Source organism: Rhinolophus ferrumequinum, chromosome 11 (assembly GCF_004115265.2).
Source record: "Rhinolophus ferrumequinum isolate MPI-CBG mRhiFer1 chromosome 11, mRhiFer1_v1.p, whole genome shotgun sequence".
In the NCBI taxonomy this organism is placed as follows: domain Eukaryota; kingdom Metazoa; phylum Chordata; class Mammalia; order Chiroptera; family Rhinolophidae; genus Rhinolophus; species Rhinolophus ferrumequinum.
This window is the reverse complement of record NC_046294.1, coordinates 8,074,909-8,350,998: the sequence shown is the minus strand read 5'-3', so window position 1 is coordinate 8,350,998 and position 276,090 is coordinate 8,074,909. Positions and strand designations below refer to the sequence as shown.

The following is a 276,090-nucleotide window of genomic DNA, read 5'->3' as shown; positions in this document are numbered from 1 at the left end:
GCAAGCTTGTATTAGCATTTACTACTTACCAAGTTATGCTAAGGACTTTACATACTCATACATTTTCTCTTTGAGTACCCACAACAAACTTGATTTCATGGATTATTGCTGCAGAAGTTGTGCTCATAGTTCTATCTTTGTACAAGGTCTGGCCATTGTCCGGTTGTGTATTCAGTCTCGGTTCAGCCCGTTTTGTCAGCATCTTACGTTGGGGAGGGGAGCGGGAGTATGTGTTAGGGAGTATGTGTTAGACAAAGTGAAAAGTTTATGACAAAAATAAAAAAAAAAAGTTTATGACATTGGCTCATTCAAGCAATAAAGATTAAAACAAATTAATAATGGAAATAAAATTATAATTCAAAAAGCCCACTTTACATAATAGAATAACGTATCCTTTGATTCGTGCCAGGAGCCTGTTATCTTACAGTTGTCTCACAGGATGGGATTTTAAACTTTCTATTGGAAGGACTCCTTGGTAACGAGAAGGCAGGGCGGCGCCAGCGGAATACATGTGATTTGTCCGGTCATCCAGGGGGTGGGACCTTACGGGACTGCTCTGGGGCAAGGAGGAGGAAAGGAGTCAACCAAAAAAATAACTCTTGGTTGAAAAGAATTTAGAGCTGGGTCCCTGGGGCTCACAGGAGGGAGTGAGCTGGGGGTTTCAGACTCTTCAGTGCACCCCGGCACAGAACCAAACCAATCACAGAGTTCATCTTTTTGTTCTTTACAAAACGCTAAGGAGAGAGAGACAATGAACAGAAAGAGATGTGAACTTAAAATAAATAAAGCCTGCAAAACATCTCCTGGACAGAGGAAGGATTTTAGTACATGCACTTTACTTTGCAACTTTCAATTACAAAACCTTGGCACACCCCTTCACGCATTTCGCCACCAACACCCTGCCCCCAGCTCATAAGAAGGAGGCGATGCCCGCGTCCCGATTGGAAGCTCCGATGGGTGGAGGGCTACGGTCACCCCGGTGCTGGGTGCCAGACCGCTGGGGTTGCAACGAGCGACTCTGCGTCTGCGCTGCGTGCCGGCCCCTCCCTCATGCGCAGGCGCGGAGCCGTTGCCGGCGGGCGTTGGGAGCCGAGCGGTTTCCAAAACAACCTCGCGGCTCGGTGCCGACTGGAGCCCCGGCGTCCGCGTCCTTCCTCGGTAAGTCGACGGCCCTGCCGGAGCAGCCGCGGGAGCCCCGGGGAAGCACCTTCCCCGGGGCTGGGGGTTCGAGGCGGGAGGGCGCCGACGAGCTGGCACTACCGGGATGCCAAGGCTAAGGAATGCCAGGGAGCTGTGACTTCAGGGAAAGGGCTGGACCTCAGCAGCGCAGGGTATCCCCCAGAAGTCCATGCCTCTGAAACCGAGACCCGACGTGGAGCCCGGGAGAAGGGCTGGAGCTCTGACCCTGAGCGCCATCCCCGAATTTTCCCGGGCAGTGGTCCAGCACGGATCAGGAGCTGGGGGCCCCGGGTAAACTGAGGCCCGCAGGTGCTCCAGGCCGGGACAGCGGGGGGAACACGGGAAGTCACGGGCGCGCTGGGCTTTTCCTGAAAAGTTCAAACTGAGCCGTTGAACTTTTTACCCCTGGACCCTAGTGGTCTCAGGAAATTGCCTGAGGCTGTCAACCCTGCCTCCCTTCCGGAGTAGAAACTGGACCTTGTCCCCAACGGAACCTCTCGAGGAGATTACGCCCCGTGCAGTTTTCTTGGGCCCGTTTGAAATGACGCTTTAGTCTTCCTGATACCTAGGATCCGTCGACATGAATTTCGTCGTCGTAGTACATGGAGGTGGAGCCAGCAGTATCGCCAAGGACCGCAAAGAGCGGGTGCGACAAGGCATCATCCGAGCTGCGACCGCGGGTTACAACATCCTCAAGGAGGGAGGGAGCGCAGTTGACGCTGTGGAAGGAGCCGTGACCGTCCTGGAAGATGATCCAGAGTTCAACGCAGGTAAATTTGCACTGCAGCTAGTAAATGATGCCTAATCAGGTTAAGTTTCTCACCCAAAATAAATAGAACCTTTCTAAAGTGTTGGTGAATCAAATATTAATAGCTTTATGGTAGCACTTAATATGTTGAAGAGATTTAATTTTTCTCTTTACCTGTTGACCAGGTTTGCTTTAAGAATTTTTAAATCCATTAATTCGCCTTTCTTTCTTTAGCCTGCTTCCTGGAATCCATATCCCAAGAGGCTTTTTTATTACATCTTTTTGTTGGGGGTGAAGGTGAGGGTAGAGTACATACCATAAACTGTACCCATTTTAAGTTTTGAAAAACGTTTACACCTGTGTAACCACACCACAATCTAGATTTAAAACATTTTCATCACCCCCAAAAGTTCCTTCATGCTGCATTTCAGTTAATCGCCCCTTCCAGTCTCCAGCACCAGGCATCCACTGATCTGCTTCTGTCACTATAGATTAATTTGCATTGTCTAGAATTTCATGTAAATGCAATCATGCAGAGTATTCTTTTATGTTTACCTTCTTTCACTCAGTTGATCCTTTTTTAGAGTAATAATCATAACTACTGAGTGTCTGCAATATACCAAACAATTTGTAGGATTAACTGATTCAATCTGCACAGTTGTCCTATGAGTTAGGTATAATTATTATTCTCTCAGATAAGAAAACTAAGGGTGCTGAAAAGTTAAATAACTTGCTGGTAGACACTCATTTCCTCTTTATTTTAAAATAGAAAACCTAAATTCTAGGGATTAAAATACTTCTTGGAAGTGTGCCACCCACCCCAACATCTGTTAGGGAAAAGAATTTCAGGAAATCTTAGCAATTAGTCATGAAATATTTACTGAGTATTTCTTCTGTCCCCTGCCTTTGCTAAGCACTCTTAACACTTATGCAAAATTTTATAAATCAGCCAGACCATAGAATGTGGCATAACTGCATTTTTATGACTGTTTACTGAGCCAGAATTTACTAGATACTCCCCCTTGCCTGCAGGAGGAGCAGCCAGCTGTTTCTGTGGGGGCTTGTTAAACTCTACGCCTGTTAGTCAGGACCCTCTTGGCTGACAAACCCCCACTTATTAAAAAGGACCTTCATTTGGAGCAGGTCGGTCTGGTCTCCAGCCCTCTAAACTAACAGGGGAAGTATGGATTAGGAAATTGGAGCAGCTAGTTCCTGTTTCTTTGCTCTGTACGAAGAGCCTTCCTGAGTGTCTCCCTAGTGATCTCTCAGATGTCTGCTATTCAGCACATTGAGGGAGAAAAGAGAAGGGTGAAAAGAAGGAAGTCAAAATTGGGGGTGGGGGTGGGGAGGTGGGACTTTTAACTGCATACTGCCCACCTTGAGCTCTGTTTTCCATTTGCTTTTCCCAGCTGAGGTCAATACAAACTATTCCTGGCAGCCTCTGCTATAATCCTCTAGAATAACTACTTGGGAACTTCATAGGAAGAGCTGACTCTGGGTACTTACTAAGTTAGTGGCAATAATTAGTATTCATGGCACAGCTTATCTGAGTGCTTTTAAAAACATTGTCTTGTTGAATTGTATTCACCTTTCAATATGGATTTCACTTTATGTTTGAAGCTTGTTTCATATCCCTAGTTTATTAAAAACTAGTTTATTAGAAACCAACATTGTAAAAATTGAACTTTTAGATTATAGAAATATTCTTTAAAGACTTCGATTGGCAACCAAATAATGACCCTTTGCTTTTGCTGGAATTGAGCTATATTTACCCAGAACTTTAACTAGTTAATTGATTCTCCCTACAATTCAATTTTATAAGCTGTCAAAGAGCCTTTGAGATAACAGGATTTTTATTTATCCACCCTTTCTGAAGTACCAGGTTTAGAATCTACTAGCCTAATACCATACCATTTTAATGGGGCTTTATTTTAGTGTCTTTTTTATATACAGTAAAATTCCTCCTTTGTTAATGTACAGTTCCATGAATGTGATAAACACAGAGTCATTTAACCACCACCACAATCAAAATATAAAACAGTTCCATTATTCAGAAATTCTCCCCTACCCCTTTGAGTCCACACCTGCCTTCACCCCAGCCCCTGGCAACTTGTTTCCTGTCCCTATAGTTCCATCTTTTCCAAAATGTCATAAATGGAGTCATACAATATGTAGCCTTTTGAGTCTAGATTCTTCGTTTAGCATAACTCATTGGAGGGTCATCCATGTTGACACAAATATTAGTAGTCTGTCACTGTTTGTTGTTGCATAGTATTCCATTGCATGAATATACCACAGTTTTAGTCACTTACCAGCTGAAAGACGTGTTCAATTTGTGGCCATTACAAATCACTATAAACATTTGCATACAGGTGTTTGTGTGAACATAAGTTTTTATTTCTCTTGGGTAAATACCTAGGTGTGGGACTGCTGATCATGTGTCGAGTGTATATTCAACTTTATTTGAAACTGCCCAACTGTTTTCCAAGTGGCTCCGTTTCCCATTCTCACCAGCAATGGATGAAAGTTCTAGTTGCTCTACATCTTCACCAGCACTTGGTGGTATTTTTTATTTTAATATATCTAATAGGTGAATAGTGGAATCTCACACTACTATAACTTTACATTTCCTTAATGGCAAAAGATGTTTACTTTAACATCTTTTCAAGTCTTTTGTCAATTTCTTTATTGTGGGTTTGTTTTTTTCTTACTAAAGTTTTAAGAATTCTTTACATATTCTAGATATAGGTCTTTTATTAGATATGTGTTTTGCAGCTATTTTCTCCCACTCTGGGGCTTGTCTTTTCTGTCTCTTTCAAAGAACAGATGTTCTTAATTTTGTAGAAGTCCAATTTATCAGTTTTTTTAATGGCTCATGCTTTTTGTGTTGTATCTTAAGAAATACTTGCGTAGCCCAGGGTCACAAACATTTTCTCTTATATTGTCTTCTAGAAATTTTCTAGTTCTACATTTTATATTCAGGTCTGTGATTCATTTTTAATAAATTTTTATATGTGGTACAGATATGTAATAAGGTTCAGTTTTGCATAGTTGTTCCCAGCACCAGTTGTTGAAAAGGCAGTTCTTTCTCCATTGTCTTGCCCTTTCACCTTTGTCGCAAATCAGTTGACTTTATATGCATGAGTCTGTTTCTGGACTCTGTTTTATTTCGTTCATCTATATGTGTATCCTTTCACAAATACCACACTTAAACCATACTTTTATATTAAGTCTTCAAGTTAAGTAGTAAGAGTCTTCTAACTATTTTTTCGTAATTCTTTTGGCTTTTCTAGTCCTTTTGACTTTCCCACAAATTTGAGTCACCTTGTCAATTTCTATCAAAAAAGTTCTGCTAGAATTTTGATAGTATTGAATCTGTAGATCAGTTTGGAGAGAATTAAAATCTTAATAATACTGAGCCTTCCAATTCATGAACACAGCATATACTTTCATTAATTTAGATCTTTGATTTCTTTCATCAGTGTTTTGTAGTTTTCGTATACATACTTTTATGTTTTGTTAGATTTGAACCTAATTGTTTCATGTGTTTTGGTGCTATTGTACATACTACTTTTTAAATTTTAAATTACCAATTGTTCATTGCTAGTATATAAAAATGCAATTGATTTTTTCATATGTTTATTTGCCACCTGTATTTGTTACCATTGATCTTCTTTGTTGGGGTGTCTCTAAAAATCTGTGACTTGTTTTTCAATGAAGTTGTATTCTTATTGTTGAGTTTTAAGATTTTTTTTTTTGGTATATTTTGGATAACAGTCTTTATAACAGTCTTCTATCAGATATATCTTTTATAAATACTTTCTCCCAGTCTGTGGCTTGCCTTTTCATTTTTTTATGGTGTCTTTCATAAGAAATTTTTCATTTTAATGAAGTCCAGCTTAATTTATTCTTTGATGGTTCATGCCTTTGACGTTGTATCTAAAAAGCCAAACCCAAGGTGATCTAGATGTTCTCTTGTGTTATTTTCTAGGAATTTTATAGTTTTGCATTTTACATTTATGTCTGTGATCCATTTTGAGTTCATTTTTGTGAAGGATGTTAAGATTGTGTCTAGATTCCTTTATTTTTTTGCATGTGGATATCCGTTTTGTTCCAGCACCATTTGTTGAAAAGACTTATCTTTGCTCCATTTTATTGCCTTTACTCCTAAGAATGGGATAACAGACTATCCCATTCTTATGTGTATGGATTTTCCCACACCACCAAGCAATTCTTGGACACCAGCTGGGTGTCCGATAATTCAACTCAATTCTGACATTATCTACACTCCTAATTTGGTGTTAACTCCATCAGTATTTTCCATTTCAGACTTTTTTCATCTCTAGAAGTTCTGTTTGGGTTCTTTTCATATTTTCCTCCACATTCTGATGATACATGTGGAATATAGTTATAAAAACTGTTTCAACATTCTTGTCTACTAATTCTATCATTTGTGTAATTTCTGGATCTGTTCCCATGATTAATTTTTTCCTCCTTATCATGGGTCATATTTTCCTGTTTCTTTGTGTGCCTGGTAATTTCTTATTGGTTACCAAACACTGGGAATTTTACCTAGTTAGGTGCTGGATATATTTATAATCCTTTATTCTTGAGCTTTATTCTTATCCCATTTTTACAGATTAGGAAACAGTGACAAAGAAGTTAAGAATAGCTAGACTTATAGGCATTATCTAGGCAGAGACAGCTGGAGAAAGGAAGTTAGTGGTTAAGAGAGGACCATGTGCCAAGGGCACAGAATGAGTAATGAGAGCTTATGGTACCTTCAGGGAAACTAGTATTTCAGTAAAATAAAGCCAAGGAGAGCAGATGAAGCTGGAAAAGTAAGTCAGAGGCCAGGTCACGAAGAGCTTCCTACTACTATTGATTTTGGAGGCCATGTGATGCCCAGTCAGGTTTTTGGTTTTAACAAATGTTCCTCTGGCAGTGGAGTGGGAGGTGAATTAAAATAGACTGCTTAGAGGAAACTTGGAGGTCATTTCTTAATTCTTGCTTTCATCTTTTTGGGTTTAGGTTGTGGATCTGTCTTGAACACAAATGGTGAAGTTGAAATGGATGCTAGTATCATGAGTGGAAAAGACCTGTCTTCAGGAGCCGTGTCTGCAGTCCAGTGTATCGCAAATCCCATTAAACTGGCACGGCTTGTTATGGAAAAGGTACATGTGACCACAGCGTCATTTCCCAAAGGGATGGTCACTGCTGTACTTTAGTGACTAAAAGGGGTCTGACTGTAGGGAAGTACTTGAGATCACTCTTCTCCTAAAGTTATATAAAAGAACAGAAGTAATGTTAAATGTCTCAGATAAGCCAGGGTTCTGACTCTGTTGATGATGTAATTTGACTAGTAATCACTTGACCAATGATTGCTTTGTTTTCATGTTATCCTCCCGTGTTTTCTTCAGCCTTCTCTCAACACATATAACACTGCAAACTAAACAGACCAGCTGTTTAATAGCATGTGTTAAATAAAAATGGATTAAGTTCTCTAAATATAAGGTCACATGTAAGTCATATTCCTAGCATTATTCCATCATTTGGGGCTTTTTTTTTTTTAATACAAAAATTCAGAGAGCCAGGCTCTTTTCAACATTCAGAAAAGCAAAACATTTCTTAACATTTTTGAGGCTTTGTACCTAGAGAGAAGTGATTATTTCCACACAGTTGGAACCGTTAAAAAGATTTTAACTTTTTCAAAAAACTAACCATTTTTCCATTTCTTTCTGGTTCAAGACACCTCATTGCTTCCTGACTGACCAAGGCGCAGCAAAATTTGCTGCAGCCATGGGGATTCCAACAGTACCTAGGGAGCAGCTAATAACAGAGAGAAACATAAAACACCTACAAAAAGAGAAGCAGGAGAAATGTGCTCAGAAACCAGACCAACAAAAGTAAGTATCATCTGGGGCTGACAGTTTTGGGAGCTATTCAAGTGGAAAAGTTTGACAAATATGAGGTTGGTACAAAAGTAATTGCAATTTTTGCATTTTTTTAACCTTTTAAACCACAATTACATATGCACCAACCTAATATTTGATTATCTGCATGTCTGAAATAAGTCAAATATCACTTGGTAGTTTCAGTTTTTGAACAAAACAACTCACACTAAATAGTGGAAAAACTGCTCTTTTGATTCATTTATTATTCCTATGAATACTCAGTCAAACTGGGCTAACAGCTCTTTCTCCAACCTGATTTAAGAGGAGAATGCCTTGTGTTAATGGACTAACTCTCTGAGTGCTTCTTCATCATTGTGTTATCTTAGGTAGACTAACTAGGTCCTCTGGCATCTAGCGTACCCTGGGAACTGACTCAAGCCTCTTCCATAGTGCAAAGAAATCAGCACAACTCTTAGAAGTTCGAATTAATGCTAGGTTCTGAATTACGGTTTTCTGTGGTACAGATTTCAAATTCCCAAATAAAGCTCCCTTGTCTAAAGCAAAATTTGAAAAACAAAATTTGAATATGGCCTGGGAATTTACAGTGGAATAAAATCTAACTTTGCATACGTATTTTTTTAGATTCGTGCTATATAACCAGAGCTATATAATACTTCAGTATCACCGAGGGAACTTTTCCAAAATAAACATATCTGGGCCCCTTCCCTAAAGAATCTAATTTAATAGATCTGAGATGCAGAAGCCAGGCGGGTATATTAGGAAAAAGTTTCCCAGGTTAAAAATCTGTTTTTACAAGATTAGCCATATGTTGGTACCTATTGATAACCTTATCAGGTGTGATATTGTATCTGTAGGCTGGAGTCCCAGGAATGGGGTTACTTCATCAGTGGTTCTTGTACATTTTAATAGATGTTGCCACGTGGCTTTCTAAAAATTTTGCAACAACACACATCTCCACCAGCCAGTCTTGCTCTTAGATGTAAGCAAGAGGGGCTTCTGCCCTGGGCCCTGCACTTTAGAGGCCCCTCATATCACTAAACAGGTAAAATAGCTGGTTTACTGCAGACACATGGGCACCTCTGTAGCTCAGCACCTGCACAGCAGGACCCATAACCCCCATCACCCACTCATGTGACTAACACCGTTCAGCCCCCAGGGAAACGCTTCTGCACATCTCTTGCTCTCTATCCTCGAAGCAAAGGCCACCTGAGTCTAAAGGTTTGTGGATTGTGCCACTGCTGACATCAGAAATGGACACTGCTTTGGAGTGGGAAGAACTGAACAGTGGGAGGACTTAGGTAAGAGAAAAAGACAAATTGATAACTTGTCAAATCAGTTCCCACGTAATGAAGTATAGTTTCGCAATGGTGCCAAGTATCCATTTCTTTCCTCTGTGATGGTTTAAATTTGTGGTTCTGGAGGTGTTCGTGAGTTAGTACAATAGCTGCAGAACTAGCACATGGGGGCTGACTCCCATGACTCTGAAGTTTATATATATGTAGGTCCAGAGCAGCACTGTCCAATAGAAATGCTAGAGCTGTATATGTAACTGAAAATGTTCTAGTAGCCACGTTAAAAAAATAAAAAGAAACAGGTGAAATTAATCATATACTTAACCCATTATATCCAAAATATTTTTTCAACATGTATTCAATGTAAGAAATTACTTGAGATATTTTATTTTTCTTTCATACAAAATCTTCCAAATGTGACATGTACTTTAAACTTCAACGCATGTCACTGTGCTCCATCCACGTTCCCAGGTCTCAGTCCCCACACGTCGCTGGTACCTGCTGCATCGGACAGCGCAGGGCTAGACAGAACCTGTGAGAAGAGCCAGCTCTTTATGTCAGCAACCACATGGACACTGAATATGAGAATTATGAGTGGTTTTATTCTAACAAAAACATTTAAAAGACTTAGTTAAATTTTCAAAAGTACAATGTTAAAATTTCAACTTTTAAGTAATTTTGATTTAAAATGTTATTAATTATAATTCATGTTTTGACTTTAGCATTACTAGATAATTTTGTATATTTTAGGAAAAAACAATTTGAAATTATACCTGCAAATTTTATTTTATTTTTTTGATTTGCTCTCTATTTTTTATGAAAATATATTCTAATTTTACACGCTTTCAATATAATTACACTTTACTTTTTAATCCCTAATTATTGAAAAATGAGTGTAAGTCAAGCTTTTGATAGAATACTAAAGTGGATCTTGTAAAAGGCAAAAAAGCTGAAAGGAAAAAAGAAAAACTCTTCAAGAAGTGGTCTGCTTACATTTTTAGAAACAAAACCATAAAAGTAAGTGGGGGGCTGGCCTTGTGGCTCAGACAGTTAGAGCTCCATGCCCCTAATTCTGAAGGCCGCCGGTTCAATTCCCACATGGGCCAGTGGGCCCTCAACCACAAGGTTGCCAGTTCAATTCCTCGAGTCCCGCAAGAGATGGTGGGCTCTGCCCCCCGCAACTAAGATTGAACACGGCACCTTAAGCTAAGCTGCCTCCCTCAGCTGTGCCAGTTGTGGGACAAGAGAGGGTCCAATACAAGATTTTCTAAAGATGCCCAAAGATGGAACAGCTTGCTGAACCTCATAGCTGACTTTTTAACGAATCTCAGACACATGGTGGGAATACCAACTAAATGCTGGTAAATTAATTTAGTTAAGAAGGGTTCAGCAAAACAACAGAAGATTCTCAAAGAGCAAATCATGGACTTGAACAGAAAGTGAAATTATGCTATCTACAGTTATTTAGTATGAACTATTCATTTCTGTTTGTAAGCTTAACAAAAGTTTTGAAAAAATCTGTTTGGCTATTTCACTTTTGAAAGGATTAAAAATATTTTTTTAAGTGTGGAGAAACAAAACCAAAGCTGCATGTGAAATATGCAAGAAAAATGACATTCCAATAAAATATAAGGAAATTGAAACAAGGAAACAAAACTATTTGCTTAACTTGGAGAAGATTTCTTATACAAATAATCCTGAAACCAGTTTCTATAGAGGCAATTTTTCTGTTCATTATATATCAGAGTACAGTATCATTTGAAGAGAGACGAATAAAATCCAACAACATACTCTTATTTTCTATTTTCTTTATAATATACCAGCACTGAAATTTGAAAGAACTTAAAATAGTCTGCATGGCTCTAAATTGCTTAAGAGGGGCGAACTGTTGGCTCAGTTGGTTAGAGCTCGAGCTCCGGGCAACAAGGCTGCCAGTTCAGTTCCCACATGTGTCAGCGAGCTGCACCCTCCGCAACTAGAATGAAGTCAATGAGCTGCCGCTGAGCTCCCCGATGGCTCAGTTGGTTGGAGCATGGGCTCTCAACCGCAAGGTTGCTGGTTCGACTCCCGCAAGGGATGGTGGGCTGCGCCCCTTGCAACTAACAACAGCGACTGGACCTGGAGCTGAGCTGCGCCCTCCACAACTAAGATTGAAAGGACAACAACTTGACTTGGATGGAGCTGATGAGTCCTGGGAAAAACACACTACTGTTCCCCAATAAAAAGTCCTGGAAATACACACTGTTCCCCAGTAAAGTCCTGTTCCCCTTCCCCAATTTAAAAAAAAAAAAAAAACTGCTGAAGAAAAGTACAATAAGTGATTGTGACTTGTGTGATCAAATTAAAATAGTTAATATCTTCTGTGATAACAATTTATCATGTGTAACCCCATGTAGCAGTTGAGTATGGTAATGTTAAAATCAGGACTCATTTCCAAATCTAAATATTGCTTTAAGAATTTTATTGATAATTCCAGTTGCTACTGCCCCAGCAGAGTAAAGCTGCTCCAAATTAAAATTAATTAAAAACTTGCTAAGAGCTACATTGTCTTATTTGGCACTTTATCTATAGAATGCATGTTGTATGGCAGTGTTGATTACAAGAACATAATCAGTGCACCCTGAAATGAGGCCAGGCAAAGTGATTTTTATGGAATAAACACATCATAATTTGTGGTGTGTGTGTGTGTGCGCGCGCCTGTCTGTGCGCGCGCCTGTCTGTCTTCACTCATCCAGGCATCACCAGCTGATCATCCAAGCATTCAGGTGTGTACAATAATAAATAATGAAGTCAACTTTCAGTCATAGAAAAATCACAGTTTTACAATATTTTTCAAGATACATTTATCAGAGTAAGAGGATAGAACATATTTATAACTTCTAAGTAGTAAACGTGGTGTATGGGCCTCCATTTGTATTTGTATTCTTGCCTCAAGCCTTGCAAATGGTAGGGGTGGCTGGGAGGACACAGGAAGGAGGATGATGTTCCTTATCAAGTTCCAGCATTTTGCGTTTGTTTTGGGGTCATTCCTTGCAGTGAATGTGCCTATTTATGTCCTGTGATCATTTTTTCTCTTTAGTTCTTCTGTCTCCTTATCAGTCTTAAGGCTATCCTCTCTGTTAAAAAAAAAAAGAAATTCCCAAATCTGTTGCTTTTAATCTTGCTTTTACTTTGCTGATGGTATTTTGCCATATACAAGTTTTTATTTTTTTATAATCAAATATGTACTCTAGGTCTTGTATAGTTTGTAAGACTAGAAACTTAGAAGGATCCCCTACCCTGAGACAGAGTCACCTAGATTTTCTTGAAGAATTTTGTTTTACCTTGTACATTTTCGTCTTTAGCTCTCTGGAGTTGATTTTTGTGAATGATGGAAGACAGGGCTCGTGTTTTCTTCTAATTAGAATGTCAAGTGTCTCTTTCTAACCCCTTGAATGTCTCGCCACAATTCAGACTGCCCATGTGATGGCCTAACAGGTACCTCAAGCTGTGTCCAAAACTGAACTTTTTATTTCCCCATCTAACCCCACTCCATGCACACCAACCTATTCCTAATAGTCTCCTACATTTTAGTAAATGCTTCTTGCAGCCTCTCAGGTCCTGAACCCAGAAGCCGTAGAGTTAGTTGTTTGTGATTTCTCTCACATCCAGTCCATCTGCAAATTCTGTCAGCTCTGCCTTCAAAATATCCCAAGTCCCACCTACTTCTCACCTTTTCCACTGAAACCACCCTAACAAACCACCGTCTCCAAACCTCCTAACTGGTCTGTTTTCACTCTTGTCTCCCTCAGTCAACACACAATAGCCAGAATAATTCTTTTAAGATAAATTGTATAGCATACCCTTGATGAAATTTCAAAGTGGACACCTCATGTAATCAACACTCAGAGCAAGAAATAAGAGCGTTGCCAGGAGCGCCCCGTCAGACCCCGTCCCGTTCACTACCTTCCCTCCAACGTAACCACTAGTAACACCATCGATAAGCGTCGCCTGGTTTTGAATTTTATTTCCATGGAGTCCGATAATATGTACATGTTTGGCTGCCTTCTTTCATCGTATTCCTGAGATCCATCCATTGCATGGAGCAGTATGGCATTCCATATCATCACTACATCACAATTTGTTTTCCTTTAGTGGACATGTGTGTCCTTTCAGTTTTCTGTTATTACAAATAGTACTGCTATGAACATTTTTGTACACTTGTGGTGAACATGCCTCCTCATGTCTGTTGGACAAAAATGTAGACGTATACTTGCTGAGTTGGCTTTCATAGATACTGTCAAATGGTTTTCCAAATGCCAGTTTACATTTGCAGTAGTAGTGAAGGAGAATTCCAGTTCCTGCACATCCTTACCTACACTTGATGTGTCTTTTTCATTTTAGCCATTTGGTGGATGGGTGTAGCGGTGGGAATAATTATTTTTAAAACTTACACCATGACACATCTCAGCTCAAACTCTCCAGTGTCTTCCCATCTCATTCAGTAAAAGCCTTTACAGTGGCGTATAAGTAGGATGACCATGTGATTTAGTGTTCAAACTGGAACGTAATTTTGAGAGTGAAGGGGGCACTGTTGATTAAGCCGGGACAACAGGCATAAATCAGGACTGTCCCAGGCACCCAGGATGTGTTGTCACCCACCTGTCCGAGCCTTCATGCTGGCTGCTGGCCATCCCTCTGGCGCTCTCTTCCTCACTTGATTCTCTCCCACTACAGTGGCCTTGAAATTCCACGAACTTAGCAGTGATGTTCCTGCTTCGGGAATGTTCTTCTCCAGTAACCAGCATGACGTGCCCCTCGCTTCCTTTAGAGAGTCCCTGTGTAAAACAGCACCTCCACCATCGCTCTCCCCTTAGGCTGCTGTAATCTTCATGTTTATTGCTATTCACTAAAACCTGAAGCTTTTATTGCTCTGTTACCCTCGGCCCCAAATGCAGGCGTCATAGCAGAAGGGACTTTGTCCATTTAGTTCATTGCTGTGTCTCAACACTTATAGAAGTGTCTCAAGTATAGCTCGTTACAGAGTATGGGTGGTGGGTATGTGGCTGTTAGCGTGCAATTTCTTTCGCTTTTTAAACTTGAAATTTTATAATAAAATGTTAGGAGGGAAATTACTTTAATTCATCCTCACAGCAAGCACTGTGAAGCAGGCAAAGTGAGGTCTAGATGGCAGTGTCAGCGTCTCCTGGGAGGTTGTCAGAAACTCATGGTACGGGTCCCACCCTGGACCTACCAACTCAGGATCTCTGGGGATGAGCCTGGGGATCCGGGGAATTCTTACACACACTCAAGTTTGAGATGCACTCAGTTATTTTTATGCCCATTTTATAGATGGGGAAAATGAAACAGAATAAAGTCACACAGCCAGAAAATGGTGGTGCGGGGACTGGATGTACTTATTCTTCAAGTTGAGGTCTAAAGGAATGTCTAGCAATCTAAGTGACATGAAGACTGAAAAGAAAACAGGCTCTCGGCCACTTCCGGGAGTTGGGAATATTGGAATTGAAGTGTATCCTATATGTGTGGGAGTTTACAGGGTATTAAGCTACATTGTTACTTGGGGGAATGTTTCTCATTTCAGCCTGTCACTTTTTCCTGTTTATTTTTGGCAGAAACTTGGGAACCGTGGGTGCTGTTGCCTTGGACTGCAAAGGAAACGTGGCGTACGCAACCTCGACAGGGGGCATCATAAATAAAATGGTTGGCCGAGTTGGGGACACGCCGTGTATAGGTAGCCTTGATGGGTGGCTACTGCCCCCTCTTTTCTTCCGGTCATCAAGTTCACATTCTCTGTTCTCTACCCTTCTCCTGTTTCTTCATTTCCTTCCTCTTGGTGGCAGCATCAGGATTTCTGGGAGTGGCGGTTGGGTTGGGAGGGGTTATTTCGGGCACTGCTTTGAGAGGGCATTTGTATCTAGTAGGCATTCTGTTTTTCCTAGATTGCATGTCTTTTGGGATGACTTGGGTGAGGGGAAATGGAGATGGAGGACGCCAAGGTTGTCCCCAAGCACCCATAGTGCCTCTCTCTGCTCTCTAGCCCCAGTTCCAGAATCTGCAGACTTATTCCCAAAGGGTTAAGTACACATTACCTCTTCCCAGGCATGGGCGCCAATTAGCAAACTAAGAAAGCTGAAAATTTAAGTTTGCGTTTATGAGATTTGAGTGGTATGAACGTGACACACTGCTGCTACAGAAATAGTACTAATTAAAATGTTATTTGCATTAAGATTGAAGCGCACTGTCTAATTCCCAGGAGTGAGTGAGTGGTAGGGATGGGAGTCGGGTATGTTTCAGTCTGTGCAGACCAGGTAGATTTGGGGCAGAGGAGGACCTGCCTGGTGTACCTACTCCATGGAAGGTCAGGCCTACCCACCGACCCCAGGCTCCCTTCATCCTCCTGATTTCAGGGCAGTCACGTGGTGGTTACTAGTCACCTTTGCACTCAAGGTCATGGCTACTAATCTGACCTTTGTCTACATGTTGGTACTCTTTGGGATTTAATATTATGTAGCATTAGACTGGTAATGTGTGTTTGAATTTCTTGACTATTGCTCAGTTGGAACCAATCTCCTTCTTTGAGCAGGATCTGGAGGTTACGCTGACAATGAAATTGGAGCCATTTCAACAACAGGGCACGGGGAAAGCATCCTGAAGGTGAATCTGGCCAGACTCACTCTCTTCCACGTAGAACAAGGTATGTAGAACAAGTTCATACTCTGGAGACAAATGAATGGAAACTCTTTATGAATAGATGAAAAAGTACCTGAAACCCGTTCTCATTTGCTACAAATGCTGCTAACACTATTTTGACTCTTCGCCACTTTCTGTTAGGATCTAGAATTGGAGAGCATGTGGAATACTGTTTGTCACATCTTGGGGGGCAGTAGGGAAACTTTGAGCCTGGGTGTGGGAGAAAAGACAGCTCTGCTTAGGCTGGTGCCAGGTCTCCGTCTCAGGGCAAGGAGGGCCATCCTTCTTTGAAGCACTCAAATGGAAATCATTTACCAAGAATTGTTTGGTTAATGTGCTTTGGTTTTTCATATGGCAAATGATTTTTCCATCAGATTCCTTTGTGTGTTTTTTTTTTATTTTTATTGGGGAATATCGGGGAACAGTATGTTTTTCCAGGACTCATCAGCTCCAAGTCAAGTTGTTGTTTTCAATCTAGTTGTGGAGGGCACAGCTCAGTACCAAACAAGTCGTTGTTTTCAGTCTATGCGGAGGGCGCAGCTCACTGGCCCATGTGGGAATCAAACCAGCGACCGTGGTGTCGTAAGCACTGCGCTCTACCCAACTGAGCCACCTGGCTGTCCCCAGATTCCTTTCTAAATAATATGTGTTATCTCTCAACCTTTCCTTGTTTTCAGGAAAGACGTTAGAAGAGGCTGCTGACCTGTCATTGGGTTATATGAAGTCAAAGCTCAAAGGTTTAGGCGGTGTCATCTTGGTCAGCAAAGCAGGAGACTGGGCAGTAAAGTGGACCTCTGCATCCATGCCCTGGGCGGCCGCCAAGGACGGCAAGGTGCACTCTGGCATTGATCTCGGCGAGACCTGTACCACTGACCTGCCCTGAGCCCCTGGAAGACTGTATTCTAGATGCTAGCTTGGAGGTAAAGTACAGTTTTCTGTTGTAGAGACTTAGCTTCCTCAATTAGATCTAGAAATGGAAAAATTCTATAGTCTGTCACTCATTTTGTTGCCTTGATTAATAAGTATCTTATCTGAATGTTTGGTGAGGTGTGGACCAAAGTGATGAGAAAAACGCCTGTGTTAAAATCAAAATAAGACGAGCAGACAGAACAAACTACTGAGCCCTTCTCGTAGATCGTCCCCTTTGTCTTAGGTCAAAAAGAAGAGACATCATGAGCTTAACCGGACAGAAGCTGCCTGGGTGCGGGGTGTGCCCACCCGCAGCAATGACACAGCTGCCGCCAGGGCTCTGCTGGTTGCATTTTCCCACAAGACCCCGTGAAGGGGCACAGTGGGAAGGAAAGCACCCGGTAGAGGGACCTGAAAGTGAGACAGGAGCCCAGAGTGAATGGGAGAAGGCCTCACGGGCCTCAAGGCGTTCAGCCTTCATTTGGAATCAGAAGAATACTGGGTGAAAGACACTCTGGGTTAAAAAACACTGATTTTTCTAAGAGACTTCAGATCTTCTCTGACTTACCAATGTAGATGTTTCTAGATACTTTAAAAGGACCCTCTGGTAACCCGTAGCTCCCTGATCTGGAGATGAAGGGTGATCAGGAGACTGCAGAGCTCCTTCAAGTCGGAGGGTTTTCCTGGGCTCACACGAGCCCGCTCACTGGTGTTTTCCCGCAGCCAGCACGGCTGCTCGAAGCCAGCTCTGCCTGCCGCAGACCCTCTGGGGACTCACAGCAGGTAATGGGGCTCGCACGCTCTGCACCTCTCCTGCAACAGGGAGGGCTGATGGATGTGGACATGACACTGACTGTGACAGTGCGTTCTCGTGCTGCCCGGTGCTGGGGGGCCCGCCCCCCAAACTGACTTGATTGTGAAAACAGTGTGGTCAGCAAGGTAGAGAAAGTGATTTCCCTGCTGGAGAGTATCCCTATTCCTATCTCTTGACACTGGAATGGTACTTCTGCTGTGACATGCATGCTCGCTTTTTTAGTCTGTCAGGACTTACCTTCTCTCTGGAAAGAAATTGCTTAACTTTAAATTCCATGTGCCACTAATAAAATGTATTTTTGAAAGAATGACAGTGTGGTTAGGAGTCACTGTTGACAAAGACCAGAACGTACATGAGCTCCCCTTGGCCTGTCAGTTCAGACAGGGGTGCCAGTTAATGAAATCTTTCAGGGTAAGGGTGGCTATGGCAACCCGTCCTGCCTCGCGTATGCCAGGATTTGTCAGAAGTATTGAGCTTTTCCTGAATGGGTTAAGGAAGACACCGAACTGGCACTTGCAAGGATCCGTCTTCTGGCAGCTCTCCCATCGTCCACACCAGACAGTTCCACGATTCTCACTTCTGTCCCATGACCCTCCCTGTGCCCACCCAGCTCCTCTGAACTAAAGAGAAAGAGATGGCACTTGGAGGCAGAACTGAGTTTGAATCCTGCTAGTGATCCTGAGCAAGTTAACTTCTAGGGATTTTTTCATCTGTGAAACAGATCACTATGAAGATTCAATGAAATTTAAAAACTGCTTAATGTTTATCTCAAGGATCTCATGGGCAAATACAGAAACTGGCCAAAAACACATCTGCATGTTTATGTCCTTGAAAACCTCAATACCCTGTTTTCCGGAAAATAAGCTCTAGCCGGACCATGAGCTCTAATGCTTCTTTTGGAGCAAAAATTAATATAAGACCGGGTATTATATTTTATAATATTATATTATATTATATGATATTATATTATATTATACCCGGTCTTATATTATAGTAAAATAAGACCGGGTCTTATGTTAATTTTTGCTCCAAAAGATGCATTAGAGCTGATGGTCCAGCTGGGTCTTTTTTCGGGGAAACACGGTAGGCAGCAACTGCCCTTGAGAAATAAGTATTTTGTTTTGTTCGCAGGTGTATTAGTTTGCCAGGGCTGCCAACAACAGATATATCACAAACAATGGCTTAAACACAAAGTTAGTCTCTCACAGTTCAAGAGGCTGGAAGTCCAAGATCAAGGTGTCAGCAGGTTTGGTGTCTCCTGACACTTCTCTCCTTGGTTTTCAGATGGCTGCCTTGTGCCCATGTCCTCACATGGCCTTTTCTTTTTATATGTCTGTAGCCATATTTCCCTTCTTACACGGACGGTAGCAGGCAGACTCACCCAGGGCCCGCCCTCCCCAAGAGGCGCATTTTAATGTAATCACCACTTCAACGGCCCGATCTCCAAATAAAGTCGAGGTTAGGCCTTCAACATAGGAGTTTTGGGGGGACACAATTCAGCCCATCACAGGAGGCAAAGCAGACTCACATTAGGGTTTGAAAAAGGAGAGACGTTTTTTGGAGAAGGCTCACTAAGCAGAAAAGGAAGAAGGAAGGAAGGAGGTAAGACAGGCCAGTTGAAAGACCTGATTTGTGCTGCTGAGCTCTGCCATTCACAAGGGGACTGACTCATTGTCACCTTGGCGGAAGCGGCTCATCTTGGGGCCCCCCTGACAGCTTGGCCCCCTGCCATCTCTGGCCAAGCAGCCTGGTTAGGGAAGGGTGCTGCAGCCCCTCTGTGCAAGCCCAGGTGTGTCTTGTTGCCCTCAGACCTTGGTTCTGTGAACAGGCACCTCCACCAGCCTGGGAACTGCGTAAGCAGGGACCGTGCGTGGTTGTGTCGTTTGCCCCGCACTGTCCGGGGGCCTTGCTCTGTAACTGTCAAAGAACCGAACAAGCTCTCTGGAAGAGAATGGCCATCTTTTTATCACTCTGAACCACAAGAGGGCAGCAAACCATAAAATTTCCAATGGTTTCAGCAGCCCAGAGGGGACATAATTCATCTTGATTCTGGATCAGAACAATCTACTCAGAAAATACAGAACCAAAAGAGCGTTCTTGTTCCCAACCTTTAGTTCATCCAAATACTACAACTTATTTTAGAACAGAATTGTCCAAAACACAAACACCAACAAATGCCCACAGAACCAGTCGCCGTCTAGCACGCCTCTGACTCTAAACCACTGGCGCTGGCTCCACACTGCCCGCTCGCTGCCAGATGCTGGGGACCCCACGGTGAGCGTGCTCAGGCAGCCCCAGCCTGTACCCTCGGTTGCTCCTTCCAGCCAGGAAGACAGATAAATTGTAATTTGGCCTAAACTTGCCCAAGGGGTGGGATGATAAGCATGATCGTGGCCAGAGCTGAGAGCGGTACCTGCCCGAGCAGGAGATGCTGTAGTCAACCCACCTGTCAGGCTGGAAGCACAGGTCCTACGAAGGAAGGGCTATGACCTTGTAGCTGTTGCAAAATAAGTGCTTTTTCCCCCCAAATAATATTCTTTCTGGATGTACCTTTCAAGCATGAGGGTTGATAAGGTCTGAGGGTGGAGGTGGAATGGGACACGCTCCAGGCCTAGTCATTCTCCTCAGAAATGGCTGGTGTGTGGGAAGCTGGTAGGGGACACTGACCTTCTTCCAGCCCCACACCTCTGCAGTCCTCCCGTCAGCCCAAAACCATCACTGCGTTCAGACTTTGTAGCAACTTGAGGGAACAAGGAAGTGTCCCTGTCCGGCTAAGAAGAATACAGGGGTCCTCTTCCCTCCTCTCTGGAGAGGCGTGGGCGTGACCTCTGGGAATGGGTGCTGGGCTGAAGAACCCAGGCAGGAGCAGGGCTAGGAATGGGCTTGGGAAGAGGTTGGGGTCGCGAGTGGATGTGGGTACCCATGAACGGTTCCATCCAGAGTATAAATACTATTAAATGGGCAAGCAGCCTTTCTGCCTTACCCCACCCCCAAAAAGAGGGGAGCCATCGTGTCATGGAACTCGTCTACTGCGAGAAACTAAAGATGTGTGAGGGGAGGCACAGGGATGATTGTGCCCTTTGGAAAGATGGAAAAAGGCTCAGAGAAACTAGAGTTTCCTCCAGGGCATTCATTCCACTCTAGTTAAACTAAGGTTCATCTCAGCCTCCCTGTTCCCAAATCCTGTAGCCCTGACAGGACAGTCCTTATCACATCACTCACCAAGACTGAGGGACAGTCCGAGGAGTGCTCCAAGTGACAAGCAGGAAGGAACAGCATGTTTTGGCAACTTTATCCTTCAAATCCTGCTTTCTTTTTCAACCCACGGTTAAAATGAAGAGGATTCTTTTTTTTTTTCAATCCCTGATCATCTCAGAGTTAACTCTTTCTTGCTATGCAGTTATCAGCACTTTCTGGGCCTGTGCAGAGCTCAGTGGGGTTTGGGTTCCAAGCTGTGGCTGGGAGCAGAAGAGAAGAGAGGTTGGTTCTGCCCATCCTGTAAGACCAACGCCCCACCACAGAACACCCTGGTTCAGACAATCCCTGTGCTCTCTTGCAGGGTAGCAATTTTTTACAAAACATTTTTAAGTTAAAAACAACCTTTTCATACAATAAAAGGGATAGATGTGCATTGTAGAAGTTTGAAAAATAAGAACAAACTCCCCCCCCCACGCCCTTTCTAACGCCTCTCCCCGCCCCCCCACTCCGGTTCAAGCCATTGTTTCTCAGTCTGGTTGTGTAGGACACAGCTCCCTGGTCCATGCTGGTGTTATGAGCCTTGCGCTCCCGTCTTCCCACCCACCCCCTTCCCCCCCAGCTGAGGCAGTTTGTCACCAGTCATCGGTCAGCTGGCTGCCAACTACTCCTGACAGCACATGGCAGCCCACTCCGACCTCTGACCTCCGGCTCCTCAGGGCAGCCCAGCTCCCCGGAGAGCCGTTGTTCACAATCTTAGCTGTAGAGGGCGCAGCTCACTGGCCCGTGTGGGAATCGAACTGTAAACCTCGGCGTTAGGAAACCACCTGAGCCACCGGGCCAGCCCAAGAACAAAAATTTTTAAATAACAGAAAACAGACCCACAAAAATAAGGAAAAAGGGAAATATTTCCTATCACCCAGTGAATATCACTATTAACACCTTATTGTGTATTCATGAGTAATTTTTCTAAAATAAGATCATACCATACATGCTTTTTTTCACTTAATAATCCTATTTTCCACGTCACACTTTTGCCTTATGTAATAGTCAGTATTCAAATTTTTCCAGTTTCCTCAAAAATGCCACTGGTAGCAAGTTTGTCCAACCCTGTCCCTTGCCTGGATTGCTGGTTTGTGCCCCTAGGTCTCTTCACAAGTCCCGTGCCTTTTTCTGGCTTTGCTAGTTGGGCCTCCTGCCCAAGAGTGTCACACCTGCCCGGTTGGTCAGCTGCCCCCTCATGGCCAGAACATATCACAGGGGCTGGGTGCCAGGCCATTTCAAACAGCAATGTTAACGTCCCTTCCACAGCAGAAGCCTACAGCGCTGGGCTGTGGCAACAGAACTGGCCTTAAGGTTTGGAAAGGGAAATGTGGGTTGTGCTGAAAGCACAAGGCGCCACCCAGAAGTTTGGCAAAGAGTGACTTGGAGTCGAAGAACCGTGGGGAGCGAGTTCACTGCGCCACCAGGACAGGACTGGCCCACCATCCTTCCTGCGCAGAGCCTCCGCTGGCTGCCTCTTGCCAGGTCACTTCCTTCCCAGCTGTGCTCACCAGCCTTTCCCCAGGCCTGTCCTGCCACACAGCAAGAGCTACCCCAGTGCCTCCTGGACAAAGGGCAGTTTTCAGGAGTATTTACAGATTCGCGCGTCGGGGTGCCAGCCTCACACCAAATCCAGGAACATTTACCGTGGGATGAGGACAGAGGCTAGGGTTGTTGGGCCTCCGAGAACAACGTTCCCACTGTCCACCCAGTGCCAGATCCCTGGGGGTTTGAACTCCTGAACTCTCTCCCAACATTCTAGTCAGACATCAAGTATTTAAAAAGTAAGAAAGATCAAGAAGGGTTCCCTTGCACCTGTTTCCCTCTCCTCCGCTGGGCCCACTCAGCTTGCTTCCCCAGTGACCTCACCCTAGATCCCAGGCTTTTCTCCCGGGGCCTCCCCAATCTTCCCTGCCATCTCCGTTCATCTTACCTTTGGCTCTTGCACAGATATCACGCCCTGAATGTCTCATGACTAAAAACTGCCGCTTCTTCCCCCCAAGCCCTTCCCCACCCTGTCCCTGTCTTCCTTGGAAATTCCAGCGTGTCTGTCAACTACTCTCAAGCAGAAATGGTCAGGACGAAGGGTGGGGCGCCCTGCAGAACTGAATCTACCCCCACACACACATCACTCCCAGGCCCAAGTCCTTACGTGGATGTGCCACAGAAAATAGCCAGCCAATTCCTGGGGATATGACGTGTCTACCTTTATATTATCAGAGCACCCCACAGTGTGTTTGCACCTGAATTCTCAGCCTGGAAAGCCTCAGCCATGGCCAGCTCTGCGGTGGCCTCCATTTTATTTGAGAGAAATGATTCCAGCACTGCTTCCTGTCTCTGACCATGGGGGCCGTTCCCTTACCACCCAGCTGGGCCAGCGCTTGACCAGGGAAGGCACCGTTGTCCTGCCGGTGTGGGCAGAACAGTCCAGGCTCCTGTAAAACCCGGCAGGGGTCAGCTCCCAGGATGGGGTCTGACACATGCAGGACCTTCCAGGCCACGTGGCTGCCACCCTAGCCTACCCAGGCTCTGAGGCTTCAGGCCTCTGCACCACACATGGCTCAGCTTCTGAGCCTGTCTTGGCATCAAGTCTTCCCATGGGGGCCACTTTTGTGGCAGCCTGGCCTGTGCTCAAGTATGAAGACAAAAGAATGAGGAACCCCACCTTAGTCCTTGGACTCTGCACCCCGCAGCTAGTCCATCATGGCCCCTCCTCCCGCCCAAGAGCCTTGGGTTCCTGCTGCTGACAGTGTCAAACCAAAACCCCTCAGAGGCACCAGGGGTGCAGGCAGAGCGCCCCACTGCCCCCAGCATGCACAAGGTTTCCCCAGTTCCCTCTCCCAGAGTGCCTTTCCACCCTTAAAGGTGTTTAAAGGGGGTATAATAGTTACCTCCCTCAGAGGGTCAGTTACTTAACACGTGGAAAATTCTTAGAAGTGTGCCTGGCACACAGTAAGTGCTCGGTAAGTGTGAACTATTATTATTGTGTTATTTCATTCCCAAGCCATACCAACCAGCGTGAACCCCCAGAAGAGCTCCTGCCACTCTTTGGGGTCACCAGCCAGCAGCATCTAAAATGGCCCTCCATTCCACGGACCCAGAGGTTGCTTTGACGATTATTGACGTGTGGAGCAGCGCCTCCGCCAGCAGGCCTGACTGTTCCGTGTGGGGCAGGGGCCCCCAGCCGAGCCCCACGTACTACGATGCCAACACAAAGAAGAACCCCACTTTCCTTTTTATGGTTTACAAGGCACTTTCACTTTCACATCAATTTCTACTTTGTGGAGTAGGCAGAGCAGAAATAGTTATTTGCACTTTCCAGATGGGGCCCTCCACACACACAGGCGATAAGTACCCTGTCATACAGCTAGTAAGTGGCCCAGTTAAGCTTCAAATCCAGCTCTGCTTGAGTCCGAGCCCAGAACTTGGTCCTCAGCACCAAGCTGGGTCACAACCAGTTAAGTGCATCTTTCTCCTCCTAAAAAGAAGCTCAGATGCCAACGGAATTAGCGACAGCCACACGATGAAAACCAGACACCCTCCCCTTGTCTCTGGACCAGCTCCCAGGAAAGGGAGAAAAACTGATATGTGGCCCCTGAGGCCTGCTCTGTGAGCTCAGCTCCTGGCAGAGAGCCTCCATGAGGAAGGCCTGATGAGCCCCCTGGGCCCAGGAAAGCTTCTTCCCAGAGGTGGGGCCAGACCGCAGGGCTCCTTAACTCTGGGGTCAGAACAAGGAGCGTCCAAGGCCAAATGTGTTGCCACTAACACACTAACCCTAACAATTCTGCCAGCCTGGTGCTATGCCCATTTTCAATGGAAAATTCAAGGCTTGGAGAGATGTGACTTTACAAGCTAACAAGTGGGGACACCTGAGGAAGGCTGGATTATACAGCCCGTGCCTCAGCCCTGGTCACAATGTTTGGAGCAAACCCACCCTGAGACCTAGGAAAGCACAGCCAGCCCTACCCACTACCTGCTCCTAAACCCCAGCCCAGAGGCAGGGCCCACCAGAATGCTCCCATGCCCCATTAGCCAGTTCAATGGGTTAGCGGGTCCCCCTTGTTGGGGGAGAGGGGTCAGCTCCCAGTCACTGTGAAGGCTCTCTGGGCAGAGGCTCCAGCAGGTCAGGGACTAGGGGAGAAGGGGGCAGGGGGAGCAGCAATGGGGTAGTGAGGAGCTGAGCACCACGCAGGCAGAAAGGGGATGTCGGATGCCCTGGGCCACTAGCGTCAAGTCTCCCCTCGGGGGCCATTTCTCTAGGCGACTCTACCACCTGATAATAAGGGGCCTGTGGGGCTGAGGCAGAGCCAGACTCAGGCAGACAGAGCTGGGGAGGCAGAGGCCAGTCCAGGCCCTTGTGGGTGTGTATGTGCGGGTGGTGTCCCTGCCTGAATCCAAGTTCATGAGCCCAGTAAGGGGATAGTTCACATTCATTTAACAAACATAATGGCCATGACCACAAAGTAGAAATAACAATGAACTTGAACTCCACCCCAAGCCCACCCCACCCACCCTCAGGGTGTTGCTTCTAGAAGACTCAGTGTCACGCGGTGTGTCATGCAGGGTCTCAGCTCACGCTGCCCACATAAGAACGCAGGATATGGTGAGGCCAAAATGGACCACCAACGGAGTCACAGATAGGGGAGTCATACCATTATATTCTCGCTGGCAACTGGGTTGGAGACACAGGAAGCAGGGGCCACACAATCTGCAACCTGCCATCCACTTCTCTGCCAACCAACCTCACTTGCTAACTGCAATCCACGCCCCCTGCAATCCACAGTGCTAACTGCAATCCGCGCTTGCTAGCTCGGCCACCATCTGCTTGCTAGCACCTTTTTTTCTCCTAGCGTAGCCACGGCAGTTATATTAGTGGCCAATGGCTCACTGGTTACAGCTGACGGCCAACTAGCCACAGCTGATGGCCATCCAATCACAGTTCATGGCCATTTACTACCCGAGCCAGCACCTTTCCACGTGAGGCCCAGAGCCTGGAAACTCCACTCCTGGCTCTGTCCCCACACTCGGTGAATAGAATTGTGCGACTGGTACCTGGCTCTGCCCGTCCCCAACCCCAACAAACGCTGTTCTCCTGGGCCCACCGGTCATTGGATGCACTTCCATCCTCCATGCCCCTCCCCCACGCCAGCCTCCCCCACGCCAGCCTCCCCCACAGCCTGCCCTTGACTCCTTTAATACATTTTGTAGTGTCCTGTGACCAAGTAAAACCCAAAGGCCCCTTTGCCCGCACGGCTCTGTGTGGAGGGGCCCTGGCTGAGGTCCCGAGCCTCCTGAGCCTCATCTGGCACATCGGCTCTGGCCCTGCTGCTTTTTTTTTTTTTTAATTGGAGAAAGGGAACAGGACTTGATTGGGGAAGAGTGTGTATTTCCACTGTATTTCCAGGACTCAGCAGCAACTCATTGACTTCTTTTTTGTTGCAGAGGACGCAGCTCGCTGGCCCATGTGGGAATCGAACCGGCAGCCCCGTTGCCCAGAGCTCGTGTTCCAACCAACTGAGCCACCCATCTGCCCCTGATTTACATTTTTTAAAAGATCACTCTGGCTGCTCTGGGGAGAATTGACCTCATGAGGGCACTGTGGGCGGAGACCCTAACCTTGGACATGAACCTCATACTTTCTGTCACCTCAGGCCAGGTCATCTGCCTAGTACAGACCTGCGCCACTGTGGGACAGGCTGCTCACAACTGTCCCTTGCCCGACCAATTCTTCTCCATCTCCAGCCTCTGGGACTAAAGGATGCATGTTCTCTAGTTATCATATTTCCTGTCATTCTGAATCCATCCGGGAAAGACCCACCAGTGACTTTAGAAGAAAGTGAATTACAGAGAGCAGTGGTTGTTTTTCAGCATTTTTACAGGCCCCAAGGGTCCGTGAGGTTTAGAGCATAAACGCAATGCAGTGTGTTTGCTCCTAAGATGTTGGGTGAGTTCGGAGCTGAGCAATAAAAGCCGAGCTGTGCTCTGCAGTTCAGAACAGCAGGAAGAGCCCTGGCAGAGGGTCACCGGGCTCAGCTTCAAGTCCTGTTTCTGCCGCTAACTCTGTGCAACCTCTCAGAACTTCCAGCATCTCTCTGGGCCTGAGACCCCTTCTCCAAGATACAAGCGGGTGGTGCCCATGTTCCTTAGGGCCCTTGCAAGCCAGAGGCAGCTGCAGAGAACCACCTGGTGATCTTAAGGCCGGGGCCTGGCCCTCTGGCTTCTGCCGTGATGTCAGGCTGAAGAGCTGGCCGAGGACCTCACGTGGGCCTCACCACCATAGCGGGTACAGCAGCCCTGTGCCCACCTGGCTCCCCAGGGGCACAAGCGGAAAACAGTCCTTCTAAGCCATTGCAGTGGAGAGGTTTTTTTTTGGTTTTTTTTAAGACTTTATTAGGGAACAGTGTGGTTTTTTTCCAAGTCAAGTTGTTGTCCTTTCAATCTTAGTTGTGGAGGGCACAGCTCAGCTCCAGGTCCAGTTGCCATTGCTAGTTGCAGGGGGCGCAGCCCACCATCCCCTGCAGGAGTCAAACCGGCAACCTTGTAGTTGAGAGGACGCACTCCAACCAACTGAGCCATCTGGGAGCTCAGCGGCAGCTCAGCTCAAGGTTCCGTGTTCAATCTTGGTTGCAGGGGGCGGAGCCCACCATCCCTTGCAGGACTTGAGTAGTTGAACTGGCAACCTTGTGGTTGAGAGCCCACTGGCCCATGTGGGAATCGAACCGCCAGCCTTCGGAGTTAGGAGCACGGAGCTCTAACCGCCTGAGCCACTGGCCGGCCCAGTGGAGAGTTTTTGAAAGATTAACCTGTTATTTTCTCTGATTTTCCTTTCCTCTCTTAGCTATTCCCCTGACTCGGGCGGCCCCAAGGAAGGGCAGTGACAGGGGAAGGCAGAAAGGGGAGTCTTTTCCTGGCTTTTGCAGTTCAAAAGCCTAGGCCTTCAGAAGAATGGAAAGGCCTCCAGGCACCCATTTTGTGTAACAACCAGCTTCCAGAGCCCCCACTGCACCCTTAGTCTAGAAAAGGACCCCCAGGGCAGCTGGAAGTAAAGAGCAAGTGTTACCACAGGCTGGTGGTCCTTGCAGAAACCGGTGGCCTGCCACACACTCCAGGTGCAGGCAGTAAGAGGATTTAAAAGCAACAATAAGACCCACTAGAAAGTATGCTTTATATCATGATTGTCTGCCAACAATTCTAAACTACGTCAGTGGTAAAATCCTGCTGCCTGAAAAAATTCCCCAAGTCTAGTTGTAAGCATTTGCTGCAGTTACTGCTGATTTTTGTAATATACATTATGTAAGCTGCAAATTAGCTCATGTTTATTGCTTGGCTTTTAATCAACATTGTGTTCTACATGGAAATTATTGCTAAGAACTCCCAGTCATCCAGTTGGTGTCCTACATGGTCCTGTCAAGAGAACTTTGTGAAGGGGGCAGATCCTGGGAGCTGACTTCAGAGCCAGTTCTTGTCTCCAGCTCCTGGGGCGCCACACTCCTGAGTTTAAACAGCAAAATGTAAAGCAAAGGACAAAACACTGTGACTGTAAAGACCAAGAAATAAAACATGAGTCATTTCAATTCTGTCACCTAGGAGACCACTGTGAGTTTTTATTTGGGTTTAAAATTTAAAATAGATAGAAAAAGATGATAGATAGATAGATAGATAGATAGATAGATAGATAGATAGATAGATAGAAAGAATAATAGATAAAAGGAGTTCTATTTCATTTTGTGAACACCTGTGTTTGAGGACCCAAAATCACACTGATGGACTGAAAGTGATATGGTATCCAGAGGGGACAGCGTAGAGGCTCACGAGTCTCCTCAGACTAAGAGCCAGAAGGAGTCCAGGTTGTCTTCCCTCCCCCTCCCCATGTGTGCAGGACAAATGCAGCCCTGCAGAGCCACTGGGCCGGCCAGCCGCAGAGCTGGGCCCTGCCATGTCTGCTGACCATGTCAGCTCATGCCCCAAGGACAGCCGATGACAGAGCCTACAACCCACCTTGAGCTGCTGGGGCAGCGGGGCTCAGCAGTGACTTGCCAAGTCCTCTGGTGGGAACCCAGTGCAGGGTGGGGAAGGTGGGAGAAGGCAGACACGGAGGGCGGGATCTGGTGACACACCGCAGAACAAAGAACCTGCAGAATTAGGCAATAAAGCGCCCAACCTTCCTGGGAAAGGGCAAGAAGTGAATCGTGTCATTTGCTGTCAACCCCCAAATCTTGGGCCCAAATCCCTAAAGCTGGCCTGTAAAACGGAGGGGAACCAGTTTCTACCCTGCAGAACAGGGACTTCCATCAAGTTGACTGACCTCACCCCTCTGGAGGGAGCTTATCCCAGAGCAAAGAACCTGCTGGTTCTGCCGGTTCCCCACCTCGGGAAGGCACTTCCCCAGCTCCCAGCCCCACTCCACCCTCCACCCCCCAAGTTTCAGCTCATCCATCAGCCTGGCTGGGGAGCCAGGAAAGTGCTCAGATCCTCAGCAGTTCCACAGGGCCGCACCCCACCCTGAAACTCCAGAAACAGCGGAAGCCAAGTCACTGTGCCTGGTACAACTCACAGCTGGGGCTGGGTGTCGTGCGCCCACAGGATGCCACTTAGCAGCCCACACCTGCAGCTCTGCCAGCTTTCAGTGTGCAGGCTACCAGGGACAAATTGCACTGGGAAAATAACCAACATCTCTGCAGATAACACCTACCAGCCCCCACCCCTGACACCCTCTCACTCCCACCTCCCCAGCCCGGACATTTCCCACCAACCAACCCTCTGCCCTTGAACATGGGCTTTGGCTTGGGAAAGTCGATAGCAACAAAGAGAGGCAGCATGTCTAAACCCAGGCATCTCTCCCACACAAGGAACCCCCAGGGCAGAAGGAGGTTTGTACAGCGCTGCCGTGTGGTTTATAGTGGCAGAAAAACTAGAAACAATACAGGTACTGGTAACTTAAATGATATTACATCCTGCAAAGGGATATTCTGCAGCATGAAACAAATCAAGTGTATCTGTAAGTGCCAAAGTTTTGAAAGCCATCCAAGACATAATGTTAAGTGGGGAAAGTGAGATCCAGAGCTGTATTTAGAGAATGATGCCATGATCTGCTGCTTATTCTATAGTTGATATTCACCCACCCATTCTCTACCTTTCTCCCATCTGCTCTGTGCCCCGGGAGGCCAACCTCTAAAGATCACAAAATCAGGGTTCCCTTGCTGGCTGAATCCCAGTTGCTTAGGTCAATGGAAGGCTCTGGCTATAGATCAGAGGGTGGAAGGAGAGAGAAGCGGGGGTATTTCTTCCCTCTGATCCCTCCCTGCCTGTTCTGATGTGACTGGGCTGTGTTCTGGCCAGGGCTGCAGGTACCGGGAGAGCAGGACATGAGGCCCTCTAAGTTTTGATGTTCCCACCTCGTATCATACCAAACACATTAAAATATACACACTTCTCACAATAAGTATAATTTTGGCTATGAACTTTTGAAGGGGGTTGTATAAGTTTCATAATTCTGATCCTAGGAGTAGGTCATGCATTTGATTCATAGGGTTTAGAATTTATTGCATCTATGTCTAACTATATCACAGGTGAACTGAGTTGCAGGAAGCTAGTTGAAATAATGATACTTAGCAAAATATTCATTAATTATAATTTTGAGGTTTTCGTTTTATATTTTGGAGCCAACAGACACATGACAAACTTTTAGGCCCTCTAAAAGCTCACAGGCCCTAGGCATCCTAGGAGGGCCCCAGGTCCACGCAGGAGTCAGCCCTGGGAGACACCAAGGCAAAAGAAACTGTACCAGACTCACAAGGGAAAGTCTGCTCTGCTCAGGGCCTGCTTCCTGAGCGAGTACACAGCCGGAAGCCCAGGGTGGAGGGAGGAGGCTCAACCCTACAGCTTGCCCCATGAGCCTGTGGCCTGACCGACCAGTCCCCCTCCAGCAGCCCAGCCAGATGGATAGGATCACAATGGCCCACCCATGGCCTCCAACCTGTTTTCTGGGCCATGCTGGGACTTGCAGCAAGACAGATGCCAGCACAGGCTGCACCCCAGCTTCCTGCTCTTTCAGACAGCCAAGTACTGAGCCCAGGAAACAAACATCTGGTCTCAGTCCATACCTCTGGCAGTATAGGCTGGGGGTTGCTGCTGACCCAGCCCACCCACCCCCACTACTAGACCTCTATGTGGGGCCCGGGTAGACTCCCCAGGGGAATTGAACCTAGGTCACCAAACCGGCACCACATGTGTGTACACACACACACACACACACACACACACACACACACACCTCGAATGCATGGGAGGGGCCAGCAGATCTCACCGTCCAAACCCCCAGTCAGGGCTTTCAGATCCCCCAGGATCCTCCCACCCTCGGGTTATGGCTGAGGTTCTCTTGCTCCTCTCACAGGCCAGAGCCAGGGGCCAGGCTGGCTGGAGACCCAAGGAAGGTTGGGCCCAGGGCAGGGTCCCTGGCCACTCCCCTAGCTGTGGCCAGGCCCTGCCCCTAAAGCTCACGCAGGCACAGCAAATACAGGGGGTGGGGGAGGCTTTTGGTTGGCGTGCCCCTGGCAGGAGCGGTGCCAATTCACTGCCATCCCAACAGAGCTAATAACCAAGTGGCTTGTCTTCCCCCAGACAGCTTCTTATTGCACAGTGACCAGGCCACTGTCTACCGTGTTTCCCCAAAAATAAGACCTAACCGGAAAATAAGCCCTAGCATGATTTTTCGGGATGACACCCCCTGAACATAAGCCCTAATGCATCTTTTGGAGCAAAAATTAATATAAGACGTGGTGTTATTTTCAGGAAAACAGGGTACATGTAGCCAGAAACAGTGGCCCCCAGCTCACCATGTGCTAAAGCAGGCTTGAGGGTTCCAGCCTGGAGCTCACAGTGTGTGGCGTTTAAGGATTTGAGGAGCAGGTGTTAGAGCAGGGGTGTCCAAACTGCAGCCCTCGGGCCAACTGTGGCCCGCAATCCATTGTTAATTGGCCCGCAGCAAATTCCAAAAATATATTGAGTTTACTTAAATAAACCAGGTGAGGCAATACGTACTTCACCTCGAGTGAGTGGCCCGGCTGTGTGTGTGTTTTACCGCATATGGCCCTTGGTGAAAACTGTTGAAAAAAGTTTGGACACTCCTTTGTTAGAGTCTAAGAAGTTCTGACTTTCACTAACACTTTTTGCCAAACTGTCCCACAAGGCGAGTCAGACAAAGCTCTTGCCCTGTGGCTCCCAGGCAGGCAGAGAAATGTCCCCCACCCACACCCCAGGCAAGGCTCTCCCAAGGACTGGGATGGGAGAGCCTGTCTTGGGACACCTGGTAGCCTCGGTACTGGGCGTCCCCTCTGTGGGTCTCAGCACTGAGTCACCTACTCCGAGGGGACCACCCTGATTCCCCCACTTAAGTAGACCTCACTCTTCTTTTCTATGCTAGCACCTGCTTCGTTCTCCCCTAGCACTTAGCACACCTGCTGTTATTTTGTTCATTTCACATTGGCTTGTCTATCTCCTCCACCATAGGGAAGCTCCACAGCGACAGGGACCTGGGCCAACTTCATTCATCACTGCATTCCTGTCATGAAAGCAGCTGCTGAGATGAATGAATGAATGAATGAATGACATGCAATTGAATCTTGAAGTACCAATAGGATTAGGACAAGTAGACAAGGCAGGAGATGTGTATTCCAGGCACGAGTCATTACTTGTACAAAGGTAGAAAGGCACGAAGAAACACATGAAACGTTTCTGAATCCACAAACACTAAGGTAAGCTGAGATCACCGTGCAGGGGAGTGGAGAAATGAGGCTCCAAGGGTAAGCAAAGGCCAGTGGACAGGTGTCTTGTAAATCACACTTGAATTTTCTCCCGTCCACAAAAAGAAGCTTTCAAAGGGTTTCAAGAAGGCGAATAATATGACCAGTGGGTTTTTAAAAGATCTGTCTGATGGACTTTCTCAGGAAGCCACTTAGGAATTGACTTTGACCAGGCCAGGCCTGTGCTCTAGACTCGGGGGTTGAGAGCTTCTGGAAGGGAGCAGCCACAGGAAGTGGGATGGGAGGCGAGAAGGGGGCTGCAGCCAAGGCCTGGAACCACCAACACATAAATGCAGTCAGTAAAGAATAAATGTCTGAAGAACAAAAAGGATGGTCGGGGAAAAAAACAGGAAAGAACTGAGCCGTGGGAACGCAGGTGTGAAAACAGCTCAAGAAGGAAACATCAAGAGGGTCAAGTGAGATAAGGACTGAAGGTGCCCTGGATTTGGCCACCAGATGGGCAGGACCCCGGAGCAGTTTCGTTGGGAACAAACCATGCCGGGAGCAGTGCACTCTCCAGCCTGAATGGGGCTTGGGCTTCGGATGGGCATTCTGGAGCAGTCCTTTATCTGTCAGCATACTTCCGTTCAGGGTCTCCTCCAAGTCTGACCACAGTGATGTCCTGGACCATGTGATCCTCAAGACTAGAGCGTCAGCCTCCTTCCTTTGGGGAAGGGACGTGGAAGGACTCAATGGAGTATCAGGAGTCCCAAGTCCCAGTCCTGTCGCTGCCACTTGTGAGGGTTATGGGCCTCCTGGGGTGATGGATCTAGGTGGGTCCTACATTTGCTTCTGTCGACCCAGACTGCCCCAGTACTCAGGTACACAGCGCGGCACAGGTGGTCAGGTCTCCATGTTCTCTGACTCGTCCCCCTGCTGCCCCCACATAGGACTCTGGATTCTCCCCCTCACCCGAGTGGCCCATTGTGTGAGCTGTTTTTGTTTTCTGTTGTTTTTCTTTTTTGGGGGGGGAATATTGGGGAACAGTGTGTTTTTCCAGGGCCCATCAGCTCCAAGTCAAGTTGTTGTCTTTCAATCCAGTTGTGGAGGGCGCAGCTCAGCTCCAAGTCTAGTTGCCGTTTTCAGTCTTAGTTGCAGGGGGGCGCAGCCTACCATCCCATGCGGGAATTGAACCACCAACCTTGTGGTTAAAAGCTTGCACTCTAACCAACTGAGCCATCCCAGCCGCCCCAGTGTGAGCTCAATTTTGATGGGAACAGAAGCTGAGTTGAGAAAAGAGAATATTTACTTTTTCCGCCGAGTTGATGCCCAAGTAAATAGAGTGGTCCCATAAGAGGAGCCCTCGCCCTGCCCTCCTCCCTCCAGGGCAGCCTGGAGCATATAAGAAGGCTTCCGCTGGGCACATGCCACACAAGACCCTGGATCCAACCACCGGGAGCCTCACTCACCAGCCTCATGCCACCATGAATCTCGCTATCACCCTTGCCCTGGTCACCCTGGCTTTCTGCTGCAGCCCTGGTGAGCTCCCCTCATCCCCAAGCTGGGCTCAGGAACTCTCTCTGCCACCCGGTTCTGCTCAGGAGAGGAGTAGCTGTCTGTGCCCTCTGCTTAGATGTTGGAAGGTCCTGGGAATGCTGCCGCCCAGCCAGGAAGCTGGGCAGTGCCCCAAGCCTGTGAGGAAATCTGAGAAGGTTCCCATCTCCCGTATTCAACACCCTCAGAATGGAATAGACCAGAGGGAGGGGTAGACAAAAACGCATGTCTCCAATGACCAACAGAAGAGGAATGATGCACTCCCCAAAGCCCCGTCTTGGACAGATCCCAAGATGCCAAGAGACATTGGTGCAACCTCCAGGTTTGGGGTCTCCACCGATGCTGGCAGCCAAAGGGGCTGGAAGGAGCTGCAGAACCTCATGTCTCCAAAAGAAACCCAACCCAAGGCAAGGTCTCCCATTCTGGACGGAGGAATGTTCTGGAAAGGGATCTTCCCTTTGGGAAAGAGCCAACCCAAAGTGGAGCTTTCTAAACATTGTTGTCTTCTGCAGAAAGGATTAGGAGTCTCTAAACAGTCGCAGATGTCCCTGAGAGGAAAGGAGGGAGAGAAAGCGAGAGACAGAGAGAGAGACAGAGAGAGAGAGAGAGAGAGGAGAGAGAGAGAAGGAGGAAAGTGGATCACACCTCCAAACAAGTCCTCTGATTTTGGGGAATTGGTTACCTGTTTTTTACTCTGTATCAGCCTCTTATTCTCCTCTTAACAAACAAAACAAGAATTTTGAACAAATTCCAATGAATTCACTTCAAATGTTTCATAATACCCACAGAGATAAGTTTTATGGTCCTGGGGGGAGGGGTGGCAGGGGAGTTAGAAAACCAAATCCAGGAGGCAATGGAACAACTATTGTGTAGAGGCATTTGTTTTAAAGGGGAAACAACACTTAGGACTGAAATGCATTTTAATTCAAAGGTCTCAGTGCTGTGTACAAAGAGGGTGGCTCAGCGAGAATGGGCTGAGATGTGTTAGGGGTGGGTCTGGGACACGTTTGCACATTTGTGTGTGCACATCTAATAACAGCAACGCTATCTAACACTTAGTGAGCACTTACAGTTTCACCTATCACTGTTCTAAACCCCTTTCACATATTATCTCTTTCATTTTTAAAACGACCCTATGAAGTAGGGATGCTACCCCCTTTTATAGGTGAGAAACCTGAGCTACACAAGGATACAGTAAGTTACCAAGCAGAGACCTACGTTCTGGAAAGGGTTTGACTTGTGACTTGGTGGGGCCCAGGAGTCTAGGCAGAAAAGCCAAATGCGCACACCAGGCAGAGAATTCAAGGATGGGGATTTGACTTAGTGGGAAGATGAAGCACTCAGGGAGTAGGAAATGGTGACTCTCACCCAGGTTCCTGGGACAGGGACCTGAAAAGGGAGCAAAAACCTGGGGATCACTCTGGGTGAAAGGAACACGGTGGGGCAAGAAACAGACACAAGAAGCGTTTCTGTCTGCCGGTGAGTGTGCCACAAAGCCCAGCGTTCATGGTGCAGGCCTGTTCCGGCCAGGCTCAGGGGCTCGCGCGTGGCTGGTACAAGTGCTCCTTCCTGCCAGAACCTGACTTTGCTACATGCCCCCAGCATCAAGTGGCTCAGACCATCTAGGACAACAACCAGAAACCCTCAATGACCTCTTCCCAGCCCCCACACTGCATCAAAACTCAGATCAGCAGCTTCTACTATCAATACTCTGCCTAGAACCCTAACAGAAAGAATAAGTGGCATTTTGCCCCACCCCAACCCAGGAAGTGCAAAGGAGGCTCAGGCAAGCCACAGAAAGCTGGCTGCAACCCAGAAAGTATCCACACAGCACCAACGAGCCAACTGCTTGGAGCAACACCAGATCTCACAGTCTACTCCATCGACGAAAAGGCTGCTATCTCTTGCTGACAGGCCCGGCTGTTTGCATCTGCGGCAGGCCCAGCCACGGGGCTGGCCAGCTTGGAAAAGGGCCAAAATAGATGAGCTTTCTGTCTTCTGTGCTCCAGCTTCTGCAGAGATCTGCACAAGCTTTCTCCATGTCATTAAAACCCTCTTTCTGGGCATGCTTTCTGAGCATGAGGCCACAATTGAACTTTTCAGCCCGGATGCAGACATGCGCGACGCAGCGATGGAGAAGAGGCTGGTGGACACCCTCCCCAGCAGGCCGAGGATAGCATCATGAGACTCATGGTACCCGGCTTCCTTCACTCACACTCCTTGGCAGTGGATCCCCCAAATCCCTCGGCTGCATTGTCGGCCCATTTTGTGGACCCTTTTCTAATCCAGACAGGAGAGTCACAATGCACATATTCCTGGGGAAGCAGGTACCGTCATCTCACCTCTTGTTAAGAGGCTTCTGAGAAATAATCAAAGCCCTTGCGAGCTGAGTTCCTCGCAGAGCAACTGAATCTCTTAGCTGACATGGAAGTTTCTGTGTATCGTCATGTGGGTCTAACTCTGAGGTTCATTCAATATTGTTTGGGGTTTTTTTTAAGTTTGTTGTTTCTTTGTTTTAGAACAAAATGCTAAAAAGCCCACTGTGTGCTTATGATTTGGAAGCTGAAGACAGCCAACTTCTAAAGTCCCTGCCAATCCACGCACACTTCCTTTACTCTGTCCTCCACAGCCCGGCCTGGCTCCCCCGATAAAGTACAAGCATCTCACCTTTGTGCCCCTTCCTTTTTTTTATTTACCTGCTAGAGTGCGAAGGTCTGCCGCTGCTAGGGTAAGGTTAGCCCAAACAAAAAGAAAGGCAGTGGTTATGCAAACACATGGGGCCCAGGCCCGTGTCTCATTTCCGGTCCACCGCCAGGCTAACCACAGACAGCCATAGCGGCCTCCAACACACACTCCCTTCCACAGACAGCCGGCCTGAAAATGTACGCAGAGCCCTGTTCTAACTGCATCTCCAGGGGAAGGTAGAGGGGGCTCCGTATATCCCTATATCCGGTGGCAACTGACCTCAGGCTGAAGCCAGGCAGACCTCCCAACCCCCATCCATTTAGCGATGAAATTAACTCTTCTGTTTCCTCCAGTCCCTTTGGGATCTTGCTCTTGGGTGGAAAAGAAATATTTAAGGTGATTATGATGTAGGAAAATTTCTGAGTGCCGGGGCGAAATCTAAGAATGGAAGCAAGGACCAGGGAGAGGCAGGGAGTTGCAAAAGAGGATAGTTTATTAAAAAAAAAAGAGTCGCAGCTCTCAAAAGAGAGGGATCCTGACTGGGATGCCCAGTGACTGAGGCAAAGGCTCTTATTTTTATATCGTCCCTTGCCTGTTTTGGAGAAGGGAGCTGGTGACCTTCTAATGGAATTTGTCTAGCAGGTTTGTTCTGTATCACCGTCCTGAAGGGATTAACAAAATAATCCATTCCTATCTATCAGATCTGCTCTGTTTGTTGGGCAAAAGGGATTTACGAGTTAACTTATTAACCTCAGGGCACCATTACATTTTTGTCCTGGAGTGAATGAGCCATTTCAGAACCTGGAGTTTCAGAATATGGCTGCCTTCGTCTATTCCACCAGGGACCTTCTTGTCTACCTAACAACATGCTAACTAACCTGGCTCAATTATGCTATCCAAACATGTCTGCAAGCAAAGATGGAGCTTTCCAGAGAGTTACACTTCCCAAAGACATTTCGAGCATTTTGTCAGAGCAGTAGGAACCTGTGAGGGCTGGGTAACCCCGTGTCAGAGTCCCTCAAATCACACACAGCACATGACAAAGGCTGGAGGGAAGAATGGACTCGATGGCTTGGTTAGGGATCCAGGGTCTTGCGGGTGACTTTGAAGAGTGACAGACCCTGAGGAGAGGCCCCCGAAACGGTGGGTTAAGTTTTTTGCTCACTTCATATTTGTTCTCTGAAATTATTTGTCAAACTATTTTCTAAAGGGGGTGGAAACAAGAAAAAACCCTGCTTATGCATTTTCTAGATCCTTTATCTGTCACCATTACTAGAACTCCATTTCCAGAGTTAAATTGTCGAGGCCCACCAGTCAAACTGTCCCTTAATGTCAATCTTGCTTAAGGACCTCTCTGCCCAGAAGAGGCTGCAGCGGATGGGGGGGGGGGGGGGGGGGTCACAGCCAGACTTGTCAGCACCTGGTTACTACTGTCCACTGGGCAAAGCTCTAGCTCTAATACCAACGCCTCCCTGTAACTTGTCCCCATTCCCTGAGGCCCGGTCCAGTCAACTTTTCTGCAAAAAGAAAATCGGTCACCCCTTTTTTCTTGTGGCAAAGGATTCTTCAGGCATGAAATTAATCCCTAGGTACTGACTGGCACTTCCAAAGTGTTCACAGTGGTGCCACGTACTCTGAGGAGACTGGGAGCAGATTTCATAACTCATATGTACAAAACACTTGCTCTGGGCCTGAACCACACGAAGCCCCAAGTACAGGAGAGTGAAGAAAACAGTGGCCTCTAGACTCAGGGAGCTGGCAATCTAGTGGGGAAGATTGTCAGCGCCCACAAAATCAGCAAGATTGACAAACAGATTAATAAACTATGATTAAAGCCATAAAAGAAATACACAGAATGATGTGAGCAAGAGTAGCTGAGTAGTTTGGACAGGCCAACTTTAGCTCAGGAGTTCCCCAGCCCAGGATTTGGGGCTGGTGGGGGCAGACAAAAGATGCCTGGAGCTCCCTCCAGTGCCCCATACCCTTTTTGTGTGTGTGTTTAATTGGGGAATAGTGTGTTTTTCCAGGGCCCATCAGCTCCAAGTCGTTGTCCAGTTGTTCTTGTCAATCTTTAGTTGCAGGGGGCGCAGCCCACCATCCCATGTGGGAATTGAACTGGCAACCCTGTTGTTGAGAGCTCGGGCTCTAACCAACTGAGCCATCTGGCCGCCCCTCCCGAAGCTCGGCAGCTGGTTATCTTCAATCTGGTTGTGGACGGTGCAGCTCACTGGTCCATGTGGGAATCGAATGGGCAACCCTGTTGTTCAGAGCTCACACTCAGGGGGGTGGGGGTGGGAGATGAGGGTAAGGGGGATCAAATATATGGTGATGGAAGGAGAACTGACTCTGGGTGGTGAACACACAATGTAATTTATAGATGATGTGATACAGAATTGCACACCTGAAATCTATGTAACTTTACTAACAATTGTCACCCCAATAAATTTTTTAAAAAAGATGACTATTTAAATAAAAAAATATATATTAAAAAAAAGACAATTAAAAACATTAAAAAAAAAAAAAGAGTTCACACTCTAAGGAACTGAGCCATCTGGCCACCCCCTCCGCCGCCCACCCCCCAACTCCCATGCCCTTCTTGAGGCCCTCCTGAGCCCTGCCCTTGGATCCAGGGCAGGATACTTTTACAGTTCCTTTGCTCTAGGTCTCTGTTACCTGCCACAACAGAGACCTTCTCCCCTTATAATCCTACCATCTACCTGGTATCTCAGACTCCACTTGTCCCTCCCTGTTCTGTTTCTCATCTCAGTAAATTCTATCTTCAATCCACAGCTGCAACTTGAGGGACATCTTGACCCCTTCCTCTCCAGCCCTATCATGTGCAGTCAAGAAAGTCTCCTTCCAAGGCCCCAATGGGAACTCCCTCCAGGTGCACAGGGCCACCCTCTGCCACACCGCAGTCTCACCTGCACAACCCCAGGGCCCTCCTAACTGGCCCCCAGCTCACACTCTAGCGCTTCTGCAGGCCATTCTCCACACACGGGCCAAAGTAATTTTTATCACGTGAAAGCCCCTTTCCACTGCCACCCCACCCACCCCCACGTGAAATCCTTCCAAGTTTCCCAGCGCACTTATCATAAATCTCAAAATGTACAGCGCGCCCATCACTGGCTTTCATCTCCCACCCTCTTTCCCAATGCTCACTCCCTCGGCTCGATCCACGACCCCTGCCCCCACCTCCAGGGCCCCTTCCCACCCCAGCACCTTTGCACAGGCCACGCAGCGTCAGTCGCTCAAAAAGTATTGTTGATTAGTTTTAAAAATCTCCCTAGAGCAAAATGTGCAAAGAACAGAACTCGTCATAAAGATGCGTCCCGTGTCGATATAAAAACCCCGATTGCCCTCTGTCCTGTGGCAATCGGTTCCCGGCGGGGGGGGGGGGGGGGGAGAGAGAGAGAGAGAGAGAGAGAGACGGAGGGAGAGGAAGAGAGTCTCGATTTTTCCAAGAAATAACTTAGTCGGGCGGGGACGCGCCTTCCCCTCCCTCGGTGCCCCGTGCTGCCGCGGCCACTAGGAGGCAGTGTCGACCAAGGTGTCCAGGAGCGGACGTGGGAGCCAGGCAGGGGGGTGGGGGGGATCGGCCCTTAGGGCTTCTAAACACTGCACGCCACCGCACGGCTCGCTCTGCGGGACAGACGATAAAACACAGTTCCTTTCTAGGGCTTTTTTATCATCTATATGATTGCTTTAATTTGACTTTTGAGGTTTGTTGTTGTTTTTTTCTATCAGAGTTTTAAGGAAAAACAAGGGCAGTCGCACCAAGTTACTGCCTGTTGAGCCCTGCCAGTGATGTGTCAGCCCTTTTGGAATTAGTAATAATTTCATTCCCAGACAATTCCAAGGGCACGTCCAACAAAATCTAGAACCTGAGCTGACCCAGAAGGTAGAGAGGACCAAGTGGCCAAGGTGGAACAGACCTTTGACCTCCATCTGCCCATTTTTAAAGTTTGGAAGCAGAAACCACAACCTAATCATTACTTTTACTGATTGCTTACTCAGTGGCAGGCGTTTTCACAATTTCTCATTTACGGATTCCTCGCACAACCCAGATTCCAGAGCCGAGCCCCAACCCTTGCCCTACAGAGTGGGATCCCAAATGCAGGGATCTCCTGAGACAATAAATGAAACGATCCTGATGAAAAATGTCCACCCACGCCCAAAGTACGCATGTGCACTCACAAACTCTAAAGACACTACAACCTGCCCTTCATTGTCTGCCACAGATGAGGTCCCATGACTTTAAGAATTCCAGAGCACACCAGGGGGATGGGCAATTCCAAAAGAGATGCTTGGCCCAAGAGGGGGGCCTTGCTGGGGACCCCCTGCCTCCCCCAGCTCTCTCACTCCCACACTGCTAAAGCCCTGGGTTCTTCTGCATGCAGCTCATTATTAACTCACATCTCTTTGCTTGGGTGAGCTGTCCACCTAGGTGAGTGTTGTTCAAAGGGATAAGGATCCAGGGGCATCAAAGGTTCAGAATTTTAACTACGTATTCACAGCTGGGGAAATATTTACCTAGGGCAAATACAACACAGGTATTGGGGGGCGGGGAATAAAAAGAAGGACAAGTGTATTGCAGAATGTCTCTGCCTCAAGGGCACTAGAGATGTAGGTGATCCACAGGAATGGAAGCTGTCAACACACAGAGATGTGCACCTCATCTTAAAAGAGCAGAATGTAAGATGAACTGAGCACAACGCCAGAAAGAGCATGTACCTGTGTTGCCAGAAAGCAGAAGAAAACTTTAAAAATGAAAGAATGCTCACGGGGTTCTTTCCCGTCTGCATGTGCTTAATCATATGTTATAGCCCAGGTCCGCAAACTGTGTCCCACAGACCAAATGGTTTCTACATTTGCAGAAGGAGGAGAAAAAGTTGGTCCACCTCATATAAATATATAATTATATAATCAGTCATTCTTCACTATGAGTGTACCAAACTCTAAACAGGGAGGCCAGTGTTTGAATATAAACTTCCTGCATTTGAAAAGTATTAGGCACAAACTATGTAAAGAAAAAACTTAAAATGTATCTCAACAAAGAAAAAAAAAAGATTAAAAACAAGAAACGTATTTTTATCACTATTTGTTTTAACATACATATCTCTGAGGATTCCAGAAGAAGATCACATATTTTGATCACATTACCGACTGCACTGCGAATCTGGGTGAAAATTTTCTTTGAAAATGATGTTACCCCACCCCACCCCAACCTGCAACCAAGGGAGCATTCACCCTTGAAGAACACTAAGGAGAAATGGTAGTTCCTCAAACATTGCTGTCATGTTGCAAAATCCAAGGGCTTGCCGGGATGGTATATCGGTGAATAGCACGAATTGATTGATGGGTAAGACCACCTCATATTATACCCTTAACACGTGCGCCAGTTGAGGTTAGCCTGGCAGAAAAATCTATAAATGATTCACAAGGCAGGAAGCGGAAGCAAAACCAGCCCGCATCAACTTTATCAAGATGATGTGGATAAAATTATGTCTCGTTTACAGCTGATGCAATGCATGCTATTTGCGAATGCCAAGGCATTTGCGGGCAGTAGTAATTCACTGCAGGATGATTGCCGCTCAAAATGGCTTCAGAAAGATGATAAAGAAAGCCTTGATTGATGATGATAGGGCCACACAAACGATGCTTTCTGAAACATGTAATTAGGGACTCTGTCTCCCCAGCACTTACAGAGCACACCAACAGGCACATGGGAACAGTGTGAGGGTGAGTCATCGGTCCTGAACCACCCAACATATTTCCACGAGCAAACTAAAATTATAACACTTAAAAAAATTATAGTACGTGCAAAAAAAAAATAAAAATCTGAAAATAGATTCAGCTAAGCATGCACGGTCACCAGCGTCGGAATGGATAAACTGGGGGTTTGGAATTCAGATTTGTCCCCCATCAAGTGAATGAATTCCTCGCCTGTCGCAAAGTCTAATTAACTCAAAATATCTGTAGTTATGTGCGGAAGCACCTCCGTCATCCCATGTAATTGCGAGGCGTATAACTGTAGACCATCCTTTGGAATTCCGTCCATATGGCCCTGGTAATGGAAGCAGGTACTCCCTGAGCCGTAGGACTGGAACAAGATGTAGGTCAGGCATCCCCAGGGGAGATGAGATGAGGAGCGGGCCTTCGGGCCTCAGGGGGAGGAGAAAGGATCTCCTGACACACTGACCCTATGTGTCCAAAGGGTCTCTGACTCTGGCTTCTCAATTTACCTTGAACTTGTCCCCTTCTCTCTACTCTTATTGCCAATACCAGGCCTTCACCATGTATGGCCTGAATTACTGCCTCTAAATTACTTTCCTAGGGCTGCTGTAACAAATCACTACAAACTTAATGGCTTAAAAAAACAACCCACAAATGTATTATCATATAGATCTGGAGGTCGGAAGTCCAGAATGGTTTCACTGGGCTAGAAACCAAGGTGTCGGCAGGCTGTGTTCCTTCTGGAGGTTCTAGGGGAGAGTCTGTTTCCTTGCTTTTTCAGTTTCTAGAGGCCACCTGCATTCCTTGGCTTGTAGCCCCTCTCCTCATGTTCAAAATCAGTAGTGCAGTCTCTTTTGATCTCTCTCTGACTCTGGCCTCCTCCTCAGCCTCCCTCTTCTATGTATAAAGACCCCTGTGACTATATTGGGCCCATCCAGCTGATTTGCAATCTTAATTTCATCTGCAGCTTTCATTTCCTTTTGCCATGTAACCTAACATAGTCACAAATTCTGGGGATTAGGACATGGACATCTTTGTGGAACAATTACTCTACCTCCTAAATGGTCTCTAAGGTTTGTCTTGCCCCCTTCCGCAATACAGGCAGACCTTGTTTTATTGTGCTTCACTTTATTGAGCTTCACAGATATTACGTTGCTGTTTTTATTGTTTTGTTTTGTTGACAGATAAAGGCAAGACCCTCTACCAGAAAAATGCGTAAGACTCACTTTATTGCAATAGTCGCTATATTACTGAGGTCTGGAACGGAACCCAACATAATCTCTGAGGTCTGCCTGTATTCCTCCCAGGACTGCCAAAACTCAAACAGTAATTTCATGGTTTTGCTTAAAATCCTTTCCTGCTACCAGTCAGTAAAATTCAGACTCCTCACCGGGCACCGGGGCCCCTCCTGGGAGACTGGCCCTCCCTCTCACTCTGGCCTCAAATCCTGCTGCTTCCCCCACCCACGTTGGGGGTCCAGGTGTGGACAAGACTTAGAGATAAGCTTGCCCTCCAAGTTGGGCTGGTGAATTCACAGACAGTGAGTGGATGTGGTGAGCCATCTATGGGGATGAAGCAAGAGACTGTCTCTAACTAGGAGAAAAGAATTCAGTCACACCCTACACGCCACCAAGGTGATCAGAGAGTCATCAGGGGCAGGACTAGAATGGAGGTGTCATCCAGTACGTGAAAATCTAATCCGGTATACTGCACCCACTGGATGAATAGAAAGGGTAGCTGTGCCAAAGAGGGAGGATGGGAGTAGTTCGAGGGGGACAGGTAGGTCCTGAGCAGGGAGGAACCCTGACAAGGATCATTACTGGGTGCTCCCTCAACAGCCCCCTCTGTCTAAGTCTGTGCTCACCACCCAACCTTCATGAGGCTTGTCCACAGGGGGAGAATATGCTTGTCTAGTCACCTGGAACTTTGTATTTGTCATTCATAAATGTGCTTCTGGTTGCAGCTATTGGTCTGGAGGCTTGGTTAGTGTGCAGTCACCTCTGAGAAATGGGACCCTTCTCATTTTGTCCCCTCAAGAGGCCACAAAGCCATGAGACAGACCCTGGCATTGCTGTCTAGGACAACCCAGGTGCCACTGTTGATTCATTCTCCAGCCAGCCCCAGGTGCACTGTCCATGGAAAAGGGACTGATGGAAAGAAGGGACAGCAAAGGGGAAATCCCCTGGTGCCACCAGGCCACAACAGATGATTTTGTGGGCAGACCTCCTTCCTCAGGTGACAGTTGCCTGCATGACTATGAGGCACACACATTAATATTTGAAACAGGTAACAAATCCGTGCTGTTCACTCCTGCACACCTTTGCACAGGTCAATTCCCACTGACTGAAGTACCTCCCCTTCCCAAAGTCACCTGAAGACCCAAACTCCATCCTTCATGACCTGTGCAATATTTGGGACATACCTGTACTAAAAAAGGGATTCATTATTTATCTAAAATTCAAGTTTAACCAGGTATCCTGTATTTTCATCTGCTAAATCTGGCGACTTTAATATTCCTTCAAAACTCAGCTCTTGGGCTCTTCCCCACCCCACCTCTGATGACCAGAGGACCAGGGGCTCTCTCTGCCACCCATCACACCTGACCTGGGCTCTGTCATGCACATATCTCACTGTGGCACGTTTGCTTGTGCCCGGATCCAAATTTTTGTTCTCTTGCCATTTATTGAAGAAAAATGAGAAACTCCAGGTAAGCCAAAGGAAAATACATCACTCAAATGTAAGTCTGCATCATGGTTCCATTCTTTGGAGCCTGTAGTGGGAAAGTTGAAACCAATCTGGAAATTAAGACAAGATGAAGTACAGTACAGGACTAGAGAGCTTTTCTATTCCATCTCTCTTCTTCCAGGCAGGGCCACATCAATAACCAAGAGATAACCCTAACTCCCGAAAAAGATCCGTCATCACTCCCTGGCCAGCCCATTGGAGAAATATGCTTCATGGACTGGAAGTTCTAACAAAGTCAACACATTCCAAAAAGTTTGAAAATCATTGTTTTCCATTGCTCCCTTCTTTCTTGTGTCTAATAAGATTGGCTTATGAAATTGGATTCTTTTTAAACCACAAATCCATCTGAAATGTATTCATCTCTCGTGATAAACTTCAAGACCTGATTATTTTGCAATTATATCAATGTTGATAAATGTTAAATATTAACCAGATAACCAAACAAGTCTTTTTTGATGTCTAACACCATAGAACAAGAATTTCAGACTATACGTCAGTGAAGGGAAACTTTGAAATATCATATGCCTAAAGATATATATATATTTTATATATATATATATTTTTTTTAATTGGGGAATATTGGGGACAGTGTGTTTCTCCAGGGCCCATCAGCTCCAAGTTGTTGTCCTTCAATCTAGTTGTGGAGGACACAGCTCACTGGCCCATGTGGGAATCGAACAAGCAACACTTGTTCAGAGCTTGTGTTCTAACCAACTGAGCCATCTGGCCGCCCCCTAAAGAAATATATTGACTGACATGTTAAAAATAACATTTTAATTTCTGTGGACCAATAAAGAAGAAAGAGGAAGAGGAAACAAAGGAGGGAAGAAAGGGGAAAAGGAGAGGAAGGAGAGAATGTGCTGAGCTTCTCTCTAGCTCCTCGCCATTTGGAGGCAGAAGTCATGCACTGACTCTGAAAACTGAAAAATAGCGACCGGAAAGCCACCTGCCTAGAGCCAATTCTCCCAGTGATTTTAACAATGCCAGACAAGGGTGTAGAAAAAGCCACCAGGGCGGACCCAGCATAGATGCTTGATAGATGTTTATTGAGTGAATGAGTAGAGGACAATCACCTGAGCCCCACAGTTGCCAAAGTCCACTCTGGTTACAAATATAAGCCCACACCCGGTCCCCTTAGAGGGGAAGAAATACACCAAATGAAACTTGTGCAGCAGTTCTGCATCCAGACTGGCTGGGGCTCCAAAAGCCACCTCGTGAAAGGTATTCCATTAACTGCAGGTGTTCGTTTACTTTGGCACAGCAATATGTAATTTCCCATTTTTAGAACAATGGTCCAAAGAACAGTCACAAAAACAACCTTCTGAGGAGGCGGTTTTCTTCCTGGCCTTGGCTATAGCCCTGTAAAACAACAATAACAAAGGGATTTTATTCAAAACACTGTTTGCATCTCTCCATAAACTCAGTAGGCTATTCGTTAACTTTGCACAGGCTGAAAAGGGTCCCCCCCACCCCTCCTCTTTGTAGGGCATCTAAACTAACTCTTGCCTTTGGGTGGGGCTAGATTTGGAAAGGATTCTGCTGTTGGATCTGTTCTGGTCTTGCCACGCCTCCCTCTGTTCAGTTCCCATGTGGCGGGCGAGGGTGGAAAGGAAGCTTGTAGAAAGCTGGAGTCTGTCCTTTGGGTGCCCTGGACAAGGCTGAGACCCGAAGAGGACAATGCATTCTTGAAAACATGTGAATAGCAGGCCAAAGGAAGTAAGGAAGGAGGAAGGGATGAGAGGCACCTCCTTAAGTCTTAGTCATTAAGAAATTTCTTTCATTATCATCTCCAAACTCACTTTCTCTCTGCCTTCTTTCGGCTTCATAAACTTGGGATATTGGCTCCAAGACTTCAGGAGCCTTTCGCCTTCCTTCCCCGTCTCTGTGCACCTTTCTTTCCACCCCACCTCCAGCTCATCTCCACCTGAAAATGCATGCTGCTTTCTTCCCTGGCCTCCTGGCCTAGCTGCGTGTCCCTGTGGGTCTGCACGCCCCTGGCTTCTCTTACACTTCCTCTACTCAACAAGGTTCAGAGAGTTCTTTTCCTCTAGAAAAAATCCATCTTTCTTAGTGGAGCCTCCTCTGGAGCCAGCCTTCCTTGCCAACTTTATCTTCCACTAGTTCCGACCAAAACGGGCTGCTCACCGTTTCCCAAACTCCACCTTTGCTCTCTAGGTACCACCTCCTCCCCGCCCCCCAACTTAGAGTGACCTTCCTTATCCTCCCTCCATGACTAAATCTGACCCACTCTTGAAGGTCCACACACACAGTCCCTTCTTGCTGACCAACCTAGTTGAAAATGTCCTCCCCCCTCCCTTGCTGAGGCTCTGAGCTTCTGCCATTCCTTCAGTATCTCCACTTTGTCAAGATATCATCCGCATAGCTGCTTTTCAAATGTGAACTGAATGGTTTAGAAGAGAAAGACGCTAGACCTCTTTTAGAGGCTTGGAAGGAATTGGGCAGCAATAAAGTGAAAGCTTTAACATTTTGACACTACCCTACTCCCTCGGTGACCCTCACACTGCAACGGTACGGCAAGAAGCACGGTCCCCTTTTTACAGACAAGGAAACAAATGCTTTGAGAAATTAAGTAACTTCCTGAGGGCCTCACAGCTTAAGAGGAGCAGAGCTGGGGTTCAAACTTGTCTCACAATATTGACTGCTATAGCCAATACTCAATACTCTCAATATTCAATACTCAGCATTCTCAGAGAATTTACAACACAGAACAGTTAAGATGAGCAGGGTGGGTAGGAAACCATGGGTTCTTCTCCCAACTGGAAGAAATTCATGGACAGTGTACATAGAGGGGATGGTTTCCCCATTCCATGTTTTTGTTTTCTTAAGACGGTAGAGGGATTTGAGTTCCTAGAATATCAGGATACATGATGAAGTTCCCTTTGGAAAAATGGCATCGGAGGCTTCTGTGCTTGGGGGGAGTAGCAGACAAAACAGAAAGCTTTGATGCTGCAGCAAAAATCACTGTGAGGTGACAAGTCAAGTGACAAGAGTGAGGATTGTGGCATCAAGTCCTAGCCCCTACCCTTACCAGCTGGGAGTCTCAGACAAGCTATTTCACTTCTCTAAGCCTCAGTTTCCTCATCTGCAAAATGAGAATAATACCTGGGTGACAGCAGGGTTTAGATGGATTAAATGAAATAATCTATATAAAGCACCTGGCACATACTTAATAAATTATTCAATACATTATTACCGTTGTTATTACTTCCCCTTGAACATAAGCATATGCATTTCTTTTCTCTTTTTAAAATCAAAGTATAACATACATACAGTAACGTACATAAAACACACTCATATGGACAGCTTGATAATCCTTTTCATATAAATGTACTTACATAACTACCCCCCCCAGTCCAGACATATTTCTAGCATCCCAAAAGATACAACCATGATTTGACTCATCCTATTTTCGCTTTACCTCTTCTTGAATTTCACATTAATGGAATCAGACAATGAGCCACCTTTCATGTTGTATAGTACCCGATTGTATGGATATATGAGAATTTATTTCTCCAATCTTCTACTGATGGGATTTCAGGGTGTTTCAAGTTTAGAGACAATTCCTTTGAACATTTTTATATATATCTTTTTGTCAGCATACCATGCTTCCCCGAAAATAAGACCTAGCCGGACCATCAGCTCTAATGGGTCTTTTGGAGCAAAAATTAATATAAGACTCGGTCTTGTTTTAGTATAAGACTGGGTATAATATAATATAATATAAGTATAAGACCAGGTCTTATATTAATTTTTGATCCAAAAGATGCATTAGAGCTGATGGTCTGGCTAAGTCTTATTTTCGGGGAAAGCCGGTAGGCACTAATATCTCTTAGGTATATGTACTTGGGAGTCAAATTACTGGGTTATAGAGTAGGTATATCTTTAGTTTTAATAGAATCTGCCAAACAATTTTCCTAAATGGTTGTACTATTTCTACACTTCCCAAAGCAATGTATGCTCGTTTCAGTTGCTCTGTATCTTCAGTGACACTTGGTATTTCATTCTTTTCCTTGGACATTCTGGTGGGTGTATAGTAATATCTCCTTGTCACTTTAACTTATATATTCCCGATGAGTAATGACGCTGAGCACCTTTTCATGGTTTGGCCATCTGGATACGCTCTTTTGTGACTGTTAAGTCTTTTGCCCAGTTTTTATTGGGTCATTTGTTTAGTGGCTCTTCAAATATTCTGGAAATGAATACTTTGTCATATATATTTATTACAGATATTTCCTCTGAAGCTGAGGCTTGCCTTTTCATGTTTTTAATGATGCCTTTTGATAAAGAGACACCTTTAATTTTGATAAGGTCCAATTTATTGTTGTTTTTTTTTCCTGTGGTTAGTGCTTTTGTGTTCTGTTTTAGAAAATTTTGCCCAACCTCAAGGTCATGAAGATATTCTCTCTGTTAATTTCTCCGAATCTTGCTTTTGTGATATCTTCCTCTACAGTTGGAGATAACTGATTTATTATTTCAATAAGATGCAAAGGTCTCATAGGAAAACTAACCATTACTGGCTCACATGACAACGTTCATGTGATAATGACGGCCTTCGTCTCTGGACCATCCAGCCTGTTATCCCAAGGGCAACTTGTGGCATCAAGAGGCACCACTGCTGACTGGCTACATTGCTGGAATTCCATAGGAGGATCCCCTACATGCAGGGTGACATCTTTCAAAGTGAGCCAGGAAGGAGAGGGCAGGATAGCAATCCCCCCATACTGGTTTATGTTCTCAGGCCAGCAGCTTACTCTAACAACCCCAGCTGTGATCACTTTGCAAATATATCCTTTCCCATCCTAGCAGTTTCTTCTCTCCCCCTTTAATAACTTTTTCCCATGAATTTTCTTTGCTCCCTGAATTTTCCCTTTCATCATCATTTGTCTAACCATTTACCGTCTGTAGGGCATGTATTATGCATTTGCCATTAAAATCTTTTCTTCCCTTCTGGCTCGCTGCCTGTAAAGCAGGTCTTGTCGACCTCCGTACTGTTGACAGTTTGGACGGAATGACTGTGTGTTGTGGGGTCTGTCCTGTATACTCTGTAGCATGCCCGGCTTGTCCTACTTCCCTTGTCCTTCCTACCTTTATTCTCCTGTCAATCAAGAGGCCCGAGGGGAAAGTGAGGGTGTGGCTGGGAAGTGAATCAGCTTTCTCAAGCTTAAACGGACCTTAGATACCATCTAGTGCAACCCCCTCATTTTACAGATGAGGAAACGATCCTGTTGAAGGGCGGGGTGGGGGGCAATGTGTCAGAACCAAATATGTGTGTGTGTGGGAGAGAGTGCCAGGCCAAACAGGAAGTCAAAATTCCAGAGCCTGAAGCAGAATTTCCAATCCCACCAGGAACCTGGGATTGCTTCCCACAGCTCCTGTCTCCCTCCAAGCCATGTCCCATTCCAGAAACGACCCAGGGCTTCTCACATAGAGCCACAGACCCAAATCCAACAAACCCCCCACATGTGTACACAAGTGTCTCTCCCTGGGAGCCCATTCCAGAGGTTCCAGTGGACAAAGATGACCACTGATTCCCACAGGGATGTTTCATGATGACTAATGCCATAACCACATCTCAGTTGAATCCTATAATCATGAGAGAAATGATGGCCATCCCATCTGGCCACACCTGTCCTACCAGAGGAAATGGAGAGCAACAGAGATCCGTGGAGAGCAGGGGGGAGCCTAGGGACCTTGCTTGTTTGTCTTGGCCCTTTCTCCAAGCAGGCAGGTGATGGGACCCCCAGGGCAGCCAAGAGCCCTCAGCCAGGATCTCCCCAATGATGGTGGGTGTTAACATGTGTCAAGCACTTAACATACACTAACTGTTCTTAACGCCTTATAAATATATGAACTCAGCACCCTCAACCAGCCTCTAAAGGAGACACTGCCATTCTCCCACGGTTGGAGATGCTGGTACAGAGCAGGGGGACCCTTGGTCAAGCAGCTGGATGCTTTCCCTGGAGCGTCACTGATGGGATCACAGTCAGTACAAATCACCCTACCCCTTCTTACCAACACCAGACTCACCCCTGATGTCACCGTCAGACATGCATGGAGACTCCCTTGTGTATACCAGCTTATACCTGGGTGGCATTTGAGATTTCAGTGGTACAGGATGAATATTTTTAGTTTAACAGTTAAGAACTTGCTTCAATGCTTATTAGAAAAATGCCAGATTTCATTTATGGTCGTGACATAAATGTTTCTTTTTAATTAAATGTAAGGTGGTTTAAATAAATTTATTTAAAAAGAAGTATTAAACTAATAGTATATGGATGTGGCAGAATTTGTGATGATAGCACTTGAGTGACTTAAGCGTGAGCAAGCCTGTTCCCGGTGTCGTCACATCTTAAAGACCCTGCCATAGCCCCTTGCCAGGCTGTGTCACCCCCTCACTCCCTTTATTGTCACCTGCCAATCTCAATAAAATCCTATAGACTCGAAGATCACAGTCAAATGGCCCTTTGGCTTCTCCTGTCCCTTTACATACATGGGTCACTCACTTTTGGGTTCTCTCTGCTTTCTGGTGATGAAAGAGAAACAAGGCTGATAAATGTACTGAAACCCACAAGTAAGAGTCCAAGTGCGAAGACAGAAAGGAATGAGGAAACCCCACCCCATTCCTTGGACGCCATCCTGGGCCTTCTGCCCCCAGCTGGCCTTAAAAGGCACTGGCTGGGGAAATGTCAGCCCAGGCTGCTCTGCTGAGGATCCCTCGCAGGCGCACGTCCTGGCCTGGGAGTTGCACCCAGCCTGGCCCATTTGCTCAAGGACCCAACACTGATCCCCTCCTGCTGGTGGCACAGTGGCATGGAGTGGCCCCATGGCTCCAGAATCTCGGACCTACAGGGGGGTCCCGTGAATTCTAGGACCCTCTCCACCCGCCCAGCCTCAGTACCCTGGTAGTATAGGAAGAACTGTCCTTCCTTGGCAAATAGGGACAGTTTTAAAATAAAACTCATAAATGAGACTGGCAGGGAGAGATGGGGGACTTGCTCCAAGGTGCAGGGACAGAACAACAAATAACAAGCTGGGATTAGACTGGGCCACCAAATCCCACTGTCCCCAGCGATTCTCAGAGGACGGAAATCAAACGCCATAAGCCCGGCCATTGTATTCTTTTGGGCGCTGCCTTCCCCGCAGCTGGGCAGGGGCCTGGGCCTCGTTCAGGACATTGTTCTCTCTCAGAAGAGGATCTCGAAAGCAGAAGGAAATTAGAAATAACCACACAATGAATACCAGATTCTCCTTTCTCCCTGCTGCTGCTGCCAGGAGATCAAGCAGGGCTGGCTGACAGCAAGCCCCACCCAGCAGCTGCTCACCCTCCAGGAGGGCAGCGCCACGGGGAAGGGCCCTCCCTGAGAACTCGCTTGTTCTCGATTGACGCCCAGTGTCCATTTTCTTTCTCTACCTAGATGCTGATTCCTGAGGGCAGAGACACATCTGGGGCTTCCTTCCCACAGGGAACAACGTGGGCAAGTTATGGGCACTCTGTGTTTGTCGACTGAGTAACTGATTCCATTTGGGGCACTTTGCTAAACACTTCACTCATTGAATCCTCATAGCCATTCCATGAAGTCCAGGCCACCCAGACGATGGGCAGGACAGATGTGATTGGGGCAGCTTTGATGGGAATGAATGATCCTCCATACTTCTTACCAACATCAGCCTCCCCCAACGACTCCACGAGACAAGCTCAGAGCCCTCCTTAGGTCAAAGTCCTACCCCACATGCCGGAGAAAGAGGGCGACCTAAGAGAAGTCATGTCCTCTTCAGAACTCACACCCTGAGAGACGGCACTTGATGTGGACGGGCATTAGTTGCTTCGAGGAGGAGACAAATAGAGCGACTGTCAGTCTTACCAACGTAGCGTCAGAACATTCCCGCTAAGAACTTTTCCTTAAAAATGCACGCTTTTTTTCTGTTGGGGCTATTATTCATTTTAACATAATGTTGTGTTCTCCACCTCCTACATAAGTAGACACCAGCTTTAAAGGTGGAATATCGAGCTCATATATCTAGTCAAACTTCTGTTTGCTTTTCGCTGCATCCATAGCTACGATCTGAATAAATAGAGGAGAAAGGTTTGGCTCCCAATCCTACTAGCTGGGCCCTATGCCATCATTCCCCAAAACAAAGGAGAAAAGTTGCCAGACGTGAGGGACCAGGGCTAATGGTGAAGGAATACACTGTTCTATTGCAGGGGGTTACTGAGCAGGGTCAAACTCCCCAGAGAGGGGTGGGAGAAGAGGGAAGAAGACGTTCCCTTAACTCCCCATGAGGAGCCAGCACATTTTATAACTGTGGGCAGAGGAGGGAGGAGATGAGCTGCCAGAATCCAACCCTCTGCAGATGAGGTCACAGGCTTGGAGGATGCCCATGAACCCCCACTTGAAAACGGTGGACCTGGACCTGGAACCACGTCCTCTGCCCAGCTCCGGGCTCTCCTCCTCCGCCCTGCTGCCCATCGGCTGCAGGATCTGGCAGCCCTGTGCTGTCTGTTAAGAGACCTGTGCCCTCTGGATTGCATCACACAATAGACACACCCCTGACCCTGCCCTGGGAGGCTGGTCCCTCTGAACAAGAAAATCCAAGGATCAGGCTTTGTGCCTGGACTTTCCAGTATACAGCCACACACACGTGACCTGGTTTTTTTCAGTCTGTTCTACCAGAATGGAAAAACATTCTTGATGGAAAGGTCAAGGTCGTGGAGTCAATCTCTAAATGAGCCCATTATCACACAAAGGAAAGTGAGAGGAATCTTTGCCCCTGCGTGGCGTCCTCCATCCTGACCCCCTTCCCTCCTAGCTCATAAGGTAACTGAGTATCCTCAGAAAAGCCTCCCACCTGTTCCAGGAACAGCCACCGCCTCTTGTACACTTGACCCCACCCCCATGCTTCTTTCAGAGCATGGGAATCAACTATCCCATCTTGCTTAAAAACCTTTATCCTCTCTCTCCTGCTGGCTTCTTTCAGACTTCCTTGTGTCTGTCTCATGTACCCAGAGATTGTCCCATGTCTCCTCTTACCTTTAACACCAAGCTTCCTGGTAGTCTACCTTCATCCCCTGAACTTCTCCCAGTAATTCCTAAGCCCCCTGCTGCATGCAACCCAGCCCAGCAGCTCTTTAGGAACTGCCCTCTGAGGGGTCACATATAGCCTGTAAGCCTCCAACCCAGCAGCCACTTCTCAAGACCCATCCCATTTGATCTTCCTTCATCGATTAACTCAACAGAAAAAAACTCTTCCTTGTGAAATGTGCTCAGGGACAGCACTGTGCACTGCTTATTCAAAGTCCATTCCCCTTCTCGTCAGCTGGCGAAATTCCAACTTTGTTCAAGGACAGGAAAGATTCTTTTATATCAGCAAGATGAGCACAGGCCCTGGTTCAAGAGCAGGCATGTGTCCTTTCAGACCAGTGGGGCATAGGTGAAGCTTGGTTGTGGTCTTCTGGGGACAACCACCACGCCACCCCCCACCAATAAGAAGGAGACGTGTGAGGAGGATGTCTGCCCCACAGTGCTCCCTGTTTCCTGTCTTTGGACTCAGTCATGTGAGGATGTGATGCTTGAAACTGGGGAAATGCCGAGAGGACCTCAGCAACAATGACCAGAGCTTTGCGGCTGAACATCCTGATGATGAGAAACATAATCCCCTTGTTTATGCCACCACTGGATGGGTTTGCTGTTACCTGCCGCCAAAAGCATCCCCAGCCACAGTATCCCTCCTCTCTTGATTCCTAACCTGACTCTCCTATCCCTCATTCTCAAGTCTCCTGACAGCCCACCCCGTGAATACCAACGCTCCCTAGGTGCGTGCCCTCAGCATCTATCTGTTCATCAAGTCAACAAACACCTGTTGGCACCTCTTGTGTAACAGGCTGCCCTTGTAGAGTTGAAACTCTATAGGGGAGACAAAAAGAAATGAGATAAACAGATAAAAAATGTCAAGCTGTGATCAGTGTGTGCTCTGAACGAAACGATTGGCTAAAGAGGATGTTGAGAAGCATATGGAACCTCCTGAGATCAGGGACCGTGACCTGAGAGGGAACGTTTAGGCTGAAGTTTGGAGGATGACAAAGAACAGATAATGTGAAGACGAGGCAGAGCATTCCAGACAGTGAGAACGATGGTGAATCACAACATGCACCTGAGGAGGGAAAGCCTTAGCATGTTTTGGGGACCACAAGGAAGCCATTGAGGCTAAAGAGAAGTGAGTAACGGGGAAGAGGGAAGTCAGGTGAAGCTGAGATCTGGTGTAGAAACTTGTAAGCTATGGGATGCTGGTGGTTGTTATGCTCAGTGTCGTTGGAAGTCATTAGGTAAGAGGATTCAATTTGTCTTCCTAAAAGATGACTGTGGCTGGAATTTGGAGCCAGAGAGGAAGTGGGGAGGCAGTGTGGACTCAGTCACCCAGGCGAGTGACGGGTGTGGCTCAGCCTGGGATGGTGGCAGTACAGACGGCGAGAAGTGATGTATTTCCCTTGTGATGTAGTCCCAAGGTAGAAATGATAGAACTTGCTGATGAGGGGGATACAAGGGATGAGTAAGAGGGAGACACGGGGTTGACGCTCATATTTTCTAACTTGAACACAAGGGAGAGTAGTACCATTGACTGAGATGGAGAAGCAGGTTTGTGAGTGAGGGAGGCAAATCATTTGTGGAGTTCCATTTTGGAAATGCTGAGTTTGCAATGCCTGCGTGACATCCAAGTGACAAGAGCAAGGGACAAGTAAGTAGTCAAGGCTGGAGCTCAGGGAATTGGGAAACATCTATCTGTTCATCAAGTCAACAAACACCTGTTGGCACCTTGTGTAACAGGCTGCCCTTGTAGAGTTGAAACTCTACAGGGGAGACAAAAAATAAATGAGATAAACAGATAAAAAATGTCAAGCTGTGATCAGTGTGTGCTCTGAACGAAATGATTGGCTAAAGAGGATGTTGAGAAGGATATGGAACCTCCTGAGATCAGGGACAGTGACCTGCGAGGGAACGTTTAGGCTAGAAATGGCATTTAACACCATGGGAATGGATGAGATCCACTGGGCGAAGCAAAGACAGGGAACAGAATAGGGCCATGAGGTCATTCAAGTTAGAAATACCATTTTTTACTACTCTCTCTCTCTCTTCTCCCCACGGTGTTAGATTGTTACATCCTATCAGTTCTAAATCTAAAACGTTCCCTAAAGCTGTCTTCTCTCTTCATTCCCACGGCTGGTACCCTTCCAGCCTTCACCTTCTCTCGCCTGGAGATTTCCAGCAGTCTGTGGGGCTTTGGTCCATTCAATTAATCCTCCATCCTGCCACCTGTGGGGTCTTCCCCTGCTCAGCTAGAGGAAAACCGAAACCAGAGCATGCAGGAGGCATCCTCAGAGAAGCAGTCATGGAATAATGCCAGGTGGGAACGGGGTCACCCTGACCTGAGCTGGCGAGGCCCCAGCGACAGACAGAACCAGATGCCCAGTTCGGTAACCACAGCAACGGGAGAGGGTTAAAGCAGACGCCTATGTAGCGCCCTGTGGCTTCATTAGCCCAGCTTACTCATGCCTGCCCACATGGTTTCAAACTTAAAGGTGCTACCTGACACCTGGCGTGCCAGGAAGCGCTCTCTAAAACAGATAATAACAACAAAAATAGCAGTGACTACCATTTATTGAGCACTTACAATGTGCCAGGCACTTTAAATACATTCCCCAATTTATTAAAACAACCCTATGAGGTAGGTGTTATAGATCAGGACACTGAGGTTCAGTGAGTTTGAGGAGCAAGTCACAGCAAAGGCTTTGGGGTTGGATGGACATGAGTTTGTCCCAGCTCTGCTGCTCTCTGATTGGGCTTTGTGGACTCTCCCAGCCTCATCTGTAAAGTGGGATTAAATGAAATAACTCACGTTACAGCATTTAGCTGATGCATAGAAAGTGCTCAGAGCTAATGGCTGTGATGCTGCTATTATGATTATGATTTTAAAAAAAACAACAGAAGACAGCTCATGTCATTTCCCTGTATGAAAACCTCCAGTGGCTCCCACTCCCCAAAAACAAGAACCCCCTGGGCTCACCGTCTGGCCAACCCACGCAAACTCCTCCTCTAGCCACACAGTGCCGCTCACTTCCTGAATGTACCATGTGCTTACACCTCTGAGCGAGCCTCTGCCCTTGCTGTCTCCATGCCCGGAACACCCTCCTCGCCCTTCGCCACCAGGCAGGTGACGGGAAGTTGTCAGCAGGGAGGTCCAAGAGCCACCAGCCACCAGGCCTGTTGGACTTACAGACTGGGACATCTCTCTATATGCATTCTGGGCGCCTAGCACAGCAGCAGACACTCAGTAGAAGCTGACTGCAGTGCATATGAAAAGCTTGTCACATGTTTAGAAAGCGGTACTGGGGAAGGTTGGTGGAGGGCTCAGTTCAAGATTCCGGGAAGAGCCAATATCTCAGGCTGGCCCTTCTAGCTGGGGCTCAGTGGTGTCACCTCCATGAGCCAAGGACAGCTGTCAGCTCACTCCTCCACCAAAACTTCAGAACAATCCCCGGGGCAAGACTCCAGTTTGAAGAAAACCAGTATCATATGCATCAGAGGAACAAGAGCCCAGGGCAAAATGCCCCATAAGAGAAAGGCCCTTCCACAGCCTGTTGTCTCTCCCAAGGCCCTCCCTACCCCAGATATCACCCTATGCCCACCCCAGGTCCTTGCCCAGCCAGCCGCCTGGCAGGACAGCTGCTAGATTGCTTGGAATGGCCGCTTAACAAGATTCTCTCAGAGACCAAAAGCCTTTAGTCTCAAAAAAAATTTAATCTCACAAGATGAATAGCACTTCAGGGCCTGTGACAGACAATTAACGATATATTCTTTAGATGCCTGTGGGCAGATCACAAATTCCACTCCGAAGTGAGTAATAACACCTTGTCACATGCTCAGCATTTCACCTTTATAATCTCATCTTATCCCGACAACAATTCTATGATGTACATGGCTTTAGTACCCCCATTTTTTGGCAAAAGGGAAACTGAGGCTTAGGAAGAACAGCTCATAAGTGAGGGAGCCAGAACTGGATGCAGGCAGCCCCACTCGGGAGCCTGAAGTCCCACCCGCTGCACCAAATGGCATGGTCCCTTGCCTTGTCCGTGGAGGGGAAGGCTATGACTCCATGCACTAGGGGGCTATTTGGATCCTGTAGCTTCTTACCAGCTCCTGTAATCTGGGGAGTAGGGAAGGTGGGAAGGCATTGGCAGAGAGTCACACAGTGACTGCCTCATGACAGCCTTCACAGTCCCTGCCATATTTTTATTTGGCCTCCATCTAAGACTTCCCATGCTGGGGAGATGACAGAGAAGGATGGCAGTAGCTGTCTTCAACAACCTTTGCACCCTGAGTCTGAGCTCTTCCGGGACCCATACACTGGGATATGTGAGGTTGTAAAAGGTGTTTCAGCAAATGTTGCAAAAAGAATATGAAAACCCTACACCCGTCTGCTGCCCAAAACAAAGTCAGCTGTCCCAGGAGCACCCCGTCTCCAAGCCCATCCACATCTATGTGCGGCATTTCTATGTAAACAGCATTATTTTGACATGTCAGAAGGAGTGGTTAAGACCTTTTAAACCTGTGTCCACTTTATCCCACAGTTCAGAGCCTATCATTCATCGAGCAATGCCTTAAAGCGGACCTTCATTGCTCTTGTCCAACTTGTCACTGATCAGCTTCCCTGGTGATGACGTGGCCCCACAGGAAATCCTTTCACCATACCCTCACTCGAGGGGACAACACGACACTCGATGCCATTTGGGCTGAGGAAGTTGAACGAGTGATAACAGTAATAAGAATAAGAAGTAGCCATAATTTTTTAACTACATAATGTGTGTTAGGCACATGACAACTCAGAAATGAGGGAACAGAGGCCTAGAAACACCCCAGGAGACCCCGTTAGTCAATAGTAGAGTCAGGATTTGAATGCAGGACTTAACTGGGCACCATGCCACTGCTTTCCAAGAAAGTTACAGCCTGGTGTCCATGGGAGCTGAGAGAGCTCTTGGGGTGGGGCGGGGGGGGGGGTCAGTTCACCCAGAGGAGTGGGTGACTTGAGGAGACTCTGGAAGTAGGAGGTGTAGTTTGAATCCTAGTTCTGGACTTAGGGGGCTCTGCTCCAAGAACACATCTCAATAAGTGGACCATGTCTAGACATGCTCTGCCTTTGCACAGCTAGGAACTCTAAGTTAATGCTGAGGCTGCCAAAGAGCTTGAAAAGAATACCGTCTTCAACCCCCAGAGCTCTCAGAATGACCATGACCAGAGGGACCATCAAAAACGAAACCATTAAAGAACACAAGATATCAGAATCTGAAACCGAGATGGCCTTGAGAGGAAGGTGAAGGACCTGGAATGTTTCATGGTGAGAGTCAGAACTGCTGAGCCTCACTCTGGCAACATTCTCCCAAGGTGTCATCCTCAGGACCCCTCTTTTAGCCCATATTGGAGCAAAATGGGGCGTAAAGAGATACTGAATCCAGGAACCCAGGCTTTCAGGGTCCACCAGGACAGATCTGCTAGGACAATGGCGAGCTCCACAAAGTAGCTCAGGAGGACCCTTGTGAAGAGGAGACAAGGGCGGGGAGAGGGGGTGAAGAAAGAAACTGAGCTGCCCTGACAAGTGACCTTCAGAAACTCATCCTGGAATTAAAAGTGAACTGGTGAACTGAAATGCCTGTCCCCGTACTGGGCTCTAGTCCTGCCCTTAAAAGTCTCCAAGAACTTGAGGACACACACCCTGGCCAGCTGGTTCTCAGCTGAAGGCTCACATTTGCATTTCCTAAGGAAATGCATCCACTGGATCCACTGGAGGCCCTAGATGGTCTGAAACCTACATGAAACACTTGCCATGTTGGCCCCTTAAAAGGGTTCCCTGATTTACCGAAGGGAATCAAGAGTCTCCTAAACCTTAAAGCGCTGGGCCAGGGGTTTGTCCAGTGCTGCCTCCCGAAACTCACCTTTTGTTTCGCTTCCTCAACCCTCAGGAACGTGACCCTCACGTCCCTTCTAGAGCCTCCATCTGCTCTTCCCCTTCAGTAGCTGCCACACTCACCTCCTCACTCGATCCATGGAGCTGTTCTCACTCACACCTGCCAGGCTGGGGCTGAGGCAAACCCAGCCATCGACTGTAAAACTAAACGTGCTGCACTTGACACCCTGGCCAGATCCCTTGGGACGGGCCTCCTGAGCAGCCACAGCATGGCCCACGCTCCTCCAGACATGACTGGGCTCCACTTTCACTTCTGGCTCCCGAGGGAGGGTCTTTTCTGTCTGACCCTCAAAGATCATGGCCCTGAATTGTAGTCTGAATTGTGCCCCCAAATTCATATGTTGAAGCCCTAACCACCATCACCTCAGAATATGACTCTATTTGAAGGTAGGGCCCTTAAAAGATGACGTTACAATGAGGTCATTAGGGTGGGCCCTAAGCCAATATGGCCGGTGCCCTTGGCTACCCAAAGAGACACCAGAGATGCACATGTTCGGAGGGGAGACCCTGTGAGGACACAGCAGGAATGCAGCCTTCGACCAGCCAAGGAGAGAGGCCTCAGAAGAAACCAAACCTGCTGACACCTTGATCTTGGACTTCCAGCCTCCAGAACAGTGGGAACCTGAGGTTGATAGGCTCCTGGGATGAGGCCACCCAGTCTGTGGTATTTTGTTATGGTGGCCCTAGCAAATTAATATACACATCATTACTGGCCTTTGCCATTTTCTGTCACTAATAATAATAATAATGATAAAAATATAGGTCAACCTTTATTACACTGCACTAAGCAGTTTACATGCTTACTGTATTCAAGTCTCCTGACAATACAGGAAACATGATTACCCCATTTTATAAATGGAAAAACTGAGGCTCAGAGATGTTAATGACTTGCGTAAGGTCACCCAACTAATAAATGACTGAGACAGGATTTCAACCTAAGCAGGCCAGCTCCACAGCTGGTGCTCCCAGCCCTCACTCCACACAACTGGGAATGTTCAGGGCACCAATCCCTGAAAGGCCCCTGCAATGGACTGAAGGTTTGTGTCCCCCTCCACTTCATCTGTTGAGATCCTAACCCTCAATGTGACAGTATTGGAGGTGGGGCCTTTGCACGGCAATTACATCATGAGAATGGAGCCCTCGTGATGAGATTAGTGTCCTTCCATAAGGGACCTCAGAGAATTCCCTCAAATCTTTCCACCATGTGAGCATAGAGAGAAGCTGGCAATCTGCAACCTGGAAGAGAGCTCTGACCAGAACCCGACCATGCTGGCACCCTGACCTCACACTTCCAGACTCCAGAACTATGAGAAATAAAGTTCTGTTGTTTCTAAGCCACCCCGTCTGTGGTATTCTGTTACAGCGGCCCAAACAGATTCCACCGCCCTCAGCCAGGCTTAAGACCAGCTCGAGGAGCCTGATGCGCTGGCTAGTTGTGAAGCATGGCCTGATAGCTCCAGCTGCCATGGAGGCTGGTCTCCCTCATCCCAGGAGCCTATCAACCTCAGGTTCCGCAACCACTGTCCCGCCTCATCTGAAGGCCTGTGGAGCCGTCATTTCATTCTTCTCCCCTCTGTCACTTTGTCCTGTGGCAGCTGAGCCCAGTGAAAAAGCAAGCCCTTCACAGGCCACCTCCAAGTCCTCTTCCAATCACCCCTATAACTAAGTGCTCTTGAGGACTCTAGTTCATCAATTCACCTTAGAAAAAGGCTTAGCTCATAAGCAATAGAAATGACAGCTGCCTGACAAGAATAGGAGCAGGGCTGCTTCCTCACCTCCACCGTGTGCCAGAAGGTCAGAGCTGCAATGGGCCTGAGAGACAGTCCCTCTTAGTCCCCTCACCAGAGAGGTCATACCATGCAGAAGAAAGAATGGGGGTAGGTCTGAGACAGGGCAGCCTGATGTAAGCTGCAGGCCCCCTGCCAAAAAGGCCAAGTCCACCCTCTAATGAACAAATCCAAGGTCTGTGAGCACTGACTTACGTTGGAGGGGGGGAGGAGGACAAAAATTGACCGGTCCTGATTATTCAGGTCACAGGCTCTCGTTTCATCTACTGCATCTCAGAGTCAGTTCCCTGCCTGGCTTCTCCTGCCTGGGTTATAAGCTCTGTGAGGGCAGGAGCTGGCTCTGTTTCCTCCGTTGCCCTAAGCATAACATATGTCTCAAGGTGTGGTACCTGAACCACCTGCCACAGACTTACCTGGGGGCCTTATTCAATGAGAATTCCTAGTCCCCACTCCAGGTCCACCAAAGCAGACAATCCAGGGTGGGACCCAGGAATCGGCATCCGTCAAGATGCAGCTTTCTGAGGGCTATTCTGAGGTTCACTGAGCTGCCAGCTCCTTCATTTAACCATGGCCCGTCCCACAAGGAAGTCAGCCCGGCCCTGACGTGGAACATCAGTGGGGGAGCCAACCGTCTGGTGGGGACCGAGGGGCTTCCTGGGACATGGGACTTCCAGTGCTATAACCAGGACAGTCCAGGACAAGTTGGGATGGTTGCTTACCCTAGCCCCTTACAATCCTGCACAAGGACAAGGAGCAGGGCTTTCCAGGCTCACAGGTGAGAGGGATTATCTCCAAAGCGCTTCTCCTTGGTGTTGGAATGGTGTTGGAATGCACCACGAATGTACTCAGAGTTGGAAGTGGGCGTGGGTGCTGCTGTGGGATTTCACAACACTTCAAATGAAAAAAATGAAGCCAGACCACAAGGAACTGACTCAGGGGCTCTGGAAAAAAGTCCAGCTTCCCCAGTCAGCTCCCTGCCCCAAACCTACTATCGCCATCGTGTGCCTACCCTGACCTGACTGTTCCCTCAGAATCAGAGGTATCACCCCTCGGTAGGAAGAAGTCGTGAGAATCAGGGGGTGTCAGACCAGAAAGTCTCCTGGAGATCAAACAGGTCCCTCGTTTCTCGGATGAGAAAACTAAGGTCCAGAAGGGCCAAGCGACTGGCAGGGTCACATGGCTAACCAGTCAAAAGGTGAGCTCCACACCTCTACACAAGCCCTTCTGCTGTGTGAAAAATGACAAGAACAGGAAAAGAAACCAGAAATACTCAGGTGGGGAGGAAGAGGCTAGATGCATAGACGGGTCAGAACAAGAGTGTTTGAGGGGTCACGATGCCCTAACCCCCACCTATTACAGATGAGGAAACTGAGGCACACCGAGGTCAAATATGTTTCCCAAGGCTACATGCAGGAAACCTCTCTCACAGGTCACTTAAGGCCTGTCCACAGTGGCTATAGACATGGGTGCTGCAAACAAATTGAAGACTTGCTGTATCTGAAATGAGAGACTCTCGTGACAGTATCCAGCAGAAAGGTGGGACTAGGGGCTGCTGGGGCTGGAACTAGAGACCTGGATCCAGCAACCCTCTGCTGGGGGAGCCCAGAGAGAGTGCTCACACCCGGCACCAGCCAGGCAGGAGTGATTCCGGGGGCAATGGGAGTGACTTTCACTTTTCACTTTAAACAGTTTTGTTGCATAAAATAATTGATAAGAATTTGGTTTTTGTGATATACTTTTTTAACGATGAAAGAGGGGACATTTTTATTTAGTGGATGGTGAGAAAAAAGCAGGAGGCCAAGGCCTGAGCTTTGGAAAGCAGAGACCTGAGGTGTCCATACAGTGGCACAGCTAGACTGCAAGTTGCTTTTCCTAAGTACATTAAGAGTAACTAATGTGGAGATCATAAAACATTTCTACTGGCCATTCTCAGTCGGAAGAGGACACCTAAGGATTTTAGAACTGACATCTAAAACGCATTCTGAGCTCTCCATAATTGAGAATTTAAAAATATTACCTCCAAGTTATAGCCCGTGACAAAATGGGAACAATCTTCCAGTAATTGATGCCTCTGTGGCTGGCCCCGGCTCTGCCGAACCCTCGAACCCTCGGGGAATGAATGAGTCACTTTACAGAGTAGAAGTTCCTGAATCGCTAAAGGTGAAAGCGTTAGGTGATAGACAGTTCAACTTTTAAATAGAAGTCTTTCCAAAACGGCCTCTTCGCCTCCTACGTTCTAAAACAGAGCGCCCAGGACATCATTTCAGCAGCTCAGTTCCATTTTAAGGCGGCCGCGTAGGGCCTTGCCAATGCCTGGAACTGCTTCCCTTTCAGTACTTTACATTCAGGAATTTCCCTCTTTAACCCCAATTCCCTCTCCCCTACACAGCCACCCTCCCGTGCCTGGCTGTCACCACTCCTGCCCCCCATGTCTTTCCATCTCTGGTCCCTAGTCCAGCTCCTCAACCGGCCCAATTACCCACAGTTATTGAAAGCTCAGCTGCCACGCCCAATGGCTCAGCAGTTTTTTCTGTCCCTATTTATTAAAGCTACAGGACTGGAAACCACTGGAAAGTCACAGAACCATGCTGAAAATAATCACAGCAAAAGCCCACATTTGTATAACACACAGCACTTTTGTTTACAGATTTTATGAAGTCCTTACACCCCCAAAGCCGCCAGCACAGATCGTTGCAGCCACATTTTTATGACAAAACTAAGGTTTACTGGTTAGATGAGCTTCATAAGGTGACCTGACCAAAAAAAGGGTAGGTGGATAATTTGAATCCAGGTCTTCTAACTCCAAATCCACACACTTTTGCTCTTCTTGAATCACGTACTTGATTAAATATCTGTTACCTAAAATCTGCCAAGAGAATGGGCAGAATAAGGAAAAACTGACAATCCAGCTGAACTCCTTTAACATGAAGATTAGTAGAATGAAGCCTGGCAGTGACTTTTTATTTCTATTAGTGTTAAATTGTTGCTTGTGCAAATCACTGTAATTGCTACTTGCAAACAAGTGTTGGGTATAACAAACCACTGAGGTGCTTCTGCAGGAGGTGAAAGGATGGGTAACATGGTTACAAAGGGTTTGGACAAGTGGCCTGGTCTGCACTGTAATTGTTAACAGCCTCTAATGGAAGAAATTGAAGGTCAAGGTGAAGGTGTTAGTTTACTCTCAGGAGACTTAGCTTTGCTGTGTTTTCATCTGAAAGTCCTACAGACCAGGAGTGTGTTTCTAAGGGTGTATCCATTTCCTCCATATGCCAGGGCAACACAACGGTGCCGTATGTTCCAACAAGTTAATTATAACAGAATATGAGCTGTTTAGATTTTTACAGAGAGCATACACCCCACAATCACGCTGACTGGTGTCACTTTAAATTTATGACCACATATTTCAAGCTGCCACCCAGCACTGCCCGGAAATGCTACTCTACTTCTTACAAGTTCCCTTTCCCCCTCTCCAAAGTGGCCATTCCACACCTTCTCCTCTCTATTCTGCCTCCGGTCTCCCTCCCTGTCTTTGTTCTTAGTTCACAATCTCCCCCCTGATGTCTCCAAGAAAACAGAAGCCACCATCAAAGGCTTCCTCGTGTCCCCTCCATGAAGCCCTTGGTGCCCCTGAACCCGGCTCTCCCTTCAGGCCTGTGCTGGTGATAGAATGACCACCTATCCTGCTTTCCCTGAGACTGGGGGTTCCCAGGACATGGAACTTCCCATTTTAAAACTTTCCGAGACCCTTCAGAGGGAACATGGCTCTGTCAATCCTTTGATTTCAAACGTCTAGCCTCCAGAACTGTGAGACAATAAATTTCTGTCATTTTAAGCCACCCCAAGAAACTATTACAACCCCCAGTTCATATCTATCTTCAGTCTGGACTGCTATCCCGAACACCGGACATTGATACACCCAGCTATGTACTTGGCAGTCTACGAAGAATCTCAAACTTAATGTGTCCAAAACTGAACTTTTCACTTTTCTTTCCCAGATCTTTTCTCTCAATTTCCCCAACTCAGTAAATGGCAAGGCCATTTAGTCAGCTGTTCAGGCCAAAAAACGTAGGAGTCATTCTTGATTTCTCTCTCACCCCTGTCTCCACATGGCCAATCCATCAGCAGTTTCCATCAGTTCTACACTCCACATATTTCCTCCTTTTCTGGCAACAATCCTCGTGCTTTGCCACTAGAATGTTCCAAGAAGACAAGGACTTGGTCTCGTTCACTGCCATCCCCAGGGCTTGGAACATAATAGGCATTCAACAAATACTTGTTAGATTGAGGAATGAAATAAAACCTTATTAATTCGAACACCCCCACCCCCGATTGAGAATTTGTGATAATTTAAACAGAGGCTACTAAGCAAATTAATAGTATAACTAAGATAAGGAAGCCCTTTAACTATGTGGGATACGAAACTGCTTACAAACAACATACCTGTTAATTATGAATCATTTGTGCAATCCCCAAGTTTCTCTTTTAAAAGACCTGGTGTATTTGGTGGTGATGCCACACCTGGGCCCTCCTCACAGCCCAGTTTGATGCACTTATAGGACATCCTTGAACATAATGTAAGTATATTGCTTTAAAAGAAAATACGTGTCCTACGAACTTTTGCGGTGATGTCATTAGAAAGCATATGGTATAAACACCTTCAATGCTCCTTGTTTCTAGTCTCCATCACGGCTCGCCCAGCATTCCAAAAATGCATCTTGAAACACTCAAGCCTTTTGCTTCTGAGGAAAGAATGTTAGGAGCTGTAATGGGTGTGGAAAGGAGAGAAGGATACTCTCTCAAGCCGTTCCCAGCATACCCTGCTGAAACATGCAACATGGCCTTTCTTCCATATATTTTCGGTGACCCAAATTTGCCATTTTCCCCATCAAACTATTACTTATGGTTCTCTTCTTTGAAGTTCAGTTCAGCTCTGTAAACACTTCCTGAAGCCTGATCTCAGGTCGGACACACTCACATGCAGGTGGCTCAGAGATAGTAAACACCACAGGGTCCCTGCCCTCCAGAATCTTCTTGCATTGGAGGATAATTATATGAGTTATATTAATTACATTGGGATCATGTCCCCATAACCAGACTATACTAAGAGCTATGGTTGAGGGGTGCATCAGGTGCTGTGTGGGTACAGGTAAAAGAACAGGTAATCCCAGAGTGGGAGAGATGTTAGGGACAGAGAAGGTGACATGTGAAACCACTTGAGTGCACAAAGTGGACAGCATGGGAAAAGCAGGAAGCACTGTTCCTCCACGTATGGGTGCTGGATCCTAAACCAAACATGACATGGAAAAGCCTCACTGGGTTTACAGAATGGCTCCTGTAACTAGAACTCTGCTTCCTTGCGGCCAAAACCACAAAGGTTGAGAAGCGTACAACGCAGCTAACCATCCAGATGCTTCGTCACACAGCCACAGAGTGAGGCTGGAGGCTGATTAAAGGAGCCAATGGGTGGTCATCCCAGACAGGCAAGGTCAGTCATTTTGTGACCGACCCTTCACCTCAACCCATCTTCTCCTGCCTGCCGTCATCTCTCATCCCTTTATTCTTTCAGGGAATAAACAAAACTTCTAAAGAACCAAATTGCTCACAATAATCCCATGCGTACCCAGCTGGTGCATTTCAATAGAACAAATAGATGATACCAGAGGGCCGGGTGCACTCCTTCCGGATCTAACCCACCCTGTTATTCAACCCAGATGCCTCCTCCTCCTGGGAACAACCACACAAGTTAAAAGGACTTCCAGGCTTATTTACACCAACACAAGAGCAGGACCTGAGAGGAACTTTTGTTGGGCAAGAGCTTCAGTCTCCTGCAGCCACAGGGACGGGACAGAGGTGCTGGTACCTGACGCCCTGGGGAGGCCGGCAGTCCCTGAAGGGATATTTTCTGACAGCAAACACAGTCCAAGCCACCCTAGAGCAGAGTTTCTCAATGGTGACACTTGAAATATTTTGCACTGGATAATTCTTGGTTGTGGGAGGCTGTCCTGTGCATTGTAGACTGTGTAGTCGCCTCCCTGGTGTTTTAGTCAGCTCAAGCCGCTCTGACAAAAATACCATAGACTGCTGTGGCTTTAACTACAGGAATGTATCTCACAATCTTGGAGGCTGGGAGCCTGAGGCCAGATCTAGTTCCATACCCACAGGGAACAACAAAAATCAAGGACCTTGTAAAGTTAAAAAGCCAGCTTACATCTAACTTTCTGACAGAGACAGGAAACCTTCAGTTTAAGGCAGAAGAGGTAGCGTCATCTTTTATTAATAAACGTGTAACTTGCAAATGAAATGTAATGTGCAAACTTGCATATGCCTAGCCACCCCAGTCTGGGCTTAAGGTTGGGACCATTTCAGCAGTTATAATTGGATGTCACTGACACTTGCCTCTGACAGCTATGATGAGTTCCCAGCCTCCTCCAAAACCTACCCTCTTACACACACACACACACACACACACACACACACACACACACACACAAACCCCTAAAAGTCCTCAGACAGCTGTCCACATGTCCTCCTAAGCAGACCCATTTACTCCCCCTAAAGGTCTGCCATAATTTCTGCCTCAGCATCTCCCTCCACTGCTGGCCACCATCCACACACCCGTTGCTTGCTGAGATATCCCAGGCCCCCCACACCAGCCACCTCCTTAGGTGCCAGATCACTGCCTGCCGCCAGGCAGGGCTGCACCTCCTCCACGTACCACCACCTTTCGGCTGGTCACTGTGTTATTCCAGGCACTGTGCTGCCGTGACCACGCTTCACGCCAAAGCCACTCTGCATTATCTGGGCCTGCAATGCACTAAAGACACCCCACTCTCCATGCCCAGGTAGGCAAAGCACGTCTTTATCTGCCTCTGGCTGACAAATACAAAAGCATCGTCTCTTGGTCCCATTGCCTTACAGAGACTGCAGTAAAACCACATTTCCCTGTTAGGACTCAGAGCCCCTTTGCCTCCACAGGACTCAAGTGTGGGACACCAGGAGACCTGTGTGAGGCCCTACGTCAGGCTGCACATGGAACCATCCTCCACCTCCAACGGCTGAGCCTGAATCTACCTTCCTTAAAGGAACTTGTCGAGAAAATCCCTCCATCCATCAAGCAGCTAGACTTCCAAAAGATGCCCCACTCCCTCACAACACAAGCCTGAAATTCAGCAGAGGCTGCGGCGTAGGCTCAAGTTGGCACAGCGACGCCCACCCACGCACCCACTTGCACAGCTGATGCTGTCTGTACAGGCCAGGGCTAGCCAACCTCAGCCTCCTTTCCCAGTCACTAACTGCATTACTATAGGAAAAAAAAGAGAGAAGAAGAAAGGGGAGGGAGAGGGGGAAGAAGAGGAGGAGGAGAAGGAGAAGGAATCAGGGTAAACCACACCCCTCCCAAACACCCTGTTCTGTACCCTTTACATGATTCTCTCGTTTAATCCTTACAACAGACCTCCGGAATCGGTACTATTACTATAAACGTCATAAATGGGGAAAGTGAGGTACAGAGATGGGTGGAGACCTGCCCGGAGCCAGACAGCCAATCCGAGGCAGAGCTGACAGGTACGCGGCCTGCTATAGAGGGGCAGGCAAGTGAGGGACCACGTGTGATGCATGTACACAGGCACCATCCATGCTACCTCAGCTCCATTCAGGGGGAGAAAGAGAAATTAAATGGAAAAGGGGGCCAAGAAAAGAAAAGAACAGCATAAAGAAAGGGAGAGAGGACACAGATGGGGGAAGGTGGAAAGGTAGAGAAAGGCCTATCCGACCTTGCTCCCTGGGGCGGGGTGCAGTGGGGCTGCTCTTCCTGCCAGTCCCACTCCCCACAAGGGCCTTGGGCATCTCCCTCAGAGCCAGGCTGCCCATAAACTGAGCTCCCTCGAGGGGAAGTACACACAGTCTCCTGGTTGAGACAAAGGGCTGGCTCCACGTCAAACCCTCCTGTGCCCACAGGCAGGCTTTCCCATGTCTTCCGACCCTACTCATCAGCTCTGACTTCCCACCATTTTCCTCTAGGCCTAGAGTGGATCTGGTGCCCGCTCCTGGTGGGTGCCTCCACTTGGGTTGACAAATGTGGCCCTCACCCACTACCCACTATCATTTTTTTCACCCTCTGTGGTCCCCACACAGCCCACCCCACCCCACCTCTCCCCAGGCTCCATCCCTACTCCATCCCTACTCTGGCCTCCCTTGTCAGCTCCTCACCCTGGCTCACGCACCCTCCCTGAACGACCAGTGCCCACTATTTTCCCTCCGCTGTCCTTCCACTTTGAGCTCTTAGGCCTTGGTCAAAACCCAACCTTGAGCAATACCTGCCAGAAACCAGCCACTGCTCACCCCAGGGCTCCTCTGTCACCACCACCCCCACTTCCCCCGCCCTGCCTCTCAGCCCACACTCCCTGACTCACTCCAGCCCTCAGCATCCATATACACTCAGCCCTCACAACCTGCACCAGGATGGCGTTTCTGTCACCCTCCTCCCACCCTCTACTGGAACTTCTCAAAGAGTTATCCAGACCCCTGCAGCAGGATTACCAGGGGCCCTTGTTTAAAATGCTGTGACGGTGAAATAAACCAGACGCAAAAGGAAAAATACCGTATGATTCCACTGATAGGAGGTCCCTAGACAAATTCATAGAGCCAGACAATAGAACGGTGGGTGCCAGGGCCTGGGGTGGGGGTGGAGAACGGGGGGAGAGGGAATGGGGAGCGAGTGTTTCATGGGGCCAGAGTTTCAGTTTGGAAAGATGAAAAAGTTCCAGAGATGGTTGGTGGTGACAGTTGTACAACAGTGTGAATGTGTCTAATGTCACAGAACTGTGCGCCTAAAAATTGTTAAGATGGTAGAGAAATTTTATATTATGTATACTTTACCACAATAAAAAAATAGTGGCGTAACAAAATCAGAATCTTGGGGGGAGATGCAAGGAAAGCTACGTTTTTAACCAGCTGCCCTGTGGTTCTGATGCCCCCTAAGAACAAGAACTGGAAACTGTCACCGCTTCTTAGCTGTGTAACCTCAGTCTAGTCGTGGACCCCTCTGAGCCCCAATGTCCTCATTTGGAAATAGACACGACACCTTCTTCACGCGGTTCTTATGCAGGTTACACGAAATAAGGAATTAAAGTGCCGGGCGTGTGGCAGCTGCTCAACAAAACTACATTTGTTCCGTCCACAAATATTTCCTGAGCAGCCCACGATGCCAGTCATCAAACAGTGAACCTCAAGTCTCAGGCTGGCAGACAGCAGTGGTCTCCCTTCTCCCTCTCGCAGGCCTCCCAAGAGTTACCTGCCAGAAGCAAACGCTTGGCAACATGTAAGGAGGTTCCTGACTTCTTAGAGTCTGGGGTGACCACCTGGCAAATGAGAGGAAAAGTTACAGAGGCAAAGTTTAGGGAGCCATCAGAGTGCTTAAAAGAGGACCTCGACCCAGCCCAGAGTTAAGGGTCTCCTGAAGGAGGAAGGGCTGCACCAAATCCTGAAGGATAATTGCCTTTGTGGGTGGCCGGGTACTCCTGGCCAAACGAATAGCATGTGCAAAGGCCCAGGGGCCTTTTGAGAAAGATCAGGAAGTCGGGTAGTGAAGGTTGGGGAATGTATACCAACATCAAAGGGAAGCCTGGTCAGATGGTTTCACTCAGAGACCTCTGCATCCCAGAGGCCCTCAGAAATCAGCCGCCTGGGAGGACCTCGGCTTGGAATCTCTTCCAGTTGCCTCTGCTCCAGGGGATTTTCCTCTACAGAAGACAGTGTTATCTTAGAGCACAAAGCATTCGGCCTCCTTATTTCCTCACCCACTACTCCCTGTGGTTTCGTGGGATGGTCTCTCCCCTCCCACAGCCTCAGTCAGGCAGGTGCCTCAGCTCAGCGCATACATTCCACTCTTCTCAGCTAGAACCCTCTCCTGGACGGGTGAGGCGTGGCCCCATGGCCTCTTCACACTAAAACTGGACCCTTCCGGCCCCTGTCATTGCTCCCCAGGCTTTTCCCCCAGACCCAGCAGGTAGCAGTTATCAGCTCTACTGGGCCATTTAAACCATTTTCTAGACCTTTGGAGAGCGCTGCTAAAAACGTGCCTCTTCTTTTTCCTCCTCTTTTACCTTTCCCAAATTGACCACCCCTAGCCATGTTTAGAAAAGAGAAAAGTGTACACCAGTACAAAAATCACTCTAAAATAATACCTCCCAAAAATAAAAAAAAATTAAAATAATAAAAAATAAAATAATACCTCCCAGACCCTTTGGCACACAAGTGTTTCACTAATGTCAACAGTGAAGATTACAAAATGCACCTACTTTAGCACTTACTATAATAAAATAGTTGGGCAAATTTTTAATCGCTTTATTTTTTTAAGAGATTTATTTACTTGGGTAGTTTGAGGTCCGTAAAGCGGTAAATGTACTAAGAAATTACCTAAACAGTTTTGTCAGGCCAACATCTTTGTCTCGGGTACAAGGAGGGTTGGAAGGTGGCCAGACTGCTCCTGACTCTTTCATTAAGATTCCCTAAGAGCCTGTCACCCTGCAGAGGGGGACATCCTAGACAAGTACCAGGCCTCCCTCCCTCCAACCCAATGCCTGCCGTTCCCTTCTTCTTCTGTGTGTGAAGCCATAGCATGAAATCCCAGGTGTCTTTCTAGAACCAGCTGTCCAAGTGGGTGATCCAGCCCTGGGTGCAATCTTGTCCTTTTCCCTGCTTTGTTGAAGCTATTCTTGAAAGTATTGCAACGTGGCTTTAGAGAATTTTCATATCTCCACTGTTCTTCCCTTCAGTAAAAAGTGATGGCAAATTTGGTCAGTACCAGGGAGCAGGAATCCAGAGGAGAAAAGTATGTCAGGCGCCCCTCTGGCTTGATTCTGACAGATTTCTAGAAGGGCATCACCCCCTCTCTAGCATTCCCAGCAGAAGGCCAGTAGGAAGGACGTGGGAAGCCTGGCCCAGACCCGGCCTCCTGCCAAGCAGGGCAGCCCTCTTGTTCCCTGCTTGTACCTCCTGGGGGAGCAGGCTGGACCCAGTGGCCAGCTGTCCTAGACAGTGAGAGCCACAGAACCTTCACTCTTGCCAATCTTGCTTCTGCTTCTTCCCAAATCCCCTTAGTGACTAAGACTTTAGGGGTGGGAGAAAATACAGCTTAAGGTTTAAATCAGATTGCTGGTTGTAACAGAGTTCATTCTAGGTACATCAATTCAGAGGCTAATCAAACAAACGGGATTAGCAGAGGAGAGCCTGACTCTTTCTCAGGGACTCTGAACTTCACAGCCCTGACCTCTGTCCCTGTACAGGGCCTTCCTTCCTGAACTCTCTGCTATGCAAGGAATTCTGCATGCAGTAAAAAAAATAATCCCCCTGGGTTTGCTGCTTTCTGATCTGACCAAGTCGGAATCTGTGGTGTAGAGAAACACTCCTTGCCCAGGCAAGGACAGCCATGCAGAGGAAAACGGGCCTGAGAAATAACGTTCTCGATCTTCCCAGAAAAGCCCAGAGGCCACCTTCCATGAGTAACTATAGGGACGAACTGAGCAGCTGGTGTCCATGAGTAACTATAGGGACGAACTGAGCAGCTGGTGTCATTGCTGGACTGACCTTTCACCAAGAGGTAAGTTGGATGAGAAGGAAGGTGTTATGGGCTGAATTGTGTTCCCAAAAAATTCATATGGGGAAGTCCTAACTCCAGTATCTCAGAATGTGACTATATTGGAAGATATGGTCTTTCAAAAAGTAATTAAATTAAGTTCATTAGGGTGAGCCCTAATCCAATATAACTGATACACTATTATATAACTGATGTCCTTATAACAACAGGAAATAAGGACATAGACCCTGTGGAGACACAGGGAGAAAACCATCATCTATAAGCCAAGGAGGGAGTCCTCAGAAAAGCATCCCTGCCAACACCATAATCATGGACTTCTAGCCTCCAGAACTATGAGAAAATAAATTGTATTTAGCCACTAGGTCTATGTCAGTCCTAGCAAACTAATACAGAAGACGTGGCTATAAAAAAATTGAAAAGCAAACACCTGCCACCTACATACATGAGTGTTGGCCAGAATGAGCCCAGGCTAGAGCTTATCTTTACATAAGATGTTTCATCGCCTCTTAAAATCCAGTAAGGCATCCCACAGCTGGAACCTACCTGCCCCATTCACTCTACCTTCAGAAACAAATTAAACTTCAGCAAGTTCAGAGAAGAGATAAGATTTATTAAGAATTTGCAGGGAGGATGGAGAGATACTCAGATATAACGGTGGCTACAACAGATTCATAAGAAAGCTCATGCTACATCTCCGGAAGTCCTTTAATTAAATCCCTAGAGAGGATAAGAGAAGAATTAAAGTGAATCTGCTATGCATGTGGACAATTGCGATGGCTTTGTACTAGGTCGATGTAGCCACATTTCCCAAATTCCTTTCCCTGTAGTGTCCTGAGTTAGGGGCAGCCACAAGGGAAATGTGTGTGAAATTTGGAAGCACAAGTGAAGCGCAGGCATTTTGTTATGCTCTGAAGGTCGTGTAGGGCAGACATGGGGACAGCTCGCACACTGCCATTGCTCTCTGGCTCACCTTGTTGGCATGGGGCGGCCCTTGGGCCCATAGCTCCTCCAGTTTCTAAGCCAGGTGTGTATGTCTCTGGGGCGAGGGGTCCCGCTTGCCTCACAGGTCACCCATATCATTGAGATAGCAGGTGGTGAGAGCCAGACGCGATTCCAGTTTGTCCCTCGTTGTCCCCACTCCACATCATCTTCCCTCCCAAGCTGGCCCAGCTAAGACACAGGGACAACACCTAACAGACTGCAGAACCAGATCCCACCATCACAGGAGCTCTGACGCCTAGGATGAATCCTTTATTCTCTATGGCTCACAGAGTTTCTGCTTCTCTGATCAAACCCTGAAAGATACAACAATCAATAGGAAAAAGTCTATCTTAGTCGGCTACCCAAACGCGTGCGACTTAAGGACAAATTACCTGACTATATCATACATGTCTAATACTTTGTGAACTCACCCTCTTGTAATAGAATTTAAGCCAGCACACAGTGGGGGCTTAACCTGGAGTCAACACCGAACCTCTCACTAAACTCAGAATCTCAAAACCAATTGGATGTTGAGCTCCCCCTCCCACCTGGTGATCCCTCTGTGAATTGTCACACCACTCTCCCTTCCTTCCGCTCCTCTTGACCATTTGAGGCTAGACCTTTCAGCGCCCCATTCCTGCCTCCACACCTCCTACCCTCAGATCTACCATTGCCACCCCAAAACCTTCCCAAACCTCTGCTTCTAGCAAGTCACCCTTCAATACTCTTCAAAGGCTATGCCCTTCCAGACCAAATCTAAGTCCTCTGCCTAGACCTTTTGCCATCTGTCCCCACCCTGTTGTTCCACCATTTTTCCATTGCTTTGCAATATGTGCCCTCTGAAATTGAACAGTCTCATCTTCCCTGCTGGGATCTGCCCTCCCCACTCCGTCCCTGGGCCATCACTCAGATTGTCCCCAGGCTATTGGACATCTCATTCTGAAGGCACAGCTCAAGTCTCATCTCCTTCACAAAACCTTCATGAAGGCCACTGGATGTAGCATTTAAGAGAAAGAACTCGAGCCAACCAGTCTGGATTCAAATCCTGGCTGTGCCCTTACCAGGCTCTATAACTTTGGGCAAATCGCTTCTTCCTTCAGTGCCTTGTATTCCTCCACTGTAAAATGAGAATATAGTTTCATCTACTTCAAAGGGTTATCATGAGGATTAAATGAGTTAAGTCACATAACGGATTTATATCAGTCCTGAGACATAGAAAGTGCTTAATGAGGGTTAGTTCTTATTATTTTATTTTTATTGTTACCTGACCATACGACCTTCTTCAATACTCTTTTTCCCTGAATTTCTACACCCAATGCAATGAGACCACATCACTGAAACACTTAACCATGGTCGGTCATGTACTGTTCACTGAGATTTCATGTGTAACAAAGTGGAACAGGAACATTTCATCTGTAATCGGAACATCAGTAAGCAACAGCTTATTCATGAACCTAAAACATTCCTCATTCCTAACATGCAGAAGAAGCAGGGGAGCTTGTCCTGCTTCTTCCTGGGACCATTTAACCCCTCAGAGACCTAGGAAGGAAAAGATGGAGACAAACTGCAAAGGACATGAAGCCACAAAAATGTCCACAGAATGGTCCTGAAACTCATCCATCTGGTACATTTGAATACCAAAAAGATGACGTTTTGAAAGACATGGTTTACACATCAAGAAGCGCTGTCTGGAGAGTGACCCAACCTAAGGCAGGGACCTCAGCCAATATCTACTCCTCCTGAAATTGAACAGCACCCAAGTTACAGGAGACCCCCAAAGGCCAGGGCCCGAGGGGCCACCAGATGGTGATAGTATCAGGGTGGGGTGGGTCTCTGAGGCTGTGCAGGTTCCCAGAATTCCCTCCTTGGCCTCCTGGTTTATCACCCAGACCACTGAGGCTCATAAATTAGTCAGTCATAGCTCAAGACAATACAGAAGAAGTCATGCAGCACTCCACTTTCTGGGGTCTTCATTTCTTTCATTTTAAAATGAAGGGATTGGTGGAACCAGAGGATAGCTAACAAATGACCCAGTTCTGAAATTCTGCATGGGCGCTCTCTATACAGTCCGAGCAGCCACGGAGGACTCTGAGAGTCTGATTTCCCTCAACACTACCCAAAGCAATCTAAAGACTCAATGCAAACCCTATCAAAATTCCAATGGCATTTTTCACAGAAATAGAACAAGCAATCCTAAAATTTGTACCATTTCCCCAAAAATAAGACCTAGCTGGACCATCAGCTCTAATGCATCTTTTGGAGCAAAAATTAATATAAGACCTGGTCTTATATTATATTATGTTAGATAGACCCGGTCTTACAGTAAAATAAGACAGGGTCTTATATTAATTTTTGCTCCAAAAGACGCATTAGAGCTGATGGTCCAGCTAGATCTTATTTTCGGGAAAACATGGTATGAAACCACAAAAGACCCCAAAGAGCCAAAGCAATCTTGAGGGGAAAAAAAACAAAGCTGAAGGCATCTCACTTCCTGGTGTCAAACTATATTACAAAGCTATAGTCCTCAAAACAGTGTGGTACAGGTATAAAAACAGATACATAGATCACTGGAACAGAATAGAGAGCCCAGAAATAAAAACCATGCATTTATGGTCAATTAACTCACAACAAAGGAGCCAAGATATACAATAGGGAAAAGATAGTCTCTTCAATAAATGAGAATTTGATGTCCACACTCCCCATGCACAAAACAGTGTTAGGAAGAAGGGAGAAAGAAAACGGGACCACAATCTAACCCATCTGTGCCCTGATGCACTTGGTACTGGAGCCCTCCTAACTGAGAGATGCCAAAGCTAAAGATGAATATGGCAAGGTGTGCGACTTACCTGGGTTCAAGTTCCAACTCTGACACTTATGGGCACGTTATCCAGTTTTTGTGAAGCCTGTTTTCTCAGCCATCACATTTAGACTAATAATAATAAATACTTACTTTGTCACTTACTGATTGAAGTGTAAAGCACTTTGCACAGTACCCAAAGCAGAGAAGGTGCCCAGATCAACAGTCCATTCAGCAAATGTTGATCAGGTACCCACTAAATGACAGATACTGTTACCAGCCATGGCAAACAAAGAAGCCTCTGCCTTACAGAGTGTACCTTAGAAAAAGAAGACAGATAATAAGAAATAAGCAAAATAAAATAAAAGTCAGGTTTCCTCAAGCTCATTGGAGAAGAATAGGACGGAAATTCGAGCAGGGTAAATGGGATAGAGATGGAAATGTGATTTTTAGGGGGAGGCCTCAGAAAAGAGGACCTGGAGAAGGCAAGCCTGGAACAGACACCTCAGTAAACATAATCACTATGCATCCTTATCGCCGGAGCTCTGGGTTTGGTGCCAACACAGCATTTTCCTGGTGTCCAAATGGGCATTTCTGCCCAACATCCCTCACACAATAGAACGTCAGAGCTGGAAGAGGATGTAGAGATGCCAAGTTCATTTTAGAGACAAAGAACGAGGACCCAGAACAAGTACAGGGTCACAGTTGATTCAGAGGCAGAGGTCGGTGCAAACTCCCTGACTCTAAGACCGACGTTCTTACGTCTGTTCCATACCCTGCTGCCTCAGGCTGACTCAGATCCACGTAAAACTGTTGTCTGAAGCCCGAAAGATTGCTATCCCGGTGTTGTATCTCCGCCTGCACTGTAATTCATGGTTATTAGCTGTGTAGTCTGAATATTTCTCATTCAGACGCCTTTTACTGGAAAGAAAAAAAATTACAGATTTTTTAGAAGACATCCACGAACCAGCAACCCCAGTCTAAACCAGTGACACTTAAAGGCCGTCGCTTCAGGCGGTCACAGAGTACCAGGAACGCAAACACCACACTAGAACCACTTAGGTGCCACTTCTTGGCAGTAAGATGGTCATCAAAACACCAAGAATGAATTTCCATTCTTTTTTTTTCCCTTAGATTGTCATCAAAACGTAAAAACAAAATTTGGAATTATGTAGACTCCTTGAGCCTCTGAGAAAAAAACTCACAGGGCCCAATTTGAGGAATTCCACATATGGCGTGTGTCTTTGAATGGTTGTTTATTTTAGGATAAATCCTTGCAGCTGTCAGGGGCATTTACAGGAACCACTAAGGCTAAAGGGAGTTGCAAACACGGATCAACCCGTTTTACTTTGTTCTGAAGCTGCCCTAGGGCCAGAAAGGTGACTGGAGCCTTGATGGCAGCAGCACCTTGATACTTCGATACAACTGTCAGAGACATAGAAACATCCGTGGACTGTAAAGCTGGGGACCTCAAAGCACCATCCGTTCATTTAGTCAACAGATACTAATTGGGCACCTACTATGTGCGGGCACTATTATAGGCACTGAGGATTGTGACAAGAAACCAAACCACACCCTGACGTCATGAGGCTTACATTCTAGTGAGAAAAAAGGAAATGAACAAATTGGGGAGTTACAGTGTCAGAGAGCAATACGTACATAGAGAAAAGGCACAGGGGGTGCCTGAGGTATGGGGAGGGAGGACTTGCTACTTTATGTAAGGAGCCAGAGAAGGCCTCTCTGGTGAAGTGACACTGGAGGTGAAGAGTTTGTCAAGGGAAGAACATTTCAGGCATAGTTCGCAGTGAATGCAGAAGCCATGAGCTGGAACAACAAGGAGACATGGGGTCAGAAGAACAGTGAGGGCGACAGACCTTTGCAAGCACCTGAGCTTTGCCTCCAGTGAGAAAGGGAGCAAAAGAAGGTCATGACGAACGAGTGACATTATTTGACTAATTTTTTAAAGGGTCACACCTGTTGCTGTACTAAGAAGAGAACAGAGGGTGACCAAGGCAGAAACAGGGAGACAAGTTAGGAAACCATTGTCATAATCCAGATGAGAGGTGGGAAGATCTAGGTCAGGGCAGTTATGGTAGAAAGGGGGAGAAGTGACTAGATTCTGGATACGGCCGACAGAGCTGATGGCAATCGCTCATGATCCTAGTATCAGATGTAAAAGAAGTAGAGGAGTCCAGGATGATGCCAAAGTTTTCGTCTGAACTACCTGAGGGTAGACTTGACATTTATGGAGGAAAAGTCTGTCGGAAGCAATGGGAGGTGGGGGAAGAAGGGTGGTAAAGAGACACCAGCTGTTCAAGCTTTGTTTTGTTTTTTTGTTTTTTTAAAGATTTCTATGAAAGTATAGCTAACATAGAATAGTGTATTAGTTTCAGGTGTACATATAGTTATTCAACATTTATATACCTAAAGAAGTAATCACCATGATAAGTCTAGCAACCATAAGACACTGTACCATATCGAGCTCTGTTCTTGAATTATAAAGTCAGCCTTGAATAAGAGATGGACCATATGACCCAGCAATTCCATTACTGGGTATCCACCCCAAAGAACTGAAAGCAGGGACTCACACAGATATGTGTACACACAGGTTCATAGAGACATTAGTCACAATAGCCAAAAGCTTTGGAAATGATCCAAAGGCCTGTTGATGGATGAACGGACAAAATGTGGCATATACAAACAATGAAGTATTATTCAGCCTTTAAAAGGAATGCAATTCTGACACGTGCTACAACGTGGATGAACATCAAAGATACATGCTAAGTGAATAAGCCAGACACCAAAGCACAAAGTCATAGAAACAGAAAATAGAATTGTGGTTGCCAGGGACTGGAGGGAGGAGGGAAAGGGAAGTTAAGTGTTTCATGGGGACAGAGTTTCTGTTTGGGAAGATGAAAACGTCTGGCGACAGACAGTGGTGATGGCTGCACAACGGTGTGAGTGACTTAATGCCACTGAACCGTACACCTAAAAATGGTCAAAACGGGAAGTTTTATGATATGTATATTTTACAATTTTTTTAAAAATAGATGGATGTCTCCCAGGTTACTCCACTGGCAAGGGCTCTGTAAGGCTTTAGAGATTTATAAACACAAACTCAAATGAAAAATTATCCTAGAGTTTTCCTCGGGTTAACTGTGGGTGCAGGAATATCTATCTGCATCCATTCCACCAAGGGGGCTTCAGAACAAAGACAGGATGGGGTCAGTGAGGGGCAGGGGCAGGGGTGAAACAGAAGCCTATTCCAGGCAGAAAAAACAATATGAAAGAGGATAAAACTGGAATAAGATGGTCAGAGAAGCAAAGTGAGCAAAGAGGTTTACACAACAGGAGCAGAGACACCGTGGACCCCAGATTTTGGGGGAGGAGGGGATCAGATGACGGTTTTAGTGACCAAGAGAAAGTCATCACAGTTAACAATCCCACGTGAGTCTGATAAAGGGGCCTAATTACAGCAGCACACAGGCACTGAGCACTCACTATGTGTCAGGCACAACTCTAAGTACTGCACCGGTACTAACTGGGCTTAATCCTCACAAGGACCGCATACGGGAAGTAGTCTGACCATCCTACTTTCACAAATGAGGAAACTAGGACTTACCCAAGGTCAGAGTAGCAGAAGCAGAATTCAAACCCAGGCAGACCTGTTCAGAGCGGGGCTCTTCACAGTTGCAGCTGAACTGCTCACAACACCAGGCAGTATGACATCCAACATGTGACTTTGTGGGTTGATATTCATAGTTACAACCTTCTAGCATTTCATCCTTCAGAACCGCTTGAGCATTTAGGACCACTTTGTGTGACCAAGTAGATGTCTTGATTCCAAAACTCCGCTGCTCTGAGCTTCACAGCCTTATCTCAAAGCGCAGCAACGGCTCTCTGATCAAACCTACTGATTTTCTGCTTATTTACCAAAATGACTCTCGATGACAACAGCTGACAGCAGTGTTGCCATGAGAAAGCCAGCCTAAGCCCTGTTCCATTCAAACATGATTTTAAATATTATGGGAAGTGGCAGACACCTCTTGAGAAGTCAATTTCGAGAAAGCTGGAGGCTAATGGCAGGGGCAGGCAAGGTTCTGGCATGCGGGTGAAGTAATGTTTACAGGAAACTCGGGCTTCAAAGTCTATGAAAGTGCCAGACATGCAAGTTGGTTCCTAAGGAAACGTCCACAATCAGGGAAAAACCTGTGACACAGTCTGTAGAGGAATCCCCAGCAAAGATAACTGTAATCTTTCTCCTGTAGTTTAAACCAAGGCACATGAAGACAGAAAGCCCTGTAAAGTCCTCTGAGCTCTGCGGACTTTATCTGAGTCCCTGGGCCTGACTGCTTTAGCCACGCCTTCTTCACTGCTGGCTCTCAAACAAGGTTCATTGAATGAATAGCTCTCATGCATCCAGTGGATAACAAGCCCTTTGAGGAAAGGGGTCAAATCCAATCACCTTTAAATCCCAAGACACTTAATAAATGTCGACGAAGTACATTGAACAAGAAAAAAGTGCTGCATGGGGAAGGCGGACACTGTGAGAAGCTAGAATCTGCTCCCAAAAGGGCAAGAGAGGAGTGTCCAGCCACGTGAGTACTGGGAAGCCAGCCAGAAGTGCCCGCCATCATTCATCTATTTTACGTACCAGGCTTGCTGTGCCAGGGACCTTCCCGGGTCTCCACCGGCTGTGAAGTAGTGGAAGCCCCGTACTGTGGGAGCCGAAACAGGGTCACCTGGGTACCATGGGAGAGCACAGAGAAGGGGCACTGAGCCCAGACTTGGAGGCTTAGGTGGGCTTGGGGTGGTAAATCAGAAGTCAAAAAAAATGGGGCAGAAGGAATGTGGAGGAGCGTGGTGAAGACAGAAGTGGGGTTAGCCTCATGAACTTGGACACCTGTAAGCACTTTGATGGCTGAAGTTAAGGGTACACATGGGAAGCTATGGGTACTGAGACAGAAGCCAGGTCACGGCAGCTTTGTGTGTTAAGCCAAGGATGTGAACGTCCCCCCTGAAAGCCAGAAGGAGCCGCTGAAGAATTTTAAGCAAGGGAGTAAGATGATCTGACTTTTACTTTAGACTGGACTCTACATAAAGCTCACTCCATCAAGTGGAGGAAAAGATCTAAGACAGACCAGTTAGGAGGCAATTGCAGTAAATAATGAAAACCCAAGATGTCAGAAATGTTGAGGAGGTGACAGACTGGTGTGGTGACCAGATGGTTAGCAGAGCTGATCCGAGGCAGGGAAAACAGAGGAGGATGGGGTGGACAGGGAGAGGGGGGGTGGAGGTGAGCCCATGTTAGGCATCCCAGATGTGCAGGCCCGGGGAGCTCAGAGGAGAGGGCTGGCTGGAGAGCAGGCTTCAGAATCAGCTGGCCCCAAGACGGTGTCCAGAGTCCAGAGTGACAAAAATAAAGACCCTAGGCCAGGTCCTTGGAAAATTCTGCCATTTGTGAGCTTGTGGGAAGAGAGGCGCCTGAGAAGGGAGGGCAAAATTGTCCTCACCACACAGACATCAAGACAAACGAGATGTCACTAAGCCAAGGGAGGAGAGGGCTTCCAGGAGGAAGAGGGCACAGCACCAAGTGCCCAGAGACTGCACTGGACAGAATAAAGGATAAGCAAGAAGAGTGGGTGGCAGTGGATGGGGAAGAGGTGACCTTTTCAAGCAGGTTGGGACAATACCACAGCAAGAAGGGGCGGGGGGAGGGAGGGTTTTTTTAAGTGGGAGGAGTGTACACATATTTATTTGGGAAAGGAGATACCAGGATAGAGGTGGGATGCTGGGGAGAGAAGGGGTGACTGATGGAGGTGAGGGAATGGGATGCACAGAACCCCTGGAGGTTTAGCCTCAGGAGCCAAGGCACCACTCAGTGCTGGGATGGCCGGGAGGGGGTGTCCATGGGATGGAGGGGGAGGAAGCAGATGAGTTCCCATACCCCCGTGATAGGGCAGTCAGTCTCCTCCGGCTGATGTTGCCATGTGGGAATGCAGGCTCAAAGAAGATTTCAAAATTTCCAGAGAGGCCACACCTTCCCCATTTTCTGTGAAATCTCCTGAGTTTTAAATGTTTGCAACTACCTCAAAAAGAATTTAAGTGTGAGACAGGCCCCAACGTGGCTTTAACCCAGATTGAACCACCAGCCCCCAGTTAGCTCCCTAGGACGCGGGATTTCCACACTCCCCCTCGGGGAGGCCAAAGAAAGCATTTCCGTTAGACGACAAAAAATACTTTTTCCTAAACACAAGTAGATCTCCAACTAGACATAAATACTGACCTTTTCATTCTAAGTCTCTGGTCTCTGCCCCACCCTGAACTCTGAATTTAATAGACACAGTCCTGTAAGTACATAAATGTTCCACTGCGGCCCTACATACAAAGAAACCCTTGAGAATCCTTCTGAAGGATTCTATAGTAAGTGCATTTTCTGCAGACTTATAAAAGCTGAAAGGAGAGGAGGACTTGAATTTCTAGGCCCTGGAGAGGGAGGGGCCTGGACCCTGGGGAACTGAGCTAGCTCTTTTCAGAAGGTGACCTCTACGGCCCAGGAGGGCAGGGTCATCTGTGGATGCTCCCATGGGCCTTATCTGTGGATGGAGGGGATCACTGCTCAATTAAGGTTACCATTCCGTCAGTCCCCACCGCCTTCTCTCACCTGCATTTGGAGCGGAGACCGAAACTGCCGGGGCTTGGCTGGTGGCCTCCTGAGGTGTATTCTGGGCTTTGCGTTCCAGTGCTGCTGGCTGCGGTGTGTTCTAACAAGGATAAGGATTATTACCGGTAACTCATCAAATCATCCAATTGGTTAACACTTCTCGAACGCCTAGTGGAAGTATATAAACAACCAGAGGCCCCACCTGTACCCCCCACTGCATCCCACTCCAACCTGGCTTGGAAGAGATAACGGAATCTTAAGAAGGGAGTTGGCATATGCTGAAAGACATTCTTCTGTGAAAGTCCAATGAACCTTGTACAAAAGGGACAATGCCATCTCAGGTTCATCAGTTCAGCAGCTCCAGTTCCTGTCCTCAAGGATTTTGCAGTGGCAGAAGAAAAGAGATATAAGATTCAATTCAACACTGAGGAACAAGATGCTGTCAACTGATGTGTAGAAAGGAGGCTTGGCAGTCACTGTCCACTGGGCATCTTCTCTCCGTCTAGCACTGACCAGGTGCCATGGGGGCAGGAGTTCCAACCAGTAGATTGAACTCCTCTAGAAGTCCTTGGTAGACCTCAAACCCAGGGGTCACCACCGTCTTGAAGTAGGGGTCCCATCATGAAGGAAAGCCCACCTGGGCATGGAATTCCCTGGCGTTCTGTCCAACGGCGACACAGAAACCAGTTTGTGGAGAATATGGTTGCAAACAGTAGCTTCAATGGGTTGTTCTTTGCGTGTTTTTGCTCAAGCTGAACATCATCCCAAGAAGTTATGGTTCCTCGGAAGAAAGTAAGTTGGAGGTTGGTAAATAGAAGGAGTCTGGATCTTCAACTTCAAATTGGTAAATTTTCTTATTCATGCTTCCTTCTTACAGGTGGTCTGTCTTTCCCATCCCGAGTTTGCCGAGGGATGTTGGGGTGACTGAAATTTTTCCTCATCATAAGTAATAAGCAAATCCTTCATTAGACTTTCCTAAGGGCTGGGGCCATGGATTATGCATCTTTGTGCCTCTGTTTGTAGAGCCTAGCACAATATCCCGGGTTCTGGAAATGTTTGTGGCTTGGACAGATGACTGATGAAGGAAGGGAGGAAGGGAAGGACGGAGAGAGGGAGGGAAGGACAAATATACTTTCAACTGAATGATAACTTGCATTTCTTTAACAGCCAATGGCATGAAAACTTCCAAGGCTCTTAAAAACTGCACACAGATTAATTCCATTCCACTGATTCTTCTTAGTCCACAAAGCTTCAAAAATTCTCATTGATTAACCAGGTGTGAGTCAGTTTACAGAAACAGTCTCGCCTTTTCCAAAAGAGTTTGATTGAGTATTTAAGCATTCAACGACTCTTCCCTCTCTTTCAATTTGTTCAGTTTTCAATCACAAAATGAAACTCAGAATAAGTCTGAATAACCACAGAAGAAAGGAATGTTTTTTACTCTCAGAAAGGATTGAATAATAATGGCAAACACGTCAGCACTTACCATGTGCCAAACACTGTCTTAGCTTCTATGTTAACTCCTTATAGCAACCCTGGAGGTAGCTGCTAGTGTCACTCTCATTACACAAAAGAAAACCAAGGCATAGAGATCTTAAGTAACTTGCCCTTGATCTTACAACTAGGAAGGAGCAGAGCTGGGATTTGAACCCAATCCACCTGGTTTGTGAACCCACACTCAAAACTTAAACCATCCACTCACGTTTTGCGGCATATATTAGAAAATATGAAAGAAAAAAAAAGTTCGAGCCAAAGTTACCAGAATATCCAAAATAGGAAGTTATCCTGAAGAAAAAATGGTTCTTAGCTAAATATATATAGAGATTGACTCGTCGTGTCCTGTTGGTAGAACTTGTGGCCAAAACTAGAGTCTTTTAGAAATAACAGAATAATATTACCGAAACCATCAAAGTAGCTGGACTGGATAAAGGGGTAGGAAATGAATTCAGTTTCAATTCACTTTAGAAAATGACACGATCAAGTCATTAAGCAAATGGTTTTCTGATACAAATACGAAATCAATCTGAAACCATCAAAACAAGTCACACTGTCTTAAAATCCTATGCTTCCTCTAAAAACATAAACCTCAGGAGGAAGCCATTATTAAATCTAACCACACTGGGTGGTGATTCCAATTCAATCAGATATTAATATTAAGGCATTAAATACTTCTAAACTACATCTTGTTAGTAACAAAGAACTATGCCTAGAGAAAACTTTCAGGGAGAAAAATCCTTTCACAACCATCATTTTGGTGTTAGCTTGAATACAGAGGCTTCGAAAAATAGAAGAAAGAATCCATGACATGGGGGAAGAGGGAGAGCCATGAAGTTAAACGGTGTAAAATTTCAAATGCTGTTAAAGTTTTTCCTTTTAAAATGCACTTCTCTATGGAAAACATTGTATTAGGTGATGTGGGAGCTTGGAAAAGATTGAGGCAGGATCCAGCCTGTGTGGTGTAGCTTCTGATGCACCAGAAGGTGGGCCTGATATCCTCAAACCAGGCAAAGGACAAAGCCAGCAACTTCTGCTGGCGTGTTCTGAGCTGATCAAAGGCTGAGGCGCAGAGAAGGCTTGGCTGCACAGACAACTGGGCATCGTCATTCCAGGACATGGCCACTGTGTGGCAGGAAAGGACATGAAGGAAGGGCAGGCTGTGGCCGCAAAGAACTCCTTGGAGCCACTCCAGAAAACAGAGGATAAGCAGCGGGGAGGGGCAGTCATTCCCCTGGGTCCTCCAAGACCACAGACTCTCAAGTTTACATCTAAAGGTCACAATGAAATGTGTAGAGAAACCTGATACATAACCATTCTGATCCAAAAGGCCAGAGAACTGATTAGTTACTCCACATGAAACACTCCCAAATAACAGAACACGTATTGTTACTACACCGGTGATTACCTCACTAAATGAGAATCACTCACAACGTCCTGCCCAAAAAGATTGAACAGAAATTTTTATTTTAACAATGAGATCATGTTTGACCACAGATTGGTAATAATAATAATAATAATAATACAAGAGATCAATAAAAACCAACAAGAGTAAGGAGAAGGCAGGGGCTTTCACACCCAAGAGTGGGAATGAACATGGATACAGCCTTTCGGGAGGGTGATTTGGAGTAACTATTAAAATGTTAAACGTATATGCTCCTTAACCCAACCATTCCCTCTCCAGGTATCCAAGTGAAGTACTTGTGCACATGTTCTAATGTACATTTGTGTGCAACATGTGTGCAAAGATGTTCCATAAACACTGGGAATCACTTAAAGGTCTGTCAATTGAGGGATCAGTACACATATAATACTTCATCTATGCTATGTGATATTTCACAACAGTGGAGAAGAATTAAGTCAATCTGTATTGACCTACACAGAATATCTCCAAAACCTACTGTTAAGGGATGGGGGTGGGGGAGCAAATCACAAAACAATACAGTACAATATTATTTGTGGTTTCTTTTAACCCCTCAAACCATAGACATATGAGTTAATACATAGATATGTCCAAACGCATAGAGCAAAATCTGCGGGGTGCAGGCCAAGATGAGGGCAGGGGTTAACGCTAAGGAGGGGTGTGCAGTTGGGTTTGAGACAAGGAGAATTTCTCTGTTTCCATTGTTTTACAAAAATGAATGGCTATGTGGTGCAATTAAAAATTAAGTCTTTGCTGGACGGCCGGATGGTTCAGTTAGAGTGCGAGCTCTGAACAACATTGGCCAGGGAGCTGTGCCCTCTACAACTAGGTTGAAGACAACAAGCTCCCACTGAGCTTCCGGAGGGGCGGCTGGATGGCTCAGCTGGTTAGAGTGTGAGCTCTCAACAACAAGGTCGCCGGTTCAATTCCCGCCATGGGATGGTGGGCTGCGCCCCCTGCAACTAAAGACTGAAAATGGCGACTGGACTTGGAGCTGAGCTGCGCCCTCCACAGCTAGATTGAAGGAAAACGACTTGGAGCCGATGGGCCCTGGAGAAACACACTGTCCCCCAATATTCCCCAATAAAAATGTATTTTAAAATATATTAAGTCTTTGGAAATGTTAGTCCTACAAATGTCTGCCTACCCAATCAAGTGTCCGTCAGGGTTGGAAGTATTTTACCAGCTGTGATGATTTCAACAAGAGGAGGTTTGGTCAACAACTATTTATTGAGCACCTACTATGGGCCAGGCACTGTTCTAGATACTAGGGAAATATTTTTTACATATCTGCCTTCATGGAGTATATTCCAGTGGATTTTACAGCATCATCTCCTTTGGGGGGTCTCTGGGAGTCCCATGAGTTAACATAATATGCCCAGGGGCCAGGAAATGACAGAGATGGGCTCTCTTCTAGGCCAGGGAAAGATGAAAAGGTGGGAATGGTTTAAGGCTTTGGTGCAAGCCCACAGCACCTGTCTGGTCCCTCACTAAACACTCTCCTGTCTGCTCCAACCAGCTGCACAAGTTGGGGTGCCTGCAGTTGGGCAGCTCCTGAGCCACTCCCCAGGCCTCATGGAGGGAGTGAGAACCAAGTGCGGGATGGGGGAAGGGTACGGCCAAGTTCCGGTCTGGCTTAGAAGTTCCTGGCTCCTCCAAGCTGCCAACAAGAGTTCCCTTCCTGCATAGGGCCACTTAGAATGACTGGCAAAAGGGTAGGAGGACAGAGGACAGACGGTAAGAGGACAGTGAGTGAGTGGAAGGGAGAGTGGAGAGGAAAAACCTGGGTAGGAGCTGACAGCATGCCACCTTGGACAAAAGAGGGGAGAACATCCCCCTTTGTGTGCCATCTGGCACCAGAGCTGAGAGCCTGCTTGTCTTCAGTGCCCTCACTCCCCTTCCTCAGCTCTGTCCCCCACACCAGGCCACCTGGCTTCCAGCTTTGCTTCCTGTCTAAGCTGAACAGAGTAGGAAATGGGATAGGTAAAGTGACTCCAGGGAGGCCTAACATGAAAAAGTGGAACGGAGACGAAATAAGCTTTCTGTCGCGATCATTTTGCAATACATGCATACGTTGAATCATCCTGTTTTACACCTCAGAGTAATAGGAGGTCACATGTCAATTATATCTCAATAAAACTGGAAAAACAAAAAGTGGAACTGAATTTGTGGTTTACCCAAGAGATTAAACACACAATTTAAGGTGAAAAGGTTAAGGGAATCCTGTATCCCAGACCAACCTGCATTTACAGAAGGATGGCAAAGACAGGGCCCGTGGTAAACACAAAGGAATGACTCAACAATGGAAAAATTGCAGACACTCTTGACAAGCCAGTAGGGGAGATTTCAGGGTAGGGCAACCTTTCCCAAGGCCTTCAAATCACACTGTATAGGCTCCAGGTGGCCCCATCGGAGCCCAGCCCAGCCTGCTTCCCTGTCATGGCAGTTCACACAGGTGCTGGAAGGCTGAGGCGACCTGATTGGCCTGGAGAGTCATGTTTGCTGGGGAAGACTGGCTCTGTTAATGATCAGGGTCAGGTTTGAACCTGTTCCTCCCCAACCTACGTGCACTCCCTCGGAGAGCCCGAGGGTGAGGCGCCCAGGGCGTGGTGAGCAGCTCTGCATTGCTGTGATGATTTAGAAAACTCGTGTGGGCTTTAAGCTGCCTGGCCCCGTTGACCATCCTGGAAATCAGGCTAAAAAACCACCTCCACTTCATTCTCTTCCACTTTGAACGAAGAGAATCAACTGGGAGATTCCTGACCCACCCACCACAGCACGTAGTAAATAACCCTTTCATCTCGTGCTCAGCAGCTGGGAAGTCCTCTAGCTCAGGAGCTTGTCCCTGTGGACAAGGGACCAGCACAAGCCACCTGGGTCAGCAGCCAATTGACCGAGTCTGCATTAGGCTGGGAATAGTGTTTCTCTCTTGACAATTTGATGTGGAAATTGCTCAGGCAACCCGGCATCACGTTAAATCACTCAATCCCATACCCACTTCCTCAGGAGAGGTCTGATCTCAATGCCACCAAATCTACTTTCTGGAAGGACTTTCTCCAAACTTGAGAAAGATACACTTCTCTACCAAAGCCCAGCCTCGCTGTCCTCGAAGGAGGCTTGGAAACGCTCTGAAAGTCACGGCTGCGAGAGCTGTAGGATTGGACACTGCAAAGGCACTCCTGCACTCACATGTCACTATTTCACAGCCAAGTGCTTCCCAGCAAAATACACAAGGGCTTTGTCTCATTCTGCAACGGTCTGCGCTGGCAACCGAGCCACTATCACTGCATCTGTCCAGCTTGAACAGAGCAGTGAGGGGGCGGGAGGGGGCGGAGGAGTGAACTACAACAAAGAGAAGGCCAGCCCCACCTTGCTTCAGGCGGAAAACACAACTCTCCACATCCTGGGGTTTCTGGTCAAAAATTTCACTAGGCAGGAAGGCAGCAAGGGAGAAGAAATCAAGGTGCTTTCTTTGTATTACTCTCTTATTAGAACAAAGCCTGGGAGGGGCACTCAGAATCTCATCAGAAAGACGTATTTTTTTAAAATTAATAACAATCAAAATGATCAATTGGGAACAGAGTAATCAAAAGTCACACTTCCTAGACTTAAGCAAATGAGTGACATTTCAGATGCCAGCCACTGGTTTTGGACCAAACTGACCAGATTTAGGGAGCCTCCCTCCCCTGCCCCTCCCGTTTCTACGTTCCAACTTTCTTCCCCTCCCCCTTCCTCAGCTTCAATTCTTGGCCATCAAATCTTTGATGCAGTTCTGGTGGGGCCATCTCAAACCCACCCCGACCCACGTTCCTCTCCCTCCAAACCCCTGCAGGGTTCTTCCCCATTCTGCACCCCCTCTACAGTCCCACCTTTCTTGGGCTTCAGCTCCTCAAGTCTCCAAGCTTTTGCTTTACCTCCTTTTCACCCCAACAAGGCAGCCCTGAGTTCTGGAAAGGTGTGGCTTTTGAAGAGTTTGCTGACTGACAGGCAACACATGTTCCATCCTTTTACTGAAGTTAAATCAGACTCATCAACAGCTCAAGGAGAGCAGCCGGTTTGCAAAACCTTAGCAACAACGTATTAAGGAACAAGTTCTGGTGTGTGTGTGTTTTGTTTGCTTCGGGGTGTTGTTTTGTTTTTGTTTTTACCCAAAGTATGGACTAACTAACACCTTCGAGAACCAGGGAAATACACAGTAATGGACAGAAAAAAGATTGGAGCACGTGTTGCTAAGAGGAAGTGTATCAGGTGATAAGATGGTGACAGGAGGGCTTCTGGAGTGTGTGCCGTGTGCTATGTGCCTGGCACTGTGCTGGAGATGTGATGGTGAACAAGCACACTGCAATCCCAACCTCACAGAGCTGACAGTCTGATGAGGGAGGCAGACAGACAAGCAACTGGTCATTGATAATTTAATATGAGTAGTGCTGAGAACAGGAAAGCACAGAGCAAGATGAGCGCACAGACAGTTGGGAGATATGGGGGAGGGAGTGAGGGTTGTATGTCAGGGGAGAAGACTTCCAGAAGGAAATGCTCCCTAAGCTGAAACCAGAGGATGAGGAAGAAGAGTCTGCTTGAAAGCCAGGGGGCTGGAGAGAGCAGGAAATGAAAGACCTGAGTGTAGCTGGAGAGGCCAGCTTGAGCCTGCAGGGGTTGACAATGGCCAGAGTCCAAAGTAGGAGAGTACTCCGGAGACAGAGACGGGCAAGCACTCCCTGGGGCCTTGCCTGGAGTGGACAAGGCTGAGTCTGCAGTGCTCAGAGCCACGTCCAAGACCTTTTCTTCCCTGGGTGAACCTATCTGCGGTTCAGGCTCAATAAAGCATACTTATCCAACTTTTCACTCTCTTATTTAGACTTAACCCAATGCCATGAATATAAAAACAACGGGAAGTCCAATCCATGTTGGAGCAGAGTGAGCAGGAGACACACCCCACTCCCCATGTTTTTTCCTGTACTTATTTCTGCCGCCAGAAAAGCCCTCTCAAAGACTCTCCATGATTACGTAACAAGAACACGGCAAGCAAGCTCTGGCAGACACACAGCATCCAATCACTTCCCGTTTAGAAATCATAAAACACCGAAAGTGAGTGAGTACAAAACATGCCATGCAGGCTTTTTACTCAGGTTGCTGCAGGTACTGGCAAGAACCCTATTAATCCAAGGTGTTTGTTTCCTTTTGATAAACAGTAATATGTCATTTCCCATTTTTGGGGACAATCATTACTTCAAACAAAGGGCAGTCACCCTAAACAGTATTTACAGGGAGTGGTTTTCCTCCATATGAGAACAGCAGCTCAGTTAAAAAAAAAAAATAAGTGATAATAATAATTTTTTTAAGAAAGCCCTTGGCTAAAAACATTAATTTGTCTCTTTGATATGATTCAAGAAACAAGTAATTTGGGGAAAAATAAGGTGTTCAAATAGAGAAAGAAGAGCAAGGCGTCCTGGACCACTAGCTCTAACCCCTGCTGCGTCTGGCACTGAATGTGCACACCTGACACTCCTCCCTCCCACAACTGAATTCCTAGAATTTATTTTCTAGGAATTCAGACAATCCGCACTGGCTGCCTCCAATCTCTCACTTGACCTCCCTAATCTGCCTGAAGGGCCCACTTGAAATTCAAGTTGTGAGCCGAACTTGCGCTCTTACAAGTAGAAAATGCCCTGTCATTATTCTCTCCTGCCAGCGCACATTCCAGTCCTCCCCACTGCCTGGCCACTGGACACGGGATGGTGGCATACGCCCTGGAGGAGACAGCACGCCCAGGTAAAACACAAAACCCTGGCAGCAGGGCACTGACTGAAAACGCCAGAGGTGGTCAAAAGCCTTCCCCCTCACCTGGGACTGAGTGGGGACCTTAAGACAGGCAGGGGTAGCAAGTCCCTGCTACAGCCCAGGGGGCTCTAGGTCAGCAGGGCAGAGGTCGGAGGGGAGGGCTGTGTCAGGTCGCCAGAGGGGAGAAGCAAACCCTTGCTGTTTGTGAGGCTTTGCTAAAAGGCTCTCCTGTCCCAAAATACCCAGAACTGACCTTCCCTCTGGCCTGAAATAACCACCACGAGAGACCCATCCCTCAGGGCCCCAAAGCCCTCTTTTTAAATGCAAATAACCAAAGTCTTAACCTACAGGGAGCTGGCACTCTCTCCAGCACAGCAGTAGGACGCTGTACTCAGAGTACAAAGCTGTCAATTGAGGGAAATATGGACTAAGGAAAAAGCATGTGTTCCTGCACTGTTTGGGGCGTAGGCACCCACCAGGATAAGGGAGCCAGCTCCCGTGGCCACGCCCTGGGAAGTGTGAACCTGACCTCCAGCAACTTCCCGAGGCGCCCCCAGGGTCATCCTTCCTCGCTTTACCATCCTCAGTGCCCGCACCCCGCGCCCAGCCCCCAGCCCCACCGGCCAACACAAGGCACTAGGCGCGCAGCAGCCCAGAGGTGGACAAAAAAAATCTGCCGGGCCACGGGTCACGGGACCGGACCCGGCCTGGAGATTGGCAGTTCGGCCGAATCGGGCATGGCAGCAGCTGTTCCCTGGAGACTGTGCCCCTCTTCCCTGTCTGTTCCCTTTCTCCCCACTCCGTCCGACTCCTCCGAGACCGCGAGTCATTTTGGGAGGCTCCCTTACCCCCTGGACACTGGTGGCCTCAGGATTGCAGTGTAGGGGGCTTAAGAGTGTCATCTGGTTTCTTGCTGGAGCGGAGAACTTGAAGTTGCAAGAGCGCTACTTAGGTTGTAAATTCATTCGGAACACCAGAAGTGACTTCTGGAGATGGGGAGCAGAGCTAAAGTCCCTTGGCGCAGTCCCTGATCCCTGTGGTTCCTCCCTTCTTTCCTACGCTTTCCACGCCCTTTCACGCTCCCAGCCGCTCTTTCCAAACGCAGCCCCCTTCCCTCTCCTCTTTCTAGGGCTTTGCTCCCCCCCCCTTCCTCCCTCCCGGCCCCCTAGCCGTGCGCATCCGCCTCTGCCCATCCCGGGCTCGCTCTTCTGTCTCCCCCTAGATTTGTATTTGTTTCCTTCTTTTCTTGTGCCCTCTTAATCTCCGGAATGAAGGGCCAGTGGTACAGTTGGTGGAGGACCCAGTTCCTTCTCCTTGGGCGGGTAAGGCTTCTCGGTCCACCCAGAAAGCTGGACGGCCCCCCTCCTGCTCACACTGCTGATTGTTAGCCAGTTCTCAAACCAGGCTCCCATTGGCCTCAGCCCTGGAGCCAAACAGGGCCCGCAGGCGAAGGGATCGGAAGGGAGTACACGTCCACAGTTGGAGACAACTTGGTTCTGCTGAAACTCCTCACTGGAGTCCCCTCACATTCCCTACCCCTCCCCCAGACAAAGGGCTCAGCCCCACAGGGCCTCAGCTGACCAGAGGGATGGATGTCCGCCTCGCCTGCGGTCCCACAGCTGCGGAGCAGCGAGTCCATAAGCTGGGGCCAGCCCAAGGGCTCCCTGGCTGCCAGGACAGTGGTCAGGGACAGTGGGTGGGGATAAATATAATGCAAATGCTTTGATTGTCCTTTCTCCCTTATTTCTCACCACTGTGGGAGAGTGAAGACTTAAGAGGGGAAGAGACCCAGGGTGGCACTGGGCAGGAGGGGCTGATAGCAGTTGAGGCTGAACCTGGGCCAAAGGTTCACTTTGGTTGGGCCCTGGAGCCTATCCCCTAACCCCAAGTGGGAAAATTGGTAAGAGCCTTTCCTTTCCTCTCCTTTCTGGGCTGGACCGGAAACCAGCCAAGCTGCTGGAGTCTCAAGTTACATTCTGAGGCGTCTGTTCTTCTCTGGCTTCCTCCAGGCCTGCCTTGCTGAGCTTCCCCACACACCTCACTTCCACACTTGACACTTTACTCCTGCCTGGAATGCCCTCCTCACGCTCCTCTCCAAACCTTGGGACAGGTATAGACTATTATTAACAGAGCCTTCCCGGTCTCTGGTAGCCACTGTAAGTAGTTAAAACATGGGCTTCTCAGTCAGACCAGACCCCGTCTGAATCCTGTCTCTGCTATTTATTAGCTGTATGACCCTGAACATATTGCTTAACTTCTCTGAGCCTCAGTTTCTGTGTGAGAAAAATAATACACACCTCATAGGGTTGTAGAAAATGTAGAGATAAAGCATGTACAATGCATATATAATGCCTAACACTAAGCATCAATAGTAATAGCTTACACAGCATTTATATATGCCAAGCACGTTGTATGTGTGAATTTACATCATCCTCACCACAACGCTATGAGAGAGGTACTAAATCATCCCTATTTTACAGATAAGGATACTGAGGCACTGAGAGGTTCGTTAACTTGCCCAAGATCACACAGCTAGGAAGTGGCAGAACTTACAGGTATTATTATTATTATTCCCCTACTAGATTATAGGCTTCTTGAGGAAAGGGTCTTTGCATATAAGTGTTTAATAATTACTTCGGGGATGTTGTTAAAAGGTCAAGGCTCTACAAATTTCAAAAGACATCTTCCATTTCCTAAAACCTCCCCAGAAAAGAAATTCCCAACTTCCTCAGGGAAGCAGCAATGGCATCATGAAAGAAAAAGAAAAAGAAGAAGCTTTTCAGTCAGAAAGCTTGGATTGAGCTAGGCAGGAGTGAGTCATCTCTTCCCAGCTCTGTGAGTTGAGACCAGTCGCTTCACTTCTGCTCACCTTTCTACACCCTTCTTGCTAGGGCCGAGCTCAGAACCCAATATGAGACAAAGCACTGTGGCTTACAATGCCCTGTCCAAAGGGGTCTTTTCATTCTTAACTCTTTCCAATCCTTGGCCCCACTGCTGGGAAGTTTTTCCATGAAGGCCAGGCCCCAAGCTTGCGGTAGAAAATAACAGAGGTTTCTAAAGGGAACTGAAACCACCCTCCTCAGCACAATGTTCCCCACTCATTTGCTGTGGCCCATGGCAGCCTCTGCTGGGAGCCTTCAGCCTTAGGAAGCACTTGTGGCTGCTGAGGGACGCCACAGGGTGATCAGAGGCTGGTGAACAGCACAAGGCATTCTCGGTCTATGGCAAGCATTCATGCCCCGAATTCTTTGTCCTCGTGAGGAGAGACAGAGGGCTGCTGTGTGCTGCAAAGCCCAATGCCAGACTTTGACTTTCCAAACCCCCAGCCGGAGGGCACACTCATGCCACCAGCCCTTTCAAGTGTGCGTGCGAAATAAACTTGCCCAAACTTGGACTTCTTTCTTGAAAACTTGTTAATTCTAAAGGGAAACCATGGCACTGTTACAATGAAGAAACTTGGCAATCTCCTTAATCAAGGGATCGAGACCATGGGGGTCTTGAGAAGTGACCCTGTACCACTTCTGTGGTATTCCTGCCCCAAATGCATAACCTGAATCTAACCACGAGGAAATATCAGACAGAGCCAGACTGAGGGATATGTCTTCAAATCAACTGACCCCGTATACTTAAAAATATCAATGTCCCGAATGACAACAAAAAGCTGAGGAAGTGCTCCAGATTGAAGAAATTAAAGAGACCATGACAACTAAATGTCATATAGGAGCGTGGACATGGACTAAGTGGAAAAAAGACATTTTTGGAAGGAGATTATTGGGCAATTAGTAAAATTTAAATATGGGCTATATGTCAGATAATAATATATGAATGTTAAGTTTCCTGAATTTGATGATTGTATCCTGGCTATATAAGAGAATGTCCATACATGCTAAAGTATTTAGGAATAAAGGGTCATGGTGTTTACAATTTACTCTCAAATGATTCAGCAAAAATAACGATAATTACAATACCGAGAGAGAGAGAGAGAGAGAGAGAGAGAGAGAGAGAGAGAGAGAAAGACAGAGAGATTAAAACAAATGAGGTAAAATTGGTAAATCGAAGTGAAAGGTATATGGATATGCATTGTCTTATTCTTGTGACTTCTCTGTTATCAGATGAATTCAAAATAAATACAATTTTTAAAAGAAAACTACAAGAACATTGGTTACAGGCTTAGCTGATCCCCCAGATACTATTCATATCACAGCTAATGTGCAACACCAGAGGGCTAAGGTGGGACTCTGAAGACGCGAGACATTTGCACCGGCAATGTGCAAAGCCCTGATGGGTGCTGCGCTTTTGCTTTGGCACACTAGAGACCTAGCAGGATTTCACTAACGCTGCCATTGCTCGAAACGTTTGATCCAACTTACCAACCACACAGGAAAATTGGTTGCCCTACCTTATAATCATGCCTTGCTTTTGACCAAAAACAGCCCCATCCACCTAATTACCCAGCCTTGCTTCTGAAAGAATCATAGACTATTGGAACTGCCCAGGGCCTTAGAGAATGCTTGACTTATCCATGTTACAAATGAGGAAACTGAGGCTCAGAGAGGGACCTTAATGTGCTAGTCCCCCTGACTCCCATGCCAGTGTTCTTTTCAGGGTTCTGTCCTGGAAACCTAGAGTATCTTTCAAGCTTTTTTGGCTATTGGAAAAATCAAGAGAGGAAGATTTTTGTTTCCCCAAAGGAAGAAAAAAATTTTTTTAAATATATATGTATATATAATATATATACACACACACATATATAAACACACACACACACACATACACACACACACACTGAGAGTGCCAAAAAAATGTATACACATGACTTGTATTCATCTTTTTTTATCGGTATATATTGAGTATTACAATTTTAATAGAGGTTTTTCCTTTCTTAAAATGTGTATACATTTTTTTGGCCAAATATATATATATATATTTATATATATATAAATGTACAGGTGATGTTGAGGGCAGTTTCAAAAGAGAGAACAAAAATATTCTCAATAGTAGAATCTTCACAGAAATAAGTGTAGCGCCTTCCAAGAATGAGTGTATTTGTTTAAAACAAAAATTGTCATATTACGTTATGAATCATACCTTAAATACATCCTACGTAACTGGCTATTTTAAGAAACCTCACTATGTAGGAATTCAAACTTGCCAAACAGAAAAAGGAGAGGATTAAGACTTTGTCCCAGTTATTTTCCATCTGCTCCTCCATCTTCAGACCCCTTCTCCCTGCTTCGCTGCCCTGCACTGGGCCTCCAGGAGGCTGATCCCTCCACCTGCAACACCTGGACTCACTTCCCCTCCAGGAGAGGTGCCAGCAGAAAAAGTCCAGGTATTTCTGCCTTCACATGGTCCTTTGCTGCTACAGCTCCTGTTGGTGGTCCCTCCTTTGCCTCCAGCTCACGTTGGATTCAGGAGCAGCGTTTCTTCCCCAGGTCCCTTCAGGCCCAGAGGCAGTCCCAGCTTTCCATTGTCCCACCACCATTTGCTGGCTCCTTTGCCCCTGCGCTCCACTCCATAAACAGTACCTTATTAAAGTCCCTGTGGTTGAACTACTGTCAAGTGGAATTCCACTTCCTGTAGGGACCTGACCGATACAGACATGAGTTATGAGTTGTTGAAAAATATTTACTGCCATTTCTGAGCACGTGATGCATTTCTCAATAATTCAATTCTCCAAATGTCCCCTTAACCACACCATTTCCCCCCCCAGTCACACTGCATAAGCAAGGTATCCTATGAGGCAGTAGTCCTTGCTCTGGCTCCATGCTGGAACTCTGAGGAAGGACATTGAGGAGCCCAGCCAAGCCCTTCCTGGTCTTCTGAAGCTACTCCCACAGGAACTGGGACCCCAGAGGGTAAGACCTTGAGAATCTGGGCACTGCAGGACTTTGGAGATGAGCTTAGACCATCCCCATCAGGGACCAAGAAAGGGCAAGGAGGGTGGTGATGAAGGTGTTGGGAGGAACAGAGGGAGGGGGGAATAGGAGTGGGCAGGTGGGGTGGCCTCCACAAGCCTCTCCAGCGCCTAGCACCTCCTCCACACTGCCCCTTCTACGGTAAGTCACTGCAGGCCGGAGGGCTCCTGTTCTGTGGCCACTGCCTCCAGCCTGGGCCTCATGTGGGAAGAGGATGGCTAAATGGCCAGTTGCCATATTCCTTCTCCATCTTACCACCAGTCCCTGACTCTTCCAGTCGATGAGCTCGCGCCCTGAAAGCCCGGGAACCATCACCATACTCATCCTCCCTAGCAGAACTATCGTTTACACCTGCATTATTTCCAGTGTTCAAAGCATTCCAGTTTCCCACATCCACCATATCATTTGGTCTGTGGAGGTTGGTAGAGGATTCTGAGACCAGTGGGACTACTTACTGAATGGACACTGAGGGCCACTACTAGCTTACATCACCACTTCCTCAAGCTAAAAAACAAAAACAAAAACAAAAAAACAACTGATGTGTTATTGGCTTAGCTGGGTAGTTCAGCCCGGGGACTCTTTCTAGCGTCCCAGTGGGCATCCCGCCACCTCAGCTGTGTACACTAGTGTACCCCACTGTCTCCTCCTCATCCCACCCTCCAGACACCAGGGCCACACATCTTAGACAGCATATACACTGTCCCACCCCACATCCCTGTCAGCTTCAGAATTGAGGAAGAATCAGGAATTGGGCTTTGAGCTGTGGTTGAGCGAAAGAAGCATCCTTGGAGATGCCCCGAATCGGTTAGGACAGAAGGCAGCTGTGTGCAGGCCTGTGCCAGTGGGCTTCACACCTGAGTGTGTGGAGGGGTTCACACTCACTTCTCTAGGGCTCCATGCCCACCCTTGTGCTCTCCATAAATTAACATGCGGCTGTGTCGTGAATGCTACATGCATAAATGTGGTACCCTTGCACAGTAGACAACCCAAATACCTATAGGGACTCTGGTCAGATGGATACTATCCCCATTTCATGGGCGAGAAAACTGAGGCTCAAGGAAGATGTCGCCCACCTCACAAAGCAGCTGTAGGTAAGTCATCGTAAGAAAAGCAAGGGGGATCCAGTACTGCCCGTGTTACCTATCTCTTACCAAAATCCTCAGGAACATGGGCTGTGCTGGCTGAGGTAAGAATGGATAGAGCTGGAAAATGCTCATCTGGAAATGAAAGCAAGGGCAGGTGGAGTTTACATAGGGCAGGAGGTCTGGTACCACTGCGATGTGCAGAAACCCCTGACAAGCTGGTACTGGAGAGGGAGGGATGGGTGACAGCTGTTATCTCTGGTCTGGGGATGATCAGACAGGTGCAGAGCTGCCTCCACTGGCAGAAAGATGACGACTCTGGGGAATGGTGAGGGGGACGAGCTTAGTCCAATTGCTTTGGGATAAGAGGGTACTGCCCTCTGCCTAGCAATGACCAACGTTAGGAGCCAGTTTCTAGAAGGCTCCCTCACCATGTATTGTCTACAGAGCTGAAAATCAAAAGGGAACTTTGGTCAGAAGAGATATGTCATCAAGTTTAGCCCTAAAATGGACTAGAAAAAACCATACAGACATCGAATACAAGACCAGCACCCTGATTTCAAAGAGGAAACTGAGGCCCAGGCAGGACAAGTAACTTGAGGCCACCCAGCAAAGCTGCAGCCAAGTCAGGAATAGATATGGCAGGACGGCGACTCGCCCAGATCTCTTTCTACCATCCCAATAAGGCTTTTTTTTCCCATTCACTCCTATATCCTTTTATCCATTTAGAACCATTTTTGATTCGTATTCATATCTGAGCATGCAAAGTTCACCAGTGGGTGGGTCCTGGGGTTTGGGCTGCCAGCGTGCCAAGCTTCTCTTGATTTCTCAGCAATGACATGGCCAGCCTCACGGTGAGAAGCCAAGAATTCCTCCCATTACCCATTAATTAAGAACCAGCAATGCCACTGGGCGGATCCAGTGTGAACTGTCAGGGCAGGAATGCAGCCTCGCCGAGCTTCGTCCCCCCCAACACACAATGCAAAGGCACGAGACATCAGGGTTAATAAACAGCTTTATTTGCCTTGACAGCACGGATTTTCTTACATTCTCAATTAACTTGCCATTAAAGTGCGGGAAATTTTCTTAATCAAATTCTTTAACAAATAACATTTGTTAAAAGAAATCAGAACTAGTATCAGGAACATGGGGGCCATGAAAAGATTTCTTACAATACACAGAATGGAAGCCCCTTGTGTTGAGCTAGTGGGTTGGCCAATTGGCAAACAGTTTCTAATTCCTTTTCACCATGAGCACCACACTGGCTGGGACCACCACCCCTGGGGAAAAAGCAATGCTAAAGAGTTCTACAAATACCCACACGCCCTGCCGGCTCCCTGTGGCCATCTTTGGGTGCTTGCTATTTAAGTGGTTCCAATATTAGGAGAAATGGAGATATGGAGGTCTGGCCCCCTCTACTGCCTTCTACCCCATCCCACCCTTACTAACAAAAGCCCCCCAAAGTCATTACAATGAAAAAGTGGGTTTCCATTACCCCAACACTAACAATGTTCAGTAAAAATGAGGATAATAAACACAAAAGCTTGCATAGTAAACAGGAGCTCTCAGCGTTCAATGCAAAAAAACTGAAATCTTAAGGCAAATACTGTTGACTTTGCACACGGGCTGGAACTCTTTACCTATCTGTAAAGCTCTGGGAGCCTAAAGGCGGTTGGCTTGTCAGCGCTTGCCCCCGGCAGAGGCCAGATCTTTGCATTACTGCTGAGGCTGTCGGTGTGTTTCTCTTTGGAGGTTATATACAAACACACCCAAGGCTGAAGTATTTTTATACATATATGTACACAAAGGCCTGCTACTCTTTCTTTGTGGAAACCACCAGCTCCACCTCAGGAAGCTGGATGCCAACCTTAGTCCCACTGTCATTGCTAGAAGAAGAGGACAGTCGGGACTTCTTAGAGGCCAGGGATACTCCACTCCCCTGTAACTTGCCTGCCTCATCATCACTCCCAGTCACCTCATAATGACCTTTGCTCTTTGACCCCAATCCACCAAAGGTACCAAATTTCAGCTTCCCTTGTTTCCCTTTGACTTTTCCACCTTCCAGCGACATTTCCCCACCATCAAACTCCAAAGTCCCAGTCGGGGTAGAAGGTGCAGAGAGCTCCCTTTCATCACTGAAGGAATTTGAGCGGTGCCGAGGCTTCTTACTTTTAAATAAAGAGAATTTGGCTTTGGGCGAAGATGTTTCAGCCTCTGCCTCTCCTTCCAGAGAGCCTAAGCTGGCTTTTGAGCTCTTCAGGTCACCTTTGGAACCGGAAATGGATGCTTCTGGTGATCCAGTGACACCACCTTTCCCTTTAGGTTTGGAAAAATTGAACTTTGGCATTTTGATTTTGGACTTTTTAAGTTTTACGTCGGACTCTTCCCACTCACCCTCTCCAGCACCAGCCTGGACACTGGCCTCCACTTTAGGGAAGTTAATATCCACCCCCACTTCTCTGCCAACCAGCTCTCGGCCAGAGAAGGTAAATTTGGGGATCTTCATCTTGGGGAATGTTACCTTTCCAGATCTGCTTTCCAAGTGACCTTGAGGCCCAGACACACTCAGTCCAGGACCCTGGAGTCCAAGCTGGCCTCCTTTCACACCTCCTTCTACCTTTGGTCCTGAGAAATGAAGTCCCCCAGCAAACCTAGGTGCATCCAAGTTAAGAGCAGAGACCTGGGGTCCTTTCCACTCACCCCCGGAACCTTTGACACTGGCATGCCCTTCACCCAGGCTGATATCTGGGGCACTGACACCTCCTGACACATCCACACCTCCTTTGATTTGGGGGCCCTTCAAGCTGACACCAAAATCTGACTCAGGAGATGCCATATTAAATGAAGGCCCCTTCACACTAATGTCAGGAGCGGCACCGTGGACCCCTATCCCTGAACCTTTCAGATTGCCTTTGATTTCGGGGCCAGAAATGTGCCCGGTGGGGAGTTTCACATTCATACCTTGCAGCTCCATGTCATATCCAGAGGACTTAATGCCAGGCATTTGGAGATTTCCTTCTAGGCCCTGAACACTGATGCCTGGAAGACTTCCTCCAATAGAGGGACCTTTCATCTCACCAGTGGCCCCGAGGCTCCCTTTTACTTTTGGTCCTTCCAAGTTCAAGTCCACATCTGGTGCTGAGATTTGAGGGCCAGAGATCTGAGGCCCTTTCAGATTCAGGCCTCCGAGGCCCACATCCATGCCCGGCCTCTTTAGTTCTCCAGTCACTTGTGGCCCCTTGATGCTAATGTCCAAGTCAGACCCTGGGGTGGAGATGCCAAACTGGGGCAGCTTCATCTGGGGAAGTTTAAAACCACCTTCAGGTGCCTCCAGACTTAGATCAGGAGCACCTACTGATACTTTAGGGCACTTGATGTCACCAGAGACAGCCAGGTCTCCCTGCAGGCTTGGTCCTTTCAGGGTCACATCTGGCACACCAACCTTAACCGTTGTTGTGGCATCGATCCCTGGCACTTTCACACCATCTCCTTCCATCTTCACCTTTCCACCAACACCTCTGAGGTTAAACCCTGGGGCATGCACCTTCATGCTAGGAACAGATGCATCCAGGTCGCCCTTCAAACTTGGTCCTTTCAAGTTCAGGTCGAGGTCAGGTCCAGAGACTTTTGGCATAGAGAGGTTCACTGAAGGCAAGTCTACTTTTGGCCCCTTCAGAGACACATCAGGCCCTTCAAGCTTAACATCTGGTGCACTCAAGCCTCCTTCAAGTGAGGGCAGCTGGGCCTGGAGCTCAGCTCCCCCGCCCTCCATTTTCACACCAGGGACGCCGATCTTAGGCATCGAAAACTTGGGAAACTTGATTTTCGATTCTGGACCTTGCAGATCTACATCTCCTCCTTCCAGTCCCACACTGGGGACATCACCCTTAATCTTTGGTCCTTTCAAGCTAACGTTCACATCAGGGATGGAGACTTCAGGGACAGAAATGCCAAATGATGGTGCTTTGACTTTAGCATCAGGGCCCTCAATGTTGATGTCAGGTGCGTTCAAGTTTGCTTGCACCCTGGGGCCTTTCAAGTCGCCCTCCATTTTGGGAGTTGAGACATCCACCTTGAACTTGGGAGCCTTCAGCTTGATGTCAGGACCTTCCACGTTAACCCCTGGTGAAGCAATATCCAGATCAGGTGCCTGGATTTCACCTTCCATTTTGGAGCTGGGGAGGGGGGCCTCAGCTTTAAATTTAGGTGATTTAATGTCAAATTCTACATCGGGGAAATACATTTTTCCAAACATAGGTTTCTTGGTTTTGGGAGATTTCACATCGACTTTAAGTGCGGCGTCCGGCCCAGTAACACTGACATCTACGTCCGGAGTCTTGACACTGGTATCAACTTCGCCCCCGGGAGCATTCAAGTCAAATCCTTGTTTCTTGGCCTTAATTTTAGGACCACTCATGTGAATTTTAGGCATTTTAAACTTACTTTTCTTGCCCTTGCCACCAACACTGATGTCAGGAGTCTCAACATTCAGCTCTGCCTCAGGAACAGTCACATCGAGCGAAGGTGACTTAAAGTCAGCTTTAGGGCTTTTTGTACCAAATCCAAACTTGGGTTTCTTAAATTTGGGAATTTTAACATCTGGCCCCTCAATGTTAACATCTGGGCTCTCCATGTGTATATCTAAGTTTGGAGCTTCTAAATCAACTTTGGGGCCCTTGAGGTCCAGTTCACCACCTTCTAATTTGGGACCAGAAACTCCAATTTTGGGTGCTTTGAGATGCAAATCAATATCAGGAGCAGTTACTTTAGGGGCAGATACATCCAGTGACGGCATCTTCAAATTTGGGCCACTGAGTTTGGCATCAGGGCCTTCAAAATCCAGACCTGGACCTTTAAGATCTACTTCTGGACCTTTGAAAGTACCTTCAACTTTAGGGACAGACACATCAAAATCTCCTTTAACTTTGGGTCCTTTGAAATCCAGGTCAACATGGCTGATTGATTTTGGCGTGGAGATTTTGGGAGCTTTGATGTTTACCTCAGGCATCTTGAACTTGGGGCCCCTCAGTTTTGCATCTGGGCCTTCGATATCCACATCTGGAACGTCAATGTCCACTTTAGGTCCTGAGACATCAATGTCGGCCTTGGGCAGGTGGACATCCACATCTGGGCCCTCTCCTTTGAAGCCAGGCATGCTGAACTTGGGCATTTTCACCTTGGGCATCTTCAGGTGCCAGTCTGGGCCGTGAACGTCCACATCTGGGACATCAATGTCCACTTTGGGCCCTTTGATATCAATTCCAGGGCCCTTGAGGTCACCTTCCACCTCAGGCAGGGAAACATCCACATCACCCTTTACTTTGGGACTTTTCAGGTTTAAGTCAATGTCAGGCATGGAGATCTTAGGAGCTTTGATGTTCATCTCTGGCATCTTGAACTTAGGGCCTTTCAGTTTTGCATCTGGACCTTCGATATCCACATCTGGAACGTCAATGTCCACTTTGGGTCCCGAGACAGCAATGTCGGCCTTGGGCAGGTTCACGTCCACCTCGGGGCCCTCTCCTTTGAAGCCAGGCATGCTGAACTTGGGCATTTTCACCTTGGGCATCTTCAGGTGCCAGTCTGGGCCATGAACGTCCACATCTGGGACATCGACGTCCACTTTGGGGCCCTTGAAGTCACCTTCCACTTTGGGCAGAGAAACATCCACATCGCCCTTTACTTTAGGACCCTTCAGATTCAGGTCAACTTCAGGCATGGAGATCTTGGGTGCCTTGAGATGCAAGTCAGGCATTTTAAACTTGGGGCCCTTCAGTTTCCCTTCTGGACCATGAATGTCAATGTCAGGAGTGTCTATGTCCAGCTTAGGGCCTTTAACATCCATTTTGGGACCTTTCAGATCTCCTTCCAGTTTAGGAATGGAAACGTCCAAATCTCCTTTTACCTTAGGTCCTTTCAAGTTCAAATCAATGTCACTCATGGAGATTTGTGGAGTTTTGAAATGCACATCAGGCATCTTAAATTTGGGACCTCTGAGTTTCCCTTCAGGACCCTCAATATCCACCTCTGGTCCTTTCAGATCACCTTCCACCTTAGGTAGTGAAAGGTCCACATCACCCTTTACCTTTGGCCCTTTCAGATTTAAGTCAAAGTCAGGCATGGAGATCTTGGGGGCTTTGATGTGCATCTCAGGCATCTTAAATTTGGGCCCCTTCAATTTTCCTTCTGCACCTTCAATATTGATATCAGGAGTATCAATGTCCAATTTGGGAGCCTTTATGTCAATTTCAGGGCCCTTGAGGTCACCTTCCACTTTGGGTAGAGAGACATCCACATCACCCTTCATTTTGGGGCCTTTCAGGTTAAAGTCAAGGTCAGGCATGGAGATTTTGGGGGCTTTGATGTTCATCTCAGGCATCTTGAACTTGGGGCCCTTCAGTTTTGCATCTGGACCTTCAATGTTCACATCTGGGGCATCAATGTCCACTTTGGGGCCAGAAATATCAATGTCAGCTTTAGGGAGGGTAACATCCACGTCTGGGCCCTCTCCTTTGAAGCCCGGCATGCTGAATTTGGGCATTTTCACTTTGGGCATCTTCAGATGCCAGTCTGGGCCATGAACGTCCACATCTGGGACATCAATGTCCACTTTGGGGCCTTTGAGGTCACCTTCCACTTTGGGCAGAGAAACATCCACATCACCCTTTACTTTAGGACCCTTCAGATTCAGGTCAACTTCAGGCATGGAGATCTTGGGTGCCTTGAGATGCAAGTCAGGCATTTTAAACTTGGGGCCCTTCAGTTTCCCTTCTGGACCATGAATGTCAATGTCAGGAGTGTCTATGTCCACCTTGGGTCCAGTGACATCAATGTTGGCCTTGGGCAGGTCCACATCCACTTCTGGGCCCTCTCCTTTGAAGCCCGGCATGCTGAATTTGGGCATTTTCACTTTGGGCATCTTCAGGTGCCAGTCTGGGCCGTGAACATCCACATCTGGGGCATCAATGTCCACTTTGGGGCCCTTGATGTCCACTTCCGGGCCCTTAAGGTCACCTTCCACTTTGGGCAGAGAAACATCCACATCACCCTTTACTTTAGGCCCCTTCAGATTCAGGTCAACTTCAGGCATGGAGATCTTGGGTGCCTTGAGATGCAGGTCAGGCATTTTAAACTTGGGACCCTTCAGTTTCCCTTCTGGACCATGAATGTCAATGTCAGGAGTGTCTATGTCCACCTTGGGTCCTGAGACATCAATGTCGGCCTTGGGCAGGTTCACATCCACCTCGGGGCCCTCTCCTTTGAAGCCAGGCATGCTGAACTTCGGCATTTTCACCTTGGGCATCTTCAGGTGCCAGTCTGGGCCGTGAACATCCACATCTGGGGCATCGATGTCCACTTTGGGACCTTTGAGGTCAATTTCAGGGCCCTTTAATTCACCTTCCACATTAGGGAGAGAAACGTCCACATCACCTTTAACCTTAGGACCTTTCAGGTGCAAATCAAAGTCAGGCATAGAGATCTTGGGGGCTTTGATGTTCATCTCAGGCATCTTGAACTTGGGGCCCTTCAGTTTTGCATCTGGGCCTTCAATATTCACATCTGGAACTTCAACATCTACTTTGGGTCCTGAGACATCAATGTCAGCCTTGGGCAGGTTCACATCCACGTCGGGGCCCTCTCCTTTGAAGCCAGGCATGCTGAACTTGGGCATTTTTATCTTAGGCATCTTCAGGTGCCAGTCTGGGCCGTGAACATCTACATCTGGGGCATCAATGTCCACTTTGGGCCCTTTGATGTCAACTTCAGGGCATTTCAGGTCACCTTCCACTTTAGGCAGAGAAACATCCACATCACCTTTGACCTTAGGACCTTTCAGGTGCAAATCCAAGTCAGGCATGGAGATCTTGGGGGCTTTGATGTTCATCTCTGGCATCTTGAACTTAGGACCTTTCAACTTCCCCTCAGGTCCTTCAATGTTAACATCAGGGCCTTCAATGTCCACCTTGGGTCCTGAGACATCAATGTCCGCCTTGGGCAGGTTCACATCCACCTCGGGGCCCTCTCCTTTGAAGCCAGGCATGCTGAACTTGGGCATTTTCACCTTGGGCATCTTCAGGTGCCAGTCTGGGCCATGAACGTCCACATCAGGGGCATTAATGTCCACTTTTGGACTTTTGATATCAATCTCAGGGCCTTTCAGGTCACCTTCCACTTTAGGCAGAGAAACGTCCACATCGCCCTTCACCTTGGGGCCCTTCAGGTTTAAATCAATGTCAGGCATGGAGATCTTGGGGGCCTTTATGTGCATCTCTGGCATCTTGAATTTGGACCCCTTCAATTTCCCCTCTGGGCCTTCAATGTTAATATCAGGAGTTTCAATGTCCACTTTGGGGCCCTTTAGGTCACCTTCCACTTTTGGCAAAGACACGTCCACATCGCCCTTTATTTTGGGACCTTTCAGGTTCAAATCAAAATCAGGCATGGAGATTTTGGGAGCTTTGATGTTCATCTCAGGCATCTTGAACTTGGGGCCCTTCAGTTTTGCATCTGGACCTTCAATGTTCACATCTGGGGCATCAATGTCCACTTTGGGGCCAGAAATATCAATGTCAGCTTTAGGGAGGGTAACATCCACGTCTGGGCCCTCTCCTTTGAAGCCCGGCATGCTAAACTTGGGCATTTTCACCTTGGGCATCTTCAAATGCCAGTCTGGGCCATGAACGTCCACATCTGGGACATCAATGTCCACTTTGGGCCCTTTGATATCAACCTCTGGCCCTTTCAGATCCCCTTCAATTCTGGGCTGAGAAACAGCCACATCACCTTTTACTTTGGGGCCCTTTAGGTTTAAATCAATGTCAGGCATAGAGATCTTGGGAGCTTTGATATTCATGTCAGGCATCTTGAATTTGGGACCTTTTATGCCTCCTTCTAGACCTTCCACATTGACTTCTGGGCCCTCAATGTCCATTCTGGGACCCTGTATGTTGAGATCACCTTGTGGCAGGTCCACAGCCACATCTGGCCCTTCTGCTTTTAAGCCAGGCACACCAAACTTGGGCATTTTCATCTTGGGCATTTTCAAATTCCAGTCTGGACCATGAACGTCCACATTAGGTGCATCAAGATGTACTTCTGGTGCCTGAATATCCACTTTGGGTCCTTTAAAGTCACCTTCTAAATTAGGACCTGCAACATCTAAGTCTCCTTTGACTTTAGGACCTTTCAGATTTAACTCCACATCAGGCATAGAAACTTTAGGAGACGAAATGCTCAGGAAAGGCATTTTGAACTTGGATCCTTTCACTTTTCCTTGGACCTCAATATCAGGAGCATTGACATCAATTTTGGGGCCTGTTACATCAATATCTGGCTTTTTAACTTTGACATCCACCTCAGGTGTCTGAACTTTGGAGCCTGAAAAATTAAATTTGGGAAGCTTAAAACGAGATTTCTTTGACTTGCCTTCAATATTGAGCTTAGGTCCAGAAATGTCCACTTCTGGACCCTTTACATCCAACTTGGGAGCTTTAATGTCACCTTCCAATTTGGGCCCAGAAACATCAACATCTCCCTTAAGCTTTGAGCCTTTCAAATTCAAGTCAATTTCTGGCATGGAGATCTTGGGCATGTTTACATGCGTGTCAGGCATCTTCAGTTTTGGACCTTTTAATTTGCCTTCTGGGCCATGAATGTCAATATCTGGAGCCTCTAAATCTATCTTCGGGCCCTTGATGTCAAGAGTAGGCCCTTTCAAACCACCTTCTACATTTGGAAGTGAAACATCCCCTTCTCCTTTCATTTTAGGGCCTTTAAGGTTAAGGTCCAAATCTGGCATTGATATCTTAGGAGCTTTAATGTTCATCTCTGGCATCTTAAACTTTGGACTTTTCCACTTTCCTTCAGGTCCTTCAATATTCACATCAGGACATTCAAGGTCCACTTTGGGTCCTGAGACATCAATGTCGGCCTTGGGCAGGTTCACATCCACGTCGGGGCCCTCTCCTTTGAAGCCAGGCATGCTGAACTTGGGCATTTTCACCTTGGGCATCTTCAAGTGCCAGTCTGGGCCATGAACATCTACATCTGGGGCATCAATGTCCACTTTGGGCCCTTTGATGTCAACTTCAGGAACTTTAATCTCACCTTCCACTTTTGGTAAAGACACATCCACATCACCCTTCACTTTGGGGCCCTTCAGGTGCAGATCAAAGTCAGGCATGGAGATCTTGGGGGCTTTGATGTTCATCTCTGGCATCTTGAACTTAGGACCTTTCAACTTTCCATCTGGTCCTTCAATATTAACATCAGGGCCTTCAATGTCCAGCTTGGGTCCTGAGACATCAATGTCAGCCTTGGGCAGGTTCACATCCACCTCGGGGCCCTCTCCTTTGAAGCCAGGCATGCTGAACTTGGGCATTTTCACCTTAGGCATCTTCAAGTGCCAGTCTGGGCCATGAACATCTACATCTGGGGCATCAATGTCCACTTTGGGCCCTTTGATGTCAACTTCAGGGCCTTTCAGGTCACCTTCCACTTTAGGCAGAGAAACGTCCACATCGCCCTTTACCTTGGGACCTTTCAGGTGCAAATCCAAGTCAGGCATGGAGATCTTGGGGGCTTTGATGTTCATCTCTGGCATCTTGAACTTAGGACCTTTCAACTTTCCATCTGGTCCTTCAATATTAACATCAGGGCCTTCAATGTCCATCTTGGGTCCTGAGACATCAATGTCGGCCTTGGGCAGGTTCACATCCACTTCTGGGCCCTCTCCTTTGAAACCAGGCATGCTGAACTTGGGCATTTTCATCTTGGGCATCTTCAGGTGCCAGTCTGGGCCATGAACGTCCACATCTGGGGCATTAATGTCCACTTTGGGGCCTTTGAGGTCAATCTCAGGGCCCTTCAGATCACTCTCCACTTTGGGACCTGTGATATCCATATCTCCTTTCAGTTTTGGACCTGTTAGATTAAGATCAATATCTGGCATGGATATCTTTGGAGTCTTAAAATGCATCTCAGGCATTTTAAACTTTGGACTTTTCCACTTTCCTTCAGATCCTTCAATATTCACATCAGGACATTCAAGGTCCACTTTGGGTCCTGAGACATCAATGTCGGCCTTGGGCAGGTTCACATCCACTTCTGGGCCCTCTCCTTTGAAGCCGGGCATGCTGAACTTGGGCATTTTCACCTTGGGCATCTTCAGGTGCCAGTCTGGGCCATGAACATCCACATCTGGGGCATCAAAGTCCACTTTGGGCCCTTTGATGTCAACTTCAGGGCCTTTCAGGTCACCTTCCACTTTAGGCAGAGAAACATCCATATCACCCTTTACCTTGGGACCTTTCAGGTGCAGATCAAAGTCGGGCATGGAGATCTTGGGGGCTTTGATGTTCATCTCTGGCATCTTGAACTTAGGACCTTTCAATTTCCCCTCAGGTCCTTCAATGTTAACATTAGGGCCTTCAATGTCCACCTTGGGTCCTGAAACATCAATGTCAGCCTTCGGCAGGTTCACATCCACGTCTGGGCCCTCTCCTTTGAAGCCAGGCATGCTGAACTTGGGCATTTTCACCTTGGGCATCTTCAGGTGCCAGTCTGGGCCATGAACGTCCACATCTGGGACATCAATGTCCACTTTGGGGCCTTTGAGGTCACCTGCCACCTTAGGCAGGGAAACGTCTACATCTCCTTTGACCTTAGGACCTTTCAAATGTAAGTCCACATCTGGCATGGAGATCTTTGGGGCTTTGATATTCATCTCTGGCATCTTTAAATTAGGACCCTTGATTTTTCCCTCTGGACCCTCAATGCTCATATTTGGGGCTTCAATGTCAACTTTGGGTCCTGAGACATCAATATCAGCCTTGGGCAGGTGGACATCCACTTCTGGGCCCTCTCCTTTGAAGCCAGGCATGCTGAACTTGGGCATTTTCATCTTGGGCATCTTCAAGTGCCAGTCTGGGCCATGAACGTCCACATCTGGGGCATCAATGCCCACTTTGGGGCCTTTGATGTCAACATCTGGCACTTTCATTTCACCTTCTATCTTGGGCACAGACACATCCACGTCCCCTTTGACTTTGGGTCCTCTCAAGTGTAAGTCCACATCAGGCATGGAGATCTTGGGGGCCTTGAAGTGCATGTCTGGCATCTTAAACTTGGGGCCTTTGAACTTGGCATCGGGACATTCCAGGTCAACGTCAGGCACCTCCACATCCACACTGGGACCCTTCAAATCTCCCTCCAACTTTGGCACAGACGCATCCACATCCCCTTTGACTTTGGGGCTTCTCAAGTGTAAATCCACATCAGGCATGGAGATCTTGGGGGCCTTGAAGTGCATGTCTGGCATCTTAAACTTGGGGCCCTTCAGCTTTCCTTCCGGTACCTCAAGGCTCACATCTGGGGCTTCAATGTCAACCTTGGCTCCAGAGATGTCGATGTCAGCCTTGGGCAGGTTCACATCCATTTCTGGGCCCTCTGCTTTCAAGCCTGGCACGCTGAACTTGGGCATTTTCATCTTGGGCATTTTCAAGTTCCAATCTGGGCCGTGAACATCCACATCTGGGACATCGACACCCACTTTGGGTCCTTTGATGTCCACATCTGGCACTTTCATTTCACCTTCTATCTTGGGCACAGACACATCCACGTCCCCTTTGACTTTGGGGCCTCTCAAGTGTAAGTCCACATCAGGCATGGAGATCTTGGGGGCCTTGAAGTGCATGTCTGGCATCTTAAACTTGGGGCCTTTGAACTTGGCATCAGGACATTCCAGGTCAACATCAGGCACCTCCACATCCACACTGGGACCTTTGATATCAACTTGTGGACCTCTGAGATCACCTTCTAGTTCTGGCACAGAGGTATCTATCTCTCCTTTCAGTTTGGGTCCCTTCAAATTCAAGTCCACATTTGGCATGGATATCTTGGAAGATTTGATGTTCAATTTAGGCATCTTAAACTTAGAGCCTTTTAATTTTCCTTCTGGTCCCTCAATGTCTAAATCAGGAGCCTCAATGTCTACTTTGGGGCCAGAAACATTAATGTCAGCCTTGGGCAAGTTCACATCCACGTCTGGGCCCTCTCCTTTGAAGCCGGGCATGCTGAACTTGGGCATTTTCACTTTGGGCATTTTCAGGTGCCAGTCTGGGCCATGAACGTCCACATCTGGGACATCGACACCCACTTTGGGTCCTTTGATGTCCACATCTGGCACTTTCATTTCACCTTCTATCTTGGGCACAGACACATCCACGTCCCCTTTGACTTTGGGGCCTTTCAAGTGTAAGTCCACATCAGGCATGGAGATTTTGGGGGCCTTGAAGTGCATGTCTGGCATCTTAAATTTGGGACCTTTCACCTTTCCTTCTGGACATTCAACATCAATGTCACCAACATCCAAATCCACCTTAGGGGCTTTAACATCTATTTCAGGAATTTTCAAGTCTCCTTCCACTTTAGGAAGGGAAACATCTACATCAGTTTTCAGTTTAGGGGCTTTCAGATTAAGTCCAACATCAGGCATAGAGATTTTGTGTGTCTGTATATTCATGCTTGGCATCTTGAACTTGGGACCCTTTAGTTTCCCTTCTGGACCTTCAATAGTCACATCTGGAGCATCAATGTCCACTTTGGGTCCAGAGACATTAATGTCAGCCTTGGGCAGGTTCACATCCACGTCTGGGCCCTCTCCTTTAAAGCCAGGCATGCTGAACTTGGGCATTTTCACCTTGGGCATCTTCAGGTGCCAGTCTGGGCCATGAACTCCCACATCTGGTACATTAACGTCCACTTTGGGACCTTTGAGGTTGACATCCGGAGCTTTTAACTCTCCTTCTACTTTTGGGACTGTCACATCATAATCTCCTTTCATTTTAGGACCTTTCAAATGCAAACCAACATCTGGCATGGATATCTTCTGAGGCTTTATATTCATTTCTGGCATCTTAAATTTAGGTCCTTTTAGTTTGGCATCTGGACCTTCAATATTCACATCTGGAACGTTAATGTCCACATTGGGTCCTGCGACATCAATGTCGGCCTTGGGCAGGTTCACATCCACTGCTGGGCCCTCTCCCTTGAAGCCAGGCATGCTGAACTTGGGCATTTTCACCTTGGGCATCTTCAGGTGCCAGTCTGGCCCATGAACGTCCACATCTGGAGCATTGATGTCAACTTTGGGCCCTTTAAGGTCGACATCTGGCACTTTTATTTCACCTTCTACATCAGGCAAAGACATATCTGCATCTCCCTTTAGTTTTGGCCCCTTAAGATTTAGGTTCACATCAGGCATGGAGATCTTGGGGGCCTTGAAGTGCATCTCAGGCATCTTAAACTTGGGACCCTTCAGCTTTCCTTCTGGCCCCTCAAGGCTCACATCTGGAGCTTCAATGTCAACCTTGGGTCCGGAGATGTCAACGTCAGCCTTGGGCAGGTTCACATCCACTTCTGGGCCCTCTGCTTTGAAGCCGGGCACGCTGAACTTAGGCATTTTCATCTTGGGCATTTTCAAGTTCCAGTCTGGGCCGTGAACATCCACATCTGGGGCATTAATGTCAACTTTGGGTCCTTTGATGTCCACATCTGGCACTTTCATTTCACCTTCTATCTTGGGCACAGACACATCCACGTCCCCTTTGACTTTGGGGCCTCTCAAGTGTAAATCCACATCAGGCATGGAGATCTTGGGGGCCTTGAAGTGCATCTCAGGCATCTTAAACTTGGGACCCTTCAGCTTTCCTTCTGGTCCCTCAAGGCTCACATCTGGGGCTTCAATGTCAACCTTGGGTCCGGAGATGTCAATGTCAGCCTTGGGCAGGTTCACATCCACTTCTGGGCCCTCTGCTTTGAAGCCGGGCATGCTGAACTTGGGCATTTTCATCTTGGGCATTTTCAAGTTCCAGTCTGGGCCGTGAACATCCACATCTGGGACATCGACACCCACTTTGGGTCCTTTGATGTCCACATCTGGCACTTTCATTTCACCTTCTATCTTGGGCACAGACACATCCACGTCCCCTTTGACTTTGGGGCCTCTCAAGTGTAAGTCCACATCAGGCATGGAGATCTTGGGGGCCTTGAAGTGCATCTCAGGCATCTTAAACTTGGGACCCTTCAGCTTTCCTTCTGGTCCCTCAAGGCTCACATCTGGGGCTTCAATGTCAACCTTGGGTCCGGAGATGTCAATGTCAGCCTTGGGCAGGTTCACATCCACATCTGGGCCCTCACCTTTGAAACTAGGCATGCTGAATTTAGGCATTTTCATCTTGGGCATTTTGAGGCTCCAGTCTCCACCTTGTACTTCTACATCTGGTGCTGTAATGTCCACCTGGGGGCCTTTGATGTCCATGTCTGGAACTTTCATTTCACCTTCTATTTTGGGTGCTGACATATCTACATTTCCTTTCATTTTGGGTCCTTTAAGATTGAGGTCAACATCTGGCAGAGTCATCTTAGGAGCTTTGAAGTGCATCTCAGGCATCTTAAACTTGGGGCCTTTCAACTTCCCTTCAGGTCCTTCGAGGCTCAGATCTGGGGCATTAATATCTACTTTGGGTGCAGAAATGTCCACATCAGCCTTGGGCAGTTTCACATCCAATTCTGGCCCCTCTCCTTTGAGGCTGGGCATGGTAAATTTGGGCATTTTCATCTTGGGCATCTTTAGGTTCCAATCAGAACCCTGAACTTCAACATCTGGGGCACTGATGTGTACTTTTGGCCCTTTCATGTCACCTTCCAGCTTTGGCACTGTAACATCATATTCTCCTTTTACCTTGGGGCCTTTCATATGCAAATCCACATCAGGCATGGAGATCTTTGGGCCTTTAATATTCATCTCAGGCATCTTAAACTTGGGACTCTTCAGCTTTCCTTCAGGTCCCTCAAGGCTCACATCTGGAACTTCCACATCCACTTGGGGTCCTGAGAGGTCAACACCAGCCTTTGGCAAGTTCACATCCACTTCTGGGCCCTCTGCTTTGAAGCCAGGCATGCTGAACTTGGGCATTTTCACCTTGGGCATCTTCAGGTGCCAGTCTGGGCCATGAACGTCCACATCTGGGGCATCAATGTCCACTTTGGCACTTTTAAGTTCAACATCAGGAACTTTAATCTCACCTTCAACCTTTGGTGCAGTGACATCGTATTCTCCTTTTACATTAGGGCCTTTCAAATGTAAGTCCACATCTGGCATAGAGATCTTTGGGGCTTTGATATTCATCTCAGGCATCTTAAACTTGGGTCCTTTTAATTTTCCTTCTGGTCCCTCAATTCTCATGTCCGGAGTACTAACATCTACCTTGGGCCCTGAAATGTCCACATCAGGCTTGGGCAGGTTCACATCCACCTCCGGGCCCTCTGCTTTGAACCCTGGCACACTAAATTTGGGCATTTTCATCTTGGGCATCTTCAGATGCCAGTCTGGGCTGTGAACATCCACATCTGGGGCATTAATGTCCATCTGAGGACCTTTCAGCTCTCCTTCAAGTCTTGGAACAGTTACATCATACTCTCCTTTCATCTTTGGGACTTTAACATTCAGGTCTACATCAGGCATGGAGATCTTTGGTGTCTTGACATTCACTTCAGGCATCTTAGTATCAGGGCCTTTAAGTTTGCCCTCCAGGCCTCCGATGTTGATGTTTGGGGCTTCCACGTTGACCTTGGGCCCTGAAATAGTGACATCTCCTTTGGGTAGATTCACATCTACATCTGGGCCTTCCCCTTTGACTCCTGGAATGCTGAACTTGGGCATTTTCATCTTGGGCATTTTCAGGTTCCATTCTGGGCCATGAACTTCCACATCTGGGGCACTGATATCCAGTTTGGGGCCTTTGACATCAACTTCAGGGACTTTGACTTTCCCTTCTACTTTTGGGAGTGTGACATCTACACCCCCTTTCACTTTAGGTGCAGCCGCATTTAAATCTACATCTGCCATAGAAATACTGCAAGCTCCTATTTTCCCAGAAGGACCACTCAGCTTGGGGCCTGCCAGGGTCCCCTCCAGGCTGGGTGTTTCTATGTCCACTTTGGATCCTTTAACTGCCACTTGAGGGCCTTTAACATCACCTTGCATTCCCGGAGCAGAAACTTTAATATCTCCTTTCAGTTTGGAGGACCCAAGGCTCAGATCCACATCCTGCATGGAGATTTTAGGTTTCTGAATAACCATTTCAGGACTCTTGACTTTAGTACCCTTCCCCTTCCCTTCCAGCCCCCCAGTAGCAACCTTGGGCAGGCTGATGTCCCCAGAGATCCCAGGAAGAGTCACTTCACCTGTGGGCAGTGTCACATCAATGCTGGCTCCCTCTCCCTTAGAACCCGATACAGAGAATTTCGGGACTTGCATCTTGGGCATGTTTAGTTTGCCCCCAGTCCCATGAATATCAATGTCAGGGGCTCGACCTTCCACACTGGGGCCCTTGATTTGAGAAGCAGAGATGTCCATCCCCATACTCCCCTGTGGCGTGGCACCTTTCAGGCCTAGGTCTCCCTCAAGTGATGGCCCAGTGATTTGGGGGCCCTTCAGCTTCCCCCTAAGGCCCTCAATATTGGCAGAGGGAGCCCTGACCTCTAGCTGAGGGGTCTGGATGTTCCCGCCAATGGTCATGCCTGGCTTACTGCCCTTGTGCCCCACAGAGAATTCAGGTGCAAACACATTCAACCCTGCCTCTGGTGCCTGGCCCTCAGGTCCTATTGAGACACCAAATTTTGGCATCTTCATGGTGGGCATTTTAATTTTCCCATTATTGTCACTCTCGTGAGATGGGCCCTGCAACTCTACGGCCCCACCCCCAAGAGAAGATGAAATGTCCACTCCTGGAACTTGGACCCCACCTTTGCCACCCAAGTCCAAGCCCTTTGCACTAACATTGACGCCCCAGCTTCCCACCTTTTTCCCAGGCATGGTGACCTGGAGCTTTGAGTGGCCAGCACCTTGGAGCTCTGGTCCTGGAACAGAAATGGACCCTGCTCGGATGTCCACAGCAGAGCCTGTGGTTGGAGACACTGTCCCCGAGCCCGAGGGCAGTCTGATCACAGTCTTCCCAGGCTGAGTCTCCACATCCACAGTGGAGATTTCAGTCAGTTCATGCCGTGGAATCTTGAGCTTGAACTCTGGGCTGCTGATGTCAATGTCTTTGGCTCCTTCCCGGCCTGTCACATCCACAGTGTAGGCCGTGACCCTTCTAGTCACCGTGATGGTACGGCTCTGGGTCTCCCCAGGGTCCACTTCCACTCCATCCTCTGACTTCAGCCGAGGCTTGATCTTCGTGGTATAGATACGCCGGTACTCCTCATCATCCCCGCTCTGCGGAAAGACATGCCCGGCAGAGGTTGCAGCAGAGTCTGCCTGAGTTACAGACGCCCGGCCACAGCCCAGCTGACAACATGGTTGCTTGTTTCCCAAAGAAGCTGGGACCACAATGGAGGTCCACAGAGCTTCCTGGGGCACAGCACAGGGGGGCTGACAAAAATGGGATTGACAGTCACATCACAGGAGGAAATCAGAAATCATTTGGGGAAACCCTGGTAAGCAAAAGTCATGGGGCAGGGTGTAGACTCCTGGACTACGTGGTCTAGGAGAAAGATTTACAATCAATTCTAGACTCAAATCTGCCTGTCAAGTACCGGGGACGCCTCCAGGCAACCAGCTCTGTGCTGACTTCACTCTGAGGCTCTTGGCTCTCAACTCCCTGGCGTGTTTGTTTAATCGGGAGGGGAATCCTCCCAAGGACCCCTGGAAAGGATTTGTTGAGACTGATTGTGCTTGAACACTTCCACTCTGAGGACCCATTAATTGTCACATAAACAAGCTGTCAGAAGGATCAGGGGAATGTCCCTCAGGCACTTTGCTGCCCAGGGTCTGACTCACAGACGAGTCCAGGCCTCTGGGAGAGGAAAAATGGTCTGTGAGGCAGAGCTGGGCACCTGTGAAATCATTTCAAAGATTCTGGCAAAGCAGCCGACCTTCCTCCTGGCATCTAGGACCAGACAGCATGAGTCGGTTCCCACGCCATGGCACTGGGAAGAGACTGACAGAAGACTTTCCGGGGCTGCGTCAGCCACATGCCACACGTGAATAAGAACAGATAGGCTGGCTCAACAGAGAGACAGAGGGGGTGAAATTAGGAGAAGGAATGACAAGAGAGTTCCAGTGGGCAGACAGAAGACTCAGGAAGTGGGGCCAGCAGGTCGGCGTGACCAGGGGGAGCTCTAGGCGCAGACAGGCTGGCAAGGCACTCACTCACCAGAACCACTTCGGAGCTGTGGGAGCTAAAGACTTCGTGGGTGAAGGTCTGGCCAGGCTCAGGGGAGCGGTCCCCCTTACGGTGCAGCTTCAGACCCACGGTGTGGTGCCCCATGGTGCTCAGCAGCTGGGTCACTTCGCCCGACTGCAGGTTGTCAAAGTAGATGGTGGCACCCACAATCTGGTCCCCTGAGCAGGGAGGAACAAGAAGCAGGTCTCAGGGAAAAACAACCAACCACTGCGTGCTCCGCACACGAACTGACTTGCATTTCATGCATGTCACGACCACCCTGCAACGCTTTGTATAGATGAAAAAACTGATTTGCCCACATTGGCAAGAGCTTGTGAGTGGAAGTTGAAATCGAGGATTATGTCTCCACCACCCTACATGACCATCTACCCTGAGGACAGTGAGCAAGTGACAGACAAGAAGGCAGGACCTGGGTACTGACCATCCTGATGGCACTGGGACCAGGTCCTCCCCAGCCACGTGCCCACTTCTGCCTGCCCCCTGCCCGTCCCTCCACCCTCACCTACCCCAACCCAGCACCCAGCCGACACCGAGATGACTTACCCTCCTTGACCACCCCAGTGCGGGCCGCAGGGGAATTCTGCATCACTTCCTGCACAAATACGCCGTCGTCCCTCTGGGCAATGGTCAGCCCATGGGAGCCGCTGCCCTGCCAGTTGGGCAGCAACAGCTCCCGGGTCGTCTCCTCCTCCTTCTCCATCTGGGATGAGGGAAGGGGATGAGCTGAGGACAGTGGGGTGCAAGGCACAGCAATGAGAGTATGAGAAAGCCAGGGATCTCGGGTGCTGTGGACTCCGCGGGGATGGAGCACTGTCCCCCAGGTACCTACCGTGTTTCAAGGGGCAGCAGGAAAGATAGAAAGTGGATGCAAGCGGCTTCTGAGGTCACCAGCCCCTCACATCCCTTCCACCCAAGCCCTGCCTCCCAATGCCACCCGGGGTTCTCCACCTTCCCCATCCCAGCACCTCCACCTCTCTCATCACCCTCCCTCCTCCTGACCTTTAGCAGGACTCTGTTCAGGAGCGAATGCCTTGCCAGGAGCCCGCCCCTCCTTTCTGTCCTCTCCTCAGTCTCTCTCGCAGGGAATCTCGGTCACACAGCCTAGAGAAAAGTTCACAATGATGTCCACACTCAACAACTGCTTGTTCCAGCAGCCCCGACCAGCAGCCACACAAAGGATGCCTGGATATTCTGTTCTCCAGGCCAGGCCAAAGCCCTGCCCCCCACTACTGTCATCAATTCCATTCATACATGACTCTCCAGTCTGGGAGCATGGAAAGGGTGTTTAGAGGCCAGACTCAGAATCAAATCCTGGCTCTGCACCCTTCCAGCTGTGTGACCCTGGATAAGTCATTCAATTTCTCATCTGAGAAAATGGAGATAACAAAGGATTTCCACGAGGACTGAAGAAGAGAGAAAGCACATATGAAAAGCTCTGGTGCACAGGAGCCTCTCGACATGCATTCTCATTTGGATCTTTATACCAGCTTCAGGAGGGAGATGTTACTGTCCCCATTTTACAGGTGGACAGATTGAGATTCAGAAGCCAATTTGCCCCGCATCCACAATAAGGGAACAACGCCTGGGCTCACACCCGAGTCTGTACCTCTTTCCCCTACGTTATATCAGGTCTGCAGCTTTAACCATGTGAGACTCCTCAGAGGACAGAGGCTCCTCAGTGTCTCCAGCACTGGGGGCCACTGGGAGGCCTGAAAGCAGGAACTGTGGTGACAAATAGTGACTCTGGGTCACCCAGTCCTCAGGACTAGGAGGACCCTAGCCAGTTGGGAGCTCCACAAGCCCTGCCACAGGCAGCAGCTGAACAAAGGGAACCCCAGCCCCCGCCAAGGCACTGGCCCCAGCCCAAGAGGCTGGAGTCCAGCTGAGCTGCCTCAGGGACGTGGTGAGTCAGGGCCCATCTGGCTGCCCACGCTGGGCCCTGAGCCAGGCCCCCATAGGTGCGGGCACTCAGGAGCAAAGACGCCCCTCTGGCCACAGGAGGGGCTGTCAGCAGGAGAGCAGCCCCAGGAAAACAGCGGGCAGAACTCAGGATACAGCCACGGCCTACAGCCACCCACACAAAATGCCAGCCGCAGAGTCATCCAGAAGCATGTCTGTGGATCTGTGTGGGGGACGCTATAAATCATGGAGCACCTCGCCCAGGGCCCCGCCCTAAAGCAGTTTACATCCAGAAATGAGTCAACCAGTCAATAAATACATGCGTACTGGATCACCTTGTGCACGGCCCACATTGTACTGGACCCTGCAGAGCAAAGTAGCGAGGGACAGACGCAGCTCAGCCCAGCACCGAATTATACACCGCGTTAGATTATTGCCTAACTTGACTCATGCATTCTCTAAACATTTACTGAATGCACTCCATGTGCCAGATATGGAGATTTAAAGGACTCAGTTCCTGTCCCGAATATAAATTATGAGCAAGGTGCTCAGGGTGTGACCAATTTAGCCTCAGAACGTTCCAGAAGGTTTGGGAGACCTATGGAGGTAATGAAATATAAACGGGGTCTTGAAGGTGCTACCGTGTTTCCCCGAAAATAAGACCTAGCCGGACAATCAGCTCTAATGTGTCTTTTGGAGCAAAAATTAATGTAAGACCCGGTCTTATTTTACTATAAGACCAGGTATAATATAAGACCAGGTCTTATGTTAATTTTTGCTCCAAAAGACACATTAGAGCTGATTGTCTGGCTAGGTCTCATTTTCGGGGAAGCACAGTAGTTTGCGTCTAAGGACCTGATTGTGTTGCTTGGAAACTCATAGACACTTAGCAGTTCCAATGTGGAGCAGAACACAACTCCGGTGAAGACAGCCAAATGGACCCCTGGCCCCGCATCGCCTGAACTCACACCTGCGGTATTAACGATGCGTCTCCTCATCAGCACAGGTGCTGCTGGGGCAACACCTCCTCCCTTCCCAACAGGCAGAGGAGGAGCTACAGGAAGTCCCACTGACCCTTTCCAGCGTGAAACAGCAGAGCTGGAACTTAAATGGTGCCTCCCTGGCACCGAGAAGCCAGCCCTGCAGACAAGGCAGGGCAGGGCAGGGAAGGAAAAAGCCTTCCAGCCTGAGGGCTTCTCAGACCTCGGAAGCCACTGATCACCCTGGCACCCTTCTCTTCCTCCTTGAGCGGGGGGCTCCCTCTCTCAGCCCAGCATCCTCTCAGCCCAACATCCTGGTGCTGAGCCAGCAGCCTTCAAAGGGAGAGAGCGAGCTCACCCTCGCCCACATCTAGGCCCCACCTTCCCTCCTTCCCCAATGAATCACTGAGGCCACAACAGCTCCAAACATGCTAAGAGTCACACCTAAAACCCATCGACAAAGTACTTCACAGGCTAGACCCCCAGTGCCAGTGGGGCTGGGTCTCCAGGGAACATAGACGGTCAACTTCCCTGCCAGCTCCCTGGGAGGCAGCCCCAGGCCAGGAGCTCCTGGAAGCACAGCTGGGAGGCTCAGGAAGGACTTGCTGCATGCCTGGACCTACGCTGCTAATGAAGAGGGGAGAAGGCAGTGCTGAGTAGAGAAGGGTCCACAGCCTGTGAGAACAGAGGCATTGAACCTGAGGCTGCAGGTTGGCCCTAGCAGGGTGCCAAACACCCCACCCCCAGTCTGCTCTGGTTTAGTGGCCTCCTGGCACAGCCACAAAGGATTCCCCTCTTCTTTCATCTGATCTGAGCCACTCAGATAGCCAGACATGGGGCTGCTGATAGGGGATTCCAAGCCATGGTGGCAAGGGCCTGTTCTCTGCATTTGGGTCCCAGCACTCAGTCTTGCCCACCCCTGGAGCCTGGCTGGTCCTTCCTTCTCCCATACAAGTCAGGGAAAGCCAGGCTGCCCCGGGGCGGGGGCTCTACCCTGCTGCTACCAAAAACAGGGTCTTTGGAGCTCTGGGGAATTCTGCATATTCAGCCAAGTATCCTAAGCCTTTGGAGCTAGAAGAAAGCTTAAAGCTGTGCCATCCAACATGGTACATCATGTAGCTATTTAAATTTAAATTAACTGAAATTAAATTAAAATTTTAGTTTATTGGTTGCAGTAGTCATATTTCAAGAGCTCAAAAATCACACACGGCTACCATATTAGACAGTGCAGACACATTTCCACCACTGCCGAGAGATCTCTGGCACAGCACTGCCGGCTATTTACACCTGGGGAAAGTGAGGTCCAGAGGCGAGACTAGACGAGTGTTGAGGCCCTGAACCCAGGCCTGCTGGCTGCCCACCGTGCTCCACCCGACACTGGCTCACAGTATCCTTGGTGAAGGGACGAGCAGGGCTGCAGTGGAGACCTTCTAAAGCAGAGGGCGGCTTGAAGGGCAGAACAGGAGTGAGACGGTGTAGCCACTCCAGCTGCAAGGCTGAGAGGGCACACATCTGAGACTGCAGGGACAAAGTGTAATTCACACCAGAAGCAGCAAGAAGAAAAAGATTGTCCGGGGCGGCCGGTTGGCTCAGTGGTTCGAGCGCAGTGCTCATAACAGCATGGTCGCCAGTTCGATTCCCACATGAGCCAGTGAGCTGCGCCCTCCGCAACCAGATTGAAAATAACGACTTGACTTGGAGCTGATGGGTCCTGGAAAAACACACTGTTCCCCAATAGTGTTCCCCAATAGGGAACACATTGTTCCCCAATATTCCCCAATAAAAATTAAAAGAAAAAGAAAAAGACTGTCCTGTCGATTCAAAACTGCAAAGAGGGGTTGGCCAGTTAGCTCAGTTGGTTAGAGCGGGGTGCTAACAACACCAAGGTTACCAGTTGGATCTCCACGTGGGCCATTGTGAGCTGCGCCCTCCTTAAAAACAAACAAACAAAAATCTGCAAAGAAGATGTGCAGAGAGAGCAGCAGGGCTCTGCCCATACCACCTCTGGAGATTGGGGTTAACACTCGGACAGACCCGGGAAGCAGGCTATTTGCCCTGGGCGGAGGGTCTCCACCAGATGTGACCTCCAAAGGAGCATCCTTCCCCACTGGCCCCAGGGAACAGAGTCCCTTCTTCCCAAAAGCCAGTAGGAATAGGAAGACAGCCAGGGAAGGGCCCAGCCTAATTGCTGCAGCAGTCCAAGATAGGCTTGCAGCCAGCATCAGTGACGAGATGACAAGAACTGATACACACATGCTCCCCAAGAGAAAGGCTCATGTCCTCAATGCCTGTATGCCCCAAACCTGAAGACAAGATGGACACCGGAGAAGCACGAGTTCGCACCTCCATCCATCCAGCACCGGCTGGACACAAGAAGCGCCACTCCAAGGCAGAGACAAGCACTCCCAGCCACAGTGAGGACACCACCAGCAATGAAATGTCCACCCTGCACAGTATCCTGCACAAAAGTGAGCCAACACCACCGTATACACAGGCCAGGGAGAAGCAGTCCCCATGCCGAGGAAAATGAAATGACTCACCATCAGAGCTAGAAAATGCCACCAAAGGGAAGCCCCAAACGTTTACAATCAGAACAAGGGGTTGGGGTGTTCAAAGAAAAGAGAGACACACCCAGAGGCGCAATCTACTCTCATAACCACTCACTAGACATCAAAGAGGAAGAGAAAGCTCCACATTGAAAGAAAATCTCCAATAAGTTAGAAGAGAATTTTGTGGCACGCCTATGCTGTGCCAGGCACGGTGCTCTAGTTCCATGCCTGGGGTCTCATTCAATCCCCAAACAACCCTATGTGATTAAAAATTAATATCCTTACTTTAGAGATGCAGAAAACGGGCCCAGAGGTAAGATGATTTGCCCAAGTACGAGACAGGGTTGAAATGCAAGCCTGGGGTCCTCTGATGCGGTCTTTACCCAGGTAGGGGGACGAAGGCACAAATAAATACACACACAGGATGAGAAACCACAGAGCAAGATGCCCAAGGGAGATAAACAGAAGAAAGAAATCTGTGCTGGAGGGGGGCAGAGTGAGAATCAGAGAGACACACCCACAGGAAGATGGGCCTCGTCCTGGTCCAGCCTGGGGACAGCAAACCCAGAATGGGCAACGTCCCAGGCACCCCGGAGCCCAGGATCTGAGGGAACTTTGGGTTCTGAGGCTCATGTCCCCACGGGTCAAAAATCCTGAGCTGCCCAGAACCCAGCTCACCTGTAGACTCTCTTCGGCCCCAGCAGGTGAAGGCCCAGAGAATTATCCCCCCTCTAGAACAGGGCACTGACAGGGCAAGGCAAACATTTCCACTCCTGGGAAATGGGAACAGTCATGACAGGCAGACCCTCTTCCCAGAGAAACCCAGAAGTAGAGCTCTTCCGGGGCCTACGCCTCCAAATAGACCTCCATGTTTGCAGCCACCAGACCCCTGTCTGGGAACAAACAAACAAACAAACACACAAACAAAAACCCGGTCCTATTTTAACTGGAGTAGAACTGCACAGTCGTCTCCAGAGCCTAAGCTGGAAGCAAGAACTTTTACACTCAGCTGATTCTGGTGGTACATGGGGGTGGAGTAGGGAGCAATTTCAACTTGAATGGGACGTGTGTGGGGGGGAAGGTGGAGTTATCAGGGAGAATTAGAACACCTTGCAAGACACAGGCGACATGGGTAATGGAGGACATTCAGAGAAAGACACACAAAGGTGTGTGCACACAGAGCTGTTTGTCAGCCCATCCCCCATTCTTCAGAGCCCAGAGCAGGCCCACAGCCACTGCCTTCACCCGCTCACACAGACACCTGTTGGGGCAGCCCCAGGCCCCGCCCATCATGGAGAGCACCTATACCTGTTAACCTAGTGCCCAGGCTCTCTGCCTCTCTCCATCTGTGCGCACCGGCCTATCTTGCTCCCTTGTCCAGCCTACAACTCACCAGGAGGAAGTTTTCCCAGTCCTCATCTCCAGCCCTCTCCACCCCTCACCATCAGGCTGAAGTTTTCTACACCTCCAGCCCCAGCCCCACCCATACCCCAGCCAGCCAGCTGCTTGCTGGGCTCCACCCAGCCCCCTTTTCCTATTTCTCTCCCCCGCCGTGCTAGCTTCCTCCCACTCCCTCTGTGAGCTGCTCCGAAACCCAGGAGTTCCCAGTTCTCACTTTCAGTGCGGAGGGAGCTTCCCGCTTCCTCCCCTGACCAAAAGGGACTCCCCCCCTCTTTGTGAGGGGGGTGGCAGCACTACAGCCTCCAGCAGGAAGTCCCCACACCTGGCCACAGAGCCAGGGAACCTTGCATCTTCACCCAGGACCACAGGGATTCAGCTACCAACTCTGTGGGTGGCCCCCCACGGGGAGCAGGTAAGCAGGGCGAAGAACACACTGTCTCTCCCTGGGGGCAGATTACAGCTTGAAAGCTGCCCACTGGCCCCACTGGATGCCCCAACTATGGCCCCCACCGCAGCCCAGCTCTCCACCCAGCGGCCAGGCCACGCCAGTGCAGGGCACTCAGCTGCCAAAGAGCCGCCCCCACCCCAGCCAGGACATGAGGCCAAGCCCGGATCAGCTCCAGGCACTTCCCCTTCCCCTAGAACCTCCGCTCCTGGCCCCAGGGGACAGGGCAGGATGCCCTTCCCTGACCACCGTGTGCAACTCTTCGGTCTGCCAGCACAGCAGGCTGGGGCCTCAATCCCAGACCTGTCCTTGCCCTCTTTCCAGCCTCTGGACACAAACTCCAGGACCCGGAACCTGTCCAGGGGGGAGAAATGTACTTCAATCCTTACCTGCAGCCTCCATGAAACCTCCACCACCAGGGTAGAGTCCCATCACTTTCCCCTGCCCCATAATCGCGACACAAGCAGAGATGACACATCCAGGCCCACTGCAATGCAAGTGCACAGACAGAGGGACACCCTCTCACAGGTAGTAACACACATCTCGCTGCTGTGACAAGACAGTGACCCAAAGCCACAGTGAAACATCAACCCCTGGACTCAGGACCACCAGCTACAACAGCCCAGCCCCTGCTGATGGGAACTAAGGCCAGCAGGAAGGAAAAGGGGCCCCACCAAGACATGCATGCCTGCAGAACCCTGCTGTAGCCCACCCACGGAGCCCTGAGCCTGAGGTGATGGCAGCTCCCTGGGCGCCTGGGAGAAGCCATGGGGACAAAGAGAGAGCCCTAGACCCTCACCACCAACGAAACAGAACGTTCTAAACCCTCTCCAGTGGCCACCTCCCTTCCACGTGGTCAGCCCAGTTCCAGGGAGAGAAACTTGGGGGCAGCTGGGGGGAGTGGTGGGGGGAGAGAGCCAGCATGGGGAGAGTTCCTGTCGGGACTCAGACTAGCTCTCCCAGTCGGCCCCTCTTTCTGTCCCCAGGCGGTTCCCAAGTTCTGAGGAAGGTGGTGACCACACCCCAGAACCCCACACACCCCTCCACCCCCACAGCTTTGCCCCAACCCCTCAAACCAGCTCCTCAGGCTCTGGGTGCTGTGCTCTGCCAGAACTAGCCAGCCAATTCCAAGTTGAGCCAAAAAATCCAGCCTGGCAGTGCCCAGGCACCTCCACCCAGGGCCTCCCTGGGGCTGAGGTGACCCGGGGACCCCCAGCCCGTTCCCTGCCCTTTACCAATGCTGGCCTCCTCCCTCACGGTCTCCCATGATTCACTCTTTTTTCTACCCTGGGCCCTGGACCTATAGCCTCACTCCCTGAACCAAGGTTGGCTGGTGCAAGTCCTTAGCTCGGTGAGGTTAGCTCTTCAAGGAGCTGCCCAGACCAGAGCCCCTGAATCACTGCTGTAGGCTCCGTATTGGCAGCACCAAGCCCCGCGTGATTTATGTGGCTCCCTGTGAGTCCTCTTCTCTGATCAGTATTCTTAAGGACAGACCTTTAGAGACGCCTTCCAGTCTCCATCTCCAACCCCCCAGACCCTGTGTCCTCTGCTAGCCCAGCTCTCAACGGTCCCAGGTTCTCTCCCACCCTCCCTCATCCCACAGCTCACAGCAAGGAGGGCAGTGCCCCCTAAGCCTGGGGCTCCCTCTGCTCCCCACTCTGCACCTCTGCACACTCACCACCCACGTGCTGGCCCAGCCTGTCATCCCAGTGGGCCAAGAAGGAAGCTTCCCCATTCAGCTTCAGAGAGGACGTGAGGGCCACACCCTGCCCCAGGGGTTTCCCTCCTGGCAGGCAGGGGAAGAGAGAGCGGTGAGAAAGCAGAATCTACTCCCCCAATTTAGACCTAGCACAGGTGTGAAGGCCATAAAACCCTTTCAAGGCCTTTTCTATCTCTCCCTCCTCCCCTCCCCACTCCCTTGCCTTCCCCGGTCACCACAGCCCCCCAGGAATCACTGCATCCCCCAGAATCACCCCAACCCCGCTCCTGCGCTCGGCTGTGACAGGGGGCATGTGATGCCTGCAACCAGAGGCTGGATTCTAATAGAGGAAACTTTCAAAACCAATTATTGGGAGCTCAGCCTTGTGCTGGGGGCACAAAGGTAAATATCTGGGTCCCTTTTCACCCATTAAAGTCCAGGTCATGTTAAGGACCCCACTGCCATGGGAAGAACCAGTCCTGCCTTTCCACAAATCCACTCCACAGATCAAGGCACTCAGCAGAGACTGCAGGCTCCCTGGGGGCACCTCACTACCACTTCTCCGTGGCCCCACCCTGTGAAAAGTGTGACCACACACAACGCACACAATTCTCTGTGGTCACACCGCGCAGAGGCACCAGATACGTCGCCCACTTGCTGCTCGGGCCCAGCTAGAGCTGAGATTCTCTACCTGCCCACTCCGCTCCCCTCCCACACAAAGGGCACAGCCAGACCTCCTCAAACTCCACGTGTCCCACTCGGCCAGCGGCGCCAAGGGGCTGCGCCCCCACATCCCGGGCCCTGGCACTGCAGGGGGTGCCCAGCGCTGCCAGGGAAGGGCCAGGCCCTCGTATATTGCACACCCTCTCCCAGCATGCGAAAGCCTTACATAACATAGTTCGAACACACCCTAAGCACACTGCCTTTGAAACTCCACGGCAGGACTTGGCCCCCCGGCACTCTCCTGGGGCGCACTGCTCAAGTGGAGGGCTGCAGAGAGAGCAGCTCAGCCTTCCTCCTACGCGGAGCCCGGCTCCTGCCCCCACCTCCCACACACAGCCCCTTCCCCCTCCCCTTTGCCCCTCACCACTCCTCCCCGAGTTCTGGTTTGAATTAGTCACCGGCTCCAACCACCACATTCCTCAGGCTGCTGGCGCCAATCCAGGCGCTGGGGCGGGGGCCATCCCGCCCGGACGGGTTTGGGAGTGGGGTGGGGGAGAGAGCACCGCCTCCGAAGGGAAGGGGCGGTCCGGGGGGCTGTGCCTCAGCGCAGCGCCCCCACCCATCCACCCCAATGCAGGAATCTCCCTAATTAAGTCCCCCACCCCCACTCCCACCCGTGCCGCTGGGAGGCGCGCTGCAAACTCCAGGCTCCGCGGCCCTAAAGGGAGAAGGGAGTTTTCGGGAGCGGGGCACACAGAGGGGCAAGACTAGGGTGGGGCAGCTGGAGGAGGACTGAGGGGGCCGCCAGCAGCAAGTGAGGGAAAGGCCTGTTGTACCGAACTGGGTGGGGCCGGGAGAACTCGGGTCGCGAGTTCGGGGCGGAGGTGTGGGGAGCTGGGAGGGACAGTGGAGCGCGCCCGTAGGGTTCCAGGGGCCGCGGCGGCGATCTCGGAAACTTCTCCAATAAACATGGAATAGCAGCGGATCAGTGCGCTGAGCCACCGCCCCAGGGAGAGGGAGGGGTGGGACGGGGCCATCGAGAGCCACCAGGCCTGGAGCGCGAAGCCCTGCTTTGCACTGGGGCCGAAATCATCCCTCAAGAGAAATATAGACTGGAGCAAAGCACGTTTCGGAGCGATTTTCCAACTTTGCCCAACTTGTGCTCCAACTCCGGAGCCAGAGCTAGGCTCCCAGTGAGCGACGCGTCGACTCCCTGCGCGGCCCCGGGGTGCCCAGCTTGTTCCAAATTGTTTGAATCCTCACAGTGACACCCACCAAAGCGCCTCGCCCAAGCCCTGCTACCCACCTCCCCTCGCCAGTTCCCGGTCTCCCGTTCCCAGACCGCGCCGCTGTGCGCGGGACGCCCCTACCTGCGCGCTCAGCCCTAGGGCACAGCCATGGCCCGCGCAGGGCCCGAGGTCGCGGTGCTGCGGCTGTTGCAGGCGGCGAGCCCCGGTCGGGGCGGGTCCGGCAGGGCGGGTGGTGCAGTCCCCGCGGCGGAGCTGCTCCGAGTGGCCGGGCCCCCTTGCGCGGAGGCGGCTCTTGTAACTCCGGCTGGGGCGGGCGGGTCTGCCCCGAGATGTGGGGAGAGGGCGGGGCCGGGCGGGGCCGGAGTGGGACTGGGACGAGCTAGCCCGGGCGACTCTGGAGGGACCGGGAGCAGGCTGCTTGGGGGTGGCGGGGGGCGAGAGCACAGGGACGAGGGGCACGCACGCCCGAAATTCTGTCTACCCCACCCACCCCCCATCCCTTCCCCTTGTACTAGCTCAGCCCTGGATCTACCTCCAACATATGCCATGTGTGGCTTCACCCTCAAGAAACTCGTCGGAGCTCCCTGAGGCTCGTCCTCGCAGCTGGAAATGCGAATCAGAACATTTTGCAGGAAGGACCAAGGGGTTCAGAAAGCGGCTGGGAGGGCTTGGGTGATTCAGCCGCGACCTCCAGCTTGACAGGGGCCTTTTGAGTTTTCTCTCAACACACGCAACTAGACTTCAAATCCTAGGCCCCAGTCTCCAAGCAGGCGTGCCCATTTCTCACCTTGCCTCTTTCTAGGTGCCCCTCTGCCCCTGCCCCCACAGAACCAGCCTACAGACGCTGGCCTCACCTCCTGGACCAGGGTCACCAGTGCCCTGTCACAATCATGCTGCTTGGGCTGCTGCAGTGACACAGGAGTCAGGCCTGCCAGCCTTTGGAAGCACAGCCCAGGCTGCCACCTCCCTCTCCAGAGTCCCTGAGGGAAGCCATAGCTCTGGCCTGTCCTCTACCTGCCCATTCCTTCTCAGAGCCTTTCTCTGAGCCCCTCCCCCACCTCCCCACTTGCAGGACGCTTTGTTTCCAAATTTACAGCCATTTCCCACAGCCACTTCCAACTGCATGGAGATTTTATTAAATGCTTAATGATGGGGTGTGGGGTCCTTCTGGCTACAACCCCCCCTCCACACCTCCATTCCTTTCTCCCCCACGAATCCTCCGTCCTCCTTCCTAGGTGACCCACTGCTCACATCAAGCCAGTTTTCTTTCCTTCTCAAATGCTGGGGAAGGGAGACCCCAGGCTGGGGACCTGAGAAAACCCGCCTGGGCAGGAGCACCCCCTTGCTGCAGGATCATGAGTGGGCTGGGGCTGAGACCAGAGGCCCTGTCCTCTGAAATGGCAAACATGTTTACAGGCTAAAAATACCCAGCAGCCAACTCTGCTGCCAGCCCTGGGGGCTGTGTCCCAGGTCCAGTTACCGGCACAGGGTGCAGGCCGTGGGGGAGGGAAGAGACAGCAATGGGAGCCAGAGACATGCAGACTCATATAATGGGCCCAGAAAGGTGGAGGAGACACATGTGTAGACATTCAGACAGGCATGGACATGCAAAGACACAGAGAAAACAGAGCTGTGCACCAGCATTTTCTTCTCTCTCTCTCTCTCTCTCTCTCTCTCTCTCTCTCTCTCACACACACACACACACACACACACACACACACCCAGCTAGTGACTCAAACCCACAGCAGAGGCAGTCCCCACCACACACATCATCAGCATAGTCGTTGACCAGACTTTCTGAAGAATCGCCTTTGTTCTGCACCCCTTTCCTACTGTGTTTCCCCGAAAATAAGACCTAGCCGGACAATCAGCTCTAATGCATCTTTTGGAGCAAAAATTAATATAAGACCTGGTCTTATTATGTTATATTATACCCGGTCTTATAGCGGGTCTTATATTAATTTTTGCTCCAAAAGACGCATTAGAGCTGATTGTCCGGCTAGGTCTTATTTTCGGGGAAACACGGTAATACCTACCTACTTCAAAAAATCTAAACTTCTCAACTTTGGGATGCTTTTAAGAAATTAAAACCAAGAGCTAATTATTTCCTTTACCAATGGCTTTTAAATTTTTATGTCCTTTGAAATAACATTTATTCAGCGTTTTAAATATGGAGCAAGAACCAAGAATACAGACAAACTAAAGTGGCCTGTAATGCTACAAGTCAGATAATCCTTGTTGACATGTTTTAAATAAAGTCAATGCCTCCATATGATGAATAATGTAAATAATGCAGAAAGGTGGAACAATGCAAAGTATCTCCCTCCCCTTTTGAATCATTTGGTTCCCTGAAAGTGCAAGTTTTCCCAGTGCATATTAAAATGGGAGCTGCTTTACACCTAGGTTTTCAGAAAGATAGTTACAATGTATGTAACCTATGCCACAAAGACCTAGGGTAGTTGCAAAGAAAAGGGCTGCAGGAGTTTGGAGGGAGGGGCTGGGGCAGGAAAGGAAGAGTGGGAAGGGTGTGGATGCTGTGCCCTCACCTCAGCTGGTTCTCCACTGGCCCCCCAGGAGTGAAAAAGCAAAGGCTGGTGTCCGGGACTCAGCGCCAGCTTATGCTCCATTGTTTGTTCTGGACACCCTCTTGGTCAACAGGGAAGAAGGCAGAAGAGGCTGTTTTCTGGAGCAGCCACAGAGCAGTAATTACTGTCCAGGTACTTCATTCAGGGGTACTGGGAGGGCAGTGGTCCTAGGAACTGGCTCCCGCCCCCTTGTAGGATAGGATGTAGAGAAGGGGTAACCAAGACCCTTCCCCCTAAAACACCAGATCGGGCCTGCTGGACCCAGAGCTTGGGTTTCCTACCGTGTTTCCCTGAAAATAAGATCTAACCGGAAAATAAGCCGTAGCATGATTTTCCAGGAGGACATCCCATGAACATAAGCCCTAATGCGTCTTTTGGAGCAAAACTTAATATAAGACCGGGTCTTATTTTCGGGGAAACACGGTAGGTCAGCCTCCTCAGCCCAGATGAAGGGAATATTTTCAACATTTTTTTTTTAACTCAACCGTTTTCAATGATGTAATTGAAGACACACACTTAGAAATTTCTGCCAACTCTTCTTCTGCCCACTGCTGCAACCCCCCCTACCTGACACCCCCCCCCCAATGCTACCTGAATGGTGACTGCATCTGACACTGCAGCAGGCATTTTCATGTGTTTCCTCATTTAATCCTCCCACACTCTGGGAGGAAGTGGTCTCAGAGAGGGTTAGTGATTTACCTAAAGTCCTCAGAAGCAGGAGTCACAGCTCCCACTAGCATCTAAGCACCAGGGCAGGGATACCTGGTTTGCTGCTGTATGTCTCATGGCTAGAGCGGTGGCTGGCACATAGCAATCAAGAAGACTTTGTTGAATAAACGAACTACAGGTAAACTGGCCGTCAAAACGTCATTGCCTTCACAACAGCACCCTGCATCCCTCACTCTCAGCCCCCAGGGAGCAATTCTTGCCCTGTGGGCTCTCGTGCACCTGTACAAACATTTACAGCGTCCAACACTGGGCCAGGCGCCTCTGGTGCTGGTGGTGCTACTGGTGGTGCAGACAACAGAACACTTGACAAGATGGAAGCCCTGCTCTCCAGGTGCTCATGTCTTCTCTGCCAGGTCATTTTCATGGCTACCTCCCCTGCCCCGACACACACACACACACACACACACACACACACACTATTTTTTAGTTATAAGGAGTCCGTTTGGTCCCAACATTGCACAGAAAACCTGTCAGACTCTTCAGTCAAAATAAGGTCTACCCAGTGATCAGGGGAGGACTTCAGCCTTCCGGCTGGCACTCCCTCCCACTTGAGAGGCAAAGTCCCACCTCACAGGCCTCCAGACTCCCTGGCAAAGCCAGGTGAGTTCTAGGACTCGTCATCACTGGGATACCCCAGCTTCCTCAGAAGGGCTATTCCCTCGGGGGTTCCCTGATATGTATGTGTGGTGTGTGTGACAAACCTTAGACTTCTGTTGCCAGGCGACTGCCTCTGTTTTGTTCCTATTATGCCTGTTTCCATAACAACCACAAAGGGGCGCTCTGTGGGCAGGTCCCTTGCCAGGGGGATTCCCCGTCCCCTCCCTTCTCTCCACAGTCCCCTTCTCTGAAATCAGCGTATTACAGGGAAAGAAAGCTGCCAACAGCTCAAAAAGTAATCACAGCCTTTAAACTTCGATCCCAGAAAGGAAGTGAAGGGTGCTGTCTGCAGTCTCCTTGAAAGCAGACTTCCCCTCCATGAGGGCCCTTTGGCACGTCAGCCTTAGAAGTGGAGAAATGACTGTTAGTCAGCCCTCCTTTGAGCCACCTGGGATCTGGGATCGCCCAGACCCCACCTCCACGCCATACACACAGCAGCCCAGAGATCAGCCTCCCTGCCAACACAGCAGGCCCCTCTCCATTCACTTCCATTGCTTCCTAATCTGTCATCTTTCCCAGCTGAACAGCAAACCAATTGGGTGATTCTGGGATCAAACTATTATTTCCTAAGCAATTCTCAAACCCCAAACTCAAAATACGAGAAGCTGAGTAATATCTTCCTCCTCCAGCTCAATTCAAATCCCCGCCTGTATTTAGGTCTCGGGCTTCAAATAAGGAGTTCCTGAATTACTCAGACCAGACAGCGGGGAGACTGACTGGCAACCCCCCATTACACTCAGTCCTAACTGAAATCTTCAGGCCCAAGCAGGACCTAAGTTACAGCTGATTAGAGAACGAGAGACAAGACGCAGGGCTTTTGAGTACAGACTCTGGGAGGAAAGAAGGCGAAGAAAGACGGTCAGGACGAGAGCAAGGGAACAGAAGTGGGCAGGGACAGCAGGGCAGGTGGCCACACCGGGCATGGTTGGATTCCCAGCGGCGGCGAGAGATGCCTTAGAGGCCGGTGAGTTGCCAGTGGGGACGCTGTGGGAGCAAGAAGATAATAAGAAAGGTGGACCCCAGATTAAGGAAAAGAAGTGGCAAAACCCGCCTGAATAAGGCTGTGAAGGAGGGAAGGAGGGAGGGAGCGGCAAAAGAAGAGCTGAGAACTGAGTTGGGGATGGGGCGACGGAGTTGTAAACAGCAGCCGAGGGAGGGAGCTGGAATGAACGGAGCAGCCAAGGCCCCGGCCAGCTCCCTCCCCAGCAGGGCGTGGGGAGCAGCGAGGGAGGGGCCGAGAGAGGGGCCGAGGGAGGGGAACACTAGCCTCCTCTCCCCATTTTTGGAATCTGCCTTTCTCTCAACCTTTCCAACTTCCTCTGCCTTTCCCCCAGGCCCCGGGGGGAAAGGGAGACCAGCCCGGGTTTCCCTCCATCCTCTCTGCTTACACTTCCCAAGTCCAGTTTAAGGAGATCAGGCTGAGCTGGGAAGGAAGGGCCTAGGCTGCCCAGAGCCTGAGTCACCACATAGTTGAGGTTCCTGTCACTTGAAGCCCCGCCTCTTCTCCACCCTGTGCCCTCTGCTCGCCGCGGGACTTGGATCGCTCAGGCTGACCCTGCCCCAAGACTTGCTCCACTTCCACACTTCTTGCCCCAGTCAGGCCTGCTGTCCTGGCCTGCTGGCAGCCTTCAGTGCCGCCCTCTCCCTGCCGCCAAAACCTAGCGTGCTTTGTCCATCATGCTCACACCCTCAGCTTTTGAAAGAAGCACCCTCCAGCTCTTCTTCGGAGCAGAGGTGACTCAGTGAGTGGCTGCAAGAAATGTGCAGACTACCATGCGCCCTTGATAAGTCACTTCCCCTCTTTTGGCTATGGGTAAAATAAAGGAGTTATTAATATTTGGTGTGGTCCCCTGTAATCCCTGTATGAGGGATATTCTGACAGTCTGAGTCAAAGAGATGGAGAGTTACTACGGAGGGGAGTGGGATAAAAGGGGTGTGTTTGCTAACCCCTGTCCTACCAGCGGGAGAGGGTGGAGCAGGGCACAGACACCACCACAAGGCAGCCAACACCCTAGGCAACTCGGTGACTCAGGCCCCACACAGAGGCAGACTAACAGGAAAGCACCCGTGGCCTCCCTGAGTCAGGCAAAATGCGGATCTCCCTGAAGAATGACTGGCCAGGGTCCCGCTATAACCAGCTCTCCCTCACACCTAGAAAGCGGCCAGCCCCAGTGCAGCCCTCACTGCCTTTGATGGACGGCTTAAGCTCATGGAACTGCCTCCCGGGTCTGCTCAGATGCCTGCACCACTCCTACCTGGCCTCGGCATCCCCTCTGCCCTCAGCCCTCAAATCCATATCCCTCCCCACCCTCTACCGGCTCCCCCTGCCCTGCCATGTCCCCTTGCTTACCCCTTGGCTCTGCCCATTTTCACTATCCACCCCCTTCCTGGCAGAGCCAGCCAGATGATTGCAAAAGGGCTGAGCCAGCGGGAGAGGCCCTCCCATGACAGCTGCTCCTGCTGCAGAGGGGAGGGGGCAGCTGGAAGTCGAAGGAGGCACATTCCTGGGAGATCTGATCAGAAATAGCCCCAAACCCTGACTGACCAGCTAGCCCCTGCTCTGTGCACCCTGCCCATACTGTAAACAAGGTCAAGTCAGCAGGCTCCCTTTGAATCCGAAAAAATCAGGGAAACAAAGATGGGCAGGGCTACATGAGGGGAGGGGATGACAAGAATGAAAAGAACCCAGGAACATCTAAAGTCACCAACGATATCTTGGCCACCGAACCAGTCCCACCTGCCCAAGGAATTCTCCCTCCCTCTTCTGAGAGATTCAAGTCAATAGTGCTACTAGCCAGCAACCGCCATTATCCCCGCACTCCACCATCCCTGGGGTGCAGAGGCCCTGGGACACCCCAGTAATTCCACTGGAGTAAAACTATGGCCTCCTCCGGGAGCCGTGCCAGCCTGATTAGAGCAAACAGACAAGAGCAGGTGGCATAGTTTCTCTAACCTTTCGGGAGCGCCAATGTTTTAGCTCTGCAGCATTAGGAGAAGAATAGAGAAGAGGGTGGGTACCCTGGAATTACATTCAAACATACAGGACCAAAGCCAGTTGGGGAAGTTACAGTGCCCTGTACGTATGGCCGGTGGGGTGAAGCCACAGCCACCCAATGAAACGCCTTTGATGTGTGGAAGGACAGACATTTCTGGGTTCTGAGGACAAAGAGTGCTGGTTGCCATGAAAACCACAGTATTAATTTCAGAAATGACTGGGTGGAGTCTCCGAAGCACTTCATTCCTCTCCCTTCAACATTCTAGACCCTTGCCCCACCTTTCAAAAGGGGAAGTGGCACTTTGGGGGCATGTAGGCAGCTGGAGGGATGGGTCTGACCCAGTGAGAGCAGCAGCTGTCCAGCTCCAGCTCAAAACAGGGCATGAATAAAATAATTTTTAAAAAAGGCAATCTAGGTCTTTCTTGGAAGAATTTTAAAGGCTTTTGACTTTTTAATAAGTGACTTAAGCACAAGTGCCTACAAAGCTAAAATAAATAGCTGCTTATAGCCAGTGTCTACTGGTTTATCTACAACCTAAACCAGGTCTCGGCCCTTCCCATTCTCACTTCAGACTCTGGAAAGCTTTTATCTGCACTCAAATGCACCTCTGGGCCCAACTCCCTCTCCAGTGTCTCAACCTCCCTTTCTCGAGGCTCCGAGGCTCCGAGGCTTTGCCCCAGTAAGTGGATAAAATAGACTCCTCCTTCCTTCATCTACCTAGTTCTCCACGCCCTTCTCAGCCTCCGACCCCCGTTTCCGCACCCCCTTCCCTCTCCGCCCTGCGACCCCAGACCCTGCAGGCACGCGCTGCGCCGTGGGCGCAGGGACGCCAGCTCTTGGTGGCTCGCGGGTGGCACGAGCCTCGCTGGCACGTCTGGAAAATAGCCCAGCAACTAGAGACGTGTCCCCGCGCAGGCTCTCACTGGCTGCCGGCGGTAAGCCGGGCAGGGCTGGAGCGCCCCCACCATCGCTGGGAGGAGCGAGGAAAGGCCCCGCTCCGGCGGTGCTGGGGGTGGGGGGAGACCCACAGGGGACCGGGAGGGCGCAAGTCCGGAGCCAGCGGCGATGCGGTCTTAGGCTTCCCCGGGGCAGGGTGGGGACCGAACCAGTTCCAGATGTACTTCCCCTCTTTTTCGCCCACATGTGCCGCTAGAAAACTCCCACCCGTTAACTTTTTTCTTGCCTATCTCGGGCAGCGAGGAGGGCCTCCATCTCCCTCTCCCTTGGAGGCCAGCTGCGAGCCTTCCTGAGGCCACAACCCCTTCTCCTCGGGCCTCCCAGCCCACCTCCGGCTTGTGGGTACTGGCCCTTCCCCAAAAGCGGCCTGGCCTCATTCAACAACCTGGCCAGGCCGCCCTCTTCTGCACCAAACCACTAGAGCTAGAGGCCCAGGAGGCAGGAGGTATGGATGAGTCACTCTTCCTGCAGACTCCGAGGGAGGCTAGGAGGCGGAGGTCCCAGCCCCCCAGGCCAGAGCTGGCCAGTCCACATGGGCTACAGGCCTGCTGCTGATCAAGCTTGCACTGGACCAGCAGAACCACCCCCATTTTCCTAAGTGGGCCCTACTCCTGGGCCTCTCAGGCCTCAAACCTATTTGCACAACTTGGTCTCCCCCGCCTAAATCTTCAGCCACTGGGAAGATAAGGACCTCAGGAAGGTAGTGAAGATTAAGCAAGCAAAGGAACAGGGGGTGTGGCAGGAGCCGAGGGGAGTCTGACAGGTTAGGTGAGGCCCCAGCAATCAGCTCAAGGTGCACCGCAGCCAGCACCTCACACTTTCAGATCCTACCCACTAGGAGCCCAGGAGGCTCAGATGCAAGACAGGTAGCAAGTCTGGATCCAATGCAAGAGGACCTGCCAGGAAGCAAACTCGGAGCAAGAAGCAACTTATCCTCACCCAGCTGGATTCCCAACAACTTTCCTGTGCTCGAATATTCGTTCACAGAACCCAACTGCAGTCAAATTACCCAGCTCATTACAGCCAAGCTACCAACCCCTTCTACACCCTGAAAGATCACCTTCTTCCCCTCCCAAGCCAGAAGCCGCCTCCCCCAACCCCCTCTGCTTAGACTAAGGGGATGGGAGAAAAACATAGAACCCTCACCTGAACACCAAAGGCAAAGTCATCACTGCTGCTGCTAATGCCTCAAAAAGTGAACGGAACTGGCTTTCTAACTTCCCCTGAGCTGTTACATTACAGGGAGATCTTCACTGTTCTTCAGAAAAGACAATCAGGGGCCGGCCCGGTGGCTCAGGCGGTTGGAGCTCTGTGCTCCTAACTCCGAAGGCTGCCGGTTCAATTCCCACATGGGCCAGTGGGCTCTCAACCACAAGGTTGCTGGTTCAACTCCCACAAGGGATGGTGGGCTCTGCCCCTGCAACTAAGATTGAGCTGAGCTGCCTCCCGGTTGGCTCAGTTGGTTGAAGCGGGGGCTCTCAACCACAAGGTTGCCAGATCGATTCCTCGAGTCCCGCAAGGGATGGTGGGCAGCGCCCCCTGCAACTAACAACGGCAACTGGACCTGGAGCTGAGCTGCGCCCTCCACAACTAAGACTGAAAGGACAACAACTTGACTTGGGAAAAAAATCCTTCTTAAAAAAAAAAAAATCCTGGAAGTACACACTGTTCCCCAATAAAGTCCTGTTCCCCTTCCCCAATAAAATCTTAAAAAAAAAAAGAAAGAAAAGACAATCAGAGTGGGGGCAAGAATCTGTTTAAAGGGGCAAGAATCTGTGAAAAGGGGAGAAAAATTAAGCTCAAAGGAGAAAAACTGGGTTGAACATCCTGTATTTACCACTTAAGATGTGTAATCACAGGCAAGATACGTACATCTCTACCCCACTTCCTTGTTAGAAAGCAGGGATGCCCCAGAGATGATCTGCAGCCAGGCAGGGGCCAACGGTCCTGCCCAGAGAAGCCTGGGCCTTCCGACCCTTGGATGCAGCCACCTCCTACTTCACAGGGCAGCTGTGGGACATGAAGTCCCTCTGCAGACTGTGCACTACCATCATTGTCAAGTATTCTCTCCTCACAAGTATTCTCTCCTCACTGGGGAAGGCCTGGAATCCAGTACCTAAGAATTAGGGAGTCACAAAGCCCCATGTCACCACACCTAACTGCATCCAATCTTTCCCAGCTACAAGACAGTCAGCACAGTAGGAGACAGGGCAATCAAATCAAAACGGAGGCCAGGCCTCTCTCTGCTCTTCTGATTCCTCTCCTGCAAAGGGAGGTACTGCCAGCACAGCAAACACCCAGCTTCCACCATCGCCTATCTACATCCCTATGAAGGAGCTGTTACTCACAAAGGAGGCAGGACAAGAAAAGGTTCAATGTTCAGTTTCTTTAATGACCCCCGTCTCCCTGAAGGGCGGGTACAGGCAGCTAGGCGATGGCAAGAGATGTTCACTTGAAGATCTTGCCCTGATTGAAGGCTTTGCCCACATGCTGGAAGGCCCCCTCCCAGCAAAAGTACTCTCGAACCAATGTCTGGGTCTCCTCGCTGCTAGGATCCAGTTTCCGCCATGTATATGACTCATAGTCCACCTGCCAATCTGGACTCAGCTGAGGAGAAAAAGCCAGGTAAGAAGCACGTGGTCATGGTATCAGACACTGTCCCACACCTGTTACTTCCAGCTCAGACCCATGTCATCAGGTCCCAGGACTCCTTCCTGTACACATTCCTTAAACCTCTCCTGAATGCTCTCAGCTCAGGAATCAAGGTGTGCTTCCTGTGTCCCGGCCCCACCCTAAAGAGACAGGCTCCTCCCCAACACCTTCCTCACCGGAAAGGCTAGCTCCTGGCCTCGGAAAACCCACACTCCAGAAATGGAGCTGCTGTTGTTGGTTCCAAAGAGGATGACACTGGCGAAGGCATTCTTCCTCAGTTTGTCCAATCGCTGGAACATTCCTGAAGGGGCGAGAGAGAAAATTCAGCCTTTGAGATCACATGACCTTGTGCTCCCTTCCTCTTCCCAGACCCACCCTGTTCTCACCAGTAATGAGGTTGCAACTCATGAAGGTCTGGGTGAGCTCTTCGGGGAAGCGGTACTCAGAGTACCACAGGGACCAGCCATCCTTATCAAAGTGCTCCCAAAAATACGGCAGCGCCACAGAGAGTGTGTCCTCGTTGGAGTACTTGCGCTTAAACTCATCCAACACAAAGGTACTGAATGGAGGAAAAGGCAAGGACGTCAGTGTGAAGGTCCTACTGAGGCGTCAGACGGTTGCCAGGCTCAGAAAAGTGGGACTGGGGATTTGTTTCTTCGTGCCTTCCTGAACTATTTTTATTATTTGTGAGCCTAATTCCATCCCCCCCAGTGAACACGGGCTCTGAACAGCTCCTGAAAATGTACTGGTTTAAAGGAAGAGTCCCTGGACTGGCGGATGTGTACAAGCTTATGAGAGAGGGGAGCTGAAGGGTATAATCCGGGCCTAGGGCACTCCCATCCTCCCTACCCCCACCCCAAGAATGCACCGGGAGGGTGGGTTCCAAAGGGGACCTGAGGGAGACCTGCCCCAGGAAAGGCATGGCGAACTGCTGCCCCCTGGTGGAGACAGACGAGGACTCTTTTTTTTTTTTTTTGGGCTGGCTAGCCCCTCCCAGGGCTCTTTTCTATGAGTCACACTCAGTTCCTGACTCACCCCTCTTCCCCCCTCACACAGCCCTCTTCCGGTGACACACACTATCATGACTGCAATGTAATCGGGGAACGTTGTCAAAGGACCTCCACCCCAAAGCTCACACCCATGTCCTTTAGTCACTCTGCCCAGAAACAAGTTCACTTACTGAAAAACCGTTGGGTTCACGTTACCTTTAGAGCAATCTGGCACACTGAGCCAAGAAAGCCAGCATCAAGAGGAGGTCCCCCTCACCCCCAGCAGGGATTGTTTTTTTCTTTCTTTACAGAAACACATGCTGCCTTAAGACAATCACCCGCAATGCTAGCAAACAAGACAAGTAATTCATATCTTCATGAATTCCCCACTGGTGATTTTTCAAAGATGATACAGGTAGTTTGTGTGCCTTACACAATTTGGTCATTTAATACTGTGTGACATGCTATGAGAATTCTTTTTGCAGATGCTTTAATGGCTATAAATCCAAAGTGCCATAAATCTATTAAACCCCCTTACTGAATGTTTAAGTTGGCTCAATTATTCATTAGTACTACAAAGGCCCCGAGGACCACTTACCTACACTTCACTCATCCTTACAACGCTACAGTTAGGCTGTTACCCTCCCTCACTTTACAGAAAAGGTTAAGTGGTGTGACCTGCCCAAGTGAACACGGGCTCTGAACAGCTCCTGAAACAAGTTAGCTGGAAGGACCAAAATTCACTCTGGACAAATGACCGTCCTGGTCTTTGAAGGCATTACCTTTATGACATTAAAAACCCTGGGGAAATCATCTTAGCAGCCCAGTAGAGCACCACGGTAATGCAACAAATAGGTATTAATAAACATCCTCAAAAGGCTTTAATAAATGCCAAGTTTGTTCAAGATTTTAAGTTTTACTGCTGGATTTACTTTCTGCCCAGAGCATAGACCCAATATACGAGTATGTGAAAATCTCTAGCTAATCATTAACACTGTCTATGTTACAACAGCATAGGTAATTTAGGTTAGTTATCACAGCTTATTTACACACACCAAAAATCTTGCTCACTCTTGACCTGCCCCTGTGTTAGGTTCAAGGTAAATCACTTCAGTTCAGAAAGACATACATCTTTTAAGAGCAGCCTTCTTGATCTTGAGGAAAGTGCCTGGGAGAAACAGCTCTCAGCTATACTCCAAGTTGTCCCCCAAAGGCGGAAACAGCAGTAACATTCCATTAATATGTTTGTAGTTTACAACTTGAAGCACAACTACTACACCCATCACCAGTGCACATTCTTTAAACTGGTTTATCCCACACCAAAACCATAACAAAACGCGAGGTCAAATCCTAGCAGACTAGTGAAAGGATGGAAGAGTGGTTAAGAAAAGTAGAGAAAAGGGAACAAAGTATAAAGTGACCACAGAAAAGACATCTCTCATATTGCTTAAAATTCTAATAAAATGACTTGGGGCAGTGACTGAGGAAAAGTTTGATGGCAAAGTATGGAGAGACCGTTTAATGCCATGACCACTGCTGGACCCTTGAGCTAAATCCAGTTAGATCCGGGCCAGAACAGAGATTGCTTCTCCAAGCCCATCTGATGGACCTTTTATGGCCACAGCGCGCTGGTTTGTGCTGGTTCCTGCCCCAGGCAGGAATGTACAGCATTTTCCTCTTATCTGGGGTGGGTCATGCCCTGTACCCCTATCCATCTTGTACTGTCCTATATAAAATCCCTTAGCACCTGCCACGTGGCTTGGAGGACACCCATGTCATCTGCAGCAAGACTCGCCTGGTATGCAAGTTCCCTTAATAAACTCGGTGTAATCATGGAACTGTTGGCCTCCTTCTAAGGTGTCTTAGCCCTAGGAAATTTTACATGACATGGAGAACTGGGAAAGTACCAGGTGTCCCACTTTTTTCACACCAAAAATCTCCCTTTTACTGTACTTTCTTCCAAGAACCCCTACAATTACTGAAAGGAGGATACAGACAACTACCCCACCCCATCTATTTCCTTCTCCTTGAGGGGTTTAACTCCCCCAGTTGGGAAACACCAACCAGACAGGCACTCTGTAGCCATGGTCACCACCCTTTCTCTTAGTGAGCAATGGTGATAGTCTGATTCATCAGAACAGCAAAAAGATAATCAAATGACACTGACATGATGTCCTCTGATTCAGCAAAGCCAGCCCACACAGAGCAGACACAGGCTCTCTGCACCGTCTCCCCGCACCTCACTGTATTAGTTCTGAGGGATCGCAAATTTTAACGAGCAGGCTAGACACCAATGTTCCTCCACACCCAATTCTGTGCCTATCTGCTTTTTTTTAGCTAGAAGGGGAGTTCCAATCTTCCCCATACTAGATGCATTTGGAACTTCCTTTCTACTTTCAAAACTTACCCAATTCTTGATAAATTCAGGAAGTTGCTTATTTCCAACTAAAACATACCTTTAATTTTTTACGGACGACCCAAAATTCTGGGCCCTGGCTGTGAGGGGGATCACGTAGGCAAGAACAGGCCTTTCTTGGGTCCCATGCCCCCTACCCTCCAGTAGCCTTCCTTACCTCTTGGGCAGGTGAGCAAAGGGGTCTTTGGCCTTCGGCTCAGCAGCCAGCGCCTGCTCACATTCGTCCATCTCCTCCTCAGGAGCGGGAGCAGCTGCCTTTTTCTCCTCTTTCCGCTCAGCCTGGGGTTTCTGCTTCTCCTCCCGAGAACCTTTCTCCTTCCGTGGGGTGTCCTTTTTAGGCTGGCTCTCTGCAAATTTTTTAGCTGGTGCAAAGGAAGGGAGACAAGTCAATGTTCTGCCTCCTTCCACATCCCTCCAAAAGCAGGCAGCAAGCAGCGTACTAGAAGAAAACTGCTGGGTACGGGGACAGCTACGGGATCTAGGCTCTCCGTTGTCACCAGCTCACTGAACATCCTAGAGCAAGAACACAACCCTCACACCACGTACAACTGCATCGTAACCTTATTAACACAAACGAGTTGAGAGTACGTGCATACAACCAGGTTCACAAAATATTTGTTACTACGTGATACCCTACATTCTGTGGGCTCACATAACCCAAAAGCCAGACAGGAAACCCAGAGTTCAGATTGAGCAAACCAGCCCCAAACACTGGCCGCATGGTCCTCTGCCTCCTCTGACTTACCATCAAACTGGGCCATCTTCTCACAGAGTTTCACCTCCCCCAAGACAGCCCGGAACTGGCGCTGGTTAATGCAGGTGAGGAACCAGCGGTTGGTATTGGGGAAGGCCTGGCGGAAAGAAGGCTCCAGGACCTGCCAGGATGGAAACAAAGCGCGTAGAGAGAAAGATCCTGAGGAGTTTCAAGCCAGAGACCAACACACCCTTGCTTCTTTCTACCCTGAGGCGCTCCTTCCTCCCCGACCCCCAGCAGCTCTCTAGGGCACCATCTTACCCTGAACGGCTGTTTCCCATTTATCTTCCTAATCCCTAGTCCAGTCCAATTTAAAGAATACTTGGTCCCATCCTCCATTTACTACAAAACTACTTAGCAGAATATTTATATGGTGCCTGACTCCTTTCACAAAGCCACTTCACACCTACAGTTTCCAATCTTTTAAATTTCACATGTTGATAAAATTAAAAAAGGGGAGAGGGGTTGGGACCAACTGAGGGCTATCAATTACTCATTGTCAAATAAACAATTAAAACAATCTACATTAACAACTTCAGAAAGTAAAGAATATTCAACAGCAAAAAGTTTTTTTCAGAATAATGGACAGTTCTTTAACAGCTTCATGAAAAACTCATTTACCACTTTTCAGTTTGCCAAGATCAGAGGCAAAATAATCTTGTGGTGGAGAGGACAGCAGCCAGTTTTGGAGTTCAAATTCTAGTCCCCCACTGCATGCCCTTGGGTAGGTGACACTTCTCCTCACCCACTCAACAGGCTAAGATGACCCGTCAGGCCCTTGGCGTAGGGTCTGGCACAGCAGGGGCTTTTTCCTTGCTATCCCCACGTCACTACTCCGGAGCAGCAGCATCTCATCAATCAGTGGTTTAGGAGGCAGCAACATGTCATCTTTGACCCAATAACCTCAGCAGGGATTACCAGTGTCCTGGTTTTACAGTTTACAGAGGGAAAAAATAGGACTAAAGGAATTCACGTACAGCCCAACCCCCATCTACAACTAGTAAGCAACAAGGCCAAGAACAGAACCTACTTGTGCCTCCAAAAGCTCTCAATGCCAAATTTACCTGTCCTCATGATCGGGCTTCCCAAGAAACGTGGGGACAAACTGAATCTCTTAGCCCTCCCCAAACAAACTAAAGGCAACAGAACATCACCACACTTCTCAGAAGGAAAGCAGTCCTGGGATTCCTAGACGGTCACCTCAGACCGCCTCACGTCCTGGTCCTCACAGCAGGACAGTCACCTGGAAGCCTTGGCACCTCAGTTCTCATCCCACCAACCTGATTCTTTATTAACTCACCTGTTTATAGAGCCACAGCAGGGTGCAGACAACTGTGATATCAGCCAGCGTCACACGTTCGCCCACCAGAAAAGTCCTCGTCTTCAAGTGAGCGTCCAGCAGCCCCAGAATTCGCCTCACCTCCTCCTTCGCATTCTCTGTGGCCTATTGATTTAAAATGACCAACTGTATCAGTGAGGACCAAACCCTTTCCCTCACCCCAAGAACAGAACTCAGGTAGCCATTTCATTTAACCCTTTCAAAGGAGTCAGATTCTAGGATTCTTCCAAACGTATCACAAATGAAGCTCCCACAAATGAAGTCACATAATAACTTCTTCTTGGTGCAGTGCTCCCTCATTCTCCACTGTAATGATCGTAGCCATGTGTCTTTGTATTTTAAAAGGAACCTTAGAGGTCATCTGGTCTAACCACTCCCCTACCATTTGGCATAACCTTCCTACAGCAGAGGTCTCTCCTCTGACCACCATTGACAGATACCAGCCCCACGGGGTCCGACAAAGACTCAGACACCATCAACAGCCCAGTTCTCCAAACTCATACCCCAAAGATTAGGTCCTTTATTTCCCACATATTCTTGGCATCTCCTTTTCTCAACCTATTTTATTCCTTACTCCCTGACACTCTGCAGCTGATATCATCCCCACTCCTGGTTTCTCCCCAAGTTCCAAGGCTTACCTGCTTGTTGTGGTGCATGATGCCCAAGGTGGGGAACACCCAGGTACTGGCTGGGGGCACTATGTCGCTATCAGCAAAGCTCACCCACTGTACCACCTGCGCTGCTGCCTCTGGAGTACGTCCCCGAAGCTCTTCATTGCTCACTGCAGAGGCAGAACACAAAGGTCAGAGCCTGGGGATCGTGCTAACAACAATCCAATCCCTAAAAAGCCCTCCCCTTGTCCATTCCAGTTCATCCTCATCCTCTCGTTCACCCCTCACTTCCAGAACCTCCATGCCCTATCTACTGCAAATTACCGTAGTAGGCAATGGCATTGCTCTCAAACACACAGAATCCATCGTCGCCTTCAAATGCTGGAACCTGGGGACAAAGCAGTCAAAAGATCAATGAAACTCACAGGAATTTCTCACTAGCCAATCCCAGGAAGTGAACTGTTTTGGATAAAAACGTTTTTATATAAGGCTGATGATCCTTTCTAACGAAACTCCTGATACTATCTGAAACTCAGGAACCAAAAATATTTGAATTAACTTGGTATCCCTTACAATCTGAAGTCACATAATAAACCCAAAAGATTTAGATATTATTGGATATTTGGATAAAAGCCTTCCATCAAACAAGCAAAAGGTCAGAAGCCAAGTCTTATATCTACATCTATAATACTCAAAATATTATGGTGCTCCCCACACTGCACTTGAGCTTCTACTCTCAGCCTGGTTATTTCCGTAAGACCCGCGGGGCAAGGATTCTGTTCATAGTTGATACTTGACATATTTGCACTGAAATCAGTCAAAACTCATTCTCTCTCCCACAAATACAAAGTATGCCTGTAATTTTTTTAAAATGTCATTGAATATCTCTTTAGTATCTTCACTAATGGGAATCTGCAATTACCTCAAAAAAAAATTTTTTTTTTTAAATCACTATAATGTGGAAAAAAATGGAAAGTTCCCTTTTAAAGATGGAGGCCATCTCAAAGTGATAGAATCTTATAGCCACTTGGGTTCTCAGGACCAAAGACCCCTCCTCCCACTCCCCTACTCACCTTGCCAGCTGGAAATTTACGGAGAAATTCAGGGGTGCGGTTGGTTTGACCAAAGTGGAAGTGGGGTGGTGCGGAGAGCACGCGGACCTGAGCCCCGCTGTACTGAGCGGCAATGAGGGCTTTGAAGGCCCTCCAGTTTTCAGGGTATGTGTACAGCGTCTGTGCAAGAAAGGGGGGGGAATGTCAGTGTGAGTAGAAGGGTCCCAAGTCCTACATGTCACCTCTGGGATGACTTTCCTGAACAATCCCAATCTCTTCAACTCACTCTTTCACTCCGGCTGGTGAACCAAGTTCTTCAGAATCTGCCATGTGTAATCAGAGTCCTCCAAAACACGGAGAACAGAACTACACACCAACTGCTAAATAAAGCTTGTTGACAGATTTGACCTTCCCTAAGGACATCTGTAGAAGCATTCTCTTCCCCTCAAATAATATCTCCAAGAAATCCAGAACTTCCAGCTCCCTCAGACTCCAGCTGCGACATACACCCCTGCCTTTCCAGAGCCCTTGTTTCATTCATTGATGGTTACCCAGTGCCTGTCTATTGCTGAGCGGCTCACCGCTTCACAAGCATCGTCCTTGTCTCTAAGACACACACACACGCACCAAGACATTTCCAAGTTCCCCTCCGAAGAGACACAGGGACACAGGGACGAATGGCATCTTCTCTCCCTAAAAAACCTTTCTTCCCTTGTCACGCATTTCATTCCTCCGGTCCTGTCCGGCAGTGAGTTCCCTGGTGTTGCCTACCTGGCCGGCGGGGTCCAACTGGTCTGACTCTACAGTCCCGAGAGACCTCTCCCTCCCAAACCTCCCTGATGGACGGCCCTTAGACCGTGGCCAGCCGTACCTGCCCACAAAGACCCTCCTCTTCACCGTCTCTGCTGTTGCCCCACAAAACGGTCGCAAAAGTTCTGTCAACCTGCCCGGATCCCATGTCTCAAGGTGGCAATGAACCTGAACCCCTTTCTCTGGCCCCAGACGGCCAGGATCCGACATCTCTTTTCTCCTATAACCCAGACCCTTCCACCTCTTTGGCCTCCGACAGTCCCAGCCTCAGTTCCCCTCCGGGGCCTGGAAGCCCTGCTCTCCAACAGTAAGATCTCTAGACCCCGAATCAGTTCCCCACTCGGCTCCAGAACTCCTCTGACGCCGGCTGGTCCCACTCGGGGAGAGGATGGCGTCGGATATAGTGACCTGTATGGCCTGAGCCGGCAAACTTACCCCAGCCGCCATGGTGATTCCGCAGAGAAAGGGGGTGGGGCTCTCAGTGCTGCCGCAAAGTAAGCCGTGAGGGAAAGAAGGGAGGGGGGCGGGAGAGCGCCGTGGAGAAATAGCAGCCGGAAAGCGAGGACGGCACAGAAGGCATACGCACGACAGTTCGGGGTACCACGGCAGCTGAATTGGAAAGGGGGTGGGGCCTGCGGACTGGCGCGGAAAACGCTCGCGCCTGCGCAGTGGCTCACGTGACTGGCCCGCCCCTCAGGTATGGCCAATCCGAGTCCCAACGTGTAGAGAGGCGCGGAGAAACTGAGAGAACTAGCTGGACCGCTTCCCCTAGGCAGCTACGTGGCACAGCTGCCATCCCTGCGCCGCGCTGGGTGCCGCAGGCATCCCCCTCCGGCCCGCAGTATAAGTGAGGCCCAAGATGAGAGGCTTGATGGGAGGTCCTGCGAAGCCCCGAACATCGTGACTGTGCGACACGCCACGGTGTGGAGATGGCGGTGTGCCAAATTCCTTTTGACCTGCTCTGGTTTTCTAGATAAGATGAATGTCTAATCGGAGCCTAAGTCTGAAACCCTCTGTTATAATAAATTTAGTTTTTCTCCCATTAAACCACCTTGCATCTCCAGGATGCTGTTATTTCCAGAAGGGCACTAGTCTGTGGGCCTGCAACAGGGGGGAGGCTAAGGGACAACAGCCATATCCCTTCCACCTCCTGTCACTCTGGAGGGATTGACAATTTAAGACAAACTGATACAGGTTGCCATTTACCCATGTTCAGCTTTGAAAATCTTTTACCCAGTTTTAGAAGGGGATGAATTCTGTTAAGTGACGGAATGCGTGAAGAACCCTGAACTCAAATTTCAGGCCCTGTCACCATTCATAAATCTCGGCAGCAAGGTAAAGGAAGAGGCAAACTTGGTTCTTCTCACAGGTACTGTTCAATACCTCTACTCAGCACTCCATCACTCCCGAACTCTCCCAAGTGGGCTCCAGGTGCCAGACACACCGTCCTGGGCACTCCCCGCAAGTTGTGATAAATGGTAAGAAGGAAACAGGCTGAGACCTGTTTTGGAGTGGCCAGAGACGACACCTCTGAGAAGGCTGCATTAAGGTCTGGGGAGGGGAAGTACGAGGCGGAAGGAGCATTGTTACCAGGTGGAAATTAGAGGAAACTGTAGTGTTTATTAAACTAGCAGCTTAATTGCCCTTTAGGGCCCCTGTCTTGACTCTAGAAGATTTCGAAGTGCTTGAGGAAGGAAAACCTGTAAGAAATGATGGAGATCAGGAAACAGGCCTTGGGAATCCTGAAGTGGGGTCACAGTGAGAGTCTGGTCAGCCTGGGAAGCAGACGCCACAAAGGTCAGGAGCGGCTCAGTCTCTGGCCTCTGTTCAGCACTGCTCGGTCCTCTCAGTTCCTGGGTTACCCGAGCCTCAGTCGCCAGCCACTCTACTCCCGTGCCAGCACCACCTCTGCCTCCTTCCTTGGTTTGCTGCTGCAGGCGTCTCCGGGCACGCCGCCGCCCCTGCCACACTCGGTGCCACAAGGCACAGCGCCAGCTCACGGAGGAGAGTGATGCCCCCTTCCCTGTCTCACCCTGGGACCCTTCTCGGGCTGCGTCTGGTCCTTTGGGGCCCTGCTCAGCCAGCGCTGCATGGCCTGACTGCTCCTGTCCTCCAGTGGCAAGGTGCTTTCCAGCCATCAGGGAAGGCTCCCCTGGCTGCCCAGGGCTCTGCATGGCCCAGTCCTCCACTGACTCTCCACTCTCTATAACCATTTCTTCCACCCCATCTTCGCCATGCTCCCCCATACATCCCTGCTGCTCCTCCTGCCTCTCCTCACAGCTTGTTTTCTGTCTGTCTAGTTTCAGTCTTTTGCTTGACCCTCCCTGGGGAGAATCTCCATTTCTACCTCCCTCTGACCGCAGTCTCTTGGTTCCCTGTTCTATATGGCAACCCAATGCTTCTCTGAACACCTGGACCAGGCCAGCAGTGAGCTGGGTAAAGGGAACAGGGGGTAAGGGGATGGGTGTTGCAGACAGCAGAGAACTAGGGGAGCTCGGCTGCAGAAGGGGGAGCAGCCCCCAGTCCCGACCCCGGGAGGAACGGTGCTGGTACTGGAGGCTTCTGCAGTAATTGGCTGCTACTCGGCAGCAGTTCTGTAACCGCCCGGCTACCCGGCTGGTTACATTGGCTGCCACATTGTGACTCAGGTCAAAGGGGTCCTGGAGATTCATGGGGCCGAGGCGCAGACCCTCCCAGAGATTAGAGGGCAGGCCCCCTGCCACAGGCAGTGCCCGACCCTCCCGCAGGGAGAGCAGTGAGCCACGAAGATCCCAACAAGAGACGCAGGAGAAGAACTGGGCTAGTAGGGAACCTGGAGGAGAAGACCAGGAAAAGGGGTTACTGAGAGGCCAGAACTGAGACAGACCCTGAACCAGAGCCATTCCCTTAGCAGGACTTTCGTTTTCCCTTCTAAGTGGCTCAGAACAGTGCCAGAAGCCAGGCTCCTCTGATCCCCATAAACATGAGGCCACGCTCTCTTCCTGTGTCCCCAGCAATGTCATTTCCCAGACGCTACTCCTTCCCTTTGCTAGCAGTGTAACCTTGGGTAAGCCACTTAATTACTCTAAGGCATGGTTTCTTCACATGTGAAATGGCAATAACAACACTAGCTGTCCCCCAAGGCTACTATGAGAACCATGCCTGGTACACAATAACTGTGTTACCTCCTGTTGTGATCAACATTATTTATTAGTCCTCTGTGGGCTCCCCAAACTCACTCAGGGGCTCCTGATTGGTGCTGGGCTCCAGTCTCGAGGCATCCCTGGGGAAACTGCAGTCCCAGCCATCAACCTCCACCTGTTCACCCTCACCTGTGAAAGTGAAAAAGGTGAGGGTCAGCCTGGAAGCAGGAAGATTGAGGGAAAGGAGGGTGAGGGATGGAAATGAGGGAGATAGCGGAGATCTCATTCCCAGGGTAACTCAGTGTGAGTAAGACGAAGAAGAGAAGAGATGAAACTAATGAGATAGAGAGGGTGGAGGCCGGCTGCTGTACCTGCTTTCTGGGTGAGTTGGGACACAGTGGGCAACACAGGAGGGTCCCTGGTCTGAAGGAAATAGATCACGAGCAAGGTCAGGGCGTAGTTATTGAGAAGGGGGCCACTCCCTGGGTAAATAATCAATAATTCCAGTTAGATTAGAGGTGCTTCCGATCCCTTCCTTGGCAGTTTTTCTCAATCCTGGTTCCTGTATTTGCCTCCCTTCTTTGCCCGACACCAACTCAGCCCCAGCTCTCTCCTGCCTCTCACCTGCTAGCCCTCGACCCTGAGCCCAGCAGCGGAGGGTGTACACGAGGGGCCGTACTCGCTCATCCAGCTCAGAGCAGAGACTCAGGAAGCGGGAGTTATGCAGGGCCAGCCTGGGACAAAGAGGAGACGAGGACGTTACGGCTCAGGAACGCTCTGAACCGATCACCCCCAGCTCCCAGTCCAGACTGTAACGGCGGCCAGAGAGGGTTTCCTAAGTGTTTGCTGACACAGTGGTCTTGTGAGAGGCTGTACAAAGAACACGACATCCTATATGCCCGTCTCGGACATTCAGAGCGTGTTATTGTTAATAAAAGCCTGCTCAGGCCTTTACTATGCAAAGAAACAAAGACAAGAAGGGAGGGAGAAGGGGAGAAAAGGAGAAAGAGAGGAAAAAAGGAAATGAGAAAGAGGAAGTGGGGCAGAAGGAGAGAAGGAAGAAACCTATTTGTGTTTAACTTAGTATTTCCCAAACTTACTTAACCATGGAACTCTTTTCTAAATCCCTTAAAAACAGTATCCTAAAAAAGATACTTTCCATTGACATGGAAGACAGGCAGGAGATGAGTGGCAGAAAGAGGGATGGGTCCAAACAAGGATAAGCTTGAGGCGTGGCATGTGCAGGAGCTCCCCCACCAGGGCTCCCTCCTCAGCCACCCCAGAACGCTCAGCTTGCCTTCCCCAACCACCCCCCTAAACAACGGTACCGGTTACTGAGGGAGATGTCACCGTGGAGACCTGAAGGCCGATGGCAGAACTTGACCACAGGGCATCGGGCAGAGGGCACAGTTTGGACTCGGTACACTCCAGGGACACAGCCACGAAGGATGGATCCTACCAACTCCAGCATGGCTCCCTGCTCTGTTTTCTCCCCCTTCAGAGCCTCTGCTAGCTCCAGAGCCTTCCCCAGGTCCCCCTCTCCCCGGTCCTCCTGCAGTGGTGAGGCTGGAGGCAGGGACTGGGGAGAAGCAAGGGTCTCAGAGGCCAAAGCTGAGTCCGGAGTGTGGGGCGCCTGGGAGGAGGAAGGGATTTCAAAGTCCAGGGCTTCTGAGTCTTGAGGAGAATCTGGAGGGTGAGAGTCTGGAGGGGAGGCTGGGGTGCAGGCTTGAGGGTCCAGTGGGGATGCAAGGGCTGAGTCCAAGGATGGGGACTCTGGAGCCTTTGGGGCTGGCTGTGGATGGAAAAGAACTGAGTGAATGCCTCTCCTGCTGCCCCCTAACTGGGAACAGTCTCGTCCCCAAGACATACCCATGACCTACTACTTATTATGTGCCAGGCCCTATTCTAAGGGCTTTACACATGTTAACTCATTTAATCCTCACAATATTTTTTTTTCAATTAGAAATACCTTTTTAAAGCCATAAAATAAGCAGTCTGTATTCTATAAAAATGTCATTGTCATGAAAGACAAAAAAAGGTGGAGGAACTATTTTAGATGAAAGAAAACTAAAGAGACAACACAATAGTCTACTGTCAGGGCAGCTGACAAAATTGGAGTACAGACTGGATTAAAGTCTTGCAATGCTTTACACTTCTACCAGTGTAACATTTCCTCGACTTGATAATGGTACTGTGGTAACCGACTAGAATATTACCTTGGTTCTTAGGTAATACACACTGGGATATAAAGGGTAAAGGCGTGACGTATGCAACCTACTCTCAAATGATTCAGGAAATATAAATTGTGTGTGTGTGTGTGTGTGTGTGTGTGTAGAGAGACAGAAAGAGAGAATGATAAAAGAAGTATTATTTTAAAAGTAACCCTTTCTGTGAGGCAGGAGTCATATGGGAACTTTATACTTTCTACTCAATTTTGCTGTGAACCTAAAACTCTAAAAAATAAAATCTTTTTTTTAAAAAAAATAACCCTTTTGTATTCCAAAAGCAGGATCTGTACGTTAGATGTTAGAAAACACATACGCAAAAACATAACCCCTAAATTACATTATTGTATGTCTTGTTATATATATATTTTTTTATCCAAAATAAGATATTATCCATGCCATTCTGAAATCTGGTTTTTTTCCTGTTGCAAATGCCATCTATCTCGTGCCAATTCCTTTCCGTCCTACCTTACACACATCCACATTCACATCTCTCCAATTACAATAACGCTTTCAGGCCGGTCCTATTATCCCCATTTAACAGGTGAGAGGGAAGGTGCTCACCTAGAGTCACATGACCATTCCTACTGACTGTTCCCAGCTGCTCCCTCTTCACTCACCTGGAGCTCTTCCAAGTCACCCAGATCCAGGAAGAGGTCAAGATCACAGCCATGGACGTCAAAGCTGTTTATGGAAGAGCCAAAAGGACGGATCACACAGCCTGGGTGCCGAGCAGAGAATAAAGGTCAGGAGACATTGGGGGGCTAAGGGGTGGAAGAACATAACAGGGCACAAAGATGAAAGAGCAATCAAATAAACACCTCTAGCTGAGGGAGGACTGGGGATGCAGACGGGGCAGGGCAGGACAGGGTGGGCTCAGTCACAGTGAGGAAGGTGGCTCACCGGGAAAGAACTCTGTGAAGACCTCCTGCATCAGGGCCAGCACGAGGCTCCGAAGCTGCCGCTCAGCCTCAGACAGCTCCCTCAGCCCCACCAGCTTCACCATTTGTGCTCCCACATCTGGGGCCTCAGCTAGTGCTGTGGCCAGCTGGTGACTGTCGAGGGCCGCTCCTTTGGGGGATTTGGAGGCTGGGCTCTGGAACTCTTTCTGCTCCCGTGGTCGGACGCGCAGGCGATGTCCTCCCAGGCTGTGCTGAGGCTGTGACAGGACAGCTTCCCGGGCACCCACGTCTCCCATCTCCACGATGGCAAACACTCCCTGGCAAACCACAACGGGCAGAGATGATGGTTTTGCAACCGAGAATCCAAACACATGGTCTGACAGTGGGCGAGAATTCTGAAAGGGGGACTACTGTATAAATTGGGAACATTCGCTTGCTGTTTCTGTAACAACAGGGAACATATTTAGAAAAGCAATTATTTTCCTCACTCGCATCCCACACACACTACTCTCACCCCAGTCGGCCTCCGAAAATCACATTTTACCTATTTTGTTGTCCGCTATTCTTCCCAATGACACGACGTTACTGGTTATACCCATCCCCTAACTTTTCCTGCTTTAGACTCTTTTAAAATTTATTAAGAATCCATGTAATGAACACTGTGCTTGGTGTAAATATAAACACATAAACCCTACCTCAACAAACGTACCACCTAGGAACAACAGCAAAATGATAACCATGCTGCTAAGACAGGGCTGAGGTCAACGATATCCAATGGAATAAACATATATATATATATATATATATATATATATATGCATGTAAGTGTATATATATACATACATATATGTATATATCTTTTTTTTTTTTGAAAGCTAAACTGTTAGCAGGAGTAGGAAAACTATGACTGCTTTAGGGCCAAAACCTACATCTTCTGTATTCTCTTCAGTGGCAAAGCTAGAGCCTCCTCCTGCTTATAAAAAGGTACCTTTTACAGTAATCAAGACAGTGTGATACTAGCATAAAGACAGACATGCTGATGGAGGAAATGTAATTGAGACTCCAGAAATAAACCCATGTGTCTATGGTCACCTGATTGTCAACAAGGGTGCAGAGACCATTTAATGATGAAAGAATAGTCTTCTCAACACATGGTGCTGGGACAAGTGGATAGCCACATGCAAAACACTGATGGTGGACCCCTACCTCACACCATACACAACAATTAACCGGGGGACAGCCTCACCAGCACACAGGCCTGAATCACGGATGGGGAATGACTGATAATGGACATGCAGTTTCTTTGTGGGGTGATGAAAACACTCTAGAAGTAGACAGTAGAAACAGTTGCAGAGCCTTGTTAATACAATAATTGCCCGAGATTTCACTTTCCGAGGTTTCAGTTACCTGCAGTCTGAACATACTAAATGGAAAATTCAAGAAATAAACAATTTATAAGTTTTCAATTTCATGCCATTCTGAGTAGCATGATGAAATCTCATTCTGTGCCACCTGCCTCACTCTGTCCCACCCATGATGTAAATCCTCCCTTTGTCCACACAGCCACACTGTATATGCTACCTTCCTGTTAGTCACTTAGTAACCATCTCAAGTTATCAGACTCGTGGTTATCAGTGCTTGTGTTCAAGTAACCCTTATTCTACTTAATAATGCCATATTGATATAACTTTTATTACAGTATACAGAGGGTACCAAAAAAATGTATACACATTTTTAAAAAGGCAAAAACTGTATTAAAATTACACTGATGGAGTCGGCCTGGTAGCTCAGGCGGTTGGAGCTCCGTGCTCCTAACTCCGAAGGCTGCCGGTTCGATTCCCAAATGGGCCAGTGGGCTCTCAACCACAAGGTTGCCAGTTCGATTCCTCGACTCCCACAAGGGATGGTGGACAGCGCTCCCTGCAACTAAGATTGAACACAGCACCTTGAGCTGAGCTCCCGGATGGCTCAGTTGGTTGGAGCGCGTCCTCTCAACCACAGGTTGCTGGTTCGACTCCCGCAAGGGATGGTGGGCTGCGTCCCTTGCAACTAGCAATGGCAACTGGACCTACAGCTGAGCTGCGCCCTCCACAACTAAGACTGAAATGACAACAACTTGAAGTTGAACGGCACCCTACAGAGCTAAGAATGAAAGGACAACAACTTGACTTGGAAAAAAGTCCTGGAAGTACACACTGTTCCCCAATAAAGTCCTGTTCCCCTTCCCCAATAAAATCTTTTAAAAAAGAAAAAAAATTACACTGATAGTAACCACTTTGAGCACCTCTTGTAATTGCAGAAGTCAAACATGACTTGTATTCATCTTTTGTTATCAGTATATATTATTACAATTTTAATATAGTTTTTTCCTCTCTTAAAATGTTTTTCCTTTCTTAAAACATTTTTTTGGCACCCTCTGTATTATAACTGTTCTATTTTATTATTAATCACTGTTGTTAATCTCTTAATGTGCCTAATTTGTAAATTAAACTTTATCACAGGTATGTATGTCCAGGAAAGACATAGTATAGTTGACCCTTGAGCAATGCGGGTTTTAAATAAGGAGGTCCACTTACACACGGGTTTTTTTCAATTGACCTGCGCAGTACAAATGACCATCGCAGTTCAAACCCATGCTGTTCAAGGGTCAACTGTATATACAGGGTTTGGTACTATCTGCCGTTTCAAGCATCCACTGGGGGTCTTGGAACATTACCCCCACAGATAAGGGGAGAATACTGTACATGAACAACCACTGAATTGTATACTTTAAAAGAGTGAATTTTATGCTGCCTAAGTCATATCTCAAATGAAAATAAAAGCAGGGGGGAGTGCCCTTCCTACCCTCACTTCCACCATTATGCCAAAGACAGCAAAGAACCAAAGTGAAACCAAGGCGAAAAGCAGCCACTTGGACCTGCCCAGACTAATTTTCTGACTCTGAGAAATCACACGGCTCACCACACTGTGGTTCAACAGCAAGTTTGCGGCCAAAGCCCCACCTAGAAACCACATGTCTCTTAGCCTGTCCTTGTCTTTGTGCACGTATTTCCTTCCCTCGAGAGCCCCATAGAAGGCGTCAGGAGTGGCAGAATTAGCAGATTCAGAAGCCTGTGTCCTAGCTATTTTTCTCCTCTCAATACCAGCATCCCCAGCTACAGCTACCACTTCCCAAGGGCTTATTTTAAACCAAGTAGTTCACATAAACAATTGCTAAGTCTCGTAAGACTCCTATAAGACATGTATTATTGTTCCCATTTTACAAATTAACAAACTAAAACTCAGAGAAGAAATTTGTGACTGCCTCCCAAGCAGGGGCTCAAACCCCAAATATCCAAGTTCCCAGTGATGCTCTCCCTCAAGGAAATGTTGTGGGGATTAAATGAGATATTGTACATAAAATAGCATGGGGCTGGCCCAGTGGCTCAGGTGGTTGCAGCGCAGTGCTCCTAACGAGGTCGCCAGTTTGATTCCCACATGGGCCAGTGAGCTGCACCATCTACAGCTAAGACTGTGAACAACGGCTCTCCCTGGAGCTGGGCTGCCCTGAGCCAGTGTGGGCTGCCGTGGACTGCCGCGGGCTGCTGTGCTGCTGTGCTGCTGTGTGCTGCCAGGAGCGGCCGGCGGCCAGCTTGAGTGGCCGGCAGCCAGTGTGAGCAGCTGGCAGCCTGCTGTGATCAGCTGACCGACGACCGGCAACCGACTGCCTCAGCCGGGGGGAGCGCAAGGTTCATAACACCAGCATGGGGCAGGGAGCTGTGTCTTACACAACTAGACTGAGAAACAACAGCTTGAAGGGGGGGTGGGAGAAGGAGGCAGAAGAAGGGGGGGAAAAAAGTTAGCACATAACTGTACATAATAACTGCTCAATAAAAATTTTAGTAATTATTGTTATAATAATTAGAAGCCTCGGAAACTTGAGGTTTAAATTCAGGAAAAGATCATGCTTTCTAATTGAAATAAATATGAACAAAAATGAGGACATTGAGCTTTCTAAAGAAGTAACCTGGGGCAGACACTGTCAGCTGCCCACTCCATATACATTGTCCCTTTCTTCCTTACTGACAGAATCCTGATTTTGTTCAGAAGGGCAAAGTGCCCAGCTAAAATAATTTTATTTCCCCAGGCTTGCCTGTAATTAGGTGCAATCATGTGTTCGAGTTCTGGCCAATGAGAAATCTACTGAAGAGGTCTCTGGAAAAGGTTATTTTTCTGGGAAATAAAGAAAACGGGGGTGGGACGGTGGTCAGACTCAGCTGGCACTAGCCTTTCACACTCTGCCCTTCAACCTGCCCCTTCTTCTTGGATGAAGAGATGGAAACAGCATTATCACATCTATGAAGTTAAGAGCCACATACTAATAATAACAGAGCAGGAAAAACAGCAAAACCCTGGACTGCCCAGGTCTGGACTTCTTGTTATAAGAGAACAATTGAACCGCTTTTGTTTAAACCATCATGGGTTAATGAAATCCCTGAGAGAAACAGACCCCTCCCCATTCTAAAAGAAGGCTTGGAATGCTAAGGAGATTTGGGATCACCGAAGCCATGCCTACACAATCAGACTGCAGCCTCATAACAACAATATGGTCACAGAACACAATACTGCAGCAGTGAACTTTTTTCAAGGACTAAAGAGAAAATGACTAAAGGTCTGCATGGAAACAAGACAAAAAGGACCACAAAGAACAAGCTTGTTTGCCCAGCACTGTCCAGATGATAGGGTGTTCTGACCAGGTACCCTCAGTACGTCTCAGTATAACTTAATAAACTGCTAGCTGGTTTACAAACCAGTCTCTTGTAGGGTTAGGATGGGTCTCCCAATGGTGTGGTTTTAAAGCACCCACTTCACTGTAATTACTCATTTAACTGTTTACTTTCTCCACTCATTTAATTGTCTAGACTGTAAGTTTTGTGCAAGCAGGCACCACATCTATCATATTCGCGACTCAGAATGCAGCTCTAGTGCCTAGAACAAAGTGAGCAGTTAGTAAGTATTTGGCAAATAAAAGATTAAAGGAATAAATGAATGACCAATAAGTTCCCCAATGAAAAACACTGGTGAACTGAGAAAATTCAAGTTGGGGAGGGGGAGTTGCTCACAAAGCTGGACTAGTCCAAATAATGTAATGTTCACCACGGACAAGCAACATTAGGAACAGCGAAAAGAGACTCCTGGTTTCTCCCTTTCTCATATCTTTTGGTATGTGGCACACCTGACTCATTCTTTATTCTCAGAGCCATTCACTGTACCTTGTCCTTATCCATGACGACACTGGCCACAGGTCCAAATGCCTGGAAGTACTCAGAGAGCTGAGTAGAATCTACATTCCGGGGAAAGCCACTGACAAACACACTTCGAAGTCCCTGGGCCTTCCGGGCAGCTCGTAGTTGTACCAGGTGCCGGTGTTTCCGGCCTCCCAGGTGGGCATCTAGGCTGGGTCCTACAAAGACAAAAGTGAAACGAAAACATCCAAACCACTCTTCAGTGTACCTGTCCCCTGACTTTGTTCTCTGCATACCTAAATCCTACTGATCCTTCCAAGACATAGAAAGTGTGACCTTTAAATAAACAAAGTCCTGGCTCCTTTCACGTTCCTCTCTCGTCCATTGTCTGCAAGTACAGTGCATTCTAAGTGGTTCCCAGGAAGACTGACTACACTACAAGTATTTCTTAAACCATCTGTATCAAATATATGGTGATGGAAGGGGAACTGACTCTGGGTGGTGAACACACAATGTGCTATAGATGATGAAGTGTGGAATTGTACACCTGAAACCTATGTAACTTTACTAACAATTGTCACCCAATAAACTGTAATTATAAAAAAAACATAAGAAAATATTAGAAATAAAATTGGACACATATTTGGGGAAGAAAAGGAAAAAAAAATCTGTAAGTGCTAGGTAAAAGAATACCTGAAAATTGTGACAAAATTAACAGGTAACTTACCCAAGTCATATACGATTATAGAACTAAATATATCAGGACTCTAGGCTATTTCCCATGGATCATCCCTGAGTATGGCATAAAGATTACAAGTGCAAGATCTGAAGCCACACTGCCCAAGTTCAAATGCCAGCTCTGTCAAACTGTGTAAGATCTTGGGCGACTTACTAACCTCTCTGTACATCAGTTTCTTCAGCTATAAAATCAAGATAATAATAGTACATAACAAATAGGAATTATTCATACATAGCACTTGGCAGAGTCCAGTACATGGTGAATGTGGGAGAAGTGGAGCTGTCATTATTATTTTTGTTACGTTTTGAGTTAGCTGCTTGATGTCACCAATGGACATGTGGGGCCAGGGAAGACTATCCTGGGCTTCTGGCTGGTCCTACTGAACAAACAGCAGTAGTGCTATTCACACAGAAAAAGAACAACGGAAGAGCCTGTTTAGAAAACGTAATTCCAGACTTCAAAAGTGTAATTTGGGGTTTTACGGAACCCCTTGCGCTGTCATACAAGGACCTTATCAACTTTTCCAGATCCACCTTCCCAGTCACGCACGCCATGCTACTTCACCCATCCATCCCTGCCTTTGGGTAGGTCCTCTGTAGGACTTCCTGACTTAATTACTACCTTCTCTGTGACCCCACAGCTCCCCAAACATATTTAGGGCAATGAAATTGTCTCTCCATCTCCGCACCCTCGAGCCTAGCAGAATACCAGGCACAAAGGGGATGTCCAATAGATGACGGTTAAAGAGGAAATAAAGAAACTTGCGTCGTGGAGATTTCGGATACTTGGGACTGGCGGAGTGAAAACGGAGGTGAGTGACTCTAGCAACTCATCTGACAAAAACGATGACCTGTTACCTTAACTTTCGCTAGGACCCACAGACGAAAGTCCACAGCCCCCCACCCCCTCACTAGCCACCGCTTACGGTTGGCTGTAGTGATGTGGCAGAGGCAGCAGCGGAAAGCCCCACGCGGCAGCGATTCGACATCCGAATCCAACGCCGCCATCGCAACTCCCCGGTTCCAACCAAGTGCAACCACTTCTGCCACCACCGGAACGCTTCCAAGTCGCAACGCGCTCGGAAGCAACTTCCGCCAGCCCAACAGGAAATGACGTAAATCTGCTAAGTGAGGGCACACTCCTCCGGAAACCACGTTCCTTCGACTCAGTTCCGTTTCCAACCCGTGTTAATGCTCCGTGGGCTTTAGGAAAAGCCGCCCATCTACGATGCTCATCTGCATGCGGTAAGCCAATTGGTGTGCTGAGCTGTGGAGACGCTCATTGGCTCAAAGAATCGTGAATATTCATAAGAGCAGCCACAATGGCCAGGGCCGGGTTGACAGCCGGCCGTTTCGTCGCTGGTGGTGTTGGGCAGGTTGTGCCCTACTTCAAGGGGCGGTAGAGACCTGCGCGGCTGTATCCTCAACCCCCTGGCGTATAAATGTGAATGACCAGCCTCCACGAAGCCCAGAGTTGTCCCTGGACTTCCAACCTCCTAAGGGCTTAATTTCTCCCTCTGCCCTCCGACCTCCCCCCAAACAGCTGTTCTGCGACGGCTTCCCAACCCTGGTTGGGGAGCTGTCCCCACAGGTCACCTTCCAGTGGGGACACAGCCAGATCGCTGCGGTCCAGCTGAGCCAGGCTTTCCTTCTGCAATAGTGGGTTGCATGGAGTGCACTCATGAGGCGCCAGGACCACTTCAAGATATGCGACAGAAACTACTATGGTGGCAACTGAGTAAAGACACTGGAGGGGAAAGTGCTGCTTTCCCCCGGACTGGTATAGTTAGTAGTCAGTTCATCGCGACAGTACAGGTGTAAGCTCATGATGGGGAGAGTAAGGGAGCTGGGGAGGCCCTAGGAACAGGTACCATGAGACAGAGAGGACTGTCAGATGGGCTAAGCAGCTTTTGCTGTGGTTATCAGCTCACAGCCATGGATTCTGGAAAGAGTCGTGGATCTGAGGCAGACTTCTCAAGGTCTGTAACCTTGAGCAAGTCCCAACTGCTGAGGCTGTTCCCCATCTCTAAAGTGTCCAAGGAGCACATAATAGACTTGTTGTCTCCTGAGATGCTTCTATTGGGCCCAGCTCAGGTGTCTAATCTGTCTCCCAAACATAAACAGGCAGGAACAGTGCTAAAAAGGGCCTTGATATTAAAGCAGTTGCTGAGGCTGGCCTTGGGGATCCATGAAGCAGCACTCTGCAAATACACCAAAGTTAGGTGGTAAGATAAGCGGGGATATGTCTTGTCCTGGCCTCCACCAACTCCCAGAATTCCTTGAGTAAAAGGAGAGTGGTGTAAGAGTTGGGAAATAGAGGAAGAAGCATCTACACACACACACACACACACACCCCTGCTATGGAGGCGTGCCATCCAGAGAACCAGCTCATCCCAACTGCTTTGAATGAATCTGGGCCAAGATGGTGCTCAGCATCACAGGAGCTGGGGAACAGTTTGGGTCCCACAAGAAAGCTTGCTGGAGCAGGCAGCCTGTCCAGGCTGCATATCTCATGAAGCTGTTCCCAGAGCAAGCCCCATCTGTACTTTCTTTATTGTCCTTTGTCCTTTTATTTTCCCAATCGAAGACACCCCTCCCACACACACCCCATAGCAGAGAACAGCCAAACCAGGAGGAGCTGAAGAAAACAGCTTTTTATTTGTTACTATAAGAACCAATTACAGAATCCGAGGTTAAAAAAACGGACAAAAGATCTTTATTTCTGAGAATTGGCGTACAAAAGGCGGAGGGGACATGGGGAGGGAAGGAAAGAGCGAGTACAGGCTGGGGTTGATGCCAGCTTAGGGGCCTCAAACTCCTTAGTTTCCTAAGGACACCCAGGAAGAGAACCCCCCAATTAGGAAAAAGAAAAAAAGACATAGCAGTCATGGCAGGTGCACACCCCCCTCCCCCAACCAGGTACCACCACCTGATGTTTACTCTTCCCCTCCCCCATCCCCTTTCACAAAGGGAGGCAAAATTTTTAAAAAATTAAAAAACCCTCCCCCTAAAACTGTCCAAGACAACCGTGGGTCCTACCCACCAAAAGAGGCTAGGATCCCACAATGGGCTAAGTTCCTGCAGTCGGCCTTCCATCACCAGGCTTGGAAAAGCATGGGAAGGGGACAAGCCGTGAAGTGGTAACACCAGAGGGCGCCCAACCCCTCCAGAGACAAACACTTGCTCCCTCCCTCTCTCCTCAGTCCCTTTGATACTAGAGGGATGGGAACTTGGGTGCCCTGGACATCCACTCTCTAGTTTTCAGCCCACCTCCCTTCCCCATAGATGCTCAATCCTCCAGGACAATGGGCTCATTGGTGCTGGCAGGATGTGAGGGTGCAGGTAGAGGGACTGGGGGCCGCACTGCAATCAGAGGTGGCTTCACCTTCAGGGGCAAGTTGGGCCTGCGGGCTGCCCGGCGCATTTCCAGGTGGGTCAGAGCTTTCCGCAGGGCCCTGGCCAGGAAGAGAAGAAGGAAATCAAGCAGGCTAAGCTCCTCAAGGTGAAACCCCACATTCCACACTGCAGTTCTTCTGGCCCAATCTTTTCCGGCATCCCCATCCTGCACCCAGTCTTCCTGGATCTGGGCTTACTCAAATACTCCTATTTCCTATACCCACCAAGCTGCACTGTCAACCTCAGCCCCTCCCACGATGGGCTCCCTACCTGGTATCTTTTGTGGCCACAAACACAACTGGATTGGGGGCATCAGCTGGGTTTAGTTTCTGTCGCTTGGCTGCTGGCTGTGAGCCTGAGCGAATCCCTGAGGCCAGAGGCCTTCCATTGGCAGAAAAGGGGACCGCTGCCCCTGCCATCTGGAAAAGGGTGGGACAACACGAGATGGCACTCTCAGACTCCTATCAGAAATGAAAGCCCACCCAACTCCCCTTGGCCCACTCCAGTCTGTCAACTCACAGTCTCATAGGCCCGTTTCACCATAATGCCCCCCAGTCCCCGGTTCTGGGTCAGCTGGTTTCTGTTGATTGGTGTCTTGGTGCCCCGAGGTGTTTTTGGTTTCAGAGGTGCCTGGGCCACTGCCAGAAAAAAAAGAAAAGTTAGAGAACTTTCACACTTTCTTTTCTCTATGCAGTTTTTCTGGGCATCCCCAAAAGTAGTGATGACGGAAGAGGAATGACAAGCAGGGGGGTGGGGGTACTGACCACCCACACAGCACACAGTTGAAAATCCAAGTATAGTTTTTGAATCCACAAAAACTAAAAAAGGTATTTCAAAAACCACACAGGAATGTGATCTTGTCAAATTAGTATTGTCACACTGGATAGCTTCTGAGAAAACATTATTAACCTACAAAAGTACCATTTGTTAGGCTAAATCTCTTAGGGCTGAATGGAAAAGAAAAAAGCAGGGGAGAGATTTTGATCCTCAAAGGACTGAGAGACTGATAGCACCCTAACTGGTTCCCCATCCCATACCCACCCTGTACCCTGTACCCACCATCTGGTCCCCCATCCCATACCCAGATCTTTGACGATAGTTGCCAGGGGCAGCCGCACCAGAGGGTGAATCTTCAGTGGGGTCTTGGCAGCCTTAGGAAGTCGAATGGAGCCTGGAGAACAAAGATGAAAGCTCTTCAAGGGGCTTCACTGTTCAGGCCTCTTCTGGGGCCAGGAGCCATGTCTAATTTCTTAACAAACCCCTGTGGCCTACTATCCCTACTGTAGTAAACATCCAGAGGGAACACTGGTCTCTCGCCAGTCCAACCCCAACCCTGCCACTAGCCCCAGCACTCCTGTGCTTACACTCTGCCTTGATGGCATTGGCATTGATAGGGGCATAGGGTCGTCGGGCAGCCCTCCTCGGCTGTAAGAGGTCCCTACACATGCGTCTGGCAAGACGGGTCAGCTTCGTGGTCTGGAGCAGGAATGTTTGCCTGTTCTTAGCCAGCAGCTTGGCCCGGTTGGCGCTGGTTGTATAGGGGGAGAGACTTTGGGCCTCAGGTCTGGATAGATGACCCCTTGAGTGTGGCTCCTGGAAGGACATGGGAAAAGGGGGAAATATAGATGGACACTGAGGCTCCCTTCTTTCTTCCATTCTCTGCAGAGGGCAATTTTCCCGACTGATCTCTTTATGGCCATCCCTACCTACCTGACTCCCAAACCACAATCCAACACCCCCCACCCCACACACACACACACACACACACCCACACACCCCACCCACACACCCCACCCCCAAACCATCACGATACATGCAGTTGGGTGTTCAGGTCTTTACCTAAAGTTCACAGTCAATATGGTCAATACTGCTCTCCCCTTCCTGCCCCCATCAGTCCTTACTGTTGTGCCCCGAGCAGCCCCCTCAAGCTGGGTTGGGGTCTTCAATCCCCCGTACTTCTTCCAGTAGATCCAACAGGAAGCACAGAGGCGGCACTGCATGTTGGGTGGGCCCCAGGCGTACCACTGGGCAGACTGTGTGGCTATAAGAGCACCGAGAGGAAGGGGAGGTCAGGGGAAAACATACCATTTGAGCCCCTCGGGTTCCCAGGCCAGAGCAGACTTCTCACCCACCCCCAACATCCCCGTCCTCCCTGGAACTCACTGTGGCAGCTCTCGCAAGTTAGCCCCTTCTGGAATCCAGCTCCATTCATGCCAGGTTTTGAGCCCACAGAGATGATCTGGTTAGGATTTGGTTTGGTGCTGAGAGGGGCAGGACGGAGAAGGAAAGAATTCAGGACAAAGAATCCATTTCCACTCCTCTCTAATAATTTGACCCTGTCTCCTGCCCACCCCTAATCACTGAGGAAAAAGCACACGTTGGAGAAAGAAAAGGAAAATATGCCAGGCTCTCCTACCCATCACACTTACTAGGTGGGGATGTAGACCTGTTTCAGTTTGCTGTCTGCTTCAGCAGCTTTCAATCTCTTCTGCAGGAAAGAAAGAGAAGGATCAGAGCATCTTAGCAGTAGGATGTCATCAACTTCAAAGGCAGAGGTGAGTAGGTGGCCTGTGGTCCAGCCTCCCCAGCCCAAACCATACCTGCTGAATATAGCGGTCTGTGGTTTTCCACATGTAATAAAACTGGACTATGCTCGCAAGTGACTTCCAGGGTAGCTAAGGGGGTCAGAGGGTAGAAGGATGAGCTAGCATCTGGCCCCAGGACCTGGTTCCCCGACCTGTCATCTCTTCTATCTCTCCTCCTAGCCCCATCCACTTACAAAGTCCTGGCGAATATCATTGAAGTCCTTCCCGTACTTCTCCAGGGCCTCCTCAAACAGCATGGCCTCCGAGGCAGACCATTCCTCCATCTCATCCCGACACAGCACTGGCCCCCCCTGGGGCACCAGCGTTGACATGGCCTTCGCCAGGTCATAGCCGTTTCTTTGTAATGTATCCATTGCGTGAAACTACAGGGAAAGTGGGAAACTGCTGATGACCTGAAACCCTCAGCACGCTCCCCTGCTTTTACTCTCTCAATGCACCCACTTGCTCAGACACACCCTCCTCTCCTTTCCCCAGGCTCTGCAGATCCCCACAAAGCCCAGCCTGCCCGACTTCCCACCAACTTCTGCTCACCAGGGTGATATCCCGGGAGGCAGCGGCTGCACTCATGTGCAGGCTTGGCTGCCGAATGGAACTGCTACAATCTAGGGCTCTCGCAAAGGTCCCCACCGCTCTAGGAGAAAAGTTAAGAAGTCAGGAGGGCAAGAGGAAAGCGCAAGTGGGCTAAGGGAATAAGCCTGATGAGAAAAAAAGAAAAACACCCAAGCCAACAACAAAAAAATAATGCCCACCTCTAAGAGCAGGACTCAGAATGATGTCCACACCTCCCCCAGCCCATCTTCCCCAACCACCCGCCCCTCACCGGGCCACCACGAGAAACTGATCAATCTGCCGGTCTGTGAGAGGGTTGTCTGGATCCCAGACTTTCATCTCCATCTTCTGCTGGTTCCGGTTATCAGATTCTCCTGGGGCGATGGCATCATGGGGAGAGGGAAAGGAGAATAACAGGTGTCTTGAAGTTCACAACAGCACCTTGGTCCTCATCTCCCGAGTGGACTCTATCAGCCACCTCAACTCTCAGGCTTCTCTTCCCAACTGTGCCCACTTGCCCCTTCCAGGTTCCTGAGGTCTCATTTTGTCAGGGTCACAGCACAGAGCCACGCAGACTGCACTGCACGACACCAGCGCACACGACTCACAGAGACTACGATGTCAGATAACCCAGGAGCCACACAGCCTGTGCCATTGCTTACCGTCTGCCAGGCGATCTGGGATCTCAGCTTGGTATTTGCAACCAACTCGGATCTCCCCCTGATCAGCTAGAAGTGTCTTCTGTACAGGGTCAAACACCAGTGAGTAAAAAAAGCAGTCCTGGAGACGGGAAGAGAGGAGGTAAGCAGGGCAGCAGTCCTCACAGGCATGGGGCAGTGGGGTACACCCCGAGTTCCCAAGACAGGCAGTCTGTCAACCTATACCTCATCGCACTCCTCCTTTCCTCTTGCCTTTGGGGGCAATGCCCACTCCCCTCCCTTTTCTCCCAATACCTCTTGCTCACCTCCTTTTCCAGGTACTGGCTCAAGATATCAGTCTCATTCAAGAGGGTCACACTGCATTTTCCCCTACAGGAGAGGGACCAGAAGACCTTGGGTGAGCTCCTCATGCCCTCTCCCCAGCATCCCCAGTACACTACCCCTCCTTTCCATCTTCTAAATAAGGGCCTGCTGGCCACAGTGGCCCCAATTGTCCCATACCGTATGTGGGTGGCTGGTAACGACTCAAACTGCCGAGAAAGGAAAAGCTCCCGGTGCTTCAGTTGATGTCGCTGCTGCTCCGACACCCCTGGCTGCTTTGATTCCTCTTCAAACTCCCCTGAGAGATTCAGGAGGAAGAAACCAAGTCAGAAACTAATCCAGAAAGAAGCCACCTCAGACACTCTAGCCCAAGGAGAATACTTCCTGTCTCAGCTGTTTCTCCCACTCTCCCCAGGCATCTGCCTTCCATCCCCTCACCCCCTCAGATTTCACGCTTAGCCCTCTGCCCCATCAGAGATGCTCCCAATTCTCCAGCACTAATGTTCTTAGGAAGAGCTGCTGAGAATATGAAGAATGCCACAGAAATCCATCCCAAACACAGGTGCCAATGCTCAGACACCATTCATAAAGCACAAATCTGCCCACACCAGGCCCAGCAAGAATATCACACTGGTCTCTTTCTTGCTAAACCAGCCTGAGATCCAGAAACTCAGTAAGATTAAAAAACACATCACACAAAGTTGTGTTTACCAGTTCCTCTTTTCAGAGCTCAGGAGACTCTTTGCTCTTAAACATCACAGGCAACCCTAACTATTCCTCACTTTCTACTTGGCTAATAATAGTTTGTGGGGCTTTCAAGGACAGCACCTCTCAAGCCAGTACCAATACCTTCCTCCCCAAGTAAGTGCAACTTGCCCTGAAACCTTGGTGGAAAGGGTTAACCTGGCTGGGCACCAACCAAAGTGGGAAGGGGCAAAAGAGCCACAGGCCCAGGCTCATTGGTGCATTGTTCCCAACCTCAGGGGGGGCGGGGTGGGGGGGGGAGGCCAGCAGGCTCCACCCCTCGCCTGTGTGCTCCGGAAACCCTGTGCTAAGAGGAGGGGACCACACCTCCCACACCCCCCCACACCCCTTCTGATTGGACAAGGCCAAGGTCAGCCCCTGCCAGATGGGCCTGGAAACCCCAAAGGGCCAGAGAACTTGGTAGGCCCGGCTCCTCCTTAACCCCTTCATGCCCACAACAGCCAGGAAGAAGGAAAATAATTTAGGAAGGAGGAAGAAGAAGGGGAAAGTCAAAGCAGGAAAGGAACAGGACACTAAAGAAAAGTGAAGGAGATATATTTTTTGAAAGAACGTGAAAGCATAAAGAGAAGGAAGACGACTACAGGAAAAGAGAAAGATATAAAATGGAGTAGAGGGGAAAACAGGAGAGGTGAGAAAGAGGAAGAAGTGCAAGAAAACTTTCCTCACTTCCTATTCTGTCCCGTCAATGTAGTCTCACCACCTGGTGATCACAATATAAGCCTGCTTCCCTGTTGTGCAGGCTTCTAAGTACAATCTCATCCTCTTCACCTTGACCTTCGGCCATGACCCATTGTCCCAACATACCCAAACTGTCCCCCAAGGGTCCTGCGTCTCTAAAGCTCCTCCTCATGCCCTATTTAAATACTATCATCTCTTTACCCACACCATTCACCTAGACACACTTACACACAAGACACATTCTGGCTCTCCTTATCATGGTCTCTTCGCGCTGCTTCCATCCAACGGTTAAAAACAGGCCTCCCTCCACAGAACAGGCATTTCCCACCCCCAAGCTCACACCCCTACCTAGGGCATGCAACCAGGAGAAACACCTGCAGGGACATGCCCAGGCCTCAGCTCACCGGGAAGGGGCGGAAGGGGAGCCGAGGGTAGGGTGGGGGTACAAAGACACTCACTGGCATTACTATCGGCCAGGCTGTTGAGGCTACCAGAAATATCCCTTCGCCGGAAAAGGCACACAACCTTTGCCTCCACATTTCCATTTGCAGTCTAGGGGGAGGGGGGAAAATGGCAGTGAAAACTGGTCATTTGAAAATAAAAATGCACAAAGAAGAGACTAACAACAATAAGTTTCTAAGGGATGTAGAAAACACCCAGAAATTAGGAATGAGACTTACATTTAAGCACAGACTTCCAAATCTCTTTCTTTAGCCCACAAGAGATAGAACACTAAAGTTCCCACTAAGCTCTAATAGCCAGCCTTTCCTGAATACATTGAATGAATGAATGAATGAATGAATGAATGAATGAATATGAATAGGTACTTAGGATAGGTTTCTCTCCCCACCCTCCCCCTCCACCTGAAGTTAGAGACCTAAGAAAAAAGAGATCACTTTGGGGAAGCGGGGTTGGCGGATGGATTCTGTTCCACTCACCTTGTTGAGCTCCTCAATCCGTCTAACCAGGTAAGGATTGCTGGAGGAGTTCTCAAAATAGACGTAATCTGTAGGAGGCGGTGAGGAATAACCGAAAAAATCAGGAGAAGACGGGAGAGCCAAAGTACTAGGGTAGGAGGAGACCAAAGCAGGCCTGGGAGGACCAAAAGTAGGTAAGGGTCCAGGTAGAGAGGACGCTGAAATGTGTAAGTGGAGAGACTAAGAGAAAACAAGGGATGCCCCTACCCCTGGCCACCTAGTTCTAAAGTCAGACCCTTCGTTCAAAAGCGAGCCTTCAGAAAGAACCAAGAAGCAGGGGGCTCCCCTGCAGTACCACCTCAGCGATGGGGTTGCACTCTAGGCTCAGGGAAGGGAGCAATTATTGTTCACTCTAGCGCAAGGCCCCCCCTCCTTTGTGAACCGAGGCGCACATAACGCCTGGGGAGAAGAAACCTCCCGGTGGCTCCCCCGCAAGAGGCAAAGCGGTCGCCCGGGCCCGTCGCGCCCCTTGCCTGCCTGTCAGCTCCTTTGGAACCACTTTCCCAAGCCCCGCTTCCCGACCCGGGGGACCCCAGACACAACCCTGAGAGTGCCGTCGGGGCTGCCCCCAGCCTCTCCGCGAGCCTCGGCGCCGGGTCGCGTCGCCGTCCCAGCACCCTCGCTCCCCGTGCCCCCGGTTCCGGTTCCGGTCCACTCTCGGAACCACGCCGCCGGGGGCCGAGGCGCTCTCGCCCAGGGCCCCGCAGCCCCCGCGCCCAGTACTCACCTCCCACCCGGTACATGTTGGCCGCCATGGCCGTTCCCGCCGCCGCCTCTGGCCGCACAAAGGGGTCCGGGAGGCTCGGGGGGGTAGGGCTCGGCTCGAGACGAAGCCCGGAGCGCGGGGCTGGCGCTTCGCGGAAGTCTCGGTCAAGCCCGCGCAGCCGGCACCTCCGCTGCCTCAGCCGTCGCGGTTCATCTCGGTCAGCGCTGTCGCCGCCGCTGCTACTGCCTCACACCGGGGACGCCGAGGCCGGCGCCGGTCCGCTCGGCTTCTTCCGGAACGAGCTCGGCTCCCGCCGGCCCAGAGCCAGGCTCCGGAGTCTCCCGCCCTCGCAGAGCCCCACCAGACTTCGGGCCCTGCCGGCCGCGGGGAAGGCTGACCCTGCCCGCCTCGGGGCTCGCCTCCTTCCGGAATACCTTCGGTCGACCGGGAGAACAAGGCCCGGCGCTCGACTCAGGTCGGAGAGCGAGACCCCACAGATCGGCCACTTCCGGAAGCAGTTCGGCTCCCTCCGGCCAACCGGGGCCCCGCGCTCGGTTATTTCCGTTGCAGCTCCGCCCCTCCTCCGACGCCGAGAAGAGTTGGGCTTAACTCTCTCCTCGCGGGAGCCATGCCGCTCCTCCTGCGGCCCCGAAAGACTCGCATGCCTGCGCTTCGCGGGCTTATTTGCAAGTGGCTTTGCCTGTCATTTGCATGAATGGTCTACGCTCCCTCACCCTTTCCGCGCTTCTCTTTTCCTTAATCCCCACCCCCACAGGGCCCCGGAGGCGCCCAGCCGCGCCCCACAAAAGGACTGGGAGGCGACTTTGCTTTTTGGTTTATTGCCCCTCAGCAGGCTGCGGGAATCAGGGTCCAGGCTGGGGCAGCCCGGCTCAGCCAGCGGGTCTATACAGTGTGTGCAGGGGTGCCGTTGTCCCCCTCCAGGGAAATGCGCGATCGGGAATGTCTCCAAGTCGAAGAAAGGGTCGGCTCCTGGTCCAGGGGTGTCGCGTGGGGCGGGGCCACGCCGCGGGACTGGTGGGCCCGGTCTGGCAGCGATCAGACGTCCAGAGAGGAGGCGGGGGACAGGGAGGGGGTTCGAGAGGGCGTAACAAGCGCCGGCCCCGCGCCCCCGGCGCCCAGCACTCGCCACTGAAAGATGCTGGCGTCTTTGCCACCCAGCGAGATGAGGTGCGAGTCGTCGTGAGTGAATCGAACGCTGGTCACGTGGCTGCCGTGGCCGCCGTACACAAGGCTTGGCGCCTGGGTTGGGGGAAAGGTCGAGTTGCGGGAGCTGCGCAGCCCCGGGCCCTGCTCGCCCGCCCAGCCCCAGAGGCCCCGGGAGGCCTCACCTTGGCGCGAGCGCACGGGTACTGGAAGAGGTGCACTTTGCAGAAGTCGTCAGCCACAGCCACCACGCGCTCGTTGTGGGAGCGGCACAGGGAGTTGATGTCGGTGCCATCCGAGCCGTCCGGCCACACGCCTAGCACAGTGGCTGGCCTCAGCCCGGCCTCCTCCCCGCCTCCACCCACAGCCCAGAGCTGTACCCTTTCTTGCGCTCCGGCGGCAGCGGCCACCCACCGGCTGCGTTCCTGGCAATCCTTCCCGAGGGAGGGCCCGAGGGGCCTCCTGGACTGGATCTGCCAGTATCATGATGCCCACCCCTCCACACACGCCCAGCATTCCGAGCCCGGGGCAGGCTCCACCTGTCCCCCCCCCATCCCTCCTGCAGGGTTCCACAACCCTGCGTCCCTGCTCACCGTAAACATGGAAGCCCAGCACGCAGGTGTAGGTGGCCCACTCCCGATCTCGGCTCTCATAGCGATTCCTCAGCAGCTTGCAGCCTCCAGCCACATCCCCTGGAGAGACGGAGCCCACTGTGCTCAGCCCTCACCCTGCCCTCGGTGGGGAAGATGCCATGCCGTGAAGGCCAGATTGGAAAGACTGGCTTGAGGCAGTGGCATGTGATCTACTCACCTTAGTAGCCCTCAGCCCAGGCAAAACCCAGCCCCGTTTGCTTCCTGAGTTCTCACGGAAGTTCTCCTAACAGCTTCTCATCAGTTATTCCTCCCTAGATAAGGCAATCCCTCCACACCTGCCCTGAGAAACTTTTTCAAAACAGCCTTTTCTCAGTGCATTTTTCAACTCCCTCAAATCCTTGTGGGAACAAGAAAAACATGGTGTAAAACAGTATGTGTGGCTTTTTTTCAAATCACAAAATTTTTCCTATATGTAAAATTCTGACTCCAATCCCATCTCCACCTCCCCATCTAAAAGCTCCTCTGCGTGGAGCTCCCTACATAGGCTTCTTCATCCCCTCCCTACCAGGAGGAACACACACACACACACACACACACACACACACACACACACACAGAACCCACCCCAATTACCTTCTCCCCGTGCCCATTCTATTGCCACTCACAGTAAAGGATCTCATAGTCCCCAGAATTGGACATGATGAAGTTCCCATCCTTGGACCAGTCAAGGTGAGTGATAAAGCTGGAGTGACCCTGGAGCAAAGGTTAAGAGGCTAAATATGGAGCTCCCATTTCCCATCCCCGGACCTCCCTTAATGCACTGGACCCTTTGAGGAGTTTACTTGCTATGGCAATGTCCCACCCTCCACCCCAGTTTCCTCACCACACAGCGGCCAAAGCGGCTGGACTTGGCACCATCACTGGAAACGCTATAGATGTAGATCATGTTGTCATGGGAACCGATGGCCAGGTACAACCCATCTACAAAGACAGTCACTCAGACAGGAAAGGGCCAGGGAACGGTCTGGGTCCGGGGTGGGGATGGCTCCCACCTGGGCTGTACCGGACCACTGAGAGCTGCTCATTGCCATCGGTGAAGTCAGACACGATCTCTCTGGTCTCTGTGTCCAAAACCAACCACCTGGAAGGGAGGGGAGCGGGAAGCAGGTGTGCTGGGCAGCATGGGGGCTGGCAAGTTGGAGAGACTCAGACACACCCCCAGAAAGGCTATGAGGTAGACAAAGAAGTAGGCACTGCATTGATATGCTGGGAAATGAGAAAAGGCGAAGGGCAGATAAAAGCTGAAGGGTTTCTGCTAAAGGAATACAGGGCTGGACTACAAGAGCCTTATGGAGTCCGTAAGCCTGTCACTTCCCTGTGTTAGTCTCCCCACGCCTCCCATCCCTGCTGCTTCTCTATCCTGAGCTGCCACCTCCTCCACTCCCCAGCTTGGAGGGGAGAGTGGTGGGGAAGGTGTGATGACAGATGACACAGGAGAGCAGGGGGGCCCAGGTTGCAGGAAGAAGCAGTGAGGAACAGGAAGGTGCAGTTGGGGCTCCTGAGCAGGTAGTGATGACTCTCCTTCACACCCCCTCCCATTACCAGAAACCCTCCCCATACCTCGTGCTTTCCCCTCCCAGGAGTCCTGACTCCCTCTCACCTCCCAGTGTTCAGTCCTACAGCCACAGCTGCCCCACTGGGGTGGAAGTCTGCACAGAGACCAGTCTCCTGCGAGAGGAGAGAAGGTGAATTCAAGAAGATGCCTTTCTGGGGAGGGAACCAAGACAGACACCTTGATAGGTGTCTTGGTAGGGTCAAAGCCTCCTCCTCCCAAGGAGGAGGCAGGAGGAGAGGGACGGTAGACCTGGGGTGGAGGCAGGATGTCACTGGAGCCTAAACGGCGGGTGATACTCAAACATTTAACAGCCAGAACTGAGGCCCCCAGCTAGGCCGGAGATGAACCGTCAGTTGCTGGATCAAGAGAAGGTCTGGGGCGTTGGGGCCCATTGGAGGCATCGGCATGGAAGAATGAACATTCTAGTAGCGTACAGCCATATACCAGTATCCACTGGCTGCCCCTGGGGAGCAGAATGGAAGGGGATATTGAGGAAAGAACCTCAAGCCACGGGAGTCATGGTGGATGTGGCACTGGGGGTCCAGGGACACAGGGCTCTACCTTGAGGTCAATACTCCAGGCCAGCGCGTGGCCCTCCCCATCCCACAGGCAGAGCTGCCGGTCATGGCCGCAAGTGAGGAAGCGGTTCTGGAAGGGATGTGTGCACAGTCCCCAGAGCTCGTCCGTGTGGCCCTGCAGCAGAACATATGCTGTCACCTCTGCCCCGCCCCAACAGCTCTTCCCGCCTCCTCCCTAAGCCTCTGGCTCCCCAACCTGGATCACAGGGGAGAATCCCTGGGCCAGATCTCCCCTCAGCAACGCGTTCTTCGTAGTTCCCACCAGCAGCTCAGAGCCCAGCCCCTCAGCAATGGCCCGCACAGCCCCAAAGTGTTCAGGAATCTAGAGTGGTGGCAGAAAGTCAGGGGCCCACTGGCCCTTCGTCATCCCCCTCCCTCCCTCAACCCAGTCCAGGCCTCACCTCAGTCTCCTGGAGGGCCACCAACCCAGGCCCCCACTGTACCAGCCGGCGGTCCCGCCCACCACCACTCAGCACGGTCCCATCCCGCCGGAGACACAGGGCGAAAATGGAACCTTCGTGAGCATGGGCCTGGGCCACAATCCCGTAAGTCTCTGTTGGCAAAGTCCTGGGTGGGTTAGGCTCTTGGGGTGCAGGGAAGTGGGGAACGGGAGCAGTCTAGTCTGTCATAATAAAGTAATAACTGCCAGCATCTGAGTGCCTACTGAATACCATCTCTGATCCCTGGCTATTATTCTCCCTAGTTTACAGACTGGACAACTGGGACTCAAAGAAGTGGGATAACTTCCTAAAGGAGAGACAGCTAGTGGCAACACTGGGATTTGAACACAGGATCTGGCTGACACCAAAACCTCCGCCCTTTACCCCTTGCCATGCTGCTCCCTACCCTTCTAGACTGGCCCCCCAGAGGGCTCTGCTGGGGTCCACAGAGAACTATCAACTCACAGCAAAAAAAAAAAAAAATGGGTAATCCTCTGTTCCCACAGACACTCTGGGGTACTAGACTTCCCAGATGCCACCCACAGCCACATACCTTTGGCCCCACCCCTGCCTGGGGTCTTGCAATCTGAGACGCTCCGCCCCCAGGTGAGAATGTTCCCCTCTGAGTCCCCAGTGAGAATGTCTCCATCCGGGAGGAACACAAAGCAAGGGATAAACTTGGGTTTCTTGTATTTCTAGGCGAGAGGCAAGCAGAGAGCAGAGGGAAGAGCAAAGACCAAAAGTCACGGGACAGTTGGGAGTTTGGTAGCATTAGGGTCCTCAGACCAATACTTCCATCTCCACTCTGCCCTCCCTGACCACCCTGCACACATCCACACCTCACCCCAAAGACACCCTGTTTCCGGGTGAGGGCCCCGTTCCCAGGAACCCCTGCTCCACCACTCCAGTTCCAGAAGTGGACATGGGATTTCCCGCTGGTGACAATGCAGCTGCTGTCACGAGGGCTGAAGCCAACAGCCAGGACGGAGTCATTTGTGCTCTGAAGGGAAGATACTAGATTCAGCCACCCCAAGCCCTGAGCACCCTCACTCTACTTGACTCTCTTCATGTGCATCCTGACAGCTGGTCTACAGAAGTCCAGAAACCCCTTCCTTCCAGACCCTCGTCCCCTAAGAGCACTACTCACAGTCCCTCCTGATGAGTCACCCCAGTGCCTCACACATTGCCTCCTGTGAGGTAAGAACTTCCGTAGTCCCCATTTCAGCCTCGGAGAAGCTGGGAGGCTGGTCCGAGGTGACCCAGCCAGAAAGGAAGTAAATGTGTGGCTAAGTCTGCACTCTCTGCATCCCAGTACTCCCACCTCTCCACCCTTGGTGCCCTGCAGGCCTCCTGGAGTCCTCACCTTAATCTCCGCCAGCTTGGTGCCCCGGCTGCAGTCCCACACAGACAGCATGTGTTCATTTGAATCATCCACCACACAAAGAAAAGCACCCTGATCCTAAGGACGGGGACACATATCGCAAGAGCTGAGTGTGGTCTAGAGGTCTAGGGATTCAAGGTCATTAGGCAAGGGGCGCCATCAGAGGTTGGGAGGGCAGGAGAAGTGGACACATGTCCCTTTCTCAGGAGAACTGGCTGGGCACGGATCAGGAAGGCCAGAACTTCTGAAGCTTCCCAATGAAGTGCAAGAAGGGGGTTCTCAGACAAGGAAGATGGGGGTCTACAGGCTTTGGGGCCAGCTTACCGCAACTGAAAAGGCCAGGGCCCCCACACCCCGCTCGAAGGCCCCCAGTCCAATCTCCTGCAGCTTCAGCAGCGTCTCTGAGTCCCAGACGTGAACCACAGGCTGCAGAGGCTGGAGTGGGAGGAGGAGGGGTCAGGGGCACGAAGGGAAGCTGGGCTGGAATTTCACCCTGTCCACCTGGGTTTGATTTTGGCCTTACCTTTCCATCCTTATCCACTCCAGCCGTCTGTCCTGAGGCTACACGAACACCATCAGGGTGAACGGCCAGGCTAAGTGGAGGAGAGCACACTCTATGGAAGGCGGTCAATCTCTCAAGACCACCCAGGACACCTTTTCTACGTCTGCAGAGCAGCAAGGCAGCGTCTCTCTCTGCTCCTCCACACCCACCCAGGCCCTCTTCCTGCCAAGCCCCCATCCCCTTGCCTAGAGCTGCCCACTCCCAGGCCCCAGGACCCTCACCATCGAACGCAGTCCGTGTGCCCCCGGTAATGTCTCTGGCCGCCACCTCCAGGACCCCCTGGGCCTCCCCCGGGCCGGTACAGCACCACCACACAGGCAATAAAGTAGACTACCTCCCCAGAACGCAGCACAAACAGATTAGAGCGGGAGTCCCGACCCCTGTACCCATAACTGGAATGGGGATCACGGTCAAGGAAAGGGTTATATGAAGGGCAGGATGAGGAAGAGGGGAGCAGGACAGAGCTTTTGGCTGGCAGTGCCACTGGCAGAGGATGGTAGGGGAGGATTCAGGTCTCCCTGTCCCCGCAAACCCAGGAGCAAACCATAAGGAGGGGGGGGCAGTTCCCAAGATGGGAAAGATGGTTCCCATGGGCCTGGAGGGGGCAGGATACACCCAGTCAAGGCTGAGGGTCTCCGGGGGTGGGCCGCTGGGCAGCTCCTCAAGGCTGCGGATGCCAGATGGGATGTACATTGTAATTGGGCGGCCGCGAAGGAACATCTTCACTGAGATGCCTTCTACAGAGAAAAGGGGGGGTGTCAACCACCACCCTGAAGCCTCCCTCCAAGAAAGCCAGAGCAGAACTCTACCCACCACACCTCACAGGTACCCCAAAGTAGCTCCTGGGGCTGTAGCCCAAACCCTAACTCTGTCATCCAAATTCTTTCTGATGCTTCTGTACTTACCCAAATTGTAATTGCTCCTCCGAGATCCAGGGCCCCCGGGGCTGGAGAGCGGGTCTTTCCCACAACGGCTGTGGGGAAGAGAAAAAAAGCATAGGGATTAGGGTCGGGTCCCAAGATATAAATGGGGAGCGGCAGGCCACAGAAAGGAGGTTACTCCAGAGACCACAGTCCCTCTGCAGGCTTTAGTTTGCATTCTGGGCATTTAGCTCCATTTAAGAAATGAGAAGATTGAGACTAAAGGGGCTGGGCACACGGCACATGGCCATAAAGCTTGTAAAAGGCAGTGCGGGATGACAGGGAGAAGCCATTTCCTCCAGACCACCAGGGCCCTGGCTATGGACTTTTTCATTTCCCCATCTACAAAATGGGACCAAAGCGAATCTGGAATGTACACCAGCCCTGACTTTCAGGGATCTTGAAGGTAAGAAAGTCCTTATCTCTCAAAAGAAAAGTGACAGAACAATTCCAGAGATCACTGTCATTAGATAATAATGTGATAATATCTCTTCGGAGAATAAAAGAGAGACCAAGGATTGGGCTAGAATGAATGCTCAGGTGTCCTGGGACCTGGGCACACTCTGACACAACTATGCTCAACCGCTAGGATATCCCCTTGCTCTCAACAAATAAAGCCTGGTAGATTGGTGGTGGTGGTGGGGGCGGGGGGTTGCGCTGACATTCTGAGGACAGTCAGTCACCCAGGAAAATCATGAGAGCTTTTGGAAAAGTCTCTGGAATCTTGGGAGGTATGTTGTGATATGGTGGAAAGGGTAAGGGAACTGGAGTCAGGAAGAGTTGGATTCAAATCCTGGCTCTAGCTGTGTGACCCCAGGCAAACAACTTACCCTCTCTGAGCCTGCTTCCTCACCTGGACAGTGAACAGCATGAGACCACCTACCCCCCAAGGATGTCGTGGGGACTGAATGAGATGGAGGAGGTCGAGGGTTTAGCACAGTGCCCGGTACACAGCAGGCGCCCCAGGAGTGCTTGTTCCTTTCTTCCTGTTGGGTGACGAGGTCCCCCCACCCCGCCCAGGGAAGCGAGTGAGGGATGAGGAAAGTCAAGAGCCTGAGCCTGGGGTGGGGCAGGTTGGGGGAGCCTCGCCCACCTCTCTGTGCTCCCTGACCGCAATAACAGGTTGGCCGAGGAAGCTGCCTTCCGGGAGAGTTTCTGTCGAGGCCTCTCTGAGGGGGATGAGGAGGAGGAAGAGTTTCTCCGTGCCCTGATAGGAGCATAAGGAGCAGGTAGAGGTCATTCCCTCTAATCATGCTCCCAAGTCCTCCACCCCTCCCAGCCCCTGCCACAGGACACTCACGTGTCAGAGCGCTGGGGGGGATGCACAAGCCTGAGGATCCCTGGGGAGCCAGTGCCCCCAGGGGAGCCAGTGCCACTGCTGCTGCTGCCCCCTCCTTCAGACTGGGTCCCACTAGGCTCTTCACTGCCTCCCTGCGGGTCTGGGGGCCCGTTGCTCAGGCCAGGGGGTCCAGGGGACGGCTCCATTTCCACCTCTGTCTCTGTCTGGGTGCCTCGGCTCACCAAGGAGAGGGTGCATGTGGGTGGAAGTCCTGGAGGGGCTGCAGGGCTGCTGGGGAGACAGTGAATCAACCTGATGCCCCTAGAGGCCTCAGGAAGGATGAAGATGAGGGCGTGACAACATGCATACCTGTCCCTTGTAGGAGCTGGCATGCCAGAGTCCTGCAGGGAGGTGGGGGATGCCTGCAACCGCAGCAGGCGAAGGGCTTCTGCGAGGGCGGCCTTTACCAGCTCCATCTCCTTCTCCTGCACCTGAAGCCGCTGACTCAGGGACTGCAGGGCCTCGTGAGAAGGGCCCTTGCCTGGGAAAGGGACAAGAAACACTCAGAATGTACCACCACCTGGGGAAATGGTTGAGGGGATTCTGTCTCCCCCCAGCTTCGCATTTGCCAATAGGACTGCCCCCTGCGAGCAGCACCAGGCTTGGAGGCTTGCCCGGAGGGGAGGAGACGGGTGGTAGAGGATCAAGGGCCTCCTTCTGGCAGGGCAAGCGAGGAAGCTGGCAAAGCTCCCTTCCTGCTGCCATCCCAGCCTCCGCAAAGACAGGGTGTACCATGGAGTACCAGGGGGAAAATATGGAGTACTGCCCAGGAACGTGGGAACCACAGTGGGAGGCGCAGTCCTGGTGAGGGACCACAGGGCCCCCCCTCCCCCGAGCTGCAGGGAAGGCAGAGAAACTGAGAAGGTGGCACCAGCAGAGAAGGGGGACACAAGAGTACAGTCATTATGAGGACTCAGAGGACCAGGTGAAGAAATCTATAATGACAGGAAAGGCACCAGTAGAGGCAGTCATAGTGAAGGTCTCCGGGGAACAGTGGGGGTCAGAAGTAAAAAGACCCGAAATACCAGCGGAAGGGGCCCAGAGTAACGTAGGGGGCAGGGAAACATCGAGGGGCCCGGAGTAACATCGGGGGTAGGATGACACTGGGGAAGTCCGAAATGACAGTAGGAGGACAGTAGGAACGACCTGAGAACAGTGGAGGATGCTCAGAGCCCCTGGGGCCGAGGAGCACGCGGGGACGCCAACAGACGGCCGTCGGGCATTGGCAGCGCTTGACCTACGGGCCGAGCGCTGCGGGAAGGGGCACGCCGCCCGCCCCGCCCCGTACTCACCGGGCCCCCCGGCCCCGTCCATCCGGCGCCCCGGCTTGCTCCGAGCGGCGGCGACGGAGGAGGCGTCTAAGCCGTGGGAGCCATGGCCAGGGAGACGGGAAGGGGAAGCACCCCGGGGCGCGGGCGCAAGGGTGCCGTGCCGCCCCCCGGGGGCGCTGTCGGACTCGGGGAAAGGGCCTGGAGGGGGCGCTGTGGGGGCGGGGGACGCAGGCTCCGGGGCCCGCCGGGGTCTCTGGTTCTCCCGGGGCAGCTCTTGGCTCCCGGGGGTGGGGTGGTGGGGCGGTCCGGGGCCCCAGAGCCGCTGCACAAACAGGCGCCGGACGCGGAGCCGCCAGGAAGCGCGGGAGGGGGGGGCGGGACGAGGGGGGGGCGGGTAGCCTGGTAACCCCTCCCTGTCCGGGCCTCACCGCTCAATACGGGGCGGGGCCAACCCGATGACCCCTTGGCCCCGGCCGGGCCTCCGCCCTCCAGGCTCTTCCCGGATCCCCGCCCCCGGACTCCCAGGGGACGCCAGAGGGACCGGGGCCCTGAGGTCTCCGCCCTCCAGCCCCTAGCCCCTCGGGGCAGAGCCGACCAGCTCCTTCCCTCTTCCGGGAGGGGCCCGGGGGCGGGGCTTTTCCTAAGGGGAAAGGCCGAGGCATCCTGAATTGGGGCGGGTAGGTGACAGGGTGGCCGGTTATTAAGGCTGAGGGTGGGAGGATTCCCAGGGTATTGGGGTCAGGGTGGCATTAGCCCAGCTCAAGCCTGGCGGGGCTGACTCGGCGTCCTGCCCCGGCCAACCCTCCCGATAGCTCTGCTCTCTCGTGAGCAGAGATGGGAGATGGCTCTTGTGCTACCCCTGGCGCTGCCCCTTCAGCCCCGCATCCGTCTGGCTCAGGGGCTCTGGCTCCTCTCCTGGCTACTGGCGGTGGCCAGTAGCCTCACCCTCCTCTGTAGCGGGCACCTCCTGGTCCAGCTTTGGCACCTTGGCACTTTCTTGGCTCCCTCCTGCCAGTTCACTGCCCTGCCCCAGGTTGCCCTGGCAGTGGGGGCGGTGGCTCTTGGCACAGGTCTGGTGGGTGCAGGAGCCAGCAGGGCCAGTTTAGATGCAGCTCAGTACCCGCCCTGGCGAAGGGTCCTGGGCCCACTGCTGGTGGCCGGCACTGCTGGAGGTGGGGGGCTCCTGGTCCTCGCCCTGGGGCTGGCCCTGGCCTTACCTGGGAGTCTGGACACTGGGCTGGAGGAGGGCCTGGGGGCTGCCATGGCTCACTACAAGGACACAGAGGTGCCCGGACACTGTCATGCCAAACAGCTGTTGGATGAGCTGCAGCTGAGGCACCACTGCTGCGGACGCCATGGGTACAAGGATTGGTTTGGGGTCCAGTGGGTCAGCAGCCGTTATCTGGATCCCGGTGACCAGGACGTGGTTGAGTGAGTGACTTGCTTCTCTCCTCCTCCTCCTCTTCCTCCTCCCTTGAAACCCCACCTCACCCAGACAGGCAATACATGGAGCATAGTGATTGAGAGAATGCGTTAACAGCTCTGCCGTTAGTTAGTTATGTGACCGGGCCTGTTACCAAACTGCTCTGGGCCCATTTCCTCATCTGTAGAATGGAGATAACAATAGCACTTATTTTACAGAGTTGCTGTGAAGACAAATGGATTATACACACCTGGCACAGAGTAAACCAATCAGTAAATGTTTTACTCTTATCAGGCCTCTATCTCCAGACACCCTAACACCCCTGCCCCTCCCTTTGCAGCCGGATCCAGAGCAATGTGGAAGGCCTATATCTGATTGATGGGGTCCCTTTCTCCTGCTGCAACCCCCACTCACCCAGGCCTTGCCTGCAAAGCCGGCTCTCAGAACCACATGCCCACCTCCTCTTCGATCCCCGGCAGCCCAACCTAAACCTCTGGGCCCAAGGATGCCACGGGGTGCTGCTGGGGCACCTGCAGGAGTTGGCGAGCACACTGGGCAGCATGCTGGTTGTCACCATCCTCCTGCAGGTGAGTCAGCAAAGTGAAGCCTCCCTCCATTGGGCCTCCTCACTGCCGCTAACCCTGGGGCCCCTGGAACCTCACTGCCCTCTTTCCCCTTGATTTCCCCACAGACTCTGGTGCTCCTGGGCCTGCGGTACCTGCAAACTGCACTGGAGGGGCTTGGAGGAGTCATCAATGGGGAAGGAGAGACGCAGGGCTATCTCTTACCTGGTGGGCTGAGAGACATGCTGAAGACAGCATGGCTACAGGGAGGGGTTGACCACAGGCCAGCACCTGAGGAGGGCCCTCCAGAAGAGGCATCTCCTAAGGAGGGTCTACCTGAGGCCTAGGGGCCTGGAGCTTGGGATGGGGAGGACGGGGCGGCGGGGGTGGGGGGGGCGGACAAGACTGGAAACCTCACAACTTATCAACACCTCACATGGTAGGGAAGGGGGGTCCCTGGGATTAGAGGGGTTAACGATAGTCAGTGAGCTGGACTGGGCACGAGGAAAAAACAGGGGTCCTAGGTCCTAGCCCTTGTGGCCAGAACCACCCAGGAACAGAAAGAAACAGGGTGATGGGAAAGTGATACAGGAACGACTGGAGACTGCTTCTGGTGCAGAATCAATAAAGCTTTTGGACTGAAGCCACTGATTTGTCTCTTCAAGGGGCTGGGGGCCCTGAGAGAAAACTGATTTCTGTCTAAGAGAGAAGCTAGGACTCCAAGGTTTTGGATCTGGCAAGGATCAAAATGCAACAACCAGACTTGGAAATGAAGGAAATCAGAGTCCTTCCAGGTTGAAAGTTTTTATTCTGGAGGTAGGAGGGGGGCCGCATGCTCAGGTGGGGAGGGTCCAGCCCAGCTCCCCCAGCCCCCCAGTGCATGCCCAGCCTCAATAAGTTACCCAGTTACTCAGCCGCCCTCCCTCCTTAGTCTGGTTGTCCTGCTCCGCCCCAAACAGGGCCGACCTGGCTCAATACAAGGGCCGCTTGTCCCCCACAGCCTAAGGGCAGTGCCACATGGCACGCTGGGGGAGGGGAAAAGCAGCTGGCCACGCCCTGGGGCTGAAGGGGCAGAGGGGCCGCCCCTGGCTCTGAGGAGTCAGGACTTGGAAAACCGCATCCTGGGCAGGCCAGGGGCCCAGTCCCCCAGGTCTGTGCCTGATGAGTTGTAGTCGGGGTGGGGCATCCGTCACACCTCTATGGCTGGATCTGAGCCTCGGCCCTGCCGCTGTAGCTGCTCCTCCTGCTTCATCTTGGGTTTCTCTGTCCGCGTGTGCCACACCAGAACCTGTCCCGGGAGTGCTACCGTTAGAGTCAGGCCCAGCTGTTGCCAGACCTCCGGAACCCTCTGTGTAGACCAGATTCTCCAACTCCCTCTGGATACAGAGTGTTGGCTGCAAAGTGAAGGGCAGGGCCGGGGGAGGCCTCAGTGACTGTAAAATGGGGCCTTATCCCTTACGCTCTCCATGCCACACGGGTGCCTAGGACTCTGGGAGACAGTGGTGCGGCAGAAGACCACTTTTCTTCCCTGGCTCGCAGCTTCCCCTTCAGTAGAGTAAGCAAGGTTGCATCTGAGTTCTGCAGGGTCCCTCCTGGTTCAAACACCCATCCATCCTTTGATCCTTCTCCCCAGGGCTTCACTCCACTGCTCCTATCACCTGTCCACCCCAGAGCTATGTGACCCACCTCCATCCCCTTACCCGAGTGCAGTTTGCAGCCCGTGGCTCCAGGTCCTTGGGATCCACGAGGTGGCTCAAGAGACTGCTCTCCAGGTGGCCCCGGGGAGCAGTTCCGTCAAACTGCGCATTGGGCTTAGCCAACAGCAAGGGCAGGGCAACCGCAAATCCCGCCATATCCATTGGGAAGGGCCGGTTGGGCTCCCATGCCGTGTGGAAGCCCACAACCCGGCCATCCTGTACCCGAGGGCCTTCGAATCGCAGGCCGCCCACCAGCCCCACGGGCCACACTGAGACACCGCGGGTCCAGCGCATCTAACAGAGGTCAGGAGACAAGAAACAGACAGGGGGTGGCCCAGGGGAAAGGGAGAAGCAGGAAGGACCACTTGGGTCACTCTACCCCACTGCTCCTCCCTCCTCACCCAACAGCCTAGTGCAACACTGGTAACCAAGGCAACAGAAGAAGCTGGCCCCACTGGGTCTCTTTCCCGAGCCCATCCCAGTGCTCACCTCCTCGAAGAGTTCCCGGCTGTAGGTGTTGTCATCGTCAGCAAAGTACACGACTCCCCTGCTTCCTGGGGTGGGTGGGTCCTTCTGTCCCCCCACAGCACCCCCTCCATTCCGGAGCCAGTCCAGGGCCCTGTTCCGCTGCTCTACACCACGGGGTCGAACCCAGCCTGGCTCACCCTCCCGAAGCCGCTGGGCCTTGGGGGTGAGAACCGCCAGATGTGTGAAGAGGAGGCCAGAGGCAGCCAGCAGCCCCGAGACCAAGGGGGTGGGGCCCTCAGCATCCTCCACCAGCAGCCAATGCAGCCGGGGCACCAGGCTCAGGGTCTGGGACAGCCGCACCAGTTCCGCCTTCTGCACCAGCCTGTGGGGTAAGATGCAGCAGGAGCAAGAGGGGTAGGCACCATCTGTCCATTCTCCAGCCAGTAGACATAGCTTCTCCTTCTAGGGCCACTTGTAGCATCCCCCATGGCTTTTCCCCAACCAATACTCCAACTCCCCTTCTTGCCTGTCAACTTCACACTGACACCCACCTGCCCTGTTCTTGTAGTCCACATCTGTTACCCACCTCAGCCCCAGGGCTGTGGGAGACTAAAAGTGAAGCGCAGACTTTGGAATCAGATCTGGGTTTGAATGCCACATTTGTAACTTATTAGGTAAGACATCTGGGGGAAATGGTTCACTCTCCCCAAGCCTGTTTCCTTGGCAGTAAAATGGAAATAACAGCCATGTTGTTTTAAAGATTAAATAAGATAAGGACTTTCTAAAAAAAAACCCGAGGACCAGGTTCTCTTCCTCCTGTGCCTGGGTTTCCAGGTAGAGGAATTTAGAGGAGCCCCTTGACTCATTCCTCTCAGGGGAGGAAGATTTACCTGGGTTTAGACAAAGGACTACTAGGAAGGGGTGGCCCAGGCTCTTCTAGTCCTCTTTATCCTTCAGATTGGCCTGCCTGCACAGGCATGGTAGAGTGTGTGTGTGGAGGGGGACGGGGTCTTGAGCTGCCTCCTCTTGGATGGCTCAGTCATCTGATTTCAGGGAGCTGTTAGCAGGCCCTTTGGCTGCATTTCGAAAACCACCTTCCCCAGTTAGTTTGTATCAATAATAAGGCTACATTTTAATCTTTTTTTAAAGTACAGCACCTGGTAAGAATGAACACACTATAAATTATAGCTAGTGTTACTATTTCTAGACCCGGGGGATGACTAGGGCCAAGCCCTTTTCTACTTCAATTTAGTCAGAAGTTGCCAAACTTTCTCACCAAAGGATCCCTAAGGAGAGAGAGTGAACTCATTGGCAAGTTCCAAATTTTTTTGAAACTTTATTGTTCTCTCTTAAAATGTCTCAGGGATATTCTACTTCATAGTACACCCCTGTCTATTTCACTAGAAAGGAACCATTTTCCCACAAATCTTTGAGTAAAGATGTGGTTCATTTATCCTGTCACTTGGCTTGCCCTAGTTTGAGGGGCATCCCGTGACCCAGTGCCTCCCCAAAGTCCTCATCAACCCCAACATCTTGGTCCATGCAGGCCTCTTGGGTGCACCAGAGCCCATACCTGGCATAAGTGGGGGTAATAACATAGATAGTAGGCAGGGCCTCAGGTTCAGGGGGCTGGGCAGGGGCAGGGGGTGGGCGACGGAGATCAGCTTGGAGCTGGGAAATCCTCAGATCCTTCTGCCGGAGCTGCTCCGCTGCTGCCCGCAGGGGAGGGAGGCAGTCACATGGCTGGCCTGGTCACAGGAAGCAGGGATAGGGGCAGAGAACCACAGCACACATGAGTGTCCCAAAGGGCCATAATCTTCTCCTTACAACACCTCTCTAAAACACCTTCGGTGGTGGGGAACTCACCACCTCAATCAGCAGCCCCTCTCCAACTTTAATAAATTCCATCTGTTACCATTTTCATGTGGATATTGAGCTGATTATCTGCCTCCATCCTTTCTACCTACCGGTCCTAATTTTGCCTTTTGGAGCCATAAAGAACAAGTCAAGCTCCTAAAACAGGACAGTCCTTCAAACACCTGAGGATCATGCAGTGACCCTGTCTGGAAATCCCTGCCTAAGAGGCGGGGTTCAATCTGTTCCCTTGGTTGTGTGACCAAAGACTCATTAAATTCATCGGTTCCATTATTGGATAAATATTTATTGAATGCTCCTCGTGGGAGGCACTGCCGTAAGTGCTGGGGATGCTTCAGGGAACAAAGCAAATATGGTCCCTGCCCTCATGGAGTTTTCACTTTATGGAGGAGGCAGACACTAAGCAAAGTAAGCAAAGAAACTACAAATTGTGATAAGGGCCATGAAGGAAGCAAACAGGATAGAGAATAAAAGAGAATCCAGAAAAAGAAGTTACTCTAGCTAAGGTAGTCAGGGAAGGCCTCTCTGAGACTGTGACATCTGAGCTGAGAGCTGAAGGATGAGAAAGAGGCAGCCGGGAAAGAGCTGGGAGGAAGGCACCGCAGACAGAGGAAACAGGTTAAAAGCTTGAGAAAGCAATGAACGTGCGGTTTTCGAGACGCTGTCTTGAAGCTAGCGTGGCCGGAGCTGAGCGAGCGAGAGGGTTAGGAAATGGGGTTGGAGAGGCAGCCGGCGGCAGGAGCATGCGGGGCCCTGCATGCTCTGGGAAGGAGTCTGGGCTTCATCCGAGGTGCGGCGGGAAGCCGCGGTGCGTTCTAGCAAGGGGAGTGCGCCCGGCGGCCGCAGAGCGCTGTCAGAGGGCCGAGTCGGATGAATGGTGTCTGCGCGGGGGTTCATCCCCAGGGCGGGATGCACGGCGGCGGGCGCCCGAGAGCTGGCCCGCCGGACCCCCGCCCCGCTCCGCTCACCGAGCTGCACCAGCGCGTAGAGAAGGCCGGCGATCGACACCAGGAAGTAGGCGAGAAACACGTTCTTCAGCTTCAGCTTCATGGCCGTGCCGCCGCCGGCGTCGGGGCAGGCGGGGTCAGACAGGGGCTAAGGGTCCCCGCCCCCTGCCCGCCTGCAGGCCCCGCCCCTGAAGCGGCCCCGCCCCGTGCCCCGCCTTCCTCAAGCTCCTCTCGGTCCCAGCTCCCAGGAGCTGCGGCTGGCGGCACCCATCGGGGTCCACTTCCGGTCAGTCTGCAAACGTCGTCCCCCCCATTAGTTTCCGGTCCCATCTCCCAGTTCTGGGAACCACGGGAGTGGGTGACGTCATATCCGGCGTGTCAAACGCGCGTGGCCCGCAGTCGCAAGCCGGGTAGGAGCACGTGGAGCAATTTTGAGAACTTCCCTCTGAACTGTAGTTCTTGTGCCGAGTTCCTCCTCATATTCATTCATTCATCCGTCAATCACAGCACCCAGTAACAGTTGCTCAATAAATACCTAATGAATGAATGAAATCTAGGGCCTATCACGTGCCAGGCCTGTGCTTTAGGTCTCTTAAATTTCTCTCTAATCCTGAGACAGATGGTATTGTCCCCATTTTATAGATAAGGTTGACAAAGCTATGTAATTGCCATTGTGCAATTTTCTATATCTATTCTAGATAACTGACTCCAGGATCTGTACTGTTTCCTCTGACCTGAATTTCTCAGATAACAATGGGGGCGGGTGCTGGGTGGATTGCCAAGTCATTGGGCTATCTCCCATTGAAAATATTCCCTGAGCTGCGGAAGTCCCATGAACACATCCCCCAACTCCTGAGGGGAAGTAGTTTTGCCACCCCAAAATATGCCTTTTTGGGATATTATTTTAAGCTGGTTATTTTAAACAAACGACTCAAGAAGAGCCTTTTACCTCCTCTTTACCTGCCTAAAGGAATTCAGAGAGGAAAACCTGCTTAAAGGAAGGGAATGACTGCCTTAGCATCACAAGAACTAAGTGTTAGACAGGGAGAACTCTAACCAAGACCCTCCTCTGTGTTCCATTGTTTCTGGGTGGCCAGGCAAGAATTTGTTTACCAAATGGTTGCTTTCTCATCTACCTGTGAATTGCCTACTTTCCCTTTGGAGTCTCAGATCCCTGACTCCCTCGCCTTAGTCCAGAACAGCATATAAACCCTAACTGCCTGATTTGTCTGTCCTCAGATCCCATATTCTTAAGGAACTCCCTATGTACATGTAATAAATTTGGTTATTTTCTCCTAGTAATCTCATGTCAATTTGATTATTAGACCAGCCAGAGAACTTAGGGTTAAAAGGAAAATTATTTTTCCTCCCCCACACTTCTCATTAGATACAAGTCATCCTGGGCAGTTGTCTTCTCTGAAACCTTTCAAAAAACCTAGTTTCTTGTGAAATAACCTCTAAGATTTGTTGTCAGTCTTCAAAAGGGAGAAAACTATTTCCTGTCACTAAAACAGTGGGAAGTTTTTAAAAATACTGCGAGCTAAAGAGAAGTAGTCTTTAGTGTGAAAACATCTGACTACATAGTTATTTGTGTTTCTATTCAAGAGGGACCCTATCAGCTCTGGTCAGCACTATTAACTAAGCCTACTAAAATCTTGTCAACGTAAGCAACGACCAAACCTGTAGAGAATTTCAGAGTGAGCCAAACTGAGGACGTAGTGTGTACTGTGGAGCAAGGCCTCAAATGCTCCAGGCAAGAGCAGTTTTGCATCCCATTAAAAGCAAAAAAGAAGACACCAAGGAAGGTGCACAAAATCCACTGGTGGTACATTAGAGGCAGGAGAAAGCATAGTGGGGAAATCTCTAGGATTGGATAAAAGGCAAAATGGAGAGACACACTGGTGGGAACAGAATAGTTAATTAACGTTTACAGCACAGACATGGTATGTGGGAACAAGGTAACAATGAGGGGTTCTGTGGTCTCGTGCTCTGGCGCCTGTGGTTGTGCCTTTAGGGGAAGGAAAATAAAATGCTTGACATTTCAAAGGTATGTTATCTTAGATGCGGTAAGAACGATGGACAGAGCTCACTTAAAGATTGACCTCTGCTAAGGAAGCTATAGGCCTGGGATGTGACTACTCGCTATGACCTGCCCAGTTAGGAATTTGTGATCGGACCATCCTGTGTGGTTACTTTTGGCCACTGAGCTTGTCAGGCCTGCCACGTGGTCCCCGAGCTCGCCAAGTTTATTGCATAGCCCCTTTGTTCACAATCTGACGATTTTGTGGGGCTCCTCTATAAAAATACTGGTATCTAACAAACTGAGGAAGGCTTGCACTTGCTCATTTTGCTGAATGGACAAGGCTTATGCTGAGGCTAGATGAAAATGTCAGGCCCTCAGTCTTCCAAGCATCTGTGATTCAGGCCAGAACTAGAGACATGAACAGTTATTTATGGTTTATCTCTTTATTGTTTCTCCTTTTATCAAAACCTGTCACAGCTGGGGGCCAAGAGGAAGTAAAAAAAAAATTCTCACAAATATGCCCCTGCATCCCCAGTGAGTCCTCCCCACCCCCACCCAGGGCTTCAGGCCAACCCTGGACACACATGATCATCTCCCCCCACCCTCAGCCTTCCCCCAGTAATAAATACAGGTGACCGTGATTCAATGAAACCACAATTGATTTCTCCATTTTAAATGCCCCTCAAGGGGACAGAAAGGGGGCAAAAGAAATTTAATGCCCACCCCCTCTTAAAGAGTGGAAACTTCTTTCCCCTAAGGGACAGGGGAGGTAGAACTGCCCCTGTCAGAACTGCAGCAGCTCTAGAAGGAATGGGGAGAGGAAAGGTTGGGAAGAGAGGGAAGGGGAAGTTCTCTGCAACCTCACTCCTTTGATCCATTCATCCCTTATCAGGTAAAGGGTGGTCCCAGCCTATCAGTGGGGCATAAACAGGGGAGGGCTGACAGAGCCAAGAGGAAGAAATAAGAGGGAAAGCAGTTTGGTGAGGAGGGAAGGGGAAGGAGAAAAGGAGCCCTAAAGCTCACCTCCCTTATCTTCTTCCAAGAAATGGCATCAACACACGAGAGGCATGAATGGACAGGGTCTGGAGGATTCAGGACCCACAAAAGAAAGGAAAGACAAGGGAAAGCAAGGGCGCTGTGGTCCCCAGGTCTTCACAGGTAATGTGCTCCAGACAGAGCAACAGTGTTGGGGGATGAAGGGAGATTTGGTGTCAATGGGTGGGAGAGGTCAGATCACAAGAGGAATTCAGAGCCCAGGGACAGCCCTCTCATCCTGCCCAGATGTTGGCAGAATCTGGGTCTTAGGGGGGACGGTCAAACTTCAAGGCAGAAAAAAGAGTAACTCTCATCACCACCGCACCCCTCCCACCCCGCAGCGTCCCTTGGGTTATCGCAGGTGAATACTCCAGTCGGATGCCACGTTGACGCCAGGCTTGCGCAGGACCAACACAGAGGTCTCAGGGTCATGCTGGAAGGACAGGCGGCTTTCAGGAGATCCTGCTAGAGGAAGAAAGAGTGCCATAGCCATAGCAGTAACAACAACTTTCCTACAGGCTAGGGGTCCCAACCCTGCCCTTGCTTCCCCCCGTTCCTCACCCTGGGGGCAGATCACTCACCGTCTGTCTGGAGTACCACGGCAGCTGGCTTTCCAGCCCCTATTATCACCACCCGCTCAATCCAGATTGGTGTCTCAAAGTGGCCTTTGGGGTCTGCTGAGCTGCAGGGAGCAAAAATGGATGCCCATCAGAGAGAAAGATGTTGGAGCAGAAGGAGGAGACCCAGGGCAAGGTCATGAGGCAGTGAGCTGTGAGCATCCCCAAGGCCCAGCCTCCTCCTGAGGCTGCCAAGGCAGACCGGACACCTCATTACCTGGACACAAGGGTGTTGCCAGAGAATGAGAATCGACGCAGTAGGAACTCATGGTGAGTCTGATAGTTGAACGTGTGCCCATCATCTAGAAAGAGCTCTCCGTGGGCTGTACCCTGGGGAGGAAGAGGAACAGGTGAGAGCCTGAGCCCAAGAGGAAGCCCCCCCACCCCAGGGGACTGAATCCTAGGAAGGTAGGCAGATGGTTGAGGAGGCTCTCTGCCTATGCTCTCACCTGGGGGCTGAGTGCAACAAAAAGAGTGATGGGATCATCCTTCATACAGTCTGAAGAACGCCGCACTCGCATCCATCGAGGTACGATAGTCCCTCCACGCTGGAACACAGGGATCTAGGGCAAGAGCAGCGCTGGCATGAAGTCACCCTGTTGTCCAACCTTGGTCCTGCAGCATCCTTTGCTCTTGCCCGTCTGCAGTATGGACCTCAAAGCACACACTCTCTCCCCTTCTGGAAACCTACAGGCAGAAGGAGCTGGCAGCCGGGCCAGGCATACTCACACTGCTCAGAGTTACAGGCAGGTACAGGGTCTGGGGACCATGATGCTTCTGGTAACTCTGAACGTCATACCACACCTGTGGGCGGCAGGAGATACACTCGGTCACTCCCTGCACGGGCCCCCTCTCCATTTATCCCCTTTGGCCTCCACAATCATCATTCCCCACCACGCCCTTCCTTAACTCACCTCCCCTTGGCCAGGCAGATAGACCTGCACACCGTGAGCCCCTGAGTCTGAAACAGGGTGAACCAGCAACGCATCCCCTAAAACACACCAAAATCAACTCTCAACTGAGGCGATCAGTTCCCAGACGGGGCACCGAAGCGCCTGCCTCCTTGCACCACCAGCCTCCCTCATTCCTCCCTCCCTGGGCATCCACACAGGTCGCCCATAGTGCTTACTTCTCAGCCCTAACCCCGCCCGCCACCAGCTGTCCCCATTTCTCACCAAGCAGGAACTGATCATCTATACTGAAGGTGGTCACATCCTGAGGATAATGCACCCACAGGGGCCTAGGAAGGACGCAAGACAAGAAAGGAAGACACTCCCTCAGGAACTGGTGATGAGAACAGCACAGGGGGAAGCCCCAGGCGCTTACAGCCAGTCTGGGTGGGCTTCAGGCCTCAGCTATGCAGCCTCACCTTGCTAGGCATCTAACTCCCTAACCCATCTCCCTGCCTCCTCCTGCCCTGTCCCCTCTTGAAACTGTTCTGCACAGCAGCTTTCCAGTGGCCACTTGGTTATCCTGGCCTGAAAGGCCCTCCAGGATCAGGTTGGATTTTCCTCTCCCACCTCATCTACCTCTCCCTCTGGATCCTTACTCCTGATACATACTGGTTTTTTCTACTCCTAGAACACACCAAACTCATTTCCACTTTAGAATTTTTCTACTTGGAGTCTCCTCTGTTTGGAACATTCTTCCTCTAGATCACAAACAATCTCTTACTCATCAGGTAGGCCTCATCTCACATGGCCTTCTTCTCAAAAAGGCCGTTTGTGGAACCTAATTCCATTACCCTCTCCTGTTTCTTCAAAGAGCTTATCATTGCTGGCAATTTTCTTATTTATACATTTGTTTACATGTCTGTCTGTCTGTCTTCCTCTCAAGAATGTACATTCCACAAGGGTAAGACACTTGTCTGCCTGGTTTCGGGATCTGGGAATAGTGATGAATAATGCCTGCCATGTCATAAGCACCCAATTATGTCTATTGCTATTCATCCGTGTTAATCTCCGCTTACTTTTGACCTTGAAATCAGATTTTCCTCCTTCTGAAGAGAGAGGCCCAGAAACAGAGCTCAGTCCCTACTGTCCCCAGCCACCTCAGCCCACACGACACAGACCCAGCTGATTAGCTCACCTCATGACAGGAATCCCTTCACGATGGGCCTGATAGAAGAGGGTGTACCAGAAAGGCAGCAAGGAATATCGTTGGCCCAAGGCATCTCGGATTATGTCGTGGTACTGAGATGGTAACAGCCACGGCTCTCGCCGCCCCGTGTCCAAGTGGGCATGTGCCCGGAAGAATGGCTGATAGGCACCCATTTGGTACCAGCGCACAAGCAGTTCTGGATCTGGATTCTTGAAGAAGCCGCCCACGTCCGCTGGGAGAGGAGACGGAGGAAGCAGGTTGGAAAAGAGGGTGAAAGACAGCTGCTGCCTAGGAGCTCCCCAAAGCCCCACGCTGGACTCTCAGCTCTCTATTCACACCCAGGTCCTGTGCCCTTTGCCTTGCCCCTCTCCCACCAAACCAAGGACCCCAAATTCTTCCCCTCTCACCCCCACAGAAGGAAAGTCCCACCAGCCCCAAGCTGAGACACATAGGGATAGAGATCTTCAGATGGTCCCATTCGGCAGTGTTGTCCCCTGTCCACACAGCTCCTGAGGAAGACAAGCGGGAGGGAGCTTGCAAACAGTGACGGCTCAGCAGTTTACACAGCTGACCTCCCGGACCTGCCACATCTGCACTGGGGCCCCAGGGACCTGCTGAAGACGGCAGAATTCACAAGAGCACTTGAATGGACCTCTCACTCCCTGGATCCCCTTAAAGTGCAGAGCCCAGAGGATATAGTGTGCAGCTCGCAAAGGATGGCTGCGTGGGCAGATTTCTCGGAGAACCAGGTCTAGGCCCACGGCTCCTCCTCCCCTCACACCTTCTCCGGCTCTATTCTCCAAATCTTACCAAAGCGCTGGGAGCCAGCAAAGAAAGCCCTGCTCAGGACAAAGGGGCGTTCCACACCCCCGGAGCGCAGCACCAGCCCATTTGCAGTCGCCATGTGCTGAGTGGAGACAGGAGAGAGGAAGGGCAGTGAGGAGCAAAAGCCAGCTGTCACCTATTGCAGGTTCCCCGGCCCTCAGTCCCTCCTCTCTCAGCCCCTTACCACGTAGAAGCCATAAATGTTATGCACGTCTCGGTGCTCCCAGCCCCCGTAATGCTGGGCGTCCTTGAGCATGGTGACCTCAGGACCATTGAACACAGATGGTTCATTCATGTCATTCCAGACATAGAGGTTGGGAGCTGAGCCCTGAGAACACAAGGCACAAATGGGGACAGAAGGAAAAAGACAGTGTCAGAGCAAAGAGCTCCTAGGAATCCAAAACGATGCATTTCTCAGGGATCATCAAGGCTCTCTGACATATTTACAGGCAACCAACCACAGCTGGGTTAACAAGCAGAGGATTCAAGGAGGCAGGGTGGGAAAGACAGACGCAAGTAGGGAGAGGCCTGCTATACCTCGTAATTGTCAAAGTTGAACATGTTAGCCCACCAGGCCCTCGTTGCGGGATTGGTGAAGTCAGGGTAACCAGCTGCGCCTAGGAGAAGTTAAGGGTGGCTGTCAACCCTCAAGGGGGAAAATGGCCACCATTCTACCTCCTTCGTCTTCCAATAATCTCTGTCTCAATTCTGGGCCTGCACCACCTACCTGGCCAGCACCAGCCCTCGTAGTCAGAGCCATCCCGAGTTTTAACATACAGACCCTGGTTCTGCAACTCTTCATGTATGCGGTAGCTAGAGTCCACCTTGATGTGGGGATCCACAATGGTGACCAGCTGCGAGAGAGGAACACGGGTGGTCAGAGCTCCCCAGGGCTACTATGTCAGAGACCAACCGTGGCTGCAGTCCTCTTACCTTCCGCCTCTTGGAGGCCAAGTGCTCAAGCATGGTGAGGGGCTGGGGGAAACGGCTGGGGTCCCAGGTGAAGTACCGCTTGCCATCAGCATGCTCAATGTCCAGCCAGATGACATCACAGGGCAGGTTGTGATCATCAAAGCCCTGATTGACTTCCAGCACATCGGCCTCATCCCGGTAGTTCCAGCGGCTCTGGTGGTAGCCGAGGGAGAAGAGCGGGGGCAATGCCTGGGTCCCTGCAGGTTCAGTGAGGGACGGGGGTCACAGTGGGATCAGGCCAACCTGGGGCCAGTGGGGACACCCAGAAATTGAGGGAGGCTTGTAAACTAGAGAAGCTGAAGGGCACAGGACTTCTGAAAATGCAGTTACCCTCTCAAGAAGATAAGGGCCGGAAAAGGAGGCTGCTGGCTGATGGCGCGGGGATGCCAGGTACCTGTGAGACTGGCATACTGCCGGAAGACATCCGAGACAGAGGGCCCAAGCAGCAGGAAGACGTCAATGATGCCGCTCTCCGACATCCAACGGACATCTGTCTGTGGGGTCTCCCCAGAACCCTGCAGGTAGTCGAGCATCTTCCCAAACAGGGTCTGTAGAGGGGACCAGAGAGAAGTCCAACACACGCCCTCTCATGCTCCAACCCCAAGACAAAGCAGCAAGGTTCTCCCCAAAATCTTCACAAGGCTGGCTCCTAACGAGTCACTCTGGGCTAAGATTAAGTTACCTCCTCAGTGAGGCTTTAATGGACCCCACCATTTAGCAGCACTGCCCCCGTACACACCACATGACTGCGGCATTTGTTTCTCAGCACTTACCACCACTGAACTCATCTTGCTGTCTTTGCTATCTGCTTAACGCCTTCCTGAGAGTGGGGCCCTCTCCTACCTCAATGACCACTATATCCCCAGCACCCAGAAAACTATCTAGCACATGATATGAACTCAGTAACAAATGTACTGACAATAAATGCAAAAAGGGCACTAGTGTGTTCCCCAGCATGTGTCTTCTGGAAGTGACTGGGGAACTCAAGGCTGCTCACAAGGCCCAGGCCCATTTTCTCAGCCAAGACCAAATAGGCTATCTTCAAAGCTCATGGCCTGAGGACTCCCCCTCCCTTACTGCTCCCCGCGCCTGTGCTCTCACCTTCCCCGCCGTGTTGGAGGATATGTCAACCCAAGTCTCTGCAGCATTGAGCCAGAATATGCCCAGGTCCCGATGAGGACTATGTGCCAGGAGCACAGGCACAGAGCCGTACAGGGCCATGGGGTTGTACAGCTCGTACTGGAACACATCCAAATTGTAGAGGCGATATGGCTCTCCACCCCTGTGGACAGACAGACAGACTGGCCCAGGCCCTGATACACACAACCCCCATCCCATAGACACAGGTGAGGGGTAAGAATTGACCCTCCTGCCCTTTCTCAAGGAAAAATTAAAAAAAAAAAAAAAAAAAGAATTTTCCAATCGCCAAAGGTGATCTGGGCACAGGAAGTGATCCATGCTTGTCCATGCACATCTGCATGCACATCTCCCCACAGCCCTGACTTCCGACCCCTCTCTCTCTCCCCCTATACCCTGAGGTCACCATGGAACTCACTCGGTGACCTTCAGCCTCAGGCTGTCTGCATGCTCAGGGATCCCATACACATGCTCCATGCCTGGCAGAGAGAAGTCCAAACCCACAGACATGGGGCCTGGAAGGAAAGCAAAAGATGAGTTCCAGAGCTTCTACCTGGCAAGGACTCCCTGCGCCCCTGCCCACGGCTCTCCCAGTCCCTTACCATATGGCTTGCTGTCAGAGTGAGTTTTGAATGTCTCCTCCCAGGCTCCTGGCTCATCTTTCTCTTCCTTCCCCTGGGTCTCTTCTGGCTGTGAGGAGGAAGGCAGACCAATACCCAGTCACACACCACTTCTCTCTCTTCCCCCACCCATTTTCTAAATCCCATCCCTGATTGCAAGACTAAGCTCAAGTTTCTCGTGGGCCTTTCCCTTCCAACCTCCCAGCCAGCCCTGTGCTCCAACCACCCACCTCCACCGACTTGCCTTGTCACCATCCCCAGGAGCTTCCTTGGGCTGGGCCCCATCGCCCTCAGCTGGGTCTTTTGATCCTTGCCTGGAAGGTAGGAGAGCTGTCTGCTCCAATCCAGAGGGGGCAGGGACGAGGGGCTAGTGGAAGGAGGGGTGAGGGAATAGAGAGCCAAGGGTCCAAAGGAACGAAGGCATTGGAGGAAGGGACTGAATGTTAAAGCTTGGAGAGGGACCCCCAGAAAACAGGTAAGTGTGCAAAGGACGAGGAGAGAAATGAGAAAGGTAAATGAGGAGTCAATGCCACCAGGAGGTGCCTTCCACACACAGGCCCGAATCATCAGCCTCTGCCGGCATTCCAAAAGACAGGCAGGTTCAAGGGCCTGGGTTCAGAAGCCAGTCCTGGCTCTGCTGCCTCCACGGAGAGACTCTGGCCCCATCTGCCCTCACTGGGACTCAGCCTCTTAGCCAGCCACGAGGGTTTTGCAAAGGCAAGTGGGTCATACCATGAACAAGCCTCTACAGATATACGCAGGGACTCAAACAGAGGTTGTGCCAAAGAATGCTTTCAAGGGAGGCTGGCAAGCAGCTCTGCCCAGAGCTTCAGTGCATCCCAGCTGAGAGCCAGGAACCCCAGCAACAAGCAGCATCTCTCTACCGCTCGGCAAAGCCAGCTTCCTACGTTCCTTAAGTACTTCCAACACATCCTCTTCCTTCTCCCAGGGGACTCCCGGTCAGAATAGGGAACAGGGACCAGATACCACATAGCTGGAGAAAGAAAGGTGATGCAGGGCAGGGCATGAAAGGGTCTGGGCATCTTTCCCTGGGGGCCAGAGTGAAGGGTGGGTAAGGGCAGAGGAACGCATACAGTACCAGTGGCCATGGATTTACCTAGAGAAAAGGTTCTTGATCTTATCCCAAATGCTACCGAGCGTGAGACTAACTTTATCCGAGAAACTAGGGCAGGAGGAGATGGGTAGGGAAGGGGAAAAGGAGGCACAAAACCAACACAAAAACAGAAACATAAAAGTGAGTTTCAGTCGACAAACTTCCAGAGATGGGGCGGGGGTAGGAAGAAAATAAATCTGGGAAATGTGATGGCGTGAGAAGGGGAAGAGGGAAAGGCAGACCCAGGCAGGCCTCTCAGAGGAGGTGCACAGGGTACAGCTCAGGGACAAAAGTGACTGCCTCCTGGTCTGTAGAGGAAATGAAGACAACTGCAACCCAGCCTGCTTCCTACCCTCCCTGACAGTTTCTCCCAGCCCTCAGCCCCTACCTGGCTGTCCTGCCACCCTGTCTTCTCCCAGGAACCCAGTGCCAGACCCCACAACACACCTAAGGCTCTTTCACACTAGGTCGCCTTCAGTCCCGACCCCTGTACTCACGAGACCCTGGGGGCCCTCTGGTGCTCAAGAGCTAAGAGTCCTCGGGCATTGACACTGAGCAGAAGGCTGCGGTCTTCGAGCAGGTCAAGGCGGAATGGCCGTGCTGTCAAGATGATTTTATAGGGTCCTTCAGCCACGGTTAGCTCCACACTGTTGTCGTCATGGCCAGAGACAGAAAGTCTGGGAAAGAGATCAAAAGAGATGTAAGGAAGTGCAAAGGACCAAGAGTGTAGCTGCGACACTTCACAAGAAGGGGGGACTTGCAAAGAGCTATAGGCAGTGTGGTAACAGTGCAGAGATAGACAAACTCACCAAAGGAACCAAATAAAGAGCCTGGAAAGAGATCCAAGAATACTTAGAACATTGGTAGCACGACAGCTCAGTGAGGTCAGGAGGACTGAGGGGGATTACTTAATAATGGAGATGAAAAACAGATTTCCGGGGTAGGAAATGATGTTATCATATTCCTACCTCATAACAGATACAAGTATCAACTCCAGACAGATTATGACTGGAGATAGATTAGGATTACTTAAACGTAACTTAGAAAATGCTACTAGCAAAAGATAAAAGACTGATACATCTGACAACACTAACATTCAGAACTTCTATTTATAAAAAGACAAGAAAAGTCTGAGAAACTATCCCAGGCTAGAGGAGCCTAAGGAGATACGAAAACTAAATATAATATGGTATCCAAGACGGGATCCTGGAACAGAAAAATGGGCATTAGGTAAAAGCTCAGGAAATCTGAATAAAGTATGGACTTTAGTTAGTTAGTAATAGTACCAACTCGTTAGACGTGACGAATGTACCGCACTAATGTTAACAATAGGGGAAAACAGGAATGGAGGGGATACCGGAACTCATAATACTCTTGCAACTTTCCTATGAATCTAGAACTATAATAAAATTTAAAAAAAATTTTTTTCAAGGTACCTTTAAGAAAATAAAATGAGGGGGTGGCCGGATGGCTCAGTTGGTTAGAACGTGACCTCTTAATAAGGTTGCCGGTTCGATTCCCACATGGGCCAGTGAACGAATTGCACCATCCACAACTACACTGAAAACAACGGCTTGAGGTCGGAGCTGAGCCACCAGTGGGCGATAGGTTGGCCCAGTGGTTAGAGTGCGGTGCTCATGACACCAAGGTCACTAGTTCAATTCCCACATGGGCCAGTGGGAAACAACGGCTTGAGCTTGGAGCTGAGACACCAGTGGGCGACTGGTTGGCTCAGGGGTTAGAGCGCGGTGCTTATAATACCACGGTCGCTGGTTCGAGTCCCATGTGGACCAGCGAGCTGTGACCTCCACAACTAGATTGAAAAACAACGACTTGACATCTTGGAAAAACACACTGTTCCCCCATATTCCCCAATAAAAAATAAATAAAAATAAAATAAAATAAAATGATAAGCTACAACCTGGGAAAGATAGCGTAAATAAATATAAATGATAAAGAATTAATATCAAGACTAACGAATTTCTACAAATCAATAAGGACAAACAACATAAAAGAAAAATAACCACAGGTGGCAATTACCATTTCACAGACCAGTGAGCCAGAATGACAGATAAACATATGAAGAGACGCTCAATCTCAATAAACTGGGAAAGACAACCAAGCCAAGACCACCACATGGTATCATTCTATACCCATTCTACTGACAAAAATTAAGTCCAACAGCACCAAGAGTTGGGGAGGGTATGGATCGATGGGGTCTGTCATATACCACATGTGGAAGTGTAAACTGGTAAGCCACTTTGGCATTATCTTGGGAAGTTGATCATTTCCATATTCTAGCTCCTCTCCTAGCTACATGCCAAACAGAAACTCCTGCACAGGGACACAGGACACATGGACAAGAACGTGCATGCCAACACTATGTATAGCGAAACACTGGAAACAACCCAAATGTCCATCAACACAGAAATGGAAAAATAAGTTGGGATATAGTCATACAACATTATACAGCAGCAAAAATGAACTGGAGCTACGTGTTAACAGAATTAAATAAAGTTAGGTGAAAAAAGGAAATCCCAGAAAACATTCATTAATATACAAAGGAAATCCCAGAAAACATTCATTAATATACTATCCCTAGAAAGTTCAAAAAGGAACAAAACCACATCATTTATTGCTTAGGCTCATATATACAAGTATGTACACGTGTTCACGTACATACACACACAATGCAACTGTAAGAACAAAAAACCAGATGATCAACTTCAGAGTAATGATCATCGCTGGGGTACAGGACAGTGACAAGTAGAGGGAAGTAGAGGGTTTCAAGGGTGGAGGATTTATGTTATTTTCTAAATTCAACACTTACTAGCCATGCATGGAACAATGGTGACAGTGAGTCATGACCTAAGAATTTGAGTAATCTTACTCCGAATATCTGAGGAAAAAGAAAAGAAATGGGGGCCGGCCCAGTGGCGCAGGCGGTTAGAGCTCCGTGCTCCTAACTCCTGAAGGCTGCCAGTTCGATTCCCACATGGGCCACAAGTTCAATTCCTCGAGTCCCGCAAGGGATGATGGGCAGCGCCCCCTGCAACTAAGATTGAACACGGCACCTTGAGCTGAGCTGCCTACCCGATGGCTCAGTTGGTTGGAACACATCCTCTCAACCACAAGGTTGCCAGTTCGACTCCCACAAGGGATGGTGGGCTGTGCCCCCTGCAACTAGAAAAACGACAATTGGACCTGGAGCTGAGCTGCGCCCTCTACAACTAAGACTGAAAGGACAACAACTTGAAGCTGAACGGCACCCTCCACAACTAAGATTGAAAGGATAACAACTTGACTTGGAAAAAAAGGCCTGGAAGTACACACTGTTCCCCAATAAAGTCCTGTTCCCCAATTAAAAAAAAAAAAAATTTTAAAAAAAAGAGAAGAAAAGAAATGAGACAAGGAGAAAGAAACAGAAGGGAAGGGAGGAAGGAACAACAGAGACACTGTATTTCTCGAGGGCAAGATCTGTGCCTTGTTAATTTCCTCTTGCACCGCTAGCACCTAGCTCAGGACCTGAAGAGGAAGCAGTATCTGCTGAATGAATGAAGATTAAAAGGTGAAAGAGAAAATAAGTGAAACAGAGAAGACAGAAAGGTTGAGAGTGGCAAGGAGCTAGTTAGCTATTATCCCAATGTGGGAAAGAAAGTCAGCTGTCAAATAAAAAATCATCAGGAAGGAAAAAGGGGCTATGGAAACGGACAGGTTTCCCTGGAAACATTTACCGAGCTGTGGGGGGATCCGCCACCAACACGTCTGGCACGCGGTATCGCGGCCTCCGGGGCTCCAGTTCATCAATCCTGATCCGAGTCATGTTCTTTTGAAGCCCTTGGAGCTCCAGCACCAGCAACACCTGTAGGGCAGAGGTTTGGATCTGGAGAAAGGAGAGGACTACACCATGGATTGCCCTCTAAACCCACTCCCTCCTGTGGGGTCTCCTCCTCCTAGCCCTTTGCCTAAAGGACCTGAGATCTGAATTCCTCACCAAGTACAAGTCCCAAGATTAGCCTACGACAAGATGTTGGCCATAGGTTCCCCTTCCCGAATTGCCCCTTAGCCATTCCCCACACACACACACCAGACTCTCTTCTCCCCTGACCTTGGTGACCTCGTTGATCAGATGGACTGTGAGAGCATCCGGACCAAGCTGCAGGGAGTCCAGCAAGGCTCGGTATGGAGAAAGGCCTGGCCGTATGCTTCGCTGCCGCCTGCCAAGTGAAATGGTTAAGAACGTGGGAGGGCACTCAATGTCCACAGGTCCCCCTATCACCTGTAGTGTCCCCGGGCTACCCCGTCTGCCATAGATACTTCCCACATTACCCTACGTTCCATCTCACTCTACTAGAAATATCATACTTGCAGAAGGAACTCTCTTCACAGGTCTTAAAGTTGCTTCTATCCACAGCAAGGGAAATTCCCAGGCAGACCCCTAAACAAGCCAGTACCAAACCTGTCCAAGACCTAAGGAGAAAAAGAACAAAGAAGGGACAATCAGCATGGGTTCAGAAAGGGCCCCACCTTCAGAGGTAAAGTCCACAACCCCAAAAGAGCTCAGAAAAGAGGGAAGAAAGATGGAGTCCCATTAAACAGAAAAGAAGGCAGAGTGGGCATGGGGTTAGGTGTCAGGCCTGAGGAATTGGCTCACTTATCCCTTTTCTTTAAAAAGGCAGGGGAAGCGGACAAAAGATCTTTGCCCTTCAGAGACCCTGGAATTGACTCTGGTTACATCAGCATCTCAGAGGAAAGGAGCAATAACAGCCAGCCCCAGGGGAAGTGGTGGTACCACGTATATGGAACAGGGAGACAGAACAGGCATTTCCATGGCCAAGGCACTGGGTGGAGTTCCAGTGAAAAACATGCACCCTCGGCACGCCTGCTGGTCACAGTTCCTACGGTCCTACCCCTAGCACCCCAAGCATCCTGATCCTCTGATCTCCACTCCTATATCTTCCAAATAAGTCACCACTATTGCTACCTGAGTCTGAAAAGAATAACAATAGCTAACTTGTATTGAATCCTACTGTTCTCTCAGGGGCCTAGCTAACTGCTTTCTCTCCCTAGTTTTCAACTCTGCCTGCAGTTTTTAACTGTCAACAACCAGACCCCGGTGATTCTGATCTAACTGGTCTGAAAAGAAGCCTGGGCAGCAGAATTTTTAAAAAGCTCCCTAAACAACTCCTATGGGCAACCACTGTTCAGAATCACTTCTTTATACACACTACCTCTTTTCCTTTGATTTTCTTGGTGAATGTAGGATTGAGGTTTTTCCCAGATGGGAAAACAGAGGCATAAAAAGTTCAATAATTCATCCAAGATTGAACAGCTAGTTAAGGGGTGAAATTGGGATTGAATTCAGTTCTGACTTTGTGGTCCATGTACTTCACGATGCACAATACAGCGCACTAACCACCAGCAGGGCCTGCCCCACTGAGGGCCATCACCCCAAGGTTAGCACAAACTCTCACTTCCCCGATGTAGTATCAAATGACAGGCAAGGGACTTAATAAGCTTGTTTAGTTAGTTTGAAGGATATATTCATCCATTCTGCACATATCCTAAATAGGGGTTCTCAAAGTTTAGTGTCTGTTAAGAATCACCTGTAGTGCTTATTAAATGAAGATTCCCGAAACCCGGGAATCTGCATTTTAAACATGCTCTCCCAGTGATTGATGCAGGTAGTCCAAGAGCTTCCAAACAGAGGAGGAAAATACAAACAGAAACACAGGCTTCTTCTAAGCATTATAACTTTGCAACCTGCTAATAGGGAAACTAAAGAATAGGGCCTATTATACATACTGTCTTCAGCATTAGTCTCAGTACCTGCTTGAAAGCTAAAGAGCAAGAAAATGACCAGAAAGATCACAGAACATAGTAGGCGCTCTGGTTCCAGAAGAATGTGCGAAGCCAGCCAGACCAGGCAAAAAGCTGAGGAAAATACCAGGCCTTGTACTTTAATCGGCCAAGAAGGAATAAGCAGTAGCAAAACAAGCAGAAGAAATACTACCAGAAAATTCAACAGCAAGGCATGTGGCCCAGGTCCTGAGGAGTGACTGCAGCAGGCACCCTGCCCCATTGAACCCAGGTTCATCTGCCCAAAGCAGCAGTAACTAGAAATACAGTGAGTTAAATATGCTCTGGAGTCCTATTTGCACAATCTATAAAATGGGTTTGGAAAGATGTCAACGGGGATAGGATTTCTAGATCTTTCAGATGTGACCTGTTGGAAGGCCCTAGGAACTCAGGGATCCCTTGAATGCCCCTGAGCAAGAGATGGTCCAAAAGTCAAAATCAGGAATGAGCCACGGGGCAAGTGGCACCCGTTTATTGTTTCAGATCACAGGCTTCCAGAGAGTTGGGTTTACGACCCACGCTTTTTTCATTGCTGCACGCCTCTCCCACCCTAGTACATCCGTTAGATCCTTGTAAACGCTTTGTGGCGCTGGTGATTGTTTCGAACCGTTTTTTCGGGAATATAAACTCGAGAGCGCAGACCAAACCGTTCTAGTACATGTCGTGTTTGAGCAACATCATCCAGACAGACTGTGAACTTACTGGATCCTGCCCCAGCAGTGCCCAGTGAGCGTGAACTCCGAACAAGCCAGGGCTGGTATCCGCGTGAAGAAGACAAGGGCAGGGCAGGGTACGGGGCTCTGGGGGGAGGGCAGGAAGGGTAGAGCAGGCGGGATTGCTGCCGCGCTGCTTCCAACCCGGCTGAGGGGCCGCAGGGCAGCAGGATGCATTCCCGGAGGCCGGGCCGTGTCTCGTCCCCCGCCCCGATGGCCCCGCGCACTGCAGGAAGGAGGCGGCAGCATTAACCGCCGCGAGGTGCCAGGGGAGGGCGGCGGCTGAGAGCGGCCGAGGCCAACGAGAGCGCACAGCTGCGGCCTTCTTGACCGCTGGAGCGGCGAGCACCAGAAGCATGGGCCCCCAACGCCGTGCGGATCTACCGCGAGAAGGCTGGGGGCGCTTGAGGCCGCCTCCAGAGAGACAAAAGGTGCTCGCGAGGCCAGGGGATGGCAGAGTCTCAGGAGGACATACAAGCATAAGAAATATAGGGCTTGGGGGGTCTGGGGGCGTCCCGGGCGTGCCCCCGGGTTCCGGGCTCCTCACCGCCTCCTACGCGCCGCCACTGCCGCTATCGCCGCCATCTTGTGCCGGGTTTGCTCCTTGACCCGGAGCCTCCCTTCCCCCCGCGCGCGTTGAGCCACGTATATTAGCGCCCGCCCCTTCCGGCTTTCGGATTGGCCCGACTCAAGAACGGTCGGGCCGCTGTCCCATTGGCGGAGCGCGCACTCTAAAAACTCGAAAGGGGCGTGGCTGAAGGGAGGGGGCGGGATTGTCCAGAGCCAGGAGCTGTCCTACTTTACCAGCTCTAAGCATCAGACAGAGGCACTGGACTGTTTTTCTCAAATCGGCAAATTTTATTTAGAAAAAAAAAGGTGGGGGAAGAAAAAAGTGACAGCGCTCCTTACGCCAAGGTCTTAGAAGAGAAACCTTCATCTTTCTGCAGCACCTTAGCGCCGTCTCACTGCTCAAACTCCCTCAGCTTCTGGAGCATGGAAAAGGCTATGTCCCCTGCCGAAGTAGAGTGGATGGCGAAGGTGCCTGGAAACGGCCAGAGAAAAGGCCCAGGCGGTCAATGTTGCGGTGGAGGACACTGTGCAGCACAGCTAGATGGGGTCCACCCTCACCCCCACCCTCCCTGGAGAAGTCCCGGATGAAGCGGCCCCGCTCTGACTGGAAGATGAACTTCTGGGGCAAGGGCCCATGCTCCCGGAGAAAGCCCCAGACACTGAGCAGCAGCAGACGCACTTCAAAAGGTGCCAGTTGGCTAAATACCTCGTGCATATTACCCAGGGCTGGTGGCAGAAGGCTTCCCTCAGCCATGACAGATACCAGGGTGCAGGATGCCTCCAGGTGCCAGGGGGAGTGGGCTGTATCAGGGTGGCGAGAGGCTTCCCAATGGCCCAAGAGGGCGGCCAGCAGCCCGCGCAGCAGCACGGAGCAGTAGCACAGGGCTGGGGGAGCAGCTGCTACCAGCTTTAAAAGCTCAAAGAGCAGGGGCTGTTCCCGGAAGCGCCGGCCAATGCGGAGATCCCGCTCCACGGTGGCCCTGGCGTGCTCCTCAGGGGGCCAGGCTAGCTCTGCACCAGCTGCATCAGGACACACACTCTCCACCAAGGTCACTGCCACTGCTTTGGCTGCCTCCGGGCTCAGGGTGGGAGCCCCCCAGCAACCCCCACATTCAGTGTCCCCAGGGGCACTGCAGCAGTGCACCAGGAGGCTGAGGAGGCTCTGGGTATTATAGATCACTTCCTGCTGATTCCGTGACTGGACAAACTTGGGTGGCTTTAGGCCACGGCCGATGACTCCAGCGTGGAAAACAGACCAAATCCCTCCAGGACCTGGCACAGCTGCAGTGTGCCGCCGGTTTGTGTCCAACAGGGAGGCAGAAGCCAAAGAAGCTGAGACAGCTGAAAGAGTCTCATTGTCCCCATCCACTTCCCCTCCAAACAGTTCTGTGTTGCCGCGATGTAAGGCTCCCTCAACTAGCAGCTGCAAGACAGCCTTAAGCCCAGCAGGGGAGGTGTGGGAGAGCCGGGTAAGAAGCTGGGAGGCTGAAGCCACACCTGGGGGGCCATGCAGCCTCAGAGAGGCAAAGAAGCGATGCACTCCAGCTCTCACAAGTCCCAGGAGTTGGGAGGGGGACAGGGCTTCTGGAGGAAAGGGACAAATGGCCAGGAGGGAGGCAGCAGCTTCAGCTACTTCCTCCTCAGGATGTAGCAGGAGAGGAGCCAGGTCAGACAGATGGGCTGAGGCAGACTCCCCAAACCGGGCCCCTAGGGCTGCAGGACCCTCATCACCCTGCTGTTCCCACCCCACTAGCAGTGCTAAGTTGCGCAGGAACCGCGCCGTGAAGGGAGGCTGCAAAGTCCCTGCATGCACCCGAGCCAGGCAGCTTCGGAAGGCCAGGGGCAGGAGGCCAGAGAGACTGACGACCAGCCCTGCATATAATTGAGTGGCCAAACTCAACTCTTCAGGGCTTCGGGCTCGGCTCAGGAGGTGGCCCAAGGCCTCAGGTCCACAGCTAGGCCGGGTATAGACAGAGAGCAGGCCCAGGAGCTGGTGTTGCCAGAGAAAGCGCTTCCGTTCCAATCGTAATGTCTCTCCACACAGCTCTCCAACATGGTTTCTTAGCGCATCTAGAAAGGGCACAGGGCGGGGGGGTGGAGGTGGGCCCAGCACACCTTCCCCAGGAGACCCTCCCCGGTGATGAACTAGTTTTTGCAGGTGTAGCAGCAGCAGCTGGATCAGCCGGTCACAGGACTCACGCACAGTGTCTGGCACAGCCAGGCCCTGGGTGGTAATGACTGAGGCAGGCATGGCTGTGTCCACCAGGAACTGCAACAGGCGGTAGGCACCTGCCCCAGAGGCCTGGCTCACCAGGTGCACAGCCAGGTTCAGCATGTTGTCCAGCTCTTCTCGGGGAAATCCCTGCAGGTGTTGCTGCAGCTGGCTCAGCACAACTGGGGGCTTAAGGCAATCCACCAGCTCTCCAGAGACTGTGCCCAGCAAAGCTGGTGACATGACTGCCAGCTGCAGGAGAAAGGGAACTGTGGCCTGAAGGGAGGGGTCCCCACTCCGGCCCCCAGTGCCCCCTGCCAGGCTATCATGGAACATTCGCAGGAGCTCCCGTCGGATGCTGTCTCCGTGGCGGGAGGCCAGGTGCCCTAGGATGCCAACAACTGAGGCAATCTTGGGCACCCGCTTCTCCCCAGGGATAGCAGGAGATCCAGGGAAGGGGTCTGTAGAAGGGGTTTGAGAAGAGCTGCCACCACTGCCACCAGCTCCACCTCCAGCCCCACCGTGAACACAGAAGTCCTTAAGGCCACAGGAGAGAACTCGGGAGATGATGGTGCCAGGAAAAGAGGAGCCAATATGGGCCACAACCCAGTCAAAGTGTGGGGAATGCTGGACAGAGGTATCCAGCAAGGCATCCACGCAGGCATCTGGGCAACTACCAATGAGAGCCGAGAGGCACTGAACATAGATGTCCATTAATGTGCGCGTGGCCGGACAGCCCATCCACAGCTGCAGCAATTCGTTGAGAGAGCCAGTGACATGGGGCACACGCTGGTGCTGGCCTGAGTATGTGCTGCTGAGTTGCCCCATGAGGTCAATGGACCATGCACTAATCACAGGTGCCCAGGCCTTCGGGTTGGCCCGGGTGAACTCAGATAGCACCTGCTGCACTTCCTGCACCACATCCTCTAGACCAGGTCCCCCAGCAGGGACATGGGAGGGTGGGGGTGGACGGAGATGAGGTGGGCCAGCCACAGGGCTTTCATCCAGGGCAGCCAGGTGGGCCCGGACACTCTCATCAAAGACGCCTCGCAAGTGGTCAAGCACGGCAGCCCGAGCAGGTGGCAAAGAGCGGAGCAGGAGAAGACCACAGCGAGCATGTTCCCGGGCTGAGAGTTGGTGGCCCAGAATGGGGTCGACGCCACTCAGAAAAGCCTTGATTTCCTGGGACAGCTCCTGAGCACTATAAGGAAACAAGAGAAGCAGACTTAGCATGCTGGGAGATGTTGGGCAAGTTACATTCCCTTCCCTCCATGAAGTTGTTTCTTTTTTATGTAAAATAAGGCTAACTATGCCTCCCCTTATGAGATAATGTTCATAAAACACTTAAGCACTGTATCTATTTCACACTACTCAGTCAATAAATGCTATCTATTTTTCTTTCAATAATAATATCAATAGTAGGTAACTCTTAGAATGTGTCAGGTACTGTTCTAAATACTTGATATGTATTATTTCAACCCAGCCCAATAAGGTAAGTACTATTATGATCCTCAGATATGGAAACCAAAGTTAAGTAATTAGACTATAAGCTCCAAGAGGGTAACCATTCTGTGTTAAAATTTTAACGCTGAATTCCCTTCTATGGATGTGCGTGGTATATGGGAAGTACTCAATAAAGTTCTGTTGAACTGACTGAGTATATTGTGTTCGTATAACATCTGCTTTAAAAATACCTTACTAACTTTACTGCACTTCCCACCAGAACACAAGCACCCTGAATTTTACCCTTAATGGAAAGAAAATCTTAAAGTCAAACTTGCCCCTTACTAAGGACTCTCCCTCCTAATATCTGCAAGCATCCTAACCACCCACCACTTGTATTCCATATCAACGACAGCCACCTTTCCAGCACCATCAATGTGCCTAGGAATCAGGATGCCCCAGGGCACAGACAAGGCAATGCCTTTCAACCCTTCTCCTCCCAAAACATATGGGTTCAGTCTTAGAGGTTTAGAAGCTCCTTCCTCTTGTTGATTGCCCTTTCTGCCAAAGAAGACAGTATCCTCTGGGGCTGACAGGGTTCTGACTGTGCCATTCCTCTCTGGTTCCACAAAATAAATAAATAAATAAACAAATAAATACCACCCTAACGTGAGCGGAGTGTGAGTGTCTCCGTTGGAAGGCCAGGAAAAGGCTAGAAGGAAGCACTCTGTAGGTTTCTAGACCTGGGTGCTCAGAGAGTCTCCATGAAGTCAGGAGACCCTGGGTTCCCTCCGGTCTAAAAGGGGCAGGATTCCCAAGAATTCTGGTATCCCCAACTCTTGGAGAGCAAGGCCAGGGTCCGGGTTACCTAGGCATTGGGGTTTAAGGGGAGGCAGTACCGAGATCTTTGGAGTGAGGGCACTGGAGCCCAGAGTTTTGGTGAGGCAGTCCCCGAGTTCTGGGAAGACCCAACCAGGAATCTCTGAGAACCCTGACGCGAGTTCTCGAGGTAGGACCTGGGTTTCTGCCGAGAAGGCTGGGGATCGGCGCGGGGCCGCGCGGTGGGGGAAGATGCCAGGGGCTCTGACTACCTGAGCGGCGCGGGACCGTGGGTGGCCGGGGCAGGCCCGGGAGGCCCTGGGGCCCCGGGAGGGTCGCACAACGCGGACATCCCGGAGCCCTTAGCCCGAGCCCGAGGCGGGAGCGGCGGAGCGCAGGCAGCGCATGCGCGCTGACGGGAAACCTGAAAGGAACAAGCGACGGCGCCTCTCAAGAAAACCAATCCGGCGTGTTCCGCGACTCTCATATATTGGTTCCGCACAGTGCCTACGGTGCCAAGATCCCAGAGCCAGACTGCGAAGATCACAACGGGAAGTAAACCCACCCTCAATGCAACCTCTTTTTTTTTTCCCCCAAAGGGCCATCGGTACACAGACTAATGCTAGCTGCGGCCATTCACAGTTGGCTTTAATCATTTCTACTACAGCCCAAAATACAAAATGTTCAACTTCACAAGTTTTTTAAAAAATGAAGCATTAGGAAACATTTTAATCAGGAAACAGTGACAGTGTAGAACATTTTAATCAAGAAACAGTGACAGTTACAGGAGAGAAGGGGAGGGAAAAGCGGAAAAGAGACGGAAAGAAAGAAGAGACAATTCGTAAGAGAAGGTGAAGAGAAGGATAGGAGGGAGAGGAAATCCAGGTATCTTCCCAGTCCTAGGTTGGCACTACAATGCTTTTATCAATCTCCATTGTTTAGGTTTTGCTGTCTCCCTAGCCTCCTAGCGCAGGAACTTTTGTACATCACATCCCCATGGCTGCAGAACGGAAGCTTGGTAACTGTGAGGAGTTAGTACACCTCAAGAGTCCCCACTCCAGCCAGTCTACCTAAATTCCAGCTATTTCACTTGCTCACTGGGTATTTAACCTCTCTATGCCTGTTTCCTCTTCTGTAAATGAGGATGGTAATAGTACAGCTACCTCACAGTGTTGTGAAAATCGAAACCGGGTGGGTAGTACGTATGTTCATTGTATAGCACTTAGTGCGTGCGATAGTAAGCAAACACTTAATGAGCATTAGGTATTTTTTATTATATTTGTTGAATAAACTCCAGAAAATAAGCTCTTTGAAAATAAGGATTTTGCCTATTTTGTTAAAGGCTATCTTCATCACCTACAGCAGTATCTGCCTGGCACTTAGTGGGTTTTTAATAAGTAGCCAGTTGAATAAATGAAAAGGAAAGTAGGTTCTGAGGCCTGTATTAACCAGAGGGCTTACTGCTCTCAATGGAAGTGTGAGTTAAAATCACACCAGATGGTAGGTCCTAAAGACACTTTTTTCTTTTTCTTTTTCCTATTTCATAAAAACAGGTCTTTGTTGATGAAGAATTTAATTTTATTTTTGTTGTAACTGGACCTAAACATACTTTTGAAGTGATTGTATTTTGAAAGCCAAATGACTAATTATTCTTCATTTGTTCTTAAATTTGAGAAATTCAAACACTCACAAAGTGTATGTACTACCTACCAGCAAGAACTGTTTTAAGACAGTAAATATGAGGCAATTTCTGCCTCAAACTTGGACCCAACACTTCTCTTCTCTGGGCCTCAACTTTTGATCTGTAAAAGGAGGCTTTTGAACCACATAAGTTTTTCCAGCTATAAGACTACTGTGTGGTCCTTGCTCTTGAGGATTTCATAATCTGAAGGTGCTCATTTTGGGGCTGGACAGATGTGGATTCACGCCTGCTATTTATTAGCAATGTAACCCTGAGCAAGTGACCCAGCTGTTTGGAGCCCCCCCCCCTTTATTAATCTATTATATAAAATGAGCATGATGTCTCATATCTTACAGACTTTGTGCAAAAACCACTTGAGGTCATTTATGTAAAGGACTTAGTATAATGCCAGATTGAGAAACTCTTCATAGCAAGTTCCTTCCCCCCTTGGGAAAATTGGCCATACTAAGATGTCGAATATGTCTTTCCTTCTCCCTCCTTTTTCCTCCCCTCCTCTCCTTACTGCATCTGAATACAGTTTGCTTTCAAAGTATTTTTCCTGTGTTCAAAACTGGGCATAATACTGTTTCCCTGGGAAAATGACCGATTCCAAATTTGAGGCCAGAGTAAGTAGTAGGTGAGCCTGGAACATCTCATTGTGCCAGAAAGCAAGAAAGTGCTCAAACACTGATAGTGTTGTGTGAAAAGGACAAAGACCATCTGGAAGAGGCTCCTGCAGGCCAAATTAGGCATGATTTTGCGCATGAAAAAATGATAGAAATGGATTATAACATGTTGAATAACAATCTAAATCCAGTGATATTTTTTTTAAAAGGGAGGGGTTTTCTTGACAGAAAGTCAAATGAATAATAGAAATGAACGATAGATTTAGAAAAATCATTGTTTTGCAGCAGCAACTAATTCAGGATGCTAAAACCATTGAATGAAAGATCATTGGGGAATAGAGTATTCATACAATCTTGACTATCACGCCATAGATTACTTATTAACTACAAAGGGAAAGGGTACCTTAATAGTGGAGAAATATGACAGACACCCACTTAACCAAGTTTCTACCCATTAGAATCATCAATGAAACAAACTGATATTACACATGGTTGACCCTTGAAAGTGGGGGTTAGGGATGTTGACCGTCCCCCCACAGTCAGAAATCCTCATATAACTTTTGACTCCCCCAAAACTTAACTACTACTAGCCTACTGTTGACCAGAAGTCTCACCAATAACATAAACAGTCAATTAATACATATTTTGCATGTTACATGCATTATATACTGTATTCTTACAATGAAGTAAGCTTGAGAAAAGAAAATATTAAGGAAACCATAAGGAGGGGCGGCCAGATGGCTCGGTTGGTTAGAGCAGGAGCTCTGAACAACAGGGTTGCCGGTTTGATCCACATGGGCCATTGAGCTGTGCCCTTCACAAGTAGATTGAAGACAAGGAACTGCTGCTGAGCTACCAGCGGGGCAGCCGGATGGCTCAGGTGGTTAGAGCGTGAGCTCTCAACAAGGTTGCCAGTTCAATTCCCACATAGGATGGTGGGCTGCACCCCTCGCAACTAAAGATTGAAAACGGCAACTGGGCTTGAAGCTGAGCTGCGCCCTCCACACTAGATTGAAGGACAATGATGCGGAGCTGATGGGACAATGGCCCTGGAGAAACACACTGTTCCCCAATTTTCCCCAATAAAATTTATTTTAAAAAAATAAGGAAAATACATTTATAGTACTTATTCAAAAGAATCTGCGTTTAAGTGGACTTGTATAGTTCAAACCTGTGTTGTTCAAGGGTCCACTGTACTTCCTGATGTAATACAGTGGGATATAAACAAAATCATCTGTGTAGAATTTAACCCCCCAAAATGCTTAACCTAAACCTAATTATGAAGAAACATATGGGAACACTCAGACCGAAGTTGTGGGGATATTCTTAAATAAACAAAATTAGGCTGGACTCTTCAAAATATCGTCATCTAAGACAAGGTAGGCTACTGTTCTCAATTGAAGGAGACTAAAGAAACTTGACAATGAAATGTAATAAACAATCCTTGGTTGGCCTCTGGATTAAGGGGGGTAAATAGCTATAAAGAACAGTACTGGAACTGAGGAAATTTGAATATAAAAAACTGAATATTAGCTATTTCACCAATGTTAAAAGTCTTAGGTGTGATAATAGTATTTTTGCTATATAGAAGAATGTCCTGGGCCAGCCTAGTGGCTCAGGTGGTTGGAGTGCTGTGCTCCTAATGCCTAGGTTGCTGATTCCATTCCTACACGGGCCAGTGAGCTGCGCCCTCTACAGCTAAGATTGTGAACAACAGCTCTCCCTGGAGCTGGCTGCTCTGAGCACCTGTAGGTTGGCTTGAGCTGTTGCTGCCAGTTACTGTGTACTGCCATGGGCTACCTTTAGTGTCCTGAGAGACCGACTGCCTCAGCCAGAGGGAGCACAAGGCTCATAATACCAGCATGGGCCAGGGAGCTGTGTCCCACACAATGAGACTGAGCAACAACGGCTTGAACTGCGGTGGGGAGGCGGAAGAAGGGGGGGGGGAAAGAATGTCCTTTGGGATGAAATTTCTGCATTTCATTTTTAAATGAGTTAGCAAAGACAACAAAGATACACACTCACACATACATATTTGTATGTAGAAAGTGATAAAACATGTATAGCAAAACGTTAAAAATTGGTAAATCATGGCCCAAGCTATTCCCTACATTTAATCACACACATCTCAGTGAGAACTCTAAGGCTTTATTACAAATGCACTTGACTGCTGCGGAGCCCCCTCTCCAAACTTTCTCCTGCATTCTTCCTCTCAACACATCCCTCCATGGCAGGTCACTAGGCCATTACGGAAGAGGAATCTGGGGAGAGTGAAAAAGTGCAATGTTTTCTCCAAAGTCTTCCGAAACAACCACTGAGTCCTCCTGGCTCCAGCTGAGAATCTTCTGGTAAAAAGGGTGAGACTTTCAACTCCCATCTTCAAGGTTCTCCATGTCTACATCCTGGGGGGCTTTTGTCTTCTTTTGCGATTTGGGCTGTGGTTCAGTAGTTCTGACTGGCTTTGCCGGGGCTTCCACTGAGCAAAGAGAAAGAAGAAGCAGTAAAGAACCCAAAGGTACCCCTTGGGGTCCCAAGGCTGCCCCCTCACCCCACCTCTGTGCCTTGCCTCACCTTCCATGGCTGCTTTCTCTTTCTGGGCAAGCCGGATCTGCTGGAGGAGTTTTCTGCGCTTCTTCCCAGACAGAGTAATGTTGGCACGTGCACTGGACCTGAAAGGTTGGTAGAAGCAAAGATGCACAGAACATGAACCACACAAGTTGTTCTGGCTATTGAAAAGGTCTTTGGATCCACGTCAAAGAACTGTTTGAAAATCTGGGCTCTAATGTAGTGAGTTTACTCTCAACACAAAGTATTTACCATTTAAATGTTAAATTTTAGTATATTGTAGAAACTTGTAAGGTAAAACTATTTTTCTCTACTCTCAATACTTCTGACACCACATGTGGACTTTTTCTTTTTCTTCCACGTTAAGCAATTCTCCAATTCTCAGAGGACAGTGACTGAGTGTTCTACAAATTTAATTCAATTCTGACACTATCTACCTAGAGATAGTATGTTATTACCTGTGCTTCTGACCCATCAGCTATAAATCAGGATTCTCACAACCCCCTTCTCAGATACCATACTTTGCTCACAGAACTCAGAGAAACATTTACTTGCATTTACCAATTTATGATAAAAAGATACAACTCAGAAACAGGCAGATGGCAGAGATGCATAGGGCAAGGGATGGGGAAGGGGCCAAGAGTTTCCATGCCCTGTCCAGGTGAGCCACCTTCCCAGCTCCTCCACCAGTTCACCAACCAGAAAGCTCATCAAATCTCTGTTTTTCAAGAGTTTTTAATTGAGTTTACTAGCCAGCAACCACACCTGTCCCCAATCCACTTCCCAGAGTTCAGTGGGTGGGGCTTACATTTCCAATCCTCTAACCACTGGGTTTTGCTGGTGAACAGCCCCACTCTGTCACTCACTAACATAAACTTAGGCGTGCTCAAAAGGGGTTCCTAATGAAACAAAAGCACTATCACTCCAAGGGTTTTAGGAGCTCTGTACCAGAAACCAGGGACAAAGGCCTTTATTAGGTATTACATTGATAATGAAGAAGCCAATGAAAGGACGGGATGGGAACTCTTCCCCCAAGATTCAGGGGGCCTTGAAATTTATATGCAAAACCCCACATGCGCCTATGTGAAAATTCATCCATTGTATGCAGACTTCTGTGTCAGCTTTAAAATTTACTTACAAAAGTCCAAGTGAATGTACAATTTTTCTTGGGGAGATGGAAGAGTTGACAGCTCTCCTTATGATTCTCAGTCGGGTCCAAGACCCAAAGAAAGTTTGTGACCTACTGGTACAGTGGAGAGGCTAGCAGAGTTTAGGCACAAACACAGCAGGCACGTTCCTCGCATAAACGCGAGTGCACAACGAAAGCGGAGAGGTGTTAGCTGCTCCGGAGCTGGGCAGGGAGGGGGAAGGAGACTCGGTAGGGAGGACCGAGAAGAAGGTATGGCACTCACGCCCGCTTCTTGAGGTGGTGCCGTGTGATCAGCCCTTCGTCTATCACAGCCCCGACCACCCGGTGCTTCAGTCGCCGCTCCCGGTTCAACACACGCCGTCGCTTGAACAGTTTCTTCTTCAGCTCCTGCGAAGAAGGAAGATGCTAGTCAGACTGAGGCCGCGCACCGCGACCTGATACCGCCCGCACCGTCGACTCAGGCCTATCTATTCTATCTGGGGCGAGATTAGAGGGTTCCGGGACCCTTGGGAAATAAAGTTGGCACTCCCACACGGTCACCGTTCGGGGCCGGTTGATCTTCCCTCCCGGAGCACCCATCGCTGAGCCGCGTAGCCGACTTGGGATCCGTATTTCCGCTCTGCGCGAAGTCCCCATAGTCCCCGCCCCCCAGCCCTCCACGAGCCAATTGTAGCTTGGGGGCGGGTCCTGGTACTATATAAAGGAAATGGGCCGGCTTTTGAGCCTTTCGAGGGCTACGACAAAGTAAGTGCAGGTTCTGTCTCCTTGCCGGTGCGGCCGTGGGGTGGGGGGGAGGCTTCTGGGCTGTGCTTGCGGACCCTCCTCTTCTTGGCGGGGATCGGGTGTGCGGTCTCGATCCCCGTAATGTATGGAGGCAGACGGAAAGGGCTCCGGCCCCCTCGGCGTCATGTCTTCGGTGCCGGCGGCCTCCAGTCCGCCGGTTCTATCCTCAAGCGCCGGGACACGAGGCTCCAAGAAGCAGGGCACAACCGAGCAAGGTTCAGCGGGCTCCTCTCTGGGGTGCTCATGACTTCTCCTTTGATTTCAGGTCTGTGAAGCCGCCCCAGGTGCTGAGCTGTCGTATCGCCTTCCTCTTCCACTTCAGATTGCAATCAATAAAGGCCGTACCCGTAGTAGGTGTGTGTCCGCGTTCTTTTTTCTTCCGAGGCCGCAGAGTTAGGGAGGCTGTACGAACACGTTATTTCACAAAGCGGGTTTTGCAAATTTTCCCTTGGACTTCAGGCTTCTGCCGGAGTGCTGGTGACATTGCGCAGAACGTTCTCAGGCCGACCTTGCAGGCAGCTGTGGATGGCTGCGCTGCGCGGAACCCTCCACGTGGCGACCTTGGCTGCGGGGACGCGCCGCGCCTTGGGTAGGAATGGACACAGTGGGGGGGCAAGCTGGGTTCTAAATGACCCCCGAGTCTAGTCCATGAAATGGTGGCTCTTAAAACCTCTGGTTACATTGCGCCTGTTTTGCAGCCCTTTGATAGAACTCGGGCGCTGGGTGACATATGCCTTCCACTCGTGTCCACAGGCTCCCTGGCTGGTAGCTGCCTGGCAGACCGCTGTCTCTGGGATAAACTCCACGCCCAGCCCCTTCTGGGCAGCGTCCCCACCTTCGACTGGTTCTTTGGGTATGAGGAAGCCCAAGGACTCCTCCTGCCGCTGCTGCAGGGTGCCCGAGCTGCCTGTCCGCTGCGTGTGTTGGACGTGGGCTGTGGGACCTCGAGCCTGTGTACAGGCCTCTACACCAAGTGCCCGCACCCTGTGGACGTGCTGGGGCTGGACTTCTCTCCTGTGGCTGTGGCCCACATGAATAGACTCCTGGAAGGTGGCCAAGGCCAAACACCCCTGAACCCTGGGCACCCTACCTCCCGCTTGCACTTCATGCAGGCTGATGTCAAGAACCTGGAGCCCGTGGCTGCTTCAGGCTCCTTCCAACTAGTGCTGGACAAAGGCACCTGGGATGCTGTTGCCCGGGGTGGTCTGCCTGGGGCTTACCAGCTGCTGTCAGAATGCCTGAGGGTCCTTAGCCCCCAGGGGACCTTAATTCAGTTCTCAGATGAGGACCCTGATGTGCGGCTGCCCTGCCTGGAGCAGGGATCCCAAGGCTGGACTGTGACTGTGCAGGAGCTTGGCCCTTTCAGGGGCATCACCTACTTTGCTTACTTGGTTCAAGGTTCTCAATAAAGACTTTTAGTCCTGACCCTAGTGTTTCTGTTGGGTGAGAAGTGGTAGAGCTTTGCTTTTGCAAAATGGCTGGAAAGGGAGGATTTCAGTCCTGGCTTCCACATTCACTAGCTGGGTGCACATAGTGTTGACTGTTTGTGTGCCCCAGTTTACTCATCAGCAAGGTCGGAATGGTACCTGGAGTTACGGGATTACATACAGTGATGAGTGAACATTAGCAGGGCCAGGCACAAGATGAGTGCTGAATTGAGAAGGTACAAGTGGCTCATTCTCCACCCCCAACTAACTAAAAGAAATCCTAAAAGCAGCAGATAGGAATTCTTAATCCAATTCCCAGCATTAACTGACTTGTGTGGCCCAGTGGCCTAACCTCTAAGCCTCATTTTTCTCATCTGTGAAAGGATGGGTAGGAGGGCTCCATAAACAAACCTAGGTGAAATGTTCAAGGGAGAGAACAGAACAAACTACTTCCCCTCAAAGCTCCTGGGAGGCAGGAGATGGGAGTAGTCCATAAAGAGGCTTCTGCAGACATGGAAGCCTGTTGCTGGGTGCCAGAGAAGACGGGTTGGGGGGCTCCCCGACATTCACTGTCCTCAAGAATCCAGGAGGCATCTTATTCTATCTGTACCTGCCTCCAGCTGAGTTCTGGGTTAAAGGTTCTTAAGGGAGATCTGGGGTCCAGTGGGTTCCAAATCCAGCCTGGTGGGTGGGGTAGGGGGTGGGGGGTTAAAGAGCCCATTAATAGTGAAACATATTCCTGATAATATTGAATTTTTAAAAGATAAAATGAATTTGTGATGTTTCTGTTTCACTTCAGATCAAATCACATTTTACTAAAAAACCCAGAAGACCACAAATTTTTAATTTTTGCTTATAAAAAAATAACATAGCAATTAAAATGAAGAGCCTAACTTCACAGCCTCAGTGTCCTCATGAGGGAAAAAATATCTCCCTCAGTGGGTTCTGAAAATCATGAGGTAAAAGTGTTTAGCATAGTGTGTGGCACGTAGTAAATCCTCCTGCCCCAAAAGTTTCTATAACATTGTACAGACATGGGAAAATCTAGAACAGAAGACTCCCCAAATGTTAACTATGTGGGTAATCGGATTTGGGATAATTTTATTATCTTTTTTCCTCACAATAATCAATAAACATTTAAAAATATATATTAAAAGCCATGGTCCATCTGATATCAGGACTACCCCCTCTAAAGTTCATCAACTATGCCAACCACCTTGACCTTTCTCTCACACTTCAACGTTTTTCTTAACTATGTTTACTGAACGTCTACTGTGTGCCTGGCGCTGCTTAGTGGAGGGGCCACAATTGAGTTCTTCATCTTGGTCCTGCCCAGAACATCCAGGTCACAAGGGCCCTATTGAACCAGCCACTTCCCTCACCTGTCTCTTCATTTTGGTCCTGGAAGAAGACCTCAGCCTCTTCTTCCTCATCATCAGTGAGTAACAGCAGCTCCTCAGGTGGCCACCGGAGTTCTCCACTCTTCTTCACTTACCCCAGAAGCTTCTACCACAATGGAGGGTAGATGGGTATTTTGAGAGACAACCTGCATGGAGATAGCAAAAGGCTTGGGCCAAATTGGAGGATGAGCCAGCAGCGGGACACAGGGTGGGGAAGTACTAACCTGACCATCTTGGTGACTTTCAACACTGTCAATTTTTCCTCTGTCCTTCCAGAGAGGGTTGGTCAGCCTAAGACTTTCTGGATGCTGAAAGGAGCCTGGGCTATCTCTAGGCCAAGGCCCATCCTCACTGCTCCCTGGCACAAGGTCCATGGGTGCTGATTCTTAGAATGCAGGGTGGTTGAAATCAGAGTTCTGAACCTCTGCCCATTGCACCCCATAGATTGCCCCTTTAATCTTCTGTGGAGCCTGGCTCCTTAATCACTTCTGAAGAGAGGAGGATGACATGCTAGGAGATTATGGGCCTTCCAGGGGAGGAGAAAATCTGAAGAGGGGATAAGAGCTTTATTTTTACTCATTCCTTGGTAACACTGGGCAAGGCAATAGGGATATCAACAAGGGCATCTGGATTAAAACCCTGTGAGTGAAGAGCTTTTTAATAAACTTGGAACTTCCTGATTTCTTTGCCGACTAGGTCTCCCTGGTTGACATGCTTCTTGTATCTTATTTAATGAGTATTTATGTGGTATTTACTATTTGCCAGGAATTGTTTTAAAGGCTCTCTATATAAACTCATTTAATTATCCTAAAACGATGAGATACTGTTATTAGCCCCATTTTCTGATGCAGAAACTAGGGCACGAAGAACTTAAATAAGACTTGTCCAGAGTCACACAACTAAGAGGTATTTTTTTCTCTAAACTATAATTCGGTATGTTACAGAGTTTTCATGATTTCAGGGGGGAGAAAATGCCAAGAGTATACCATGATGAGAAATGTAATAAGTTTACTAACAAGTACAATAAAGAAAAAAATATGTAAATGTACCCTTTCCCCCACCCAGTACACTTGGCTTTGAGTTTTTGTTCAGGAGTTGAAGGGATTCAAGGGGGTCAATAGATTGATGTGTCTAAGTATCTGGATGTCCACTATGTGTATTGAAAAAGCACAAGTTATTGTAGGAAACCACAGAGCACAGCCCTAGCCCTCTATTGATTAAGAAATTTCATAACTGGGCCGTTAATTGTAAAACCCACAGCAATCATGAAGACAGGCACTCTTCCCCTAGCAATCCCACTCCAGATTTCATGACTATGAGCCCCGCGCTTCGCCCTCGGCGCCAACACCTTCTCTCTCTCTCTCTCTTTTTTTTTTTTTTTTTTTTTGCGCCAATACTTTCTTGACACGTTCAACCGTCTCAGCCAAATCTAGTCTTCACACCCAGGCGCTCTAGATTCTAAACGTCTCGCTGATCAGGCTCTCTAGTCCGTTCCTTCTCTAGAGTGTCCTCTGTGGGTCGCTCTAGCCTGCGCAGGAGGCGGTGAGACAGCGGCTGCCTTTCTAGGCTGCGGGAGGCGGCAGAGGGCGCCTCGTTGGTCGCGCGGTCGGCCATGGAGGCCTTACGCAAAGCGCTGGTTGTGGGCGCAATGCTGGGCGTGGGGGCTGGTGTGGGCTCCGCGCTCTTTGTCCTCGTGACCCCAGGAGAGGAGCGGATTCAGGCGATGCTTAAGGTGGGAGCAGTTTGGAGTCTGAGTTGGGATGGACGGCCAGGCGGAGAGCTCCGGGCCTGGAACCCGACCCGGACTACGAACCTCTCTTCCCCCCCGCAGGAGATGCCGGGGCAGGACCCGCGGGGCAGGGAAGAGACGGCCAGGAACAAGCAGTTAGTGCTGGCCACTCTGCAGGAGGCAGCGGCCACGCAGGAGAACGTGGTCTGGAGGAAGAACTGGATGGGCGCCGGCGGCGGCAGGTCAGCGTAAGCCGCAACCTGCCCCAGTGGGCCCTGGGACCTCTGCTCCGGCGCTGGAGTCCGAGGCAGCCTTTCTCTTCCATGGGCCTTCGGGGAGTCCCGGCCCGGTGACCTGCCGCCGGGTGAGCACGTTCCCCACAAACCCTGCACTGACGCTTTCACGTCCCTATCGCGGGCCGGGACCATCGGATGTGGTGAACTGAAGGCACCAATAAAACACGTTCCTCCGTCCAGAGTGACCCCGTGTGCTCTGACGCCTATAAATGCCTAGAATGTTCCCGGGGTCGGTGCTGTGGGCGGGCATGACCGTGGCTCTCGCCTGCCCCGTTCCCCATTTGAGGTTGAAGCCCAGTAGGAACAAACGACCACGTTTTCAAAACACAAGTCAGGTCATGTGGTCTGTTTGAGTATACTTTTGGGGATAATCGCTGGATATTCTTGAAATCAACTACCCTGGAAAATCTTGTAGCAGTATAGATGCCCATAGAAGACACTTTGGATCCTGTCCACGGTGTGACGTGAGAAAGGGGCTTCTAGCACTTAACATGTGCCAGATATCTTCTGTGGCCATTATTTAACCTTTGGAGTCCCGCTTACTAGTAGTGAAAAGAGCGTGCCTGAGTCAGACAGGTCTTCATATAACTCCAGCGTGTTACAAAACCTGAGCCTCAGTCCTGTTCTATAAAAGGTGATAATTGTCTTAAGGGCTATCTTAAGATTAATTTAGAGATGTAAAATGTAGTGCCTGGCACAGCAGCCTCTTAGTAAATGTAGTGGGGTTTTTCTACCTCAAGTTTTCACTGTAGTTTTCAATCTCTAGGTCATCATAGGATCTACTGGAGACACCACTGAAGGGGTGAGATAAAGCCATCAGTGGGGTCGCAGCCCCAGCCAAGTCTATTGCTCCCTACCCCCCACCCCCGCTTTGTCTTTTATATCCTGTGGTTCTCAGCAACATTGTAATGGGGGGTGGGGGTGGGGACGAAGGCTAAATTTAAATTTATTTTAAATTTATTAAAAATAAATTTAGCCAGAACACTAAATACAGCTTGATGACACTGAGGTGTAAACCCACATATGAGCATTGGTGTTTTCAGCTGCTGGATGAACTCAGAAGGTAAATACATTTGTCATGTGTGACCTTTAAACTATGACCCTTTCCTAGTCCGGGAATGAGAGGAAAGTCAGCAGCTGTTTTGAGGGAGCACTAGGGTGAGGTGATCAGCAGTGAGAGGAGCTCTGATGTAAGCGCTTGGCAGTTCAGAGACTGGAGCCCTATTCGGGCTCCCCAAGTATGGTTCATGATTTGCTGCCTGCGACCTGTCAGTCTGGGTAAGTCATGTGCTTTAGTGTCCCAGTCTCTAAAATGGGATACTTGTACCTACACCTAGGTAATAGTGCCTTCATATCTAATGCACATAAAGCACTTAAAACTGGTACATATTAAGTATTCAATATTTCTTAGTGCAGAAGAGATGCAATTGTGAAGGTCACTAATGTTTCTCAACATTTGGGAATAACCACATAAAAAATTACCCTTTTAGTAGCTAGTAATTACTGGGGACTTTGGTGCCAAGCACTGTGCTAAAAGCACCTTATATCGGCATTATGTAACCCCCACAACCATCCCAATTAACAGGTACTATTATCCCTATTTTACTAAAGAAGGAAATGAAACTAAGCTTAACGAAGTCAAGTTACATACCGTGTTTCCTCGAAAATAAGACCTAGCCGGACCATCAGCTCTAATGCGTCTTATACTAAAATAAGATCGGGTCTTATATTAATTTTTGCTCCAAAAGACACATTAGAGCTGATGGTCCGGCTAGGTCTTATTTTCAGGGAAACAGTAGCTAGTAAGGATTTCAGACTTATGCACCGCTTTACCCATAAGCGCAAAAGGTGCTCTCTATTGTACTCCCCACCCCAGCACCTTGCCCGTCTCAACTGCCTCAGCAACTCATCATACCCAGAGATCAGAAATAAGTCTGTCGGAAACATGAGATGTGGAGTAGGGTCTACCTGAAAAGCCTTCCCTTTTCGATTCTTCCTCTGCCTCAGTTTTGTCCCTCTCAGCCATTCAGGAAGGACTCAGGCACATAGAGAACTCAGAGGGTCTGTTTATTAGGAAGGAGATGTCAGTCAGTGCTTTATCAAAGACGAAGAGGTCAGAGAAGGATGGCGGGATAAAGGCCTCTCAGCTGGGACATTTCTTGGCCACAATGAGGACAGCAGAAGGCACAAGTCCTGGAAATGGAAGAAAACAGGCTTGAACCACAGATACTTGCTTTTTGCCTCCAAATTCCTGGCTTCACACCATCACCAGAGTCCCTTCTCTGCATCCTTTCCTTTCTCAGGCATGCCCCCTACCCACCCCAGTCGTGCTTCAGATCCCGCATGTCATACCCAGCTCCTGCAGGGGCCGCTCCATGTCAGCCTCTGAGAAGGCCCGCCGGGGGAAGCCACTGAGCAACTGCACAGGGTCCTGGTCCCCTCCAGGTTCCTCCCCACGGTGGAGCTCCACATAGAGCCTCACAGCAGCCAGCTGTTCACGCGCCCGGAACGTCTGGGTCAGTGACGTCCCATCTGGCAGCCTGACCTAGAGAGAAAGTAAGATACAGTATGGTGAGTGTCAAAACTGAGTGAGGTACCCGAGTAAGGAAAAGGAGAACAAGCTGCATCCTCCTTCCTCTCAGAATGAACCGGCATGATTACTATTTGAAGCACCGACTGAACCACCGCTTACACTGCTGTACTAAGCACTAAAGAGATTTCCTGCTCCCTTACAATTCAAGAAAGACAAGAGTACACTAAAGTATCTAAATACATACATCATAAATGAATAAATGGTAGCTTTGCAAATAGCTGTGTAATAAACCAAATGAACAAATGAACAAGTGAAGAGGCACCGTATTTTGCTGTGTATAATGCGCTCCCATGTATAATGCACACCCATGGTTTTCGCCCAAACTTTCTGGGGGAAAAAAATTTTAGTGCTGGCTTCGGCAGCACATATACCAAAATGGGAACGATACAGAGAAGATTAGCATGGCCCCTGCGCAAGGATGACACGCAAATTCGTGAAGCGTTCCATATTTTTATAGTGGATGGGAGGAGGGGGGCTCACACAGTGTGAGGGATATAAATGATAAACGTCTAAGTATTACTTTGTCTTGTGCGCCTGAAACTAATAAAAAAATGAAAAATCATTTCAATTTTTTAATTCAAATTTTTATTTGTTTACATTTTGTCGCATCCAGTGCAACACAGGCAGTGAGGGAGCGAGAAGGGGCGGCTTTGGGTTAAGTTTTTAAGAAAGAAACAAACAGAGACTTAATGCAGTTTAAATCTCAGGCCAGGGGTCTCTCAGTCTCAGAGGACTGGAGCCCAGAATAAAGCCGACTGGTGGTATTTATTGATAAGTATACAAGGGAGTATTATTGTTTTTGACACAGTCTGTGAGACTCATCCATCACGTTACAGAAACAACCCAAACCAATTATGTTGGTCCCCAAACAGCCGAAGCAAAAGACCTATGATGACTGAGGTGAGGTATGTGACTCCCTAAAGGACGTATATAACATGTCGAGCCTGTTTTATAAAGCTGAGCAGACAGAGCTTGATTTTATCGCTCTAAAGACTTTCCTCACAATTAGGTGAGAGGAGTAAAACCAGAGCCAGCAGTGGTTTTTCCCAGGCAGGGGGAAGGGGAAACAAGGCCCCTTCCCAAATCTTTCTAAGGCAGCTCATCGGGGGATCTCCACCGGTTCCCGGGTTCCGCCTGGCTTGAGTTGTCCCCCTCCCCCCACCCTGTGGGGAATCTTACTCGTCATTGGCTGCAAACCCTCTTTTGGAGACTAAATAGAGAGAAATATACAGTCCCAGGGATACACAGTCTCACAGACTCTTCTTTCCACAAGGAAAGACATGGGGGGACAGTCTGCCAGGCTGTTGTGTGACAACAACATTTAGGTTCTTTTTTTTGTATTATAAAGGAATTTTAGCATTTATCTTTTAACATTATGGTACACAAAATTTTATGTAACCAATAATTACAAAACACAAGAACAGATACAAGGTACAAATTTACGGTATTTATGCATCATAGGCCAAGAATTCTTCCTCGTTGCAAGTTCGTTGTAAGTTCAACAAAACCCATTATCATATTCCAGGGTATTATTTTACATATGGATATCATTGATTTCTAGAGTTACACTTTATACTCATAAGCATAAATAAAAGAATTAAGAAACATATAGATATGGAATTAGTAGGCCCCATGTATAATGCACATCCTTAACTTTCTCTCACACATATGGGCAAAAAAGTGTGCACTATACACGGCAAAATACGGTAATTGCTGAGTAAGAGGGAGGTATGGATTTAAATAAGACTGGGTAAGTGAAATGTGATCTCTCTCCTAAGAGTAGAGGAGAGAGGACTTCCAAAGTTATTTACAAAGAAGGGAGAGGTTTGGCAAAGGAAACATAACTGAAAAAAGCTCTGGGCTGGGTACCTTACAGGCCAACAGAAAGGTCCCAGGAGCAAGACAGAAATCAGAATCAGTACCTGTATGCGGCACTGGTCATACTCCCGCTTGGTGGGAGGCTCCTGGCTGGGAGAGGAGGGAACAGGACCCGGCTCTGTTGTTGGGGATGGCTGAGAACCCACATTACCACCATACTGGAGGACAAAGGAAAACACTCCATCAGGCACTCGCTCATCCTCAGAAGAAACACTGTGTAAGCCCATCCTTTCCATCTGAAGCAGAAAAGGGGATTTACCAGCCCACCTACTTAATTACTACCCTCAGGGTCTTCCCAATCACCTACCTTCTTGGCTCTCTCTGCTTTGTCCCTCTCGATCTTTTCTCGGACTCTTTGTCTGGAATACAGACAGAAAGAAAATAGGTCAGGCGTTGGCAAAGCAAATATTGATTCCTTTCTTCTCTCTAATCCAACATCCCCAGCACCCACACCTGGCTGCTAACTCTTCAGCTTTTTCCCTCCTCCGCTCCTCAGCAGCCCGGCGCATCTCATCTTCCTGTAGCCGCTGTCGCGCAGCGGACAACTCTTGCCCTTGTCTCCTGCGCTGCCGTTCCCGTTCCAATGCCTCCCGCTCCTCTCTTTCTTCACGCTCCCGCTGCTTCTGGGCCACCAGCTCCAACATCCTGTGGGGCAGAAAGGAAAGAGCTCAGGAGAAATGGACATGGATTGGGAAGGTGAGTTTATAACACGGGACTCCAAAAACAAAATCAGGGAACATGTGTCCCAAGCAGGTGAAAGAAAAACAAAAACTGTCAAGAAAGGACAGAGGGAATGTGAAAAGTTCAAGGTTCTTTGATCAGACTGTGCACTGGGGAGAAATGGAAGGTGACCCTCAAAAGTGCGAGATTGTTCCTTACTACATACCTCTTAGTCTGTTCCTGTCTTTCCTCTTCACTCAAAATGGGTTTGCCTTCTCCCGCAGAAGACTCCGGTCCTACAAACGAGCAGTCGGTATTATTCCCCGTCCACCCTCCTCGGGCCCGCCTGCGTAATCACACCGTGTCCCTCAGTCAGGACCTTCAGGACCACCTTGCTCCGAGGAGGTGGGTTCCCGTCCCAGGGTATGTCCAAGGGGCGCTGCTAGCGGCTCGTCTGCGTCGGGGTCGTCTTCGTGCTCCATCAACCTGGCAGAGAAAGTCGGAAGGGAGGTGAACATTGAGGCTGCCCGTCCCAGCAGTCCTCAGTCCCCGCCACCCACTGTGAACGCTCACCAGTCCATCGCGGCCTCGATGCCCTGGTTCCCTGTGAGGGCCAGAGCCTTCTCCCTGGGGGCAGAAACACCGTGAATAGCGCCCAAGAGCCATGGTGACGGTCAGGCTGGGGCGTAGAGCCTGAGGCCAGGCCGGGGGAAAGGCCCGGACACGTCCGCGAGCCCGCCGGCCGGGGTTAGGGGAGCTCCCTTACGCGCGTCCCCTGGGGAAGCCCATCTCGATGAGACTCTCCAGAGCCGTCAGCTCCGCCATGACGCCACCAACGCCGCTTCCGCGGGGACCTGGGGGGACGAGGAGGGCGGAGGGGATCAGCGCGGGGCGCCACCGGCCCGCGCACAACCCCGCCCCCGACGGGCCCCGGCCCGGCGCTCGCTCACTCACCCGGCTCTGGATCCGCCGCGGACCCTGACGAGAAGAAAGCGGAGGGGAAGCGGAAGTGGCTGTATCTGTTTGGGTCACGTGTAGGCGGACGTGGACGGGTGCCGCCGAGAGCCAGAAAACACAGGCCTGGCCGTAACGCCAGAACTGCGCGGCCGGAGCCAGGCAGCTTGTGGGAGGCGCCGATATGGGGACGGCCCCCAAAGCCCGGGCACCTGGTGACGGTGGGGAAGGACGGTGCGGCCCTGAAACCCCTGGGCGGAAGAAGCCAGCTCCGGATATGGTCTCTTAGCTCTACCAGTTGGAAAGTTATTTGGCAGTGTTTATCAGGAGCCATAGAAATGTGCATATCCTTTTTTTTTTTTTTTTTTTCCTTACCTTTTGTAAGAGTTTGAGTTAAACTGAGCACATATGCCGGGGAACAAGATCTCAAATACTTTGGAAATGTGCATATTCTCTGACTGCTGAAACTCTCCAGGGAATTGAGAGGTCTTCCGTCGGACCGCAGATGGGATTTTTGCAAAACACATTATCTCATCCTGTCATCACCTCCTTGCTTAAAACTTCTCCGACACCCCAATCACTTAGGAGAAAATTTAAATGCTGGTAGTCTGGCTTCCTCCTGCCCCTTTTTTTGTTAGAGCTCCATCTGTAAAGTGAGGATAACAATAGCACCTACCTCAGGTGCCTGGCAAGACTATTGTGTAACTATTTTGTTAGTAGTTAGTGCACAGTTTCATTTCCCACCACTTAAGTGTAACTTGTAATTATTGCAAAACAGTCCCTCTCCCTGCTCTGAGCCTTTGCACCTACCAGTGCTTCTGCCTGGGATGTCCTACCTCTTTGGTGGGCTTGCTTAATTCTGTTTTTTAACAGGATTCCGGATTTGCTTACTAAGGGAAGCCTGTTTTGACCACCTCCTCTCCAGCTCCCAGCTCTAGTATTTACCCCAAAAGCATTTATCCCCCTGCTGTGTAGTCCTTTTTGATTACTTAGCTCTCCACAGATACCTGGTCTGTTAGATCCCCAAAGATGAAGCTCACTTTTAATCTTTAATAGGCAGAGTGACAATAAATGACTGATATTGATAATGTATGCACCAGAAATTTTTAGATTAAGGCTTATTTAATCATCACAACAATCATATAAGTACTATTAGTCACAGGAAACAGACACAGGAAGATGAAATAGTTTACCTAAGGTCACAAAGCTGGTAAGTAGCTGTAGTTCAGGGGATCCTGCCGACTACGCCATGTGTTGTGCAGGGCGTCCGGCGGGGTCTCTGGTCCCACTCCCCACACAAGAACGCAGGACATGGTGAGGCCAAAAAGGAATACCCACGGAGCCATAGGTAGGGGAGTCACACCACTATACTCTCGCTGGCGGCTGGGTTGGAGACACAGGAACCAGGAGCCACATAATTCTCAACCCTCACTGCGCCGCTTGCAGGCACAGCCACCATCTATTTGCTAGCCTCCCTTTTTGTTTTGCTAGCGTAGCCACAGCAGTTATATTAGTGGCCAATTGCTCACTGGTTACAGCTGACGGCCAACTAGCCACAGCTGATGGCCATTTGATCACAGTCGATGGCCATTTACTACCTGAGCCAGCACCTTTCTATGTGAGGCTGAGAGCCTGGAAACTGCTTTTTGGGGCTCTGTCCCCACAGTAGCAGAGCTAGGATTCAAACCCTAGTGAATTTAGTGAATGCAGTGTGCATTGAATAAACCACCATGCTATTTTGCTTCTCCATGGTGGAGAGAAGAGCATCGGCTTTGGAGTTGGGACGTTTGGGCCCAAATCCTAACTCCTTACATGAAGCTTCAAACCATTTAGAACCTCAAATTTCTTATCTGTCAAAAGGTGATACCATCTCTTGGAACAATTGTGGTGAAGATTAAGGTGAGAATGCATGTAAAGCATGTCTTTAATGAGATAGTAGGTCCTTATTACTTGTAAATGAATAAATGCTAAGGATACAGGAAGCAAAAGAAAAAAGGCACAAAGTATTCACTGCAGTGTGTTAAGTGTAGCCTAGATAACAAATGTATTCTAAATTTATTCTAGAAGTCTAAGAATGATTAAATTGCATAGTACTGCCTCTGTGACTTACTTCCAGGTAAATACCCTATAGAAGTACAGAAATGTGAGGATCCACAAAGAAGGATATCCATAGCAAACACTGCAGACAACTTAAATGTTCCAACAAAGAGCCATGACCACTGTCCATTAAGGAGTATCCTCCAATGGAAAGTTATGCAGCGTTTAACATAATTAAGGAGGCTATGATTTAACCAATAAGGAACATTGTCCATAAGATACTAAGTGAAAGAAGAAAATATTTGCATTGCATAGAGAAAGATCTGCTCTGCTGCGCAGTTACCTCTTGAGAAGGAACTTCCTCTTTATACTCTTCAGTATTGTTTGAAATTTGAATATGTGTTACCTTTGTAATAAAAAAATGTTGTAAGACCTAAAAGTGAGGATTATACTCTGTAGCTAGACTTTTCTACATCCAGTGCATTTAAAAATAAATTCAAAATTATGTCGACAACTCTGAAAACTATGTGTGAGGACAGGGAGTTGAAAAGGGTCATGAAAAATGAAATTTTTCCTTTTACATTTCCTTTAATGTTGTTATAGTGGATACATAATAAACACATGGGGGGAATCCCTTGGTATTATTGTATTATTATTATTATTATTTTAAATTTTGGGGGGAATATTGGGGAACGGTGTGTTTCTCCAGGGCCCCGCAGCTCCAAGTCGTTGTTGTTCAATCTAGTCGTGGAGGGTATAGCTCAGCTCCAAGTCTAGTCACCGTTTTCAATCTTTAGTTGCAGGGGGCACAGCCCACCATCCCATGCGGGAATTGAACCAGCAACCTTCTTGTTGAGAGCTCACACTCTAACAAACTGAGCCATATACCCGCCCTTCCGGAATCTCAGTGGCAGCTCGTTGTCTTCAATCTAGTTGTGGAGGGCGCAGCTCATCTGGCCCATGTGGGAATCGAACCAGCAACCCTGTTGTTCAGCGCTTGTGCTGTAACCAACTGAGTCATCCAGCCGCCCATTTTATTATTTTTTAAACTGACAAAAATGCAAACTTGTCCCAGACAGCAGCTTGGGCTGTCCCTCTCTTCTCCACTCCATGTCAGTCATTTATTTCCACCCACCTCAGACACGGGTGGATTCTGAGTCAGGTGTGCCCATCCTGGAAATCTAAACAAAAAGCAGAAAAAGGACTAGTCTTTGGCCTCAAACTCCTATCCTGCAGCAGCTTATTTTTAAAATCCCACAGAAGCCACCCATAGTGACAGAGCCCGTCTGTGAGTGTATGGCCAGGTTGCTAACTACAGCCAATGGACCAAATCTGGCCAAGGCCTGATTTATAAGGCCCATGAGCTAAGAATAAGAATGGCTTTTACATTGTTATAATTGGTTACATGGTTATACAAGTACCAACATCTTTGATTTTATCCTCCAGGACCACAAAAGCGGAAATCATTTACTATGTGGTCCTCTAAGAAAAACTTCGCAGACCCTCTATACTCCTTCCGCAGCCTGAGCCAGGCAGGACCTGCATGAGCTCTCAGGCAGAGCACAGAGGCTCAGAGGGACCCGGGCTGCACCGGGCAGCAGCGGCCTGCACCTCCTCCAGGAGCCCCAGCTGAGCTTGCCGGGTGGCGGGTCCCACGTGGCTGAGATGCCCATGGGCTGCTTCAGAGCCTTGCTTCGGGCTGAGCGCGGCGGGGACAGCCACAGCGCTGGCGCAGGCAGAAGTGCCAGACCAGGGCGCCACAGCTCAGCAGAGCCAGCGTCGTGCCCACACCCACGGCTGCATGGATCAGGCTGAGAGGTCGTGGGGGCACGGCCAGCCGGCCGCAGGGCCCAAAGGCAGGGCCGGCAGTGCCCTCGGGGCCCTGGCCACCTGCCCAGGGCAGGCTGCTCTCTCCTGCCGAGTTAGCGGCCACCACACAAACAACATAAGTGCCCCCGGGCTTCAGTCCCTTCAGTTCTGCTCGGCGGATGGTAGAGTTGAGGGGGGGGCCCTTTTGGGGAGCCCCGCTGCCTTCCCAAAGCAGCAGCCAGTACTGTTGGACCGGGGAGGAGGGGGCACACCAGTGTACTACCGCACTGCTGTCCTCGGCCACCACGTGCACTTCTCCCAGGCGTGGCGGAGAGGGCCGCTGCAAAGGGCTGGAGAGCCCCGGGCACAGGCAGGCCGTCGGGCTGGCCTTCTGCAGCTCCCTGCAGGGCACCTGCAGGTGGCGGCAGCGGTCGTAGTCACAGAGGACAGCTGGCAAAGGTGACCTCAGTGTCCCATCTTCCTCCCCTTCTTCAAAGTCTTCAGGGGTCAAGGGATGCACTCTGGGAACCAAGAATGAGACAGCCAGGAGCCACAGAAGGAAGGGAGAGCCCAGCATGGAGTCTGGAAGGGAAGGGGGGTGGGTCAGTAAAGGCTGCTCAGCCCCCAGGCCTTCCTTCCAGGCTCTCTGCCTCAGCAACCTCCCAGTCCACCCCCGAACAAGGAAACACCACTGCGGACCAAGAAGAGAACAGAAAAAAGGAAGAAACAAGACAGACAGATACACTCATTTGTCAACCAACTTCTGAACAGTGTATGCGCTTGGTTTCGGGCAAAAAAGGGTAACGTATGGTCTGTTAGGAGACAGATGGGTAACCAGCAATGTACCCAGTACTAGAAACAGTTAATAAATAAAGTACTGGTGAGGAGAAGGGGAGGAAATGATTTACTCAGCCTAAGGAAGAAAGGTGGAGTAATTCCCAGCTGCCCCTCAGAAAAGATTTAAGTAAAATAAGTATCAGTCAAGGACACATGCAAAAATCCAGAAATGAGACAAAAAAGAGAAGGACCTGGCACTCACCTGTCACAGGAGTGCTGCCTGTTCTCCACTGCCCCGACTCCTGGCCCACCACAGTCCCTCACCAGTGCTAGGCCTTGATGCAGTGGGAGTCTGCGGCCAAACGTCTGTGGGTGTCAGGACGAGGGGTCCCCAGGAGCACAGGCGGCAGTCAGGTTTTGTGTCTTCAATTTCAATTCTGCTTGACTCGAAGCTTTTATACCCTTCAACTGTGATGTCACCACCTAGCCCCCCTCCCCCTGCCCCTTTCCTGGTGAGTGCCAAGAGGGCTGGTCCCTTCAGAAGGCCTGAGTCACGGGGCCAGGGATGGGGGAAGCCACATGCAGTGGTTTCAGCTGGAGGCCAGGATGCCTGGGTTCTGAAAGGGGACTGGAATGTGGAAAGCAGCCAGGAGCTGAGAATCCAAAGGCTAAAGTCATGTGAAGGGATGAGGAAGGGAACACAAGGGAGGGGGCCACCTGGCTGGTAAGAGAGGAAAACAGCTGTGGATAGCATGGGGCTTGAGCTGCAAAATGCTGTTTTGGTAAAAATCATACCACATCCATGACAGTCATTTCCTGTCTTCTGCCTCCCAATGGACAGAGAAAGGGAGGGGTGCAGAGTGACGTAGCCCAGCTTTCCAGACCCACCCTACACTATCCCCCTCCCCAGAGATGAGTCACGTGGATGGAGCAGACAAGATAGGTTTTCTCTCCTTGCACTTCCGAGGCTTATGAATGGAAACAGCTGTGCCTAAGACAGTGCAGGGTCTGGAGGCCTTCCCCATCATAGCCCGTGACAAGACAACCTCCTCCAATCAGCGGTGGGGGATGCCTGGGGGACCCAAGGTTTTCAAATGGCCCTGAATCACTTCAAAGAGTCAGAAGCACCTGGCAAGAATATAGTTTATTGGGGGAGCCACAGGAAAAGGAAGGGGTCAGGTGGAAAAGGACTGAAGTCACAGACACATCAGGATAGGGAAGAAGAGTCAGTTCACCAAATCAGACAAACAAGCCCAGTTATCTGGTGGCTGTAAATCAGCTTGGGGGTAAAGTCTGAAGAGTGGAATAGGACTCTGCCCTGTTCTCTTTAGGAACTAGAGCAGGTGGGGTGCTGCCGGAGAGAGCCCCCAGAGGGCTCAGAGCTGCCCAGAGTCTCTGGGGCCAGGGCAGGGGCAGAAGCAGGCAGGTTGGCCTCTGTCAGCAGGGCCGCATCTTCCCAGGAGCCTGAACCTGGGCCACGGAGGGAAAAACAAAATCCCAAACAGGAAATTAGATAACCAGGGGCCCCTCCCCCCTCAACGTGGCATCCTCCCTATCGCATGCCATCCCCACCCTAACCAGGTCCCCATGCAGGGTGGTGCCTCTCACCATCACTGGCCTCCGGCTCTAGCTCTTCCTCTCCACTCAGGGGCTGCTGATCGGGTTTCTCTTCCTCAGACAGCTGGCCTTCTGCGGCCACAGGGGGAACACAGAGGTCAGACTGGAAGAGGCTGAGGGGAGGGCTAGGAGGAGCTGGCAGGGAGGGATGGCTGAGGCACCGTACCTGTCCCCGAGGGATCTTCAGGGCTCTCACCATCCTCTGTAATGTCTGATAGCTGGGTTGACTCCTCTTGGCCTTGGGGTAGAAGGCAGGGCAGGGTAGGGCTAGGGAGGCCGTGCCTGGACGGCAGTGCTTCTCCTTTGACCCTCCGCTCAGTGTGGGAGAGCCTGAAGCCTCATACTGGATGCTCAGGAGCCCCCTCTCACCGAGTCCCCAACCATCACCTTTACCTGGCTGACGGGCAGAGATCCTTCCTTGGACTTCCTTTCGGGAACCGTCTCTTTTTCGGATGTTTACCTATGGGGGAGAACCCACTCAGCAGTGAGGACTGCCTTCCTTCCCCAGTGATCAGGGCCCTGTAGCCCGAGCCCCCAACGTGCCCTGGCTCATTCCCCAGTCAGAGAAGGATCAGGAAGGGAAGAGGAAGGGGGTCCTTTGCGACCTGCAAAGCGAAGCGGTGTCGGGGCCAGATGCCTCCCCACACCCACTGCATGTAGCTGAAGAGCACGATGACGCTGAGGAAGGTGAAGTTGCTGGCAACACCTACGAAGGCGCAGGTCATTGGGAAGTTGTACAGCAGGTACCTGAAACAGGAAGAAGGGACAAGAAGGTAGCAGTCACCGGAGAGCACCAGCCTTCTCATAAGACAGCAGTTCTCAACTCTGGCTGCACATCAGCACTCCCTAGGGCGCCTCCAAAAAGTCTGATGGCCAGATGTGGACCTAACAGATTCCGGTTCAGTTGGTCTGGGGGCAGGGCCCAGGCAGCAGTATTTTTAAAAAGTTCCCCAGGAATCAAACGAACAAGCAAAACAAAACAAACGCAGACTCATAGAGGCAGACTGCAGACTGGTGGTTACGGGAGGGACAGGGGGGTGGAGGGAGAGCGAAATGGGTAAAAGGGGTCAACTATATGGTGACGGAAGGAAAACAGATTTTTGGTGGTGAACATGCTGTGGTATATGCAGATGTCGCATTATATTGTACGCAGGAAACTTACACAATGTTGTACCAATGTGACCTCAAAAAAGGAAAATAAAAAGGTTCCCCAGGGAATTGATAGGCTGACGCGCAGCCAGCGTTGAGAACCTGTGGCCCAGGTAAAACCTGTTATCTCTGGTTAGGACCCTCTTCACTTGGCGGCCTCATGAGAGCCGCCGAGGATCACTTCAGTGGTTCCTTACCTGAGCCCAGAGAAGTGGGCATGGATGCGGAGGTAGGCTCCATACAGCTGGATGCGCTTGCTGTGGACCTCGATAAATGCTCCGGTGGTCGGCACATACTGCAGGGGCCGGGGGGGGGCAAGGGGGAGGATGGTAGCCGTGTCAGGCAGAGATCCTGCTCCTGACAATCTGGGGCCCACCTCCAGCCTCTGCTGCTGTCCCTCCTGACCGAGCCCAGAAGCTCCTCAGGCAGAAGTCTGGGCTGTCTCCTAGTCCTTCACCTCCCTTACCGAGTTCTCTCTGTATTCCGGGTACAGCTCCACCTCCAGGAGCTGCTTCTGCTCTGCAAAGCCAAACAGCAGAAGGCTAGAGAAGACCAGTGTGTCAATCATCTGGAGAAGGTCTGAGCGGTAATGCAGCATCACCTGCCAGGGCCAGGAGGGAGAGGTTGGGGACTGATACCCCCAGGTTCCCACGGCCCCTCAGTCACCCCTGAGAGTCTATGAAGGCTGCTTCTTCCTCAGGTCCCCTGCTCCCTCACTTGTACTTCCTATCACGTTCCCCCAAGTCTTGAGCCAACTGTTCCAAATGCTTCAGTGCTGTCCCTGAGAGGCGCCTCTTCTGAGAAACTTTCCTAGGGCAAGCCTGACACTGTCTCTGATCTAACTTTCCCCCAAATGGTTCTATAATCCAGAATAGATTAAGCCCCAGTACACCATCTGAGGCTTTTTCCCCTGTGGAGACATGTAGGGATTTGCTTTCATGATGTGGTTTTATTGACAATTAAGAATGGAGTCTAACATTCACTGAATACCCACTATATGCTAATAAGCACTTTGCATTTCCTGACTGAATCCAAACTAGTCTTACTATAGGGAGTTACCACCACACCATTTATAATACTTTAAAACCAAGGGGGTCAGTAAGGTGCCCCTCAGCTAGTATGTTTGTGAGTGAGGATTCGAGCCCATGTCTGTCTGGCTCCAAAGAAGCCCATTTTCAGAGCGGCTCCACTCTTCAGACTTTACCCCAAAGCTGGACGTGGCCACTAGATATCTGGGGCTGTCTGTCTGATTTGGTAAACAGTCCTCTTGCCTATCTGGATGTGTCTTGTGACCTCAGAGCTAGGATGTTTTCTCCTGAAGGCCAACCCAGATATTCTAACATCTGTCGTCATTCTCCACACCCTCCCATATAGGCCATGAACACTTACGGAGCGCGAAGAAGTGGAGATGATTCGGCCGCCTCTGGTGTAGCACGAAATGGTGACCAAGAACATGCCCAAACCTTGATTCACAGGGGACTCTGGCAGCTCAAGCTCTAAGGTAACGCGGTACGGCTGTCCATACATCAGCACCTGCCCGAGGTAGCCCCATCTCTCCTCAAAAACGTGTACTTGTAAATTGTATGGTCCCTGTTCCACCCCCACCCCCAGCCCCTCCAAACAGTCTGCCACAACCCCCTTGGTTAGTATTATTAACAGTCCTCTCCATCTCTTTATCCCAAGAATGTGCTGCCCCCTACTGGTGGCTGGATCCCTCCCACTTCTGAGATCTTAGTCCCACTGCTGTTCCGAGAAAGAGGCTTTGTCACATTCCTTTTCCAAAAGTGAACCATCATGTTGCCAAGTGGGCCATCTGTGACTCAGGCCTGTCCCCAGGAGGCCATCCCCCTGGGCATAACCTGCCTTCACTGACATTATTAATTAACCAAGTGCCAGAAACGCTCATCGTCTCCCTAGCCAGGTCTTGCAGTCATTGTCGCTCCAGATCATCTTTATGTCATTCTGGGTCCCTTCTGTTGGTTCTGTTGGCAGAACCGAGACTCATAGCAGGAAGGCTTCTTCTCTCGGATTAACCTCAAAAGGTTAAAGACTTGCCACCAAACATACCCTAGTTCTTCCTGACCATTCCTATATTCCTCTAATCCTATATTCAACTATTTTCCTGTAACATGACCCCCTCAGCGTGGTTTATAAGATTCACAGGGGTGATGGGAAAGCTTTTGCTTCTAACAAAAGAAGGAATGGATTTAAGGAGGAGGAAAAAAGTTGAAAAACACTGCCCTAGCCCGTAGCGAACCAGCTCCAAAATCTGGAAAATGACTGACGGGCCTCTGAATATTTTATCACTAGGGTAAAAGGTGGAAAGCCAGTGATCCAAGTCTTTATACAGATTCTTACTTTCTGTCTGAATTATTTGTTGAAAAAAAGAATGGATTTCAAACAAAAAATCCAAAGAAACAAAGGATTTTCTGTAGTGTTTTGAAAAGTTTGCAACTTATGTAGTAGCAGATTGAATTTCTAATTGTAAAATCTAATTTGCAAAATGTTCTGAACAAACTCATAGAAAAAAAATGGATTCCATGAGATTCCTACCCTTCTATAGAGGCCATATGAATCTAAGCCAATTATTTCTCTGAATTCTTTGAAACATTAAAACAGTTCTCTGGGTGGGCTGAAGGGAAACGGGGAGTGACTACTAGCTCATGGTATGGGTTTCTTTTTGGGGTAATAAAAAATGTTCTAAAACTGATTGTAGTGATGGTTGCTCAACTCCGTGAATACACTAAAAATGACTGAGCTGTAAATTTTAAATGAGTTGTATGGAATGTGACATATCTCAGTAAAGCTGTTTTGTGTGTGTGTATGTGTGTATATATACACAGATATATATTTTTTTAACTAGTAATTGTGTCTAAATGTCATCTCCTCCAAGGGGATCCACAGAATCTGATACCAGAAGCTTCTGAATGACTCCATGCGTTTGTCCACATGTGTCTACCTGACAGGCAGATTCTGCCCCTAATTCCCCATTCCCACACAATATTCACCCTTCCTTAAAAGGTCCACTTTGAGCTTCACCATCTCCATAGTCTCACACTGACCTTTCAAATTCTTCACAGATTCTTCTAAAAGGCAGAATCTGCAATCTGCATCTTACACTTTGCAATTCTTATAATATATAGAATTCTGTTAGTCCTGTGGGCTCCTTGAGAGCAAGACCACATCTACTTCTAGCAAGGTGTTACACACAGGGTAGAGACATTATTTCATTCATCCATCCATCCATTCAACAATGTTCACTGCAAATGAACAAAACGATCAACCTGCTTTAATTTTCGGGGCCTTGGGCTGGATCTCCCCTCATGCTTCAACTTTCCCTTTGTTCCTCATCCAGCAACCTTGCACCCGATTGCTTTAGGCTCCCTGTATCACCACTGTGATCTCTACAATGGGCAGCCACACCACTGTATGCGCCATTCCAGGTGCAGAGGTACTGAGGCTGTGTTCCTAATCCTCTCCATACATTCCTATTATTATTAGTTACCATCATCATCATCGCCAGAGAAGCCCATCGAATCAACGTCTTCACAATTCTATAATCTCCAAGTTCCTTTCCTGAGTAGCAGCACTATGATGAAAAATCTCTGTCTTGCAATGTGCAACATTCTACCTCACTACTTTGACGTTTTCCATTTGGGGCCCACTCATCTAACCTTGTAAATTTTTTTAATAGCGTATGGCTACTTGGTGGTAAAACGGAAAGTGTCACAGGAGACACAGTCTCCCAGGTTATTTATATTGTCAAGTAATGCCAGTCTGCACCCCAATCCCAGGGAACCCGACTCTACACTCCTTTCCTTACACTCCTTCCTTCAGAGTGACCATTTATTTCTATCCTGTGTTTTCTATCTTAAAGTCAGTGTCCTCCCAAGTACCATTTTTGGAAAATAATTTTCAAATGATTTTTAAATTCTGAGAAAGTACGGTTGACCACTGATTACTTCGAATATGTTGCTGGCTGACGACTCCAACAACTCTGGTGATTAGAAATGATGTTGCTCCTCTAAGGTCCTTTCAGGGATCCTTCCCTTTTCCAGAGCCTCCCCCAGCTTGCCTAATAAAAAAGGATGCATTCCCAGGCTGCATTTCTTAGGGTTGCCAGGTTTGCTGATGTCATACTGGCACCTGGCCAGTCCTCTGGCACAGTACCCTTTGTAATGGCAGGCCACACACATTTGTCAATAGTTTCATAATTTTACATACATGCTTTCAAAACTCTTGGGTAGATTCCATCCTAGTCCAATTAACTAGTTGATTTGTTAAATTAGGTTCATTTAGGTCTAAAATACACCTCATCTAGTAGATGTGGCCTGGCTGAAACAATTTGAGAAGAACACTGCAGGAAACAATCCATACAATTCACTTAGACTTGTGTTCTCCTTGACATCCTTCCTTCCTTAGTCTCTATTACTCAATCCCTGTTTTCTAGCTCTTTCTCAAGCCTTCCAATTTCAAGTCACCAAAGTGCTAATGCAACCCCTCTTCAGTTTCAATACTCACGCGGTCACGTCCACTTCTAGCTAGGGACACATTGGCAACAGGAAAGGAGCAGAGTAAGGAGGTGGAGGGGTCACAGTCGGTCCTAAATGAGAACGGGGATGACACTCTGCTAAGTTATGGAGTCTGCCTTACCCATCCACACCCCTCATTGGCCCCTTAACACTCTCTATCCCCCACCCCTTCTCCCAGAGCAGGCACCCTTCTCTGTTACAGAGAGAGATGGAGAAATGCAGCCAGGGGATCCAAGTGATTCTCATTCTCTTTCTGCTATTTCAGCTTATTTCCTCTTATGAGAGAAGACATTCTTAGATGGAACTCTATGGACACTCAGATGAACAGTTTCAGACTTAAGTGATTTTAAAAACTCAACTTGGGGAGCTTGATAAAAATGTAGATGCCTGGGCCCACCTCCAGATTCTGATTCAATAGTCTGGTCTGGGGCCTAGTTTGAGATAACTCCTCCAAAGGGATCCACAGATGGTCTTTAAAAGGCTCATGAACCCCCTCAAGTTGTAGGCAAAACTGCACATGGGCGTGTGTGTGCAGCATACACCTAGGCATAAAGATACATTTTTATGGCAGGAAGAGCCATAGCTTTCAGGAGATCCATGACTCTTAAAAATTTAAGCAGCTCTGCCTTAGAAATTACAGCTCATGACCAGGAACTCAGGACAGGGAAAAAAAACAACTTTAGCCCATTGATAATAATGCCCTTATCAGTAGCTCTTGATTGGCCCTATAACCATTGTTAAGAGAAGGGGAGAGAATGTGGCAGGGTCTGTAAAGTGGGAAGGAGCAGGACTCTGGGGGGTTACATAACCAGTTACCTTGTATTTCCATAATCTCTATTGTGCAGTAGACTATCGGGAATGGAAGGAAGTAATGTAAAAGGCAGATTACTGCTTTCCTAATACCTCCTCTAATACAGGCCAGGTTAGTTCTGAGATGACCCAAGGGGTTGGCTAGGCTCAGACGTCTTCTGTGGCCCTGAGAGAAGTCTGATCCAACCTAAATGGAACTGACCCTCATAATTACAGTCTAGAAGGAGAATTTCCTCTTCTTTTTTTTTTTTTTTTCTTCTTTTTAACCAGAGGTAGAGCCAGGACCCTAGAGCCCTGTCAGCCCAAACCCACTCCAGCCTTGGGCTGTGCAAGATAATAAGTCATATAAGCACACTGGGCCCAAGTTTCCTCCTCTGTGAATGAGGGGGTTGAACTGACAAGCTCTAACGGCCCTTGCAGCAATTCTCCCACAGGATTCCTCCATGATAGAAGATCCCTCTCACCTGTAGTAGAAATGCACCGGGCTAAGGTGGCTGACTGTCGGCATGTAGGAATAGTAGAAGGAACCATAGAGAAAGACAGACACCCAGAGCAGGAGGAGGATGGTACAGAAGAACACCCCAAATTGCAGCAGCAGCTTTCGGGCACGGCCTGCCAACACATGGCCCACCTCCTGGGCCCACAGCATGGCAGGTACTGGTGGGTCATTGACCATGGTGGAGACTGCAGAGGGTCTGGCCCCGGGTTCAGGCCTTGAGTTCCTAGCTGTTTTGCCACCGGGATGCCACCCCTGGCCATGGGATGAAGCAGCTGGAGGTTCCTGGAAAAAGACAGATGGGGAAGAATGGCTTCTTTCCAGGGAAAGGTGGGGACAAAAGGGACAAGGTTACTGGGCTGGCTTTGAGGAACCAGAGATTGCAGGACATAGCACAGGCTTTGTTTCCTATGACCTTTCTCCAAATGTGTTTTTCAGCCAATTATCCCCTTTCCTTCACTCGGCTTTGTTCACCCCCAGTGCCAGAGCTCCTCATTTGAACTCGTTCTCGGGGCACATGATTCTGGGGCAGGCCACCTCGATATTCATAGCCATATGTAACATAGAGAATGGGCACCTTAAAATTCTCACAAGGCGCTTTTACACACGCCTTGTTGACACAATCCACACAGGTGGTGCACGGAAAGAATGCGCGACTTGCCTAAGGTTGTACAGCCAGACTCAAAGCAAGCAGGCGAAGCGCACTCACAACTGCCTCCCGAGTTTCTCCTCTCCTCCTGGAGCTGCGCTCGCTCGCCTACCGGCCCGCGACCCACGCCGGGTAGGGCGTCCCGCAGCCTAGGTCCGCTCCCCGCCAGCCCCCTCCGGCTCGCGGATGGGCGCAGCGCCGGAAGCCCCGATTTAACCGCGCCACCGTGGAAAAAAACCAGACCGACCGCTGCCAGAGCTCCGCAGACTCACCAGCCTCGCGCGCTGCCTAGGCAACGGCGAGAGGGACTTCCGCCTCCCGGGTAAGCCCCGCCTCCTTCCGCCGGCTGCCTCTGTAGCCCCGGGGGCAGGGCCTCGTCCAGGGGAGGGGCACGGCACAGAGGCGGGGCTAGGCGCGAGAGGCGGGGCCCTCCCGACTGCTGGGCTCCCCGCCTCCGCGCGCTCCCCACTATTTCTCGCGGTGGTCCGTCACTCTCCGGTTGCCATGACCAAGGGGGAAAGGCGCCTCCCACCAGGCCCCCAAGATATATCCAGGGGATGCTATGAGTCATAGCATCCCCCTCGGCCCGGCTTTCGAGGCCGCAATCACGGCCCTCGGTCCATACCTTAACCACCCTCCATTTAAACCGCGAAAAGGGGGAGAGTGTTAGGCAGCCACCTGGCGCTGACTTTAATCGCCCACAGGTCTTTGGACCCCTAGGCATCCAAGGCATCGCTCGAAGAACGTTGCAGCCCCTTGCGCCATGCGCCGGCGCTCTGACTGTCCACCATTCACAAGAGTGGTAGCATTTCAGACCCATTTTACCTCCAGCTTTTACGATGCGTGATCTATCTCCTCTGACCCTAACTAAACTCTCTCTCAGAGTCCCCACAGCGTATTATCTAGACTAGGTCTCGGAAGGCAGCGCCTTCTGTTTTGTTATGTCTATTCACCCCAAATAAGAGCCTTCTGAGGGTGAAGTCAGTGTTGTTGGCATCTTTGCATCACCCGCAGCACCAAGCAGCACCAAGCACAGCGATGCAGGCGTGGGAGGTAATCTCTCAGACCAACACCCCCACCCGCACTCAGGAAGCCCATCTATTCCCAGAAACCCCCACTGACTCTCCCCACAATGCCCCCTACCTCTTCTTTGCCCGATTCTTTGATCTGGTCGCTGTACGCCTCTTTTCCTCCAGCTTCTTTTTGGTCTGCCATTTCTTTAGACATCTTCCTGACGTACCTCGCGGGATCTTGCGAGTCACTTGTGGCTAGGCGAAGTGGTGATCTAGGAGCTGATACCTGTAGCTCATCACATTTTCCTGGATATGGGGAGTGGAGGGTCCCTGGGAGAGAAACGAAGATTCACTTGATAAATGCAGTGTCAGAGTAGAAAAAGGAGGGGATGAGGGGGGCGACTGCCCAGCTGATGTCTGATTTTCAAATGCGCAGGGTCCCCTGCAGACTCTACTGCAGGGGCTGTCACAGGTCCAGACCACCCCATTTGTGGGGGGAGTCTGCCTAGGCCTCAGCTTCCTCCAGCTCCTTTGGGGAGGGCTCTAGCCCAGACATAGAATGCCTGCAATGGGGGAGGGGCAGGTAGTGAGACAGTAACAGTGGGGGAGTGCACAGGGGCTGCAAGGCAACAGCCAGGCTCCCCCATTGGCCAGGCAGTTGGTATGCTCCAGGATCTGAGCAGCTCCTTCTAGCATCCTTCATCCTTCAGGTACCAGCTGTCTGGGCAGCGTTTGAGCTGCAGAAACTGGGACTGGCCCTCAACAGTCCACTGACCTGATCCTCCCCAGTGGCCTTCTCTGTATAAGCTACTTCTTCTGCTGTATCAGATACTTTCAGCTGCAACTCCCTGCAAGGTGGGGCATCCATCTAAGGCAGGTTTTGGTGTACCCCACTGACCCTACTCCCCAGGGCTGCTGCCGCCTCTGGCCTCAGGTGAGTCAGGAGCATATTGCTTTCTTCCCTGGGGGCTCAAGGGGGCAGTGGGGATTTTATGCCATCCCATCAGGGAGGGGCTCTTTCTGGTTGAGGCTTTCAGAGCTGGGAACACACATAGCTTGAGAGGCTGAAAAGCCTTACATCATTTGTACGTATGATGATCTGTGGCCCAGGCCATATGGGAGTCTGGGGAGCATCTCATCCCACCCTCTCCATTTCCTCAGCTGAGGAAGACAGGGATGGGAAAGGCCACACTGGAAGATGGGGATAAAGAGGGGAAAACATCGGGGCACCTGATCCAGCCTTGTAAAGGTTTTTGAGGAGTGAGTATGGAGGGGGGCCTTCAGTTGAGATTGTGCAGGGCCCTCTATCATGCTGAGCTGTCCCTCTCTTTTCTCCAGGATGAAAGGGGAGACCCCTGTGAACAGCACTATGAGTATTGGGCAAGCTCGCAAGATGGTGGAACAGCTTAAGATTGAGGCCAGCTTGTGCCGGATAAAGGTGGGTGGGACCCTGGATCCCATTAGTTGACCCAGCTGTGCTGTAAGTTCCCAAACCTCAGGATAAGAGATGCTTTTTTTTCTTGACTCCCTGAGATGAAGGGAGGACTCCCGGGCTCTGTAAGGAAAGATGTCCCCAGGCCTCTGTGGGGGATGAGGGAAGAGAAGACTGTCTTAAGGAATGTTATAGATGGTATAAGATAACCCATTTGGGAAAGGAGGCTGCAGTCCCTTTCAGGGCTTCTGGCTAACAATTCCCCTCCTGGCTTTGCCCCAGGTTTCCAAGGCAGCAGCAGACCTGATGACTTACTGTGATGCCCACGCCTGTGAGGATCCCCTCATCACCCCTGTGCCCACTTCAGAGAATCCCTTCCGGGAGAAGAAGTTCTTCTGTGCCCTCCTCTGAGCTGCCCTGTCCTTCCTCACACCTCCTCACCTTTCCTTTCCCTCTCCTAGACCCTTCCTTAGGTCAGTAACTGGCGTCAGCCCCTGAGGGTCCCTGCATCCCTTTCCTAGCCCTTGCTCAACCCTGTGAGGTTATCTGAAGCACAAAGCCCTCCCTCACATATCTGTCAACTCCATTTCCTCGCCCACTGAGGCTAACCCCAAGCACCCTTTGCTCCACCCATAGAAGGGCCATCAGACTCTGCCAACGTCCTGCCCGCTTCCCTCTGTGACCCACTCAGACAATGGAGAGAGGGATGGGCCGGGTGCTTGCTCTCAGTCTCACCTGGAGCTATTGGAAGGGTAAAGCCATTTGAAGAATAAAGTCATCCAGAATCTCAGAGGACAGCTCCTGTGTTAGCGTTCTTGGGGGAGAGGATCATCAGTCAATAGATGTGGGGGTGGCTGCGGCAGTTGAAAGGCGTGCCATACCCAGGGAACAGGGCCAGCCAGTCAAAGCAGGTTAGACATTGTCGAGGATCGGAGATCGGTGGGATTGGGAGAGGGGGAGAGGTGGTGGGAGCGAGAGCGCGTCTCAAGTGGAAGAATTAAGTCACAACAGACACTTATAGTCTACGGAGAGAGAGAACGCGCGCGCGCACGCGCACACACACACACACACACACACGGGCAATGAACAATGAAGGCAAGTGAAACTGAAAACAGACCGAACGGGATGGATTTAGGGAGGGGGTTCAGGAGGGTAGTTGCAGACAGGATGAACCCAGTAACGGAAGGGAGGAGCTTGGTTCCAGTTCCCGCGAAGGGGCCGGTTTTACCTCTAAGATGGCCGCGCCCACAGCCGGTCCCTTCCCAAGATGGCCGCCGCCTAGGACCTGCGCCAACATGGCGGCCCTACGTCACTGCCTTTCACGGTACAGGGTTTCTACGCCTGTCCCATTCTTAAAATGGCGGCCCGAGGCATCCGCCAGAGTTCTCAACATGGTCCCCTCGGTGCTCGTCTGGTCTTAAAATGGCTGCTCCTGCCTTCGCCAACTCAATACTCACTCTCACCAACCCAGTCTGGAAGCTGACGTTCCCTCCTCCACCCCGCCCCGATTCCAGGTGAAAGCACAGGGCAGGCTATAGCCAAGGATCACGGGATAGGGGTACTCCAGCAAACTGCTTAGCAGGCTCTGGTCGCTTGAATGTTGCGAGACAATTTAGGTTTCTATAGCTTGCCGAATAGAGGCTCCCTTTGGAGCGTAAACAGAGTGCGATCAATGTCCCATGTCCCGTGCCGTTCGTCTCGGGCGCTGTTCCTTGGTCACCTCCTGGTCTCCCTAGAAGTTAGATAAGCCTGAAATTTGGATTTCCTGAGGGAACTGGGGCTTGCTCTGCTCCTCTATTCCCCTCTGGCCCATTCTGTCACATCCACCAGAAGCAATGTCCTTGCCCCTAGTGTGCTCACCACCCCTTGTAGTGGTCCAAAATGCTGCCTGGCCAGACTCCAAACCTAACTTAATGTCTCAGAAGCGCCTCCCAGACTCAAACTTGGTAGATTTATAAGCCACAGACTGCCTCTCTAGAAGCCTTTTCCTTCCAAGGGTAAACATACTGAGGTGGGACCAGGGCCAAGGCAGAGAAGGTAACAGAGGATGTCCTGCTCCTCATGGATTGTCAAGATCCCGGAAATTCAGGGATACATCCTTCCCAGGGGAAGCCTAGGCCATTTCGTTTTGTGCCTGGATACACTTGGGGTTGGGGGGCTGCCTCTAGTAATAGCAGGATGACCCCCATTTAGGGATATAGCCCATCACCCTCAGCTTCCCCACACCTTCACACAGGAAGAGAGCAAGGGAAGAGGAACAGAGAGGAAACTGGGAAAGTAATCAGGTTGCCCTCCTGAAGTAGGCACCTACCCCTATTCTGTTCAGGAGCCTACTTAATTCCTTGGTGCTTCCTGAAAACCCCTGCATCCTGACAGTGTCTGGCACATAGCTGGCACTCAAATACCTAATGAATGGATTGTGCTATATACAAGCTTAAATGGCAAGCAGGACATAACAGACACTTAGAACCTTTCTCTTTTCCTACAGCATCAGTGTTTGGCAAGTTCCAGAGAAGTGAAAATCTCATCAGCTCAGACTTGGTAAAAAGCCAGAAGTGCTCAATAAATGTAATCTTGGTATTTTTTTCAAAAGCCTTTGCTCAATTTTACTGCACAATTTTCATACAAGATTAGGGGTGAATGGCTGCAGCCCTAGTTGGGGAGGAAAGGGAGCTTAAGAGGTTACTAGAGGCAAGGCGTGAGCTATAAATAACCATTACAAATTATTAATTTGCTCTAATACTAGTAACTTTAAATAAACTAGAGAATGGGCAGACACTGAAATCAAGGGTAGCCTTTAGGGTACCGTAAGCCCGAGGTTTGAATCTTGTCACCTATATAGAGAGAAGCCAGAGAGGCATCTAGAGCTTTATCAATCACTACTCCTTCAGAACTCTCGATTGCACCCCAGCTTCAGTAAGCCCGACAATTTATTAGAAATTACAATTATGATCAGTCCAGGGCTAGCAATGCAATAGTTGTTTTGTTAAAGTTATCTTCTCATTCTTCAAATTCACTAGGAAATAACACCCCTCAAACATCCTCTGTTGAATAAGTAGGCTTTTTCTCCTAAGTGGTAATTATTCATGCATAAATTTGGCTCCTAAAAGGAACCTTACATTTAACTTCAAACATCCCACTGGTTTTAGTATAGGCCAAATACACAGAGGTCATGACTTATAATTGATTTTCTTCTATTCTAATGGCTCAAGCTTTTAGCATAAGCACACACTAAGTAGGCCAACAACCCGCGAGTGAAGGCATGGCTGGCTCCCGAGTGAAGTGGTGGTAGAATTGGAAGGGAGCAACAACCATGGGAAAGGAAAGCCACCCTTGGTTGGACTCAGTGCAACGTGAGGAAACATCAAAAGTAAATAAATCAGTCCCCCAGATGACACACTCCACCCCAGTCAGTGCAGCCACAGGAGATAGAGTGAATTCAATCCAAATGGTTATTTATTCTAAAACTGGAAGCTACTGTGCCTACATTTTTGCCAGAATGTTGTAATGAGAACAGGGGAGGAAAAGGTTACAGATGTAAACAATGACACAGTTACATTTTTTTAAAATGGTAAAACCCTTTTTTACTGGCCACTTCCAAGAATGCTTTACAGGTTGTGCAAAAACATTTACAGGCTCCATGTGGTGTTTGTTTTTCTCACAAGCTTTTCCATCTACAACTACAACAGAGGTCAGATAAAACACTAAACAAGTCTTCTAAGGAAAACAAGGCTAGGGATCCCTCCTGTTAATCCACATTTGCCCTCTTAACATTGTTTTCTCATAATAAAAAGACAGACAGAAACAAAACCCAGACATCTACTGTTGTTGCGAGTGATCTCTTGCGAGTGATCTCTTGGACTAAACGTGGCAGTCTCACTCTCTACCCACCGAGAGAAACAGCTTTTTTTTTTTTTTTTAAAGATGACTTTCTAGTGTCAAAAATAAACAACAAGTACCTCCCCAACCCTCCCTCCCCTCCAAAAAAACCCAAAGCGGCATAGGGTGTGTCCCCCTGGCCCTGAAGGCCTAGCATCCCCAAACCATCATAGACCTTAAAGATGCTATTCACTGGAGGACTAAACATTTGAAAAAGGGCGGTGGCTCCTGCCTCAAATTCAATTTTCTATTATAACATAATCTTGCCCTAAGGGAACTTTTTTGGGCTCCAGTTTTTACCTCCTTGCCCTGACGCTATGAGCAAAGCTTTCTCAAAAAACTCCCTTAATAATAATAAAAAGTAGTGTGTTACAGAAAAGTTCATGCAATCATTTCACCCACTGCCACACACAAATCCGTTTGACGGCACCACAAGAAAGCAGGCGCCCAGAGAAAAGACATCATTATGAGCAAGCAGACTTATTTCCTACTAGCCCCCCATTCCAGCCTCGGGGTCAGGGGTGTTTGTGGGGCAGAAGAAGGGTGTCACAGACGAGGAGACTAGAGGGCCAGAATGAGAGCCTGCAAACCTAGAAGGCCTGCATGGTGGTAACAGTGGGAGAGGGAGAGATCAAATCTCAGCACAAAATTTTAAACAGAGAACTGCCCAGGTGAGGAAATGGAAGTAAAGCATTATTCTAGAAGCACAACCCAGGGTTTTCCCTCACTAGGCAGTGCTGCAATAGGTGGGGTTTGCTGAGTAAGCTCTTGGCTGACCCAGTGCTGAGCGGGAAGATGAATTAAAACTGAAGCTAAATATTGAAAGAGCATTCCCATATCCCACCCAAATTCCTGAACCCAGACACCTGAATCTGTTGGTCAAGAACTGGGAGGATGTTGGTAAAGTAACAAACAAAAATCATCCCAACTGAAGTCTCTTGGCTAGAGGCCTCTCTGGGGATAAGCCGGGAAAGCACCCCGGGAGGAATCCTGTTTCAAGAAATGGGGAAGGGGCACTCCCGTTCACGCATTTGTTACACTCGCTTACATTCACGCTCTTCCCAAGTTGCAGCAGCCCCACTGAGCTGCCTCCCACCCCCCTCCCCCTTTCTATTTACTCTCTACCTGTGTATCAAAAAAACCAGCAGGGCTCATGCCCTCCATACTGTATAAAATAGTTGCTATTCTCAGCACCCGGGCCTGGTAGCCCACACCACAGGATTCACCTATATACATATCCTGCTGCAGTGAAAAGAATCCTGCTTCGTTTCTGTGTGAGCTGAAACCCTGAGAAACGTTCCTTCTCTTGCACTATAAGAGGACAGATACCCTAACAGAGATGATTTCAGAGACTTCACGCCCATCTCAACCTTGGAAGACAGAAAGGGGAGACTGGTGCTCACAGTCTTCAGGCTGAGGGCTACCACCCCATTCTCCCAACGTTTTATGGGACTTCATTAGTGGGCACACAGAGGGTGCAAGCTATTCTGCTCTGCAAACAAGCACAGTGCCCATGTCTCCTTGGCTTGGGAATCCCAGATAACTGACCCATCCAATTGGTAGTCTCCACGCCTCAGCCAAATAGCGCAAAGGCACAGCAAAGTGGAGACAGGGACACTTGGTCTCCCAGCCCACCAGACCAGATATCCCAAGAGGGAAAGGTCGGTAAAGAAAGTACAAACGGTTAGTTGGTGCAAGTGATTGATAAGAGCCAATCATTTATTTTCACTGCCCCAGTCACAAGCTCTCCCTCTGTCCCCACTCCTGCCTGCTATGGAGAGTGCCCTCACACGCTTCCCCACCCTCTGCGCACCACGTCATCACTCTCCCTTGTTTGGCTGCCAGTCCAGCTGCCATAGAATGTCAGAAGGGTGACATTTCTAGCTCTTTTCCTGTCCAACCACAGGGTACAGGACAGGCAGCCCTAAGTGCTGCTTTCTGCGCAAATGTTTTTTGATTACAAATATCTAACTAGGTTTGAAATGTTTTATAGAATAAGACAATATTTTTTTCAACAAACTTTAAAAAAAATGTACAGTTTTGTTGTTTGTTTCCACCTCCCCCACCCCCCCACCCGCTTACGCACCCTCCCCCCCACCACCCCTCCCCGGCAGCTCAGCCCCACCCCGACAGCCCCTGTTTTCCTTGGTTGTGTTTTGGGGGGTGCCTGGCACCCCCAGAGATTCAGCTTCATGGCTGACAGGCGACAAGGGCAGGGGCTTCACCGATACCCTTGGTAACCGTAGTAGTTCCTGTAGTATCGGTCTCTGTCCTGGGGGTGGTGGTAGTAGTAATTCTGCCACTAGAAGAGAGGGGAAACCCCATCACTGGCAGCCACAGCCGGCTGAGGACTGAGAGGCATGACACTCATTCCTCTGGTCCTGCCCCCCGTCACCCTCTCTAGTCCCAAAAGATACTTACATCCCGATTGTACTGTCTGTAATAGTCTCTGTATCTGTTGTACTCATAATCTCGGCCGTAGAATCGATCATAGTCTCCCCTGTACCGATCGTAGAAATTACGATAACCCTGAGGAAGGAGAAAGAGGAGTGAAGACTTATGGGTTTATTGCATCACAAGCCACAGCTAGCCCCGTCTTAAATGAGACACATCTCAGCTTGATATTTTAACAGGATAACCTTCCCAGGATAAATTCTTCCAGAGGAACACATTAAATGGGCAAAACCCTAAGCCCTGAGAAAACAGCCCAAACCACTCTGCTCCCCCAAGCCAATAGGAATGGCTAGCACGGCCCAGAGGGAGGAGCAGAAGGAGAGCTGCACTCACCCCTCTGTTTCCAGAATGCCCCCAGTACTGCTGCCCGTAGGCCCGGTTGTCGTAGCCTCGGCGCTGCCCGCCCACTGGAAGAGAAATGGAGAGGGCGCTCAGACAGCTGGCGTGGGGTCCTGGCTCCATGTCTGAGTGGAAATCAAAAAGTCGGAGCCAAAGGCCATTCTGGGGGAATAGGAGGCCTGCTTCTGTCAGGCGCACACAATGTTAATTAAAGCACCAGCCAGGATCTTTTAAAAAGTCTGAGGGGGGAGGGCAGAGGAATAAACACAAGAAAACCAAGCCACCTTGCTTTTGAAGCTCCCCAATTCCTGCAAAACATTTAAGATGGCAAAAGGATACATGGCAGAGTTAGAAACATGAGTAAAAACTGCCATTCATAGAATCACAGACTTTCAGCCCTGGAAGGGATCTCAGATGTCATATAACCCAGACCCCTCATTTTCTACAAATGAAACAAAGTCTAAATAATAAGCTCCTCCAGGGCAGGAATTGTTGTTGGTATTCCCAGTGCCTAGCATACAGCAGGCACTCAATAATTTTGTTGACTTAACACTAACACACACTTACACACACATATACACACATTTTTAAAGGGCAGTGAATGCACACTGGAGGATTAAATGACAAACTAGACATTCAGTATAAATTACTTTGTAACCCCCAAAATTATTGAACAATGTGTTCACTTTATGGTCTGTACAGCAGGGTTGATCTACTGGACAAAGCAGTAAGAAAACTTAAGATGAGGATCCAATTTCACTGCACAAATCCTTCAGAAATACTGCAACAGTGAATGGGGAACCCACTTGTAAAAATGAAAACTAGACAAATGAGAAGGCTCAAGCATTGCTTTCCACGGAAACAAATATTTTTGTTGAAAAATAATTACCTTTGTCGAAGGATTATGGAAAAAGCACAGAAACTGGGGGTAAAGGACGTAGGAAGAAAGAAACTCCATAAAGAAGTTACTTCCTTATTCCTTATTTTGAGTGACTTGACTTGGTTTCCTTGTGGATCCCGCTCAGCACAAAGCACAGACTGCAGCTGGGGGCTGGCAGGCCCCCAGGACTCACCATAGCCTTGGCCTCGGCTTCGGTTCTGCCGGTTGCGCTTGTTTCGATTGTTTCGGCGGTTTGTCCGCTTCTCGGAGGGGGGTAGCAGCTTCCTTGCCTCCTCCTTGTACTTAGTGACAAGGGGCTGAGCTTCCTCCTTCTCCAGCTCTCCATATGTCACCTCATCCATATAGTCGCATTTTTCAGGCAGAGAGAAGTTGGCTATAAGAGTAAGAGAGAAGCTTGTGGGCCTGAAAAGTGCATAGATGGGTAAGATCTCATTATAAAACCTCTATTACAGGAAGAATAAGATTTTCTAAGCCTCCTCTACTGATACACAAAAAAGTGCTGGTACTTTCTCTACCGTAAGTTTTCCCAAAATTGTAACAGCCCCAGGCAAAGGGCTATCTGCAAACTGTAGATTTGCAAGTTCTCAGGTGATCCATAATAAATTAAGAGTGAACTGGGTTAAGGTTTCTTATCAGGACAGAAGCAGGTAGCCAGAGGCTAAAAGTAACTGAGAAAGTTTTGGTGTTGGTTAGATAAGATGCTAAGAAATACATGTTTAAAAGAGGCTGATAAGAAACTAACCCAAGTCGAAAGGCACTTACTCATCTACACTAGGAGAACAGGAATCAAGAGTACATGGGGTCTTATTCATCACCTGTAGATGACGGGCTGGCATATCTTCCAGTCTCTAAACATCAAGTTCAGAGCTGAGTTCCCGTATAATTCAGTTCAGTGAGGGCTTTCTCAATTCTTAGATGAATCCAGTTAACCCTCATTTTTATAAAACTGAAGTAGATCCCTCCAAGTGCCTGAATATCAGCTATGGACTGGCACAGCTCACTCTTAGTAAATTCGAATGAACAACCTGGCTCTTAGACTGTAACCAGCTCCCATCCCTGGGTGTTATCAGAATTCAAAGAGCCATCAGTCAATAGGGCAGGTGGGAAACCAGGAGCTGCAGGCAGCAAAGGGAAAAATCACACTCTGAAGGGAACAGCAGGAAGCAAGATCAATCAAGATAGGTTATTCTGCCTTATGGGGACCTTGCTATTAGGCTTTGTGTTGCATTAAAGATTGCAGGCACATATCAAAAACCAAAACAAACAAAAAACAAGCCTAATGTGAATATCAGAAATCAAGATATGAGATCATTCAACCCAACCACTATTACTTTAATTTGAATCGTAACACCACGCCCCTAGAATATAAATTCAATAAAGCAGCACTTCGTTTCATTCACGATTTCCCCGTCTGGAATAGTATTGGACGAACAGTAGACACTCTTTTAAATATTTACTAAATGAATAACTGAGTCAATGAAGCCTCTGATTTAACTATCCTGTGGTCTATCACTATTTCCCTTATTGAATCTTATCCAGAATGAGCTAAAGGATTACTGCTTCTCCATTCACTCTGCTTATTCATTTACCATTAATTTACTCTTCAGGTTTACACTTTAAACATGGAGAATCACTCCAGGTGCTAAGAAGCCCTAGTAAGGTGTTCACTGGCCAAGAAGAGGATCTCTAACTTGTCTAAGTTTAGCCCACCTTTCATCTCCAGCATTATAGACTCAGGCACATCATCTCCCTCCACTTCCTTCCTCAACTCCAGCCTCTTCTTCCAATCTTCCTCATTAGGGACAACCACCACCACTTTCCGAGAGAAAGTCTTGAACAGCAATAGTTTCCGTCGTTGGCCAGAGTTGTACACGTTACACTAAGGACAGGAGGAATCACAGATGTTTTAGGAATAAGAATTATCACTCACATTCAACCAAAACACTTACTGAGCATCTTTTACAAATGAGGCACCAGATCAGGGAGGGTCTTATATAAACAATCTTCTTTAATTCTTTGAACTCTACATGACAGATACTGGGTTTTGCAAATCAGGAAAATTGAGACTCATAGAGGCCAAGATTTGTCCAAGGTCACAAACCTAGTTAAGTGGTAGAGCCAGGAATCCAAAAGAGTTCCAACACTTTCCATTACCTCTACTGTATGTATTACAGTCTGGGTCCATATATTAGTGGAAACACTAAGCAGCAGCATCTCTGAGTTCAAAAAAACCACAACACACAACCACTTGGTCATAATAAGGTGTACTGATTCTGTTCCTTAATTAAGTCTCTCTCTACAAATGCATACCACTTTGACTCTAAGTAATTTTCTCAGATTTAATGGACGCCAAAACGTTAATCTTTGGACCTTCTGTAAAACTAGGTTTCTTTTGGAAGTCTGAAAAATACCTGATCAAGAATGAAGTTCCTCTTTGTCCGGGAAGCAATCTGGACCAGTTTACTAAGGCACTGGGAGGCTTGCTGAACTAAAAGGTCTCGGCTTTTGGGGTCCATTTCTGGGTCCTCAAGCCCCTTCATCTGATGAGTTTGAGAGGAAATGAAGAGAAACACAAGAAGTTATGCAGCAAGTTGAAGTCCAAAAGTCACTGGTGTCATCTCTTGAAATGCCAAAGCTATCACATTATTTCATCCCTATTCCTCAGTGCCGTGAATATAGTCCATTTCCTGTAGGAATTATTTCTAGTCTTAATCTGGATGTATTCCAGATTTTATCAGCTCTCAGAAATGACAACACAGCAAAGGAAAAAAAAAATCTCCCTTTAACACATACTGAAAATAACTCATTTCTCTATTTGTGGGACCCTTGTTCTCAGACACTTGAAAGACTAAACCCACGTCCAGAGCAAATACCACAGTTGACTAATCTCCCCCCAGCAACTCACCCTCATTTGATTGAGGACAGTCTCAGCTCCCAGGACATTGTATCTTTTCTCAGGGTTTTCTTTTGCGTATTTCAGTGCCCACTGGGTCTTTCCAGATCCAGGCAGTCCCACCATCAGAATCACCTGCAAGTGAACAGCACCAGGAATGCTATGAAAAATAAGTGAGGGCCATGTTTCTAAAGCCCAATTTAATAATGGCCTCCCCTGGAGGATTTACTTTTCATTGCTCACTCTTGGATTCCACTGATTTTAAAAAATAAATGTTTTATTATAAAACTTTTGTCATTGAGGGTAATAAAAGGAAAAATGAGGAAAAACAAAATCCTCCCCTGCCCCAGTTCAGTCAAGCTTTGAGAAGAGAAGCTACCCACCCATCGTTGCGAAGCCTGAGCACTAAGGCTCTGTGCTGGGTGGCGTACCTCGCACTCCTCTATGGTCTTGGGAGGGACTGCAGTGCGCACGCGCTCCTCAACAGGCACAGCGTGGATGAACACAAACTCTTCTGGTGGTGGGAAGAAGGGCTCCTCCTTCTGACCAAAATTTAATTCTACAACACAATTTTTGCAGAGGACATGGGGTAGGAGGGCCCGGTCTGCCAGGGATTCCTTATTGATCCGGAATGCCACACCTAGGTCTTCTCCATTCTTGGAAAAGGAAAGTTCTACTTCTTCAGCCTCAAAATTCTACAGTGACAAAAGATAAGAGCATTTATGAGCTTATAGGGCTTGGGGTTGAATAAATCTTACAATTTAATCTTTTATTAAAAAAACAAAAAGCAAAACTTCACAACTAAGCAAGCAATGTGTCAAATGCATAAAAGACAGCAGCTGATGGGAAGCAAATTGAATTCCCAGTGCCCTCTACCCACTTCTTGCTATGAATCCACAAGTCTAGGAGCACTTACAGCAAAGCAGCCAATGACATCATTCTCCCCAAAAGTCTGGCCAAATTCTGCAAACTGCCCATTCTCTGCCTTGAGTCCTCGTCCATCAAAACCGTAAGAGAATTCATCCTCACCTACAATAGACTACAAGTTAGCTACTTACACCCAAACTTCTCATGGAGTAAGGAATATGGTAGCCAATACCAACGACTGAGTTAAAATCACTTCACCTAGCTGTGGATGGGAGAAATCGACAGACCATCCAACTCGAAGGAGAGAAACCTCTGTACAGCCTTCTTTCATTGGGAGATTCTGGGTTACCTGTTCAAGATGGAAAAGGAACTCTCAGATACTCTGAGCAACTCAGAAGCAAAGTTTAAGTTAAAAAGACAAGAATTTTATACAAACTGAAAGCAACTATCAAAACTCGACATCAAAATAACAACTGTCAATGAACTTAAACCAAAGCCATGGGGATCAATTTCTTGGTTAATGGAGTGAAGGTTATTTATTGTTAAAGTGTGATGCCTTTTTCTACACTAATAAAATACTGGTGGGCAAGAGTCCAGTACACAGCTTAATGAATAATTTAATAAATGAATGGTCTTAATGAGCTGTACATACTACCTTGGCCTCAAAGCAGACTTTCCCCTTTGCCACTCCATAAGTACTCCTTGCCCCAGACCACAGCGTGGGGAACTTCTCTGAGAAAAGTGGCTGCCCTCCATAGCGGTCTTTGCTCACTTGGAAATGGAGATCCGAGGTATCTATTAAGAAAGAAGCAATCTATTTACTCTAATGACTAACACTCGATAACCATCAACAGAACACAAATATACCTAGTTGTCAAGAAGGGATACAAAGTTTCCCATGTGCTAAATCTCTTAAAAGTTGCAGGCCATGAAGTTTTAATCTCCCAAATCACCTCTGATTGGTTAAAATCCCAACCTGTCTGCCTCATACATACACGTGTCCAGGTTCACAAGAGTTTGATCCTCCTCCTCATCTTTTGCCTCTTCTTCGGTGGGTGGTGGAGACTTTGAGCTATACATGAGAGAAAAGCAAATACAATGTAACCAAAGCCCTCTTCTTTGAGGAGTGTCTGCATGACATCACGTCCATTTTTAACTATCAGTGAATATAAAATTCCAGCAGACAGCTTCTTTCAGCAAATGAGAAAAGGGCAACAGGAGCTTCCAGGGTAGATTCAATCTAAAACTTATGCCTATAAAACCCTATTCCATTTTTAATCCACCCCTCTTTGCAGACTCCAATCAACACCAGGTATACCAATATCAGAGCAGACACTCCCTTCAATGAAAGGGACTGTTTCCCTCACCGGCTGTGGTAAGCCTCCTCTCGGAATTCATAGTAAGCTCGGCCATGTTCATCCTTCTCATCCCGCTGTCTCTTTACCCCCCGCCGCTCACCATCTGAGCCTGCTGGTTTTGACTTTTCACTATCTTGGTCATCTCCTACAAAAAGGAGGGAAAGAAAATCAGCAGTTTTTCATACTAGAGTGAAGAATAAGCTCAGAACCAACAGAAACTTAAGGGGATCTGAGTATCTGTCTAATCAGAGTAGCCAAGTTACTCCCACTGCATCCACAGAGTGGTTTATTTTCAAAGATCACCTTCCTGTCATTACCTGGGATTTTTATTAAAAAATAATAAAAAAAGACACTATGGGCTAGTTACAGGCAAGCAGTAGATAAAAATTGGACAATTTTTGCATTCTAAATTTATCTGCTTAAATCAGGTCAAACTTGCAGATTTCCCCACCAATATGACATGAAAAATATATCCCCTAAGTCTTGATTTTTTAAAACTTCACAGGTTAATTTAAATTCTTGATTGTCAGATGAGAATTTAAGCTAGACAGAAAACGTATTTTCCAACACTTCCACAGCTTCATGATACAGAAGCCTCACTTTGTGAATTTCTTTTAAAGAGTTTGCCTTTCCAGCTTTAAAATGCACAGCCATCACGGCTTTACTTATCTAGCAAGTGGATTCAGGTGCATGATACAGAGCTGTATTTTTACTGAAAGTTACAAGAGCAAACCACTAAGTCACAAGAAACCCATAAATAATACTGTAGCTTTACTGCACATAATTTGGGGCAGAAAGGTGTTGTCATATATTTAGCAACATTCTTTACAAGAGAAAAACAAAAGAATTTTTCCTTAGGCTTTTGCAGTTTCCAATACTAAGAAAGTTTTTAATAATAATTTAAAGCAGTCCTTTATCCCTCAACCTTTATTATCTGTTATTTGGGATACACGTTAAGTCAAAGGTTATGTAATGGGATTTTTGTTCCAGGACATAGGACAATCTTCAACTTGCATGTGACTATTGTAGAATGGGTTCCAATTATACTATACTAAGTAGCAGCCTAAAAAATGTATTCTAAAACGAACTAAGGCAACCGACTTCATACATACTAAGACTTGGAAGACACTCTAGTTTTCCAACCCACTCTGACAGATAGTATGGATCACCTCTAACCATCCAATCACTTCAAAGGAAGAGAGAAAGGTCACTAACTCCCCGCGGTGACGCTACACATTCTCTTCCACAAGGTTACTCAATGGGCCCACCAAAACCTCAATCATTTCAATTAAGTTAGTTAGGGACCAGAAATGTAAACGGCTACTTAAGTGTACAGCAAATTTACAAACATGCCCGTCCATCAACTCAGTGGGAAGATTATATTTTAATCCTAAAAATACAAAGTAAACCCCCTAGCCAAGTTCAATGACTTGTTTTAAATGTGCTAGATTAAGGCTTTCTCTTCACTAGTTAACTATTAAACTCGACACCCTCACACCACAGGCTGTCCCCTGCTGCTAAAGCAGGAACAAGGTTAGATTGGCCAGATTCTCTGTGTGGCTCAAACTCTAGCAATGTGCTTCTGATGGAGCGAACTTTGACGAATTGTTTATTGCTTAATATTTTTACGGCGAAAAAGTCAACAGTCAGGTAGCCTCCAACAGTCGGTCTGGCTGTCCGTGGAATCGCCAATTCGTTAACGCATTCTCATTCTCGATTTGGGAAAAAATAACCAGCACCGCGGGAGGCTGCTCCACAGGTAGCTCAAAGGCAGTTCGCATGCAAAACGGCTCACTTCCATCCACTACCACCAACGAACCGAGTTAAGCAAGAACCTCCCTCCTGCAGAGAGTGAGGCCACCAGAGGCGGCCAAACCTCCTAGAAAGGGGATAGAGAATGGAAGTCCCGTCCCCTGGGGTGTCCCATCAAATGCCGATGGGAATCAGGCACTTTCAGGCAAGTGATCAGAAGGGATCGGCCCCTGGGGTGCAGGGCTGGGTGCTGGGACAGGGGCGCACCCGGCATGCTGGAGTCGGGCTCCGCTGCCAGCTCCTCACCCTGTTCCTCTGCGGCCTTGTCACCCGGCGCCTCGGATCCCGGCGTCTCGTCCCCGCTCCGCTCCTCCGGCTCCTCTTCCTCCCCCTTGCCGGTGCCCTGCTCTTCGCCACCATTTACCCCACCTGACTCGGCCGTGGCCTCCTCCGCCGGCTTCTCGGAAGCATCCGGCTCGCCCGCGGCCTCCATAGCTGCCGCCTCCGGGGGCTCTGGCGGCGGCTGCGCGGCCTGGCCCGAGGCCTGGGCAGGGGGTGGCTCTTCGTCCTCGTCCTCAAGCAGCGCCTCCTCGTCCTCCTCCTCCTCTTCGTCGTCCTCCTCGTCCGCACCCGGGCCGCCGCCCGACGCGGCCACAGGCCGAGGCTCCGCCTTGCAGGCCCCGCCGGGCCCGGCCCCGCCACCGCCGGCCTCGTCCTCGAGCATCTCGGCGTCCAGCGCCTCCTGCAGCCGCTGCGCCAGATCCACCTTGAGGCCGCGTGAGTCCAGGCCCCGCCGCTGCAGCTCCGACCGCAGCTCGGTCACTTTCAGCCGCTTCACCTCCATCGCAGCCGCCGCCTCCTCCGCCTCCCGCCGCCTCCTCCCCTGCGAACCGTCGACCGAGCCCAACCGCGCAGGCGCCGCCGCCGCCCGCCTCCGCTTCACGCGCCAGCACTGAGCCCGCGCGAGCGAGCGCACGCACGGACGCACGCAAGCAACAAGGACTGCGCGCAGCCTCCGCTACGTCGTGTTTGGTTCTCCCTCCAGCTCCTTTTCCCTTTTAGGCCCGAGGACCCCAAAACCACGCACTAGGGTAATATTTCCCCTCTTGCTCCCTCGGTCCCCTTGCCGCTGGCGGGCGCGCGCCGAGGACGACGGACTTCCCTCCCTTTAACCTCCCACCCCTTCTTACCCTCTGGGCCAATCGCCGCCGGTAGTTTCACCGCGCAGCCGCGCCGGAGCCGGAGACGGGGAAGGCTGGCTGCGGCTCAAGTGCCTCGTAGCACGGAGGCGTGTGCGCACCCGTTTTTTCGTACTTCCAGTCGGGGACTGCGCAGCCGCCCGGAGCTCCCTTCCCACACGCCCCTTCAGTCCAGTTACCACCCTCACTCCCGTCTGACCGGATCGCGCTGTCGTCTTGGGGTTTGCTCACTAGTCCCTTTCCTCTACTGTCTCTACGTACAGCAGCTTGTTGAGAGTCAGAAAAAAATAAGAGCCAGGAAGGAAGCTGTTGCAACGTGAAAGCCTACTAGTAATTGTCTTTCTGCTTGGTAAGCCAAAGGGCTCTCCAAAACCAAGGAATACCGTAACCACTTGGCCCCCATCCCTTAACTTCTACCCAGCAACAGACGCCCTGACCTCGCCGTTTAGCTCTCTTATTGGCCAACTTGAATCGTCATCTGCAATTCTGATTGGTCATCCATGATCGTCCGTTTCCAATTGGCGAAGCTGCCAGGGGATTTTTTTTAATTTTTTTTCTGTGTTGGTCCGCAGGGGAGGCTGCAGAGGCGAGGTCGTTTTGCGGGATTACTTTTCTGGGGTCGTTTCTGATTGGATGCCGTGGCGCAATGCGCGCGACCCTTGAAACAACAAACTGTCAGGAGACCGGATCCTGTCATTTGGATGCTCCGGCCGGTAAACCGAAGCCCAGGGGAAGATTTCCGGGCTTGGGCATTTGCAAGAGGGGCTGGCCGCGGGGCTTGGAGGACTTGCAGCTGAGCTGCTCTGCGGTTGGGTCAGTCTCGGCCTGTGGGTTGTGGTGCACGGGTCACATTCACCTCGGCTCCCCAGCTCCTGGTACAGACGTCAACTATTGCTGGTTGAATATGTGCGAATAAAGAACTCGGATGGAGTCAAGCCTTTTAGACTATTGTTAGCCGTTGTCCCCGCCTACTTCCTTTCACTTCCAGGTCAGGGAGGTGTGTCTAAAAGTAAGGAGGAAGTAAATTCGCCGGCGTTCGCATGCCTCCCCCAATTCCTTAGTGCGGCCTTTGCTTTTTCAGGGTCTCTTCACCCCGAATCATCTCTTTGGAAAATCACTTAATCTCTGGCTTTACTATTGCCACATCCTCTCCCTGATTATTTTCCTGCACTTCTAGAGATTGAAAAATACTGCAGAGGAGCGGGAGGAGCTGTAGTGAAAAGCAAAACTCCTTCCCTGGAGGGCCTCCTGGAGAAGGGTAATTTCCTCCCTACTTAAATCGGCTATCAAAATCAGTAATTTTGCTTCCATCTCCAGAGCTTCAGTTGTTTTTCCCCAATTCCTCAAGAGAACTGAGCGACAGAGTTATGGAGAAGCGCCTGCACGAGGCTCAGCTGTACAAGGAGAAAGGGAACCAGTGTTACCGGGAAGGGAAGTACCGAGATGCCGTGAGTAGGTACCATCGAGCTCTGCTTCAGCTGCGGGGTCTGGATCCAAGTCTGCCCTCCCCGATACCTAATCTAGGACCTCAGGGCCCAGCTCTCACACCTGAACAAGAAAACATACTGCACACCATCCAGACAGACTGCTACAACAATCTAGCTGGTAAGAACAGGCCTGAAGGGTGGGTAGAGTATACAGGCAGGCACATGAAAATCTGACCATTGGGAAAAAACACTGACGTGCTTTTCTGCTGTCATCTAATTCTGCTATGAATTGAAATAATTTCCAATCTATATGGCACTAATTGAGTTTCTGTCGGGCGGCAGTCTCACATTTCATCTGGAGAGTTTGTTAAACACACCTCCTGAGCTCCACCCCCAGAGATTCTGATTTAATGGGCCTGAGGTAGTGCCCACGATCTGAGGGACTCCCAGGTGATGCTGATACGTTTAGGGAATTGTGCGCGCTATAGAGAAAGTACTGAACTTACCCTCATGATGTTGTTTCTTTAGTATTTAAAAAACAGGAAAGAAGGCACATGCTTCAGCTGATGTAAGTCATCCATATTAGATGTTTTTGATAGCTTTTCCTCATTTTCCTCCTTATAAATCAGCTAGATGGTATCTTGGATAAGTATCTTCAATCTCCAGATGGCCTTAATGGATGTTAAGACTATCTCTAGGATTAATCTGCCAGGAGAAAGATTAATTCTTAGGTCTGTTCTATGGCAGCAAAAATAACCATAGAGCTAATTATTTTGAAGTATATTAAAACGTTCTAATGGGCCAAGTTGAAGCCCTAGAAATTATTAGGAGTGGTTTTTACACTTTGTAATGGTTGTTTAAAAGTGATTTTTTTTTTTTTACTATAATACTCATCAGCTGTGGTGTGGCAAAAATCTAGCTTCTCTCCCCGTTCTTTTGCCCCCGCCTCCCACTCCAGTTCAAGGCGTTGTTTCTAAGTACAGTTATGTAGGACACAGCTCCCTGGCCTATGCTGGTATTATGAGCCTTCTACTCCTCCGCTGAGGCAGTAGGTCGCTGGTCCTGCCATTCACGCTGACAGCCGGCCACTCACGATGGCCACTGGCCGCGTGGCAGCACACAGCAGCCCACCGCAGCTCTTGCCAACCTCTGGCTGCTCAGGGCAGCCCAGCTCCAGGGAGAGCTGTTGTTCACAATCTCAGCTGTAGAGGGCGCAGCTCACTGGCCCATGTGGGAATTGAACCCCTGACCTCGGTGTTAGGAGCACTGCTCTTCAACCACCTGAGCCCCCTAGGCTGGCCCTAAAATCTAGCTTTTTTACAGTGTGTGTATAGTACTACTCTTAGACTCAAGTAACAATAATAATTATAATAGTTAAAGTTTTATTTGAACAATTATTTATTAGCTGCTGAGGATCCCCGCTCATGGAACGTGTATTCGAGTAAGGGAGATGGACAATTAACATCAACAAGAATAACATATATAGATGTTAGAAGGTGATAAGTACCTTCTAAAAGAAAGCAAGCAGAAAATGCGGATAGTGACTGCTACCGGCATGGGAGCGTTCACTTTTAAAGAGAGCGGTCAGGGAGGGCTCATTGAGGTGACATCTACAAAATGCCATGGGCAGACACTGTTTAAGCCCTTTACACGTATTAACCTATTTAAGTGTCATAAAAATCATTTGAGGTAAATTTAAGGAAACAGCTAGTAAGCGATAGAACTAAAATTAAACCTGGGCAATTCTTAACTCCAGAATTCTTATTGCAGAATACTGCACACTATTAGAGAATAGGATATGTATTAAAGAACTGACTAGAAGTCAAGGAAATGAGATGCTGTAGAGATGGGTACCTGTCAATGTCTTGACTGCAGGTGGACTGGAAGGCAGAGACCATGGCTCAGCCACCTATCTGTAAAGCCTCTGCTTGTGGGTGGTTGGTAGATGCTCCCTAAAGACTCACTGAATTAAAAGTTTTCACTTACTGCCTGCCAATTAACATGGTGAGAATTTATTTACAATATCTCATTTCTCAAAAATTCTGGAAGGAAGTTAGGGTTATCCCCATTGTACAGAGAAGGAAGCCAGATCGTGTCACTACCTAAAACCTTCTAATGGCATCTCATCACACTTAGGAAAAAATCCCAACTCTGACCGTTATCTGCAGGGCTGGACAGGATCTGGATTCTCCATACACTGACTTTGTAAAGTACATTTCCACCTTCCAGCAGCTCTGTACGATCTCTTCTGTCAGGTTAGAATGCCTTATCCCTTGAATGACCCTTGTCATTCAGATCTTGGCTCAGAAGTCATTTTCTTAGAGAGGCCTTCAGTAACCAAACTGCACTCTGACCTCATTCACTATCCCAGGACAGTTCTGTTTTTCTCAAAGCACTTTTGAAAACTTCATTTATTTGTTTATTGTGTATTCCTACTACTTGGGAACTAGCTCTTTACTCATCAAGATGTTTGTTTTGTTCCTCTTAAACCCCTGCTCCCGCTCTGCCTCGCATGTGCTCATTACTCCATAACTAGTTGTTGAATGGATGAATCTACAGCAATGGATTAAGTGACCACCAATCTGGGGAAACATCTAAATATAAACCATATGACCACTTGGTGGGGATGTTGCAGAAGGAATGCAAACATCAGCCTAGGCCCTTCAATAACTCATCAGCCTTCGTTCTCGGTTCTCAGCACCACGATGTGATAATACTGGGTTTAATTCCCACAATTATGAAATAGGGAACCATTTCCCTTCTTAATTATACAAAGACAGAACATTGGCCTGAACGTTGTCTCCTGAACAGATTTGTATTTTGAGATGCCATTCAGTCATCCAAGGGAATGGTGAAGTAATAGAGAATCATAATAGAGAATGAGGATGATTTTGGAATTAGAGAGTCCTTGGTTCAGATTTCTTACTCATTCCACCTACAAGCTGTGGGATCTTGGACAACTTACTTTACTTCTCTGAGCCTTGATTTCTTCATCTATTAAATGGAAGTAGTAACACAGATTTCATAGGGGGATGAGAAGATTAAAGAAGCACATAGCATAATGATTGCTCTTGCCTCACACAAGTAATGGCAACCATGGTTGTTAACAAAGCTGCAGTACAAGAATGGTGGTGAAATGGGAGATTCAAGGCAGAGATTCTTGGGTAGAAGAGACACAATGAGGAAGAGGTTTAAATTTTTAAAATATGTTCTTACCAGTTTTATAGATGGGCCTATCCCAACGCTAGGTACTAGTAGGCATTCGGTAGATACTAAAGAAGGTCGAAGGTAAGTAGAGCTTTTATTCACTGCTGCATCCCCAGTGCCTAGAAGAATGTCCAGCACATTGTAGACACCTAACATTTATTTGTTGGAGGGTGAATGTTGTTGTAATCATCCTATGTTTGGTACTGACTTGAGTCGGCCAATGGAATTTAGTGCAATAAGGCCCTCCTCCCTCTTCTCTCTGCCTTTCATTTGGCCCCATTAGCCTGTCTCCTTCAGATGGAGCCAGTAAACTATGAACGAGTGAAAGAATACAGTCAGAAAGTCCTGGAACGACAGCCTGATAATGCCAAGGCCTTGTATCGCGCTGGAGTGGCCTTTTTCCATCTGCAGGACTATGACCAAGCTCGGCACTACCTCCTGGCCGCTGTCAGCAGGCAGCCAAAAGGTGAGAGAGAAAGGGGTTGAAGTGGTAAGGACAAAGGAAATTGTCCCACTGAGGGAGTAGCTTTGGAAGCTGGTTTTGTTTTATTGTACTTTTTCAATTTATTTAATTTTTTGACTAGGTAATAATACATTCACGTGTTCAAAATTCAAAAAGTATAAAAGTATGCAATAAACAGGCCTTCTACTCTTGTATTCTTGTCTCCACAGAAAAGCAAATATGGTATATCCTCCAGAAATCTTTATGCTTAAAAGGGCACATATATAATTTCCTCTACTCCCCCCAGTGAGAGAGATTTTAAAGCATTGTTTTTCAAGTTTCAGTTCCTAAGTTGTGACTGAAATAGGATCTGGATTCCAGTGAATACACTTGATAATCCTCATTTTTTCCAGCTCTCTAGTTGGGGTCTGGCTTTTGCTTTATCAATTTATCCTTTAGCTCAACTAAGCCCAGGTATGACCTAGAAAAAGGCCTATAGAGAGAGAATCAGACTTGCTCCTTTGTTTCCAGGGCAAAAAGGATATTGCTAAGCAGATGGCTGGTTCAACACTGAAAATTGTCTCTTTTTTCCCATTCTGGCTTAGAGCAACTGCTAGATGCTAAAAGTCGAGGATCCCCAAATGTTATAACAATACAGTAAAATCTCACTAACTGCATAAGACAGCCACTGTGAATTAATAAAGATATAAAATATGAGCCACTTGTTCATCTTTCTTACCTTCAAGTATATAGGTTAACTGCCACCCACGTAGAGTTATCTTTTGCGGCTCTGCTACAATAACTATTTCTTCAAACTCCTTTCCTTATAAAATTAGCAACCAGCCTGGCCCTGTACAGAGATTTTTTTTTTTTTAAATCCGAAGTAGTATTAATGAGATTTATTTTTGCATGGAATAGTTGTGATATATTCAGATCTTAGAATGATTTTTAAAAAATGGAAGTATGTTAAGTCTTTGTCCCTGAGGTGTGATTATGGTCTGTGTCTGACTTCTTCACCCTCTTCTAAGATGCCAACGTCCGGCGGTACCTTCAGCTAACACAGTCCGAACTCAGCAGCTACCATCGGAAAGAGAAGCAGCTGTACCTGGGCATGTTTGGTTAATAGAGAAGGATGCTCGTCCACTGGAACTTAGGTGAACCATTAAAGACCCATCAAGGGAAATCTGAGCCTCACAAGAGAATTAACCCCATACCTCTGACCAAGGTGGATTTCTATCTTGTCTATAGTCCTCCACAAACTACCACTTATACAGTCTGCCTCTTTTTTGTCTGTCCGTCTATATATTTGGATAGCTTTCAATACATGGTATTTTGGGGGACATTTACCTTGAGGAATAGAAGCAGAAAACATTCATTAGCGGTGGGTGGAATTAGTCATATCTATGGCATAGGTTAATGATCGATGTTGTTAGATGTATTCCTGTACAGAGAAGAAGGCGAGCAGAGGATGAAATAATGATTGACAGAAGTTTCTTCCTTTGTTTCTGCAGATGCCCAAAGTTAAAGTTACACAGGCCACAAACTGGGCAATATATTTCTTTGGTGAAACTATAGACAATTATAAATTGGGCCCACATGTCTTAAAATGAAAAATTTGAAATTAACCATGTTTGATTAAATTAATTCCTTATTCTTAATATTTCATATACATTCAGATTGTTTTTTCCCTACAGGAGTATTTGGTTCCTATTATTTCTCTTGGTAATTTCTAGTGTTTGTTATTGTTTATACTCATCATGAATATAGTATACTTATTTATTTTTTCATTAAACTCTTCTATCTTAAAATCTCTGGAGTCAAGCACTTAAGTATTTATTTAATAACCCTTCAGCCTTCATGCCAAAAAAACACACAAGTACACATTTTAAGTTTTAATAGGCACATAGCTATATATAGTATGCTCGTTGCTCGTTTCTCTAAAACATTAGGAAAGACAGATTACTCTTTTTAGAAACAATCATAAAAGAGCAGGATAAAAACATAAATCTATTCTTTACCAGTCACCTTGTGTTTTACAAGAGCTCAGTTCCTTTATAGAGGAGGGAAACAAGGAGGAAGAGTTCTTCTTTAGTGCTTTTTAAGCACTTTTAGGAACTTTCTGGAAGCTGTGTTGAGCACAGGTGCAGGCTGCAAGTCTGGTGCAGTCATGACTCAATAGAAAGCTCCATCAACAAGGATTGTCATTCTACTCGAATAATGCCCAGTGTATGAGTTCTACAGAGTAGATGAGACCATGGAGCACTGCCTCTACCTTTGAGTGGACGTGCTAATGATAAGCATTAGCCATCATATAACCTCAGACAGATTTCAGGGGGGAAATGACAAAACACCTTCGTCTTATAGAGTGTACATGAGTTCTTTCCCCTTTATTAGTAAAACCCTCTCTCCCAGTGATCTAGGCTTCAGGCTTCTCTTTGTTTCTCCCTCCACCCTTAAATAATACAACCATTAGCTCACAACAGACAGTTTTTCTATCAAATAATCTTATGAAGTCCAAGGACAGAACTAACAAAAGTAGAATATTTTATTCCTCTTCCAAGCTGCTTAAATTTCTAAGCCTTGATTGTTGCTAAAATTTTGTCAGTTGCATGGTTTGCATGGTTTTGCTTTCTGATTTTATTTTGTTTTTGTTTTTTACCCCAAGACTTAATGTTACAGTGAGCTATCCTCTTCATCAATGAGGAAAAAATAAAACTGATATTTAAAAATGTGTTTTAGAAATTTATTGCACTCATCTTTTTATTAGCACTGTTAAGAGACAAAGTGGTGGGGCTTACATTTCAGTCTTTATTTCCAAGGCCAGCTCCTATGGAGATGTTAATGAACAGGAAAGTGGACAAAGTTAGGCTGTCTGACTGGGTCTGGAGGAGGTCTGGCAAGCCCACATCCTGAAGGAATCAGCCAGAAGGTACCAAAATCTCTAATACTCCGAAGTTTGTCGAGGTCCGGAGGCTGCTCACCTTACCAATCTTAAAGGTTTCCACAGGATTTAAGGGTTTGCTTGAAAAGAAAGCCTTCATAGTGGATGTGAAGGTTCATACTTTGGCACATACTTTAAGGGACAGTTCAAAACAGTATTTTCCAAACTCCTCCCCACCCCCTTTACAATTTTGCCAAAACCACATACTGCTATTTAGTTAATATTTTATCTAAACATATAATTTTAAAGAAACCTTTGGACAGAGGAACATGTTAAATGACACTATGGGAATGTAAACAGCAAACTCCAGACTCTGAAACCATGGGACGAGGAATCAAATTTCTTCAATAAACAAATTGCAAAGTAAGAGAGGGTAACCTATAGATTAAAAGAGGCTTAAGAAACACATCAGCCAAGTAAACGTGACACTACTTCTGATTTGAAAAATACTAAAAGTTTATGAGACTGAAATAAAAAATATATATATATTGGTCGCTTCCCAGTTTTTGGCACAGAGCTCCTAAAACCCTTGGGATTTGGATTCTGATTTGAAAAAACAAAAGTTTATGAGACAATTAGGGAAATTTGAACAAGAAGAATTACTGTCAATTTTGTTGAGTGTGATAATTTATTTTTTTTTCAAGATTTACAGCTGAATGCCAAAATTGTTTACTGATAAAATTGGGGAGGGGACTTTGGAGCACATCATATTTGCAAAAAAAAAATGAATAAAAATAGATTTTACAATAAAAAAGTATATGTCCAAGTAAACCATCTTTGGAAACACTGGCTTTGGACAAATTAAAATCAAAACCAGTGTGAAAAAAAGCCAATGTGATAGGCTGAACTGGTGAGTTTTGTGAAGCTGAGCTTGGCCAAATGTCTGGTGATTGAAGAGGCATTAGACACCAAGTAAAGGCACACTTACAAAATAGCCAATTAGGAAAAGAAATGAAATCCTAAATTAGAAATAACATCTTTAAAGCTGGAGAGCAAAGGGTAGTTGTTTGGAAATGAAGCTTATAACTCAAAAGCAAATAACTTCTCAGGGTGAAACTCTTAAGAAGCTGGGGCCCGGCCCATCCGCATAAAAGGAGGCCGATTTTGGCTCAGTAGAAGGAAGCATTATCCAACTATTAGATCTGTCCAACAATAGAGTAGGTTTCCATTGGAGACTGAGTTCTCTCAGAGGTTTAACTGGCAAAAGAAGGGTCCAGTGTTGGACTAAAGGTTGGATGAGCTGACCTGGCCTTCCTTGAATCCATGGTTGGGACCATCAAGAGCAGTGGAAACTAAAGAAAATATTGATCATACCTCTACAGACTGGCATAAAGTGTTCCTAGTGTCCAGCAGATAGAAAGTGAGGCAACTGTGGCCTTAATTGTGTTGGCTGCTGCTTTAAACATCTTGAAAATTCCTACCTGCCACCTCCAAAGAAGAATGCATCTCACATCTAAAACTAATTTATTGTGTGTCAACTATACGTCAATAAAAAAATGCATCTCATGCTGGGAACTGAAAGCAAATGCTTGCTATTTAGCAGAATTTCACCAAGTTACAGATACTTCTTAGGTATTAAGGGTGGCTGAGACAGTAACCATGGTAACTGTGTTCTCCAGACTGTCCAGAGAAATTATTTACACTATATGTACATGTAGACACAGATATTGATCATGCCTTGCTTTTAGGAACTAATGTTCTAAGGCAACCAATTTTCCCCCCCTCACTATATGTGTGTATATATACATACATACATATATATACACACATACATATAATGTTCTACATACCATAAAATTCACCCTCTTAAAGGCAACTGATTGTTTTTAGGCATTTTGATTTACTGTAGGAAAGATTTTGGAAAAGGTGCTCCACTCAACTAGAATAGCTCTAATTGTACATATGTATGTCTTGCTTTGTTTCACCAAGGAGTTAAGGTAGTAATGTATTGGCATAAATAAAATTAGCCATTTGAAAGATAAACTCAAAGGTTATTCCAACACAAGGAAAGTGAAAGGTGTAGAAGTCACTCTTCCAGCCATGAACATGTTAAGCATCAACTTTTGCTTCCCATAATGCCCCAGATAAGGAGCTTTCTTTGGCCAAATCGTCAACACTCAGCTCTGTCTCCTTCCTATAACTCAAAAAATGTAACTTGTTAGTAAGAGTTAACAGTACTGATTATGACAGACAAATCCCCCCCAAAAAATTCAGAAAATTTACTTGTATTTTTTACCTTTTTCTAAATTTTCCTTCCTGCTTTTTCTGCACTCAGTTCCTTATGTGCTGGAGAGAAGGGTTTGTAGGGAGCCCTCCAGTCCATCCTACAGCAGCACTCTTCACCACAGACTAGGACAGACCCTTCTCTTACATTCCTAGGACTCTTTCCTCCCCACCCCACAGCAACACCCCAAACTCCCATTTCTCTGCTATCTACTGTCAGTCACCACCTGTGTGACAGTAGATGAGTAATTTGACCTCTCTAGGTTGTCATCACAGTTATTAAGTGAGGGAGTTGGACTAGATGAGCTTCTCTCATCTGGACTTTCTTGCTTTAGTTTCCCTAAGCACCCATCATTTCCATACCACAGGCCCTCAACCTCCCCCTGCAGACCTACCACCATGGAGCTTAGTATTTTCTGCTTTTTAGTTTCTCATCTGCAGAGACCTCACTTCATATTTATGACATGTAGGCAAACATTTCAAGTTATTGATACAGCATATGTTTTTGAAACAGCCAACCAAAGGTCTTTTTACATGGAAAGCAGAGGTAAGGGGTAAGGGAGCAAAGCCAAACACTCAAGAGGCCACCAAAGAAAACAACTCACAGTTCTAGTTAACTATCTTCAACAATGTTTTAAACCAGTATGGGGAGTGTTTTAAATCACAAGCCATGGTTCAAATTCTGGCTTGCCCCTTCACTAGGTCTGTGACCTTGAACAAGTTAACTTTGATTTTTGAGTGTCAAGTTTCCTTGTCGGTGGGAAAGGTGCGGGAGCTAACACCTCATCAAGTTGTTGAGGAGTAAATGAGTATATGAAGTCCCTAATACAGCCCAGTACACAGGAACTCAACTACAACAATAAACCATAATTTTGTAAGATTCCCTAATTTGTATACTCTTCCTAAGTAAAGTCTACATTGCCCTCTGCCTATCTCACTTCTTGCCTCATAAGCAATCTGACCCCCACCCCTAACCCAAGTACAGATATCGGTTTCCTAAAAGATCAGGAGGGAGAGAGTCAGGATTCAGAGGTTTGTGGAAGAAACCAGCCAACGTCAGTTCAATGAGATACTTTCACTGCTAGCTTTATGGTCCAGAATGCAGATAAGCGATTACACCCCAGGAAAATTCCCAGTGCCCTTCGTGCTGACTGAGATCCATAAGGTCCTGCTATCTGGCTGGGTAAAGAAAAGGATGAGAGGAAGCTTCAGCGTGGTGAGAATCTTCATTCTGTCACCCAGCAGGGGAAATAAGATGCTTCCAACCTTTTGTGCTGCCCCAACAATGGCAAGGAACAGGCCTAGCATCAGCTCATGCTCCCCAGATGTTAGTTTTTGGGGCCAAGTACAAAATCTTTGGGTGGTCCTCCACCACAGTTGTTCTGTCTGTCTGCCGTAGGGGAGCCAGGGAGGGGCTGTAGTCCTAGGAGGGGGCCAGCCTCTGGATCTGGTTTGCTGCGTTTGGCCAGATCCTCATTGTGAGCCTTGCGGATGTGACGGTATAGGTCCCCTGACTGCGTGTAGCTGCGCAGGCAGTAGCGACACTCGTAAGGTCGCTCACGTGTGTGCACTGTGGCGTGTCGCCGTAGTGTGTAAGAGCATGAGAAGGTCTTTCCACATGTCTTGCAAGTAGGAACATCCTCAGTAAAAACCCCAAAGCTTCCTGGGGCTGCTTCATACTCAGAAGGCAGGTAAAGTGGCTCATGCAGGGCTGGAGGAGCAGGCAGGGGCGAGTTCACCAGTCCTCGATGATATTGCCCTGGACCTGGCAACAAATGGTAGGGGAGGGGAGGATCTGGGGGCAGGAAGTGGTCACTTGGCCCCACCTCCTCCAGTCCTGCTACCCTGGGCTCCTCAAAAGCCTCTGGCTGGGGGGGCTGTCCACCATACATTGCTCCTCCAGGTGAGAACAGTCCCTCAGGACCCTGAGACTGTTCCTCTGACACGTCAGGCTCCTCATCGGAAATCACAATAGCTTCCACTTTCACCTGGACCAGCTCAGCTTCTGCTGCGGTGGGAGCCTGGGACGGAACTGGGGCTGGGACTTGTGCTGCAGCTGAAGCTGGGGGATAGAAACCTTGTAATGGTCCTCCAGTACCCCTTGGTTCTACCACCCTCAGACTGTCAGAACCCACATCAAGGGGAGCCAGTGGCTCCACTGAAACTGTTGGGAGGCCAGAAGAGAAGTAGTTTGCAGGAACTGTCTCTGTGGAGCTACTGGGACTGGCAAGAGAGACATCAGCCAGGGGTGGAGGAGGTGCCCGTAGATTCGGTGAGTCAACCTCCACGCCAGGCTGTGTAGTGTCAGCCCCACCGGGCATTGGGGGCTCATCTGGAAGACACACAGTAGGTGAGGGAGCCGCAGGGCCTTTCCATTCCCCTTTGGCCCAATGGCCTGATGTCTCAGCAGATGCCAAGGCAGGCTGGGGACCACGGGAAGTGCTGGACAAAAACTCCAAACTAGGGGGCTGTGAGCTGCTTTCCTCCTCCTTCTTGGTACTGTCCGCCTCTGCCAGGGCCCGGGCTTGCAGCCGCCGCTTACACACCTTGACGATGTCATTCATGTGCAAGTAGCTGGCAGCTGCCAGTACGTCTTCCACGGGGGTATCCCCTCTCAGGACCAGCTGGCCAGCATACATAAAGTCCAGAAGCAACCCAAAGGCTGGGGCCGTGACAATCTCATTGTGGATACACACCAGATCCCTCTTGTCCAGTTCTCGCTCTTTGTAGAAAAGCTGGAAGAATGGGCTGCAGGAGGCCAGCACAGCCCGATGGGCCAAGAACTGGGTGCTACCCACCATCACGGTGCAGTCACAAAGGAAACCCTGGGACCGCTGCTCTCGGAGGCTCTGCAGCAGCTGCTGGCTGTGCTCTGGGAACTCCATAGCACCCCACGAAGGGGAAGCCCCTAGAAAGGTCCCCACCAGTAGCTCCCTGGGAAGAGAGGGCAGTGGGTTAGGGCAAGTAACCTCTCCAAGAAACCTTAGCGACAGCCCTGGGCTATCACTTGCCACCCCCAAAGCTCTAGAAACACCGTTCTGACCCCAAGACGCTCGCTTAAATTGCAATTCTCCTTTCTCCTAAATCACACCCACTGGTCTCCTTTTAACTCCGCCCCCTTGGCTTAACCGTAGCAGCAGACCCCGCCCAGTTTACAAAGCCCCTCCCAGGAAGTCCCGCCCCCCAACCAGCCTCCGCTTCCTCGACGCCCACCGGTAGATTCCAGCAGCTCCTCCAACTAAGAGTCTCTTTCCCTCCCAGACCTTCCCGGGTGATACCTCTACGCCCCACTCCGGTAACTCCCTGAGCCTCTCTCTGTCGCACTCCAGGGGCTAAGAAGTCCTAGGGTGGGAACTAGTAGAGAAAGCTGATCCCTCACCCACCACCGAGCAGCCACTGGGCGAACTCCGCCCCTTCCCACCTTCTCAGTTGCAATTGGCTCAAGTTTGCCTTCCTTTGTCACGGATTGGTTCACTGTCCACTAACTAGCCTTCCTCTTTAAGCGGCGTCTCTAAGTGGGTGCTGGTGGCCGTCGCTCAGGCAGTTAGATGCCGGATTGGATGGAACTCCTGTCCTAAACTTTTCCTCCTCCTCCCGCCTTCTTTGCCCCAGAGCCCTCTGGATTGGCTAAGCTTATCCATCTACCTGAAGCGGGAGGAGGGCAAGGACCGCGCTCCAGGGAGCAGAGTGCGACGCCCTCGCGACGAGACACGAGGCACTCTGCCTCTCAGTGTTGTATCTTAACGTACAAGTCGCGTCCGCTGTAAGGTGACCAGGATAAACAGAACCAGCAACCTGGTGTGGTACTGAGGAGGCCCTGAATTTAGACCCTGCTCTGCTGTAACCGTGGGCAATAGCTACACCTCTCTGAACTGCAGTTGTCTCTTGAAGGTTCCTTACGCCCTCAAAAATTCCAAGGTGCCCTACGGCTTCACTCCCTCCAATCTGATGATTCGGGCTCCAGACTCAGTAATGGTGGTGGCAGAGAATTAGCAGTTGCGTGAATGCTGTCGTAGAGTCCATAGCCTGAACTCTGTAGTCAGCTTACAATGAAGAGTTTGGAGCGTCCTCTGTGTCTGGAGCATACTGAGCAAGTGTTGATAGGAAGAAAGGACGTGGGCTCAAAGCCCTAACATACTGCAGGACAGGAGAATAAAGAGCATGGCTACTTCTGAAGAACTCTTTGGAGGAAAGGGCTGTAGGTTGGGAGGCAGTGATAACCTGCCTCTTCCCTGACCAGGGCAATGTGTTGACAGGGTTACCAGAGGAGTAATTCGGTGTCCTGCACCCACTGCTCACCCTTTCCCCCATCACATTAGACATCTCCACTTTGTTCCACAGCCAAGCCCTACAATCAGACCTTACCAGAATTAGGGTCAGTTCATCTACTTTCCATCTTTCTACTAGAGACATACAGGCCACAGGGCCTCAGCTTCAGACCCTCCCTCTTCAAGATATTCTTCCAAGCCATACAATATTTATTGTATAGGAATTAAGACTAATACAAGTAACATTTTCATTTTTTTACGAAAAATTACTATATTTTCCGAAACCAAAAAATATGTAGTGAAAATAGTGGCATTATTTTTCATTTTTCCAAATTTCTTTAATGTCTGGCTTAATAGAAAACAGCTGGATTCTCACATCTGCTTCTGTTTTCAAGCTATTATGAGATGTTGTTTTGATTATGTGAGGAAAATCTAGTCTCTCACAGGTGGCTAGACATGGAATTTCATTGGCCTTGGTGAGGAGTTTGCATTTTATTCTGAGTGTACTGGGAAACCATTGATGGGTTTTAAGCAGGGAAATGCTCTGATATGATTCTTGCTTTTAAAGGCTTATCCTGGCTACTCTGTGGAGAAGGGACCACAGGGCATCAAAGTGAGAACAGAGAGGAAGCTATGGAAATGGTCCCACAAGAAATGATGGTGGCTACACAAGGATAATGGTGGTAGAGCTAGAGAAAAGTTCTGGGTCAACAGAATTTTCTAAAATTAAGATAGGAGATCAGAGACAAAAGAATTTAAAAGAGTAAGGATGGCCAGACATTTCGCATGAGCAATGGTGTGACTGAAAGAACCATTTTGAGATGGGGACAATGGCAAGAAAAATTGAAAGTTCTGTTTCTGACCCTTTATGCAGAGAGAAATTCCCCTTAGCCAGTTAGACTTGTGAGCCTGAAGATCAAGGAAAACGTTGGGGCTGGAGATATATGCTGGGAGTGTCATCAGCATAGAAATGATATTTAAAGTCGGGGGACTGGAAGGAAAACCCTCTGTAGGGAAGAGGGCTGGTGCAGTTGCCAAGCAGTGAGGAGCATAGGTTGTTTGGGAAGCATAAGCAATCATGTTTCTATAGGTGCAGAAGGGATCAGAATGAAGATGAGCCTGAGTTTGGGCACAAAGACTGTATGCTTGGCACACTTGGAATTGCCGTGCACGGTGGATCTAGATATTTAAAATTACAGTTCTTCTAACCTCTGTGCAAATCTGAAAAAGTCATTCCCTCTGGTCTATGCAGACTACTGGCCACCACAGCGTAATAAATCAAGTGTGTGCTAGATTTTGGCCTCTCTTACCCCAAGAGCACCATTAATTAAGCAGGGCACAACTTGGCTTTGCTTCTCAAAGCTGGGATACACATATTCCCATCCTGGAGTACACAGAGCTATAGGATACCAGGGCACATCTTTCTAAGCATCATTCAATCAGATACTTTTTTTAGAGAAAAGTTTTTATTCAGGGAATAGAGGTATTAAGCTAGTATAGGTAGATTATAGCACATGACAAACTGTGTGTGAGCTTTCTATCTCTGGCCACTGCAACAAGAGGAGCTGTTGCCATATCTGCGTATCTGCAATGGATAGTTGCACACAACTGCTCCAGCTTCCTGGTCAAAAG

The 276,090-nt window shown here is 49.2% G+C and overlaps 21 protein-coding genes and 2 non-coding genes across 50 annotated transcripts; 9 read left to right on the top strand and 14 right to left on the bottom strand.

The window, feature by feature from the left end:
• Positions 1–1,719: 1,719 nt before the first annotated feature.
• ASRGL1 (asparaginase and isoaspartyl peptidase 1) lies at positions 1,720–16,825 on the top strand. Its single transcript, XM_033120806.1, has 6 exons — positions 1,720–1,949; positions 6,959–7,101; positions 7,676–7,833; positions 14,747–14,865; positions 15,718–15,828; positions 16,502–16,825. Exons 1-6 carry the CDS (start codon positions 1,760–1,762, stop codon positions 16,705–16,707), a joined length of 927 nt encoding a protein of 308 aa, XP_032976697.1. The 5' UTR covers positions 1,720–1,759; the 3' UTR covers positions 16,708–16,825.
• On the bottom strand, positions 9,160–130,237 carry AHNAK (AHNAK nucleoprotein). Of its 5 annotated transcripts, none has more exons than XM_033120804.1 (6): positions 130,055–130,237; positions 120,048–120,149; positions 119,592–119,748; positions 119,019–119,206; positions 84,104–84,203; positions 9,160–9,666 (listed from the first exon to the last, which is right to left on the bottom strand). In XM_033120804.1, exons 3-6 carry the CDS (start codon positions 119,746–119,748, stop codon positions 9,656–9,658), a joined length of 456 nt encoding a protein of 151 aa, XP_032976695.1. In that variant the 5' UTR covers positions 120,048–120,149; positions 130,055–130,237; the 3' UTR covers positions 9,160–9,655. The 5 variants fall into 5 exon arrangements, with proteins under 5 accessions (XP_032976695.1, XP_032976696.1, XP_032976693.1 ...); XM_033120805.1 differs by lacking the exon at positions 9,160–9,666 and adding an exon at positions 46,281–46,604; XM_033120802.1 differs by lacking the exons at positions 9,160–9,666; positions 84,104–84,203 and adding exons at positions 100,796–106,416; positions 106,780–118,078 and having other exon boundaries at positions 130,055–130,226.
• SCGB1A1 (secretoglobin family 1A member 1) lies at positions 33,739–36,915 on the top strand. Its single transcript, XM_033120351.1, is given in 4 exon segments — positions 33,739–34,064; positions 36,089–36,244; positions 36,247–36,272; positions 36,895–36,915. Coding segments are annotated over 4 exon segments (318 nt in total). The 5' UTR covers positions 33,739–33,949.
• A 9,992-nt stretch (positions 130,238–140,229) lies between the features above and the next one.
• Positions 140,230–149,071, bottom strand: EEF1G (eukaryotic translation elongation factor 1 gamma). The gene is made up of 10 exons (XM_033119968.1): positions 148,917–149,071; positions 147,693–147,851; positions 146,944–147,007; positions 146,647–146,789; positions 145,970–146,113; positions 144,661–144,790; positions 144,073–144,277; positions 140,897–141,069; positions 140,687–140,811; positions 140,230–140,465 (listed from the first exon to the last, which is right to left on the bottom strand). The coding sequence occupies exons 1-10, from the start codon at positions 148,926–148,928 to the stop codon at positions 140,307–140,309; spliced, it is 1,314 nt and encodes a 437-aa protein (XP_032975859.1). The 5' UTR covers positions 148,929–149,071; the 3' UTR covers positions 140,230–140,306.
• Positions 149,072–150,100: 1,029 nt separating this feature from the next.
• Positions 150,101–161,839, bottom strand: TUT1 (terminal uridylyl transferase 1, U6 snRNA-specific). Its single transcript, XM_033119967.1, has 9 exons — positions 161,620–161,839; positions 159,983–160,173; positions 154,732–155,047; positions 154,449–154,549; positions 152,932–153,395; positions 152,228–152,337; positions 151,975–152,085; positions 151,700–151,792; positions 150,101–151,293 (listed from the first exon to the last, which is right to left on the bottom strand). Exons 1-9 carry the CDS (start codon positions 161,699–161,701, stop codon positions 150,128–150,130), a joined length of 2,634 nt encoding a protein of 877 aa, XP_032975858.1. The 5' UTR covers positions 161,702–161,839; the 3' UTR covers positions 150,101–150,127.
• A 1,493-nt stretch (positions 161,840–163,332) lies between these two features.
• MTA2 (metastasis associated 1 family member 2) lies at positions 163,333–172,026 on the bottom strand. The gene is made up of 18 exons (XM_033119695.1): positions 171,372–172,026; positions 170,606–170,673; positions 170,126–170,219; positions 168,405–168,522; positions 168,209–168,272; positions 167,907–168,024; positions 167,516–167,618; positions 167,227–167,326; positions 166,869–167,057; positions 166,690–166,764; positions 166,519–166,577; positions 166,253–166,350; positions 165,991–166,130; positions 165,454–165,682; positions 165,171–165,260; positions 164,609–164,727; positions 164,360–164,508; positions 163,333–164,148 (listed from the first exon to the last, which is right to left on the bottom strand). Exons 1-18 carry the CDS (start codon positions 171,397–171,399, stop codon positions 163,983–163,985), a joined length of 2,007 nt encoding a protein of 668 aa, XP_032975586.1. The 5' UTR covers positions 171,400–172,026; the 3' UTR covers positions 163,333–163,982.
• A 143-nt stretch (positions 172,027–172,169) lies between these two features.
• EML3 (EMAP like 3) lies at positions 172,170–181,580 on the bottom strand. 6 transcript variants are annotated; one of them, XM_033119690.1, is made up of 22 exons: positions 181,235–181,578; positions 180,252–180,423; positions 179,904–180,173; positions 179,697–179,810; positions 178,589–178,656; positions 178,297–178,420; positions 177,905–178,075; positions 177,645–177,714; positions 177,446–177,556; positions 177,104–177,199; positions 176,585–176,740; positions 176,294–176,435; positions 175,702–175,853; positions 175,497–175,622; positions 175,284–175,415; positions 174,768–174,835; positions 174,160–174,248; positions 173,991–174,088; positions 173,773–173,860; positions 173,108–173,206; positions 172,700–172,830; positions 172,170–172,610 (listed from the first exon to the last, which is right to left on the bottom strand). In XM_033119690.1, the coding sequence occupies exons 1-22, from the start codon at positions 181,254–181,256 to the stop codon at positions 172,407–172,409; spliced, it is 2,703 nt and encodes a 900-aa protein (XP_032975581.1). In that variant the 5' UTR covers positions 181,257–181,578; the 3' UTR covers positions 172,170–172,406. The 6 variants fall into 6 exon arrangements, with proteins under 6 accessions (XP_032975581.1, XP_032975582.1, XP_032975579.1 ...); XM_033119691.1 differs by having other exon boundaries at positions 172,171–172,610; positions 179,904–180,170; positions 181,235–181,577; XM_033119688.1 differs by having other exon boundaries at positions 172,248–172,610; positions 174,768–174,874; positions 181,235–181,579.
• A 316-nt stretch (positions 181,581–181,896) lies between these two features.
• Positions 181,897–183,557, top strand: ROM1 (retinal outer segment membrane protein 1). The gene is made up of 3 exons (XM_033119696.1): positions 181,897–182,644; positions 182,977–183,223; positions 183,328–183,557. Exons 1-3 carry the CDS (start codon positions 182,055–182,057, stop codon positions 183,544–183,546), a joined length of 1,056 nt encoding a protein of 351 aa, XP_032975587.1. The 5' UTR covers positions 181,897–182,054; the 3' UTR covers positions 183,547–183,557.
• Positions 183,558–183,987: 430 nt separating this feature from the next.
• B3GAT3 (beta-1,3-glucuronyltransferase 3) lies at positions 183,988–188,508 on the bottom strand. The gene is made up of 5 exons (XM_033121656.1): positions 188,208–188,508; positions 186,938–187,112; positions 185,386–185,746; positions 184,900–185,190; positions 183,988–184,487 (listed from the first exon to the last, which is right to left on the bottom strand). Exons 1-5 carry the CDS (start codon positions 188,287–188,289, stop codon positions 184,389–184,391), a joined length of 1,008 nt encoding a protein of 335 aa, XP_032977547.1. The 5' UTR covers positions 188,290–188,508; the 3' UTR covers positions 183,988–184,388.
• Positions 188,509–190,629: 2,121 nt separating this feature from the next.
• GANAB (glucosidase II alpha subunit) lies at positions 190,630–205,841 on the bottom strand. Of its 4 annotated transcripts, none has more exons than XM_033120248.1 (25): positions 205,749–205,841; positions 202,995–203,099; positions 202,738–202,846; positions 202,364–202,491; positions 199,127–199,306; positions 198,633–198,698; positions 197,760–197,829; positions 197,498–197,585; positions 197,314–197,410; positions 196,860–197,040; positions 196,153–196,306; positions 195,720–195,955; positions 195,514–195,640; positions 195,324–195,403; positions 194,971–195,114; positions 194,772–194,868; positions 194,369–194,470; positions 193,950–194,193; positions 193,037–193,101; positions 192,776–192,852; positions 192,591–192,665; positions 192,311–192,424; positions 192,079–192,191; positions 191,826–191,926; positions 190,630–191,709 (listed from the first exon to the last, which is right to left on the bottom strand). In XM_033120248.1, the coding sequence occupies exons 1-25, from the start codon at positions 205,784–205,786 to the stop codon at positions 191,597–191,599; spliced, it is 2,904 nt and encodes a 967-aa protein (XP_032976139.1). In that variant the 5' UTR covers positions 205,787–205,841; the 3' UTR covers positions 190,630–191,596. The 4 variants fall into 4 exon arrangements, with proteins under 4 accessions (XP_032976139.1, XP_032976138.1, XP_032976141.1 ...); XM_033120249.1 differs by having other exon boundaries at positions 190,637–191,706; XM_033120250.1 differs by lacking the exon at positions 198,633–198,698 and having other exon boundaries at positions 190,634–191,706.
• A 129-nt stretch (positions 205,842–205,970) lies between these two features.
• On the bottom strand, positions 205,971–210,655 carry INTS5 (integrator complex subunit 5). Of its 2 annotated transcripts, XM_033121406.1 has the most exons (3): positions 210,518–210,655; positions 206,478–209,184; positions 206,045–206,243 (listed from the first exon to the last, which is right to left on the bottom strand). In XM_033121406.1, exons 1-3 carry the CDS (start codon positions 210,595–210,597, stop codon positions 206,205–206,207), a joined length of 2,826 nt encoding a protein of 941 aa, XP_032977297.1. In that variant the 5' UTR covers positions 210,598–210,655; the 3' UTR covers positions 206,045–206,204. The 2 variants fall into 2 exon arrangements, with proteins under 2 accessions (XP_032977296.1, XP_032977297.1); XM_033121405.1 differs by having other exon boundaries at positions 205,971–209,184.
• A 4,025-nt stretch (positions 210,656–214,680) lies between these two features.
• On the bottom strand, positions 214,681–216,921 carry C11H11orf98 (chromosome 11 C11orf98 homolog). Its single transcript, XM_033118793.1, has 4 exons — positions 216,808–216,921; positions 216,530–216,654; positions 215,124–215,221; positions 214,681–215,028 (listed from the first exon to the last, which is right to left on the bottom strand). Exons 1-4 carry the CDS (start codon positions 216,901–216,903, stop codon positions 214,919–214,921), a joined length of 429 nt encoding a protein of 142 aa, XP_032974684.1. The 5' UTR covers positions 216,904–216,921; the 3' UTR covers positions 214,681–214,918.
• Positions 216,922–216,999: 78 nt separating this feature from the next.
• CSKMT (citrate synthase lysine methyltransferase) lies at positions 217,000–218,475 on the top strand. 2 transcript variants are annotated; one of them, XM_033118791.1, is made up of 3 exons: positions 217,000–217,011; positions 217,316–217,639; positions 217,804–218,475. In XM_033118791.1, the coding sequence occupies exons 2-3, from the start codon at positions 217,576–217,578 to the stop codon at positions 218,457–218,459; spliced, it is 720 nt and encodes a 239-aa protein (XP_032974682.1). In that variant the 5' UTR covers positions 217,000–217,011; positions 217,316–217,575; the 3' UTR covers positions 218,460–218,475. The 2 variants fall into 2 exon arrangements, with proteins under 2 accessions (XP_032974682.1, XP_032974683.1); XM_033118792.1 differs by lacking the exon at positions 217,000–217,011 and having other exon boundaries at positions 217,316–217,404; positions 217,510–217,639.
• Positions 217,086–217,234, top strand: LOC117031432 (small nucleolar RNA SNORA57). Its single transcript, XR_004424568.1, has one exon. It is a non-coding gene; the product is annotated as a small nucleolar RNA SNORA57 (small nucleolar RNA).
• A 2,897-nt stretch (positions 218,476–221,372) lies between the features above and the next one.
• LOC117030962 (ubiquinol-cytochrome-c reductase complex assembly factor 3) lies at positions 221,373–222,821 on the top strand. 2 transcript variants are annotated; one of them, XR_004424461.1, is made up of 3 exons: positions 221,373–221,609; positions 221,709–221,970; positions 222,669–222,821. XR_004424461.1 is itself a non-coding variant. In XM_033121229.1 (2 exons), exons 1-2 carry the CDS (start codon positions 221,490–221,492, stop codon positions 221,856–221,858), a joined length of 270 nt encoding a protein of 89 aa, XP_032977120.1. In that variant the 5' UTR covers positions 221,373–221,489; the 3' UTR covers positions 221,859–222,087. The 2 variants fall into 2 exon arrangements, 1 of the variants encoding a protein (XP_032977120.1); XM_033121229.1 differs by lacking the exon at positions 222,669–222,821 and having other exon boundaries at positions 221,709–222,087.
• Positions 222,822–223,948: 1,127 nt separating this feature from the next.
• UBXN1 (UBX domain protein 1) lies at positions 223,949–228,126 on the bottom strand. Of its 2 annotated transcripts, none has more exons than XM_033121227.1 (10): positions 227,988–228,126; positions 227,800–227,887; positions 227,607–227,660; positions 227,413–227,519; positions 227,260–227,329; positions 226,827–227,018; positions 226,681–226,732; positions 226,418–226,531; positions 224,255–224,447; positions 223,949–224,095 (listed from the first exon to the last, which is right to left on the bottom strand). In XM_033121227.1, the coding sequence occupies exons 2-10, from the start codon at positions 227,856–227,858 to the stop codon at positions 224,046–224,048; spliced, it is 891 nt and encodes a 296-aa protein (XP_032977118.1). In that variant the 5' UTR covers positions 227,859–227,887; positions 227,988–228,126; the 3' UTR covers positions 223,949–224,045. The 2 variants fall into 2 exon arrangements, with proteins under 2 accessions (XP_032977118.1, XP_032977119.1); XM_033121228.1 differs by having other exon boundaries at positions 227,425–227,519.
• Positions 224,842–224,948, top strand: LOC117031397 (U6 spliceosomal RNA). The gene has a single exon (XR_004424537.1). It is a non-coding gene; the product is annotated as a U6 spliceosomal RNA (small nuclear RNA).
• A 2,669-nt stretch (positions 228,127–230,795) lies between the features above and the next one.
• LRRN4CL (LRRN4 C-terminal like) lies at positions 230,796–233,605 on the bottom strand. Its single transcript, XM_033119546.1, has 2 exons — positions 232,873–233,605; positions 230,796–232,415 (listed from the first exon to the last, which is right to left on the bottom strand). The coding sequence occupies exon 2, from the start codon at positions 232,408–232,410 to the stop codon at positions 231,706–231,708; it is 705 nt and encodes a 234-aa protein (XP_032975437.1). The 5' UTR covers positions 232,411–232,415; positions 232,873–233,605; the 3' UTR covers positions 230,796–231,705.
• Positions 233,606–233,735: 130 nt separating this feature from the next.
• On the bottom strand, positions 233,736–245,492 carry BSCL2 (BSCL2 lipid droplet biogenesis associated, seipin). Of its 5 annotated transcripts, XM_033119540.1 has the most exons (13): positions 245,426–245,492; positions 245,044–245,122; positions 243,007–243,206; positions 241,183–241,499; positions 239,898–239,979; positions 236,766–236,909; positions 235,843–235,977; positions 235,574–235,671; positions 234,833–234,974; positions 234,621–234,687; positions 234,394–234,465; positions 234,219–234,299; positions 233,736–234,080 (listed from the first exon to the last, which is right to left on the bottom strand). In XM_033119540.1, the coding sequence occupies exons 3-13, from the start codon at positions 243,088–243,090 to the stop codon at positions 233,938–233,940; spliced, it is 1,365 nt and encodes a 454-aa protein (XP_032975431.1). In that variant the 5' UTR covers positions 243,091–243,206; positions 245,044–245,122; positions 245,426–245,492; the 3' UTR covers positions 233,736–233,937. The 5 variants fall into 5 exon arrangements, with proteins under 5 accessions (XP_032975431.1, XP_032975432.1, XP_032975436.1 ...); XM_033119541.1 differs by lacking the exons at positions 245,044–245,122; positions 245,426–245,492 and having other exon boundaries at positions 233,736–234,074; positions 243,007–243,299; XM_033119545.1 differs by lacking the exons at positions 243,007–243,206; positions 245,044–245,122; positions 245,426–245,492 and adding an exon at positions 242,136–242,204.
• On the top strand, positions 243,568–245,098 carry GNG3 (G protein subunit gamma 3). Its single transcript, XM_033119555.1, has 3 exons — positions 243,568–243,810; positions 244,215–244,314; positions 244,591–245,098. Exons 2-3 carry the CDS (start codon positions 244,216–244,218, stop codon positions 244,717–244,719), a joined length of 228 nt encoding a protein of 75 aa, XP_032975446.1. The 5' UTR covers positions 243,568–243,810; position 244,215; the 3' UTR covers positions 244,720–245,098.
• Positions 245,493–249,874: 4,382 nt separating the features above from the next.
• Positions 249,875–259,629, bottom strand: HNRNPUL2 (heterogeneous nuclear ribonucleoprotein U like 2). Its single transcript, XM_033119536.1, has 14 exons — positions 259,058–259,629; positions 257,009–257,144; positions 256,637–256,713; positions 256,297–256,436; positions 255,900–255,990; positions 255,691–255,803; positions 255,206–255,469; positions 254,787–254,909; positions 254,293–254,421; positions 253,592–253,760; positions 252,054–252,254; positions 250,975–251,048; positions 250,609–250,716; positions 249,875–250,489 (listed from the first exon to the last, which is right to left on the bottom strand). The coding sequence occupies exons 1-14, from the start codon at positions 259,593–259,595 to the stop codon at positions 250,409–250,411; spliced, it is 2,244 nt and encodes a 747-aa protein (XP_032975427.1). The 5' UTR covers positions 259,596–259,629; the 3' UTR covers positions 249,875–250,408.
• A 74-nt stretch (positions 259,630–259,703) lies between these two features.
• TTC9C (tetratricopeptide repeat domain 9C) lies at positions 259,704–267,757 on the top strand. 6 transcript variants are annotated; one of them, XM_033119547.1, is made up of 5 exons: positions 259,705–259,842; positions 260,523–260,663; positions 261,268–261,555; positions 264,868–265,050; positions 266,055–266,398. In XM_033119547.1, the coding sequence occupies exons 2-5, from the start codon at positions 260,597–260,599 to the stop codon at positions 266,147–266,149; spliced, it is 633 nt and encodes a 210-aa protein (XP_032975438.1). In that variant the 5' UTR covers positions 259,705–259,842; positions 260,523–260,596; the 3' UTR covers positions 266,150–266,398. The 6 variants fall into 6 exon arrangements, with proteins under 6 accessions (XP_032975443.1, XP_032975438.1, XP_032975442.1 ...); XM_033119551.1 differs by lacking the exon at positions 260,523–260,663 and adding an exon at positions 261,128–261,208 and having other exon boundaries at positions 259,712–259,842; positions 261,299–261,555; positions 266,055–267,757; XM_033119550.1 differs by lacking the exon at positions 259,705–259,842 and adding an exon at positions 261,128–261,208 and having other exon boundaries at positions 260,543–260,663; positions 261,299–261,555; positions 266,055–267,757.
• A 128-nt stretch (positions 267,758–267,885) lies between these two features.
• ZBTB3 (zinc finger and BTB domain containing 3) lies at positions 267,886–273,591 on the bottom strand. Of its 3 annotated transcripts, none has more exons than XM_033119537.1 (2): positions 273,469–273,591; positions 267,886–273,124 (listed from the first exon to the last, which is right to left on the bottom strand). In XM_033119537.1, exon 2 carries the CDS (start codon positions 273,073–273,075, stop codon positions 271,519–271,521), a length of 1,557 nt encoding a protein of 518 aa, XP_032975428.1. In that variant the 5' UTR covers positions 273,076–273,124; positions 273,469–273,591; the 3' UTR covers positions 267,886–271,518. The 3 variants fall into 3 exon arrangements, with proteins under 3 accessions (XP_032975428.1, XP_032975429.1, XP_032975430.1); XM_033119538.1 differs by having other exon boundaries at positions 273,574–273,582; XM_033119539.1 differs by lacking the exon at positions 273,469–273,591 and adding an exon at positions 273,404–273,409.
• Between the last annotated feature and the right edge of the window lie 2,499 nt (positions 273,592–276,090).

Bases quoted from the DNA above. Each gene is read 5' to 3' on its own strand.
- GNG3 (XM_033119555.1), top strand. From the start codon at position 244,216: ATGAAAGGGGAGACCCCTGTGAACAGCACTATGAGTATTGGGCAAGCT. The intron at 244,315-244,590 runs GTGGGTGGGACC...GCTTTGCCCCAG, and splicing joins CCAGCTTGTGCCGGATAAAG to GTTTCCAAGGCAGCAGCAGA.
- B3GAT3 (XM_033121656.1), bottom strand. From the start codon at position 188,289: ATGAAGCTGAAGCTGAAGAACGTGTTTCTCGCCTACTTCCTGGTGTCG. The intron at 185,191-185,385 runs GTGAGCACTGGG...GACCTCTGTTAG, and splicing joins GCCGGGAACTCTTCGAGGAG to ATGCGCTGGACCCGCGGTGT. The intron at 184,488-184,899 runs GTAAGGGGATGG...CTCCCGGGACAG, and splicing joins GGGCTGCAAACTGCACTCGG to GTTCTGGTGTGGCACACGCG.
- UBXN1 (XM_033121227.1), bottom strand. From the start codon at position 227,858: ATGGCGGAGCTGACGGCTCTGGAGAGTCTCATCGAGATGGGCTTCCCC. The intron at 227,520-227,606 runs GTGAGCGTTCAC...TTTCTCTGCCAG, and splicing joins ATCGAGGCCGCGATGGACTG to GTTGATGGAGCACGAAGACG. The intron at 227,330-227,412 runs GTCCTGACTGAG...GCTCGTTTGTAG, and splicing joins GGAGCAAGGTGGTCCTGAAG to GACCGGAGTCTTCTGCGGGA.
- BSCL2 (XM_033119540.1), bottom strand. From the start codon at position 243,090: ATGTCTAAAGAAATGGCAGACCAAAAAGAAGCTGGAGGAAAAGAGGCG. The intron at 234,975-235,573 runs GTAAGGAACCAC...TTCCTGTTTCAG, and splicing joins GCCCACTTCTCTGGGCTCAG to GTACCTGCTGTACAACTTCC. The intron at 234,466-234,620 runs GTAAAGGTGATG...TTCTACCCCAAG, and splicing joins GATCTCTGCCCGTCAGCCAG to GCCAAGAGGAGTCAACCCAG.
- GANAB (XM_033120248.1), bottom strand. From the start codon at position 205,786: ATGGCGGCGATAGCGGCAGTGGCGGCGCGTAGGAGGCG. The intron at 199,307-202,363 runs GTAAATGTTTCC...TCTCTTTCCCAG, and splicing joins GCGGATCCCCCCACAGCTCG to ACTTTCTGTCTCTGGCCATG. The intron at 197,830-198,632 runs GTAAATCCATGG...CCTACCTTCCAG, and splicing joins ATCAAGAACCTTTTCTCTAG to GCAAGGATCAAAAGACCCAG.
- ZBTB3 (XM_033119537.1), bottom strand. From the start codon at position 273,075: ATGGAGTTCCCAGAGCACAGCCAGCAGCTGCTGCAGAGCCTCCGAGAG.
- ASRGL1 (XM_033120806.1), top strand. From the start codon at position 1,760: ATGAATTTCGTCGTCGTAGTACATGGAGGTGGAGCCAGCAGTATCGCC. The intron at 14,866-15,717 runs GTAGCCTTGATG...TTCTTTGAGCAG, and splicing joins TGGGGACACGCCGTGTATAG to GATCTGGAGGTTACGCTGAC. The intron at 15,829-16,501 runs GTATGTAGAACA...CCTTGTTTTCAG, and splicing joins TCTCTTCCACGTAGAACAAG to GAAAGACGTTAGAAGAGGCT.
- TUT1 (XM_033119967.1), bottom strand. From the start codon at position 161,701: ATGGCGGCGTTGGATTCGGATGTCGAATCGCTGCCGCGTGGGGCTTTC. The intron at 152,338-152,931 runs GTACCGTTGTTT...TCTTTGTCCCAG, and splicing joins GACATCTCCCTCAGTAACCG to GCTGGCCCTGCATAACTCCC. The intron at 152,086-152,227 runs GTGAGAGGCAGG...TTATTTACCCAG, and splicing joins TCAGGGTCGAGGGCTAGCAG to GGAGTGGCCCCCTTCTCAAT.
- EML3 (XM_033119688.1), bottom strand. From the start codon at position 181,256: ATGGACGGGGCCGGGGGGCCCG. The intron at 180,424-181,234 runs GTGAGTACGGGG...TCCCTTTCCCAG, and splicing joins GGACGGGGCCGGGGGGCCCG to GCAAGGGCCCTTCTCACGAG. The intron at 173,861-173,990 runs GTGAGGAAACTG...CCTTTGCTCCAG, and splicing joins GCCGCTTTGGCCGCTGTGTG to GGTCACTCCAGCTTTATCAC.
- C11H11orf98 (XM_033118793.1), bottom strand. From the start codon at position 216,903: ATGGGGACTTCGCGCAGAGCGGAAATACGGATCCCAAGTCGGCTACGC. The intron at 216,655-216,807 runs GTGACCGTGTGG...CCTTCTTCGCAG, and splicing joins AGATCAACCGGCCCCGAACG to GAGCTGAAGAAGAAACTGTT. The intron at 215,029-215,123 runs GTGAGGCAAGGC...CTCTTTGCTCAG, and splicing joins AGAGAAAGCAGCCATGGAAG to TGGAAGCCCCGGCAAAGCCA.
- EEF1G (XM_033119968.1), bottom strand. The intron at 146,114-146,646 runs GTAAGCCTTGGA...TTAAATCAATAG, and splicing joins TCATGCACCACAACAAGCAG to GCCACAGAGAATGCGAAGGA. The intron at 144,791-145,969 runs GTGAGTTAATAA...CCATCCTGGCAG, and splicing joins TGCTGTGGCTCTATAAACAG to GTCCTGGAGCCTTCTTTCCG.
- AHNAK (XM_033120801.1), bottom strand. From the start codon at position 119,748: ATGGAGAAGGAGGAGGAGACGACCCGGGAGCTGTTGCTGCCCAACTGG. The intron at 119,207-119,591 runs GTAAGTCATCTC...CTCCCTGCTCAG, and splicing joins CACTGGGGTGGTCAAGGAGG to GGGACCAGATTGTGGGTGCC. The intron at 118,079-119,018 runs GTGAGTGAGTGC...GTCTTTCCGCAG, and splicing joins ACAGCTCCGAAGTGGTTCTG to AGCGGGGATGATGAGGAGTA.
- INTS5 (XM_033121405.1), bottom strand. From the start codon at position 210,597: ATGTCCGCGTTGTGCGACCCTCCCGGGGCCCCAGGGCCTCCCGGGCCT. The intron at 209,185-210,517 runs GTAGTCAGAGCC...GTTTCCTTATAG, and splicing joins CACGGTCCCGCGCCGCTCAG to TGCTCAGGAGCTGTCCCAGG.
- MTA2 (XM_033119695.1), bottom strand. From the start codon at position 171,399: ATGGCGGCCAACATGTACCGGGTGGGAG. The intron at 168,025-168,208 runs GTGAGCAAGAGG...TCCCGTCTCCAG, and splicing joins GCCAGTACCTGGAAAAGGAG to GACTGCTTTTTTTACTCACT. The intron at 164,149-164,359 runs GTAGGGAGCCCA...CTTCCTGGCCAG, and splicing joins GTGGCCACAAAAGATACCAG to GGCCCTGCGGAAAGCTCTGA.
- HNRNPUL2 (XM_033119536.1), bottom strand. From the start codon at position 259,595: ATGGAGGTGAAGCGGCTGAAAGTGACCGAGCTGCGGTCGGAGCTGCAG. The intron at 256,437-256,636 runs GTATGTATGAGG...CTTTCTTAATAG, and splicing joins TCTTGTGAACCTGGACACGT to ATACCTCGGATCTCCATTTC. The intron at 254,422-254,786 runs GTGAGTTGCTGG...CAAACTCATCAG, and splicing joins CTGTCCTCAATCAAATGAGG to ATGAAGGGGCTTGAGGACCC.
- LRRN4CL (XM_033119546.1), bottom strand. From the start codon at position 232,410: ATGCTGGGCTCTCCCTTCCTTCTGTGGCTCCTGGCTGTCTCATTCTTG.
- TTC9C (XM_033119547.1), top strand. From the start codon at position 260,597: ATGCGCGCGACCCTTGAAACAACAAACTGTCAGGAGACCGGATCCTGT. The intron at 261,556-264,867 runs GTAAGAACAGGC...TGGCCCCATTAG, and splicing joins CTGCTACAACAATCTAGCTG to CCTGTCTCCTTCAGATGGAG. The intron at 265,051-266,054 runs GTGAGAGAGAAA...CCCTCTTCTAAG, and splicing joins TGTCAGCAGGCAGCCAAAAG to ATGCCAACGTCCGGCGGTAC.
- LOC117030962 (XM_033121229.1), top strand. From the start codon at position 221,490: ATGGAGGCCTTACGCAAAGCGCTGGTTGTGGGCGCAATGCTGGGCGTG. The intron at 221,610-221,708 runs GTGGGAGCAGTT...TCCCCCCCGCAG, and splicing joins GGATTCAGGCGATGCTTAAG to GAGATGCCGGGGCAGGACCC.
- CSKMT (XM_033118791.1), top strand. From the start codon at position 217,576: ATGGCTGCGCTGCGCGGAACCCTCCACGTGGCGACCTTGGCTGCGGGG. The intron at 217,640-217,803 runs GTAGGAATGGAC...TCGTGTCCACAG, and splicing joins GGGGACGCGCCGCGCCTTGG to GCTCCCTGGCTGGTAGCTGC.
- ROM1 (XM_033119696.1), top strand. From the start codon at position 182,055: ATGGCTCTTGTGCTACCCCTGGCGCTGCCCCTTCAGCCCCGCATCCGT. The intron at 182,645-182,976 runs GTGAGTGACTTG...CTCCCTTTGCAG, and splicing joins GGTGACCAGGACGTGGTTGA to CCGGATCCAGAGCAATGTGG. The intron at 183,224-183,327 runs GTGAGTCAGCAA...ATTTCCCCACAG, and splicing joins TTGTCACCATCCTCCTGCAG to ACTCTGGTGCTCCTGGGCCT.